At 36.7% G+C, this 288358-nt stretch overlaps 3 protein-coding genes and 1 pseudogene across 3 annotated transcripts; 1 reads left to right on the top strand and 3 right to left on the bottom strand.

Moving 5' to 3' along the window:
- The window catches only part of LOC117024586 (tigger transposable element-derived protein 1-like), a 14140-nt pseudogene extending 1549 nt beyond the window's left edge, over positions 1-12591 (bottom strand).
- Positions 12592-104568: 91977 nt separating this feature from the next.
- Positions 104569-117543, bottom strand: FBXO4 (F-box protein 4). Its single transcript, XM_033109843.1, has 7 exons — positions 116976-117543; positions 115499-115734; positions 112901-113121; positions 109416-109491; positions 109130-109305; positions 105955-106130; positions 104569-104939 (listed from the first exon to the last, which is right to left on the bottom strand). The coding sequence occupies exons 1-7, from the start codon at positions 117174-117176 to the stop codon at positions 104850-104852; spliced, it is 1176 nt and encodes a 391-aa protein (XP_032965734.1). The 5' UTR covers positions 117177-117543; the 3' UTR covers positions 104569-104849.
- Positions 117544-126039: 8496 nt separating this feature from the next.
- On the bottom strand, positions 126040-139751 carry RIMOC1 (RAB7A interacting MON1-CCZ1 complex subunit 1). The gene is made up of 6 exons (XM_033109821.1): positions 139490-139751; positions 136388-136494; positions 134392-134535; positions 133091-133222; positions 132083-132197; positions 126040-127099 (listed from the first exon to the last, which is right to left on the bottom strand). Exons 1-6 carry the CDS (start codon positions 139587-139589, stop codon positions 126816-126818), a joined length of 882 nt encoding a protein of 293 aa, XP_032965712.1. The 5' UTR covers positions 139590-139751; the 3' UTR covers positions 126040-126815.
- Positions 139752-161834: 22083 nt separating this feature from the next.
- Positions 161835-277261, top strand: OXCT1 (3-oxoacid CoA-transferase 1). Its single transcript, XM_033110738.1, has 17 exons — positions 161835-161991; positions 169129-169237; positions 170368-170458; positions 183723-183858; positions 186731-186880; positions 191200-191306; positions 193733-193793; positions 218924-219031; positions 220315-220429; positions 222164-222258; positions 224023-224071; positions 229683-229755; positions 230367-230442; positions 252994-253083; positions 266148-266228; positions 270802-270903; positions 275958-277261. The coding sequence occupies exons 1-17, from the start codon at positions 161914-161916 to the stop codon at positions 275997-275999; spliced, it is 1563 nt and encodes a 520-aa protein (XP_032966629.1). The 5' UTR covers positions 161835-161913; the 3' UTR covers positions 276000-277261.
- The last annotated feature ends 11097 nt before the right edge of the window (positions 277262-288358 follow it).

Below are 288358 nucleotides of genomic sequence, written 5' to 3'. Positions count from 1 at the left end.
ACGTGTTCACTGGAGTAGCACTTTTAATTTCCTTCAATAACTTTTCCTTGGCATTCACAACTTGGCCAATTGTTTGGTTCAAGAGGCTGAGCTTTCAGCCTGTCTGGGCTTTTGACATGCCTGCCTCACTCGGCTTAATTATTTTCAGTTTTTCATTTAAAGTGAGACCCATGTGAGTCTTCCTTTCACTTGTAGGATTATTAATTGGTCTAATTTCAATATTGTTGTGTCTCAGGGAATAGGGAGACCCAAAAAGAGGAGGACAAAGGAACGTGTGATTGATTGGTGGATCAGTCAGAACACACACAACATTTGTCAAATCAGTTCACCATCTAATATGGGCATGGTTCCTAGTGCCCCAAAACAATTACAATAGTAACATCTAAAATTGCTGATCATCATAATCAACATAATAATAATGAAAAAGTTTGAAATATTGTGAGAATTGCCAAAACATGACACAGACACACAAAACGAGCAAATGCTGTTGGAAAAATAGTGCCGATAGACTTGCTCAATGCAGGGTTGCCACAAACCTTCAATTTGTTTTAAAAAAAAAAAAAAAGCAGTATCTGTGAAAGTGAGAAAAAGCAAAGTGTAATAAATTGAGGTAGGCCTGTAATTCAATGTGAGGACTTGAGTTGCAATTGCTGGCCTTAGAGATGGAAAAGGGCTATGAGCCAAGGGATGTGGGCAGCCTCTAGAAGATGGAAAAGGGAAGGAAATCGATTCTTCCCTAGAGCCTTCAGAAAATAATGCAGCCCTGCTAACACCTTGATTTTCGCCAGCGAGACCCATTTCAGACCTCTGACCTACAGAATTGTAAGATAAAAAATTTGTATTGTGGTAAGTGTCATGCAGGGTCTCTGGTCCCGCTCCCCGCATAAGAATGCAGGATATTGTGAGGCCAAAAAGGAACACCAATGGAGCCATGGATGGGGGTTTACCACTATAGTCTCGCTGTCAGCTGGTTTGGAGACATAGGAAACAGGAGCCACACAATCCACAATCCGCCGTCTGCTTCTCTGCCAGCCAACCCACCCCCTAGCGTAGCCACGGCAGTTACATTAGTGGCTAATGGCTAACCAGTAACAGCTGATGGCCACCCAGTCACAGCAGATGGGCATCTGATTACAGCTGATGGCCCTCTAATAACCAAGCAGAGCACCTTTCCACGTGAGGCCGAGAGCCTGGCAACTGCTCTCTGGAACTCTGTCCCCACAGTAAGCCACTAAGTTTGTGGTAATGTGTTACTGCAGCAATAAGGAACTAACACATTCATCTAAGTATTTATCTGTCTCTTTTACCTTTTCCTTGCAGAATAAGGTGACTTTTTAGTATTTAAAAAAATTAAATACTGAATAATGCTCCATTGTATGGGTATACTACAGTTCATTTACTCATTCACTTATTGAAAGATTTCTTGGTTACTTCCAATTTTGGCAATTTTGAATAAAGCTGCTATAAACTTGTGCAGGTGTCTGTGTCAGCGTAAGTTTTCAACTCATTTGGATAAATGCCAAGGAGCATGATTACTGAGTTGTATGGTAAGCTTATATTTAGCTTTATAAGAAATTGCCAAACTGTCTTCCAAATTGGCTGTACCATTTTTGCACTCCCACCCATAGTGAATGAGAGTTCCTGTTGCTCTGCATCCTCGCCAGCATTTAGTGTTGTTAGTGTTTTGGATTTTTGCCGTTCCAATTAGTACATAGTAGTATCTTGTTGTTTTAATTTGCAATTCCCTAATAACGTATGATTTTGAGTATCTTTTCAAATTCTTGTTTGCCATCAGTGTGTCTTCTTTGATGAAAAATCTGTTCAGATTTTCTGCACATTTTGTAATCAGATTGTTTTCTTATTGTTGAAGTTCAAGTGTTTTTTGTATATTTTGGGTGACAGTCCTTTAATAAATATGTGGGTTGCAAATATTTTCTTCCAGTCTGTGGCTTGTCTTTACATTCTCTTGACAGTGTCTTTCACAAAGCAGAAGTTTTTTATATTAATGAAGTCCAACTTGTCAATTTTTTCTTTCGCTCTTAGTGTTTTATGTAAAAGGCCACTGCCAAACCCAAGATGACCTACATTTTCTCCTATTTTATTTTCTAACAGTTTTATTGTTTTGTATTTTATTTATTTACTTATTTTAAAGATTTTATTGGGGAAGGGGAACGGGACTTTATTGGGGAACAGTGTGTACTTCCAAGATTTTTTCCAAATCATGTTGTCCTTTCAATCGTAGTTGTGGAGGGTGCAGCTCTGTTCCAGGTCCAGTTGTCGTTGTTAGTTGCAGGGGGTGGAGCCCCATACTTTGCGGGAGTCAAGGAGTCGAACCGGCAACCAACTGAGCCACCTGGCACTGGCCCATGTGGGAATCGAACCGGCAGCCTTCAGCGTTAGGAGCACAGAACTCCAACCACCTGAGCCACTGGGCCGGACACTGTTTTGCATTTTAGATTTAGGTGTGTGATCCATTTTGAGTTAATTTTTGTGAAAGGTGTAAAGTTTGTGTCTAGAGTCATTTTTTTGCAGGTGGATGTCCACTTGTTCCAGCACCATTTGTTGTAAAGACTACTTTTGCTCCATTGTATTGCCTTTGCTCCTTTGTCAAAGATCAGTTGACTATATTTGTGTGGGTCTATTTCTGGGCTCTCTATTCTGTTCCTTTGACCTATTTTTCTATTCTTTCACCAATAACATATACTGCCTTAACTAGAAATTTTCGAATAATATGAAAAGAATGCAGTTATAATGTCCTTTACAGCAGGGCATGGGAATACCTTTATTACACTGAGCAGATATTTGTTATTTCTTTGCAAGTTAATTATATTTCCATTCAGCATTTGAAGTATAGCAGAGGGCAACTGGTTCTGCTTAGTTTTGGTCTCTAGGGGGACTTCCCAATATGTCTTCCATCTTTTTCCTTCTATATCCAGAAGGAATAGGCTATCATTGGTTTGGATTAAAGGTGATAAATTAGTCATTGAGGTGCAGTTACAGACCAAGTTAAAAATAGAGAATTCAAAAGTGTGGGGTCTCATTTGAACTCCCTTTTCCACTAATCCTGAGATATTTTCTCTTCACACTCATCGAGGGCAGATAGAATGAAGGTACATTCTCCCATTGGGTCTATACCTCCAACCACCCATGCATTCAGACAAATCCTTTTAGTTTTTTGGACTCTTTTCTACTCCTTTAAGACCTTCTGAGAGTGGTAACATCAGAGACTTTGCTTAGGGGTTAAACAGGTTATGCAGGATTCTCTGCCCTTCGTACAAATCAGTCGAGGCCAGTCAAGAATAGATAAAGCATTTCTCCCCAAGAATGAGTGCAGCTCTCCACAGCTCTTCATTGGCATTTGAAACCAAGGCCTCTGCTAGCAATAAAGCATAACATTTTTCTTGCTTTGTTTTTCTAGGTAATGACAGAGGTAAGGCACTGATGGCTGAAAGTATAATTCAGCAATTTCTGGGATTCTTAGACAAATTCCATAATATCTTCTAAATTGCATATCAAAAGTCTAACTACTAATGCGACCATGGCTTTCTATTTTGATACAACTTAAGCATGAAATTAAAACTTTGTCAGTTGGGTCCATATTAGATTCTCCATAAACTAAAATGAGGTTTAGATTACCTTTGCTGGCTTGGATAAATAGCAAAATTGGTAAATTATAGTCACAGTGGCTTTTCACCATTTAAAAGGATAAAGTATAATTTTGGCTTTAAAACACAATCAAGGTTCTGCATGTAGGTTTACTGATTTCAGAACACCCCTATTACATCAACTACTGTGCATACAATTTATCTGATTTTAAAGGGCTACTTAGCAAATGTTTGGCTCCTTTGCCTTCTGTGAAAAAGGGAACACTTCAGGTTACACATTGATTCTCCTTTGCTTTACTTATTCACCCATCAAACACTTCCTGAACATTTATTATACACCAGGAAATACACTAAGTGATGGAAGAACACAGGTAAGTGGGAGGTAATCCCTTTCCCAAAAGAATTTACAGCCTATAGAGATTACCTTCTAATATGATGCCAAGCAAGGTCTGTTTCTGTCTTTAATACATAAACCACGTGAACCTTAATTGCCAAGAATGGTCCATTTTATCTGCAACTGAGAAGTTTAATCAAATACATCTAATATGGCTTATAGTCTCCTCTGGTTTCAAATAAACCTTCAAAATTAATCCTGCAAAAACAGAAACTAGTGGCTCTCTATTTACGTATCTATTTTCATTGCCATCTATGTAGTTGTAGGTCTTTTTGAGGGGATAAGGGGCGTTGAGGTTATTGAAGGGCCATGGTCCATAGGGCAACAGGAATTTGGATTTGGTAGAAATGGCTTGGTGAAAACTGTAACTTCCCTTGGTATAGAAAGAATCTTAGGTTCTGATGAAAGCAGGATATCATGAATGTGGGTGGGATTAAGGAAGCCAATAAGGGTATGCTTTGCCTGATTAGTTACTACATCTTTGCATGATTAATTTAATAATGGCTTTTTCTCACAATTAACTCCAGCCTCAGGGAACTATCTTCTAATCTATACCTTAAATTGCTGAAAGGATAAAGGTCTCTGTGTAATTAATGTATGGTATTCACAAAATGCAAGACAGTACTGAAACCAAAGAAAAGAAAGTATTCTCTGCAGACATACATTATTCTAATGAAAGAAGGGAGAGGGAAAAAATTAAAACAAATCCTCTCAAGAATGCTGTGTCATTGCTATAAGAACACAAATTAAAAAGAAAATTTGGAATATCATACTCGAGAGCTTAACATATGGAATATTTCACATTATTTACAACCTTAAGAGTACAGTTAGTATCTACCTATGCTGTTTGCTTTAAAGAATTCTTTACTCACTTTTGACCAAAACGTGAAAATCACTTCAACTAATGCTAAGTCCAAGAGAAAAATGACATGAAACCATTTGTGTAGAAGAGCCAGGAAAGTGCAGACAATGAGAAGAGCCAAGAAAAAAAAAAAAATACTGACAATGATTTAAAAATAGGAACAAACAACAGTAAATGGAAGGAAGAAGAAACATCACTCAAGGGATGAACCATGTGGACACCCAACACTCCTGTGCAGCTGCTTTGGTCTCCTTTCGAAATGTGAGCCAAGAAAATAACTCGGGGAGCTATTCTGGACTTTAAATGGGGAATACAATCCTGGCAACTTATGGGGATGTTCAGTGTTGATTAGCACGGCTGGGGAATTTCAGATAGGCTAGGGCCTGCCTGAAAATTCCAGATGCTAAAACTGGCACATGGCTCTTCATATCAGAAGTATGCTCTACATAAAATGCAAACATACATCATTTGTTTTTATGTTTACCTTTGTATAAGTCATAATTTTTAACTGTAAGTTCTTTGCGCAGCTACTGAATTATTTTATCTTGAAAGGTATATGGGCCATTCATCATCCCCCATTTTTCATTTTCACTTTTCGTTTAAAATACGAATCTAGTCTATAAGTAGAAAGGGACTCCGTTTATTGAGCGCATACTGTTGGCAGACTCTGTAATATATGTAGAAGATGGGGCAAAATGTAGAACTTCTGGCCCTTAAGATGTTTTGGGAAAGAGACAGTATTGCAATGTAATGGGCTCTGAGCTGAAGCTTCAGTCTTGCTCCGTTTTCTCATTCATTTATATTCTCCCTTCTCCCTAAAGTATGACATCACAAGAAAGAGAGCTCCATGGGTGGAATGAAGGAAAAGGTGATTGCATGTTTGCTTTCTGGAGGCTACCAAGTGGAATAAACAGCAGGGCTATCACACAGGTTCGGTTGCCTAGACAAAATGTGCATATTGCAGAGTTTCAGAAGGTACAGCACAACACTGACGCTCCTGTATTATAAACTCACTCAGGATAATTTCCCCCAAAACAGCATAGTTATTCTCTACCAGGTGTACATTCTTCTTACCTTCCTTCTTTCTTGCTTCCTAAAAAACACAAAAAAACAGTGGCTTTCAACTTTTCCTGGTTTTAAACTCTGGCTCCACCGTTTACTAGTTGTGTAAATTGCTTAACTTCTACCTATTTTCTTCAGCTGTCAAATAATGATAATGTCACTTGGCTGTGTTGTTGCGAACACAGCCAAGTGACATTATCCTGTGTTGTAAGGATAATGTCGCCTGGCTGTGTCGTGAACGTTCAATAAGATAATATGTGCCCAGCACAATGTTTAGCACACAGCTGGCACTCAATAAATGCTAGTTTTTCCTTTCTACTGTATTATAACTATTGTTCATATTTACTGTGCACAAATTTTTTCAAATAATTTTTCTTTAATTCCAACCATTATCCTTTTTATGAAACCAAAAGAATATTTGAGCTAAAAATAATCTTAGAGATTCTTTACTCCCACCTTCCATGCCTTGATATTCTTCACTTGGGTCTAAATATAAATAGGGAGAGGCCCAGAGAAGTAATGTGACTATTCAAGGTCACTTCAGTGGTGACAGGTAGAATTTTAGGGCCAGATCGTAGGTCTCCGTTCAATGTTTATTTTCAAATGCCCCTCCCTGCAGATGGTTTTCTAATTCAGAAAAGATTAAAAACACTTGAGCCTTTTACAACACTAATGTTCACTGAAACCTTCTTCTTTGCCTTAAAGAAATGGCAAATTGGACCTTGACAATTTGGGCTTGACATCTTTGCTTTACATCTGTGCTTGCTTGTGTCTTTGGGTTGGAGAGTGTGTGATGCTGGTTCAGGAACCATTTCAGACTCCAGAGGTAGCATTGCTGGCTTGGAATCACAATATTTCTTTTTTTCACAGCAGTAGATTCTAGAATTCCAAATATTCTTTCTTCCCTGTGATACCTGCCTATTTGGTTTCCTTTTGATCTCACAGAAGTCATTTCAAGAGAATTGTGTCTTGAAAGCGAACAAAGAAGTTGAACTTCCTAAACTGTGACAGAGTGGGAAGATACTCCCAAAATGAATTGTTTATCCCAATCCATTAAACTGACAATTCTTTTAACAAATGTAGGTGAGTAGGACAAGCCCTAGTGACCAGGCCTTAGGTATTCCGACTACCACGGCTTTCACCTAACAGAAGTAAGGAATGTATTCTCAAGCACTGTTCTAATGTTGTGAACACCAGCAGAAGATTTCATTTTAGTTTGGAATCAAGAGAGTTTATTTGTTGATATGCTGGAAGTATTGTATCAATAGCTAGCTTTAGCTATGAAGCTTTCTCACAGTGTGACTCCCCCAAGGAGGGTGGGGGAGGGGAACAAAAACAAAAACAAAAGAGTATGGCAAAATTCCAGAGTAAAACCTCCAGCGAAAATAATAAAATAATAATAAAATGAAACCATTTAAAATTCTTCTGTTCCTAAAACTTAGCTATGCTTGTAACCATTACTGGGTATTCTGTGTAGACAGGTGAACAGTAAAGGATGACCTGGGTTTCAGAAGGACAACACAGGATTTGCTTTGCTCCAAAAGCTAATTAAAAAGTCTGAGGATGAAATGCTCAAATATCGTCACATGCATGACCACTCTCTCGTCATCACACACATACACACACACACACACACACACACACACACAGACGTTCTTTCTTTCATTATCTTCACCGTTGACAAACAAACTTGTCCACCCAGGCTAAACACTCTTCCCCTCTTGATCAGAATTCCTTCCAGCCAGAATCCAGGTTTCACGCTGTCATCTCTGAAAGGGTGTTACCCAATATTGGGCTAAATGTGCTTCTGATCAAATTGGTTCATGCTATCATAGCAATGTCTGCACATAGTGTTCTCTCTTTCGCTCATCCCCTATTTGGCTTTTAAAATCTCAGACAGTGGCACTTAATTATGTGAAACTACTATGACACTATCGTAAAACCAGTCAGTCTATGTATGGTGTTTGCTGTTTCAAGGCATTATTGGCTACAGAGACGAACTGTTAGGAAAACAGATGGAAAAAAGTGAACATTTTTAGTAACTGAAGATGGGCTGAAAACGCAAGTGCAAATGACTCTGATGTTTAGCATACGAAATAGTACTGTTATCCATTTCCTATTTAGGGGCCGCAGCCTAAGAACACTCAATGACTCCTGCCAGACAGTGTTAAATTTAGTTGAAGTTTAAGTGACATTTCTGAGAATAGAGGCTGGGAAGTATATCTTCGCCTTCTCAGCACATAGTATGTGGAAGGCACTGCTATATATATTCTAAGATACCATTGATTTAAAATGTACCATTATTTTAATATACCAGTAAGAAAGAGAGATAAATTATAAACTTCACATTTAATACTGTATACAGTGTGGTTCCATATTAAAGAGATTATAATTGTGTTTTTAAGCAAATATTGGAGATATACTAACACATACTCATATGAATGCATTTACACGTTTATAACTCATCTTGGAAAAGACCAATCAATGGAATCCGTGGTTCAGCATTTATTAAAAGGCAAGTTCCAGGATCCACAGATATATACTGAGCACATACTATTCGGTAAACACAGTTGTAGGTGCTCGGGATATGGCCAATATATATCTGTGGGTCCCCACTCGAGCAATTCGTGTTTCCCTACTTCTGTAATTTTATGCTCTGTAGGTCCTGGTTCTTAGAGGGTGGATCCTTCCACCGGGAGATAAGGGAAAGTCCCAATAAACTTAAAGCTATGACTAACTCCTGGTCACTTTGGGCTCCACAAGCCAGGAGACCATCAGACAAAGAACAGTAACCATAATGGCAGAGGTAATCGACCCTGCTCATCATGAGCAAATAGAGTACTGCTAGCTGATGCAAGCAGGGTGATTTGCTGGGCTGTCTCTGTACTTTCATGACCAGTTTTATTATAATAAGCAAGTCTAATAACCACAAGCTGACGAAAGCATGGTAACTGGGGCCTCCAGTGACACAGAGCAAGCCAACTAATCCAGCAGAGGTGCTAACCAAGGGAGAGGGAAATGTAGAATAGGTGGTAAAGGAGGCAGATAATGAGTATCTCAGGACTAATTTCACCAGTGGAAGCTACAGTTTGTCCAAATAACCTTCTTATAAGTTTTTCCAGAAAATTGGCCATCTGAAAACCTGGCAAACCTATGTCTGGATGGAGTTAGCTGAATTTGAGAAGTAAGTGGATCTGAGCATTGCAAAGCAGGTTCTAGAGCGATTGCTCTGCCTAGATTCACCTTTTTGGGCTGAACACCCATCTCCCAGGTCTCATGCCTTAGCACCTGTTAGGAGCTCACAGCCTTTTCCCTTCCCCTCTTGGGAGACACTGTAACTCTAGGGGGCGGCCACCCATGCTAACGCTGGACAAACTGTGGTGAAATTCATGCTTCCTAGGTTCCAGTGGAGCCAAACTTGTTCCAACTGGTCTCCAGCTGAGAACCCATCCTTGCTTAGCTCCTCCCCTGCCCTATATCCTTCTCTCACTCCCCCTCTTCTCCTGAAATCACTTTCTCAATAAATCATTGCTCAAGAATCCCAGTCCCTGGCTCTGCTTGTAGGAAACCCCAGCTAAGACAGGGAACTAATGGATTATTTGGCAGACAGTCTGCTCTCAGCCACATATGCCTTTCAAAGGAAAACATTTCTTCCAGACTATTGTGGACCCAAATCACTTTATTTTAATATTAATGAAATATGCTCAGATGTAAAGGTTTTTGTAGATTCCTTATGTGATCAGCGCTAATAAAACTTTAAAAGCAGAACAAACTTGCCAATTAGATTAACCAAAGCAAAAATAAAATTTACAACATTAATGTAATGTGACAGATTTGTTTTTCTTCTGCAGCTAAATTGCTGATGTTGGATTTAAAAGCAAAACGATGTTGTCCCAGACTTGGTTCTATATTTAGTCTGTTCCTGTATTTTAGCCTCAATAATACAAATTCAGAGCATGCTTTTGTTTTTGTTATTGTTTAAGTATGTTCTACAAAACATCATTAATAACTTCCAGGCTTTTTCGGTAGTTCAGCACAATCAGCTCTCATTGTTAATTCAAACCCAGCTAGCAAACATCTTCTAGTGGCAACTGTAATAAATGCCCACTTGATAACTTTCTAAAGCTTTGTCCCTGGCTAGGTAATGGTTCAGAAGAAAATGGTGCAGGCACTTCTGAGTTTGGTGCATCTGTTTTGCGTGCCTCAGAAGATTCAGTGCTTCCACTGCTTTCATCAATTGCATCTGCTGTGTCACGTTCATTCTTGGGGAGCACCATGGCATCCTTTGTGGTTCCTTTGGTGGGAGTACTCTCAGAAACAACGGCAGATATGATCAGTGAGATGAGGAAGCCTATATACAAGGCCCTCCGTGACCCCAAATATGCCTATGTTACATTAAAGATCATCAGCAAAGTGAAAATAAACAGTTAAAAATTTCTCATCAAGAATTCATATACCCCATGCTTCTGATACGCACACTCCCCCCTCACTTCATATGCTTTATTTTGGAAATCAATGCACTAAGAGGATGGTGAAATCCCTTCTGCTCAAAAATTATATAAATTTTGCCAATCTCAAAAACTGCCATAAATTGTGCTGGTTCATCTCAAAAATAAAACATGTCTTAGCCATTAGAATATGCTGCCTTTGCATTCCCACTGGAAGACACTGACTTCACTTTCACAGCGAGTTGAAACACTGACTGGTTTTCTGTTATAGTCGTGCCCTGTCTTTAGGAGACTTCTTCTCAATTGGATCTGAAGGTTTTCTTTTCCTTTCCAAGTAGGAAAGGTTTATGGATAAAAACAGATCATGCTTTAAAATGGTAAAACAACATTTCTTTGTTTAAGAAAACAATGTTTACTTTGAGCTAATTAAACCTAAAAGACACCTATTCATATTAATTAGCAAGAAAAAATATAGTATTAAAACGTCCTGTCCATCTCCAGTGGCTCTGTGAATGGAGGACTGGGGTATGAGGTGTCTGTTCTAACTTGACATTTGAGGAGAACGGATATTAACCAAATCTTCTCCCTCCCCCTGCCACCCTCTCCCCATTTTTTTTAAACAATTAGCTCAAAGAGTAGGAGAGCTGCTATCTAACAGGCAATTTCTGTGATCTCTGCATTAATTGCCTACTCTGGTACATGAAGGTGAGTGAATTCAGATAAATAAGAGAATTGTGGAAATTATTTTGGTGGTTTTATATCTTTGAATAACAAACTTCTATACAGCCATAAGCCACTGGATTTTCAATGCCTATAAAAGGCTTTCTTCATTAAATGATCTCTGCCTCAAACTTTTGTGTTTCATGCATTGGCTGTACCTAACCTATCATTTGGGACCTCAGTGACAGAGCATTTATTAAAACAATAACAACAACAACAACAAACAAAAACCTGTTTTTAGCGGTCTATTAAAAGTTTATGACATTTTGAAACTACATTAGTTATTTAGCGTCAATTTTCTTCTCAGAGATCACTTAAAAATAGCATTAGCAGAAGTGATTTGAAGAAAAGAAAAAGACCGGTCAACAGTATATAAAGGTGCTACCCTTTAGGTCTGGCTAGATTGGATTATTGTGATGTGACCCAAGAGACTCCTGCAAAATTATCTCAGTTATCTGACATCTTAGGGAATAAGAGGTTCTGAATCACAGAATTTTCTAAGACAGAGACACTCAGCTTTTTGTTATGGTAAAAAAAACAGCAGATTTGTGGTCCTACAGACTTAGGTTCATATCCCTTCTCTGCCTTGTGCTATCTGTATAATTTTGTCACCATCATCTACGAAGCAATAATAAAAAACCGAGCTTTCCTAGGATGACACAGAAAGTGAGTAAACCACCTGCAATTGCTACTTGGCACGTGAAGAGTCTAGATGGGTATATGTACTATGCATATGAGGTCTGACTATTAAGTTCACGAACTTGTTGCAACGATGTTGCTAAACTTTTTTGATATCAGAGGGATTATTCATTATGAATTTGTACCAACTGGACAGTTAACCAAGTTTACTGCTTGGAAGGGCTGAAAAGGCTGCGTGAGAAAGTTAGATGAAAACATCCTGAACTTTCCACCAACAATTCATGGTTCTTGCATCACGACAACGCACCAGCTCACACAGCACTGTCTGTGAGGGAGTTTTTAGCCAGTAAACAAATAACTGTATTGGAACACCCTCCCACTCACCTGATCTGGCCCCCAATGACTTCTTTCTTTACCCGAAGACAAAGGAAATATTGAAAGGAAGACATTCAGGACATCAAGGGTAATACGATGACAGCTCTGATGGCCACTCCAGAAAAAGAGCTCCAAAATTGCTTTGAAGGGTGGACTAGGCAGTGGCATTAGTGCATAGCTTCCCAAGGGGAGTACTTGGAAGGTGACAGTAGTGATATTCAGCAATGAGGTATGTAGCACTTTTCCAAGGGTGAGTTTGCGAACTTAATTTTCTGACCTTGTATACCACTTTTTCATTTCGAGTCACTTTTAAATTCACTGCATCTGGTTTCCTGAAGCCCCTTTTTTTGTACTCCTCCTCATCCTTACCCATTCTTGCTTCCACTCTTCCCTATAATTGCTTGCAGAAGGGGGTTCAAAATATAATTCGTACTTTTCAGGCCTTTCCTTACTTGACTTCTTTGCAGCATTGACTCTGGTGACCATTTCCTCCTTCCTAGAAAATTCTTTCTTGGTTTCCACCACACAATAATCTCTTGGGTTTTGCAAGGACTGTACTCCAGGGGCCACATTTTCAAGCTACCTCTACCTGAAGAGCATAACACTCTTTCACTGCACCAGGCCTTTCAGCTCTAAAAAACTATCAGCTTCAGAACCTGGAAAAAAATAATTTCTTATATGGCTGTCTTATTCACACTCCATAAGCTTCTGACATCGATTTCGCTTAGAAATAGTTTCATGTCAAAGACAGGAGAAAATGAATTTCAAGATAATGTATTCAAATCCTACATTTATAAATCTCTTTTTCATATTTCAGGGTTATGTATCCTTTTAAAGTGTGAAATTTGGAGAGTGCTTTAACTCCTTCTTATAAGTGGAATTCTTCTTAGGAAGGTAGACTGGCTATATATGGATTCAGCCTATACTCATTGGATGTCTGACCTGTTCTAAGCCTTGTATTAGGTGCCGGGATGCAAAGTTCAAAGAGACACTCTTGGGGTTTTGAAGGATGCAGGTAAGTACATAGACATTACAATACACTGTCATCAAGGTTGTGATAGAAATAAGTACAGGATAGTTGCGAAGCATGCAAAAAGGGGCACTTATACAGCTTCCTAAAGAAGGTGACCTCTGAGCTGGGTTTTGAGTGATAAGTAGATGTTAGCTGGAAAAAAGAAGAGAGGAACGGAGTAAGGAAGCAGAGAGAGCTGCAAGCACAAAGGCACTGAAAGGGAGAGAGCAAGAAAAACTTGCAAAATTACAAATAACTTCATGTTCCTCGAACATCACGCTCCAAATTTCAATTTGGAAGAAACAAGGTAGAAAAAGAATTGTTCCCTCATCAGAGCAGCGAGAGGTTCACCTGAACACAATACTACTGATTAAGAATGAGTTCAAAATAGACTGTATCGCTGTTCTAGAGTTTGAATGACATTTGGGGCTTATAAAAGGTAAGAGTAAAAACTGAAACCTACTATCAGAAATAGTCATAGTGCACAAACTTAACCAAGTTCCTCTAAAGTTTAATATAAATTGTAAACTTTTCCTTTAATGGTTCCAAATTTTCCATTTGCTTTGGCACTATCTGAAAAAGTATTAACTGCCCGTGATTTGCCAGGATGTCTATCCAATGGCTCCCAACTTGTGTGACCCTGTGCCTCCTTCGCTCTGTTTCCAACCCCAGAACCAAATCTCTCTGCATCTGGGCCATCGCTGGACCACTCACACAGTCTTGGGCCCATAAGCATCCTCATCTTAATAGGCTGGACAAGCTCTAATGACTTCTCTGGCTCAAAAATCATTTAAGTCAGTGATATCAAATAAAATATCAATGTGTTTCATACCCAACTTTCATGAAATTATAGCTAATGTTATATATCAAAAGGAAGTTTTAATACAAAAGTGATACAAAAGTTTGCATGTAGGAAAACACAGGTGAGAAGCAAAAAATATTTTAACAGGAAAAGTAACAAGTAATGATTTGTTTTCACAGATATAAAGACTTATTGTAGAGCTATTGGAATTTAAATAGTATATTCCTAACATAATAAGATCAGTAACGCTGAGAAGAAAGCTAAGATATAGATTTGAATAACATCATCAGGTCTCACCTTGGGTCTTTTTCTCCTCTCTAGACTTGACTCTGAGGTAATCTCATCCAGCATGTGGCTTTATGTAGTATTTACATGCTGATGATTTCCAAAATTTTTTCTAGCTTAGGCATCAAATCTCTCAGTTCCAGACTTAAATATTCACTTGCCCACTGTATTAGTCAGACTTTTCCAGAGAGACAGAACCAACAGGATATATAGAGAGATACGTAGAAAGAGATTTATTATGAGGGATTGGCTCACACAATTAAGGAGGTAAGATGTCCCATGATCTGCTGTCTGCAAGCTGGAGGTCCAGGCAAGCAAATGGTATAAGTCACAGTCCAAGGCCTGAGAACCAGGAGGCCAGTGATGTAAATCCTGATCTGAGGCCAAAGGCCCATGAACTACACGCACCAATGTTCAAGGGCAGGAGAGGACAACATCCCACCTCAAGTAGATAGCAAATTTGCCCTTCCTCCATGTTTTTGTTCTATTCAGAGCCTTGATGGTTTGGATGATGCCCACTTGCATGGGTGTGGGTGATCTTCCTTACCCCGTTTCCTAATTCAAATCCTAGTTTCTTCTGGAAACACCCTTAAGATTCATCCAGAAGTAAAATTTTGCTAGCTATCTGGTCATCCCTTAGCCCAGCCAAGGTGACAAATAAAATTAACCTGTCCCATTACAAGTAGATAAAATCCATTCTTCACCATGCCCTACAAAGCATTGCATGATTTGGCCCCACCTGAACAGCAGAAGTGCTATTAAAATGTCATTAAAATAAATTTAAAAATTTAAACCATTTATCTCATTTCCACTTCTTACATTATTGCCAAAGTATAAACTGGGCTTATGATCTTGATTAGAAATATAAGCACAGAGAACCAAAACACCCCTCTCTCCTTGCTACAGCAGGCCTACTTCCGTTGACTAGTTTTGCTACAAGTGACATTTGGCCACGCAATCAATGTAAGCCATGTATTCAGCCCTGAGAACAAAAGACACTTGAAGCCATTTCCTCAATTAGTGCCAAATATCACAAAGTGTAACTTTCTTAGTTTTTATCAAATAGAGAATATTTTGTTGACAAAAACAAAAATTCTCAAACTACCTTTATTGAAAAGAGACCAGGAAAACTCACAAAACCCAAGTGTGAGACATAATTCCAAGTACAATAGAAAAGGGAAAGTCATCTGGTATTTCTCTTAATCTTTCAATCTCTCTCCAAGTGTCATCTCATTGTTTCTCTCTTCACTTTTGCTCAATTCACTTCTTTGCAGATTGACTTTCTCTGAAAAGTTGTCATATTCCTATCCACCATAACTTTGACTCTTATTGGTATTTTGTTTGCATGGTACTAATTCCACATGGTTTTAAGCTTGGCTCTTTAATGTTGATTGACATATTTATTTTTAAATTATTAATAAAGCTATTCCTACTATTTTGGCTTTAATTCTAACCCTTACATTAACCCTAATGTTTGCCAAATAGTTAATGATCTGTCTTATTCAAGGATATCAAATAAACCCCTTTGATAACTAACCATCTATGTTTTGATTTACTTGTAATTCATTCATTAAATATGTATTAAATCAATACCAACATTGTCAGGCACTTTTATAAATCCTATAGATAGTGCCATGAATAAGTCTAAGTCCTGGTACTTTGGGGGTTCTGAGTAGAACTGGGTGACAAAAATTGCCATGATAATAAATGAATAACTTAATAAATTTCTATTTTATTTTTATATTTATATATTTAATTTAATAAACAGAAATATCTAAATAATTAATCTCATCAAATGATAGAAAATGAAGTGTTTGGGCTGGAGGGGGTTGGCTACTTTAGCTAGAGTGATTTAAAAAGGCCTCACTGAGTAGGGAAATTTTGATGTAAGACTTAAATAATGAGTGAAAACTACACAGGAACCTCAGAGGAGTCGGGGGAGGGGGATGGATGAGGGAAAGTGAATTAGGTTTTCTGAAAAAAACTTCCAATAAGAAAATACCTAGAAGTGCTGGATAAAATATCACAAATATTTTAATTGCAAATTTGAGTTTTAAAAATGTAAAGGATCTCCTCAGAGACTGAACACCAGAGGGATACATAACCACTGAATCTATCCTTGAGGATATTATCTGATAAAAGGAACCTAGAGCTCTGGGCTTTAGTGGCTCCATGGTATCAGGAAAAAAAGGCCCACATCAGTTGTATAGTTGGAACTGAGTTCTCAATATAAAGCTGGAAACATTGAAAGACCACACCATAGTGAAAGGTTTAAAAAAAAAAAAAAGTTCCTGCTTGAAGAAGGAGATGAAAAGGTAGCTTGTCTCTTTTGGTAATTGTTTGGATAGAGGAAAATATCTCTGGTCATATACAAAACACTGCACCCAACAACTAAGGGATAAACCATTGCTCTTATGTACCCATGAGATATTTATGAATACTGACTACACTCTTAAGACATATCACAGTCAGACTGTTGAGAGCCAACAATTAAGGGGAAAAATATTTTTAAAAGCCAGAGGGAAAAGTAAAAGACCCAGTATACATAGGGAAACAATTTTAAGAATATAAACGAACTTTTCATCATAAACAATGGAGGCCAGAAAACAATGGAAAACATCTTGAATGAATTATGGGAAAAATTATGATGTTCTATCTATTGCAGATTTCATTAAAAAATAAAGATGAAATAGAGACATTTTCAGCAAAAGCTCAGAGAATTTGTCAGTAGCATTGCACTACAAAAATTGGTGAAGGCAAATTCCTGACACTAAGGGGAAATGTTACCAACATACCCTCTATTTTCCTCTCCACTGCTTCTCTACCCCCAAAATGAGCCCTTGAGAATGGTTTATTACCCCCTACTACTACTCACTTCCCACTCACAGACACTCATCCTAAACCACAGGATGTACTGTCAGTTTAGCAGATTGTGATCCAGTTAGTCATTACATTTCTCCCAATACAGTATCACTTCTACTTCAAGAATCCCTATTTAGCATTTACGAGGTTGGACAATTAAGTTTGCGAACTCATCCTAGAAAAAGTGCTACATGCCTCATTGCTGAATATCACCACGGTCACCTTCCAAGTACTCCCCTTGGGAAGCTATGCACTGATGCCAGTGCCTAGTCTACCCTTCACAGCAATTTTGGAACTCTTTTTCTGAAATGGCCATAAGAGCTGTTGTAGTATTGCCCTTGATGTCCTGAATGTCATCAAAATGTCTTCCTTTCAAGAGTTCCTTTATCTTCAGGTTAAGAAAGAAGCCACTGGGGGCCAGATCAGGTGAATAAGGAGGGTGATCAATACAGTTATTTGTTTACTGGCTAAAAATTCCCTCACAGATAGTGCCGTGTGAGCTGGTGCGTTGTCGTGATGCAAGAGCCATGAATTGTCGGCAAAAAGTTCAGGTCTTTTGTTTTTTTCACACAGCCTTTTCAGCACTTGCAAATAGTAAACTTGGTTAACTGTTTATCCAGTTGGTATAAATTCCAATGAATAATCCCTCTGATATCAAAAAAGGTTTAGAAACATCGTTGCCACAAGTTCGCGAACTTAATTGTCACACCTCATATATAGCAAACTCTCAGTCACTCTAACACTGTTTTTTTAAGGGTTAACTACGCATATGTATTGCTCTCCATTAGATACCTCTTTTGTGCTTAATACGTTATTCAATGAGAGCCCTGTTGTGATTTTCTTTTCTTTGAGGGGGAGTAGTACATTAGTAATACTTCCCCTGAACCTTTGCTCATACAATCATATCTTTTCTTTCAGCATGACAGGGGACCGAAATTTTGAATGACTTCAGGATTGCTCATACCAATCACTTCCTCTCTGTTGTGTACAGATGTTATTTTATTGTTTACTAGCTTTTAGCTGTTTTGACTTTTCATTTTTATAAAATTTTTCTGAATAGGAGCTTATAAAATTTTATTTTTAAATTTAGAAATACAATGATGTTATCAGAAATGTGTCTAAGTGTGTGTCTCTTTTCATTTTCTTATCTGGAACTAAGGGATTTTAATCAATCTGCTAAATAAAGTCTACCTCACAAAGAATTTTTTTCCTATTCTTTGGAACTTCAGATACTTATAATAAATTCAAAACCTCTCAAGAATATGTTATGTTTTAAATATTCCTCCATTCATTTTATGTAAAACACTGGGTAGACTCAGTAAAGATGCTAATAGATATAAAAATTCAAAAGGGATTAGGCCTTATTACCTACTGATTCCATAAAAACACATCAAATAAAATTTCCCTAACAAAAACATGTTACAAAATATTATAAAGCTACATGATGATTCTAAAATTAATAATTTGACCTCCATGGCAATGGTAATAAGGAATAATGAATATGCTAAATTCTGTGCAAAAGCTTTCATGAGCCATAATAAAACTGCTTGAATTATAAATAATTGTGTTTTAAAAGGAAAGTAAATGATAAAGGCAAAAAAAGGACTAGCATAACTCAGATGGAAAGGAAACTTGATTAATATGATAATATTATGCTCATAGAGTGTTTGCATGCATCTTAGATACATGCTTTTTCAGAAATGGACCTCATTAAGAACCACATGACTTAAATGAGAGAAATTCACTGGATTCTATGGTTTCTTTCCTTAGTTATCCCCTGTCTTCCATTCCTATCTCCAGGCCCTGCATTAAAAAGTTCTTGGCATTTGTCATTCTCTTAAAGATTCCCACAAATGCTGCCAAGGACTTAAGAGGAGAATTTTGTCTACCCCAACCATGGTAGAATTGAGAAGTAAGCAAAATCTATTCTGATTTCCCTAAGCTACTCATTTCTGTATTACTTATCTTTCCTATAGGCACCTAGGCCTCTTATGCTCAAAGGAAAGAAATATCTGCTCCCAGGAAATAATCTGACGTCACGGATTTACAACCAACTCTGATTTTTAGGTCCAGGACATTTCACATGTCAGCAAGTACTCAGAAAAATTGTATCTGCATAACACATAGAAATAACACCAAAGTGGGCCACTTTCAATTGCTTAGAACTGTTCTCCAGTCCTCTGCATATATGATGAGTAGGTGTATTATTGAATATTTTTGTCCTGCCTCATCCCCAAAAGAACTAAAGACTCTTAGAATGGACATAAGCCTCAGGAGTACAGACAAAAGAGCAGACACAGGGGGAAAAACCCAGGAAAAGGGTTGTTAGGTTATTGGGGTATGACATTCAGTGGTGTGGGGGGTGGCAGCAAGAACTTCAGATGTTCCAAAAAAAGAGGCAGTCTAGGTCAGACCTGAAAGTTACAGGCTAATCAAGTGGTGTGAAAGACATTCTAAGGTGTTAGTGTCGGGTCTGAAGCTATAGTTGACAATGGGGAATCACAGGTTGTTGAGCTCACACAGGCAGAACCAAAGATAAAGCTAAGATTGGAAAATTGCATAGATTCAACTGGAGAATAGACTTGTTTGATGCAGAGAAGCAGGACAGGCACTGAACAAGCCTGGAGTAGCCCTCCAAGATGCGGGAGGAAGTGACCAACACCTTTTGGATAGATACAACAGTTAGCTGTGAAGCGGGACCTGAGAAATGCAGACCCTGCTGTCTAATTCTCAGTAACAAAGCATACCATTGCAGTCAATTCTACCATAGCTGCATTAGGTAACAGTGCTGACAATCTAAAGAACGGAATATAGTCTAAGGTACTGATTTTTTGTGAGACTATAGTTTCAATGATTATTGTAAGGATGGACCGCTCACAGCAATTAGAGGGCTTTATAAGCTAGTCCAATTGTACTGCAATTATTTCTTAGTCATTTTAAAGGAGGCAAGAACATACAATGAGGTAAAAAGACAGTCTCTATAACAAATGGTGTTGGGACAACTGGATAGACACATGCCAAAAAACAATAAATAAATAAACTAGACCACTTTTTTACACCATATACAAGAATAAGCTTAAAATAGATTAAAGACTCAAGTGTAACACCTGAAACCATAAAAGTCCTAGAAGAAAACATAGGAAGTAAACCCTTTGACATTACTATTAGTAATATATATTTTTGGATATATCTCCTTAGGCAAGGGAAGGAAAAGATATAATAAAATAAACAAATGGGATTACATCAAACTAAAAAGTTTTTGCACAGCAAAGGAAACCATCAACAAAGCGAAAAGACAACCTACTGACTGGGAGAAGATTGCCCATGATACATCCAATAAGGGGTTAATATCCAAAATTTATAAAGAATTCATACAGCTTCACTCCCCCCAAACAAACAACCCAATTGAAAAATGGGTTGAGGACTTGAATAGACATATCTCCAAAGAGGACATACAGATGGCAAACAGACATATGAAAAGAGGCTCAGTGCCACTAATCATGAGAGAAATGCAAATTAAAACCACAACGAGATATCACCTCATACCTGTCAGAATGGTTGTCATCAATAAATCAATAAACAAGTGTTAGTGAAGGTATTATACTAAGTGAAATAATTCAGATAGAGAAAGACAAATACCACATGATCTCACTTATATGTGGAATCTAAAGAACAAAATAAATGAACAAACAAAACAGAAACAGACTCATAAATACAGATAACAAACTGATAGTTGCCAGATGAGAGGGGCATTGGAAGGCTGGGTGAAAAAGGTGAAGGGATTAAGAAGTACAAATTGGCAGTTACAAAATAGTCATGGGGATGTAAAGTACAGCACAGGAAATATAGTTAACATTGTAATAACTATGTATAGTGCCAATTGGGTACCAGACTAATTGGGGGGATCATTTCACAAATTATATAAATGTCTAACCACTATGTTATACACATGAAGATAATATAGTATTGAATGTCAACTGTAATTGAAAAAAATAATTTAAAAAATAGAATTTAAAATAGTTAATGATTGAGTTAAATGATGTTCTAAAGCATACAATACTATGCAGTTTACAAAAATGTAAACTAAAATATTAATAACTCTAAGAAAATTTCAAAAAAAGATCTTAGACATTTGTTAACTTCTTAAACCAAGCATCATGCTAAGGTTCATATATGAAGAAGATTAAATTTTCATCACTGTTCTCTTCTTTTGAAGCAGTATGGCATTAAGAACATAGACTTGGCACCAGCCAGATTCCAAATTTGAGTTCCATCCTTTCTGGGTAGCAACAGGCAAGTTACTTAATTAATTGATTCCTAGTTTCCTCATTTATCAAATGAGGATAATAATGTCCAGCTCATATGGCTGTTAACAAAGATCAAATATGGCAATTATTGTAGTGCTCTAATACTTAGCAAGTGCTCACTAATCATTAGCTACTATTATTTTCCTTTAATATTTTGCAGACAAGAACACACGATTGTCAAGAATCCTATTGCATGAGATACTTGTTTCACATTAATTTATACCTGATGTCAACCTAAATTTTCTCCTGATACTTAGTTCTAAGAAAGACTACTATTATAGTATTCGTGAGCTGTGCTTATATTCAGGAACCTGTCAGAGCATCCCTAACTGGTGAAGTTGGTATCTTAGAGATGATAAATGTAAAAATTAATGAAACATGAACGTGTGTAGGATAGGATTGTTAACATACTAGAGGCCCGCTAAAAGTTCAGAAGTAAGGCAAACACCCAGAAGTGTGTTGCTTCTGGGTATAGAGGCACTGGGGGAAATCAGGAAGAAGCAGAGAGAAATTCAGATGGAAGAAATTCAGGTAAGCTTCTATGTCACTTGACAAGAGTCCAGGAATGAGGGACAGGCTGCCAGTAAGGGTACGCCACTCAGTTCAAATTCAATCGAAAAATAAATGGCATGACGGTGGTGAATCTGGGCTAGGAATACAAAATCTGGTATCCACTGTGCTTAGCAGAACTGGTGTTTGCCATGCACTGTCAGATAGAACGGCCCCTCAGTGAGGAGTGACAATTCCAATGGGAGGGGAAAAAATACAGTAAAGTCTAATAAAGTCTAAATTAGAAAAACATAGGACTTGCCATATTTCTTCAAAATCAGACTGAGGTAAATTGCTGTCAAAGGCACAGGTAACTATGGACCATGTAGGTATTTCTAATCCTTACTTCTTTAGGAACTTGTGAAAGGTCCATTAAGTCAACCAAAAGAACTAAAGGAATTAGCAGGGCTTTAGAACACTGCCTGTGGTCAGCCTTCACCATCAAAATAAGAACTGCTTTAAAATTAAAGTCCAGGTACAGTAAAAGAAAAGGTCTTTGAAATTTGCATTATATGACAATCAATTTGCTTTAAATCAGAGAAAACAATCCCTAAACTCTGAGTATAAGTTTTCCACACTGTTGGCTCAGTTTGCTAGAAGTCTAATTCATTATAATTTCTCGGCAGTGTATGGGTCTGGAAAAAAAGGGAAGGATCTGAACACTTTTTATGCTAATTGCTGCTGACAGGGTCACGAGGAGGGCTTGCTTTCCATCCTTTCTTACATCTGATCGCAACAAATAGCTGGAGAGCCCAGGATAATAGAGACCTATCAAGCAAGTGGAGACCCTGTGAAAGACAAAATGCATGGAACAATTAAGAAAATGAGTTGATTAACGCTATTGCACAAGGGAGAATGTTCATTAATGAGAAACGTCTTAAGGGGTGGGGGCTGTAGTTTCATAGAGGCAGGTAAACAAGAGTCATCAGTGAGTCATGAAGAAGGAGGGTCCTATTTTCATGGGATTCATGAAGAAGGATGGAGGAGGGTCCTATCTGAGTCACTGAGGAAGGGTGCAGGTGAGTCTTGGAATATAGGAAGGTAGAGTGGTCCTTTGAGGTTCGCCATTTCTCAGAACACAAAAGGGTGGGAGCACAGGGCTCAGATAAAGTTCAATACTGTCATACCTTTTTATTCTTTTTTAAAAATTCAATTGTTAGTTGGTTTAAATGTAAGAGCTATTTTATTTTACATACTGCCACATTATTTTTATTTCAAATTGAAGTAAATTGAAATAGTAAGAAGTATTGCAAGTAGTACAAATAGCAAATTTAGAAACCCTGTGATGGAAATGCTTTCAAATTTATAGTTAAAAACAACTCGACAGAAAAAAGAAGCAAGGTCTTTTAAAAAATATATTTGAATTCTACAATGTTTGTTTTTTGCACATGTCTAAAACCAAAGTACTGGAGTAACAAAACCAACAATTTTGTTTGTTGTTGTCAACTAGGATTACGTAATCCTTGGATCTGTTTCTTGCACAATAGTACTTTCACTATTTTTTATTATGGAAATTTTCAAACATACAGGAAGTCAACACAATAGTATAATGAATACTCATGTACACAACCCAACTTCAATAACTGTCACATTCTACCATTCTTATTTCATCTATTCCTCTGGAGTAATTCTGCTCGAGTACTTTAAAGTAAAACCAAAACATATTATTATTTAACCAAAAATTCTTCAGTATGGATATTCAACTGACAATGACTTCTTTTTAAACAAAGCCACAAAATCATTATCAGAAACTTTAAAATTCAACAATTCCTTGATATTTTATGGTGTTCAGTCTGTGCAATTTTCCTCTACTGTCTCAAATAGAGATTTGCTGGCTTACTCAAATCAGGATTCAAATGAAGTCCATACATTGTATTTGGTTGTGATATCTCTTTAATTCTCTTTTAATCTCTAACATTTCACCTTCCTCTTTTTATGCCATACTTTTGTTGAATAATCTGAGCCTTCTTTTGCACAGAATTTCCACATTCTAAACTTGACTAATAGCATCCTTTGTTTTTTTTTTTTAATGAATTAGAATCTTTATTAAAGTCATATTCAAATTTTTCAGCAGGAATACTTATCCATTTTTTTGTTCAAAATAAATTTTATTAGGATTGTCAATATATTAAATACATTTCTTTAGCTGGATTAAAGTTCCTGAAGCACAGGTGCACCTGTTGGTACCTCCCCTATTTGGTCTCTCTATTTTTCACCATTCAAAATGATCCCTAAGGAACAACCCTGAAATTCTATGTCTCTCTCTACAGAATTCATATGAAAACCCATGGGACTAGATGATCTTTAAAGTACCTTCCTTAACTTAACCCAAAGGGGTCTAAACAGAGAGAGATGCTCAAAGCCATTAGAAATGGTTTCCACACTCACTTCTAGAGTGCTGCCTTGGGGTAAAAGCCAACGTTATTCCTCCAGATAATCTTCAAGCCTCATCCCCATTTCAATTATTGACACGTAAATCATTAGTAATTCACTATTTCCCATGAACAATTTTACTCTTCTCAAATGTAGGATCTCTTAGGTTTACTCTTTAACCTTGAATCCAAAAATCACTTCTAAATTCCAGATATTATCAGGTTCTGAATAAATGTACATCTCAATGAAAGTAAAGCAATACTTCTGGTTGTTGTGAAGAGCATATTAGGAGGTCTCCAGGACAGGCCTTCTCCTTGAAGTAGGTTGCAAAAGGCAAGAATCCGAAGGAAGGAGGAATGCAAACACGAATTATAAGTCCTTTATAGTTTAGCCAAAGGTTGGCCATGTCTGTTTCAACTTAATTTGTCCAGAACATCAAACAAGCACTCTATCCTTTTTCTGGGATTCGCAAATTACATCTGAGAAAAAATGGGAACAGATATAATATTTTAATTTATCACCTATTCACGTCTCTTCCCTTAGCATTGGCACTTTATTTTCTGAATGGTTTTTATTCCTTTTCGGTGTTTGTATATCAATTTGGATGATACTGGCATGACTTTCCATACTAGCAGGGTCATTATCAGTTCCTGGTTATGTTTGTTTGTTTTTTGTATTTTATCCATTTCCCACAGAAAGACTGTCACATCTAAATCATTCATTAGTTTTGGTAGCAAACTAAATCTTTGCTTTTTATGTAATTTCTCTGAGTTGCAGATTCTGACCGACTTTATTCATTAAGATAAATAGAGCATGGTAGGGGATGCTTTTTGCTAATAGCTAATAAAGCTAAATTTTATTTGTGCAAAATGAACTCAGGGCCAGGGTGGATCTTACGGTTAGAATCATTATTATTTGTCCTGAGTTTTAAACAGGGAACATTGCTGTTTAACTTAACAGGAAACAGAACAAATAGCTAGTCAACATCACCCTGATTTTGAACATTTAATGGTTTATACATCTTGTTTGTTGAACTGAACTGGTTCACTTAACTCTGATGGCTATTTTCAAGGTTAAATTTATTTTAAACCTTCAGTCACAGAAATGCAGGAAGTAAATGCTAACGGAATGGTGGGCTCTGAATATAAACATGGTGAAAAATGAAGTGTTTTACTTACTACACAAGGGGACCATATTGTTAAATCCAATCTGAAGATTCCCTGACTTACTGATTGAGCAACAAGTATGGAGAATCTTTGCCTCTATTTGACCAAATCTACATAAGCAATAGATTTCAATGTGATAGCCACCAATAATCGTACTGTATTGAACTAGCTTGTTTAACAATCAATTCAATGATAATCAGCATTCCAATTATAATGTTAAAATACCCAACTTTTTCAGAATTATTTCTACCTATTGGGAGAGTGGCAATGGCAGCATTCAAACATAAGAAACAAATTTACTTTGTTTTGGAGAGGGCATTTTAGTATAATATTTTTTAAAAGCAAAGGTATTCTTATCTTTAAAGTGAAAATTAAATGTATAAGGAGGTTTTAAAGGGAGTATTATGATATACCCTAATATTGAAATATTTTGTGTGCTATATTATAATTCATATTTTTAATAAAATGTTATTGAGATATAGTATACATGTCACACAATACATCCATTTAAAGTGTATAATTCATTGTATTTCAATATACACATAGGGTTGAACACCACAATGTTAATCTAGCACATTTTGTGCTCCTCCCAAAAGAAACCCCATACTCCTTAGCAATAACTCACCCTACCCCTTTTACCCTATAGATTTGCCTATCCTGGATAACTCTTATAAATTAAATCACATAACTTGTGGTCTTTTCTGACTGACTTCTTTCACTTAGCATAATGTTTTCAAGGTCCATTCATGTTGTAGCATGAATCAATACTTCACCCCTTTTTATTGCCAAATAATATTCCATTGTAAAGATCTAATACATTCTGCTTATTCATTTATCAGTTGATGGGATTTGGGATTTTTAAACACTTTGCCAGCAAGAATAAAGCTGCTATGAACAGCTATGAAAAGCGGTGTATGTGTTTTTGTTTTATTTTGTTTACCAGATTTATTGAGCTATACTTGGCAGATGAAAACAAGGTAGCTTGAAAGTGTACAATGTGATGATTTGATATACATATACTTGTGAAATGATTACCATAATCAAGCTAATTAACACTTCCATCACCTTACATAGTTACCAATTTGTGTGTGTGTGTGTGGTGAGAACATTTAAGATCTACTTGCTTAGCAAATTACAAGTATACAAGACTATAACTATATTAACTATATTGAGTATTAACTATAGTCACCTGTACATCAGACCCCCAGAACTTACTCATCTTCTAAGTGGAAGTTTGTTTAGTGACACGGCTAAACTCTTTCTGTGAAGTCTGTTTTCTCTATTGCATGAAGGCTCTGCTGTCCCTACTCAGATATTTTCCCCTTGTTTTATCTTTCATCTTGAGTATTCAGGGGTCATCTGTAGCTCAGAGGTTGCGTTCAAGCCCCCTTAGCCAGTTAGAATTCTAACATTTCACCATTGGACATTTTGCAGCATAGAGGCTGCTGTGCCAGCTCAGGGAGTTCACCTTGTTTACTAATATTCACCAGGGACCAGGAGGTCAGCTGAGCCCTCTCTGCTTGCTCCTGAGAGAGAACTACACACAGCTTTCCAAACTGCCAGAAATGAGTGTGATTTGAGTTTTGAACCTGGCTTCTTTGGACTTGTCTCTGCTCAGAGCAGCTTATTATTCAGCCAGTCTTTGGTCAGAGCTTGAGTTTATGCCCCTTTTGCCAGTGGGGTTTCTTCTTTGTTAACATGTGTGGTCTCTGTGATGATATATTGAATTAACTTAGATAAAAATAATAGTGTAATGCAAAAGAGGTGTTGCTTCTTACAAGAATATCTATGGGGGTTATAGGCAACCATCGATTCTAATAAAATTCAGAGAAAAATGGCTGTGACTTGTTAGTTCAGAAAGGTCCTAATTATAGGGGTCAATGCTTCATAGTTGGCATTCTTACGTTATGTATCGTCACTTCTTTCACAGCCATTGTCCTGTCAGTCATCTTTGAAAGATTTTGATGGCGGTGCAAGTGTTGTGGTATCAAAGCAAACATAAGTTGTCATGTCCCACTCTTAAATTAGCTCACTTGTTTTTTTCTTTGAAAAATTCTTTTCAAAACCCCCACCCCATAACCTGTCCTTCTTACTTCATAGAAAAAAAATGGATCACTTTGTCAAGAAAAGGTACGAAGTTAGCAAAATCTATCCAATTTTGAATTTCCAAATTTACAAGTCATTTTTTCATAAAGAAAATTAAATTCTATTTACTTTAGAGATATTACAGGTTGCAATGTTGAAAGAAAGGCAACTTAGGATAGTCTGAACTTTACCAGTAGGGTTTACATCCCATCTATGCCAGTGGCTAGCTATGTAATGTTGGGTAAATTCCTTACCCTCTCTGTACCTCAGTTTTCCCATATACAGTCATGTGCCACTTGACAATGGGGGTGTGTTCTGAAAAATGCATCATGAAGTGATTCCATCATTGTGCAAACATTATAGAGTGTACTTACACAAACCTAGCAGGTGATATAGTCTACTACACACATAGGTTATATGGTATAGCCTGTAGCTCCTAGGCTACAAGCACGTACAATGTTGCTAACACAAAATAACACTAGACTAAACCAAGCACAAGAGAAAACAATACAATCAAGAGATGTGGTAAACATTAGCTGCATGAGGTTGCTGCCAGTGTAACATGGCAAACTGTTTAATAGCAATTTTTTTTAAGTAGAAAGAGTGCACTCTACATTACATTCCTGTGATTTATTTTATAACACAAACCCGCACAAACACACACCTCTACTACCAACAAAAATGACAACAATTACAATAACAAACAAAAATGATAAACCAGAAAACTTTTTAGCTCAGCTCTCCCGTAAGCTACTGACCCATTTTTCTTTCCCTTCACAACTGAGCTGGATGCTACTGGATCCGCTTTACCTGCCAGTGCACTCTTCCCATAGATTTTATAAGTTTTGCCTTATACCAGCTCACAGCGGCCTCCTTCAGAGAAGAACTGCCCTCAGACAAACAGGAGCCACATCATTTTCTTACTTCTTGAGCAATTTTCATTTCACTGGAATTTTGGTTCTACCCACTGACACCCCCACCCCCATTTCTTTAAAACTACTGGTTCCAAAGTCATCCATCACCTCCTCCTTTTAATTTCCCATATTTATCTCATCAAATCAGTGTGCAGCATTTGACTCTGCAAACCTCTCCTCTCCTTTATTTACCCCGGTATTCCCTGAAATCGTACTCTTCTGGTTTTCCTCCTACTTGTAGCTAGCTTCAATACTGCGCAAACTCATGTTTCTTGCCCAGGATTCATTCTTGCTGTTGCTCAGAGTTTTGTGCTAGGCGCTCTTCTCTCAGCCTATGCATTCCACCCGGGCAAGCTCATCCATATCCAGGCTTCAGTTACCAACTAATTGCTGACAGCTCCCAAATGTATACCTCTATTGCAGACTCCTCTCCTAAATTCCAGATCCATACACAAAATTGTACTGTCAGCATCACCATATGGATGTATGTCAGCATGTCCATAACTGGTCTGACATCCTGCCCCTAAGCCTAATTCTCCTCCTGTGTTACTCCTATCTCTTCTCACCCCTCATCCACATCAATGATTGTTGTCGATTCAATCTCTTTAATAACTCTCCATCCCATCCACTTCTATCTTTTCTTCTACTACCTTAACTCAGGCTATCAACATCTTCAACAGGAAGGACTACTATGATCTCTGAACAGAATTTTTTTTGTCTCAGGTCTTGAAATCTTTTATCCCCAATTTATTTTCTTCACAACATTAAGAGTAATGCTTATAAAGTGCAAAGCTAGTTATACCATGCTCCTCTTAAAAATTTTTATGGCTCCACAATGCCCCCTCAGAATAAAATTGATACAAAGCATTCAAGATCCTTTATGTTGCCTCAGATTACCTATTTAGAATAATTGTTTATCATATAATCTCCAACATGTATCTCACCTATCCTCCCACCATGTTCCCCTCATCACTTATTATAATTCCCTGAATATGAAATATTCATTTTCATCTGTATAATTTTGAATTGCCAACTTATATGGCTTTTTGGCTCACAACACTTTCATCAGTGGGCTAGTTTCTACTTATATTTTAGGTTATAAATTAGCTGTCACTTTCTTTAAGAAGCTTATCCTGACATATTCTTCAACCCTGCCCCCTACTCCAAATATAATAGTTTAGATATTCTCGTTACCTGGGATTCTATCAAAGTCCTTATGCTGTTTTATAATTTTCAGTTTACTTCTCTGCCTTCCCCCATTAATCTATATAGTCTTTGGATAATGTGACCTGCTCACATATTGTATTGTCTTGTAGAACAATGACTTACACAAAGTTTTTGCTTAATTCATATTTGAGAATGAATAAATGACTCTACCATCCCAGCACATAATAAACTCTCAATAAATAGTTACTGTCCTCCAAATAAAGAATAATCTGTGCACACATTTCTGGATGTATTGCTTAGACCAGGGGTGAATGGATAAGTTTTAGAACAGAGAATTTAATAGAAACCAGCAATGTATGTCCTTAACCTTCTTCCTACTGTTGAGATGACAGAACTGAAATTTATAATGGAAACCTCAATGATGTCCTTCCTTGAACCCAGTATATTAACACAGTGACCTCTGCTATCACCCCATGGCACCGGTAAAGCATTTATTTTTAGCAATACAAAATAAAATAAAAACAGTATTTAAAAACTCCTGGCCTTAATCTTCCATAAAATCGTTTTTAAAAATCTGAATTAAGTCACAACCCCCAATTATTTTTATATAGTTACAATATTAAATGATTTATGTTATTTCTTTTTACTTTTCAACTGGCTGTACGAACACTACCATGTCAGTCTTTCATGAACTATCTCTTGGGGAATTTTACCGTTTATTAGAAGTATATTCCACTTTAAGCCAAACCAAGATTTATACAAAGCCAAAATAACTAAACCAGAGATTGTGCATTTACTTTAGAAAGGATTTATCAGCATTTATAATTGAACAGTATTCTCCCTTTCTTATTCTGAATATTACTTGATTAATATTAAGTATGATTTATATGCAACTTTTCAGATATACATTTACTACATATAATTACAATTATTCATAGGCTTTCAAATTTTTCTTGGCAACCACCAACCAGGCTTCACATTTTCAAATTTATGTGGACACTCATCTCTAAGTTAACTGACAGCAACAAAGTTGGTAATGTGACTGTTCTCAAAAGATATCTACTTGGAACAAGATCTGATTCTGACTGTGTAAAGCTCTCTCAACCTCTGAAGCAAGGGGAATTTTGTGCCTTAATTAAGATGGAATGACTTATCACAGCTTCGTATCCTACTCTCAGGATCTAATATTGCTAAGGAAATCAGTGAATAAAGTGTTAACATTATAAAATAGGGGGGAAAGTTTGAAGGAGGAGAGTTTGTTTAAAAGTGCCTTTCAAATTCTTAGCTCAGCTTGGAAAATAGCTTCTTTATAAACTCTGAAGTTTTTCAGTTTGACTTACAGATTGATTTATATCCTTTAATTTCATTGCCAAGGTCTGGTATATACTTTGGTGCTATGTGGTTTGTAATATGAAAGTGCACATTAAATCAAAGAAGAGATGTGAAATCCGAAAAAAACGAACAGAAGTTTATTTAAAGTTATGAAATATTGGAAGACTAGTACTACCATTTTTAAAGTTCTTTACATTTAAGAGTTCACATTCCATCTTTTAACCAGAAAATAATTAGCTAGATTCTCCAGTAATTAAAGTTCCTTCCCATATTTGACTTAAAGAGAAAATGACTGATCAGAAGAAATTGAGTCTTAGTTAAAATAATGTTTTAGTTTTTGTCCTTAATTCAATTGCCATTTATCCCATTATCTCATATCTCCCCCCACCACATGAATATCTGATTAACCAATAAGAATAATCCTGAAACCCTATAAGACATTTAGATCAGCAATGAAAAACTACTTTAAAAATTATTTTCTTTACTGAGACTATAAAGCGAAGCAATGTATTTTAGAAGAATTTATAATAGATGTTAAGCACCGAGTCTTATCACACTTACTTTTACAGGTGTAGATCCTATTTACAGCATTCATCAGCAAGGCTATTTACAGTTTCTATCTTCAAAATAAATCCTGAGTCTGACTACTTCTCACAATCTCCATTATCTCCACCCAAAACCAGGGCTGAGACAGCCAGGATGCACATGTACAACTGTCCTGACCCACTCCTGCCCAGCCATTAGACAGCCTCTTAGACATTGCTCTGAGCCTGCGAGGCGCCCTGCCAGGCACTCTGAGCCCTCCTCTGTAACCTCCTATAACTGCTTTGGTTATAGAAACTAAAGGGTTAACAACGGGCACAGCAGGGATCCTACCAAATCTTGATCTTTTCACCAGTGGGTACCAGTAACATATGGAACCTAGATCAATGCAGTGCTATCTCTGACCCACTGCTGTCTGTTCTATAGGAAGGCAAGGTGGTATTTATTATTACTATGAATGTACATCAGATCACATTGCTTTCCTCTTTATATTCTTCAGCAGTTTCCCATTACACTTAGAATAAAATCCATACTCCTACCTAGCCTTCCCCAGTGCGTTGAATACTCTGGATCCTGCCTCCCTCTCTAAACTCATCTTCTACCATGCTTCTCCTTCATTGTGGCCCAGCACCAAGGGTCTTCCCGCTTTTCTCATTTCAAAAGCTTTTACACTTGCTGTTCCCTTTGACAGGGAATTCCAGATCTTCAGTTTTCAATTCCTTCAGGTATTTTCTCATGGGTCACCTCCTCAGAAAGGCTGATGTGATGGCCACCCTACGTCAAACAGCAGCTACCACCTCCACCACAGCCTGGGCTTATCCTCAGTCACCATCTTTTTCATCCCCGACTTTATTTGCTTCACAACCCTCAGTCTGGTTATGTATTTAGTTGTCTTGTTACTTATTTTCTGTTTTTCCTACTGAAAGGTAATCTCCTTGACAGAATTGTTCATGGCTTGTTCATGACTTGATCTGTTCCCAATGTCTAGCGCAATAATTGTCTTACAATTTCCTTCCCTTGTACCTGTCCCTTCTTTCCCTTTGCCAGAAATACCCTTCCTCCCAATGCTACCTGTCCAAACCAGCTTATCCATTAAGCACACGCTCAAATGCCATCTCCTTAGGACCTTCTTTGATTATCCCATAGCATGTAATTTGTCCTTCTCAAAGCATAGCTACCAAGATTCCTCTATTTTCTCTTAAGTTTTTAACTGCTATATTTTTGTTATTTGTGAATTACCTTCTCCTCTCAGTGAACCATAAACACTTTGAAGGAGAATTTTTTGAGATACGAGCCTTCATTCAGTCATCAGTAAGTTCTCATCTAGAATGAACTTGCCTTTCTATTTATTAGCTGACTTCTTCTTTAGGATAAACCTTAGTTTTAGGTCGTGGGACAAAGAGAGTCTTCATAAATTTGCAGTTCATGGTGAGTTAACTTTGGCTGATGGGGAAGGGAGCTGTGACAATTCCCCTCAGGACACATTGCTGCTTGCTTAAGAAAACTTAAATATAGTTTATAAACTTGAAGGAAAATAAGGTAGAACAACTCCCTGAAGAGATTCTTTCCAGATGTTTTTTAAAGTAAAGTTAAATCCTTATAATCACTCAATGTTCACTGGTTTCCTTGCTCAAGAGTTCATCCAACTACACAAGTCATATTTCTTTTCTAATAAAAACACTTTTAAGCCAATGAAAGTATTTACTGGCATTAGTTCATCTCTATGAAAAGTGAACATTTTAATATTTTTTAAAGCAGAATATGATCTAACTGCAAACCTAAATTATTTGTAGTTCTTATAAATCCTATCCTTTATCATCAAATAAGTATTTATGGAACTATATATTTTATTGCCAAAGAGTTCCTTAGAGTACAGATAACAATAGCTAACATGTAGCAGCACATGACAGGTACAGTTTTAAGTACTTTCTATGCAATAATTCATTTAATCCTGACCACAAACCTCTGAAATAGGTACTATTAATATCATCATCCTTATTTTAGAGATGGAGAAACTGAGACTCAGAGAGGTTAAGTAACTTGCCCAACATCACAAAGCTAGTAAATGGCAGAGCTGGAGTTTGATCCCACCCAAGTCTTGTTTGGATGTGCATGGCAGACAGCCACTTGTTTTAACTCTCTTCTCCCTCACCTTTCGTTAGAATGGAGATTTGAAGGACAATATTTGGCTTCTCAGTTTCCTTACACAGAAGTGGAAATGTGACCCTTCTCTGGCCAAAAAGAGTAGACAGGAGTTGTTGGGAAAGGTTTCCTTTTCCTGAATTAAAAGGAAAACTTTATAAAGAAAAATGTTTGGCTCTTTGCCCTGTTTACAATATTGATTTCGTATCCCCGTTAATCTCTCATTATTACTTATTTTTGAATGGGAGCTATTCTTTTTTGGTTAGTCAATATGTGAAAAATAGTGTTAGGAAGGAAGGGAGAGTGAGACAGGATAGCAGGCAGCTTAAATTCAGGTATATTGCCTCAAAGTGTTCTCCTTTATTGTATAGTCCTGCCCTGGGCCGTCTCACCACATTGGGTTCTCAGCAGTCAATGTGGTATAAACATATACACACACACTCTACTTCAGGATGAGCAGGAGGTTCGTGGCTTACTGTGGAGACTCATGTGTTATAGAATTTTGTTTTTCTTTCTTTGGAAGAGGACGGCAGTAGTAGTGGTTTAACTTATTTCGCTTCAATTGATCACTGTCAGGTAGATTGCGATCACCGTTTTTCCTCTTTATGAACCTACTGGCATGCTGCTTCCTTTAAAGTTGAGTTATTTGCATAGTTTCTCTGTCCTGTCATTTGTGTTACTCTGCAATATGGAAATTGTCCCAAGGTCTCTCATATAACTCATGTACAGCCTCAGACTTTGGCATTCCAAACAGGGGATTTGGGGTTAGGCTCTTTAGAAACAAATAACACATTTTCTCCATGAATATGCTAAAAGATCTAAAAAGAAATTATCTGCAATCAGTGTCCTCCTTCCTTTGGTTTTGGCACATTCTTCAACTGTTTGGACTGCTGTCGAAAAAACATCCAGCCTAAGAGAAAGCTTGTAAGAGTTTATTTGAGCCAAACTGATGACAATTGCCGGGAAGCAAAGTCTCAAAGGATTGAAAAAATGCTCCAGAAAATGACAGTTTTGCAACTTATTTTATACATTAGAATCAAAGGAGAAGGATTACATAAAATCCACTGGTTATAGATTAAGGGGGTGGGAGAAAGCAAAGCAGGGGAAATCTCTGGGATTGGAATGAAAAATAAAATGCAGAGACACACACTTCTTTTACATTGGTGGGTACAGAATAGTTAATTGCATTTTACAGCACACAGAGATGGTATTTGGGGAACAAGATAACATTGAGGGAGTCTGTAGTTTCCTGTTCTGGTGTGGTGGGTTGTGCCCCCTTGGGGGTCAGGAAAGGGATCACTCTAACATTCCAAGAGCATGTTATCTTAGATGCAAAAAAAGACAATGGACAGGCTCACTCACTTAAGGTAAAGATTGACCTTTGTCAAGGAAACTACAGGCCAAGGACATGACTTCCTGCCACAACTGGCTTTCAGTTAGGAATTTTTATGTTCAGACCATTTTATGTGGTTCATTTCAGTCTCCTGAGCTTGTCAGGTTTAATCTGTGGCCCTTTTCCATCCTCAGGACTAAGGAGTTATTTTAGTTGCTGGTTTCACTGAACCATTGAAAATCTTTTTCCTCCAATTTGTCCTTCTTTATGTCAGTTTGCTACATTTAAGGGATAAAAGGTGTTTAAAACACCTCCTCCCCAATTCTTTAAAGAATTTGTTCTCTTAAGGTTTCAAAGTCATATATGTACTCAGGGCCTTGATGTGTATCATTATTTTTTGATTGATTCTTTTTCTGGTTGATTTTGGTTAGTTCCTAGGAAGTCCCAATATGTACTATAGTAGTAAATTTCTTTCTTAACAGCCAGAGATGCTTAGAACACGTGACACCCGTGATATCATAAACAAAAACACGAACTAGGGCACTGGAATTGCCTCACAGTTCCCAGATAAAAGTTGGTTTATATCTGACTCTAAAATTCTGAGACTTTGATTGTGCAAGGGGTTTATCAAGGAAGGGTAGCAGAAACACCTGTGGATTTAAGCCAGGGTTTCTCAACTTCAGCACTATTGATTTTGGGACCAAATAATGCTTTGATGTGGGGAACATCCTGTGTATTGTAGGGAAGCTAGCAGTATGCCTGGCCTTCTCACACTCACATGAGGAGACTGGTTTAAGAAAGAAGTGGAACTGTAACACAGTCAGAATAGAGGTCTCGTTGGATCCTGTGGGGAGTTCTGTAGCTGGAATGGCTCTGCAGAATTGCTCCAGTTGAGGCCTTTGTAAATCTGCTTCAATGAATCATTGGATACAGGCTGCTACCAGGAAGGGAATGTAACTTTGGGCAAGGCGTGTCACTTCAGCAAGCCTGAGAGGGACTCAGTAATGGGCTGTCAGCAACCAACAGCTCCAGCAGATGAGGAAATAAGTGCCTCGTATCCAAAAGGGAACATGGTGACACGCTATAGCATCCTCTGCAATGGTCAGCCAGGATTCCTAAGCCGTGTTAAATACTTTCGAACATAAAAGAGCTGGTAAGATGTTGATCTGGGATTTGACCCTCATAATAAAGGGAGGGTTAAATAAAATAATGTATGTAAAGTTTCTGGCATATGTGATGTGCTAATTAAATTTTAACCAGAATTATTCTGTTCACATATGTAATTTCCTAGGCATAATTAAAATAAAGCAAAGTCAAACAGGTTTATACCATATTTTTCAGGTTACCTAGCCACTTTCTTTGGTTGCTTAGTAATAAAGGACAAAGGGACAAAGCTACCAGTGTGACCAAATACCTGATTTACATTATTGGAATTTTAGCCTCGAGAAGTCTTTTAATAGTAGACATTGTCCTAATGTGAAAAAGACAATAAACACTTTATATCTGACCTTGCACTCATATTAAAATATATTCCCAGATATAAAAGCTACACTGCTCTTTTGCAGTGATAATTTACATTTGGTAGACATTTTCATTGAGTAAGAGTTTTGCTTATTATTTAATAAACTTAGACTTTGATTTGCCATGATGAAACAACAAATGCAACAGAATAACATGTTATCTTAATTATCTTAATTATCTCAGCTTAGTGGGTAAAGAACAGAAGCATACTTCATGTGTTAACTAGTATTTAACAAATGAAATGACAAATATGAAAAACAATTTTTTCTGAGTATTTCAAATAGAGCTGAGTAGAATTCAGTAAGGAGAATTGAGTAATGAGAGGACACAGAGTAGCATAAGCAAGCTCTACTCAAGGGGATTAATAGATTACTAGATTATTAAACCTTTTCAGTATTATAATTTGGAGCACAAGCATTGAATTGATTCGTTCATTAAAATAATCTAAGAGTAGTTTAAAAGCAGTTCACTGTTTTAAAAAAACAAACAATGTGAGTAATAATGACTCAGAAGATGTTCCATCATAAGCAAAATTTAAGGAATCATGTTAATCACAAAAATAAAAATAAAAAAATGTCCAAGCATATTTTTATATCATTAAACTCAACTTTAGTAATTAATTAAAACATCACTTGTCACATCAAATTAATTTGGGTATTTTGGAATTTTCTATGGTAAATTTGAGTGTCCCAGTAAAGACTTTTAGTAAAATAATTTTAAACTTAATCAGAACATGGAATATGAGTATTTCTTGTATCTTAATGAAGTCATTTAGAACTCCCCAAATTTGTCTAAAATTTTTAATAACTTTTTTTTAAAGTATGACATGCCATAAACTTACTTTGATTTTAAGCAGTAAAAGGGCTACAGCCATAAGTAATTTAGTATGAATTCTAATGCATAGTTTTATCATTATTACAATAAAAGTAATTCAAGTCAAAACTAGAGGTTCTCAAGAATGTTTTCCTTAAAAACATAGTCTATATCTTACTCAATTTTGAGAATTTTGAGAAATTGAGTTGTGTTGTATTGCTAGTATTGATGCATGTGTTAAACTTAATGTTTATTTTCCTAACAAACTGTTCACAACTTCAAGATTTAGTTAAAAACCGCTACCTCAGTGAAACTTTTCTTAGCCTCCATACCACCACAATTAACAACAATTGGAGTTAATCACTTCCTCTGCAAATGCCTTTAGAGCCCTTATCACATTCCACTGTCCTTTTATCACTTCCTGATCTTCCTTCCCAGAAGATGAGATCCTTCAGGACAGTCTATAATTTATTCATCAGTGAAACCACAATTCTGGGCTCAATCCCTGGCACATAGAAAGCATTCAATAAATGTCTAGTGCACAAATGAATAAATTAATTATTTAATTAATTGATGCAAAGGCAGAAGCAATTACTCTCATCAATCATACAACTCAAAAATCGGTAACATGCAATCCCTTTAAAAACATCAGTGGGACACAGCTAGAGAGTAATGTGCTGGCTATGGCATACTGAAGAAAAGTGAGGACAGCTCATGGAGGGAACTTAGAGAATGAGAATCAGTCCACTGTAAGTGTTCCCCAAAAGGTCTTCTCAATCTTTCATCTTGGGGGATGATTTTTTAGGACAAGCAAGAAGAGAGCATCACAGAGCTGTGCTGAAGAAAGAACCAGGAATGGCCTGAGCTTTGAATAAAGTGGTTGCTGATGAGAAGTCTGCTGTCTGCTTAGGAACTATACAAACAGCAATGGAAGAGACACAGCTCTCTTCTTCATGGTTTGTCTGTAAGTCCCAAGATCACTTCTGAAACTTTATCAGCCAGGAATACAAGTGGTGTTCCTACCCAATTCTTGCTTCTCACCCTTGGAATCCGTTGGCATAGACTGTTATGTTTTAGTAACAAAGATCCAAACCCCAGCAGATTTCAACAACAAAGGTTTCTTTCTTTCTCACATGAATGTTCACCAGCTGCTGGTTCTGCCCTGCATCATCCTCACTCAAGACCCAGGTTAATGAAGCAGCCCATCTAGAACACGCTGCTCACTCTGACAGTCAGTGATATAGCGCTGTGGAATAGGCAGCAGCAACTAAACGCTCCCACTCGAAAATGACCTGTGTTCAAGGAAGCAGCTCCTAACAGCTCGTCCCAAGCTCCCATTCCATTCCCACAGAGACACGCAAATGAAAACAAAGGTCTATTATCTATTGTTAGAGTTAGGGAAGAATTTTCATAGATGGAGCTGAAAAAAAAAAATCAGAGCCTATCAATATTTTACCTCTTGTAAGAGAACATCCCTAGTTACTTACTCATAGGAGGAAAGATCTTTCTATTGTTGACATGTCAGTGACCCAGAGATCTTCATCAATTAGAAAACTTTCCCTTCTCCAAGGCAGATGGAGTTTTTTGAGGCCAGCAGAGGACTACATCCCCAATCGCATTTTTCATATGCATTCTGAGGCCATATATCCCAGAAAATAAACGGAAAAAAATACATGTCATTTTTGCACACGTTTTCCAAACCTAGTCAGTGTCCTCACCCGACCACAAGGTGGCGGGCAGCACCATCCTACCTTATGCCCAAAAGCTGGGGGCGCCCAGCGCAAGCTACCACACCCAAACACTAACTCTTTTGGGAGGTCGGCCTTGACAGATCACCAGTCTTGTTAAGGGGGTTATCTTCTTTTCAATTAGGAAAGAGAAAACAACAACAATAAGAAAGACCTTCTTTTTCATCTTCTTTCATGTAAATTTATTAGCTTTACGTTTGCCTTTGAAGAGATGAACTATCCTGTGCACAGTCATGATTTGGGGGAAAGAAAACAGACACAAAGGTGACATACTGAATGACATTTATAAAGTTCAAGAACCAATAAACCTAATCAATGGTGATAGAACGCAGAGAGGTGGCTACCTCAGCGTGCAATATTAACTGGAAAGAGCACCTTAAAGCGGCTAAGAAAGTTCTGTCTCTGGATATACATGTACAAAAGTTGGTTAAGCTGTAGTCTTATGTTTGGATCTTTACATGTATGTTATACCTAAAATAAACAAAAGTTTAAAAAAATTCTCATGTGTAGAACTTGGGCATTAATAGGAGCTGGGGAGAAACAAAAGATTGATGTGAACCCATTTTTTACCTAACACATTGTTTTAAAAAAACTGCACCTATAACTCATATAAGAAAACTATTCACTCAGAATTCATGAGAAAGTGAAAATTAGAACAATTGGAATGTTTCCATAAATTCTATAAGTAAGCCTTTTCTTAAATGATTTCAAATCATCCACAATTTCAATATACAGCTATATGTAGCTAATACATTTAGTCAACTCTAAAAATACTCTAATGAAGTAGAAAAGGATATGCTTCCTGGAACAAACTAATGCAACAAAGCCAGCATGTCAGGAACCCCTGTCAATAGACATGAAGTTTTAAACAAAACTATTGATTCATAGGCAGGACTAAAAAGCACAGGCTTGGGGAAAATAAAATAATATGGTTCTGCTTTTTACTACTGAGTGGAAATTATGTTTAATAATTCTTTATTATTATAGAAACCTTTATTTCATACAATACTATTTAATGAGGGCCTTGAAAATCTAGAATTTCATTTTGAGTGGTCTTTGTAATTATTCATGAAAACAAAGATCATGTTTGGAGATTAAGTCCTCCTGGAGAAATTCCATTTATTGTAGAATAATTTTATAAAGAAATGTGTATTGTTTTAAATTAAATTTATTGTGCATATAGACAAAAGTATAAAATAAAGCTAGCTGGTTTCTTCAGATGGTTTAATAATTTACAAACAATGATCCATCTTAATAGTTCTCAAATTTGTTCAGATGGGAGCGACCTCATGGGGTTATTTTCAGAATACTATGATTTTTGTACCACACTTTGAAATCTTGATATTTAACTCCTTTACACAAATCAAAAGCTTTCTTAGCGAAACACACACCACACACACACACACACACACACACACACACACACACAATATACAGTCATAGTCATTAGTACACAACCTTGAAAAGAAAAATAATTAAATCAAATATGATGAACTATTTTCAAGTTTTCCTATAAATATTCATTAGCTACTTTTAATTCAATAATATACAACATATACAAAATAAATATTTATATTTATTTATAACATAATAAATAATACTAAGTTAGGCAATTCAACAGCTAAAAGTCAATAATAGACAAGAACCAGCTATTACCAAAACTTTTAATAAAATTTTAGGACAAAATTAAAAATAGAAAAAGTCTATTGATTATCATATTTTTTTCTAAAAAGTGGGAAAATAGATTTATTCATCTTTAGCCTCAGGACATTTTGTTCCAACCTAGAGAATGCCAGAGTTTCTAGTGCACATAGCTTGTTTGACTTCATTGTCAATGATAAGAAATGGAAATCATTTGGTTTTATTATAAGTGCTAGAGCTTCCTTAGGTTTTGATTTTATTTCAGCTCCTTTACTGCAGTGGAAACAGGGGAAAATTGGAATGTGTTTACATATAAGGGCTATATCAAGAAATACCATAGAACAATGACCGCCAATCTTTTTTCATTCCTGTACTACGAGAAAGAATTTTGGAAAACTGTGTACCTCTTTGCATATTTTTAACTTAACCACAATTTTTTTTATCATAAGCTTAAATAATTGCAAACAATATAATTTCTGGTATATTTAAATATTGCTATGTAAATAAAACTGTCATATCTTTCTTCTAAATATATCCAAAAGGAAAAAACATAATTGCCTGTTTTAATTAAATATTTGAATTAGCTGTTCTTGAAAAGTCAGAAACTTGTATTCTGTAATCACGGAGATATAAAATACAGTATGGGGAATATAATCAAAAATGTTGTAAAGACTATATAGAGCCAGATGGGCACTGGACTTACCAGGGGGATCACTTCATAGACTGGACATGCCTGACCACTGTGCTGTACACGTGAAGCTGAAGTAGAATAACACTGAATGTCAACTATAATTTAATATATATACATGGTGGTAAGTTCACAAACTTAATTGTCCGACCTGTGTGTGCGTGTGTATATGTATAGTCATGCGATATAAAGTACAGCATAGGGAATACAGTCATTGGTATTGTAACAGCTATATACAATGTCAGATGGGTAGTAGATTGGGGGGAGAAGGTTATCACTTTATGAGGGGTGTAAATTTCTATTATGTTGCTTTGTACACCTGAAACTAATAAAAAAAATCAGAAACTTTACATTGCAACTTTTTCTGCTTGAAACTTGTATATATATTCCATTTTCCCCAAAGAATTTTACCCTAATCCAATCTATTTTTATATTTGAGATCCTTTTGTTAATCAATTTGTTTTAGTTCTCTGGCACAAAAGTTTCAATATAAATTAAAATGCTGTTTTCAAATTTATTGAAAACACCATAAAGGTGTGTTAAATTATTTCTTCTAAATTCAATTATCATTTCAATTATTAGTAAACAATTAATATAATATAATATAAATATTATGAATATTGATAATTCCATGTTTCCCCGAAAATAAGACCTAGCTGGACCATCAGCTCTAATGCTAATAAGACCGGGTCTTATATAATATAATACATTATGTGATCTGGTTCCAAACAACTTCTTTCTTTACCCAAAGATAAAGGAAATATTGAAAGGAAGACATTTTGATGACACTCAGGACATCATGGGTAATATGAAGACAGCTCTGCTGGCCTTTCCAGAAAAAGAGTTCCAAACTTGCTTTGAAGGGTGGACTAGGCAGTGGCCACGGTGCATAGGTTCCCAAGGGGAGTATTTTGAAAGTGACTGTAGTAATATTCAGCAATGAGATACTCTAGGATGAGTTTGTGAACTATGTTCTTGTATGTCTTAAAATCAAGCCATTAGTCATCAATGCCTAGAATGAAAAAGCCATTATTTGCTCTTTTAATGATAAGATGAAATAATTAGCATATTTGTACCTTCCTCAACACCCATATCGTCTCTTTGGTGTTGTTTTGTTTTTTGGTTATAATCTGGAATGTTTTTATTATAATCTAAGATTATTTTTAAGTATGTAATCACTTTAAAAAATTGTTTATTTCATTTTGTAAACACACACAATTGTTTATACTTTATTTAAATGGTTTCAGTGTTCAACATCAGTTCTTTACTACTGTATCACAGATAATGAGTTTTTATTTTGATGTATCTCTTTGACTGAGTTCATTTTCAAGTGATGCTTACTGTTAGAAACTCCTAGAAGAACAATACCTGTCTTGCCCCCATTCATGATTGCCACTAGATAACACTAACCCCTCCAAGTCTTAAAGGTATAGGCCAGCATTTCCGCATTTCCTGCCAAGGCTGTAACACCTCACTACTTTCTTAGGAAGCTTCGGAATCTTTGGTGGCGCCTTTAATTTGGTCTCACCTGTGCTCTATCTACTGGAAATCCACTGATGTTACATTTACGGCACATCACTGCTACTGTTCCCTACTCTTGTTATTCATTTATCATTTCAATCAGCTTTGGGGAAAGAGCAAGTCTAAAGAAAGATCTGATCACATCACTCCTTTGCTTCAGCTGCTTAGCTAACTCCTCACTTACAGAGAAATATTCAAACTCTGAAGAAGAAAGATCCTTCATTCTCTGGCACAGCCCACTAAATCTTGCACCTGCCTCATTCACCTCACCCTAGTCTTGGCCCTTCTCCTGTGTATAGACAAAAATAGAGCAAGACTTCTTGTCTTTCAGTTGGCTTAGTCAGAGTCCAAAATGAAAACCATCACTTATTTTACTTATTTTGTTTCTGGTATTTTTTCAGTACTAAAAGTCTGAATGAAAAATCATCTCAGAGCAAGTAAACACATCAATAGCAACTGAACATGTAAACATGTAATGTAAATAAACACAGGACAATTATCTATGAAATAGCCATCTTTGTATTTTGACAAATAACAAGGGAACTAGCATCCTGAGCAAAGCCATCTATATATAGTGCAAGCCAACAAACACCCTGGAAAAAATTCACCAGTGCTTTTGGCTATGAATATTACTTCTCAAATGTTAGTAAACATGAAGAACTACCCAAGTTGACTAAGAATATCATTCATTAGCAGTCATTAGGAATCTCTCAGCAACTCTTCAGTCATTCACGACTATTTGACGACATTGACTGCCAGGTCAAATATTTTTCTAACTCTAAAACCAAATGAAGAACATCTTTTTATAGTTTATTTTTAATTCTCTTCTGGATATTGCTCATTACAAATAGTCTTATGAGTCCCTATGACATTTATACATAGAATAGCTGTTAAACCTAAGTTAAACGTCTAATGAGGTCAGCTTCTCTGATCCACTCATATGTTAGGCTTTCTTCCAAGCTAACTTCCAATTTCACTCAGCCTTCTAGATCTAGTCGGCACTTCAGATCAAGAGCGGCTTCACAGCAAACAGTAGTGGATATGTTTATTTGGACTAATTAACTTGGATTAAAGGATTGGCCTGTCGTCCATTGAGATATTTGCTGTAGATTTCTAAATATATACTATATATAAATTGTTCTATGCAAAAAGCTGTTTAATTGAAGCAATCTGTGAGCTCTTTAAAATTTGGGCAAATAAATCAATAAAAATTCAGATAATATCTTCTCTTTTGAACAATGGTAAATCAAGATATTATATTTAGTTTATGCTAATCATTTGAAATAGCTCTTAGTAGCAGTGAATTGAATGCTTCTATCTGTAATGAATGTAAGCTTTTGATACTTAATGCAATAGAATGATTGGATTTGCATTTATACACACCTCATTCTTTTCCACTTAAAAGGCATGTACAGGGCAGCCGGATGGCTCGGTTGGTTAGAGCGTGAGCTCTCAACAACAAGGTTGCCAGTTCAATTCCCAACGGGATGGTGGGCTGTGCCCCCTGCAACTAAAGATTGAAAACGGTTGACTGGACTTGGAGCTGAGCTGCGCCCTCCACAACTAGATTGAAGGACAACGACTTGGAACTGATGGGCCCTAGAGTAACACACTGTTTCCCAATAATCCCCAATAAAAAATTTTTAAAAAGGCATATAAATACAAATCACTAGCCACTTTTACCAACAGATATAATTGAGTTACTATAAATTTTATATGCACATTTCTATCAAGCATAAAAGTGGTCAGCCTTCATTTCTAGATACTCTAACAGTCATTGGATGACAAATGCCCTTTTTCATCATCTGAGAATTTGAAAAAAAAAAAAAAAAAACTAGCTGCCAGAGCCCTGCTATTACTAAAAGAATTAGAAATTGGGCTACTGCCTTAAAAATAAGAAAAATGGGTTTTTCAGATAAGAAGCTCTGATGACAGTATGCCTACCATTATAATATATATATATTTTAATGTCTAGGTATGTTTAAAACATGTCTTTCTCTTTGGTACCTTTTTTGAGAGCCAGATACTTTTCTTTCTTTCTTTTTTTTTTTTTTTTTTTTGCCAGAGTCCCATAATTTCTATTGCCTCCTATAGGGGAGGAGATGACTTTTATTAGAAAGAGCAAATACTGTTTGAGACTCACCAACATTAGCCAATTTTGGCAGTGGGGAGAAAAAGGTAATTTTGCTTCTCCTTCCCTCACGGAACCTCTCCTCAGTGTCCTTTGCTCATTTTTCAAAGGCAACCCAATTTCTTAATTTTGGAGCATCTCAAGAAGCCATGGTCCTCTTCTTTAGTTCATTCTTGGTGATTTCATTCAGACTTGAAGTTTGATCCACCCTGCCTAAGCAAATGCTCCCAATTTCTTATCTCTAGTCCAGACTTTGCTTCCAAACTCCAGACTCATATATCCCACTGCTGCCTCGACCTCTCTACTTGGATGTCCCATAGCATGCCAAACTCAGCATGTCCAAAACTGGACTCCTACTTTTCCTTCACTGAATCCTTTGCTCTAGCTGTTCCCTCTGCTGGAACACCCTCCCCTCCCCAGCCTTCCCTACAGACCTGCTTGGCTAACCTCCTTACTTCCTATGGTCTTTGATCAAATATTATAATACCATCTTAATCAGGCCTGTCCTGACTGCCTTATTTAACACTGCAGCCTGATCCTCTAACTGACTCTACACATCCTGACCCTCTTTACCCTGCTCTACCTTTTTGACCCATAGCATTTTAATCTACTATTTGATTTATTTATTTATTTTGTGTCCTCCTCACTGAGATATAAGACCCTTGAGGGCACCACCTTTTCCTCCTTGGTTCATGGTGTATCTCAAGCACATAGAACAGTGCCTGGCACACAGTAGTTGCTCAGTAATTATTTATTGAATAAATGGATGGCAATAAACAAACACATTCCTGAATTCCCAATGCAGAGGGTAGTAACGTACAAATTTATAACATATTAAAAATCTGTCTCATTGCCCCACCACACTTCACCATCTTTTCCTCTCTGTATACTTTATTCTTTCATTTAACTACTTCTCTTCCCTTCTCCTTTCTTCCCTTCCCTTGTGAAGGGCCCAGTGCTCTCTTGCTGCCCCTTGCCTTCTACTCAGGAAAGTGATTTTTATGAGAAGCAGAGTAACAGAGGTAAAGATCCCTGTCTGAATCTCTGCTCTTTGAATTATTATTTCTCCTTTGTTCTCATTACTATGTGTGCAAGAAATTCAGAAAATGTCATCTGGATGTTAAGTGAGATCAGTAAAACTATAACCCCAACTTGTCTGGACTTAATTGTATTGTTGAGTGAACACAAAAGAAGCTTTAAAATTAGGGCATTGCAAGTGTATGTGTGTGTGTGTGTGTGTGTGTGTGTGTGTGTGTGTGTGTATTCAATCAGTGTGACAGGTATAGATAGATCCTGTGAGTTAAGGGATAGCAGAATTGACCAATTTTGTCAAATAAGAACATCATCATACCTCATGCTCTAAAGCTCCTCTTAAATACATGAAACCTCACTTTCTGTCCCCTTTTGTATTCTCATCTAACATGTGAATGAAAGTTTCTATGCTGTTGTCTCAGACCTTCCTCAGACAGCACTAGGAAGATCTCAAGTTCAAATGTCATTTTAGACCCATGCTAAATTCAGGTATTTATTAGCTGAAAATACAGAGGGTGCCAAAAAATTGCATACACATTTTAAGAAAGGAAAAAACTGTATTAAAATTGTAATAATATATACTGATAACAAAAGATGAATATAAGTCACGTTTGACTTCTGCAATTACAAGAGTTACTCAAAGTGGTTAACATCAGCGTAATTTTAATACAGTTTTTTCCTTTCTTAAAATGTGTGTACATTTTTTTGGCACCATCTGTATTTCTGAGTGGTCCCAGCATTTCTGCCATTTCATAAAATCTAAAGGAGAACCGATCACCCAGTACCAAGGGGCTCTTTTAGGAGACAACATGAGGCTTTTTTGTTTGTTTTCCCTTGTGTACCAGTTTTTGATGGTGGTGAAAAGAACAATGTAACCTCACTGAGGAATACTGAAGCATGTAACTAATCATATGTGTAGGATATGCTTTTAGGGACAACCGTAGGAGGTCCTGATGAAAACTTATGAAAAACAGGCCATCAGGGTAATGTCGGTGTAACTGTTGATGAAAACTGCATATCTGCTGACTACTTCTCAAAGCGGGATGATGTATTAACAGCCACTCCACATAAACCGAGCTGAAAACCCACTACATCCCTGTAGCCACTTGCTGTTTGCCTGCACACACCCATGCTATTTGCTTTGTATTTATGAATTGGCATATTCCTTCAGATCTCAAGTTTCTTTTTTTTCCCCAAAGCCTGAATCTATTTACTCAAAAATTCCAGTGGGTTTTGGGGAGTCACTTTAAGAAGGTAAAAGAAAGGCATGTCAGAAGAGGGACCTGAGACAGTCTGAATCACGCTGTGGACCCAGAGCCCCCTGAAATTCATTTACACCCTCTGTGTCACAGAGATCATCTAAAAGCTAAACCAAAACTCCTTGTTCACAAAGATGTTGCCAAAGTGTTTCCAAAATTAACCCAGACTGTGAAAGAAACCAAATTGCTAATTGTAGGGTATGAACACTAAAATATCTATGAGTTTTCTTTAGCTTTTGTTAAAACCAAATATTCTAGTTTGCCTTTGCGAAATAGCTGGCTCTCACCACTGTCATGATTAAGTCAATATAAGGAAATTGTGAAGTAAATATACCAAAGCACACATTTTTATCAGGTTTTTGTGTGTTTTATTCTTTATCACTGTTCATTCATTCTATTTTTTAAATATATATGAAATTAAAATACACACTTTAAAAAATTACTCAGTACCAAATGAAAAGTTAAAGTCTTCCACCCTATCCCACAAACCCCGCTCTCGTTCCCTACAGAAAAATAACTTTTAATTAATTCTGCTTTTAATCTCCTGGTGGTTATTACCACAATTCTAAATGATATACGCAATCTGTGGCTTAGAAAACTATATGTTGATGACCCCCAATTTTTTAACTCTAACCATTACTTCTTGACTGAGCTCTGTCTCATAGAGCCAGCTACCAACTTGCATGTGTAATAAGCATTGCACACTTAAACAGCTCTAAAATAGAATTATAGATTCCACTCTATTTCTGCCCCAAACCAAGTTGCACCACTTAGTCTTTCCAATTTCTGTAAGGGGCACCATGATCTACTTGGGTGCTCATATTAAAAACTTAGGAGTCATCCCTGATTCTGCCTTTTCCTTCTTCCTCTCTATTCAATCAAGCAGCAAGCTGCAGGTATGCTCTCTGACCAGAACATACCTTGAATCTTTCCCCTTCTATACATCTGTGCTCTGCTACTCCAAGCCACCGTTGTTTCCTAACTGAACCAATAGAACAGGTATTAACTGGTCTTCTTGCTTCAACCCTTACCCCATTTCAACCCGATATCTATATAGCAGCCAGGTAGGCCTTTGAAATGTTAAGTCAGATCCTATTACTCTTCTGTTTAAAACCCTTCTACTACTCTGCCTGGTATTCCGCCTGGAATGCTACTCTCCTCGTTTCTGTGTAGCTTTCTTCTTCTCATTGTTGAGGTATCAGTCTAAATGTCACTTCCTAAAGGAGAAATCCTTGGCTAACCCGTTTCAGCTAACCCGTTTCCCCTTGCTTTCTTGTGTAGCTGTTAGAAAGATAAAGACTTCAATTCCCAGCCTGTGAGCTAGGGGAGGCCAAGCTACTCAGCTCTGGCCAATGAAACATAAGCTTAAACCAGCTTGTGGTCTCTTCTATTTCATCCTCCCTTCCTGGAATGCAGACAGAAAGCTAGTTGTACAGCAATTCCTGCTAAGGGTGGCAGAGCTGGGAGAAAGAAGAAGCCTTGTTCCTTGATGGCAGCATTGAGATATCATATCAGCTGTAAACTGAAAAACCCAAACTTCTTATTTCACGAGAAAAATAACTTCTTTGTTTTTTAAGCCACTATTTATTAAGTTTTCTGGTAATCAGAGATAAACATAATTCTAAGTGATACAACATCCATACTGGTTTCTTTCTAGCATGTCACACTCTTTACTTTATAACTCATATCCTTTCTTTACATTTATCTGGATCAGAATTACTAATTTTACTAGTTTATTACATATTTATCCTAGTCAACTAATAATTGTTAAATAAATGTTAAATAAAAGGATCTCAAAAAAGTGTTACTTAATTGATGTAATTTCTTTTCATTCCTTGCAATAAAGGATAAAAATTTAGCTTACCACCCCCCAAATAATTTTGTATTTATATTACATTTGGTTCCTTGTGGTAAACTTTTGAACGTAGTGTTGACATCATAATTTTTTAGACACTACCTATTGATGCTCCATTATCTGAAATGAGGAAATCAGCAATTTTGTATTCTTCTTTCACTATCTCTGAATTCCATGACGTTTACACTGGCAGGATTTACAATATTCATAATTTTTGCTATACCTAAAATTAAGTCGTCCATACTTTGCCTATTGATGAATTCTACAAATCAGCAATGTTTTGAAAATTATGATTTTTATATCTATTATCGATTCTAGAACAGTTGCATAGAGCAACATGCAGAAAAGAAATTTTATCCTATGCCACTAGCCTTGCGTCAATTACTTTTTAATTATAAGTAATATATGCTTTTTGAAAAATGCAAAGAATATAGAAGACTATAGGAAATAGTGAAAATGTACAGATTTTTAATATGGTTTTAATTATTTTAAATGGGATTTAAAATAATTATACATATTGTTCTATGACCTTTTTTTTTCATGCAGTGTCATGGCCATGTTTGCATCTCTCTGTGTATGAGTATTTTATTTCTTTACTCGATGATTACATTCCATATATGTTTGAAACAACATTTCTTTAACCCTACTGAAAGCCCTCTGAGATTCTTTCCCATCATTTGCAGCAACTTTATGAAAATGAACACCCAGTATGTTATATTTATAAAGGCACATTAGTGTTTCTATAGGATAAACTTCTCTAGTCAAAACATAGGTGCATTCTACATTTTAAAAGATATGATAGAAACTCTCCCAGCTAAACTTCTGAATCAGTGCTGTCCAATAATATATAATGTAATGCAAATATATAATTTTAAATTTTCTAGTAGCCACATTAAGAAAGTAAAAGAAACAGGTGAAATTATCGGCTTATGTTGTCACGCAGCAGCCTAACCATCTGTCCCCTCGTAACTACCCCTAAAGAAAGTAGAGTCTGTGAGACCGATCCTTTCAGGGACTTTGCTTCACCTTTGTGCTTGCACGTTATGTGTCCCTGTTTGGCCCCAAAAGATGGCTGGATAGTCAATGACGGGTAAGAGTCCCTGCGGGGGACGGGGGGGGGGGGGGGGGATGATCTAAGCCAGACACAGTCACATGGGGACCACATGGAGAACTCACGGGGTCGATAGAGGTGGGCACAGCCCCCCCACCTTCCCCCATCTAAGGAGAGCTTCTGCCTTTGTGGCTATATTCCTTCCCACAACCTGCTTGGGAAGTGATTCAATGATGTGATAACATCAGTTCTCCTTCCATTCTTATCAATGTGTCAGTATAAAGGTTTTGTCCCTGGGGAGGCACATACCACAATTATTAAGACATCGTGGGACTTTCGATTCCGGCTGCTTGCATTGCAGTTGAGGATGATTGGTTTGAATCAGTTTTCTGGTGTGATGTGTGAGACTCACAGACCGTGGAAAAAACAATGCTACTTCCTTGTATGAGCATCAATAAAAGCCACGGGGTGGCCCGATTCGGGGCTCTCAGTCCTTTGAGGCTGTGAGACCCTTGGCCCCTATTGCATAAATCTCTTGTCTTCAGTTTCTTTCTTAACCCTTCGCTGCCCCTTCTCGTTCTCTCACTGCCCGTGTCATGCTGGACACAACACGCATATATTTAATTTAAAACATATACTCAAAATACGATCATTTCAGCATGTAACCAATATATAAATAATTATTGAGATATTTTACATTTTATCATACTAAACCTTCAAAATTCAATATGTATTTTACACTTACAATACAATTAAGATGCTAAATTTTTGTTGAAGATACTGGATCTATATTTAAATTTCATAAATTCATAATTATAAAAGTAGACTCATATATCCAAGTTACTCCAGACATACTTAAAAGTTTTTCAATGATTGAACTATTAGTCTTTAATGTTAAAATAATTTATATCAAGTTAAATAAGAAATTCAGTTCTTCTGTTACACTAACCTCATTTCAAGTGTTCAAAAGCCGTGTGTGGCTAATGGCTACGGGATTAGACAGCAAAAATATAAATTAATCAGATTACAGAAAGCGTTCTCTTTCCTCTGTTCACCATATTGACCGACAAGAAGCTGAATATTTACAGTTAGGAAGCTAACCTTTGGTGGCACTGGCAGCATTTTCCCCACCAGTTGAGTGTTATATTTACAAGGCTGAAGTTGCATTGTTATGAAATCTGTTTGATCTCTTTGTTTTTGTTCTTGTAATTGCGCAATTTGATCAACATTCCAAAATACTGACGAAAACAAATATGGAAATATTCATTGCTCTGGAAAAACTGAATTTTAAAATATTGCTAAAAAAACCTCTATTGATTTAGAGGTGGGCAAGATGATCATAAATGTTTAGGAAAACACTGTAGAAATACAGAAGAATTCTGTACTCCTTTTGCTTGGTAAATTTCTTTGAAATTTTGCTACACTTTAAAAGAACAGAAACTGGAAATAATAGACAATGTTTTTTGGTTTCAATTGAGATGATCATATAATTTTCCTCCTTTCCTAAATGTGGACCTAGCTAAGAGTTTTACTAATATTACACTTTTATTCCTTCATGTTATTCTCTTAATACACTGCTGAGTTTAATTTGCTAATGTTTTATCAGTATTTTTGTACTTCTATGTATTTTGAGTTTTCTGTGCCATCTGTGCTTGGTTTTTAGCATCTGATGCCTGCCCTAACACCATTTGCAGGCCTTCAACAATTGCAAGGCCAGAGTTTCCATTCCAGATGGAAGATGTGGTGACAAACTGCTCTTCTCAGGTGATTGCTTTGATTTCCCTCAAATATACAGGGCAAAGCTATTTTCAGTCTCTAGTGGACATAAAGAAATTAGAATAAACTGGTTCTTTATTTTGGTGAATGGGAAGATTCTAAATCGCTTTCCTCATGTCCCCCATATAAACTAGAAATAAAAGACACATTTCCTTTTGTTCTTTCTACTGACTGGAGCATAGAGGAAAAGAGCAGCATTATTTGAAACACTGGTCTGAATATTGCTGGCTAATCAAGTTCCTGCTTTGCTATCATAACACTCTCTTTATCAATTTGAATTGATAAAGCTCTCTTTTGGCTGAAAATAATGGATTATCTAACACTACTGAAATATAAAGACCTTTATTTCAACAAAAATGGTTGGATAAAAAGGAAAAAGTTTGTACCATTGGTAGATAGAATTAATAAATGAGTATCATTTAGTAACCAGAGCCAACCATATATATATCTTCAATTGTTGTCTTTTTCAAATACAACAGCCATTACAACAAAATATTAAAATAATCTGACTTTACAACTAGATCATTAAATTTTGTACAATGAAATGTTCTAAGATTTTCAAAAAGTTGCATTCAATTTTTATTTCTTAAAATATTATGTATTGATAACATTTTTAACATATTAGTGAGAACATAAGGTGTTTGTATTCCTAATAAATAAAACAAAATAAAAATACTGTTTATTGCAGGATGGCTGTTGAAGTTTCAAGCATCATGCAATCTATAACCTCATCCCAGGGAGTAAAGGTAAAGACGGGGGGAAATAGAGCTTTCCTCCTGGATCTCTTTTCTCTGATCAGAGAGGATTATCTTCTATAGATGTTCTATAGAATCCCCAACAAATTTCTTTTTGTATTTCATTGCTCAGAACTGGGTTATATGCCACATCTGGCTGAAAAAGGGGTTAAAAAAGTGATGTCTCTTTTTCAGCCTCTGTAGTTGTAGGTGGGCATGGAAAGGGCGGTTGTGGAATGATTAACATAATATATTGGAAACTAACACTTCACCAACTCACTGCCCTATTTTCCTTTTAATTAATTGATATGTTTCCTTTTTTCCATTTTTCCTGTTTGCTTACTCAAGTTAATATCAGTTCTCCCTTCACAGGACTTAATATTTCTATCCAAACACACTTTTAATGTTTTTCCTGATTCACTGAGTACATCCTAGCCATTCCCTTTTAACTTGCTTGGCTTCCTTTTGTGCTCTCACTTTGAGGGCAAGTCTCAGCCTCTGTTTCTAATATAAACACTAGGTGGTCACCACATTCCAAATGGTTTATCACACTTGAGACGTTTTCAGTCACTTGCTTCAAAACAGAATCTCATGAGATCAGACTCTCCATTTTCCTGTTATTTCCAAAAACACACTTTATTCCTCATGTTTCCATGGCATACTTTTCCCCCTTGCAATATCGGATTAATCAAATTCCCTCTGACCATTTCCCTGCCAGAGTAGAAAGACTGAGTAGAAAGATTCAAGGACTGAGTCTTCTTTCCAGCCCGACTATAGTAGAATTGACATTTGGAGCGTATCCTATTAACACATTTGTGCTTAGATACAAGAGATTCTGATGAAAAGTAAGCTTGGATTTAGACAGAAACGAGTGTATCTGATAAATTGGGAGCATCATTAGCCTGAAGGAATGGGTTGGTCTGAGTATGAGAAAGAAGGCAAAGGTTACTCCATTACAAAATCACTCTCAAAATGAATAATGGTAACATCATCTGCATGTGCCAAGAGCCAACTCTTCTCTGAATTAACTTCCTTGTAGAATACAATTTTTTAAAAAGAAAAAGTAATAAAAATATGCCAATTTGAAGTACACACACACACACACACACACACACAATTAATCTCAACAGGATTCTCAACAATTGTTTAGAAACATAGGCCAACAAAAGATTTTTTCAGAGAGGAATACTTATTGGTGACTTTGTGACACTGTTTAGTATTGCTGTGTTTGCTGGTAATAGAAATAAGAACATACTTAGTCAGTTTTATTCCTATTTCTAAATTCTCTACAGATAATACATACCCCTTATTGCCTGTATCTGAAGCAGATCATGTCTACCGTCCCATCCATGGAATGCCACTGGGGAAAACTAAGACTTTTTTGTATATTCACATTGTGCCAAGAATTGTCTCGGTGCTGTATACATTTCAGAGGCAGATATTTTTATCCCTGATTTATTGATGAAAAAACTAAGGCTGAGAGAAGTTAACAAGGTTGTGACTTAATGGGAAAAATTCAGAATTAAATTCGGATCCATCAGATTTCAAAGCCCATGCTCTTTAATGGATACCAACTAGCTTACAAAGAGTTGTGAGACTTGTGAGTGTGAGTCCCAAACCTCATGTTCCTGATCTGAAAACGGCAGGCTGGGATTAAGTGATACCTAATATCCCTTAGGTCAAAAAACTGAACTTTCTTTTTTGGGTACTCCGGATGGGCCAGGCATTGAGTTAAACATTTTACATACATTATTTGTTTAAAAACAAAAAAATCTAGTGAAGTAGGGGCAGAAACTGAGATGCAGAAAGGTTAAATAACACACTGTAGAAACTCTAGAGTTGGCAAATGGTGAAACTGGAATTTAAATTCAGAGCTGTCTGGCTCATGAGGACAAATACTTAACCTAAAATGATTATATGCTTTAATGAAATTGTTCTCAGTTAGAAATGCATGGTAGAATATGCAGAGTGAAAGCGTGGAATTTTTAAAAGCATATTCAACATTATAAAATTATTTTATATTCACATTTACAAATATTACTTGTTTTTATAGGAAAAATTGCTGAAAATGATCTCAACTGTTATATCCATAGATAGATAAGGGGAATATCAACATATGTAGGGTAAGAGCTGGAGGGGGGGTATAAATTCAATTCCCCCAGAGTTAAAAAAAAATCACAACGAACAAATAAAAAGTTGCAGGCTCAAGCATGAAAAAGTGAGGGTACAGAAGAAGGGTGAGGGGGATGTGGGGAAACCTCTTCCCTGAATGTCTTTCCTTAGGTTAGAAGCCACACTCACTCCAGCCAAGTCAAATCTCTGTCTTTCTAAAGACACTGGCAGTCTTGATATTTTGGTCTTTCTTGCTGTTCCAGCTGGTTATCCTATAATATGGTTAGGGTATAGCAATAAAAAGATGGTTATATACCCTACCTTCAGGGAGCATATGGTCTTGTAGGGAAGCTTATAGACCAATATCACATTCTTGCCCTCTTTCTGCAGCTGAGTTGGAAGTCATAAGCTCGTATTGAATTTATGGAGAATTTCGCTGCTGATGTGCAGTACTGGCCAGAAGCCAGGTCAGTTTTTTTCACCCCCGAGGAAAGGCTGGCGAAGAGCAAGGTGCCCAAACCAAACTTTAGCTACTTCAAGTTTTGCCAGGGTACAACCCTGTTTGCTCCTAACTCAACACAAGCTCATAAAACCTATTTCTGTCCTGTGGCACTTGAGCATATGCAGCTTATTGGGAACTTGTCTGGACTAGTTGGACAAATAAAGGTGAGAATGGAGAGGAAAGAACGGATTCAAGAATCATTATGAAGGAAAAATTGAGTGTTTGGTGACTGACTGGATGTAGATGCCAAAAAAAGAAAAAGGACTCAAAGCAGGATCCAGATTTTTTAGCGTGTGTGGTTTGGGAACGGTTATCACTTGGCAGAAATATCAGCCAACAAGACAGTTTCAGGAGAAGTACTTTAGATAAACTGATACCTATGTGGAAATACGAAAAGAAATATGTTCAACTTCACCAAATTAGGGTACAAAGTGGCATTCACCTTCCTTTTAATATTTGAATCAAATGCCTACAGAGTCCTCTGTCTTCTCACAATCTTGAATCCCATAAGAAACCATCAGTCTCAAGTGTGATTCTAGATATTTACGGAAAGTGCAAATTTTAGTCAATTCCCTATGGTTTCTGTTCTTTGCTTCTACCTGACATTACTGAGTGCTGCTTTATTACAGGCACCATTGTGAGTCTCACCTATGAGTATGAGCTATCATCATACCCATTTTGCTTATGAAGACACGAAAGCCCAGAGCCAGGAATTACACACAACTCATCTAAATTTGAAGACTTTGTCCTTCCTTGTCCCTTGCACCCTGATGCGTCTGTCCTCATAGACAGCTCTGTCACCTAGTAATGCTGCTGGAAAAAGCAGCACAACAACCGGACACAATCCTATTTCCTGCTGGAAGTTCAGTCATGACCTAAGACTTACCTGACCCCCAACGCAGCACTGGAAACCCAACAGGGCCCTGGTTCGCTGCCTAAACTCATAATGACTGGGGCATTCAATGCCACCAAAATCTGGGCACATAAAGCCTGCGTGAGTCCCAACTCACTGAAGATAGTGCCTAATAAAAGATTCCCACTCACAAAATAGTCATGGGGATATGAAATACAGTATGGGGATTATAATCAATAATGTAAAGATTATGTAGGGTTCCAGATGGGTACTAGACTTATCAGTGGAATCACTTCATAGACTGTGCAGATGCTTGACCACTGCACTGCACACCTGAAGTTGAAGTAGAATAATATTGAATGTCAACTATAATAAAATATACAGAGGATGCCAAAAGAATGTATACACATTTTAAGAAAGGAAAAAAACTCTATTAAAATTTTAATACTCAATATATACCAATAACACAAGATGAATACAAGTCATGTGTATACATTTTTTGGCATCCCCAGTGTGTGTGTGTGTGTGTGTGTGTGTGTGTGTGTGTGTATATATATATATATATATATATATATATATATATATATATATGATGTAAAGTACAGCATAGGGAATATAGTCAATGATATTGTAACAGATACCTATGAAGCCAGAGGGGTAGCAGATTGGGGCAGGGGGTCTTATCATTTTGTGAGGGGTGTAAATGTCTAACTATTATGTTGCTTTGTACACCTGAAACTAAAAAAAAAAAAAAGATTTCCCTCACCACTCTCACTGGAAAAACAGATTTCCCAGAGTAAGTCTCTGCATCAAGACTGGGCATCCAATGTCATAGCTCTTTAGTAACATAGGTCTTTCAGTAAACACACACACACACACACACACACACACACACACACACACACACTTTATTCAAGAGGCATCTATAGATTCAGGGTTTTCAGCCTTCTCCCAGAATAACCTATGCCCTGGAATTGTGCCAAGACCATCTGTTAAAGACACCACTATGGGGATCTCCTTGGGGATCCTGGTACCTAATTCTTAACATTTGCTCTAAGTTAGGGTTCCTGAACCCATCAGAAGTTCTCATAATGTTGAACTCCAAGGACAAAGCAACCCAATGTCTCCATATCTTTCCTCACGAGGTCTACTTGACTCCTATGTACAATTTATTCACTTTCCTGAATTTCCCCTGAACTTATTTTGAGCTTAGTATATTAAGTAATTTGAAGAAGGATGGTATTTGTTCCCCAGAACAAAGGTTCCTAATTGTTTCACATCCACATATGTAAACGAAACCATTCAAATGATTTTTTTTCCCAAAACAAAGACTTCTGTCACCTACAGGTGAAAGAAACCACTGGCAAGTTTGACATGGTCATATTTTTAATTAACAAATGAATTGTAAAATCTTTCCTTATTATACACACCAACCTAGGAATGGAACTTAAGAAGTGAGAATTTGCCAGCATAGTTTATTAGAAAATTATTCCTTAGAGCTAACTTAAGTCCATGAATAACATAGTTTCTTATAATGAAGCATCTAATTATAGCTCAATAAATATTTATTAAATACCTACATGAGCCAGGCACATGTGCCAGATGATGGGATTTTGAAGATGAAGACATTATTCCAGTCCTCAAGGATTCCTTCTGGATTTTTCAGCAGAGGAAAGAGGGCAAGATAACAGAGCTTGCCTCCCATAACCACATTAAAATTACAACTAAATTACAGAACAATCAACCTGAAGAATCATCTGAAGACTAGCTAAACAGAAGTCCTATAACTAAGGATATAAAGAAGAAACCATGTGGAAACTGGTAGGAGAGACAGATACACAGAATGGGCTGGCCCCACACCAAGGTGTGGCAGTTAAGAATAGTGGGGGACTTTAACACCACATTGACACAAATGGATAGATCTTCCAGACAGAAAACCAAAAAGGAAACAGCAGTCTTAAATGATACACTAGACCAGATGGATTTAATTGATATCTTTAGAGCATTTCACACCAAAGCAGCAGAATATACTTTTCAAGTGCACATGAAACATTTCAAAGATAGACGTGTTAGGCCACAAAATAAGTCTCAATAAATTTAAGAAGATTGAAATCATATCAAGTATCTTCTCTGACCACAACAGTATGAAAGCAGAAATCAATTACAAGCAAAAAAACTGAAAAACACACGAACACATGAAGGCTAAATACCATACTACTAGATAATGAATGGGTCAACAAGGAAGAAATCGAAAGATACCTTGAGACAAATGAAAATGATAACACAATGACCCCAAATCTATGAGACACAGTGAAAGCAGTCCTAAGAGGGAAATTCATAGCAATACAGGCCTACCTCAAGAAACAAGACAAACCTCAAATAAACAATCTAACCTTATACTTAAAGGAACTAGAAAAAGAACAGCAAACATATCCCAAAGTGAGTAGAAGAAAGAAAATAATAAGCATCAGAGCAGAAATAAACAAAACAGAGACTGAAAAACAATTTAAAGTATCAATGAAACCAAGAGCTGATTATTTGAAAAACTAAACAAAATTGATAAACCTTTAACCAGACTCATCAAGAAAAAAAAGAGAGTGGAACCAAATAAATAAAATAAATGAAAGAAGAGAAGTGCAAACTGATACCACAGAAATACAAAAGATTATAAAAAATATGAATAATTATATGCCAACAAATTGGACAATCTGGACGAAATGGATAAATTCCTAGAAACATACAATCTTCCAAGGCTAAATCAAGAAGAAACAGAAAATCTGAACAGACTGATTACTACAAATGAAATAGGATAAGTAATAAAAAAAACTCCCAACAAACAAAAGTCCTGAAATGGATGGCTTCACAGGTGAATTTTACAAAACATTCAAAGAATTAACACCTATTGTTCTCAAACTATCCCAAAATATTCAAGAGGAGGGAAAGCTCCAAGGCTCATTTTACAAGGCCACCATTACCCTAATTCCAAAACCAGACACAGACATTACAACAAAAAATCATAGGCCAATATCCCTGATAGATGTAAAAATCAACAAAATATTAGAATTCAGCAATACATTAAAAAGATCATACACCATGATCAAGTGGGATTTATTCCTGGGATACAAGGTTAGTTCAATATCTGCAAATCAATTAATGTGATACACCACATTAACAAAATGAAGGATAAAAATCATATGATCATATCTATAGATGCAGAAAAAGCATGTAACAAAATCCAGTATCCATTTATGATAAAAACTGTCAGCAAAGTAGGAATAGAGGGAACATACCTCAACATAATAAAGCCCATATATGACAAAACCACAGCTAACATCAAAGTCAATGGGGAAAAACTAAAAGTGTTCTCCTTAAGATAAGGAATAAGACAACAATGCCCACTTTCACCACTTTTATTCAACATATAATTGGAAGACCTTAGCCACAGCAATCAGACAAGAAAAAATAAAATAAAAAGAATCCAAATTGGAAAGGAAAAAGTAAAACTGTCATTAGTTGCAGATGACATGATACTATATATAAAGTAGTAGGATACAAAATTAATATTCAGAAATCAGTTGAATTTTTATACACCAATAATGAACTATCAGAAAGAGAAATTAAGAAATGTATCCCATTCATAATTGCATCAAGCAATAAATAAATACCTAGGAATAAAATTAACCATAGAGGTAAAAGACCTGTACTTAGAAAACTATAAGACACTGAAGGAAGAAATTGAAGAAGATACAAATAAATGGAAGCATACACCGTGCTCATGGATAGAAAGAATTAACATTGTTAAAATGTCCATACTAACCAAAGCAATCTATAGATTTAATGCAATCCATATCAAAATACCAATGGCAATATATATAGAGAGATAGATGATAGATAGATAGATAGATAGATAGATAGATAGATAGATAGATAGATAGATATAGATATAGATATACAGATATATATATATCAATGGCATTTTCCACAGAACTAAAACAAAAAATCTTAAAATTTATATGGAACCACAAAAGACCCCAAATAGCCACAGCAATCTTGAGAAAGAGGAACAAAGTTAGAGATATCACTCTACCTGATATACTATACTACAAGGCTATAGTGATGAAAACAGCATGGTATTGCCATAAAAACACATAGGTCAATAGAACAGAATAGAAAGTCCAGAAATAAACCCATGCCTATATGGTCATTTACTCTATGACAAAGGAGGTATACAATGGGGGTAAAGACAGTCTCTACAATAGATGGTGTTGGGAAAACTGGACAGATACATGCAAAAAAATGAAACTGGACCTCCTTTTTACACCATATACAAAAATAAACTCAAAATGGATTAAAGGATTAAATATAAGACCCAAAACTATAAAACTCTTCTAGACAACACAGATAGTGAACTCTCTGACATTCTCTTAGAAATATTTTCCTGATATATCTCCTCAGGCAAGGGAAACAAAAGAAAAAATAAAAAGGCTTTGCATAGTAAAGAAAATCACCAACAAAATAAAAAGACAGCCTACTGAAGGGAGGAAGCCATTTGCCAATGGTACAACTAACAAGGGGTTAATATCCAAATGTATAAAGAACTCATACAACTCAACACCAAAAAAACAAACAACCCAATTCAAAAATGGACAGAGGATCTGAATAGACACATGAAAAGATGCTCAACATCACGAACCGTCAAAGTTATGCAAATTAAAACCAAAATGAGATATCATCTTACACCTCTCAGGATGGCTATCATCAATAGATCAACGAACAACAAGTGCTGGTGAGAATGCAGAGAAAAGGGAACCCTCATGTGCTGTAAGGTGGATTGCAAATTGGTGTAGCCACTATGGAAAACAGTTTGGAAGATACTCAAAAAATTAAAAATAGAACTACCTTATGACCCAGGAATTCCACTTCTGGTATTCATCTGAAGAAATCCAAAACACTAATTTAAAAAAATACATCCACCCCTGTGTTCACTGCAGCACTATTTACAATAGCCAAGATACTGAAGCAACCTAGGTGTCCATTGATAGACAATTCGATAAAGAAGATGTGGTACATATACACAACGGAATATTACTTGGCCATAAAAAAGAATGAAATCTTACCATTTGCAACAATATGGATGCACCTAGAGGGTATTATACTAAGTGAAATAAGTCTGGCTGAGAAAGACAAATACCATATTATCTCACTTATATGTGGAATCTAAAGAACAAAATAAACAGAAACAAACTCAGACACAGAGAGCAAACTGATGGCAGAGGGACAGGGGGTTGGGGACCTCAGTGAAAAAGGTGAAGAGATTAAGAAATACAAATGGATAGTTATAAAATAGTCACAGGGATGTAAAGTACAGCATAGAGAATATAGTCAATAATATTGCAACAACTATGTACGACAATTAAGTTTACAAACTTATTGTAATGATGTTGCTAAGCTTTTTGTGATCAGAGGGATTATTCATTATGAATTTGTACCAACTGGACAGTTAACCAAGTTTACTATTTGAAGTGCTGAAAAGGCTGCATGAAAAAGTTAGATGAAAACGACCTGAACTTTTCGCCAACAATTCCTGGCTCTTGCATCACGACAATGCACCAGCTCACGACACTGTCAGTGAGGGAGTTTTTAGCCAGTAAACAAATAACTATATTGGAACACCCTCCCTACTCACCTGATCTGGACCCCAATGACTTCTTTCTTTATGCAACGATAAAGGAAATATTGGAAGGAAGACATTTTGATGACATTCAGGACATCAAGGGTAATACGATGACAGCTCTTATGGCCATTCCAGAAAAACAGTTCCAAAATTGCTTTGAAGGGTGGACTAGGCGCTGGCATTGGTGCATAGCTTCCCAAGGGGAGTACTTTGAAGGTGACTGTCGTGATATTCAGCAATGAGGTATGTAGCACTTTTTCTAGGATGAGTTCGCGAATGTAATTGTCAGGCCTCAGGTAGTGCCAGGTAAGTACTAAACTAATCACTTCATAAATTATATAAATGTCTAACCACTATGCTATACACCTGAAATTAATATAAAATAATATTGAATGTTAACTATTACTTTAAAAAAAATTAGAAAAGAAGAATCATTCTGTCACACCCATTAGAATGGCTATTATTTAAAAATATAAGACAATAACAAATGTTGGCAAGAACGTGCAAAAATTGGAACCCTTGTGCATTGCTGGTGGAAATGAATAACAATTCAGCCATTGTGGAAAATGGTATGTCAGTTCCACAAAAAATTAAAAATGACTTACCATATGATCCAACAATTCTACTTCTGGGTATATACACAAACTAATTGAAACAGGGGCTTAAATAGATATTTATACACCCATGTTCATAGCAGCATTATTCACAACAACCAAAAGGTGGAAGAAACAGAAGTATCCATCGATAGACGAACAGATAAACAAAATGTGGTATATACATATAACGAAATATTATTCGGTCTTAAAAAGGAAGAAAATTCTGACATGTAACAACATAGATGTACTTTAGAGACATTATGCTACGTGAGATAAGCCAGTCACAAAAGGACAAATATTGTATGATCCCACTTATGGAAAGTACCTAAAAGTAGTCAAATTCATAGAGATAGAAAGTACACTGGTGGTTTCCAGGGGCTGGAAGTAGGGAGTAATGGGCAGTTATTGTTTTATGAGTATGGAGTTTCAGCTTCAAGTGATGAAAAAGTTCTGGACAGGGATGGTGGTGATGGAAGCACAAGAATGTGAATGGACTTAATGCCACTGAACTGCGCACTTAAAAATGGTTAAAATGATGAATTTGTTGTTATGTATATTTTACCACAATTTTAAAAAAATAATTAAAAAAAGAGAAATATTTAGTCTGATGAGAGAGAAAGACCAAAAACAAGGAATCATGTAACAGTCCGATGAGTGCTGAGACAGTGAGGTATCCTGCATTCACCGAGTCCGTATGCTAACACATGCCACAAGCAGTCCTTTTACTTAATGTCAGAAAATAAGGAAGGGTGTTGCCATTTTGAAATGTTAACCACTGAGCTCCGTTCAGCTAGCTATAATTTAGTCACTTGTATTCCTAGCCTGGGCAGTTCAAAATTGGTGAGCTAAGGTAACAAATTCTTGGCTTTCAATTTCCACAGTACAAAAGAGGAACAGAAAATATTTGAAAGGTTCAAGTCCCATCCCCAACACATACACTCAGATTCCCAAACTAGGTAGAGACTCCATAGGGTGGAGGACAGAGAGAAGGGAAGCAACTAGAGTATAGTAGTTGAAGTCTAGACAGTGAAAAATTGGCCTGGACAATGCTTTGTGGAGCATAGATTGTCACATGGACTAGGGAGAAACAGGGAGTAGCTAGGAGCAAAGCCAGTGGCCAGAGCAGGTGTTAGAGCTTGGAGACAGCGTTGTGTGTACTGAGAGCTGCACAACACCTGCCCTGAAGCACAACCTAAGATGTCCTTCTCATTGATAGCAGACAGTCGGTTACCTATTGGGAGTCCAGAAGGAATGATGTCTGTATGCTTTCAAAGCTTTGTCAACCCCCATTCCACCCACCCTTTATGGAATAATCTCCTTTTCAATGGCTTAGGACACTTGCATCTCCTTAGAAGAAAAGGCAGAGCTCTGGGCAACTGACAGTGATATGGGAAGGAAAGAAAGCCCCTGCCTGACCTAGGATATGATAAGTGGAACCAGCTCCAGACGTCCCGGCAATCTGGGACAGTGTTGGAACAGAGGTCGGCTTAGCTCTAAAGCCATTTTAACATAATTAGAAATCTGAAGTGCTAAAAGCAAAAAGTTTGTATCATACCTTAGAAATTTGAGCAGAAATTACATGGAGAATTGTTTAGAAAAAAATATAAAATAATATTTAAATAATGAAATCCATGGACAGAGGTCCACCCCCCAGTCCCCCGCCCTCACACACACAACAAAGCAATATCACAGGGACCATACCTGTGGTTCCTTTAAGACTCATAGTTACACATGTCTACAGACACAAAGCACAAAGTCCCAGGCCACAGAGGAATAGGGGGTCACAGTCAGAACCATGAAGGGGTTGGGAGAAATTAGACAAATTACTGGGACCCAGAGTTCTGGAAGGGGATCTGACCCTAACCATACTGCATATCAAAACAAATCCCCTGAAAATATTTTAAATCAGTCTGTCCAAATTTATCTTAGTAGCTCTAGTTACAGACTTGCCTCGTCTTGGATCAGGAGGAAAAACAAAGAAATCAAGCTGGTATGTCTGTTGCCTAAAAACTTCAGACAAGGGTCAGCCATGCATCCTTGATAGGCCTATGTCAATCCTTTGCTCTTCATTAACAGAGGTCAGCTAAACACATGATAATGGAACTCCCACGACCCATTGACTTTGTTGCATGATTAACTGCAATTATTCCTGAGCCAATATGTGACAAATTTCTTCCTTATTATTAACACATCCCTAAACAGACTCCAGCGTCTTGGAATTCTAAATCTCTTACCAATAATCTAACAGTAACGTCACAATGCCTTATTGTTCTCTAGTGAGAGTCATCCTCTTGTAATTCTTCCCAAATCCATTATTCAATCTTTTCCATTCCTTTGGGTTGTTCTTTCCCTTCTCAATGGCTACTACAAATTAAATTTCTCATGGTATCAAATATGGCAAATGACTACCGTGTTTCCCCAAAAATAAGACCTAGCCGGACAATCAGCTCTACTGCATCTTTTGGAGCAAAAATTAATTTAAGAGCTGCTATTATATTACATTACATTACATTACATTACATTATATCGGGTATTATATATTACATTAGACCTGGTCTTATATTAAAATAAGACCGGGTCTTATATTAATTTTTGCTCTAAAAGACGCACTAGAGCTGATTGTCCGGCTAGGTCTTATTTTCGGGGAAACGCAGTAGAAGTGGGAAACTGTCCTGTGTAGATCTTGTTTTATAAGTGAATATTAACCAAAGAACAGACCCTATTCCCACCCCATTCCAGAAATATTTGAGATTAGTCTACTTTGTGTTGAGTCCACTCAACCAGTGCAATGGACTTGATGTTTAAGTATAAAAAGATATAATATTACAAAGTTTTGCAATAATGTTTAAGTAGGACTTTTAAGTATAAGTAAGACTATTCATGCCTAATCAGTTAGACCACCTAAGAATTATGTTCATTAGCTCTAGGTGAAATGAATGTTGCATTACAACTATTTGCATTGTCCACCTATGAAAGTTAGATAAAGCAAGTGACTGGGGACTCAGTTACTCTAGCACTGTTTGTAATCCAGAAATTTTCTCTCAGGTGTAATACTTATCTATGGATTATATTTAGTTAGTAAAGAGTTATTGAACACTACATATGAGGAATAGAAAGAATAATATAGATCTCTGTCCCTAAGGAGTTTGCAAATTTACAATCTTGGGGAAGTGGATAATACTTTTTAAATAACCTTAACACAAGTCGGTTGCAGCTCTTTACAGCTCACAAGATGTTTAGAACCTAAAGTCAATTCCTAGGTAGTAAAAAAAGACGTGAAGTTAAAATATACTTTGAAAATCTCTTAAATTATCCATTAAGTACAATATACATAGTTTAAATTACAGTGCTTAAAGAGTATAATGTACATATTAATATATAGAATATAATAAGAACAACCATGCAAAACGCCCTTTTACATCAATTTCCTATAAACATTCTACTGTTAAACTATGTCCATTGTTTGATTTGTGTAAATTAAATGATGTAATACTACTCTAGGAAATCAGTGTCATAAATAGGAACAAACTATAAAAATTCAGAGGAAGGAGGACATACCCCTCAAATTATCTCTGTAGTTAACATTTTCCTGCAGAATGCCTGTTTATTTTTAATACTCAAATATATTAGCCAGGGTTCTCTAGACAAACAGAATCAATAAAATCTACAGGGTAGACCAGGAGGCTGGAGCCCCAAGGAAGAGTTAGAATTCAAGTCTGAAGGAAGTCTGTTGGCAGAATTCCCTCTTCCCCTGTAGAGGTCAGTTGTTTTATCGTTTTGTTTTGTTTTGTTTTGTTTTGTTTTGCTTTGTTTTGTTTTTCCTATTCAAGCCTTCAGTTGATTGGATGAGGCTAATACTATGGAAGATTTAAATGCTAATCTCATCTAAAAAAATACCTTCATAGAAATAGCTTGAATAATGTTTGACCAAATATCTGGGTACCATGGCTTCGTCAAGTTGACACATAAAATTAACAAACACACCAAACTTCACAGAAGGTTTTTATAAAACAGGTAGTCAAACTATAATGCACAGGCCAAATTCAGCCGGCCATCCCTTTTTGTATGACTCACAAATTAAAAATGGTTTTTACATTTTTAAATAAATGGGTGTAAAAATCAAAAGAAGAGCACATGGAAATTATATGAAATTCAAATTTCAGAGTCCATAAATAAAGATTTGTGGGAACACAGCCAGGTTCATGTGTTTATGTATTGTCTATGGCTGCTTTCATGCAACAGTGGTAGAGTTGTGTAGTTGCAATGGAGACCATATGGCCACAAAGCCCAAAGTATTTATTATCTAGCTCTTTATAAAACAAGCTTGCCAACTTCTATTCTGAAAGTGTTTATATAGGAAAATATTCATATTTATATCTTCAAAACTCAAAACAACATTAAAAAAGGATAGGCAGAAAAAAAAATCTCAAGTTACATTCAAATACAGTAACTACGGCATCAGAATCCCATTTACACATGGTACCTGAGAGACACCACAGTGTCACATTTGATATGACAAGATAATTAGAACCTTTTCACTTTAAACTGGACTTCAATCTCTTAGAGCACTGTATTAGTTTTCTAGGGAGGCGGTGACAATGTACTAAGAACTGGGCTATGGAGGCTAGAAGTCCAAAATCGAGTTCTGGTTGTTTATTTTATTCAAAGGGCTCTAAGGGAAGACTCTGTTCCAGTCCTCTCTCCTGGGCTTGTAGGTGGCAGTCTTCCCCCGTCTCTTCACATTATCTTGCCTTTATGCATATCTCTCTCTGTGTGCCAATTGCCCCTCTTTATAATGGCCTCAGTCATATTGGCTTAGGGCCCATACTAATGACCTCACTTTAACTTGATTATCTCTGTAAACACCTACCTCCAAGTGAGGTCACCTTCTGAGACACTAAGGGTGTAGATTTCAGCATATGAATTGGAAAGGAAAGCATTCAACTGATAACAAGCAACACAGAAATAAAAATTATCGACACGAATGAATTCAGCATCCTTTAGCTCCTAAGGAGGCAATCCAATATACTGGCTAAGAGCAAGGGTGCTGGAGCCTAGGTTTGAACTCCAGCTTTGTTACTTTCAAACTGTGTAACAATAATGTTTCTGGTTGCTCTATGTAGTGAGGATGATAGGAATAACTCCTCCATAGGGTTATGGTGTGTCTTAAATGACTTAGTATAGTACAGGGCTTAGAGCAGTACCTGCCACATTATGAGATACAGCAGAAAGGAAGTGTAAGGATAGAAATTCATGAATATGGCCAGACAGTTGAGCTCCACATAAAAAGATGTCCAGTTAAAATTGTTTAGTGGCAGGTGTGACTGATGGGCTTTTTTAAAAAAATAAATAGCTTTATTGAGATTTACTTTACATACCATTCAGTTCACCCATTGATAGTGTGCAATTCAGTGCTTTTTATTGTTACTCACAGAGTTGCATGATGATCACCAGAACACATTTTAGGACAGCTTCATGCCTCAAAAAAGACATTTTTAAAATATTTTTGAAGATTGGTATTTTCTGACAGCTTTTAGCCCCTTCAAGAGTAAGGGGAGGGCTGCCCTGGTGGCTCAGTTAGAGCTCTGTGCTCCTGACTCCAAAGGCTGCCGGTTCGATTCCCACATGGGCCAGTGGGCTCTCAACCACAAGGTTTCTGGTTCAATTCCTCGAGTCCCTCAAGGGATGGTGGGCTGTGCCCCCTGCAACTAGCAATGGCAACTGGACCTGAAGCTGAGCTGCGCCCTCCACAACTAAGACTGAAAGGACAACAACTTGACTTGGAAAAAATTCCTGGAAGTACACACTGTTCCCCAATAAAGTCCTCTTCCCCTTCCCCAATAAAAATCTTAAAAAAAAAAAAGAGTAAAGGGAACCGTTTTATCTTACCTGAAGAGTTCACGTATATATATTTTTATATACACTTATTTTTTGTAACTATAATATAATATGTAAATGATTTTCAATTAATCATTTTATCTGTGTCCTTATGAAAATCAAAAATCAAAAATAGCATATGTAAGTGATTATTACTATGGCACAAGTATTGCTTTACTGTGTAAAATTTTTCTTTAAAAGTATTGAACGCTCCATCTGTAGTTATCCATTATTTCAACCCATTTATTCATCAAATATAACCTGAATACCTATTATGTAGCAGACATAGTCTACTCAGGACCCTTTCAATCTATCTCTCAGGCCCTTTTCCCCCTTAAAATGTTCAGGAGTCCAGAAGAGCAAGCAAATAATGTATTTTGGGTAGGACAATCAGGCCTAAGCTTTTGCTAGGAAAGCCCAGAAGACTGTCAAACAGGGAAAGACTAGGAAGTTTTGGAGGGCTTCCTAGTCAACCTATTCCTAGGCTCGGAGTAGATTTAAGCTTTAAAAGAAGGCAGTAAGGTAATTAGGAGAACATAAAGGGACAGTAACTAAACTGCCACTTCTGTAGGAGTAAGACAATTGGTGGACAAAGTAGATTATTGTCAGAGTTACACAGTTTATAATTGAAGCTATTGGAGAAGAGTTTTAGTGATGCTAAGCTCCAAGGCACCATCCTGGGAGGCTATTCTGTAAAGCTGAAGGTCAGTGGTTTAGTAGGGAGTGAGGAACTATCAGGGTACATAGACTAGTTTTCAAAAGGGACATTAACGTGAAGCTTGGCTCAGCCAGGATGGTAATGAGTCAGAGACGACATTCTGAGCAATCTATTTAGTTCATCTAGAATCTGGGTTTTCTGCTGGAGATGTGGTGGGCTAGAGTTCATGGTGCTGAAGATGAGAAAAGGCAATGTATAGACTTATAGACTTCAAAAGGGGAGGATATTCAGTGGGGACAGAAAGATATGTTCCTTGGGAGTGAGGAACAAGAAGACCCTGATCCTTCCAGAAAAGGTTAAAGAAATTGCCTGGCCTGATATTAAAATTAATGGGTCCAAAAGGCAAAAAAATAAAGAGTAGCTATAACAAATTTTCTTCATTTTTTCCCCTCTACTTCTCTTTCCATGGTCCAAAAAAATATTATTAAAATGATTTATTTCTCAACATAGAATAAGCACAAAAGAAAGAAAATTATCTACAATTCCTGTTCAAAATAATAACTAAAAGTACAATCACAAAAGCATTTTAAGGAATTGGTACTATTTCTGGAGACTTAATAAGATATTGAGGGGGTTCCCTGGTTAGCTCCTACTTTACAGATCTCAGCTCAAACATCATTTTGTCAGAGACACCTTTCTAAACCTCCCACCGCCAAGATTTCTTCGTATTGGTCATCACTATTGTTCTTTCACACTTGTTTGAACTTTGATGACTAACCCCCACACCACACTGTAAGTTCCATTAAGCAGAAGTTTTTTAATTCTTTATTTTATATATTCCCAATGTCTGTCAGATTGCCCACAACACTGAAATATTTTTTAAGTGAAGTAATGAATGGTATGTGTGTAGATGCTCTTAGGACCCTAAAACAGGCACTGCAATTCCAAGATTTTAACATTCAGATTTGGTACAGTGGACATACAGAATCTAAAATAATGCAGTCATAGTAGGAGTGGGAAGATCAAGGGAGCATCATTCAAATCAGCCACTTAACTGTTTAGTATTTAAAACTATTGAGTAATACCTTAAAATTATACATGCATTTTTATGATGGTGGCATTATTGCACCAAGTAAAGGAAGCAATCAAGATGCTAACCCAGATCTAAATCCCACTTTCAACATAACTCTCATAGCCTCCTAGGTCTCTTTGGAGCCGGTGTGCACCTACCAGGCAGACACTTTCTGTCCCTGCCATATTGCCCCTCCCAACCTTGGAGAAATTGATATTAAAGCCTAGATTGCCAAGACTGAGGACTCACATAGCTAATAGGTATGAACCTGGGTATGAACATGTTAACAGTAATCTTCGGTCTGCATCCAAAGTGAAAAGTTAAAGCTAGGGTGAATGAAGAGTAGGTGATGAGACAGGAGAAATTTTGGAAAGATACTTCTTGGATCAATATATCATCACTGAGCAGGCATCTCTGACACAAGCAATTCAACAAATACAATAAAGAAATAACACAGGGCACATAGAACACCTGATTCCTGCTATGGCTTTAACTGGGTGTAAACCGTAATCTTCAAATTGTTTAATTGGGTCAGGCTGTAATAAGACCCCCAAGCTAAATATACTTTAATGTATGCAAAGGGAGCTTTAAAGAAAATTATCTAAATTATAATACCACTTAACAACATAATGTCTTCCCACTTGTCTCTACTACAACTTGCTAAGGTCTTAAAGGAATTTTGACAGCTAAATTTTGAATTAATAGTCATTTTGGCTTTAAAATACCACTCCAAATTTAATTACATGAATCATATCTAATGTGTTTATTTATACAGAACTCAGTCAGCCTCTTCAGCTGTTGCTTAACTGCTGATATTTGAATCTACTTTTCCATAAGCATTTCTTATAAAGGATAGTCACTGATAACATCTAATTAAGTTATAAGGTGCCCCGCAAATGCAAACTGAAAATTCTTTAGCATGAATGAAATTTATCCAGTTCACTGGTGTTGGCATCGTAGGTGGCTTCATTTATTTTTCTTAAATCACTTAACTTAATTCCACTGTGCTCAGAGAACACACTCTGAACAATTTCAATCCTTTGAAATTTGTTCAACTTATTTTATGACTCATCACATGGTCCACTGTATTAAACATTCATGCACATTAGAATAAAGATAAATTCTGTCATTAGTGGTTCAGTGTTCTACATAGCTCGGTTAAGTTGTTAATTTTGTTGTTCAGTTGTTCTATACAATTCTTTTTTTTGTCTGTTGGATAAATATATTTTAAAACTAGAGCCAACTGATTTCTAATAAATCAGTAGTGGGGTGACACAAAGAGAGTATTCAAGGTTGTCTCCAAGATTTTTGGCCTGATCAATGGGAAGGATAAGTGTTAATTAAATGAGATGGAAAAGAAAGAGAGGAAAAGGAGTTACGTCACATAACTTACATCCTCTTGCACATCTGCTGTCACGTCTCTTCCTGTATCCCCCCTCGCACTTCCTCACACTCTGAAGGACTTGATACTAAATGAACATGCAGAAGTAGTATTCAGCTGTATTATATCATAAACCAACACACAAGAAGTTCCCTAACCTCCCTTCTCCCCTTCTCGCTGTGTTCTCCTATGGTGTGGCCTATGAAAGAAGCTGGTCTTCTATCAGACCAGGAGAAATGAGAGGCCACTGAATGGAAACTCATGAAAATCCTGATAGAAACGCGATCCATTTTATTAGATGGTGATGGTGAAATTGCACATAAGCAAATATTTCATTAATTTATGTAAACATTGCAATCCTTAGCATACACCATGGCTTTACTCCATGCATGCATTATAATAAATGTTACTCAGGCTTGTATAAATGTCAGAAAGGTTCAAAGTCATTTCTCTAAAATAATAGCCCTCACAAGGAACTTCTTCACACCCTGTATAGTTTTTCATTTCTGTAGTATTACAGTGTCTAAACTGAACTCAGAAATTTGAGGACCATCTAACAAAAAATGAATATATGCAAGGATGAATAGACAGATATTTGATAAAATCCTCTGAAAAGATTATTCAACTCCCCAGGTCAAAGGAGGTCAGGTCAACACTGGTAATTTAAGGACTTGGTGGTGTGCCACAAACAGGGAAGTGAAGGTGAGAGCAGGGATGGTTGCTTTGTTTTAAAATGGAGCTGATATTTAGGATTTACATTTTATTTTTTTAAAAAGCTTTCTACATTAACATTATATACTAATCTCTAATAAAAACAAGCCTAATTGCCTCCCATTTGGATAGCAAATGTAAAGGTCTGGTTTTTCTATAAAACCATTGCTCATTCTTAGATTGCAGTGTATTCATAAACAAACTCCTTGATGTTATTTGTTTCATTTTTTTCTAGTTATAGAGAATGTAGCATTTACTCGCTTAAAACTGAACTCAAGCATTAAAGCTAAGTAGAATTAAACTGGAGAACATTTTGTTCTCTATACACAGCAGGAAGAGTATAGCATGTCAATATTACGGCAAAGAGCAATGAAAATAAAAAATAAAATCACAACAATCTACATAAATATTAGAATTGTAGTATTTTGTCTACCCAAAAGCTGTATTATTTTCTTACATAAGAAAATCAATAACAAAATTCACAAACCTCTGCCTTGTGTTTAGAACATGTTTATATTTTTGTGGTGGTATGCCTTTTGAGAGCTAACAATAACATCAGGATTTGGGGGCCATGGACTGTCTTGCCTAGGGTTAACACTTGAATAAAAGAGTAAAGTTCAAAAGTTCACACAAACACAGTTCTGAGAAAGGGATCATTCCATTGTAGCACTCTACCAGTTGAATACATGAATACAAATGTTGTCATCACAACTTGTTCCTTGGACCTAAGCTCATCAAAGTTCAATTTTGTTTCAAAATGGAAGAAAATTAATAGTAGGCTACATTTATCCTTAAATAACTCAAGTAAATTCCCTGAAAATGACTCAGCTCTTCCATATTTTTATATCTTCCTTCCCCATTTCCCCACCCACACACATGTCCCCCCAAATGAAAGCAATCTTATTGTTCAATAGCTTTTTTTTTGCTTTTAGTCAAAAACATACTAAACCTTGCTTTGAGTGGTTATGCCAAATAATGGAGCCAAAGAGTAAGAGAAATAGAGACTAGGACCAAAAAAAAAATCATTTCAAGTTAAATGAGGGCTTCTATATCACCACTGAATCTGAACGTGCTCTAAAATCCTCTCTAAAATATCTCAAGGATTGGGGACTGCTGTCAAACAACCTTATGCAATGCTTTCTAAATTTACAAAAACAAAAAAAATGTCACAGTCGCAAGGATTATTACTATCATTACTGAATGCTGAGTTTGAAGAGTCAAATGTGTAGAGCCTTTTACTCTTAGAGGAAAAAAAGACAAGAGTCAGAAAATTTAAATAGAATATATGAAATAATTGAATGTGGAATAGAGGGAACAAAAAATTTTCCACCTTTTAAACTAAGAAATAGGTGGCAACATACTTATCTTTCTCATTCATATTTTAACAGTTGAACTTTTCCCACAAACTGGGGAGCAGCTGACGGCTTATGTCATCTAACTCTCTTATATGAAGTTAGCAAAAGGCTATTTTCTCTTCTGGAGAAATGAGTTTAATAATAATAATAATAACAGCTAAGTTTTATTGAAAGCTTACTGTCAAGCTCTTTACTTGAATCAACTGAGTTCTCTCAATGAGTTCTCTCAATGAGCTTACAAGGAATACACTATTCATTTGGCCAAAGAAACCAAATCTCAGAGAAGTCAGGTAACTTCTCCCAAGTTAGAAAAGTTAGAAAGTTCAGAATCATAACCCAGGCTGACTTCCTTCCTCCAGAGCACTTCTCCTTTCTCCTGCACAGCCCTTTTCATTAAGCCTATGACCTTCCTTTGTACCACCCATCAAACTTGGACTTTTTCTCTTGTCCTTCTTTAAACTTTATTTTAAATGTGCATCACTCCTTAGTAATTGTAAAAATTCCAGTAAATAAATTGAAGAACAGTTTCTGACGTTGCTTCTTTTCTATTACTAGGCTTGCTTGCTTTTGCTTCCTATTTCTTAGAATTGACAGAAATAGAACTATTTCTTTCAATGTTGCACCAATAATCATCATAGGCAACATCCACAAAGATTTACTTCTACTGTCTGAAAACACTGATTTAGCAAATATAATGTTCTAAGCACTGTTGAACAAATTAATAGATAAATAAAGAGATAGGCTAGGACTAGAGTGTGAGGGAAACACGTGTCTTATTAAATTATGTCCTTGAAAGCAACAGCAATATTTTAAAAATTTAGTAGGGGAAAAGCATATTCTTATTTGATGATTAAAAAAAAAATCACAAGAGTAGAAGAGTGAGACTGGATGCAGGGAAATCAATTAAGAGGATTTTGCTGTACAGTCTAGGCAAGAAATAATAAAGGTTGGATCTATATCATGGTAAGAGGACTTGAAAAGTAGGGTAGATACAAAATCTATTTAAGAGAACCCAAGTTGGGGAGAGAATCAGACTGAAGCCACATATTGATAATGAAGAGGAAAGATGCAAAATACATCTCAAGAACAGACATTAGTTCAACTAGCTCAGGGTCTCAAAACAATTAGCAACGTGGGTTTTCATGCCTGGGAAGAAAGTTGGACAAGAAAGATGAAAGGAATACAGTCACCCAGAGCTATTTTTTCTTACCATAAACAGAGATTTAGCAGATTAGAAGATAAAAGTGAAAATAAGAGCCACTTATCCTCCTACCTGCATTTCAACATAGTAACTCAAGTTTCACTTATCTTCATACTCCCCCTGAGCCAACAGAGGACTGGGAATTTCTACTCTGTAGCTGAGGAAACACAGGAAGAAAAATGTGGGGCTAATTGTTTCTGCCTTAAAAGAAGTTTCCATGGCATCCCCTCAGAAAAGACAATCCAAAGGCCAAGAGTAAGTTAGCCTTAGATGTTAAGTAAGCCTTGATGTTCTTGTAATGCAAGACAGAACACCTATCTAACTACCTACCACAAATGAGCACAATCCTAGCTGAGCTACCCGCCAAGCTCTTGCCACATTTAATATTATTCTTTGAGCTCTAGAGAGTTAATTTTAAAAAGCTGAGATGAGGCCGGCCCGGTGGCTCAGGCGGTTAGAGCTCCATGCTTCTAACTCCAAAGGCTGCTTGTTCGATTCCCACATGGGCCAGTGGGCTCTCTACCACAAGGCTGCCAGTTCAATTCCTCGAGTCCCTCAAGGGATGGTGGGCTCTGCCCCCTGCAACTGAGATTGAACACGGCACCTTGAGCTGAGCTGCCACTGAGCTCCCGGATGGCTCAGTTGGTTGGAGCGTGGGCTCTCAACCACAAGGTTGCCAGTTTGATTCCTCGAGTCCCACAAGGGATAGTGGGCTGTGCCCCCTGCAACTAGCAACGGCAACTGGATCTGGAGCTGAGCTGAGCCCTCCACAACTAAGACTGAAAGAACAACAATTTGAAGTTGAATGGCACCCTCCACAACTAAGATTGAAAGGACAACATCTTGACTTGGAAAAAAGTCCTGGAAGTACACACTGTTCCCCAATAAAGTCCTGTTCCCCTTCCCCAATAATAAAAAAAAATCTTAAAAATAAACAACTGAGATGACTTATTTAGTTTGCATAAAAGTTAATTTAAAAGGTTCCACTTCATGTCTAGATAACATTATCTGATTAACTAAATCATTTTTAATTATAAATTGTTTCTTCCATTTTCCAATTGAACTACCTATATAAAACACAAAAATATAAAATCATAACAACACTAAAAGATAAAATTGATGGACAATTTATTGTTAGAATCAATTACAAATCCCATGGATGAGATCTGAGAATCACAATGGTGGCAATCCCAAATTATCTAATTTTTTTGTTTGTTACTATCTCTTTTCTGTTAGGCTACATTATCAAAATAATATATTAAATTATATTAACAATAATGGAGAGAGGAACAATAGAGTGAAGGAAAAGAAAGTGAGTTAAGTTATGGAATTTAAACCATGGGTTCTCAAATGACAATATTTAATTATTGAGTCTGACAATTAGATACAGACTAAAAAATTTTAATTTGAATATAACACTAGTGAAGTTCTAAAAAAAGGCATTTACCATTACAAATACTGGAGAAACATATGACATTTAAAAAGACATACAAAAAGGAATATCAAAGAATTAACAAAAGAATTGCAGAAATGCAACAGAACAAATATACCGATTGCACAGTAAACTTAAATGGCTTAAATTCTGCATTATAAAATCAGTTTAGCTAAAAAAATTAAACAAAATCGCACAAGTAATTTAAAAGAAAAATTACAGGCCAAATATATAGAAAAGGGCAAATAAAAAGAAAGAAAGGTGTCAATAGGAAAATTGGACAAAGGAAAAATCAAGGTAAATACCGGTAGTTAAATTGCATAAGGAGGATCATTTTATATTGATAAACATTTCAATTCATAATAAAATGATGGCTATCAAGATTTCTGTACTGGATAATGTTCTTTTATAATGTCAAACATGAAAATTAGAATACACTAAAGAAATCAACAGAAAAGATAGTATTAGAAGTCTATAATCCCCACTTCTTTGGATTTGGGCAAATTTAGCAGGCAAAAATCAAGCTATAAAGGATATTAATTATGTATTCATTTTGGTTAATGCATATTATACAGACAATACATAGTATGTAGTATACCAGAAGTATCACTCTTTTAGTAATAAAATACATAATTCCAAAATCAATGAGTTTGACTAAATGAAATATCACAAACAAAAATAGGAATATTAGAATAATATTCTAATGAATAATATAGAAATGGAATAAATTAATTTTTGTAAAAAATGAATTGAGAAAAACACTAGCAATCTAACAGAAAAATGAGCAAAAGACTGATTACCCACAAAAGTAAAACAATTTATCTTTAAAAATACTGAATAAATATAATTTTTAATTACTAAGCCAACTGAGGATGCCATAGGCTGAGCAGTCTCAAACATTGCTAGTGGTAAAGCTTTCAGGGAAAAAATTGAAAATATTTGAGACTTAATGTTCACGTTTCTTTTTTATTTAGTAGATACCCCATGGAAAATGATACAAAGTACATAGAAGATGTAAGCACCTGAATACTCATTGCAATGTTATTAACAAAAACAAAAAAACATCTAAAACAAATCTATAATCTCTGATCTGAAGCCCTTGACGAAGAATTTTTTTGAATACATCATTTTTTGGGCTTTAGAACACATAGACTAAACCTCTGAGTGTTTGGGGGAACACTCCATAATCCATTAATATTTCTGCTATAAAATACATAACGTTAAGTGTGATTAACACAGATAATAAACAGCTTCACATCAGTTTAGGTGAACCTTGCCACCAAATTAGATCAGGCCAGTTCAGGTGCTTTCAGATGAGTTACAAAAACACTTTTATTTTTGCAGCTTTTTGGATTTTGAAATTATAGATAAAGGATTATAGTTAAGGGATTTTGAAGTTATAGAAAAGGGAAGTGTATTAATGAAATATTTGAAGAATTCATGTGATAGAATATGAGTAAGCAAATAATAATTACATAGTCAAAATGTTTTATAGGACAGAAAAATGCTCTTTTATACGCATTTGGTGGAAATGTTAGTATTTGAAACTGCATATACAGTATAATTCCAATTTTTAAAAATATATATATGCATAAAAAGATGCAGATAAAATACTAAGTCAATGTTAACAGTAGTTCTCTCTGATTGTTAGGGTTATGATTGATTTTTTACTTATAAGTCTTATCTACATTTTCTAATTTTTAAAATAGTATTTAATTCCTCTTATCTCTAAAAAAATACATGGTTAAAAGAAACAAAAATTGTGGAAGTAGCTATAGTGTAACTTAAAATGGTTCTCATGTATTTAAAGTGTTATTATTAGGATAAATCTACGTAAGTATTCTTGAACTCATACAAAAAGAGAAGCATATATTTTGCAAAAAAGTCTTAATTTCTTGGCTATAAAAGTGATTAATAGCAATAGTAGTTCAGTAAGGAGTGTTTTGGAATCACTATCCCTATCCCTAAGGAAATTTAAATGAGTTACAACTCCTGTCTATATGCTTTCATTTATCATAAAGGTGTTTTATGTTCCAACTTCCCCCTTTAGAAAAATGTTGATAAATTGGTGATGGTGTGCTATATAGAGTTTAAAGAAAAAAGAGTAAGGAATGAGAAATTAGCTTCAAGAGTCTTTCAACCCCTTTTTACTATTTTCATCATGGAATGTGGAGAAATGATAACATAGGAAAGTACTAACCTGTGTGTTTGCTCAGTAAAGTTCTCCATTATTCAAAATGTTATCTTGAATATATACTGTAGCCTCTTTATGACCCTTCCTAGTTTCTTAGCATTTGAGTTCTCAGTCAAAAGTATTAAGCATCAGCTTCTGTAATTTTTCTGTTCAACACCTCCCCAAAAGTTTTTTCTTTGAAGTGACAGAAAAGTTACCATGAATGACTCAGGCTCTCCGTTCTATAGAGACATTGGAATTGAAATACTCTTAAGACTGTCTCAAAACAGTATCTCCCAGAGGGTACTAAATGTTCAATATTTGTTCCATTTCCCCAATCCTGTTGTAAATAACAGCTTATGATCTCATCTTGTTAGGACATCATCACCACTTGACTCACACAGGGAGAGTTAGTAACTGGTTAGGAGTGAGCACCAATGCAGCTATTTTTAGATATTTAAAACACAGACCTCTAGCTAACCTGTATCAATCAAATGAATCACATTCTCTTGGAAAGAAAACATGCAAAAGCTGCTCTCTAACCCTCCCAGATTCTTTTCCCAAATTAAGTCTGCTCTAAGCCCCATGTTTAGGGCAGGCGACTCCAGGCTAGTTGTCACAACTTAATTGCAGAATGGCTTGAGGCATCTCCTTGTTTTGTTTTGTCTGTAGATTAATTCAGATACAGTTAATACTAATTGGTAAATGGGAGCCTCTCTGATGGTATATTTGAAGGTAGAAAGTAATCCTATGAAGGGGATATGATCATTATTAATGAACTTTAACAATAAGAGTCTTTAGCAATAAGAGAAGATAGACTTGCAAAAGGGTGAAACATGTAGTTGCAGACTCCTTGGATTTTGGAAAGCCTGAGAATTTAAAGCTGTAGGTCCTAGAACTATAAACAGCTACCAAGAATCAAAGACACGTCTTAACACCAGGGGATATTCTAGGCTAAGCAATTCATGCTGGAACCAGCTTGCACTGGCTCAGCACAATGACTGTGCTCATTTTTTTTTTTTTTTTGTAATTCCACATTCAGTGATGACACAGTGACAGCCTGAAATTGGCCATGGTTGGAGTGGTTAAACACAGAAATCATCAAACACTACAAATCAGGGCTCCCCCCGACCCCCCCGCCGAGGCCATTGTTAAGCATTTGCTAAACACAGTCCAAGGTTTATAGTTTTCAGAATTTTTAATAAAGTAATTAGTGGTACGTATGATTGTACACTTTTTCAAAGTCAGTACTGTACAATGAAAAACAAACTCTACATAAAGCAGAATATAAACTCCACACATGAAGCAGAGGATGAAGGCATACTCTGATTAATTGAAGATATACATTGTAAACTCTAGGGCAACTGCTAAAAAAAATTTTAAGAAGTACAAATAAAAAGTCAATAGTGAAGACAAAATGGAATCATAAGAAAAATCTTCAATTAACTAAAGAGAAAACAGAAAAAGAGCATACAAGAAATGAAGAACTGATGGAACAAATAGAAAGCAAGATTGTAGGTTTTAATTTAACCGTATCAATAATGACAAAATGTAAATAATCTAAACATGCCAATTAAAAATAAAGATTGCCAGATTGGATTTTTGAAAAAGTATATTCTATTTGTAATAAACCCCATGAATATAAAAGCATAGCTAGGTTAAAAATGAAAATGATGGGAAAAGATACACCATGAAAATGCCAATGAAAGAAAGCTGGAGTGCCTATAATATTATCACAGTTACTTCAGAAATACTACCAATGTTTAAGAGGAATATTACATAATAATAAATTGGTCAAATTCTCCAAGAAGACCTAACAATTCTAAATGTGTACACCCCAAACAACATAGCCTCAAAATACATTAAACAAAAACTGATAGTGCTGAAAAGAGAAATGAATAAATCCACAATTACAGTGTGACACTTCAACACTCTTCGCTCAATAATTACTGGAACAAGCAGACAGGAAATCAGTAATGATATAGTAAATTAAGCAACACTATCAACCAATCTGGCAATATAATGTCATATTATTGAATTTATAGGACACTCTATCCAACATCTAAATAAGCATTTCTTTCAAGTGCAAATGTAACATTTAACAAGATAGATATATTCTGGTCCATAAAACAAACTTTGGAAAATTTAAAAGAATAGAAATCATACAAAACGTGTCATCAGACCATAATAGAATTAGTCAAATCAATAAGAGAAATATATCTAGAAAATTCCCAAATATTTAGAAATTAAAGCTGCAATGAATATCCTCATATATTCATCATTGCAACTGAGTGCTATAATTTTCTGAAACATGTGATTTTAAAAAGTATGATGACCCCTACAGTGCAAACAAATTACTATTGGCATATGAAGTCTTTGTTATTGTTGTTATTTTATGGGACTAATTATACCACTTCTCAAAATGACTCTTGGCAGAGTTACCTCATTTTGAAACTAAAATTCAAGAACTTTTCCGACACCATCCCAACACATACCTTTTTCTACATGAGAACCTCCTCGTCATCCTTTTAGACATGACTCAAACATCCCTGAGATGTTCTATGCATGTCCACTCCTCATTTCCCCCCCCAAATTAGACTTTCCTTTCTCCATGTTGCCATAGCCCTCTGGTTCCCATATCTCTGGTAACACATCTGGTGTCCTCTGCCTGGTGAACTCCACTTGACCGTCAAACTTCAGCTCCAGGTTCCACGCAAGCATTCCATGACTCTGCTCCCTTACTCACCTTTACTGGGTTATGCACCTCTCTTATATAAACCCAAAGCACTCAATGATTAGTGTAAGGTTTCTCAACAGCAGCACTATTGAATGGTCTAAGATGGACTAATAAACAGATAAATAGACTAATCACAGTCAGTATCATTAGTGGCACTAATTCAGTGGTTCTCCACTGTGGACTATTTTGCCCCCCAGAGGACATTTGGCAATGTCTGGAGACAACTTTGATTGTCACAACTGGGGTATGTGGCATCTAGTGGGTAGAGACCAAGGATACTGCTAAACATCCTACAACGCACAGGACAGCCCTGAACAACAAAGAATTATTAGGTCAAAATGTCAATAGTGTTAATGTCCACTTGTTCAGTTGACTCATGCACCGAAATTGTCTAATCCTTGCTTTTATGGTTAGAGCAATCAACAAAAGAATTTCTAATGTAAAGATGCTATAAAACTGACAGTTTATAATCCAGGCTTTCATGATACAATATGAGAAAGAAGAGGTGCCTATTTGGGGGGGGGGGGGATATATATATATGTGTATCTATACATATATATGTAAATGGAGTATAGAATATTACAATTATAGATAGCCATCTACATATAAACTTGTCATAATTTATTTTAATGAATTTGTTTCTGCTTTAATAAACTGAATATAACAGAAATAAAAATGGTGGAACCAAAACTATAAAATGCTAGAAGAATAGAGAAAAACACATTCTACCTATTTTAAGATCCAGATTAAAATGCACATGCTCCAGAGGGAAGAAAAAGATACTAAATGAATTGTGATCCTATGGAGTGGTCTTTTTAATAATAATTATTTCCAGGAAGATTATCTAGTATATAAGATGCTAGTCATGCATAGAATTATTATTAGGCAGAAAATACTTGTCTTTTATATCTTAATTTTTACCAGGAAACATATACTCCATTAAAATTAATCAATTATAAAAACTAACCCATTAGATTAGGTAACTTTTTATCTAGTTTGTGATCTTTAAAAATTATTACAAAAGCAGCACATGTGCATTGTAGAAAATTAGAAAAATGTAATTAAATCAATCGTTCACCCGCAGAGCCACCACTACTCATTACCCTAATGCCTGTATTTCCAGGTCTTAAGACTAGATTCAAAATTCCCTACTTAATCAAAAAATATTACATACAGCTGGTTTGTTCATTCAAATATCAAATGTAGGATCAAACTTACATCCAGATTTTATGTCTCTTAAGTTTCAATCACAATCTCTTTTTCACAATAATGACTCTCTAAAAAACTCCATCCACTTGTCTCCTACAGAATACCCCTAGGTTAGTCTGGTTTCTTTACTGTGCTATCATTTAACTTGTTAGTCTAAATCCTGCATTTCTTATAAATGGCACATTATATTAAAGGCTTAATAAATCCAATTTAAATATTTTAGCCTATAATAATACATAGGCAATGATGTGTACTTCATGTGGCATTATATCAAAAGGCACATGGTATCTGATTAACAGCCATTGGTGATGCTAGAATTGATTGATTCTTATACTGAGTTATTTTGTTTTCCCCTCCAGTATGCAGATAAGTTTTTCCCCTTGTGATTATAAAACAATGTGTGAGGTTTTCTTTTAGCAATTACCCAATGGCCAGTTTCTCATCTACCATTTACTTAGTGATTTTGACAGCAATTACTAATCTTTCCCGTAATCTAGTAATATCATTTGGGTCTGTGAAATTATTTTTTTCTAATGCTACAATCCTCCTATGTTTTAAAACTGGAATTTTTCTGTAAAATGGCACGTTTCCTCAAAATTTGGGATATTTGGTTACCCTGTCAGTGAGGATGTAAGCAACAGAATTCCTACCGACACCTGGTGGGAATATTTATACCACACCTTTGGAAAACAATCTGGCATTATCTAGGCAAGTTTAAGACACACACACACAAGCTAGGACCCAGCATTTCCATTTTAGGTATAGCATTTTCCACTTAGGTATTCCCCACTTGAAATAAGAAATCTATTTTTATAAATTAGACATTTTAAAAATAAATCATTTAGAATATATTTCTCAATATTTTAAATAAGAAAATTATAACCTTTTATATATCAATTCAAAGCCAATGTCCTAAAACATAACTAACTCACAGTAAAATGTCTATATATAAGTAACAAGCTGTTACGTTCAGATGTAAAATGACTGAAATGTTCATTAAATAATTAATATGGTTATTTCAAACAGTTGTTTTGTACACAGCAAGATGCTGTATTATATATCTCCACAGAAACAGAACCAAGTGGATATACGTAAAATGTCCAATTGATATATCTTATGATATATGGTTTATTATATGGAACTGACTCACGAGATTATGGAGACAGAAATCGGAAGATCTGTAGTTGAGACCCAGGAATCTGCTGAAGACCTCGGAAGCCAATGGTAGAACTCCAATCCAAGTCCAAGTCTGAAGGCTGGAGAAAACCAATGTTCCAATTAGAAGATAGAGCAAATTCTCCGTTACTCAGCATTTTGTTCTATTCAGGCCTTCAATGTATTGGATGAGGCTCACCCACATTGCAGACGGCAATCTGTTTTAACTCAGTCTATCCATTCAAATGCTAATCTCATCCAGAATCACCCGCACAGCTATACCCAGAATAATGTTTAGTCAAATATCTGGATATCCCCTCAGTCAAATTGACACATATAATTAACTATCATACATGCCCTTTGTTGATTCTGGCTGCACCTTTTGAAACATTAACACTCAATAATTCTATTTGGATATAATTCAAGACTTCCCCTCAGCTTGTCCCCCATATACATTGTTTTGTTTAAAATGTAGTTTTGAGTCGAGGGACATAAATACAAATTGTTCATATTTTTATGAACAAGTGTATTGCAAAGACACCGACCTACATTCTAAAGTTTGGATATCAAAATCCAAGAGATGTTTCACTAGGGAAATGTTAAAGTATGCCAGTACCTACCCTAAAAACATGTAAACATGCGCACCAGAATACACATGTAAGAATATTTGTAGCAGCATTATTTATAGTAACCAAAAACTGCAAACAACCCAAATGTCCACTTATAGCAACATGAGTTGTGAAATACAATGGAATAGTATATCACTAATAAAATGATATAGCCAAATCCTGTATAGTATGGATGACATTGCAAATACAATATTGAACAAAAGAAGATGGATACAAATAATTCCAACAGTATGATTCCCTGTATACTAAGTTCAAAGCACCAAAGCAGACCACTGTTTAGGGATGCCTATATAGGTTATAAAAGCATAAAGAAAAAGGTATGATTAGTATTTTGACAAAAGCATGTGCAAAGGAGCTTGCACTTAGAAAGTGCTCAAAATTATCACAGAGCCAGAACAATGGATACTTCCAGGGTGAAGGGATAGGATTATAATTAGCTACGAACTAGGTGAGTGTTCTTGGATGCTGCCAAAGTTCTATTTTTTTAACTGGTTTACACAAGTATTTGTTTTATAAGTATTCATTAAACAATACAGATATATTTTATGAACGCTTCAGTAAGTATATATATGTTGTATAATAAGAAAAGAAAACGAAACGGAAAAAGTTAGGTTAGGCCTTGATATAGGAGATCTGATTGCAGGATGCTGCTGGAGGGCACCAATCTCTGCTTGCTGTATCTGACCACATATCAACACATATACAATCGCACTGAAGAAGATAAAAAAAAAAAAAAAGGCAGCTAAAATAAGCCAGAGACAAAAGCATTTGCAAAGGAGCTTGCACTTGGAAAATGCTCAAAAATAACATTTTTTGAATTGGAACTTGACAGATGAAAAATCTTTCATATGAATAAAAAGCTTAGAAAATTTGTCTAGAAAGATAAAAACCGAACGCCTTAGTGGGGACATAATAGGCGCTCATAAAATCATAAAATGTAAGAATACTGTAAACATGGCTTTGTACAATAAATTCTGCAATTTTCAAAACACGAGAATGCCAATGACATTCAAAAGATGTTATTTTCAACAATTAAATGAATTGTATTACACAGAAGGTCATAAATTTACAGTTCATTATTACTACATATCCTTAAATTTTTGTACGTGACAGAAAAAATGAAATACTTAGTCGAAATATTCAGCATCAAAAGAAAGTGTTCCATCACTTCATAACTGTTTTAAAATTGAGTTAAATGTTTCTCAACATTTGAACCAGGCTCTGGCAACGTGAGGCAGAAGTTTAGAAACATTCTCCTAGAGACGTTTGATTTCCCATAGAGTGCTGCCCTCTGCTGGGAGAGCTATGTCACATCCAATTCCATAAAGACCATTTTTCTGTGGTACTTGATTTTTGAAAAAATTTCCACGTTCATTTTCATGAATAAAACATATCTATTTTCCTCCTCAAACACTTCATTTGAAATTACTGTCAGTTGTAAACAAGGTGGAAATGACTATGATGTTTTCAAGTATACTAAGAAAAAAATCAATCTGTTTTTCCATTTACAAAAAAACCACATAAAATGGTAAACTATATTATCTATTGTACTGCATTAGTCAGAGTACAAGAACTAAAATCTAAAATATTTTAAAGTAATTTTAAAAACCGGTGGTCAAGGCTAGATATGTGAGGAATTAAAATGGATTTAAAAATAACATGTTCCTAAATATGTGGTTTAAATTACTATTTTATAATTCAGCAGCCATCACAAGAAACATTTTTCTTATTTCAATGATGCTACCATTACTCAAAACCAGTTTTGAACAGTTTGTATAAAACTGCCTTTAAAAGATATTTAGAAGAAGCATAAGAATTTTATAATTACTTTTTTTTTTTTTGCTAAAAACATTGCTAAATTTTATTGTCAGCATTATTTACAAACTTAATTTTAAATGTAATTCTTATTTTAAACCAGATATGATTTTTGGAACTAAAGATTTCCTATCACTGAGGGTATTCAAAAGAATATGATGAATGATTTTAAGAAATTCTGAAAGAGGGATTTCAAATAAGCTTTTCTTGTCAGTAACTATAATTTTTATCAATAACTACAGCATACATATGTGTATATATGTATGCTAAAAGGGAAAATAATCATTTATATGTAAACTGTCAGGTGTCAGTATGAACATAGATATTTATAAGAGAATGTCATTCCTACTGTAACAATAACAAGCCAAATAACCTATAAAATCATAGTTTATTAAAAATTCATCAGAATGCTAAGGATAGGGGGAAAATATCTAATGAAGTAAAATCTAGAAAGTAAAATCCAGAAAGTGAAGAGATCCAATAGTTCCTTTCATGCTTAGTAAAGTAGTAAGAAAGGAGAAAGCTGTCAGATACATAGTAAGAAGAAAACTGCTGAACTTTCAAGGAATTTTGGAAGACTAAGTGTGGGCTGGCATGATGGTTTAAAACACTTAGGACATAGAGTGTGCCATTTATCAACACTTTTTCATAGGCCTTCACAGACTGGTCATGAGAAATAGGGGGGGCAGGATCAGAATGCTGCGAGAAACTTTTAAGCACCTTGGCTTCACACTGATACCAGGCAACAGGCCCCTAACTTCAGTGGAAGAGGGGGAGGAATGCTGAGAGAATCCTGCTCCACCAAGGTACAGTGTGCAGGACGGTATGAACTTTGAGGGCAAGAAAGGAAAACTAGGACAAGCTCTGTAAGTTCTCTAGGCCTTACATGAGTGAGAGGCAGTGATAACCTATGGCTGGGAGAAGGGCAGGAAAGCTGAGAGAGACTCTTCTCTGCGGCGTAAGCATGGGGGGTTTCTTGCAGGCTGAAAGCAGCATAGGAAAACTAAACTGAACTCTTTAGGTACTCGGGGACTCAGTGGGTACAAAACAATGACTGATTTTGGCTGGGGCAGAGGCAAGAGAGCTGCGAGATATCTCTCTGAGATGCAGACAAGCAGGGTCTAAGAAAGGTTAATGTAAAGCAGGAGAATGGAAAGAAGTCCTCCAAAGACTCAGGTCCCAAGTATGGCTAAAAAGAAAATTCTGGCCCTTTGTACAAATTATTTGAAGGCTGTGGTGAAATAAATAGGTAAAAAAAAAAAAAAAAAAAAAAAATAGCCAAGTCCAGACTTGGCTATTTTGAACTAGATTGATTCATCTCTTATGAATCAATCTAGATTATGAACTAGATTGATTCATCTCTTAACATTAGTGGCCTGTCAGAAGGGATGTGCCCTTTTCTGGATATAAATCTTATTTGCCTCAGTTTCTATTGTTCTATTATCAATATCAAACCATCAATCAAAAATATGAGACATGGAAAAATGAAAAATCATGTGACTTACTCTCAAGGGAGGATACAGTCAATTAAAACCTGATTCAAAGATGAATTAAGTGTTAGAATTATCAAAGAGGACTTTAAAATAACAATGATAAATATGCTAAGGAACCTCATGGAAAAGGTGGATAGAACGTGTGAACAGATAGGATATTTTGGCATAAAGATCAAAACTATAAAAAAGAGCCAGATGGTAATCCTATAAATGAAAAATAAAAGATAAAGAATTAATTTAACAAAGATATCAAATGAAAGACTCAGTGAATTTGAAAACAATAGAAGAAATCTGAATTAAACACAAAAAGAAAAACATTTAAAGAGAAAGGGGATCAAAACATCCAATAACTGAGAAATAATATTAAGTAGGCTTTGTGTAGTTGGAGTCCCAGATGAAAAAAGAACAAAGCAGAAGAAATATTTGAAGAGATAATGACTGACAATCTTGCAAAACTGATGAAAGATATCAACCCAGAGACCTAAGAAGTTTAGTGAAACCCAATAAGAATAAATACAAAGAAAACCACACCCACTAAGCATATCATGGTCATGCTGCTGATATCTAATGGATAAAGATAAATCTTGAATTCAAAGAAAAAAAGAAATATTGCATATAATGAACAATGATGAGAACAACGGCTGACTTCTTATCAGAAAAAAATGAAGAGGACAAACAATGGAATGGCATCTTTAAAGTACTTGAAAAACTGTTAATCTCCAATTCTATACCTAGTAAGAATATCCTTTAAAAATGAAGTCAAAGTAAAGACATTTGGAAGCAGGCAAAAACTGAAAGTGTTCATCTCATGTCCAGTAGACCTGCACTATAAGAAATAATAAATACTCACCAATGCTCTTTCGGGGGTTTTTTTCAGTCATTTTTCTGTTTCATTTGTATAGTTTTGCTATGTCACCAACTTCAATAATCATTTCTTCTGCAATGTCTAATCTATTGTGTTTCCCTGAAAATAAGACCTAACCAGAAAATAAGCCCTAGCATGATTTTTCAGCATGACATCCCCTGAACATAAGCCCTAATGCATCTTTTGGAGCAAAAATTAATGTAAGACCCAGTCTTATTTTGGGGGAAACATGGTATCATTAATCTCATCCAGTATACTTTTTTCATTTCACACTGTAGTTTGCATACCTAGAAGTCCAATTTGAGTCTTTTAAACATCTTCTGTCTTTACCTAACGTGCATAATATTTATTTCAGCTTTTTGAACATTGGGAATGTAGTTACAGGAATTGTTTATTGTCCTGGTTTACTATCTTCTGTATCACATCTGGATTAATTTTGATTAATTGATGATTTTTTTCCTCCGCATGGATCATAGTATCTTGCTTCTTTGCATGATAATTTTTTATTGGATACTAGACATTATGAATTTTTTCTTGTTGGCTTCTGTATGTTTTTGCATTCCTATAAATATCTTGAGCTTTATTCAGGGATGCTGTTAAGTTACTTAGAACCAGCATGATCCATTCAGGTCTTGCTTATAAGCCCAGGGCAGCATTTAGTTTAGGGTTGATTTTGCTGAGGCGAAACACTTTTGAGGACTCTACCCGACACTCCATAAATTAGTAGGAGTTTCTCCCTTCGGCTGGTGCCTTCTGTAAGCCATCGATATTATTCTCTCTACTCCTTTTTGGTGGTTCTTTCCCCTGTCTCAGTTTCCTCACCCACGTGCACTGATCAGTCAGGTGAAGACTCACAGAGGAATCTACGGATCTCCAGAGATCTCTCTCCCTCTCTCTGCACGGCTCTCTTCTCCATGATACTCTGCCCTGAGAATTTTGGCTTCTTTGGCTTCTTTGGACTCCCAGCTTTATCTTCTCAACTCAGGGAGACCACCAGGTTTTGTCTGGGTTCTCTCTCCCTAGTGGCCTAGGAAATCTGCAGACAATCAGCTGGAGTGGTTATAGGTCTCATCTCATTTCTTCATATAGTGAAGGAGTCACAACCCTTCTTTGCCTAATGTTCTATGTCTTGAAAACTGTTGTTTCATGTATTTTATTCAGTTTTTGTGGCTTAGACAGGAAAATAAATCTTGTCCCTCTGAATTTACCCTCCATCTTAGCTAAAAACATAAATCTTTGTATCATGGTTTTTTGTTTAACATTCTAAATCTATGTTGTCTGCACATTATGACTGAAACGCTGATTTTTCCTTTCAGACCCTATCAAGGAGGAATCCTTCTATGTCCTATATGATATAAAATTTAGAAAACAATGTAAATATAAAGTATGGACTTTTCAGTGAGCGAAACTTCAAAAGCAGAGGCACACACACAGAAAGAAAAGGCAGAATGACAGGACATTGGTCCTACAATGTTCACCAGTTTACCTACTTCCTTCTTCTTTTTAGAATTCTTCTTTGACCTTCAGGATCAGATGCTCATGCATTCCCTGTGATTACTTTCACTCTGGGGAGGGAGTAGCTTAGGATGTCTAAAAACCCTTTTAGATATCAAACATTTTGCAACTTTGCAAACTCTGTTTTGTGCAGGAAATGTTTCCTTGTACACTTTCTCTAGAATTTCTCTAGAAGTGAAGAAACATAAACATACACAATTCACGCACAATCTATTGATTCCATATTAAGTTAGTGTCTGTGTTTTAACTTTAAGAATTTAATTACCTGAAACTAATCACTGATACCTTTTTTTGTACATCTCTCCTTCACTTCCGACAAACATTCTCATCACAATCAATAATTACGAAGTGATTCAAATAAAAAGTAACATCCTGTCTTCTTAAATACACTGAAAATAAGGCAACATGAGCAGTTTACAAATGCTTCTATTATTTGCAGTAGTGAGAATAGGATACCAGCTGGTGTTCTACTAACTAAATCATTTTACTGAAAGTTCAGAAAAGAAGGATTGGCTAGATGTGGGTGATGCGTTATGATTATATGATTCAGTGCTATGCTCAGGGTTTGTTGCTTTGAAGAGAGTGGTTATACAACTCCAATGACCAAGCATCTTAATTTGAAATTTATGTGTTGCATGCCAATGAAAGAGAAAGAATAAGGGGACTGTAGAACATCCATAATAAAGTATTTTTTTCTATTGCTTCCATCTCCCATTTTAAACAATATATTAACACTCTCATGAAGTTTTTACTCTTCAAAATATTTCTAAATTTACCATGTTAAAGTAAGAATAGCGTATATTAAATTGTTCTTTTAAACATTTTTTAGAAGTCAAGCAGTTTAATTTTGCCTCTCTCAACTATGTTTGGATCTATTAAAGCAAAATGAAGTTTAAAAATGAGAAGACTATTTGGATAAATTCAGGCAACACTTTCCTCTGTAGCATTTGAAGAAAAAAAAATGTAGAAACTAAATAATCTTTGGCTTCTATATTAAAGAAGTTTATTGAATGCCATGACTCTGGATTTCTCCACATCATTCCCTTTTTAGCCATATTCTATAATTGACCTCTGCATTTGGAGGACAGTCAGGCCTATTGGTCAAGTATCAGATTAAAATTTAGGATCCTTGCAGCTGGAATGCTAGTTTTCTAGTTCAGAGCTTTTCAACTTTTGTTCATCTTTGACACACGAAGGCTGACGCTCCCAAGGACAACACAAGGCATTCGCATTATCTAGACTTGCCTGCTGTAAAGTCCACTTCTCTGTCTTTCAAGAAAATATTGGGAGGCAAGTGAACTAAATTACTTTATTACAGGATTAAACTTGAATCTTATACTTTATTATAAAGTACATCATCGGGTAGAAAATAATTGATGTGTGGTAGTTTCCAAGTACTCTACGAGGCAGCCTCTCCCAGAGGTTCCAGAAGGGCCCATAGACCATATTAAGATCATTGAATCACTTGGTTAGTTGAATCAATTGAAAATATACAGCAAGGATCAAGGGGAAAGAAATGAGATAGGTTATACCTAGGATAGGGTTCAAGCAGGATAAAGATACCATGCTACCTGGATCCTACGTCACACGATGTTCATATGTTCTCTTTCTCTCCCTCTCCCTCTTCCTGTCTCTCCCACTCTTCTTTCTCTCTCTCCCTCCCCACCCCTCTCTCCCTCTCTCCTCCTTCTGCACCTCTCTCTCCTTTCTCTCTGCTACATCAGCCTTCTCTGGTCCTTACAGTAAGGACCAGAGTTAAAGGTAAGAAAGGGGAGTCAGCAAATGGAAGGTACCTGAAAGCAACACACACTGCTCTATTAGATGCAGAAGGAAGTATTCCTGGTCAGTAACCTGCCTCAGCATGCCAGTAACCTGCTGAGGTGCCGAAGTAAAGAACACTTGTGGCCAGAATGGATGTCGATAATGGGTAACCAATTTAAGGATATCATAACTGTCTTGAATATTTCATGCTTTATGAATGTTAAATGCCTCCTTTTTCCTTCTATCCCTCCCTGTATTTGTTCAGCACACATATGAAGTCTGACAATTAAGTTCGTGAACTCATCCTAGAGAAAGTGCTACATACCTCATTGCTGAATATCATGGTGGTAACATTTGAAGTCCTCCCCTTGGGAAGCTATGCACTGATGACAGCACCTACTCTACCCTTCAAAGCAATTTTGGAACTCTTTTTCTGGGAACGGCTATCAGAGCTGTCATCGTACTATCCTTGATGTCCTGAATGTCATCCAAATGTCTTCCTTTCACTATTTCCTATATCTTGGGGTAAAGAAAAAAGTCATTGGGGGCCAGATCAGGTGAGTAGGGAGGGTGTTCCAATACAGTTATTTGTTTACTGGCTAAAAACTCCCTCACAGACAGTGCAGTGGGAGCTGGTACATTGTCATGATGCAAGAGCCATGAATTGTTGGCGAAAAGTTCAGGTTGTCTAACTTTTTTCATGCAGTCTTTTCAGCACTTGCAAATAGTAAACTTGGTTAACTGTTTGTCCAGTTGGTACAAATTCATAATGAATAATCCCTCTGATATCAAAAAAAGGTTAGCAACATCATTGCAACAAGTTCACGAACTTAATTGTCAGACATCGTATGCACTAATTTATCTATGCCTATTGTATCCCACAGGATACATGTTTAGTTTTATCTAAGAAAAAAAATTCTTAAATGATGCAGCAAATATGCATAAACATCATTTGCAAAATAACTATAACACACCAGTGTATCATTCTTCTAAGAAAATGTTAATTGATCACCCGTCAGTACCAGTGACTTGTCTGTGTTGAAGATTTGACAACAAAAGACACAAAAATGCTAACCCTTTCAGAGCTTACATTTTAGTGAGAGCAGCATGGTGAAGGAACACTTCTCCAGTTTGTATGTGCATGGGTCTGGATGTCTGCATATGCATTCACATATGTGTACATTTGGGTGGCTGTACCTGTGTGTGTTTGTATGTCTGTGTGTATTGAACACTTAAACTTTTGATTAGCCAAGGTCTACGACTACGTATAAAGCCACAAGACCAAGCTCTAGAAGTATTTGAGTACTGAGGCTAATAATGAATTACATTGCACTTTCCTAATATACTGTGTTTCCATGACTATAGAATACATGGGTTTGAGTACTGGCTCTGCCACTTACTATTTGGGTGTCTAAGGAAAGTCACTTAATCTTGATGAGTCTCATATTATACATACAGTTTCTGTAAGGATTTAATGAGATACTATGAGGAATATGGTAGGTCAATTAGAAAATTACATACAAATACAAGGGAGTTTCCATATTATTACTCCAATATGTGAAATAAGCAGTAGTGACACATAGAGATATATCTACACATAGATATATAGATATTTATCTATAGATAGATATACATATGTATCTAAATACATATATAAATTTTTGTCACTATTTTGTTCCTAGTCCCAAACTAGTAAGTTAACAGATTTTTTTTTTTTGCTTATACTATATCCTCTAGGTTTAAGTTTATATTTCCTTGTGCACCCAAATCTTCAGGTTTATTTCTTTGCTCTTTAATAAAGATATGAGATCACCTGGAAGTGGGGTTAGGGAAGTCACATAATGAAAATGCATCATTTAGCTTCATTCAGTCCCATTTTTGGTTTTCATCAATAGCCACCAAAGTCAGTAAGAAAATTCTTACCAATCTTAGGCTCACTCTATTATCTCAACTTCCTCTGCCCCATCCAATTGCCCCACAGTCTTCTAGCATCATCCTATTTGAACCCTCTAAGTAGACTGTGCTCCATGTTGAACATTTTTTGCTTTTGCAACCCTACGATTTGCCTGCATCGTTACATAAAAAGGCGTAACCTTCAGAGAACAATCAAAGTAGTACTCTTATTTCATTAGCATTCCCTTTGCAGCATTAGACTAATTAAGAAATTCATAAGTATTCATATTTATTCAGGCTATTCTACATTTTATTTGCTAAATTTGGTTAGAAACATTTACACACATTAAACCTGTTCTTCCAGTCAGAACAGATATTTGTTATCTTTGTGGATAAGCCAATTGATCCACAAATACAGCAAATGATTTGTTCCCATTTTCAGTTTTCGTTTATTTCTTTACATAAGTCATTGTATTTGGATGAAGAAAGTAATTGTTCTAAGAATGAATTTTTGAATTGTTACTGTTAGCTTCTTTCAATGGTAATATCCTCAAGTTATATTGGGAAATACAGTACAGAAATCTATGAACCTGTGAAGTTAGCATCTTTGATAAAGAGATGAGATGAGACGGAGAGAGGGGTGACTTGAAGCTCCACAGCCTGAGTAATGGTTGAAGAATTGATGGATGATTATTACAGAGAAAAGAAGATTGTATGGGCTAGGAAACAGCTTTTGTTAGAACATAAAAGAGGAATTTGATTTACTCTATGTTTTTTCAGGAGACACAACTAGAATTGACATGTGAAAATTATAAGGAAGGAAATTGCAGCTCAAAAAAAGGAAGACTTGCTTAACAATTACATTTTTTTGAAAATTGATTTATCTGATTTTGGAATCCCACCAATGGGGCCACTTAAATTACAATCCATACATCTCCTCCATACCATACAGATCACAGAGAATGAATAAAACCAGCAGTAACCAATGCCTGCAGCATGACTAAAACAGAATAAGACTTCAGTTTTCATGTAACCAGGAAAATAAATATGTAGAAACCAGGAGAGTCACTCCTGGAGCCCTCTATAGTGGACACTTGAGGTGTGGAATACAAATATAATCATTTTCCAAAAGACAGGGTCCCACCCTGAAGGCAGAAATGCTGAGAATAAATCTTATATCTGGATGTTCAGAGTTCTGGCTATGGCGAATTGAGACAGAGGGCCTTGAAAGTGCATACAAAGTTGGAAATTGTACCCCTTCTCTGGAAGAGTACGAAAGACGTGGAAGGGGGAATGGCTTTGAAGAAGAAAGATTCCCAGGGACTTGGGGGGGTAAAAGGGACGAAGGAACAAAATGGTAGAAATCAAAGGTTCTACAGTAACAAATGACTATCGCAATTTCAGAAGACATTAGTCTCTCCTGCAGCCCCAACTAATGAAAGAATCTGCACTTCACCATACCAGCAGAAGAGGGCACTCCTGAGCTAAGAAATAAAAGAAGCCACCAAACATCTTTTTTACATACAACTGTTAATTGCTGGCCTAGGAAAATATAAGATGTTCCAAAATTAACAGAAAATAAAAGACAACATACATACTAAAGTTATTTTAATATAAAACAAAAAATAAAAAGCAAAACATTTCAGATGATGAAAAGTATTCTTAAAAATACCACAAAGAAGGAAAAATTATAACAAAAAAATGCCAACCTAAATGAAATATCCATAAACAATCATTTGCAGGTGTGAAAAAACATCTCAAAGAATATGTTTAAAAATTCAAAATAAAAATGAACATAAAAACAGGAAGATGTGAAATGAGAGTTGACTGTACTCAGGAGCAAAATTGAAGATAAAGAAAAAAATCACCTCTGAAATAAACAAATTAGATGACATCCAAGAAAGAACAGCTTAGGCTGAGAATATAATAAGGAACACATGCAAAAGTTAAAAGTGACAAAATAATGAAAATGAAACAGAGAAGTAAAAAGGATCTGCAAGAAAGTGACAGGGAAGACAGGAAAAAAGTGTAAGTAAGAAGATGAGCATTAATGAAAGTATTACTACAAAGATAATAAAAAGAACAAAACTGTAAACACATCTAAAATATATAATTTATTTATATTTAACATGTGATATTAAATATTAAGATAGAGAACATATAAAAATATACAGAAAACATAAAAAAGAAATACAATATATAATACACAGTAAATATTACTTAAAATAATATGTAATAATATCAATAAATAAAAATGGACTTAATTGATCTATTAAATAAAAAACAATTTCAGATTGGCTCATGTAGCAAAACCCAATTGCTGCTAAACAAACACAACTGTTAAATAAACAGACCCATTTAAAACAAACTAATTCATAAAAGCTAGACCAGGTAAATGCAAGTAAATTTTTAAAATCCAGATATTCCATAAGGGAGACTTTAAGCTTAAAAATATTAAATAAGACAGAGAGTTTACTTCATAATGGTAAAGGATCCAATTCACAGTGAAGAAATAAGGGCTATGAATACATATTCACCAAATAATGCAGTAACTTCCTTAGTAAAGCATAAATTACAGAAAATACAAGGAGAAACAGACAGAAATACCGTAATAATAGGGGACTTTAATACTTCACTTTCACTCAAAAACTAATCAAAAGGACAAAAAAAAAGTAAATATATATACAACCTAAATAATATAATCAATAAGGTAAACATTACTGACACATACCAAAAAGAAAATATCTTCCTCTCAAGTGTACATAAAATATTCAATGAATTTGACCATTTATAAGAGCACCACAAAACCTCTCTAAGTTCCGTAAAGTAAAATAAATACCACATTCTCTGATTACAAATCAACACCAAAAAATTAATTAAAAACAGAAAACAAAATATCCTTTAATGGAAAAGTTAAAACCTTCTATTAAACAATTCTCTGGAAAAGAGGATAAACATTTCAGAATTTCTAAAGAATTATCATAATAAAAACTATGAAATGCAATATAAGCAGTGATTAGAAGAAAATTCATACCCTTAAATACTTACATGAATAAAATGAAAATAAATTCCCAACAAAGAAAGTTAGAAAAAAACACAATAAATAAACCTAAGGAAAGTAGAAAAACAAAAATAACAGCAGACATTAATGAGGTGCAAAAGAGAAGATAAATATACTAAAAACTCAAAACACTGGTTCTTGAAAAAATAAGCAGTAATATAGACAAAGCAATAGCCAACTTAGTTAAGAAGGGAAAAAGGAGAAAGCATACAAATACAAAATAAGAAATGATAAATTTATCGTTGAAGATTCATTTAAAAATTGTAAATAGCTTACAAATATCTATGCAAGTAAACTAGAAAACCTAGATGAAATAAATTTCTTAGGATTATATATAATTAAATATATTCTGTGAAAAAGGGATGAAGTATGAGAAATGCTCCGTAGTAAATAAGCTTCTTTGATTCACATGTTATATCGGCATATTAAAGGTTCTAAGATGTCCTGTGAACCTGCTTAACTTTATATTTAACCCACTAAGAACTGGTCTTATGTTGACTCAATTATAAAGGAAATTACTATACTTTAGAATACACTTTAGAAAATGCTACTGAAAATCCAATCTGGTCAAAATTGTAAAAGTTGAAATAGCTTTTTTGTTGGTCACAAATTGTCTTTCTGTATGTAGCAATAGTACCATCTTCTGGAAATCTAGGGATAGCACTGTCATATTTTTCAGAATTTAAGAGTAGTCATCTGTTACAGCATCATTTGACAAATCAGCTAAGACTTTGTACTTTTACATTCCCTTATATTAAAACAAGACAACACACAAAACAAATAAAAACTCTTGTCCTTATGCCATCATTGATATGTAGTTCCTAGAACCATACAGGAACTAAACCATTAACAGACATGTTGGTATGGTATATTTTTCTATTAAAAATATATCGGAAAATAAAATTATGGGACTGACCTCAATAAGTGTGTAAAATTAGGGTCAAACTATCTTACCTGTAACTCTTGAATTTTCCTTAAGTAAGATGCAGAAAAGCAGTAAGAAGAAAGTAGAAAATAAAATATGACTTTCAATTTACTCTGGTATAAAACTGATAGTGCTATTCGTGACAAACAGAAAAATTAAATATTCCTTTGCCAAATTTCTATTTTAACTAAAATTTCTACATTTTTGTGAAAAAATAAAGAGCCTTATAGTCCCCTCAATTATTTTATCATATCTATTTACTGATAGATTTCTATGTGCCTCCCTAAATATATGGGGCTTTTTACATTAAGTTTTTCTTGTGAGACCAAAAATAAAAATTAACTTTGGTAATGGTGTTGTTCTGTGCATCAAAACTTATTTATTGAACAAACTCTTTTAGAGCACTTTTTTGTATCAGTCATTCTCCTAAGTGTGTTAAAATATGAATTTATTTAAAGCTTTTAAGAAACCTGTGAAGTAGGTATTATTAGTTATCTTCATTTTATAATTAGGGAAATTCAGGCACATAGAAAATAAGAAACACGCCCAAGATCACACGGTAATTAAGATCTGAACCCAGACTAATCTGGTTTTAGGGTCCATGTACTTAATGACTTAGCTATGCTGCCTCTAACAATTTATTATACAAATGTGTAGGAAGAAAAAGCAGCTAGAAAATTTTAAATATAGGAAGTGTAATTTGTTGAGACTGTAACAAAGGCCAGTCCTCATGTTACGCAAACTTGCTTAGGACTTATACCAAGGGTCACAGAATACGAAGGCACACATAATCCATCAAAAAAAAAAAAAAAGTAAAATGCTGTAACACTATATAGTAAAAATGAAATCATGATGAAAGTCATAAGGAAAATGAGACTACATGAAAACTTTTCACAATATATAACAATACTCAATAATTAAATAAATATGATTCAGCTGCTGTGTGCAGATACAATGCTACAAATTTTTTTTTCTTGTAAACAACAGAAATTTGTTTCTCACACTTCTGGAGGGTGGAAAGTACAAGATCAAGGTGTCAGCAAATTCGGTGTCTGACGAGGGCCCACTTTCTGGTTCATAGTTCATTTCTCGCTGTGTCCTCACATGGAGGAAGGGACAAGGGAGCTCTCTGGGGTCTATTTTATAAGGACACTAATCCCATTCATGACGGCTGCATCCTCCTGACCTAACAACCTCCCAGTACCATCACATTAGGGATCAGGTTCAATACACAAATTTTGGGGGTCATAAACATTCAGTCTATAGCATTCTGCCCGTCCCCCTGAAATTCATTCTATTTGCATACAAAATGCCTTCATTTAATCACAATAGCCCCAAAGTCTTAACTCATTCCAGCAGCAATTCAAAAGTGTAAAGTCCTGAAGCTAAAGCTAAATAATATTGTATGTAAACTATAATTTAATATATAGTCACGGGATATGGAGTACAGCATGGAATAGTCAATGGAATTATAATAGATTTATACGATGTCAGAGGGGCAATAGATTGGGGGATGGGAATTATCACTTTGTGAGGGGTGAAATACCTATTACATTGTTTTGTACACCGGAAACTAAAAAAAATAAAAATAAATAAAAATAGTTCTGGAAATCTGTTGCACAGCAATGTGAATGTTACTGAACTGTACACTTAAAAATGGCTAAGATGGCAAATTTTATGTTTTTTAACACAATTAAAATATATTTTTTTAAAAAGTGTCAAGTCCAAAATCTCATCTAAATCAGATGTGGGTAAGACTCAAGGTATGATTCATCCTGAGGCCAATTTCTTTCCAGTTGTAAATCTGAGAAGTTCTGTTTCTTGTCTGCTTACCACTTCCATCTTTAAGTTTTTCTCTCTTCTTGAATTTTACTATAAGCAGTCAGGAAGAGCTAAGCGGCACCTTCAACACTTTGCTTAAAAATATCTTCAGCTAAATATCCAATTTCATCACTCACTAGTACTACCTTCCACAAAACATTAGAACACAAAACAATTCAGCCAAGCCCTTTGCAAGTTTCATAACAAGGATGGCCGTTCTTCCAGTTTCCAGTAACATGTTCCTCCTTTCTACCTGGAACCTCATCATAATGGCGTTTACGGGCCCTATTTCTACCATCATTCTCCTCAAGACTACCTTGGTATTTTCTAAGAAGTTTGTGGCTTTCTCTACAATTCTCCTTTCTGAGCTCTCATCAGAATTAAGGACCCATTCCTGGCAATTTAGGCTTTTTCTATCATGTACCTCAAAACTCTTCCAGTCTCAACCCATTACACCTGGTTCCAACGGCTCCACATTTTTAGCTGTTTGTTACAGCAGCATCCCACATTAGCAATTTTATCTCAGTCCCTTCCGGTTGCTATAACAAAAATACCAGAGACTGGGTGCCTTATAATCAACAAACATTTCTCACTGTCCTGGAGGCTGGGAAGTCCAAGATCAAGGCATCAGGAAATTTGGTGTCTCTCTTCCTGGTTCACAGACATCTCACTGTGTGCTCACATGGCCTAAGGCGCTACAAATGTTTTAATAAATGAACATTGTGATTTAGGAGATCATTAGGTGTTTAAAATACAATGTAAAATCCACTAGAGTTTTGCTTTCAGATAGTACACAGAAAGTCACAAAAGATTGTTAACTGCAACAGGAAAGCACAGGATAAAATGAAAATTATACTTTAAGCCATTGAAGAACAGTAGGTACAAAGACTAAATAAACTAAATTCCAAAGAGAAATGGGTGTTTTTTGGTGATCAAAGAGCTATGCTGCTTTATGGGACCAATTGCCTATTCTACGTTTCTATGGGTGGAAGAGCAGGCCTATCATAGGAAGAGGTTTTGCTGGGATGAGAAAAACACCACTGACGTTTTCAATGCCAATATGACTGGTATAATAGATTGTAAACAAAAGAACTCCAAATGTGAAAATAAATTGTTGAGCCCAACAATTCTCCCCTACAAGAATTTTGGCAAGAGACAAAGAGGACAGATCTGAAAAGCAGAAAATTGTCTCATTGTTTATTCAGTGCTTCAGTTTCAGGGCCGTGCTGGAGTCACACTTAGAGATGAACGGAAACTGAGTACATAGGCAACCCAAACCCTTTCCAGATTATAATATCAATAAAATCAGCTCCTTGGTGGTGGCACAGATTATAGTATCAAGAAAATCATCCCCTTGGTGGGGATTAGTATAAAGGCAATGAGAGATATAATCTGATTTGAAAAAGAGGTAAATTAAATAAAGATATGGCTCAGCTCTAACTCACCCTGGCTGACTGATAAAAAAGGATGGATTAACCTGCATGAAAAACAAAAGATACACAAAAAAGTATTATCTAGTTTACAGTCTACTATTCTCTTAAAGAAAAATTCCCTGCATATGTATTTTTTGAGACATATAAAGAAATAGGAAAAATCAAGAGAAAAAATAGTCAACAGAGGTGTGCTCACAGATAACCTAGAAGTAGAAAATGATTTTTAAAATAATTATTTAATATGTTAAAGAATGTAGTGGAAAAGATAGAATGACTGAAGAGACAATTTTAGCAGAAAAAGGGACGTGCTAAAAGAGATCGAAATGAAATTTTAGAACAAAAAGATGACTAAAATTTTCATGGATGGATATAAGAGACTAGACAGAATAGGAAAAAAAGAACAGTAAACTCAAAGACAGGTCAAAAAAAATAATTAAACTGAAAAATGAAGAGAAAAAAATAAAATTAAAAATAACATCATCAGAGACCTGTGGGACAATATCAAATGATCTATCTAATATACAACACAACTGCAGTTCCAGAAGCTATGGAGAGAAAGAATTGGGCAGAGGAAATATTTAAAGATACTAGCTAAACTTTTTCCAAAATTGATGAAAGACAGTCAATGAAAGATCCATGAGGTTTAGTCCTTTACTTTAGTTCAAAAGTAAAAAAAAAAAAAAAAAAAAAAAAAAAAAAAAAAAAAAAACAATAACAACAAAAAACACACCTAGACACATCAAAGTCAAACTGCTGGAAATTAAAAATAAAGAAAAAAATTTAAAGCAGCCAGGGAAGCATGACACACTCAATTTAGGGAATAAAAATAGCAATGATGGCTGACACTGTCAGAAATAATGCAAGCCAAAGGTAATGGAATTATATCTTTCAAGTGCTGAAAAGAAAAACAAAGTCAACCTAATATTCTATTTCCATATGCATATTATAATCCCTAGAGCCACCACCGAAACAATAATGCAAAGAGATAGACAAAATGCCAGAATGTTCTTGGTTTTGGGAAAGGCTCAACAATTTCCTACTAGACTAACTCTTCTGCAAAGGACGTAATTCAAAAAGGCAGCTACCTTACAACACTGAATAGTGAAGAGAAGCAGGCAAATTCTGGTGGGAAGCATGCACTCAAAGGAGGGAAGTTCTACAGAGTAATTTCCCACTATTTTTTAACTTGTAGTTTGGGGGTTGTGGGCATTGTGGGTACACATCTTAGCATGGGGTCTAGTAAAATAATCACAGCCTTTCTGGCCTTGGGAATGAGAAGTACTGACACAAGGCAATTGCAGCCACTAGGGAGAAAAAGGGAATCTTAGAAAAGAAAAAGCCAGGAAGGGAATCCCCAAATTGTATCTGTATCTTTGGCTGAAACTTGTGTGCAAAAACAATAAGCCACTCACTTAAAGAAAAAAGATACGAAATGAGATTACACCTGTTGCCCAAGGAACAGAGTTTGCAATTTATGTTTAACCATGTTAATTGTTTAAACAAAAGAAATATCACTCATTGGGGAAAAAAAGCAGAATTCAGAGTTTCCATAACTTAACATTCATATTTTCCAGAATACAAAATTCTGCAACATACAAAGAAAAATGAGAATGACACTCATTCCCTTAGTAAAAGAAAACCAACTAAAACCCTTCCAGATTTTGGAATTAGTAAACAAGGATTTTTTTAGAGCAGGAATTACAACCATTCTCAGTGATATAAAGGAACATATGCTCTCAGTGAAAAAAAGGAAATCTAAGAAGAAACATAGAACAAAAAGAACCAGAAGGAAATTGTAGAACCAATACAGTATCTAAACTAAAAATTCATGAGATTGGTTTAACAGGAAAAGAGAGATAAAATAGAAAAGAGTTTAGGAACTTGAAGATTTATCAACTGAAATGGTCCCAACTAAAGAATAGAAAGAAACACGATTGAAAAAAATGAGCAAAGCCCCAGGGACAGGTTAAATAATAACAAATGGTGTAACACATGTATTATACAATAGAGACTCAAGGGGGAAAAAGAGAAGAGAATAGGAAGAAAATATATTTGACAAAATTATGAGCCAAAATTTCCCAAACTTGGTGAATGACATAAATTTCTGAATAACCCCTAGGTTGGACGAATATAAAGGTGGCCAGACTAGGGACATTGTCGTGAAACTATTAAAAACCAAGATAAAGGGTAAACGTGAAAGCAGGAAAAAAAATAGACAAATTACATACAAGGGAATAAAGATGCAATTAGTGAATTATTTAGAAATCACAGAGGCTAAAAGAGAACAAAAGAACATCTTGAAAGAACTGAAAGAATAAAACTGTCAACCCAGGATTTGATATATCTTGAAAAAAAAATACTTTCATTTTTTTTTCTTTTAATTTCTTTATAATATATATGACTGTATCAGCAAAAACTGGAATGTTGTCTTCTGGAATTTATAACATTTATAGTTGTAACACATTTAACAGCTGTAGCAAAAAAAGTGGTGAAAAGAATAATTGGACCTACATAATTGAAACATTTCTACATATTACAAAAATTGGTACTATATTAAGAAAATTTTGAAAAGCTAAGATTATGTTGCAATCACTACAGCAACCTCTAAAAATGCAAAAAAACTAATAGAAAAATTTACACGGATTTTTAAAAATATTAAAATAATCCAAAATAGACAGGAAAGAAGGAATGGAGAAACAACATGGTGAAGAAGGGAAAAATAAAAAACAAACAATAAAATGGTAGATCTTAACCCAATCATATCAATAATCACATTAAATGGTCTAAACATTCTAATTAAAATGTAGGTAGTGTCAGAATAGAAAAAAACAAGATTTATTATACTCTACTTACAAGAGATACATTTAAAATACAGATTCAAGTTGACTATGAATGGATAGAAAAGATGTACCAATATAGCAATATATATATTTTTATAGCTGAAGTGGTTATATTAATATTAGAGAATGGATTTCAAGACAATGAGTATAATCAGCAAAAAGGACATTTCACAATTATAAGAGGGCCAATTCATTGGGAAAATAAAACAATCATATTTGTGTGGTACTAAGAGCATACTGCAAATGAAGAAACATTAAAAAAAAAATCCACTAAAACTTAATTAACAGCAAGGTTCTCCGGGATTTGAACCCAGACTCACTCCCTAGTTTCCCTCCTCCAACTCAGCAAGATGGAAACTCCAATCTAGACTACAGCAACCCAGGAAACAGCATTGCCTCTCCACGACTTCCTGGGAAGAGCAAGGTGTCAGTACTTCTCATCCTGCCCCCAACTACAAGTTGCTGAAGCTACATTCTGGATAAGTGTACCTGAGATGTGGGGGCTCCCTTCTTTGGGACAGCACCCACTCATGGGATGAAGGCTATTATCTTGGGGGCAGCACCATAAAACATACTATTTTTATTATAATCTTAAAATTCTGCATTTCCAATGAGATAGGAGGGCTGTAATGTTTCCTCTGCCAAGTGCAAGCACTTTGTGAGGGGGAGGTCATAGGACCTTGTGAATCTCTGGAAATTTTCTCTGTGAGTATGAAATAAAATTTGGTTTTAGTACCTTATGAGCTTTCAAAATTATCTGAAAATATCAAGAACTTCCAGGAAAAATTATTTTCACTGAATTAATATTAAATATAATATAAAGTTAATTTCTACTGTTTCAGAAAAAAACAAATTGTATGGCCATAATATTAAATGCCATTCCAGAATATTCTAGTTTTTACGCAATATATTTATTAAAAATAGATAAAAACTTCTTGTCTGATAACCATTTAAGGACCCTTGAAAAGAACCTATAGAAAGCTTAGCAAATTTGCTATTCCCCACTAGGACTATCTTTGAACTGAAAAGAACAGAAACCACAAAGAATGAGAGCCAGAAACTTGTTTTGTATAGACTTTAATATTTTTTTAAAAAGACAGAAAATATAAAAATTATCAAAAAAAATCTTAAAATGTTCATTTTGGGGATAAATGCTAGCACTGCAACTTTTTTTCTTGTATTGATTTAAGGTAAAAAGCAAAAATCATGTTAAAAACACAGCAGCTACAGCTATCCAATATAAAGCCTACCTGCAAAAAGGCAGGACAAAATGAGCTGATTGAGCAAATATCCACATCATCACGGCCTTTATAACAAGTGTCACATGGTTTCAGTTCCCAAGGTCTAAAATGATCATCTTGCATGCTTGGATTGTACTTCTTCAAGAATCCACTGAATGCCATTCAAAAAACCAGTTAGAGTTTCAGCCTCTGTATCCTGGACCTATGAGCAGATAAGAGAGACCATTATCGACAGGAAACTATGTCCAAAATCTTTTGAGGGACATTTCTGTAGACACTAAAAAAGCAAAAACAAAAACAAACAAACAAAAAACACTAAAAAAGTCCCAGTAAACTTTGGATGAGTCACTCAAGTTTTGTCTTCTAGAGAGCTTAAATAAAAAATACGATCTCTTATGTCGTAATTATTTCCAATATGAAGCTTATTACTTATCTTGGAACATGGGAAGATCACCATTTCCATAACTTGTTTGTATGTATGAGGCAAAAAAAAATTCCTCTAAAAAGATCAACTTTGAAAAGGAAAGTTTTGAATGAATCCAGGTAGTCAGCGGATAAATATGATGCCTTATAAATATAAATATGATGATAAAAATGTGTCTTTAAGCCTGCCCCTCCTCCTCCGGTAAGCTAAAACTCCCACCACTCAGGAAGGCACACCTTTATTAGTAGCTTTCAAACTGTGTTCCAAAGAGTCTCCAGGGCTTCATGGAATGGAGAGAGAAAAGAAGGAAGAAGATTCTCTAATTTTTTCAGCAAAAGTATTTCCAATATTAATTTTTCTTTATTTTACCTAGGGGCTTTCGTGTAAGGTTTCATTTGATGAAAAGATTCCATGTTAAAAGAAAATCTGGAGAGCAAGAAACTATAAGGTGGAATCTGTATTTTTGATGGCCCTTAAAGCATAAAACATAAATGCTGAAAAAAAGCATGACAGTGGCATCTAAAATAAACAATCCCCGATTACTATCTCACTATATCCATGACAGGAGAGGCTGTGACATAAAATCAGCTGTGACATAAAAGATCAGAGAGGGAGCAAATGATCAGCTGAGACTTACTGACACCAATCAAATATCTCCCACCAATTAAGCTATTAAAACTGACTTTAGAATGCTATTTCATTAAAGAGGGTAAGGAGGAAAGAATAAAATCAAATAAAAAATAGAGTGAAATATAAAATAAGATTTTTCTCACTAGAGATGAAAAGATCTTACCATCCATGGTTGGTTTAGATGATTCAGATGCAGCTCATGGGCCAAATAAAAACAAGGCATTCTTTTTACACTCGCTTGAGAAATACAGGATAAAACCAGCATTGGTCTTTCTGAAGATCCAAAAGCTGGATCTGTCATTGCCATAATACGAGAAATTTCATCTTGCCATTGATGTCCTAAGGAATATAGTCAAAACTCTCAATTTGCATTACTTGTAATGATTTTTAAAATAATGAAATTAAAAACTAGCAAAACAAGGAAACCAAAAAATTACCACGGTCCAAACATAACAAACTACCTCTATTGCTTTGTTCATTTGCTGATCTGTTATAAAATTACATTACATAGCCTTACGAGGGTAGGAATTTAGGTGAAATCAGAGGGGGGAAAAATCACAGTACCATTCAGATGTCTCTATAGTTTAAAAGCAAAAATACTTCAATGTATTTTCCTCTTAAATTCTGTAGCTATCACTACCCTTTACTTCAAAGATTTTAATTTCAAAAATTTAAACATATAATTGGGTCTACCTTTTTTTTCCTGCAAACTGACAATCTTCGCCTTTCACGGGAGTGTGTAAATCACTGACATTTTGTGGTATGCAGAATTCTAACATGATCCCCAGTGACTTACACTCTTAAATAATCTCTTCCCCTTGAGTGTGGGAGGAGTCTGCAAATAGGATGGAATATCATTGCAGTGACTAGGCTGTATTATAAGATACAGTTGACTTTAAGAAATGGATATTGTCTTCAGTGAACCTGACCTAATCAAGGGAGCCCTTAAAAGGAATGAGGTTCTTCCTCCCTTGTGAGAGATTCTCCACTGGATTTGAAGACAGAGGGAGTCACATGACAAGGAATGAAGATGGCCTCTAGAAGCTGAGAGCAGCCCCCAGCTAACAACCAGCAAGGAAACAGGGACCTCAGTCCTACAACATTAAGGAACTGAATTCAGCCAATAAATAACTTGAGAGAGCTAGGAAGCATATTTCCACCCAGAGCCTCCAGAAAGGGATGCAACCATCTGATACCCTAATTTCAGTCTGTAAGATCCTAAGCTGAGAATCAGGCCATGCCATGATTAGACTTCTGACACAAAGAACTGTGAGCTAACAAATAGGTGGTTTAAGTCACTAGGTTGAAGATGATCTGTTATATGCTAACAGAAAACAAACATTTAATGTAATTATCAACACAGGACATTTAAATCTACCATAGACCTCTTGGATTTTGACTTGTTCCTCTGTTCTTTATTCTTTTTTTTCTCTTTTCCTGCCTTCTTACAGACTAAAGTTTTTAATGATTCCATTTTATCTTCACTACTGGCTTACTTAGTTATACCTCTGTTACACTTTTTTTTAGTGGTTGCTCAAGGATTTACGTTTTAAACTTATACCAGCCTATCTTTAAGTAGTATTACATAACATCACATATAGAAGAAGCTTTTAAGAGTATATTTCCATTTCTTCCCTTTCATGCTGTATATTGTTATCATGTTTTACTTAAAAATATCATATGCCCACAATACATTGGTAGGTACTATTTTCCTTCATATAAGTATATTATTAAATTAAAATTAGAGAAAAAAGCTTTTATATATAGCTATTTGTTTCCATCCCAGAGTTCATTTCTTTTTGTAGATGCAATTTTCCAACTCGTATTGCATTGTCCTGCCTGAAGAGCTTACTTTAATACTTCTTCCAGCACACATCTGCTGATAAAGAATTTTCTCAGGTTTTGTTTGCCTTCATTTTTAATAGATTTCCTTAATGGATATAAGATTTTCATCTCTTTGCAATATTACAAAGATTTCCCTTCATTGCCTTCTAGCTTCCAGCAATTCTGTCAAGAAGTCTCTGTCCTTATCTTTGTCCCTCTATATGTAGATTTCCTTTCACTTTGGCTATCTTCTAGATATTCTCTTTGTCTTTGGTTTTCACCAGTTTGGCTATGATATATATAGATGTGATTTTTATTTATCAGGTTTGGCGTTCTCTGAGCATCTTGGATCTGCGGCTTGTTGTCTTTTAGTAATTTCAAAATAATTTTGGCCATTATGTGTTCAAAAGTTTCTTTTTCCCTATTCTTACTCCCTTAGTTTGGGACTCCAATTATACAAATAAGTTAGACCGGGGTTGGCATACTACATTCTGCAGATCTGTTTTTATAAATAAAAGTTTTTGGAAAACACCCATGATCATTAATTTACAAACTGTTTATGGCTAGTCTTGTGCTATATAACAGCAGAATTGAGTAACTGAGAGATGACATGGCTCATATGTCTAAAATATTTACTACCTGGCCCTTCAAGAAAAAGTTTGCTGATCTGAGTTAAGTCACTTGATAGGTTCTCCCAGCTCTTTGAGACTCTGTTCCCCAATCCTACTCTTTTTCTTCTTTGTGTTTTAATTTGTATAATTTCAACTTATCTATCTTCAGGCACACTGAAGGTTTCCTTTGTTGATAGGTCCATTGAAAGAACTGTTCGCCTATCATATTTTTCATATTTAGCATTTCCTTTTTCCTCTTTCATAGCTTCTCTCTGCTGAAAATCCCTATCTGTTCACACATATTGTCCACCTTTTTCACTATATCCTTTAATATTATTCATAGTTATTTTAATGTTCCTTTCTGAGAGTGCCAACATCCAAGTGATCTCTGGGTCTGGTTCCATTGATGGCTTTATCTCTTGACAATGGTCATTTCATTTTGATTTTTTTGTCTCTACTATCTGGATAATTAAAGCAATAGTAAAATTTTTCAGTTATCTGCATGAATTATTTGAATATGGCTAGAAGCAGTCAAAACAGCAATAACAAAAAGTGCAGAAGCATACAACAAAAAAATTCTATGTCGTTATAGTATCTATTTTTGGTATGCATCAGAATTCTGTAGGTGCTTGTTTAAAAAAAACAGATGCCCAAGAAACAATCCAAATCTATGAGTCATAATCCACAAGGGTAGGAATCAGGCAGCTGTGTTTTTAACAAGCTCCGCAGGTGATCCTAATGCACATCAAGGTTTAAGAACCCACTATTAACAGGAATGGTCATAAAATCACATTGATAAAATTAACCAGTATATTCTTAAGAAGCCACAGTAAAGCCTAAAAACACATTCTCATTTGCTTTGCAAAGAAAGCACTTTTAAAAAGAAAATAAGATAATGCTTACTTTTATGAGCTTCAGCATTTGCAACATAGATGAACCCATCAACAACTTCGCACACCTTCCGAATTTGTGGAATTACACTGTACTGGGTTCCTAGTCGATCATCCCCTTCATTCTGTAGACTGAACATCTTGTTAACTGCACTTGTATGCTCTTCTCTTGCTCTATCTCTTTCCTTTCTACAAGAAAAATATAAACATAAAACATAAGAAGACACCTAACAGGCTACATCCTCCAAAAATATTCCAGTGCTGATGTCTCAGGTAAGTCACCAAGTAGGTAGCCTTACCTGGTAGTTGAATATAATATAAGGATGTTGAATTTATGTTGATTGCTCAATTGAAAATTGACTCCTGATCCAATACCTAAAGGATAAAATTACAGTTATCAAAATAAGTCATTAATAAAGACAGCAAAAAATCAAATTGAAAAAAAAAAGTACCCAGTGTGAGCAAGAAGAGCAAACAAAATATTCTGACAAGTTATATATAGTTTTAGAATGAAGTTCATGTTGGAAAAAAGATGCTGTTTGCAACTTCCATTCACATTAGTAATAAAAATATAAAGAACAAAAAACTGCTAAGCTTATAACATTCATTTTCCTATCATCATCACTATCATCATTAACTTTATCATCATATCCATAGCAGCTGTGTCATAACAGCTATTACTATTTATCCTCAGGACTAAGACTCATTTTCACATTTTCATGTTTCTCATTAGTTTTATACTACATGTATACAATCAATGAAATGACTTTTTCACTCCTCTGAAAAAGTGGTTTTAAATTAATGGGGAGTCACCAAATGGCAATTTAGATAATTGAGGAAATATGGCAGGTTTCTGGAATTAGACTTGGGTTAGAATCTTGAATTTGTTACATATAGCCATGTTTTTGAAAGCCTCAGTTTTGTCAACAAAATATAGAAATAATACATACTTCAAATTTTTGTAAGCATTAAAAGAGATTACATATGTAACACTCCGATTAGAGTGCCGGGTAAATAACAAGTGCTAAATAAATAACAAGTGCTACATAGTACTAGCTTCTTATTACTTTGTATCAGAATCATTCAACATTGTTAGTTGTCCTTCCTAAACCTCTTCCTTCTTTTGGATGTGTTAACATTCAGGGGCTGATTCTCCTCTTGCCTCTCAGGAAGATCCTTCTCTTCTTCCATGGCTCTACTTCTCTTTGATACATAAATGTCCTCTTACATGGCTCCATTTTTCTCCATCCTCACTCCCATCTTTTAGTCATCATCTCTCACCTGGACTCCTGCAATCACTTCAAACCAGTTTCTACATCCACTTTTGCCCCCTGCTACCATTCTTCTGACAGCAGTTGGAGAATCATTAAAAATGCCTATCTAATTATGTCTCTTTCTTTCAAAGCCACTGCTCTTCAGATAAACAAAACGTTAATATAATCTGCCCCTACTTGCCTCATTAGGACAACTCTATCTTTCATATCCTCGTCCCTGCATTATAATCAAGTTATCCAAGTAAGCTATGCCATCTTATGTCACCATTCCAGGCAACAATATACCGAGATTTTGGTGGCTGGTACTGCAAGCATATCAGACCAAGTGACTGACTCCTCTAGCCACAAGGTCTGGTGTACAACTCTCCCCCACACACACCTCCCCCAAAGAGATCACAGAAACAAATTCTACCATGATCTTTGTTTTCATTGGTTTATTTTCCAGAGATTCCCCTCTCAAGACATCTAACCTCAGCCCAGTATGCTCGTCATGCTGTTCTGTACCACCTTGCCAATGACCGACCCATCCCTCTCTTCCTCCCTGATCTTGCAGGGTTTGAGCCATAATTAGATTGACATTTCCAAACAATCACTGCAGCTACTGTTTGGAGAATGAAATTGCCATTTCATAATCAGCAGATTTCCCCATATCCCGAATCTCTTCTTGAAGCGTTCCTTCCATCTCATGGCCTTACCTGAAATTGGCCTGCCCCTGAATACTGCTTCTCTTGCAGTTGACTTTCAAGTAGCAAGGTTGCTTATTCTCTCACATCTCAAGGTTCTCTTTACTCCCTAGTATTATGTCTTAACCATTATTCACCAATTCCATCTCTTTGAGACAAACACACCATTCAGCTATAGTACCATCTCCACTTCCTTGACCTTGTCATTTATAAATCTCTCTTTGATACTCTCTTCCTCCCAACAGTCACCAAAGATTTCAGTCCCTGGTTCACAATCTTCTGCTCCATCCTCAGAAACTTCCAAGTCCATAAGGACTCAATGATTCCTAAATCTTGATTTCTAGTCCAGATCTTGCTCTTGAAATCTGGATGCACAAAGTAATCCAAAGTCATTTGTTCATTCATTTTTTCAAATATATATGGAGTGCCTACTGTGTGCATGGCACCTCAGATACAGCTAAGAATAAAGCCAACAAGATTCCTGCCCTAACAGACTTTCCATTCAAGTGGATTGCTTACAGCAGGCAGCTCTACTTGTACCTCTCGGCATTATCAAAGTCAACATATTCCAAAGAATGGCTGTCATTCTCCCTATACAGATTCCTCAAAAGCTTCTCTTTCTCTTCCTGTGTTTCCTTATCCTAGGGAATGGCACTATCATCCAATATGAAAACCATACCACAAACCTGGAGTTATCCTCATCACTGCTAATTCTATATCCCTCATATTTTTGTCACAATAATCATAGTGGTTTCTTAATGGCTCTACATGTCTTTAAAAACCCTTCTAATCAATTTCCCACTAAAGAGCCAGAGTGATCTTTCTAAAATGCAATCTGACCATCTCACTCCTCAGCTTAAAATCTTTCAACAGCTTCCAAAGGCATAAGCATGGCATACAAGTGTCTTCTCACCTAGCCCCACTATAGACACACAAAGCTACTTCAAATGTGTCATGCACACTGAACTTTGTGCTTTTAGAAATGTATTAGGTTGGTGCAAAAGTAACTGCAGTTTTTGCAATTATTTTTAACCTTTTAAACTGCAATTACTTTTGCACCAGCCTAATAGTTCTGTGCCTAGAATACTTTTACCCTTTTTGTTTCATTGCCTACTCCTTCTCATCCTAATGACTCATGTGAGGCATCCTCTTCAATGTTGAGCTTTCTCTGATGCTTATCTTTTTACCCAGTAGCTAATTATGTTATGTTCAAATCACATGTACACTTGTCTCTGCCCTCACCTAGAGCAAGTATCTTCAGGGCAGACAAAGACTTCTGATGTAGCTTGTTTTAAATCCCTGCATCTCAGCATCTAATAGGTGCTCTAAATAAATTAATAAGTATAAGACAGATTACACTGTTATTTATATTTATTATATATCCTGATTAGCAACTAACTACATGGTTGCTACTGGTTTCTTTCCATAGAAAGAAGGGGAAGGTGATAATTTAGCTTTTTTGAAATTTGAATATATAGTATATGAAAGTACTTTCCACATAACAGATACTGAATGGTTTTCGCTGTTAACATTCTTTTAAAATATGGTACATACTGTACAAATACAACATTTTGGCAACATACAATTTACTTTCACATAATCTTATACTCTGGATTACGCAAACTTGAGGAAATAAGAGGAAGCTTACCTCTTATAAAAAGTAAATTAATTCTTTCAGTCCATTGGGAACTGGGGGTTTCCCACTCACCAAATCACTGAATTTCATAACATGAAAGAGTTAATTAAAATGACTTTCTTTCTATTTAACATTAGTGTCAAACTCCAAGTGTTGAATTATTATGTACTGTAGATTAATATAAAAATTACCATCAATCTGCCTCTGAGGCAAGCCAGCTGTTGGGCAAAGTTCCTCAGAAGACATCAAACTCAACACCAAAGATGTATTCAGTTCTTCCAAACCTGGTCCAAACATAGCAAATCGTGGTTCATTCTGAATGATCAACGAGTGTAAAAATGAGGTGACAGCTCCATACATAGGACGGCTAGATTTCGACGATCTTCTGGTATATGGACAGCACATTTTATAGCTGTATAAAATTGTCGCAATTAGAAAATTAACACAGAAAAAACTTACTAAGCCAGTTATTCACTCAACTATAATTTACTGAGAATTTGCTAGACACACGGGCTACACTGACTATACAGTTCTAATCCTCATGGAGGGCAGTGGAGGACAGACCCCATTATAACATGTATGCCAAGTGCCATGACAGGAAAAAGCAGAAGGCATGAGGGGAGCAGTAGTGGTCCAGAAGCTAAGAAAGTTCTTCCACAGGAGTGGTTACTTACTTTCTAATCTTTCCTTTAGATTCTCTCATGGAACACTGGGTCTAACACTTGTTTTAATGGTTGAAATCCACTACATAGAGCAGTGATTCTCAATCTGGGGAGATTTTGCTTCCCCTATCTGCCCCACCCCAGGAAATATTTGGCAATGTCTGGAGACATCACAACAGGGGGGTTGCGGGGCGGTACTACTGGTATCTAGCATGGAGAGGCCGGGAATGATGCAAAACATCCTACATTGCACACGACAGTTCCTATAACATCTGGTCCAAAATGTCAATAGAGCCAATATTGAGGAACACTGCACTAAAGATAAACTACACAGGTAGTTGGCACAAATGTCCCTAGCAGTTAAAAAAAGAAATAACTAAGGGGACCGATACAACCAAATTTCTTAGGTACTTCCTATTAACAGCCTCAAATGTAACACTTCAGTAAGTGTTAAGTGTGCAGAGAGGCTCAAATAGTCCTTACAGATAACCTAGCAAATTAAGAATCATGTAAATGAAACAACTCAGTTCCTTTCAATAGCTACGAATTTCTAAACTAGCAATTCCACGTTATCAAAAATTACAACAAAATTACCCAAGTCAAAATAAAACCTTAAGTCCTTTAACTAAATCAACAAGGTTAAGACAATTACTAACTTAACAATATAATCATCTTTATTTAGGAACCCTGTAACTCAAGAACAAAGTAAAAAAAAAAAACAATTTTGAAGCTAGGTAGATCTGCCCAAGCCTCACCACTTTAATTATATAAGCCACCATAGTCTGAACTTCAGTTTTTTCAATTGCATTATATGAGCAATAACAATCAACCCAGGGTTGTAAGGATGATAAATAACAAAGGTAGTCAATTACTACAATTATTACTATCCCCGGGGAAAATGTGGTTCCACAGCATCTGATATACTTGATGCTACGGTTGGTTGTGGGAGAATAAAGAGGTAATGACCAGCAAGTGAGAGTACCATAGCACTTGTTGAAATTATATGTAACAATACATAATGTGCATTTTAATCAAGCAGTCTCGCAAGACTTGATATAATGCCATCTGGAGTAGAATAAGGAAATATCCTGAATAACTTAAATAAAATATGTAGAAAAATCCTGTATGTAGCTACTAAATCTAGCACAGCAAAACAATTCTTAACTAAAGCATAAATATTCTTTTCTTTGTATTTACAATGCCTTAAATGTGGGGCTTTCAATAAAGCAGGTTATATCCAGATCCAAAGACATTATATTTCTAAGACAGCATGATGAGGTTCCGATCTGAATGAGCTATATGACCTTAGGCAAACCCACAACCACTCTGAACCTCAATTCCATATCCTCAACACATGGATAATACCTCCTTATTAGGTGAGGATTAAATAAATGCACATAAAGCAACCCTCATAGAATCTAGTTGCTCAATAACATTAATTATCTCACCTACATGATACGTGAAAATGTTAGTGCTTTGGGTAGTAACAAAATTCTTATTTCTCAGAAGCTTGAGAAAGATTTTCTTTCCTGCCAAAGAACTGCTCTCTGATCTCTGGCCATTCCTTTTCTGGATATGGAAAAGAATTTACTATTTAACAAAATGACAAGTGTTCTAAGGATAATGAAATTTTTAAGAAGAGTTTCACTTCTTGCCATATGAACTATCTATATTATTCAAATACTCTAGTCAGGCATCACAGGGAAATAACAAAATGTGAAAGTTGAAAGGGTTCCATGAAGGAAGTAATTTAACTTAACCCCCAATTTTTACAAAAGGACACTTAAACCCAAAATCTATGAAACAAATTAAATTAGTACCGTTTCTCCAAAAATAAGACCTAGCCGGACAATCAGCTCTAATGTGTCTTTTGGAACAAAAATTAATGTAAGACCCGGTATTATATAAGACCCGGTCTTATTTTACTATTTTACTATACTATATTTTATTATTTCACTATAAAATAGTAAAATAAGACCAGGTCTTATATTAATTTTTGCTCCAAAAGATTAGAGCTGATTGTCTGGCTAGGTCTTATTTTTGGGGAAACACAGTAGCAGTACTACTGCCTTGCAATACAGCCAACTTAAATATCTTCTCTTTAAATTCACAAAACTAAATACTTACACTGCCATGTAGTCAAACAATGCACCGTCAGTGACCTCAGATACAGGCTTTTTTAAGATTTCTAGATCAGGAAGAGACTTCCAGTCAACAGAAGACCAAGAAGGAAGATCCCGCAACAGAAAATATCTCCACAGAATTGGATCTCGTACAGTTTCATTCCAATAATGACTTGTACTTCCCAACTGACACAGATCATGAGGTGAAAGAAATGACAAAATATACAGCTGTACATCAATCTGAAACAGAGGAAAGCAAGTAGATAAAAGGGATGAATAATTTGGAAATTAATCTTTGGACATTTTTTGACAATTACAAAAAATTATATTATACTAGGGAAACCAAAGGTCAACTGAACAGTCTGTCTTGTTATTTAAATCTATCATGACGAATTACAAAATTAAAAAAGAATTATTATGTAGATAACCAAAGATCAACTTAACAGTCAGTATTTTTAATAATTAAATATATCATTCTGAAGTTATTTTCCTACCATCAGGAGGGACTCATAACTGAACACTTAATTTCTGAACATTGAAAAACCAACCATTGTTCTGGTATTTTTCAAGCAAATAATGAGCTCATTCTCTTCTCGTGGATATTTTTCCACACCATTTGAGTAAAGTACTTAAGGAAATAATTTATTCTTCAACATAAAACCTTTATCAAGCAGATAAACTTCTGATTGTATCATTAAAGAATAAATCTGTCATCTGAGTTCCTCTATAAAATCTATTAAATTATTTCCAAGGAGTTCTGCAAAGGGGAGAACCTTGGAGGCATTTCAAGCCTGCAGTTGTCAATTTCTGAAGGACGTCAGAGGGAGGTATCAATAGTCCAGGTGAGATACATAATTTTAATAATTTCTAAGAATTTCTCCTCTCTCCATTTTCCGATCCACCTGAAAAGTTTAACAATAAAGAATGTGTATGATGCTTGTGGCCTGTTGTAACTTGAGGTACTTGTAACTTAGTCATTTATTTTCAAATGAGTGGAAATTCTGTTACTTGAAGTACATGCTAAGGTAACAGCTGCAATATATCCTCTGAGTGTTTTTCGTTACTCCCCGGTGTTTCGGTACACTGAGCTTTGGATAAAAGATGCTGAGAACACGAGATGCTTTCCCCAAGCTAACCAGAAAGTCTGGAATGGTCTCCGTATCTTCTTAACCTGACGTTCAGGGTGTCCTAGTCCCAAGACCGGTTTTGGGGGTTGAAAACCTGAGGGCTCGATACCAGGGAGCCCCCTAAAGGTGAGTTTCGCTGTCACCTTCGGCCCTGCTGCGGAGCTCCGGACACTACGCCAGGGCGTTTCTGGTCAACTGTTGCTCCCAGGTAACGACACTGCCAGAAGGGCTGCAGGGAAGAGGCCAGACACAGACCCGGGCGCTGGGAGGTCCCCAGGCCCCTAGAGGTCGCCCGGGCGAGAACCCCACCCAGCCCGGCCGCTTGGTTCTCCGCGGCGGGCGGCCAACGCTCACCGGCAACCGCGTCAGGGAACTGGCCTCCACATCCACTTCCTCATCCGCCTCCTCCCGGGAGGCGCTCGGCGCCGTCCGCTCCTTGCCCACCGACTGCCAGAAGCTCCTCCAGCCGCTGAGGATAGCCGCCTCCAAGCGGCCCCAGTCGCTGTGATGGGGCTGAGGGGAGACGCCTCCGCTGCGGGGCTCGCTTCCCGCCATGGCTGCCGGCGCCGCGCTTGAACCACCGCAGGTTCACACCAACGTGTCCACCCCCTGGGCCCGCCCGCCGCCCGCCGCCCGCTTCTCCAGCTGGTCTGCCCCTTCCAGCGGGGCCGCCTCCAGAGCCCGGAAAGGAACGAAGGAGCGGTGGCGCAGCTGGGCGTGGCTGCGATCCGCGCTGGAAGCTCTCGCCGGCGATCCCTGCCCCTTCTCTTCAGACCTTAACCTCTGCCACCCTAACTTCACCCGTTGCTATAAGTCTTTTACTCCTTTATAACGTCGTTTCTTCACCCAAGATTTCCCCCCTGTCTGGGTCCCATTTCCACTTTGCGTGGACCTAGGCAACTCAACTCCTACGTGTTTAATAGATGGGCCTTTTATTATAATTGGTATAATAACCAATTCTCAGCACAGCCATACTAGAATAGGTATGGGTTTTTGCTTTGTTTTTTTGAATGGTTGTTTTCCAATTTACCGTTTGTTTTCTTGAGGATTAACAAAAATTGAGACCAGAGAGGCGATCGGAAACTCCATCATAAAGGACCTTATGCCAAAATGAGTCTAGCTCCATTATATGTATATAAAAATATAAGTACGTTTTAAAAATTGCTGAACATATGTATTGTAAGGGTGAAATTCAGGGAATCAATAACGCAGTTAGACTTAGCTAGTTTGCAGTGTGACTCACTGCATAACTTGCTATCTAGCCACCTGTAATTAGACTGTTTGCAGTTTGATTCATCCTGATGATCGTTTGTTTTGTTTCTCCCCTCACCGATTAACTGAAGAACTCTGTTCCCTTTCTCAAGTAAACCCATACCTCGCTAATTAACAACATCCTAACCTGGGAAAAAGCAGTTTCTTAATCCTCAGGCACCTAGACACTGGAATCCAATTTACAACTTCTTGCAGTTTTTACTAGCGATGCATTAAAGTCCCAGGCCTCCATGACAGAGTCCAAGTCCAGAGTCCGGAGATAACATCATCTTCAAACAAACCAGACCCCAAGAAGGCTGTCAGTCCTCAATTTGCCTAACCAACTCCGCCTTTCCTATACAAGAAAAAGCTAACCTGAAGTTAGATGCAGCTGTCCACTCTCAGACTCTGGACTCTGCCCAGGCAACCCCTCACCCCTCCAGTGTTTCTCTCCTTACTACCTGAGGCAGCCTTCATCTTTGGACACTGCCATGGGCATTTTCTCTCTGCTCTAACTTTAATAAAACCTTTCTTTATTCTCCCACTTTGTAGTCTGTGAATACTTTCACCTTTTGCGAATGACCAGGGGTTAATTCCATGCCACGACATTTTGGTGATCTCATAAAGGGTAGCAAAATATGCTAGTGTTTCCCCCAAAATAAGACCTAGCTGGACAATGAGCTCTATTGCGTCTTTTGGAGCAAAAATTAATATAAGACCCGGTCTTATTTTTGTATAAGACCGGGTCTTACATAAGACTGGGTATAATATAATACTGGGTCTTATATTAATTTTTGCTCCAAAAGACGCATTAGAGCTGATTGTCCGGCTAGGTCTTATTTTCAGGGAAACACGGTATTTAGCATAAGAAACCAGATACAGTATTGTTGAAATCCCACTAGTGAGTTTTTATCTCTTAAAACTTGTCCATTTTACTCCCTTTATCTAGCCTTACTTTAAAAGGGCTTTAAGAAACTATACCATAACCCACATTATCTATTATATTGAAATGGTATGTTCTCTATTGGTAGGAAGGACACAAATACTTATGTGTCATTTTCACATAGATTACCTCATTTAATCTAATCCAAGAACACTGCTCAAAAACCAGATCTCTGCTCCTTAAAGGAACACTTCAATCTGATGTTATAAATAGCGTATCATTTAAAGTCTTTAGGATATTCAATAAAGAACAAGACAGCATTATCTGTTATTCCATCCGATAAGAAAAATAACCCAGTGGTTTTAAAAGTTCCAGTACTAGGAATGGACATAGTAATAGTTACGTAGATCTCTACATAATCTGGTTTCAACTCATTGTCAATCAGTAATTGCTTACAATATCCAGGACATGTAAGTTTCCATTCTTTGCGAAGATATTCAAATATGGAAATTCCAAATTTTCCAATCAACTGCTGTCCACCATTGTTTTATTATCTCAATTGTCAAAATATTCTCTCACATCTAACCCAAATCACTGGTTAAAATTAATTCCATTTTTATAGTCTTCATAATATAAGACTGGAGCAGCGACTACATAAAACTATTAACATCCTTAAGGATCATGATAGGCTATAGGGAACATATACATAAATTGTGTGTATATATACAAATATTTAAATACATACATAACATATATTTAACATAATATATATTCACCTCTACCTCTCTCTATATCTGTTATATCTCGGGATCTAAATGTGAAATAACAGAAATCCAGTAAAGCCCAATAACTGAAGTTCTGTGAGATCTGAATTTGAAGTTTCATTATTTGTCTTGCATGCTACTGCCAGAAACCAATAACCAATCCAATTGCATGCTTAGTTCTGAGAGGCTATCCGAAGAAGAAAAAGAACCATGAAATGATTTAACCATTTGGCATTTCTCCTCCTTCTGTAGGAGCAAGAAAGAACTAGCACAAGAAAAAAAATACCAGTTCAAGTATGAAGTAGTGAAGTGATTTTTGGGTCTCTTACAAAGAAATGTATTTGTAAATGATACATTGTGGGTTAGAATTCTTATTATGGCAAATTTTGAATATGCATAGGAAAGTGCGTAATAAAACCCCAAGTAACCACTAGAAAAGAGTCAACGGTTAGCAACATGGTCAATCTTGCTCCATCACTATCTCCACCTAATAAACACATCCCCAAATCTGGATTATTATTTTTAAGCAAATCCCACACATATCTTTTCGTCCCTAAATATCTCAGTATGTCTTTAAAAAAATAGGTAACTTTTAAGAAACATAAGCACTGTGTCATTTATCAAACCTAAACAACTTTCTTTAAAATCACCAAATATCAGGTCAGTGATTAACTTCCCCATCAGCCTTGAATTTTGTTTTTCACACTTGGTTTGTTTGAATCATGACCCAAAGAAGATCCACGTCGCATTTGGTTGACATATTCCTAAAACTTTTTCATTCTATTGACTCCCCTCCTTTATTTCCCTTGCAATCTGTCAAGTCTTTTCAGACTTTCTTCATGATTCCAATGGTGTCTTTAACACATTCCTCTATCCCAGGCTTGATCAAATTTAGGTTGGTTTTGTAAAATATCTTGGATTGGGAGCTGCTAGTCATTCTTAATATTCAGATTGATCAGTGGTTTCAAAAGCCTCATCCATTCATTATCTAATTTCCCATAAGCTTTTCACCTCAAGGATTTAACAGTTAACAATGACTATTTGTTTACAGATTGCAAATGTTATTATTCTAATTTTGTAATTCCTCTTATTAGATAAATTGAAGGAAAATTGTTCCTCATCTACCATTTGATTGCCTTGCCCAAGATCCAGAATCAGCTTTATCTCTGGGGAGCCCTGGTTCATTTTAATAGGAATTATATTTGGACGTTATTTAGTGGTCTTTATATGAGAAAATATGAGTTCATACTATTATTTCCCAAGTTTAGAATTACAGAACATTTACTTATCTTGATTTCTTATCAGTGTCCCTTTTCCCTCACACTGAAAATTCTCATTTCTAATTACATTAGCATAGTTATTAACAATATAATTATTGAGGAGTTTGATTTCTTTCCAGCTCTTTTTGCCCTTGGGGATATCCCCTAGGGATGCCCAGAAAAATTACTGTGCTTTAAAGATAATTGAAACATTCCTATGTATTTAAGCCACCAACTTGATACACAAAGCACCTCATTTGTTTCATTTTGCTTTGGATTTTTAGGTGTTGCTTTTCTTTAATTTTGATTAATTTCACTTTATAAAAGTATACTACATGGTTCCAAAGTAAAATGTCCAAAATTAAGGTATATTCGGAGAAGTCTAGCTTTCATCCTGGTCCCCTCCAACTGGTTCCTCTCCCACCTCCCATTCCACATAGGTAACTTTTTAAAAGTTTGGGGTGTTTTTTAAAAAATAAGCAACAACAGAAAAATATAAGCAACAATGTTATACATACACATTCATTCCGTTTTTTTAAACAGTACTACACACCATCTCCACCTTGTTTTTCACTTAATAAGACCAACCCACAGTATTATACAGGAATACTCCTCTTTGCTTTTTCACCTACATACTACTCAATCGTGTGGATTTACTATGGTTTAATCTATTTTAAAATAAGGTATATATTATATTTAGATGACTAATATTTCAAGAAATACATCTGACTTGTGAGTTAAGAGTGAGACCAAAAGGTACCAGAAGCAAAGTCAATCCAGCTGATTGGTAAAGGTAGAAGTTGGTATGCAGAGGGCATATACATTGGAGACTAGGCCTAAAAATTTTCTGGAAAATGTAGGTTTTCTTCTGGCCATACGTATAACAAAACATTTGAGAGTCCTATCTAGCCCATGATTTCTTCTCTGAAACCTGCTTCCTTTTAGAATGGCCAGCACCACTTGAACTGCAGACAAGGCAGTGAGGGACTGCTCACCGGCCAGAGCAAGAGTTTGTCACTATTATTCTGGCTCGTATTATAGTTTTCGGCATGATGAACAAATTATGCTGATACACTGAACAATACATTAAGGGAAATACAGTAATAACTCTTCGATCTCTTTCCACGTGCTAGACATTGAACTAAGTACTTTGAACATTAATGCACTCTTCAATGACCTGCTAGGTAGGCACTAGTATTATTACTCCTTTGTTAAAATATTAAGGCACAAAAAGGCTAAGTATTTTATGTACAGCCACACAGCTAGGAAATGACAGGGCTGGGGTTTAGCCTCAGGCCTCTGGGTCCAGAGCTCGTATTCCTAACCACCACGCTACCCTGTCAGAAAGTTATTAGGACCAGAAGAAATAATATGCAGATGTCAATAGTAAACTGAGATGATAAAAGTTTTCTTTCTGACACAATACCCAGATATAAAAGAAAACAAAGAACAAGATACAAATAGGGGGACATGGTATTTTTTTTTTTAATTTATATGCTCCATAAAATTTTGACTAGAATTAGTCAAACACACAACAAACACCAGCATGAATACATAATGCACACTTTAATTGTGGATACATTGAACGTATTTTAATGTAATACTTTTGTAACATGATATCTCATATTGTGTTAAAAATATAATACAAGAAAGTGACACTAAAGAACTACAGAATCCTGGATTCTGTGGCAGATGGGGTATCCTATGGGAGCCAGAAAAGGAACCCTGAAAGCTGGAGAGAGAGAAGTGATAAGCAATCTAAAACTAACATGTCAACCAGCTGTGGGGTTTTAAAAATGCCATTAAAATGAATCTGAGAATACCTTTGACACAGCTCCCACTTTAATGAGCTTCAGAGAATTCAGTGGGGTTGTAAAGGTAGGGACGTAACTGTATTGTGGGATTTAGCCTCGACTCCCACCTCACTCTCGTATGCAAAGGAATAAGGGAAAGTCTTTAGTCATGATTTGCATCTTAATCAGCATCAAATAACTGACAGTAGCTGGAAACCCTATAATGAAGCAAAGGGGACAGGCCAGTTAAACCTCAGAGCCTAGTTGACATCTGAAATTCATACTGGGAAAGAACAATACAAATTTAAGGATTATAAAAAATCCATTAACAGAGTTTAACTTTTAGTAAATACTAGAGAACTGAAAGGGAAAGAAACCCCAAGTGTAATGTAATAAATCCATCAAGGCCTTTAGGTTCTCACTCACCTATTAGTAAATCCCATACTGGAGAGAAACCCTTAATGTAATAAAAATGACAAGGTCTTACGTGATGACTCACTATTTAATTCAGTATCAGCACTTCCATAAGAAAGAGAAACTTATAAATGTACTGAATGTGCAAGGCATTTAACCAAATGGGTGGAATTTAAAAAGGCAAGTGCTGAAGTAGATAGGTGCTTTCCCAACATCCTAAATAGCACTCCTCTCCAGGGTCACACTAGCCCCTTACCCTGCTTTATCTTTCGTAGCACTCATCACTTAACATAGCTATATACATTTATTCTAAAAATGTGTTAACCACCTCCTCTACTAGAATACAAGTTCTGAAAGAGGGTGTTTTTACAAAGCTATGTATCCTCAGAGCCTAGGACAAAACCCGGCATGTAGTAGGCACATAATAGTTGTTGTTGAGTGAATTATAGTACTTTCCTTATGTGGAGTATTTAGGTATTTAGTATCTTGAAGTAACTTCATTCTAAATGAAACAGAATTTACTTAATAGGCTTTAAACATACAAAAACGTGTTGTTCATTGTTTTGTAATACACTAGAGTAAAAAGCATTGTAATTGTTATGGCCTATAAAGTGTTCTCCAATTGTGTAGAGAATGGAAAGTTGTACAAAAAGCACCCAGTAGTACCCTCACAGCTGTTGGTACAGCTGTGAGGACCCAAGTGAGAGACCCAAGGTGGTTCACAACGGTCATAAAGGCAAAATGGAAGTTCCCAACTTTTAAAGAGAAAGTTCTCGTTTTCTCAGGTTCCAAATCTAAACAATACTTTACTCCTCTGAGGAGTAATTTCCCTATCTGCCTTGTCTACCAATAGTGTAGAGGGCATGGCAGTTTGATCTAGTAGCAGCCACCTTTTTATGCCGAGTTCGGCATTTAGAGTCATGTCTCTTATTAATTAAAAAAAAACCTTTACTAATGGCCTACCATTCATTAAGCATTATGTATAAAGAAAAAAAATTAAAATTCACCAACTTATAAGGAAATAACTATAAAGCAATGTGATCGGTGATAACGTGGGAGGGCAAGACTAAGCGGGCAGAAGCAAAGGAGCATCTTAGAGCATCATACTTTTGACTGGAAAGGGCTGAAAAAAGCTGTGTGGATACACTACCACTGGAGCTGAGTCCTACAGGATAAGTAGTTATTTCCTTGGTCACACAGAAGGGCAAAGCATTCCAGGTGGAAGGAATGCAGTCTCTAAAGATATTGAGGAAAAAAAAACACAGCACATCGGAGCAGATTCGAAGTACTTGATCATGATGCTCCAACTTAGGGGGCTGGGAGGGGGGGGGGGGTGGTGGGTGGGGGGGGGGGTGGGGGGGGGGGGGGGGGGAAGAGGGGGAAATGCAGTCTATGGTTCTAAAAAGCATATTAAAAATGATTTAAATATTTATACTTAGAAAGCGTAAGGTATTTTCATAGTAAAACTTGTTAAAAATCTAAGTTAAATAAAAATCTTAGCTGTATAAGGATAAGCAAAGAGATGGAGGAGAGATTCTACTTGTCCCAAAAGGCTCTATCAGAATATTTACACTTATCAAAAAGGAACCTGGGTTTTAAATGTTTGCGGAACAATAGACTAGAACACGGTCACACAGGATGAACTGCAGTGACGAAGCTGGGAAGGTAGGCAGAAGCTAGGTTACAGCATTCTGCCTTGTCCTGCTCTGTGGAAGATCGAAGAGAAAACATGAAAGGGAAAAAATTTTAGATGAAAGAAGGGGACTAGCGGTTTGGACATACTGAATTTAAAATTACTATGGGATGTCTAGGTGAAGATAATTTAATAGGCAGTTACAAATTAGGTTTAAAGAACAGGAGAGAAGCTGGGATTCAAGTTACAGGTTTGGGAGTCAGCCTAACATTATAGGTGGTAGAAGCAGCCATGTCTATGAATGACATCACATAAGAAGAGTATTTACAGTAAGTAAAAAGAAAAGGAGAAGAAGAAGGAAAAAGGGGAGGAAGAGAAAAAGAAACTGTAGGGAAGATCGATACCTAAAGGGTCGGTAGAAAGAGAGAAGCCCCTGGGGAAATGAGTTAAGATGGCAGAGAGGAAAGGTGGAGGAGATTGGTCTTCAAGAGTAAGCAGGCTACCTCTTTTCCTCTAAAAAAAGGAGAAAATGAGTAGGGCAAAGCTGGTAAATAGAAATTGACCTCCTCATAGTCTTGATTTTCTGTAAGACGGGACCAAGGGCCATATGTTAGGGGAGGGGACAGAGGGCCTGAGGAAAGTCCTGAGGAAAGTTAGTGGTTTGGATTAGCCATAGTGGAAAAGGGAAAGGGGCAACACTGGTACGAAACAAAAGGTTTATATTGAGGGCTTCTCTAAAGTTAAAGACGAAATACTTATAGCAATTCCACTTTGAAGGATTGCACGTACTTCACATGGAACTTAGCATCCAGAAAAGGTGGATGACAGAAGTAATTCAACTTGAGGGCTTGCAGAATGATTAGGCCGAAGACGGATTTGAAGGGAGTGTAGAGAGCACTTCATTTGGTGCCCCATAAAGCTGAGGCTGGATAAGGAAGAAAGAACATCTTAAATGGGCTGACAGTTTAGGAGAAAAAGTAGCAGTCAAGCAGAGAAGGCTGTGAAGAAGCAAAAGAGAGCAGAATAAAGGAGAGAAAAATCAATAAAAATGAGGAAGGGAAAAAGCTAAGAAGATGAGAATTATCAGTTATTAAAATTTAAGATTTCAGAAAGAGAAACTGAGGATGGTGATATTTAAGATGTGGTCGTGGGAGTAAGTTCCGGGAATGTGATGAAGTCACTGGCATAAAAGTCAAGAATATCAGCAAGGTATCAGACAGATCTTTCCAAGATAACAATAGGAGTTGAGGTAGACAGTAAGACTGTAAGCAAGATAGCCAGTTAGGGTCTCTGGCCTTTATCACTCATCCCTACTACTAAAGACAAAAAAAATACATATACATATATATGTATTTATATATACATATATATGTGTGTGTGTATGTATATATATATATGTATATGTATATGTATATATACATATATATGTATGTATATATATATATACATACACACACACATATATATGTATCTATTAAAATTTTGATACATATGAAAAGGTACGCCTTAAAGACATATGAGCTAACAGTGGACTAATGGTGGACTAACCTAACTTGGTTTTTGTCTTCATTAAGCATTTGATAAGTCATGATATTCTTTAAAACAAGATAGGAAAATCATTTTTAAAATTTTATAAAATGCCTAATAAAAATTTTAAATGCCATTTGTAGTACATGGTAAAATAATTAAACAATTCTTTTGTGAAGTCTTTTATTATCTTATTCTGGAAATGGAATCTGAATATTACTTTTAATTTTGCCAAAGCAGTGAGATGACTCGATTTTAACCTTTGAAGCATAGCAAATTTCAAGACAGGGAGATTGAAAAATAATCTAAAAATAGTTAAAATGGTCAACTTTATGTATATTTTATCACAATGGAAAAAAATAATCTGAAGTAATAGAAAAAAACCTTTGTAAAGCTAAACTGGAATCCTCCTTAGTATTAGTTACAGGATATCTGTAGTTCAGGCTGAGTTAGAATAACATACATGCTATTTTAGAAATTATTGTTCCTTCACAGGTTTAAGAATATAGTGAAAGATGGTGAGGGCATTTAAAAACAGTTAACCATGCTGGACATCTTTATGTAGTGTGACGCTCTTAAATTCAGTGTCAACATGTCTTCTTTTCTAGGACTCTTCCATGAAATGGAAGAGTCTTTTGTTTTTCTGTTCAATAAGGACTAGATGAACTTACTAGTTAGAGCGATGCTGAAAGAAGTTTAAAATTTGTTTTGCATTTGTTGTATTCCATTCTTGTTCTTTCAGGGGTCCTTCGCACACAGATACATACTTTTTCAAAATTTTTTCTCCTACTTCTCGGAAATCCAAGGGTTCTTTGTGTGTAGTGTAGCTTGCTCCAGAAACACCAGTATCCACTTCATGATTTTCTGGCTGTTGATCTGCACAATGCTTCAATCCCCAGTAACACATTTCTCCACTGTACATCATAGCCAGCAAATGAATGTCACTAAATATTCCTGGGAAAGTCATTTAGGTTGAGAGATTAGAATTTAAAACTCTAATAAATTCCTTTTATATCATTAATCCTTTTCCCAACTGGTTTAACAGTTACACTTAAAAAGCCAAATATCACTAATATAATCCTCACATAATGGGCACTTCTATTTTTATTTTACCTATAAGGAAGCTCACTGCCCCTCACCCCCCAACCACCACCACCACCACCACACCAAAAAAACAAAATAAAACAGAGTATTATCAGATAATTTTTTTAAAAGATCACTTAGGTCAGTGTACCCTTAACCTTTTGGGGATTGCTTCAGGACCTGTTGAAGAATCTAATCAATGGAATCTCTCCTAGAATAATAGACCTCAAATTCTGCATACAATTTCAGAGTGCTCAGTCTCTCCCTGAAGGCCATCAGGAACACAACTTTTAATTTCGGGTGTACTCTAGGATCAATGTTATAGTTCCTGTCAAGTATCCAACAACTCCTACGTTTCTACAAGAGTCTACAGAAATTATCATGTTAAAAAACATGACCCTGAGAGGCTATGTATTTCTAAATTATCAAAGATGTTAAATTATATCTAAGTAGTTTTACGTTCCCAGGAAAAGGGAATACATGCAGGACTTTTATCAGAAATTGAATGTATTCTTATTATGGAATAGACAATTATATAATTAAACATCGGTGGCACATAAGGTATGTATATATATATATATATATTAACTTGGTTGAAAGACAAGCAGACCAAGAATCAAAAAGATCTGGACACAAATTATTGACTATTAGGTAAATTATGAAAAGTTAATTTCTTACAGCCACTAAAACACAAACAAATGATTTATTCTAATATACAGATACTTGTGTGATTAGAAAAGTTTACCTCAAATAAATGAGCATCATAATCTCAGTTGCTTACCTAATATGGCTCATCAGAAATGACTGATGATACTAGAGACACAAAAATAGAAGAAAAATTCACCTTCCCAAACTGTTGCAGTTTCTATCATCTTGAGTCTATTGTAAGCTTTTTATCGCCTCAGATTTTTGTCCCCACAGCTATCCTCTTCACGTCACCTCAAATTCAGCTTATATATACAGAGGGTGCCAAAAATATGTATATACATTTTTTAAAAAGGAAAAAAACTGTCTTAAAATTACGCTAATGATAATCACTTGTATGTAGCACCTCTTGTAATTTGAGAAATGAAACATGACTTGTATTTATCTTTTGTTATCGGTATGTATTGAGTATTACAATTTTAATACAGCTTTTTTCCTTTCTTAAAATGTATACATTTTTTGGCACCCTCTGTAGTAGTAAGAGAAGAAACAGGTTTAGCAGAAGAGCTGACTCATTAAACTGTTATATTGATAAAAGAAATAATCATTTAAAAGCAGAATCTGAGGCTTGCATTCATGAAAATATGATGGGCTACACTATATTAATTATGCTTCCTATGTATAAGACAACATTCACTTAATAAGTAAAATGCATATTATGTACAATCATTTCTTTTTACTTTATTCCTTTATAGTTAAAAGATCATAAACTTCAGAGCAAAAGCTGAATGCAGCATTAGATGTTATTCAGAATTATATTTTGTATTAGATGCATTTCACTGAATGCATATCCTTTTTATTTTTTGTAATCCTACATCCTGTCTAGTTATTCCTATAAAGATTGGTGGAGGGGAGTAGAGAGAAAGATATAGAGGGAAGGTTGAACTTTTAAGCAGACTAGACCCTTGGGAGGAGGAGCTGAAGTATGTCCTGAAAAGTGAAGCGACTTGGGAAGGGTGAGAATGTTGCCTAAGGGAGATCTAAGATCCAATTTATGCCCAACTCCAAATTAGCCTCATTATTTTAACAAGGAGTGACTGCTGAATAAGGGACCAAAATATCCTATGGGAAGATGTAACCAGGGAAAGAATGAATGGCTATATGATAAAGTGTGGTTCTCATATGTTAGCCTGCATTAGAATTACCCGGAGGATCTGCTAAAATGCTAATTACTGGGGGGGCCCCACCTCCAGAATTTCAGATTCGGATATGAATTTGAATTTTTTAACAAAGTCCTAGGACCTAGGGTGATGCTGATGCTGCTGGTCCATAGTCTACACTAAGCTACTGCATTAAAATATCCTGCATTAAAAGGATGAACAACATAAAAATTAGGCACTTTCTCGCTCTCTTATCCTCCAATTAATCTACTACTCTGTAGCTATAGTCTTTGTGCTGCTGCAAATTTTCCTTGCTATTTTCTTTTTTCTGTTAATGCTCAGCATGGTTTTCGATAAAATACTTCACTTTACATTGTGCATGTCCTTGGCGAATACACATGTCATAGTGGGGGATGCAGGGAGAGAGAGGAAAAGTAACCCAAGAAGTGAGTGAGGGCAGAAAGATGACTTGCACAGAAAAAGAGTGGCCACCACACTGGCATCCCCTAGAAATTGTGAGGTCTGTATCTGGCTGCATACTTATGAGCTTATTAAAAATAGATTCCTAGATTCCATATATTGAATCAGAACCTGCAGCTTGTACACAGAAATCTATATTTTTAATCAGCTACGCAGGCCATCAGTGATGCCACTTTAGAGCTGTTCCTTTACAGGATCTGAATTCCAGTTTCTGGGTTAAGCAATCGGCCAAAGGGCAGCTGGAAAGGGGTGTTCCTCAGTGGTATAAAAAGACCATAAACTAAGGATGTGCAAAGCTCAATAGTATTTTGATTTAACCTATTTAACTCCAGGGTTATTCTGACACGGCTATTTTTATAAAAGCCCACAGAGGAATGAGGCTTAGAGAGAGGTAAAGAGGTTTACTAAATACATTGCTTGGTAATTTTTAAAAGCTGAAAATCTAATGACATACAGGCAGTGTTCAAGGGACAATGTGATTATCTTACCATGGAAAAAGAAAAAAAAAAATCTCACTAAGTATACACTGTTTGGAGTTTTATCTAAAATTAGGTAAATTATCATTAAGAGCTGGCCACAAAAATATTTTGATGACTCCTACAGAATTTTCTTCCCTAATGAGTACTGAGGATTCTTCAGAATTATGTTTTATATTGGCTAACAAAAGAAATGAAAACATAATTAGATATCTCCAACAGGGTATTAGAGGTAATTCAGCCTATCAAAAGTAGGCTTCCTGGCTGCTAATCATCTTGACAGAGATGAATTACAGAGGAGAAAACTGTTTTAGATGAGAGCAAGACGACAACAGCAAGAGCGGGCTAAGTACTATGGCAAAGCTGCTGTGGAACCAATATTGTTTTCTTTTTTCCTGGAAAAAAGGGACCTCATCTATCCCTTTTGGTTCCCTTGTTGTAGAAGCAATAGAAGCTACAGGCTAGTGCAATCAAATTACGATCTAAGAGAAAACACCAGTATCACATGCATTTTGAAGAAAAAGTCTCAGGCCTTGAAAGCATCTTACTTTATGACTAGAGATGGGAGAAGGGAAATTGGTGATCTGTGCCACTTCCTTTGGTTCTAAGTAGGCTTTAGTGCCCACTCCTGCTTTTTCTTTTAAATCAATCCATGTGGGTGGATAAAGAGATTTTAGAAAGGCCATTTTCAATGCAGTTAATCAGTTTACTAGTTATATGGAATACTTCCATAAATAAATCAAAACACCCCATGTTTGTCAAAATGTCATGCCTACTGAAGGAGCACTTTGCATTCACAATAAGCTTTTTTATTAGGACACACTATTTGCCTGAATTAACTGAAAGTAACAATTTTTGGACACTACACGTATGACTATATGTTAATGACACTTAAATCATGGGTTTTTTTTCTATGCAATATTTTTGAATAGAAAGGAAAAGCCCACAGGAGCTAACAGAGGAAAAATAATAAAAACATATTTAGAATATTATTAAAATAGAGAATTTTCTGTAAAAAATCTTTCTTCTTTTCCCGATACTTTATTTTTCTCCATCAACATTTCAGATGAAGTATAAAAGAGATTACACACATGATCACGCACATCACTTGTCAGCTGCTATGTTACCTTGAACAGTTCATCTGATTTATCAAGACCTCAGTTCCTCCATTTGTAAAAAGAGATGGTAAAAACAAGCGGTTCTTCCCTCCCGCACTTCAGTCTAAAACCCAGATGATGCTCCATATCCAGTTCTTAACATTTTTAAGTGCACAGATGTTCGCGGCAGAAACTAACAGTTGCCACCCAATATTCATTCTCTCCCCCCCCTTTTTTTTTTTTTTAGTAAAGAGACTATTTATTTGGGATGACAATGTATCATGTAAAAGACTATACACTCCAGGTTCCCTTGTAGCTACATGAATCCATGTGATTAAATCTCTGGCCAGTGAAATGTAGGTGAAAGTGTTGTATGCATTGTAAGAAACTTCTGAGGAAGTTGCTCCAAAGGAGCAGACTTGGGTGAAAGAAACATCCTTTGCCATTCCTACAAACTGAAACATAGGTGAGATGGAAGGAGTGGGAGCATCAAGGGATACTGAGAATGGTAGCAATGTTCCCATAGGGATGGATGTTGCATAACTCTGGGAAGTACTGTTCACATGGTATTCCATATAAAGAACCTCCCTCGGAAGCTGAAGGGCTCTGGTTCTAAAGACGATGGAAGAAAAAGATAGGAACCTGATGACACCATGGAGCCAAAATAACCAGCTCTGGACCTTTTTAATGTGAAAGAGCAATAAAGTTCTATCTTGTTCAAAACTTACTTCCAGTTTCTGTTACAAGTAGTAGTGGAAACTAGTACCTGATCCGGGTTATGTGGGGATGCAAAATAAGTAAAAGTAACATGATATATAACTCTCCCAAAATTACAAAACAGAGTTTAGCAGTATTTTTCTATATTACACGAGAAGATCTTTGAATCTTTAAAAGCTGTTTTAGTATTTTTGTCTACAATGTAACTTGAAATTAAATCAGAGTGAAATATAATAAACTTCTGAAAATTTTAAAAAGCTTTAAAAACAAAAATATTACCTTCACTCAGTAACTTAGCTGTGTCTAGGTCTTGGAAAGAAACTCCTTCATTTAATTGGATAGGACACCGATAATTTAGCATCTGTAGCAAGTAACTGATTCCATCAACAAGGTACTAAATGAAAGTCAAAGCCAAAGAATTCAAAGTATTATACGCAGAGCTATAGAAACTTCAAATGTTAATTTTCCCCCATTCTTTACTCAAGAGAAAATGGGCTAATATATAGATGTATCTTATGGCTATTACATTTCGATAATATTTAAGAATCCACCACCCCAAAACTTTTACAATATACATTATAAAGTGTAACCCTCTAAATGCTCTAATTACTAACAGTATGAAAAAAAAACAAAACAACCAAGAACACATGATTCAGTAATATACTTGTCAAAAATTTTATCAGAGGAAAAGGATAAGGATAATCAAGGTACATTCAACAACAATTTATTAAGAATATGCATGTACTTATAATTTAGAAGTAATATGATCAAAGTTTTACATCTAAAAGTGTGATATATCACTTCCTGGCCCACATAAACCACATGTAAAATCAACCTAAGAATCCTTAGTGATAAAATACTACACAGGATCTTTAGATTTACTGATTTGATCTGAGGAGTCAGACTAAATCAGAGAGCCACAATTTTCTAGGAACAGGGTCATGTGAGTTCTTTAGGAGTAATCTGCTAAAAGAGACAGGCTCACAACCAAGTTTATTTTATTTAGGCCAAAAAATATGCTTGAAAATTAATATACTCTGATATTTAAAAAATAAAAATCCTGAACTTATAAAAAGCATGGAGAACTTCCCAGTTTACGAAGGGCTTTCACATGTTATCTTATTTAATCTTCACAATTCCAATTTGTTTAATCACACAGCTAGTAAGTAAAAAACATGGAATACAAACCCAGGCCCTTTGATTCCATTACTCTTAATATTAACCAAAGACAGCTTATTGAACCTGTAACTGTCAACAATCAAAAATATATGAGGAACTCCTTTTTACCTCTTTAAGCAAACTAGATTTTCTCGTGAGCCACTCTCTCCTTTTGGTCAGAGAATGACAATACATATAAAGTAGGGCTCCTCGTCGCCAAGAAAGACATTCCAGGAGTTCATCCCCAAGCAATTCACAGTGCTAAAATACAACAAAGACACAGCTAAGAAGAGAAACTTGATGTTTGTAAAAATCAAAGTTAAATTTCAAAATACCGAGCAATTAAAAACACTCACACAAAATTTGCCCTTCGTTTAGCTATTTACACAAGAATGCCTTACTTTGAAACAATTAGAAATATAGAAATCTATTGCTACATGGAAATTAAAATAACTACTCCAATTTACAAATATTTTTTAGAAAATATTGTTTAAGTATGTTAGTAGCAAATTCTAACATATCTGAAATATAAGTATTCCATAATCTGATTAAAAAGATAACTTTTCAGAAATACTGTTATTATTTAAAACAAGATTTTACCTATTTCTATTATTGCTAGAATAAAATAAGTAAAAAGATATACACAAAAGCAGTTTTAATAAATTAAACTTTTATTGCTGTGTCATTTAAAATTTGAGATTATTTGTTTCCACAGTTAGCATCCCCTCATAAACACAAAGAAAAAAAAAGATATGTAGTAGAAGATAAGCAGCAGGCAGTTAGAGATGAGAAATTATTTGCTTGAAAGAGTAGCCACGACTTGAGACAAAAATCTTAGAATCATCTAAATAACGATGGCAGTAAAAAGCATGTGAACAGGTTATAAAGCAAAGACAGAAAAGACCATCAGAAGATTAAACATCCATAGGAGTGCCTATATTTCTAGAACGGGAGAAATGGGAGCTGCTACAGAAAGAGTAAGAGCAAGGCTTCTCGAGATGAAGAGGAGGAGCATGGAATGCTTTGGAGGGATAGGTTGATCAACGGGGAGAAAGGCAGCAAAAGTCCAGGAAGATGAGGACTGTCAAAAGGACAAGATATGTGGTAATTAGGCTACTGGGGACCTTCAAGAAAATATTGCATCTGCAAAAGTAAAGGGAACAGAAATAGAAAATATCTGTGTTTAGAAAATTGTCAGGCACTGTAATTACAATACAATTCCATCGTGCAAATGTTCTGACACATATTTAGTAAAATACAATACTTTAGTTGTGACGTTGGTCTGAAGTGTTAAACTCTCATATATCCCTCCTTCAATCTTAATTTAAAACAGAGACAAAGACACATTCAAGAAAAAATAGACTCTACAGAGCAGGACATATAGCAAGAATTAGCAGCGTTCCATCAAAATTCATGAGTGTAAAACTTACTTTTGGATGCATATTATTTTCTTTAACTAAAATTTCTGGTTCAGAAAGAAAACCGATCAGCTCTTTTACTTTCTCTGAAGAATCTTCAGGAAAATCTTCATCTACTAGTTTGTTCTCCTCAAAATATGTCATGTCCAAAATAGCCTGATTACAAAAGAAAACAATTATCTTTAAATGACGTAAACCTGAATGAATAACTCTTATAGTTTAACCTTACATACAGAGATGCTTTAGTAGACATTTAAGTTTTCTAGCACAGTATTTAAATTTGAAAAGTAACCAAAATGTCTAGCTGAAACATAATCTTAGATGGACTCTGTGGAAAACTTCATAGCTATTTTACTAAAATACTAAATTAGACTCTTCCTTCCCTCAATAAATAAAATGGATATTTGTTTTAATTAAGATAAGCTAAACATATACAATATTAATTATGAAAAGTATATTATGTTATACACACACATGGTACACACACACTCTGAACATTTTCTAAATGGCTGATGTATATAAAGTTAAGGTCACTACCACTAGTTTTGTAAATTGAATCTTTAAAGGAATTGTTTTCCTAAATGTAGATTCAGCATTTGAGGGATATGTATCCTGCCACTCAATAAAGGCAGCAAGCATATCACTAACATTATGCAATTCAAACACTAAGTTCTCAGCATTTTTAAATACAAGAAACTCTGTTTAAGCACCTTAAAACTCCCCAAACCTTTAAAAAATCTATTGGAGTAAGTCCAACGAAACTGTGTTCTAGTATCAGTACTACCACTAACCACCTGACTAATCAAAGGAGAAGTCGATTTTACGTTTTTAAGCCTCAATTTCTTCATTGGTAGAATAAAGAAATTGGACTAAATGACTTTCAAAGTTCCTTGCTCTGAGGATAAACTGAATTAAAATATGTAAAGCACTTGGTATGTTACCTAGCACACAGCACTACTGAAGTGATAAGTGTTTTTGTGTGTAAGGAAGGCTTAAGCCAGGAAGGGTGTCCCACAGAGAATGACCTGTTAATCAGAATTATAAGTAGGGTCCAAAGGGGTCTGGGAAATGTAAATCTGCATCTCTAGGTCTTTTGCCTTATTCCTGGCAATAAATTTAAGTGTTTAGAACTCTCCTGTGTGGAAGAAAAGAGACAAGCAGGGAGCTTTTTAAAAGAAAAGAAAGCCAGCAAAGTTCTGCCAAATTATAACAGCTCTTTGGGGTTTGTGAGTAATTCTTATAGGCTCATTCAACCATGACGTTTGAAGGCAGAAACCATCTTTATGTACCTCCTAACAGAAAGCACAGTGCCAGGCATGGAAGTGCTATAAATGTGCACTCTGGAAGCTTAACTGAGTTTACTTTCTATAACCATGTCATCTTTAGTATTCCTTAGTGATCAAGTAAAGACATATGAAGCACTCTATCAACTATAAACTGCTATATGAATGTTAATTACTATAATGAAATTATGTTTAATGTCAACTTGCCTCAGCAGTATTTGAGAAAACCAAGAAAACAGGTCTTGTCCATACAGAGGCCTGAATTTGAGAGCAAAGTAAAAGAAAAAAGGGGAACAGAACAATATTATAGATGTTCATGACAATAGCAGGGGGAGTCATGTTGAGAATCCTAAGGAAAGGTGAATTCCAGGGAAAAAAAAATAACTGGGGCCCTCATAGAGTGCTCCATTCTCTGTGAATACCTTGTAAGAACTTGGAAATTGTATACATTCCTGTTTTGCTTAAGTATCTATAAAGGGAAGCAAGTCTGTTATGTGCAAGATTTTTTTCCTGACTCTTCTTATCAACACATCTCATAAATCTTACTTGTTTGCATATTGGATCAATGTTTCAAGTCTATATGTTTTATACATACAATTTTTTGAACAAAATTAAACACTTTAATAGAGAATAAACTGATTTCATTACACCTAAATTTTGGAATCAACCATTTAAATAAGCAATCTGCACCCGTAACATGTCTGAAACCACATCTGTTTCAATACCTGTGTGTACAGTTCTAGTAGATTTGATGGTCTTGAACATTCTTTGTCTTCTCCACACAAGAGTTTCAATTTTTCAAGAGCTGCAGAGGCCCGAATTAAAAAGTGATCTGGAAGAGATAAAAACATGATTACTTCACATAGTTTCAGAGTGTTATCCAAACAAAAAAAGTTATGTACCTGAAATGATTAAGTGAAATTATGTTGTGGTATTGGACAGGCAGCATGATCATAATAGCTTATGTAAAACAAAGGGATATCATCATGCCTAATCCCAATTAAGCGAATTTACCATGGAAATTTATCCTGGAAAGGTAGACTAAAAACTTTCACTGTTGCCATTTCTTAAATACAATCTGTATTTTCATATTGCTTCTTTTATGATGGTGATACACTCAAAATGTTTAAATATTAAATTTAAAACTTTTACTGCAATAGTACAAATGATATACATAAACCTACAGAAAGTGCTTCCATTAAAAACTTACCATTTCATAAATGTATTTTCCAAAAAAATATTATTGATTTAATTCAAATGTCTCACAAAACATTCGAGCAACTCTGAGCAACTAAAACTTTAACATAGTTGTTTATGTATTTATGTATGTAATAGCAATTACAATTAAAATTACATAACACATCTGTATATTATTTAAAAAACCCAGATATGGAACAAATTACCTTATCCCTTCAAATCCTGGAAGAACTAGAACTAAATACTTCTGATATGGCCCCCCCAACATTGTCCCGATTTCTTCCCTTTCTTCTACATCACGTTCCCCTTGCTTCTATGGTTGTACCTTTTCTTACGAATTTTTCCTCCCTAAGGGACCACAAAGTGTCCACACCAAGGTGCTAGCCACCCTTCTGCATTACCTCATGTAATCCAATTTAGATATGCCCATCATCAAGACACAAATGTCCCTGCGTTTGCCCCTCTATGCTTCCCTCCTGAAATATATATCCTTTCCTCCTCACTGGCCAATGGACAGAAAACGTAGCACTTGGTGCGGGCTCATCTGGTCCAGCCGCAGCACGTACACAGATAAGCTCTTCAGTGCTGGAGTGAAAGCACATGACAACTTAAGTTATGTCTGTTGGCAATCATATAATGACCTTAAGTTTTCTCAGGTGAGGTGTAAGCCCTATCTAGACCAGATTTTGATTACTATAAGGTCCACTATTCACCTGAATTGATACTTCTTTAGCACTGCCCACCCATCTCTCCCCAGCCTGCAAGTATCATCTATACAACCCAGAAAAAAAGATTCCACTGTAAACTGAAAATGTGTAGAACATGGCACGCCTTATTTGCTTCTTTAGAGATTGTGTTGACATTTTCTACTTAATTTGCAGGATTATTTTAAATGTAAAGATTTGCACTGAATTCAGTAAACCATGGCTGAAGGAGTATCTCACATGAATTCATAACATAATTCCTGGGGGTGAGGGGACAATAATAGCTCACATTTTAGAAAATTTTTATGAAATGCAGTATTTTTACTAGAACCATTCAGTCAAAGCAATGACTGGCAAGACAAAAGTGGTTCTTACATAATGAGAGGAAAAAGTTCCTCTCATGGCATACTTCCATATAATAAACATATTGTGCTTGTACACTAAGAACTCAATGAACAATGAAATGTGAGAAATGAAAAGGAGAGCATTCTTAGATGGAATAATGTCTGGCAGTACCTGATCTAATTTGAAGAAGACAGCAGGAACTATCAATCCCTATAACCTAATATATACAATTGTTACACTACTGGACAGATTTTAAATACATATTATTTTTGTTGTGTGGGAAAAGAACGCCAAGTTCAATTCAAATACATACAACCACATCTTAATTAAACTTTATAAAATTTAGAAAATTATGCAAGTAATACTAATAACTCGTAATATACTCAAACACGTATACCACATGACTTTTATAGCCAACCTTCGTTTTAGACTAGATTAAATAACTTCCATTGAAAAATGAGAATGACTTTTGGGTTCAATGATAAGTGAATAAAAACCATTCTTTGATCTCTTTAGGCTGGTTCAAATGGAGCGGGTGGGGTGGAGGTCGCTAAATAGCTTATTTAGAAGTAACTTAGATACACTTTCAGGTAATAGCTACTACTGCCTATGAAGTATTCATGTGAATCCTGGGATTCACTTACCACAAACCAAAAGAGACAGCTTCTGAGTGTTCTGTGGGTTTTGAAGAGCATACTCCTAAGAAAAGATAATTCAGCAAATAATCCTCACTAGAACTAGAGACATTTCATAATAGACCTTGTTCGATAAATTCAGCAACCTTTCAATCGCTTGGGTAAACGTCCCACTACTATTTTCCTACGAGTCCGATGACAATGAGTCAGTCCACAAGAATTTTACAACCGATCGGTAGTAAAGGCTGAAAACTCAAAAAGAAATAATGTAAAACCTACAGGCAGCTGGGAAGTAATGAAAGAGAATTAAAATCAGAAGTCGAGGTAATTCTCTAAGCCAGTTTTTCGTAAGGAAACCTCTTAGACACTTCCAAAGAGCCGTTCTATCCTGACAGAGCCCTTGGGTGATGTATGTGAAAGAATCGTCTAAATTATACCAATGTAGATCTTTTCCGTAGAATATTGTTTACAGTTGAGTTTAGAATCCAAAACGTAGAGAGAAAAATTTACAAACTAGAAATAAAAAAGTGAAACTGTTACACTCTCCTATCTTTATTGCACATCAAACAACCATTACTTATTTGCGTGCTATCATTCAGCTTTAACCACTCATTTAAGCTTTCATGTGTACATGTGTACTCTTATCAGGATTTTGCCCTTTTCTCAATCGCTACCGGAAAGCAGCACCGAGTTGACTTGAGGTGTACGCGGTTAACATCGGGTATGAAAAATGAGGTTTCGGCGCAAACGCCTTGGTTTAAGGCAATGTGAGTTCTTCGGGGTGGACAACTGACCGTGCAGCGAGAGTCAGAAGCGCAGCACCTTTGGTAGTTCTGGCACGGGATACACACGACCCGCAGGCCGCAGCCTCAAGTCCCCACGGCTGTAGAGCACCAGCTCTGAGCCACTGTCTGCCCTCCCGCCTCCCTCTCCCCGGCTCCCTCACCGTCTTCACCGGCGGCTTCGCTAAGTTGCTGTATGTGGGCCTGAGCTAGGTCCCCGAGTTCCTCCACTCGCCTCACCACACTAGAGCCTGAGGCCGCCATAGCCACAACAAGCGGGCGCGCCCCAACCACGTGACCGCGCGGCTCCGTTGTCACCTGATGCCCGGTGAGGGCGGGGTGTGGGGCGGAGCTCGTTTGGTTGGTGGATGCGGACCCCAGCTCCGGAGAAGGGCAGGCCCTGGCTCGCAAAGGTCGTTCCGGGTTATTTTCTTCTTCTGGAACTTCCCCTCCCTCCCATAATCCTGAGCAGCAAGGATACTTTAGGGATGGGTGTGACGTCAGGGCACGCCTTTCTCCCGCCCCTCCTTTCAACCAATCGGAAGCCATCCATGGCCCCATGCTGATCCAATGGGAAGTCAGCACTCTCCGCGGGGTGCTGGGAACAGAAAAGCTGGCCGCAGCTGCGTAGTGGACGGGTGGTACGCAGTACCTTGCTCGTGCTCTATCCTGCGCTGCAGCGGTAGTCTGTAGAGCCGTCAGAAAGGTCCGAAAAAGGACTTTGGTTTGTCTTCTAGTGAGACGTTGCCTAATTATAATTTCCTGGTCAGAAATGGAAAGTCTGGCGGGCCCCATGTAGCTGACCCAAGTCGCCGAGAGGTAGTTGGACATATGAGTGGGGACCTCCAAACACTAGTGGGCGTTCCCCGTCCACGTGGTTGAGTGTCGCCTTACTAATCTTAATTTTAGCAGCTGCGTCTATTTTATTTCTGATCTGCTTTGGCTAGCTCATATTTGACGTACTTTAACCGTCTCGTGTCCAATAATACCAAATTTTGCATTTACAAAACTTTTTGTTATACATCTCAAGACTCTTCCTTAAAGCGCTAATTGTGTGTAAACTTCATCCTCTCAACTGTGTGAGTTTCAAAGCACTTCGTCAAGGAGTCCAACTTCCATTTTGCATTCCCTGTTTTCTTTCCTCTGGCCAAACAAATTTTTTACTCAGTGTTTTCGTTTTTCAGTTTGACACGGTGCATTTTGAATAATCTCCATTCTATCTTATCTCTTGTGGAAGGTAGTTTTTTATTTAATAGGAACTACTAAAAATAGGGAATTGGTGTATTGTGATTTATAAGTGATTGACCACAATGGCTTTCTAACACCTTTGTAACACTTGTTTCTTCCTCCTTCAATTCACCCTAAACGTATGGGGCAGGAGTCATGTATTAATTCTGTGTCCTCAGTGCCTCCCACAGTGCCTGGCACATAACAAGTACTGAGAAAATGTTTATTAATTGAACAAAACTCCATGTTATCTTGTCAATACCAGGGGTGCCAAAAAAATGTATACTCGTGACTTGCATTCATCTTTTGTTATCAGTATATATTGAGTATTACAATTTAAATACAGTTTTTTCCTTTCTTAAAATGTGTATACATTTTTTTGGCACCCTCTGTATATTACTTTCTAATCAAGAAGCTGAAGGCCAAAAAAGTTGCATTATATGATCAATGTGGGCTAAAGAATCAAAACTCTAATAATCACTTGACATCTCAAAATGCCAAACCTCACTGTGTACATTTTAAATAAAATTTACAATTCCAGTGATTCATTAAACAACCATGGACTTGCAGCAGGAAACATACTTGACGCTTGGAATTAATGCTCAGGTGATGGCTCAAGTGTATGCATTGTGCATGTCTTCAGAGTTGGAAGGGATGTGAGAGAGCCTGTAGTACAGCCCTCGTTTCCAAATGAACAAACTTGACAGAGTGCAATTATTAACGGCACCACACCCTAGAATACATGATTCTGTGATTTTTCCAAGATCATGCCAAAGTAACCACATGTAGAAGATTGTCTCACCATAGATATAAACAGCCAGCCTTCACCAATGCACACTAAAGAAAACGCTTCAAGCCAGAGAACCCCTGTCCTAGAAAAGAAGAAATATGAGTAATTTCCTCCAATTTTACAGTTAATTATTTTTATTTCAGGAAACCTACATGAATAGAAAAAATAATGTTACATTTTGAAAACTCAGAGAAATGAATAACTGATTATGAATCTACCAAAAATTATCTTCTGAAATAAATAATTGATTTCATTTGCACCATTTTCCTCCTCACTGGTATATTAACGGATAAAATCCAGTTAGCTAAGAAATTCATTTCTCAGGATATTTATAAAAAACATAGTCTTTTTAAAAATAAAATTCTTGATTGCCTTTGAATTACTAGTACTTACAACTGTCCATTTTGGGGAAACTTTCCTTTATAGCTTTATATTTTTTGTGTGGGTATTATTTTCTCATGTAAATTTGCCAACCCCCTGTGAACAGGAATTGAGTTTGATTTTTTTTTTCCAGTTGCATATCACAGGACCTCGTTAAAGATTTACTCCCCTTTTCATTTAATGACCCATTGTTGGGTCATGAACTATGATAGGCACTGGGATTATAGCAGTAAATAAACATGATCACTACCCTCTTCGAGCCTATTATCTAGTGGGGGGAGGACAGAAACATAATCACACAAATGAATGGGTAATTTTAAAATTGTGGAAGATCATATGAATGAAAAGGAAACGGATATAATTTGATTTGATATCAAAGAAGACTTCTCTGAGGAAATGATGTTAATACCTAAAGAACAAATAAAATTAGCCAGGTAAGAGTAGGGGTGTGTATCAGTCTGGGCTTCCAATAGGAGAGAGAAACCACGTGGTAATTTGAACAGGGAAAGAATTTGATATAAAGAATTATTAACTAAAACCGGATTGGAGTTGCAATAGAGGAATAGCAGAGATAAGAAATACCCCTGCGACAGACATCCAGACATTGTTGGAGAGCTCATGGTTATGGGTAATTGGATGGCAGGGAAGTCACTATAGTGCACACCAGGGGAACTTGCTGGAACTCCACCTCCTGGAACTTGCAAGAAATCTGCCTTCCAGGGTGCTGGGGGAAGCTGCTCATGGCAACATATCTCACGGGACGCACTCTGCTACAAAACTCCCCAGGGTGTGCCAGGGAAGCTGCATGTGTGGCAGGAGCGTGATGCCAAAGAAGCTACCCATGCTGCAGTAGCCTGCCAACAAAGGAAACCATTAAGTAGGAAGGAAGACCTTTTGCCTCCTGCAATATCTCTCTAGCTCCCTCTACTGACAAAGTTTAACACTGTGTCTACTGACAAAGGAAAAATATATTTAAAAGACCCCGATATATTTTCAGAAAACTGGCAAAAAAGATAAATTTGGAGCTGAGCGTCAATCAATCTACAACCAGCACAGTGGAGAACATATCAGGCATTGTGAATAGCATATGCAAAGAGTCTGAGTTTGGGAAGAGGTTGACAGTTTGGAGGATGAAAGAAGGTCAAAGACCGCTGAGATGAGGAGGAAAATAGACCAAAGTGAGGCTGGAGAGCATGTGTAGAGGTTATCTCCTGAGGTGGACGCCTCATTCACAACCATTGGAAATGGATCACAAACCCTGAAATGAGCACCCATTGGCCATGTCTGTATTAACTGACCCTGTCTTCTGACCATAGCCAATTCATTTATTCAATTAGGTGGCCATTGGTTCGATATTAAATGAGCACTTACGCTATGCCAGGCACAGGTTATATGGTAATAAATAAGATAGATCCAAGGGTAGATAATAGATAAATCCGGGGTAAAAAATCTGACAGATGCCAAGCCAATCAGATTCTTTCTCCTGGTAATTTGAAACATTGAAGAAGAGTGAAGCACAGAGACAAGACTAATCACATTAAACGTCATCAATCCAGAGAGACAAATCCATTAGTTGTTGTTGAGGTTCCTGGGGAGAACCCAACTCTCTAAGTCTTGGTTGCTCAACCTTTCCTTGATACTTGATAGCCTCCTGTATCTATTCTGAAACTACTTAGAGTCAGTTTCTGTTGCTTGCAAACAAAAGAACACAATACAGCTTATGGGTATAGCTTAGTAGGGGCAGATCAAGCAGGGTCTCTGGTACCACGTTAAAAATTGTGGTCTTTATCTTAAGTGGAAAAGAAGTTATTGATGTATTTTAAGCATGAGAGTGGTATGATCAAATGGTATTTTAATGACATTGTTATGGCTGCTATGAGAATGGAATGGAAAAAGTGTGAAAGAGAAGTGGGTAGTTCAGTTGGGAGACTACTCAATTCTCTGGATGGGAAATAAAGTAATTCATACTAGAATGAGGAGAATGGAAATGGAGAGAAGTGAATCAATTTGATACATACAGTTAGAACCAACAGGACTTTTGACAGGATTGGATATGAGAGGTGAAGGAGACAGAGTTATCAAGGATGACTTCCAGGTTTCCATCAAGAGCTACTTGGCTAATGGCTGTGGCATTTACCGCCTCAGATGAATCCAGAGGAGAAGCAGATTGGTTAAAGAGACAAGAATTCAGTCTTACTGATTTCCAGAGGTCTTTACGTAAACCCAAGCTGAACAAAACTTTTATCGCATGTAACTTTTTAAATTCATCGAAAAAGTAATTGGCAATTCAATTTTTTAAATTTAACATTTGGGAAGAGGGAGAGAGGGGAGAGAAGGAGAGAGAGAGAGAGATTCTTCTCCTATAGGCAGAATGGTAAATAAGAGCTGCTCTGTGTGAAAAGGACTTGAAAAATTAAAGGCATAAAAATTAGAGGGGTCTTGAATAAAAACTTCGCTATATAATTTAAGCTCTAGAATCAATTCATTTAGGAACAGAACAGAAAGTTGTGTCATTTAGGTTTTTATGTCTCATTTTATCTTACAAGAAACTATTTCTCCTACTCCACTCCCAAGGTAATTCATCATTCTCCCTATTCTGTGAGCAGCCCTGTTTTACTATTTCCTATAGCATTTTAAACAATGCCATATACCTGCAAGATATATCTGCCAAATAAACTAATTCTAATAAGTGTGCACTATTGCTGCAATATCAGCTAATTTCCGAGTTCTGTGCTTTGTTGGGGACAGACGTTTAAAGATACAGTACATTATTAGAAGTTCACTGGAACCGTACAAATCTTAATTTTAATACAAATTAACAGGATACATTGAAAACATTACAAATAATTGCTACTTAATGTGCAAAGATTCTATTAAAAGCTACACTTTGATTTATATTACCAGTTTTCAATCCCTAATAAGCAAACATTTTTAAACCATCTTAACACAAAACACGAATTTTAACGTGACAGATCAGCTACACTATCTCTTAATATCCTAAAGAACTTATCTTAAGGAAAGCTTGTGTTAGGTCGAATAATTTTGGCTATAAGTCTCAGAAAACCCAACTATTAGGTTGGTGCAAAACTAATTGTTGTTTTAAAAGGTTAAAAATATTGTAAAAACCGCAATTACTTTTGCACCAACCTAAGACAAACCTAAACAATGAGGAAAACCATGTTTTGGAAAATGAATCCCATAGGTAGGATAGACTCCAGGGCTGACTTAAACTAGCAGCTCCATTTCTCTTCAAGACTCTTGGCTCTGCATTCGTAATGGGTGGTTTCATCCGCAGCCTGACAGAGGAAGGACTACAGCCATTCCAGGCCTCATATCTAAGGTAACTACTGTCAGAAGAGAAAGGCAGTTACTACTCAAAGCTCTCACAGAATTACAATGAAGAACTTCTCTAGAATTTCAGATCAAACATTGGTTTAATTTGGGTCACATAATGGTTCAGAACCGATTACTGACACAGGGTTAAAATTATTCATATACTGATCAGGTCTGCATCAGTCAGGATTCTCCAGAGAAATGGAATGAAAAGAAGTGAGAAACGGAACCAATAATATATTTATATATATTTGATTAGATAACTGAATATTATAGTCTGTCCAAGTTGACATATAAAAACCATAACAAGTTCTATTTCTGAACCTGTGAGGAGTGTGTTGAAGAAAGGTGGAAGTGTAAATCTTTACAAAATTGGGGTTCTGTTAGGAGAAGGAGTGAATACCAAGTAGGCAAGCAAAAGCATCCACTACTAACATGGATCATAATAAATAAATGCCATTACCTCTGTTATGACTATGGGTACCCCCCCAAATAATGACATATTTATAATGATAAACATTTTCTCATGTTGAAATTGTGACCACATCGGAGAGATGAGTTTGGACAGTGAACTTACAGCAGTTGTAATGTTTTGAGAGGCAAACACTCATTTAAAAAGGTTCTTTTCAATTAAATATTGTATCAGTGAATTTGGATTAAACTGTGAATTATAGAGGGGCAAAAAGAAGCTTAAACAAAATAGATGCTCATTCTCTCTAAGATTCAAAAAATCTGGAGGTGGTCAGTCCAGAATAGGATAGCATGCCATGGAGTCAGCATGCCAGACTCCTTGAATCTTATTACTTAGTCACAAGTGGTTCCGTTCCAAAGATTTCCTCTTGATCTGAGAGGGCAGGTGGAAGCCTAGCCATCACATTCATATCCCAGCCAATAAAAAGGAAGAAAGGGAGATCATGTTCTCTACTGTTGTGGAGGTTTCCTGGAAGTTGCCACTCACCATTTCCACTTACATTCCACTAGTTAGAACTCAGTCACATGGCCATACCAGGCTATATTGGGCTGGAAAATGTAGGCTTTATTCCAGGCAGCTGATGTGCCTCCTAGGGTGACCAACTGTCTGGTTTGCCCGGAACTAAGAACTTTCATAAATGTAGGATTTCAGTGCTAAACAATTGGTTGCCATAGTTTTGTTATGCTGGAAGGAAAGAAGAATGGAGATTAGCCAGCTCTGCTGCTGCAATCAACTCGGTCTCTTCTTGTAACCAAAAGGAAATTAGACCTAAAATAGCTTAAGCTAAAAAAATAATAACTTGTTTGCTGATGTAACTGAAAAACAAAGGCCCAAATAAAACCATTAGAATGAGATATCTCATGAACTTCCTGTTCCCCTGCCTGTCTGTTGACTCCATTCTCAAACAGGCTGACCCAGTGACAGTAAAAGGTGGCTAGCAGCATTGGGCTCCCAACCTCACAATTAGAAATCTGTCAGATACGAAGAGCCTTCTCGTCTCTAACAACCAGAACCAAATCAAAGAGCCTGACCCTCATTCACCTGAATTTGATCATAGACTTATCCCCGAGCCCATCACTGTCCCCAAGGTAAAGGTGAGGTCACTCACAACACCTGGAGGAGGTGGGTTTATCCCACCTAAAACCATTAGATTTGCAAGAAGGCAAGAAAGGTTTCATTTAAGAAGCTGTCGATGCTAGTGTCAGGAAGCGGGTGATTAGAGGCTGCTTAGTAGCAAAACCACAAATGTCCACTAAAGTTGGTATTTGTACAGTCCCTAATCCCTTCCCCATGCCTACAGTGTCTGAAAAACAGAAGTACTGTTCACTGCCAAAAAGAAAATTTTGCCTTTATACAACTAACACATGCACAGGAAGTCTAGATGATGGATGGCATAAAAGAGTTGTAAACAGCTCTTCCTCTCTGGCTTTCCTTCCTCATTCCCCTCCCATCCAGTCTTCATGGTTTTTATTAACCCTCTACCCTTATTCCCAGTCAATTTTAAACAGTGTTTCTATGTGGATACAAAAGATGGGAACTTAAGATTCTTCAAGTCCCTCAGAAAAAATTATCCAGAAGGCTAACTCACCCTTGTCTAGTTAATCTGACCATATTTTATAATGTAACACCAGTGATATGCAGATAGTCTCTGTTGCTTTTCTCAGTCTTACCCAAACCCCTTCCACACTCACACATATATCCATGCATACATACGATATATCTTCTCTGTGTCTGTCTATATGCTAATATAGTATGTATTCTACTTTTTTGTAATTCAAATTTTCTAAGGCAAAAATTTTGGTCCATAGAGCATTACTCATAGCTCACATTGTAAGTCAGAGTGGTAGTGATATCAGAAAAGAATTATTTTACTATTCAAGTACATTGTATTTGTGTAGGGCTTTTCACTTCCCAGAAAATTCCTCCATTTTATTTCTAAATCCTCTCAACAACTTAGTGAAGTAGACAGTTAATAATATTATTATCCACATTTTACAGGTAAAAATCACATTTAAAAAAACTTGTGTGACTTGCTTAAGTTAGCACAACTAGCTAGTGGCAGAGTAGATTAGAACCTCCCATATCTCAGCCCCTAGATCTCCAATAATTCCTCAAGTGTGTTGCCACCCTTACCTTCTTCTCCACCCCTCCACTTTCCAAAAACTCAACTCCTTTGCCACTGGCTCTCTGAGGAGGCTCTGTATCATAATAATTACCAATAGGGGCTTCAGACTATGAGAGACCTGGGTTCAAAAACTTTTTCTGTTCTTTTACATTTACTATATGATAATGGGAAAATTGATTTAAATTTCTAGGCCTCAATTTCTTCACTTGTCAAATGAGGATAATGATAACTATTTACTCTTTAGGCTGTGTTGAGGGTTAAATTATCTATGTAGACTTTCAGTGTATTCTCCAACATACAGTAAATAGTAAATAAGAATGAATGGTAAACTGCTGGTCAAAACCCCAACTGTAATGCATCCAATCATCTGCTTTCTAATCATACATCAAGGCTGATGTATAAAAAGTATACAAGAGGAGATGGATTTGGTGTCAATTAGTGGCCCCCACCCTCAGCTGAGTCAGCAATCTTTCCTCATATCTGTATTCAGTTCCTTCTTCTATTTCCCACAACAGCATTTTAAAACTTTACCACTTATGTCCATACCATGGACTCAGCAATAAAAAGAGATGACTCGACACATGTGACAGTACAGATGACTCTCAAGGAACTGTGGTGAACATAAAATAACAAACCCCAAAAGTTATATAGTGTATGATTCTATTTATATGACATATTTAAAGTGGCAAAATTATAGAGATGGAGAACAGATTAGTGGTTTAGTGGTTACCAGGGTTAGGGATGAGGATATGTGAGTAGAGGGAGGTAGGTGGCTCTGGTTACAAAAAAGAAACACGTGGTGAAACTTCTGTATCTTTATGTGGTGGTGTACACAAGAATATACATGATAAAATTACATAGAACAAAATACATACATACACACATACACACACACACACACACAAAGTACATGTAAAACTGGTGAAATATGAAAAATGTCCATGGGTTTATATCTATGTCAACTTCCTTGTTGCAATTCCATACCATAGCTTTGTAAGATGTTCCACTGGGAAAAGCGGGGAAGGGTGCAATGGGATCTCTCTGCACTATTTCACACAACTACATGCGAATCTACAATCACCTAAAAATAAAGTTTAATGTAAAGAAATAACTTCACCAAATTCTTATGACTGATGCATCACTTGATGCATTTTCACAGATAGAAATAGGGGTACAGGATTGGGGGGAAAGTTGAATAAGTAAAACAATGGAGAGAGGAAAGTGAAGAGTATATTTAAGGAAAAACAAATGATTGAGTTCCATGGGAACCCAGAATACAACTAAGTAAATACTATAAAAGCTTAAAAACATACCTTAGAGTTCCTGGAATTGAGGAGTCTGGACTAGTTTTAAACTTATTAGTATAGACTGAACAAGCAGACAGTGATGTAGATGGAGAACCAGAAGCACATACTACCGGAAGAAGACAACTAAGGATAGACCATTGGGTTATTCTGAACTCTTAGGACATCCTTAGTGACTATCCTTTCAGCAATTTCAGTAGAATGTCTGAAAAGCCAAAGGTTCATGCTACTGCCAGACAGAACATTTTGCTGTTAGACAGCCAATGAGCTGGATGGCAAGGAGACGTGCTGTGGTTATGTGGAAGTCGACACTGTTCAGTAGTTTGGGCACTGAAGGCGAGGAAAAAATCAGCGTGAGCTTAAACAAGAAGTAGAGTTGAGGAAAGGCTTATTGATAAGGAGCAGAGTGACAGAGTGGGGCGTGGAGTGGGGAAGGGATCATATCTGTAAACAAAGAATAAAAAATAAAAATTATTAGGGAGAAATTTAAGATGAAGGTAGGGGACTAATAATAAAGAGCAGAAGGTTACGTTTGATACCTTCCAAATCTTCTATATGATGTAGAACTAAATAAAACTATAAGTAGTTTATATTAAACTTTTCAGAAAATAATTAAACCTTTAAGAATTTTCCAAAACAAACAAAAAGAATTTTCAGTTCCGTTCCCTCAAAAACTTACTATTTGTAGTGTGTAAACTACTTAAAAAGAATTACTTATCCATGTAGTCAATAGACAAGGGCACAACTAAAATATTTTGATTGTGGGCCCATATATTCTCTCCACAGAAGTGTTTTGCTCTCTGTGGAAGAGCAAATAGTTCCACTATTCTTCTCAGGGTTTTTAGCCTTATAAAAGATATCTGAAGGTCTACGTAATTAGGGGATCCATTTTCTAGCCATAAGGTTTTAGTTTGAGAGATCCTGCGCATGACTGGAAGTCATCTAGGTTTATCATTTGAGTCAGGGAAGATTTCCTTGTTAAAAATAAACACTTGGAGTCAAACATTCAAGAGATTCTTCATTGTAACCACTGGTTTTTTTGTGCTGTTTCACTTTCCATAAATGTTCACCTTAGTTCAGTGTGTTTCTAACACTTCTCTCTTTTTCTTGTTTTCCTTTATGTTTCTTTTACCTACAAGAGAATACTCAGTGCTATGGACCAGTATAGAAATTTCATGAGTTAATTAGTGCATTTTATACTCATGAGTGCAGAGTTTACATAAACTTTAAAATACCAAAATATGCTGAAATCACTCTTACCCGTTACTTTTCCTTGGTCATCCTTTCTCAATTTCTCCTGCTGTATTTCCTTTGATTCTGTCAGGCTCAGCCAGTCTTGTCTGGTTAAACTGAAACTAGCTAATGAGTATCTAGTCCTGATATATGAATTCTTTCAAATTGGCTGAACACCAGACTTTCCCAAACTCCTCCTAAAGCCTTTTGCTTAAGCCATGTGTGTGCTACAATTTTCATACCTCTGTATAATAAGCACCAACCTTTGTACAAAGTGGTACAATCAGGGAACTTAGGGATGCCAAGAGAAGAGGGCTTGAAATTCAAATTATGTTTCTTTAGAATTAGTAACAAATTCTTGAATAAAATTGAGTTCCTTGTAGTGTGTTGTAAAACTGGCTCCAAAAATTACTTAGAAAGTTTTATGTACTAATGTTGTCATCTTCTTAAAGAACTGTAAGCTTTGTGGTGTTTTAACTTGTTCTATTCCTATTTCCCTCTCTCCAGCTATGCAGTAGCCTTAAAACCAACAGCTTGATAATCATAGTAGCTGTGAAAACCTCCAGCCACTGGAGGGGGTGGAATGGATTTAAAGCTCCTCAAATCCCCATCCCTAGACATCTATCATTATCTGACCTGTCTGGGAGTCCCCAGGAAACACCAACCTGCAGGGCTTCTCTTTATCTGACTTTACTCAGAATCTCATTCACTACAAATAGCCTTTTTCCCCCCGAGTATCTGTTGAAAATAATTATCACTATTTGTCTTACTTTGGAGCTGCCTGAGGTGGTGATAATAGTTGGGCAAACAAGAAGCTGACCAAAAACATTAAAGGAAAAGCTGGGAATGAAATGTCCCTAGGGGACTATGAAAAATTACAACATATTCTGGGAATCAAGAAGGCCATGCACACATGTAGGACTCTGCCCATGCTCAGGAAAGATGTGAGAAGACCCTAATTTCTCACCTCTGGCTGACCTTGAAGGTCTGTGTGAGCAGGAAGTGAAGGCTAAGACAGAGGTGTAAATGACATACTGGAGCATTGAAGGTGTGCTCGGCACACACAGTTTCTAGGCAAAGGCTTGGAGACTTATTGGTTCAAAGCATTTAAGGACATTGCTTTTCAGTCATTACCTAAGCACTAGCTGAATAAGCAGAGACTTCAGTGGTCACCCATGATGAAAAATACAGACTTCACAGAATTAGTTCAGAGACATCAGTAAACAAACAAACAAATAAACAAACAATAGTAAACAACAACAAACCCTGAAGAAAGAGCCTTCTGATTTCCAGAGTTACTACATTATATTATTTAGAATGTCTAGTTTCCAACAAAGGATTATGAAACATACAATGAAAAAGGAAAGTATGGTCAACAAAAAGGGGAAAAAAAGTAGTTCAATCTAAATTGACCCTAAGGAAGCCTAGGCATCACACTTATTAGACAAAGGCTTTAAATCAATTATTTGAAAAATGTTTAAAAAACAAAAGGAATTAGTCTCTGAAGAGCTAAAGGAAAATATAAGAATAACATCTCACCAAATAAATAATCTCAGTAAAAGGACAGAAATTATTTAACAAAAGAGGCAAACAGAAATTCTGGAGCTGAAAAATACAACTTAAATGAAAAATTCACTAGAGGAGCACAACAGAAAAATTGAGCCAGAAAAAGAAGCAGCAGAAAATTTGAAGATAGGTCAAATAATATTCTCCAACATAAGGAACAGAAGAAGAAAATAATGAAGGAAAAAATGGACAGAGCCTCAGGCATCTTATGAGACACCATCAAGCATACTAACATAAGCATAGTGGGATCCCAGAAGGTGAGGGGAGAGAGAAGGGACAGAAAGAATATCTGAAGAAATAATAGCCAAAATGGTTTCTTAGATATGACACCAAAAAAACAAAAAGGAACAAAAGAAAAAAAATAGATAAATTGGACTTAATCAAAATTAAAATCTTTAGTGCTTCAGTGTACACTATCAAGAAAGTGAAAAGGAAAATCAAAGAATGGCAGAAAAGATTGGCAAAACATATATCTGATAAAAGACTAGTATCCAAAATATATAAGGCATTCTTACAACTAAATAATTAAAAGATATATAATCCAATTTTTAAAATAGGCAAAGAATTTGAATAAGCATTTCTTCATAGAAGAAATAAAGATTGCCAAATACACATGAAATGATGCTCAACATCATTAGTCATTAGTGAAATGCAAATCAAAAACACTTCACACTCACTAGGATGTGTGTGTGTGTGTGTGTGTGTGTGTGTGTGTGGTGTGTGTCACACCCATTAGGATATATATATATATATATATATATATATATATATATATATATATATATATATTTGGCCAAAAAAATGTATACAAGTGAACACTGTGGTCAACATTGCTCAAGCAGTAGTTCTCCGTAATCAGAAATATCTGGACGCTGATGGTAACCACTTTGAGCACCTCTTATAACTATAGAAGTCAAACGTGACTTATATTCATCTTTTGTTATCAGTATATATTGAGTATTACAATTTTAATACAGTTTTCCTTTCCTAAAATATGTATACATGTTTTGGCATCCGTTGTGTGTGTGTGTGTGTGTGTGTGTGTGTGTGTGTGTGTACACAGATTATACAAAGTGTTAGTAAAGATGTGGAGAAATTGGAACTCTAGTCCATTGCTGGTGGGAATGTAAAATGATGCAATCACTTTGAAAAACAGTTTGGTAATTCCTCAAAAAGTTAAACATAGAGTAACCACATGATCCAGCAATTCCATTCTTAGTTATATACCCAAGAGATATCCAAATATATGTCCATACAAAATTTTTAGCACAAATGTTCATAACAGCATTATTTATAATAGTGAAAGGTAGAAACAACTTAAATGTCTACCAACTGATAAACGCAATATGGTATAACCACACAATGGAAACTTATTCAGCCATAAAAAGAAATGAAGTGTTGACACATGCTAGAACGTAAATAAACCTTAAAACATTATGCTATGTGAAATAAACCAGATACGAAAGACCACATATTATATTATTCCATTTTATTAAATACTCAAGATACCCATACCAATACAGACAGAAAGTAGATTAATGGGTGCTATGGGTTGGAATGGTTAAGGGACTTGGGGGTGACAGCTCTTTTTGAGGTGATGAAAATGTTCTAAAATTGACTGCTGTGATGGTTGTCTGAAGATCCTGAAAATATATAGTTTAATGAATAAATTACATGGCATGTGAATTATATTTTAATAAAGCTGCTTTAAAAATGCCGAGCACCTAAATCTCAGTCCATAGAAAACTCTACTCACCAATTCAAAGGCTGAGGCACTAACATAATCTTACAGAATTCCAAAAATAACACAGTGGTTAACAGTGGAAGAGCCATGCCTAAATCTCGACTCCTCTTCCTTTAAGATTCATTACTCTGAGACTAGACCTGAATTTTTTCAAGCACAGAACAGGCATGTATTTTAGATGGATATCTAGTAATTTTTAGAAAATGGTGGGTTTCTCTTTTAAAAACTAGAATATGCTGTATGCTGGATTTGATTAGCTGGTAAGCCACTAACAGCACTGAACAAAACAATGAAACTGGAAAAGTTGGCAGACACAGTATGGAGCCCTTGAGATGCCCTGATAAGGATTTTGAACTGTCTGCTTTAGAGAATGGAGAGACTCAGAATGGTTTTCAGCAGGGTAATGACATGGTTCGATTTCCAAAGGATGTCCTGGTGGTAAGGAGGATGAACTTAGGAGGTTTAAGTCTGGAGGGAGAAAGAGCAGTTTGGAGGCTGTTACAGTCATCCAGGAGAGAGAGTGATTGCCTAAACAAGGGTATGAGAATGGGTGAGGGGCGGGGGGTGGGGCAGCATGACACGATATTTAAAAGGTAAAATCGGCAAGAATTGGTCATTACTTTAGCAGAAAGTTCAAGCCCAAGAAAATTACTTTGTGCCTGTTAATAAGAAAAATCCATCATGTAATTTCTAAATAATTAATCTGTTAAAATTTCTCTCTACCCCATTGTATAATGTTTAAACTAACTTTAGAGATTAAAATTATTTTCATGTACTTTGGCCAGGCGTAAGGTTTATCAGCTTTAGTTTTTTTTCAGTTTATCAATAAAAACTAACAGACAATAAAATGCAATATCAAAGAGCTGCCAGAATTTACTACACTTTCATTTCTTGTACTCAATCCAGAAAGTCCTCTCCCTTTGACTTTATTGGCTAGAATTCTTAACTGGCTCTGATAAAGACAGTTTACTTTTCCTGGTGCAGAGCAATTTATTAAGTCATTTGAGGTTAGTCACTTGCAACCATATTTCTTAGCCCTACAGCTTTTAGGGAAGGAAACTCTTAAAATCTCTAATCTGCTTTCATGCCCTCATCTCCTTACTGTCCTGAAACTCGTCTCCCAAGATTCTTTGGAACAATCACCTTCTTCCCACTTGTTCACTGTTCACCCTGAAATTCTTGGCCCAATGTTAATAAATACCCCATCTCTTCAATATTTCCATATATTTATTTCAGTGGACACTTGACTATTTAATACTCAGTTTATCTGCTTCAAGTCAAGCTCCCAAATCGTACCTCTCTTCCCCTCTCCCTCTGGATCCCTCTCTCACATTCAGTAAAGACACTGAATCTTGGTTTTACATCATTTACCTTCACCCTAAACCCTGCCATAACTCCTAAAATAGCGGAACATCCTGGCAGACCAGCAAACAGCACTGTGGATCTCAGAAGTCTTAATAAATTGAAAAAAAAACGAAAAAAAAAAAAAAAAAACCACTCCAAAACCGTATCTCACATATCCTTTCCAGTTTTCTCATGCTCTCACACCATAACAGATCTTTGCTCTAGAAAAACCCTTGGTGAAATTTTCTCTCAATCCTTTGGTTTCCTTCTGGCCTCTTTCCTCTAGATAGCCTGCGTCACAGGATTGATTACCTGAACAAGCAGTTCACTATCGTTTCACTCTACAAAACCCAACCAATCTTTAATGGATGTTCCTCTGCCCTAGTTGTATTTTATATATACCCTGAGATATAGAGATCTATTATTTTTTCTGAATTTACAACAAATTGTCCTAACCCCAATTTAGGGACTAATTCATCTTTTTCTACTGATTAAAAAGACCATGCTTGTCATTGTTATATTTATATGCCTATGAATTGCAGATTTTGAACTCTATTCTACTCCATTAGAATAGTTTATATAATAACCCCATGCCAAATCCATGTTGTTTATTTAGAGGCTATTAATTCTTCATATTTATTTAGGAAGTGTTAATTCTTCCTATTTCTTTTACATCCCTATGTACAAACTGCCTTTAAAGCATATTTACAGAAATTACATTTAATTTGCTAAGCCTGTAAGGACATTGGATCTATATGGAAAATTCTGTTCCTTTAGTGCCAATGTCAAAGATAAACAAAGGTGGACATTAGTTAAAGTATTGAAAACAGATTTTATTCAGTAGCTACTGACAGTAGGCGAAAGAGCTGAGCTCCTTTCCAGTGTGTACAGAGGTGACTGGGTGTTTCAATGGAAGAACGAGGGAGTAGGGAGGAGTGAGTGGGGACTAAAGTAGAATCAGGCAAGTGAAACATTATGGAGGGTTGTGTACACATGATTAGGCCAGCTGTGTCTGGTGGCTGGCAAGTAATTAAGTTAGAATTTCTTCCTCCCACTGAAACTGGGAGACAGTAAGTGGCCCCATCCTTCCTGACAAATTACATTTCAAAAGAATAGCTTTCAGGTCCTGTGGAAAGACACCCCCGAAGTTCATATCTGATCAATTTACCCTCTGGTTCAAATCTTCAATGGCCTCTTTTTGCTTCTAGAAAAAGGACCAATTCTTAGCACCCTTTTCAAGGTCCCACACAGTGTGTCTCCTGTCCATCTTTACTCATGCTGGATCTTCTCAGACCTACTAGGGCTTTGTACACACTGCGTTCTCTATGGAACTTCAACTAGCTAACTGCTGCTGGTCCTTAAGGTTCTAATTTAGAGACAATTCCCACAGTCTTCCTTGACATCCTTCTCCCTCTTATGTCAGTCTATTACAGTCTCACAACAGTGTAGTTTTCACTGACAACACCCTGCACGAGGACGTAAGCATTCCTGTTCGAATCTTAATCTCTTGATAAAAGGTAAACTCCATGAAGTCTGGGACCAGGTCTGTCTGTCTTATTCACAACTGAATCCCTACCCCTTAGCAGTGCCACATGGAATGAAGCACTTAATGATTAGTCCATAGACTAATTAGTACGTAGACTAATTATGTAGCATACGTCTATAGAACAATCCTCTATTGACACATTAAACTATATTTTTGTATTATAAAAATCACTGTTTAATTTATAAATAAACACACACTCATGAATATGCATGTATGCATATGTAGAGTACAATTTTAAAATTTATTCCGGTAGATCACATAAACAAAAAAGTCCGTAGACCACTACTTACCTGCAGGGCAAGCCTGAGGTAAGTAGAAACCCACAAGCGGAGATATGTCTGGAAAGTAGCAGTGTTTCAAGTCCCAGTTCAAGAGTACTAGCTACCGTCCCTTAGTGATTTACAAATGGGGAGATGTTACATCCATCTATAGAGACGTGCCATATATATTAGGAAATTATTAATGTTATACCATTCTGAACAGCCAAAGGAAATATTAGTGTGTGATACGGAAAACAGCATCTAGTTTCCGGAAACCATCCTCTGGATCCCCAGGTTGAGAATGGAGGAAAACTATCTTATATTTTTATAAAATATGTAAATGCATTTTTATATATAAAATATGTATTTGTATAGATTTTGTGGTAAGAACATTTAACATGAGGGTACACTCTGAATACATTTTTAACTATTACTAACTATAGGTACAGTGTTGTATAGCAGATCTCTAGAACTTACTCATCGTGTGTAACTGAAACTTTCTACCTGTTGAACAGCAACTCTCCATTTTCCCCCTCCCCTGAGTCCCTGGCAACCACCATTCTTCTCTCTGCTTCTATAAGTTTGACTATTTTAGATACCTCATAGAAGTGGAATCATACAGTATCTATCCTTCTGTGACTGGTTTACTGCACTTGGCATAATACTCTCAAGGTTCATTCAAGTTGTAACATATGGCAGGATTTCCTTCTTTTGTAAGGCATGACAGTACCACATTTTATTAATCCATTCATCCGTGGATAGACATTTAGGCTGCTTCCACGTGTTGGCTATTATGAATAATGCTACAGTGAACACGAGTGGAAATATTTCTGAGATCCTGAAATGTGTATTTTAAAGTCCATTAAAAGTTGTACAATATTTTAAACACTGAGAGAAAATTCCCAAAGTCCTACCCTCATCATATTTTTTTTTCTCATTGTTTGGGTGGTCCTTTTCAGTTTTTAACCTTATGTAAAAATGTATAACACACATCTGTGATCATTATATAATACAATTTAAATTCTGCATTTTACAATTATCCTAAACATTTCCACACACACTTAAACTTATTTTTTAGTGGTGGCATAATAGATTTTTAAAATATATGTAGTAATTCAATCAACCTGAGTTGTATTTTATATATATGTATATCCTCAGATATAAAGATCTATTATTTTTTTCTAAATTTACAGCAAATTGTAATAACTGCGACCTAGGAACTAGTTCATCTTTTCCTACTGATTAAAAAGACTACATTTGTCATATATTATTCTGAGGTCTCCTTACTAATTGTATAATCTGGTCATCTTTAATATGTTAAAATCAGAGATATACCACAATTACGTGTACATGCTACTGCTCTGTTAGAGTTGATAGTTAAACTATAATTTAAAATTTAATTTCAAAATATAATATTTGTGGAATTGCAGAAGTAGAGCCTTATGGTTAGATGGTTTCCTGAGCCTGGATGAGAAAAATCTTGGCTATAATCAGATGAGGGATTTTAACTTGTAGCCCATCAGGATTTCTTGAAGAGTTTTAAGGAAGCATGTGAGAAGACCTGATCTGTATTTGAAATGATTTAAAAAGCGGTTAACTTTGATGGAAAAAGTCATTTAGGAAGCAACTGTAGTAATCCAGGTGAAAGAAACTGAAACTGAAGTCTTGCACTAGGGCAGAATGAGTGAAACTGGGGAGTTGGGGTCAGATTCAAAGATATTTCATAAAGAAGGAGGAGTAAAGATAAAAGGCAGTCTTGAATGCCATACAGTCCAGGTTTTGAATCCTGACTGATATTTTCCAGTTTCTAAAAAAGTGGAAAGTATCTGAGAAATATATGTGTTCACAAGATATAATCTCTTAATACCTGAAAAGACAGATGGATACCGGTCCAGACATGACCTTACCGCTTGCCAATCCGCAGCAATCCTTAACTGTTGCACTGCATTAGGCCCCATAGCTAGGGAATAGCAGAGCTGAGATCTGGACCCAAGCAGCCTAACCACAGAGCCCGTGCTCTTTATAATTGTGGGGCCAACATTTGATTCTGAGGTTGGGAGAATCCATCCTATGAAAGTCGAGAGGCAAATATAGATTGGAATATAAAGGTGATGTGCAGGGAAGAGGAAAACCAGAAAAGATGATCCCCCTTCCATGCCAAGTTAAGAAGCATGGATTTCAGATCTTAAAGGCAGTGGGGAAAACCATTGAGAGTTTTTAAGCACAAGTGTATGATCAGACTTGAATACATACAAGATCACTCTGGTGTGTTTTGCAACTTTAAGTTTGTTTAGAACATTAACATAATTTTCATTTTCATTCCAGGAGTTGAGTCATCTCTGACTATCTCATGCATTTATTTTACTTTTTTTTTCCCTGAGAAAACTACACTTACAATTCATTTTTTATCTACTGAACAAAAATTAAGAACACATTAGTTAATACAAGACACTGCTTCAAAGAACATACGAAAATAATGTTACCGCAGAATGAGAGGGATCTGCTTGCCTGTGCACATCCAGGCCAAACAAAACACAACCAGGAGTTTGCAGCAAAGAAAACACAGGTTTATTTAAGGAGTTGGCACCAAGTCCAGAGACACAGGTGAGCCAGTGCTGTCAAATACCTGGCTTCCTGATGGCTTCTAGTGGCTAGGTTATATAAGGGAAAAATCATTCATCATGGCTGCCACGGGAGCTGAGGACCGAGGCTCTACTGATCTGTCCCCGCTAAGGCAGGGAGCAATTGATCATGGCTTCAGGTCCTGGTATCAGTCATAGCACGGTTGGGTCAGGATTCCAGGGGATGCCGTCTGTGGGATTTTTCTGCCCTCATGAGTCTGGAGCTGAAATGTAACTAAGGCCAAGGTGTTAGCTTTGTTGTATTAAACCCTTACTCATTGTTTGAGGTCTAGTTATTATATATCCTAGTCACGGTTGATAGACCTGAAGCTTTATTCTTAAGTGACTGTGATGTTGACCAGAACCCAATGTCCTAACAGCTTAATGATTAAAAAGGAGGGGACATACAGCATAAGTACAGACAGGAGGGTCTGGGAAAAGAATGCAAGTGAATTATAGTTCTATCAGGATAAACAAAGCGAGCTTGGGTTAAAGCAGAATGCATGCTAAAGAAATGAAGTTCAGGTGGGTTACGATAACAAGTTTAGAATAAACGTAAATTAAGGGATGATGACTTGCACTATAAACAATACTTAAATTTACCGATTTATGTAAAATTTCAAATTTATGTCTTTCAAATCCACTAGAGAAAAACTGTTTGTGTGAAGGAATTTGTTTTTCATATAGTAAAGGACCATTGTATGAAATGAAGAATGCATACTTTTTCTTATTGACGCAAATGACCTACTTGAAAACTCCTATTACTAGTTAAACTGGTCAAACGACATTTGAAGAACAAAGCTTCAAATACCCGTATCATCAACCTGCAGGAATACTCCACCAACTATGAAGTTAGGATGTTCTGTATTTCCATAAAGAGAGATGATGCTATTGCATCATATTTTAGGAGAATTTACAATCTTAACTATGATACATTGTCTGCATTCATTTGATAGAAAGGGATAGCTCTATATTATATATATATTTACATACATGTTATATAATAAATATGTAATATATGTATATGTAATATATATAATAATACAACATAAACTGGAATCACACCTTTTGTTTAAACCTTTGAATTCAATTCAATTCTCCCAATTTTTAAGGGTGTGGAAGTTAAGCTCTATAAGATTACACAAAGAAAAGTTTCCAGCACATGTATATTGCCACAAATTGCCCTTCACAGCAAGGAGGAGCTATTCTTACCAATTCACAAAAATTCGGTGTTTTTTTTAAAGTAGGCTTTTACACAGATTGAAATTAAAATGGCTTTGTGGAACCAGAGGGGAAATCTGTATGGAAGAACTTCTCTGTAATTTAAGTTAAAGATATTCATATTTTACTTTAAAAGTACAAAATGAAGTCATAGAGCTATCAAAAAACCGTACAGTATGTTTTGAAGTTGATTAGTACAGAGTAATGAGGCTGATTTTTCCCCCGAGATTTAGAGTCACACAGAACGTGACTTAAAATGTGTGTTTTTTCCGAACCTGGTGCAGCAGCATGAGATCACTCAAGAAAAGTGAGTCATATGACCAGTTAGACAAAGTTGCCAATGTTGTTTTCCATTTCATGAGTCCTCTGGAAGGGCAAAAGTGGAAAAGCAGATCCAATTGTGAATGTTAGCTTTTGCACATTATGAAAACTACACAACAGCTGTTATATGCTACATGAGGACTAGTAATGGAACTTCAGTTCTAATACCTGAATTTCCCTTCTATCCAACTTCTTAAAATGTGTTGAAAATACAGAACCTTACTGTTAATTTTTCTTTTTGCAACTGGATAGTCTACCTAGGTAGTCTGTTCTCTTACTGATTTTGATTAAAATTATAATATTTATACGGGGGAAAATGTTCAGAGTTAAAAGAATACCATGGAAATGCTTTTATAGACAGACTTTAAATTGGACTGCGATTGATCATTGCTTTTGTGTGCAATAAGGACGCTAAGTCTCATTTAATTATCTTGTTTGCTTTGCTTTGGCTCAAAACTAAGCCATATTCCCAAAACTTGGTCATTGGTTAAATAAAACGTTTATTGAGTTTCCATTCTAAGTACATAGATGGTCCTGAAGAAATCAGACTTGGCTCACGTCAAGGAGTTGGTCAAAAGGCTTTGAGAGAATGTACGTGCCTTGCCAATCTGCCACTGCAACTTGAATATACTTAGAATAATGCCTAAATTTATTTGTTTATAATGGAGCCAGAAGTTTTGCATGAATTATCTCATGTAAAGCTTATGACACCCGTGCCAGGCATTGCGTTGGAAAAGCACAAGCCCTGCAAGAGACCCTCTTGAGCCTCCCGATCGCTAGGCCAATACTTATCCGGGACCTTGGGGAAAGCAGACACCCGAGCCCCCTGAAAGATAAAGGGCTGATCAGGGGACTAAGATGGCAAGCCCTCTCCAACAAAGCTCCCTGGAACTCGCCAGACACGGAAAAAGACCCAGTCGGTTGCCCTTCCAGTCTCAGGGTGCGGCGGGCGCGCAGCGACGGAGGCCCCAAGGACGTCACTGGTCGAGCCTCCAGCCCGCCCCCCGCGCGCTTTCCTTTCCTTCCCTTTATAGTGACGCGGCGGCGGCAGCGCTCCCTGACACTCACGCGCGCTCCAGTCCAGCCGCCGGGTCCCCAACATGGCGGCTGTCAAACTCCTTTCCTCCTGGCAGTGGTTCTGCGCCCCCGCCCGCGGCTCTGGGGGCCGGTGGTCAAAGGTAAAGTGCGGGTGAGGAGGACGCCGGAAGAATGCAGACGGAACCCCGAGTGCTGCCCGCGTTTTCTCCTCTGCGGGCACCGCCCTCTCCAGCCTGGGAGTTGGCATCCGTGGCGCCGTACGCCGGCCACTGAGATGCTCTGATGCTTTCCTTGCCTCGCGCCTCCTTCGGGTCACCGCCGTGGCTTGGTTCTGCATCTGCTTCCCGAATGGCGCGGGCCGAGGCAAAGAGGCGCGCGCGAGGCTGAGAAGGGGCGAGCGCCCGGCGCCCTGCTGAGCTCGCGCGTCCTCCGGGCGCGCATCTCCGCTCCGCGGGCAGCCTCCGGGCTGGGGCTCTGGCGGCCGGAAGGCGGCGTGAGAGGCGCGCCACTTTTAGGAGGGGCAGGGGTGACGGCAGCCGGCGTTTGCGCCCGGCTCTGGGGATCTCGTGGCAGGGGCGCCTCTAGAGGCCCAGATCCCACGGCCGAGTTAGCCAGGTTTCTGCGCGGCTTCATCACCAGGGGGGCGGATGCTTGGCGTGACGGCGGTGGAAGGCCGTGCCCCACTTTCTTCTCCCTATATGGCTGTGCCGCCCGCGCTGTGGGAAAGGGAACCAGGATTGGAGCGCTTGCACGGGCGTCTATCCTGCCAAGCGGAGAAGTCGGTCAAGGTCTGGCCGTGGCCCGTGCGCCGTCTTTGGTCGTCGGCGTCCCTTCTCCCGAGGCCCCCCAGGAAATCCGGGTTGTAGGATTTCCGTTTTCAAAGCCCTTTGAAAAGCTTGTTCCGCCTTTACTGCCGACTCTCCCGAGTGGTATCCCGAGGAGCTCTCGTCGCGATTGTTGGTTGATGTGGATTTTTCCCCCCGGTGCTCCTTCCTTGCCTGGAGCCCACGCTCAGGTGGCGTTCCAGTCCGTAGTCCTCGGAGGCTAGTACTGCACCAGAGTGCTAGGTCCAGGACGGTGGCTTACCTCCGCTACCTTGCCATCCCTGGAGCCTCTTTCTTGGAAGGGTAACCGAAAAGTGATGTCTTTACTTAGTAGCATATTGAATAATAATTTTGAGCTTGAAAGCACGCCTTGCACACCTTGCCTACTGACAGAGAACTGTCCTGTCCCGTTGCTCTTCTATTTTTCCCACATCCAATATCTGAGAGCAGTAAGTGCGGAGAGGCCGCTAAAAGCCCCTTAGGTAAGTGCTAGGGGATGATTTAGAACTGGAACAGTTTACTCCTAAATGATTCTTAGGAAGCATTTAGATCATTGTGGATAGCTTGGGATGTATAATGCATTATTAAAAGGGAACTTGACCTTCAGTTAGGTTGCTGCGGGTACTGAAACGAAGGCAAACCAGGACACGGAGATACCCTTGGGCCAAGGTCAATAACGTTCCCTCTTTTGGTAGTTAGTTATTTACCTCAGTGTAATTTACTCATTTTGCCACCTTTAGGTATATCATTAATCCATTCCCAAGCCCAGCAAATCTCTTCTTAGATAGGACAGCTACAAATTACGGGTTTTGCTGTATTTCTTTGAATGTTTCTATCAAGCTTCAAACTCTCACCTTTCAGGTTTGCTTATCATAGCTCCAGGGCGTTCTTTCCAGTGTTCCTCCGGGGCTTGGCATTTAGTGCTTTTACTGCTTATCTAGCCCCTAAATTCTCACCTCCTACTTCAGTTAAACTATAGCACTTGTGTACTTGTTTAACTTTTCAAATGTTCACATTGTCTTCTTAACCAGATGAAAGAGTCTTGTTAGGGACCATACTGTATGCCTATTCTCTATGTTTCTCAACATTTCACCCCACCCTGCCTACAATAGACACTCAACACTTGTTTAATACATGGATGAGCGAACCCTGTGTGCAAACTTAAGTAGTAACCTTGGGAATTTTTCTGCTAAACGTAACCAACAGGTAAAACGGATAGGTTTTTTTTGTTTGTTTGCTTTTTATGATAGTCAAGTTTCTCAAACTTGAGTGTGCATCAGAATTACCCGGTGCTTTATGAAACTGATTGCTGGGTCCACCCTCAGGGTTTCTGATTTAGTAGGTTCTGGGTGGGGCCCCCTAATTTGCATTAAGAAAGTTCCTAGGTGATAATACTATTGGTGTGAGGACTGCACTTTCAGAACCACTGGCATAAATTTAGATTAGAATAGGCTCTCCGAAGGTATCTTCCTCCAGGCTATTTTGGAGGGAACATTTAGTACCATTTTCCATTCACTATAGAAAGTTATTACTGGGGAAAAAATAAAACTACCATTAACACTTTATCTACCTCTCTTCCTTGAAACTGTCTTTTCCAGATCTTTCTCAAACCCCAGATTCTCCTGAGCTGCAGTCCTATTAACTTAGTAGTCCACTTCACTTGGATGTCACTGAGCAGTTCAGGCTCTTTCTGACCCAAAATGAACCAGCCATAAAGTGGCTTTTCCCTCCCTTGTTTTGCATTTTTCATTATGGTTAACCAGCACCAGTATCCATCCAGTGTGTAAGTTTGGAACCATTCTCTCCTGTCCTCTTTTCTCTCCCTCCAGTTGATCACTCGTGTCATGTATAATAATTTTGTAATTATTTAGTGATTATTATCCTTGCTACATTGTGAGTTTCATCAGAGCAGGAACTATACCTGTGTGGTTTTCTTTGATTTAACCCAGCTTCCCCATTATTTACTACATTTATACAAAATAGATGTTTTGGAACAAATGGATGGGTGAAAAACAAAGAGTCCCCCTGCCACTTTCTTGATTCAGGCTTTTAAACGAGAGTTGTGACATCTCTGTTTCAAAAGCTTTGCTGTTCCTTTGTCATTGAAGGATGAAGTTGAAACTCTTTAATGTGGTCTTTAACGCCTCGTCCAACCTGCCTCAGTCTCCATCTCCAGCCTGTTCTTCATGAGCCTCTCTCCATGGGACCTGGTCACGCATGTCCCAGAACACACTGAGCCTCTCAGCTCTTTGTACCTTTACTCAGGCAGCTCCCTCTTTCTGGATTCCCCATCCTCATTAGTAATTTAATTCTTGGAGAACCCCTCAAGCTTTCTGATGTACCAGGCAGATGCATCACTCCTTCATTTGTGCTCCTTTAGAGTGCTGAGCCTCGCACCAACGTCGAGAGAGAACATGTACACGTATGTTCCCTCAAAACAAAGTATGCCACTGCTATAGACAATTGCCTAGTGTCAGTAACTCCCTGCAAGCACCTCATGATTTACTCACGTCACAAGTGTGTAATTGATAGTGTTTAGTTTAAGATGAACTTTCCACCTTTGGCAGACTCTGGTCCAGTGTGGGATAGCTGAGGGGAAGCAGAGTTTGCCACCCCAAAATATACTTTTTTAGGATATCGATTATTTTAAACTGGTTATTTTCAAGAAAGGACTCAGGAAAAACCTTTGACCGCCCCCCACCCCAACTGCCTGAAAGAATTTGGATAGAGGACCTGTTTCAAGAAGGGAGCTATTGTCGTAGATAAGTATATTTCAATATGAACTAGTTTGTGATAGACAGGGAACTAGCAAGGCCAATTTGATCAAAATCTCTGTGTCTCATCTTTAAAGAAGGCTTAGCAAACATTTATTTACCAAACATTTGCTTTTCCATCTACGTGTCAATTGCCTTGACTTTCCAAACCACAACCACTACCCTCCCCCTTCTCTTTAGCTCAAGGTGGCATGTAAGCCTCAACTGTCCAATTTTTCCTGGGTTCCCATATTCTTATGGAACCCTCAAATGTACATAATAAATTTGGTCATTTCCTCCTGTTATTCTGTCTCAGGTTAACTTGATTAATAGACCAGCCAGAAGAACTTAGAAGAATAGAAATAAAATTATTTTTCCTCTCCTACACATCTAGTGCATTTCAACATGTCACTACCTCCTCTTGGTAGTGATGCCATACTCTTCCTTGCAAATCTGGAAGTGTGTGTATCTACCCACATATTGCTGACTTTTCCTTCTAATATGGTTCTCTTTGCCTTTCTCCACGCCTCTCCTCCCATACCGAAGGGGGCAGTATCAATCTTCTGGTGTCCTGATTTATTTAAGTCGAAGGTGACAAGGTAAATGTCACCTGCGGGTATAGTTCCATATCATTAAGATAAAATTTATTTTAAAATGAAAACGCAGTATGCTTTGTGGCTTTTCCCTGAGAGATCTTCAAAATGAAGTGCATTTTCATTAAGTTCTGGAGTGTTGAATGACAAGAGAAAGAAATTTAAGTGAAAGAAGTAATGGTAGAAGTGGATAGAAAGGAAGGAGACTCTGGACTAGAAAGTCATGATATAAAATTTAGGCTCAACAGTGGAATCATGACTCAGTGGTTAAGTGCAAGAGTTTGAAGTAGATGACAAAGGGTATTTGTAGACAAAGTTTAACTTAATCTTACAGAGAGGACTTTAAAAGGAGAAATAGGTTACATAGAAAACATTTTACACTAAGAATTTTGATTATTTTTTTACACGTTAGTACTGAATCATTATGTTGCTTTTCCAATAGTAATAGAAACTAGTGGCAACAATAAAATGAAATTTGCAGAAGGTAGGAGAGTGGAAAAACAAAACAAAATACATTAAGTGAAAGTAAACGATGACCTCGGTGAAAAAAAAAATATATTCCCAGAATAAATAGTTGTCAAAATTGTACAACTCATTGCTTTTTGTTGTTTTAGGTAACTTCTGCAAACTTGAAAGTTGTTTATTTGGGTCTTTTCATATTCTTGTTTTAGGATTTAAAATATATTAGAACGTAGAGGCCAATTTATGAGCAGATTAGAGCTGTGCTTTGAAATCAGTTATCTACGGGAAAAAGGTAGATATTTTTAGGGACACAATCCCCCACCTCCCTGCCTAATCTTAGAAGGTGTTGGCAGTGCATATCCCTGGATTCCCAGAAGCAGGGAGTGCGGCCCCTTATGCCACACTATTGGTATCTTAACCAATAGATATCAAATGTTAATATAATAAATAGATAATAAATGAACACAAATATTGTTAACTGAATGTATGGAAAATGAAAACCAAAAGTTGAGTGCCTGTAAATTTTTCATTATCTTAAGCTCTTCTCACATTCCCTGGAAACGTAAGTCACTTTTAGTGCTTTTAAACTTTTGGTTATCTGGGCAAATGTGGAACACTTGGGTCTTTTCTAAAATGCTTTTGAGGTACTATTGCGGGGGTGGGGTGGGGTGTGGGGGGCAAGTATCTCAGTAATTTTTGTTTGTAGTAGAGACACTAATTATTAGCTTAAGCAAAGCAATGGAATTCCTGCCAAGTCTGTGCTACGTGCTTTTGTTCCTCCTCTTGAATTGGAAAAGCCTTTCTGGGTCTGTAGAAGAAATGAGTTTTCTTCTGACTCCCTCTCTATGGGACTTGTGTTTCTCAGTCTATGGATAAATCGTTCAGGGCAACCTCATCCCCAGACTACTTAGGTATAGACGAATTCTTTCATTTTCTTCCTCCTCCTGCTAAGGCCCTGACTCTTCATCTTTAACTCCAGATAATGGCAGCAGACCTCTTCATGAAAAAAATAGGGCACTCGTAAAGATTTGTTGTATATAAATCACGAAATAGAAGTAGAATAATTTTGAGGGCTTTTAAAGAACATGGAGAGGAATATATGTGGTAGAAGGATCCTGGAATAGAAAGCCAAAACCTGGGATCTCATCTTGTTTTAACTCGATGTTGGGTAAATTACAAGATCTTTCTAAGCTCCAGAAACTTGATCTGTAAAATGAGTTGGTTAAATCAGATATCTGTGTATTTTTCTCTTTTCTAGGAGGTATCTTCAACTTTATTTTGAGATCTGTCTGTTGGTCTATTTATTCAGGCTCTCAAACTTTTAATTACCAGGATTAAAAATATATTCGTGTGTGTATGTGTGTGTTTAAAACAGAATCAAATAAATGCTTGATACCTGAAGATAAGAAAGAGAAGAAAGCCCTTTGCTTTCTGTCTCTGCCTCCACTATTTTCCTTGTTTGGGCAGTGTGCCAGGATATATATATATATATATACTGCCCTCCTTGTCTGACTTTGACCAAGGTTGAAATTTAAAGGGACAAAAGTCATCTGTGTAACCTCTACCTCTGCAAATCTCATTTGACTTTCAGTATAGTTCTCTTGAAGAGGCTTTTGTACCACTTGGCACTTTTTATAAAAGGAGTTTTTAGAGGACAAAAGTGATAGAAACTCATTCATGCCATTACCTTGACACCATCAGGATGTCTCTCTTGGGAGACTGATAGGTAATGGGTGTAAGTGTACAACATTATGGACTTTTTAAGGTGGCAGCATATCAGGAGTCAGCTGTCATTCTCTCTACTCCCTCTTTTTAGCTTGAATATATGGTGAGAATCAAAGAGAGATTATATGTATTACATGTAATATATATAATAATAAAGAGATGTTGGGAATCGTGATTAATTGCGTTACAATAGAATTTCTAATTTTTTCTTGCCCATATTGTGGATGAAGTTTAAAGAGGGAAACAGTTGAAAACTGATTGTGAAAGCTCACTAGATAACAGTAATTCTAGCCATGCCTCCTTTGCAGATAATAGTTTGCTACTTTTCAACAGCATTCATGAGTTCTGAGCCTCATAGGGAGAATGAATCTTTTTATGATGTTCTTGCCCCTTTAGGAGGCATTTCTCTGTCACCCAAGATTGGATCGGGGCCTAACTATTTGTAGAATCTGTAGTATTGGTCATGCTGTCCTAAATTTACTCGAGAGCCGTGATCATGTCTTAATACTAACTAGATTGGAATAAATAGCCAAGTAGCTGGCACATAGTAGGTTCTCAGTAAATACTTGTTGATTGATTGAGTGGAAGGTTAGGTTACTATCAGAAATTGATGCTTGATGACACCATTATTGGGAATTTGAGTCCTAGCATATGGTCTGTCTACTTTTGGGTGGCCACAGATGTCACAGAATTTCCCTTAGATAGTAGAAGACCTAGTTCACCAGGGGATTCTGGTGATAATCTGTGGCTAGAGTGTGTCCATTCCACTCGTAAGATGAACTAGTTACAGTCCCACTCTTTCAAAGAGGACATAGTGAAATTATCCTTGTATATATAAAAATTGAATAAATTGCTATACATCTAAAGTAAAGATGTATCTCCAAATGATTATTCACTTAAAATGTTTTTTAATGTTTTAGGGATGTGTTTGCTACTTTTCAACCAGCATGCATCGCCATACCAAATTTTATACGGATCCAGTGGAAGCTGTGAAAGACATCCCTGATGGTGCAAAGATCCTGGTTGGTGGTAAGTAATCGTATTGTTTTCCTTTTTATGGTAACACCATTATGTTTTTAGCAAAGCAGAGAAATCACAGTAGCAGAGCTATGTAGATTAGAAATGCCAATTATTTTATTACTTGGTTAGTATTTATTTTATTTCATTTATTACATATTATATTCTCTTTTATTTTATTAGTGTCCCCTTCCTGAAAGTTTAGCAAGGTTTAGCATTTTATATTTTTACCTTTTCATTCATTTTGTGTTTTTTTTTTAATTATTTTGAAAAGCTGAACCTTCAAATGGTGATTTCTTATTAGTACAGTAGCTTAAAAAAATTCCCCAATTTTTTTCTGGGAATTCCATTTAATTTTAAACATTTGCATTGATCTCATCCACCCACACCTAATATCTCCTTTTGTTATGCCTCCTTTTCTGAGATAGCACATAAGTATCTATCTGTTACTGAGCTTCCCAAGTTCTGTTGCTTCTTTTTGCTTGAAATATCTTTTAGAATCACTGTCTCACACTGATTAAATTTGCTGCCTAATTCTTATAAATTTCTTTGGGTTTCTAGGCCTTGGTCACAGGAATAAAGGCTTATTTTTAAGCTGCCCTCCCTTCCTTCCTTCCTTTTGCTCTTTCCTTCCTTCCATTTTTTTTCTTCCTTCCTTCCTACAACTGATCAGTCATTGAGTGTCCATTTTAAAACCAATACTATTTGAGGAATTGTGGAAAATGTAAAGAAATGAAAGTCATTGGCCTAGGCTTCCAATTCTGCAGAATATACTCAGACATATGAAACAAACATGCTTGAAAAGGTGACTTTATAAGAGTTAAATTATAAAGTAAGGCAGTATGTAGTTAAGTGCAAGAACAGTGGGTAGCCATAGTAACACATTGCATTTGGCTTTATACTTATGAATCAAGGATGTGACAGTGATGACTGGTATTATATATTGGTGTAAAACATTTGGATACAGCTACTTGTATATGACAACAACTCATTTATTGAGTTGTTGAGAAATATCTGTGCATTTTGCTTAGTAGGTCTAATAATGTGCTTTGTATATTTTCTTTTTTATTAAAAAGAATAACATGCAGTTCCCTGGAAAAACATTACTCTCTTCACCATTTGTTTATATTTTTGACTTATAGGTTTTGGGTTATGTGGAATTCCAGAGAATCTTATAGGAGCTTTACTAAAGACTGGAGTAAAAGGGCTAACTGCAATCAGTAACAATGCAGGGTAAGTGCATTTTTAACACACGTGTTTAACAATACTTTTCCATAATACGTATTTAATCAAAGTCTATCAATGAAATGAAATCTTCCCCATTTACATGAGCAATACTTGTACATCAAAAGCTAGTGTTTAACAGGCTCAAGAGTGGTAGTTACATTTATTCAAATATTTTCAGTCCCATCCTTCGTAATCATAAGTAAAGGAGACTTGCATACCTTTATATCTTAATCTAATGTGCTCTTATGTTTCTAAACTTCAAATATATTATTAAAGTTAAATATATATATATATATTTTTTCCCCTCTTCTTTTGCCTCCCCCCCACTCCAGTTCAAGCATTGTTTCTCAGTCTAGTTGTGTAGGACACAGCTCCCTGGCCCATGCTGGGATTATGAGCCTTGCGCACCCCACGGCTGAGGCGGTCGGTTGCCAGTTGTTGGTCAGCCACTCACAGCAGCTCATGGCAGCTCTTGCCGGCTGCCGGCCACTCACGCTGGCCACCAGCCACTCATGGTGGCACACAACAGCCCAGGGCAGCACACAGTAGCCGGTGGCAGCTTATGCCAACCTCCAGCTGCTCACAGCAGCCCAGCTCCAGGGAGAGCTGTTGTTCACAATCTTAGCTGTAGAGGGCGCAGTGCACTGGCCCATGTGGGAATTGAACGTGAGACCTGGGCATTAGGAGCACGGCGCTCCAAACGCCTGAGCCACCGGGCCCGCCCAAAATATGTATTTTTAAATTGAATCCTGCATTTTAAAATTAAGAGATGTTCCTTTATGTTGTATATTGTAGATCATTATTTATAAAGAAAGGTGGATATCAGTTTGAAATATATTTCAGGTCCTTCCTTTTTGTTATGCCACTACTCTAGATGATATATAAGGTATATCATTAATCATTAAAAATGTTGCTAGTCTTGATAGAAGGAGGAGGCTATGCAGCCAGCACTTAAGACAGTAGGATCGCATATCAAAATGGTCAACAATGAGCCATAACATTTTAATAATGAATGGCATGCACATTAAGATATATTTAGTTATAAAGGAAAAATCTATTTTTACACTAAGTCGTAAATCATCAACTTTCTTTCAATAATGAAAGACTTTAAAGGTCTTAAAAAAATTCTTAAATTGGCAGTTTAGCCTATTATAAATGCAACTTAGAATAAATAGCACAGATTATTTAGGAAACAAAACTGATCCTACATTTGTGCTCATTTTTCCTTTGCTGAGTTTATTTATGCTATTATTTTCATCTGGAAGGTTCTCCCACCTCTTCTCTGCATATCTACATCTTTCCCATCTTTCTGAATTCCACTCAAGTTACGTATCCTCAAAGAAGCCTTATCCAAGTACAGAACTTCCTAGCCTTTGTTGATCTTGCCCCTTCCTGAATTCTTTTCGACACTTTTATTTTATTTTGTGTACTGAATTGTATTTACTCTCTTTGATATGTATTACAGGCCACTCCTTACTTACAGGAGTTTTCTGCTTCCTGCTGTGCTCAGCCTGAGTCTCAGAGTTAATGAATGCTGGAGTTGGAGGGGAGTGTAGAGATCATCTGTGCCAGTTCCCTTATTTAAAAGAGGAAACACATCTGTAAATAGAGAAGTTTATTCACGGTCCCTTGATATTTCTTAAACACATCCAGTGCCCTTTGAGCTGACTTGATATTTATTTAAAATGCTGTTGATTATCAGTATGTGTTAGTCGTGCACATGGAAGTGGGCTGCCCTTGGAGTTGTCTAAATCCCCACCTTCAAGAACCGCAGTCTAAAATAATCTTGTCTTGTTGAGATGGCTGCATCTCTGAAGGGCTCAATGGAGAGATCTAGGTCTCCTTGGCTAATTATAAGCATTCTCCCAAGTTTGGTTATTTTGTCTGGGAAGGGCTAACCACTTCCTGGGGTGTGCACTTGAACGTCTCTGCTCAGCTTATGGAAGATTTCACTTGTCCCGTATAACAATGTCATAAATTAACCTTATATCTAAATACAACATTTTCTTTTCAATATTCTTGATGTAATCAGAGTAAATATGAGGTCTGATAAAAAAATATGGTGAATGTTTAAATTACAAAAAAGTTTATTACAGTAAAAGACACATTGCCATTAATCCCTCTCAAAATACTCCCCCTCACTTAAACACACTTATCCCATTGTTCTTGCCACTTTCTGAAGCAGTCCTCTTTTGTGAGTGTCTTTAAGTTGCACTGTCATGGCTGCCTAGATGTCCTGAATCCATTCAAAATGTTTAGCTTTCATGGTCAATTTGACTTTGGGGAAGAGCCAGAAGACTCTTGGTGCCAGATCCGGTGAATATGGTGGATGAAGACATACCTTATTCAAATAAATAATGTTTTTATTGGACAGAAATTGCTGTACCAGAAGCAATGTGTGACACGGAGCCTTTCCCGTTGTGATCACAAAATATGGTAAATGCTGCTGCCGCGTGCCATCCAACGGAAAGGCAGGGATCTTCAATATGGGAAGCGGTGCGTGGGACCTTAGTAACGTTGTGACAGATTTCAGCTTGTTTTGTGCAATCAGTCGGGTATGAGCTACCGTTGACAGAAGGTGTGTGTTAAAGTGTGCTGTAAATCAACCTCCATCATGACAACACTCTGTGTCACACATCACTTCTGGTATAAGGCAATTTTTGTCAAATAAAAACATTACAGTGTGTCCTCATCTACCTTATTCACTGGATCTGGCACCATGTGATTTTGGCTCTTCCCCAACGTCAAAATGATTCAGGACATCAAGGCAGCCATGAGAGTGCAACTAAAGACACTTACGAAAGAGGACTTCCAGAACTGCTTGAGAAAGTGGCAAGAATGATGAGATAAGTGTGTTCGAAGCGAGGGGGAGTATTTTGAGGGGGATTAATGCCAATGTATCTTTTACCGTAATACATTTTTTAAATTTAAACATTCACCATATTGTTTGATCACACCTCATATAAATTGCATAATTGAGATTTAAGTATAATTCAAAAGAGAGTAAATAAGAAATACAGTTTGTAAATGGTTGCAGCTTCATTTTTGTTAGAGATTCATTTTGACAAGAATAGCCAATTAATGATATTTCAGAAAATGAAAAATCAGATTCAGAAAATGAAAAATATTTGCAGAACATTGATATCTTCCATGAAATAATGTTTTGCTTTACATTAATGTATCTCTTTAATGAAATTTTGGATTTAGACTTATTTAACAACTAAAATGTTTGAAACTTAGTTTGTTGTGCTGCATGAAAAAGATTAAATCTCTCTTTTATTATGTATGCTAGAAAAATGTTGACTACGAACGGTAAGCAAGATAATCACTTTGAAAGGTCATCAGAATGATCTTTACTATCAAAGAGCTGCAAGAAGCTTTAATATGTTTCTCTATTAGAATTGGTATGTTCCTCATTTGAAGAAGATCACATATGTCTTTCTTATGTCTTTATATTGTAAGGGCCTTACCTTTTTCATGTTTGTATCATCAGTGTCTCATACGCAGGAAAGACACCCTTATTGTTAGCTATCTAACAAGATTTTTTGAGGCATAAACACTGTACCCGGTCAGGTAGTAACCTGGGATGAGCATCTTATGCACTGTTTGATTGCCATGCTAGGTTCTAGTCCAAAAACAAAGTAAAGAAAAAAGAAAAAAAATACACAGTTTCCAGAGCCAAGATCAACAAATACAGAGAGGTTATCTCCAAACAGAGCCAAGTTCACACGTATAATGGGTTGAAAAACTAAACAGAGATCCATGAAAAAGTGGTTAGAAAAATTCCCAAGTCAATGAATGACCAAGTATGTTCTGGTTTATGGTAGGGAGCTGTGTGCTTGGAGGGAGCTTCAGGTATTAAATACTACAGATAGCAAATGGTGTATTTCCACCTTCATGGATTACTTTATTATTATGACTTAATTTAGATAGGGCTCCAGAGCATATCAATGGTACTCTCATGTTGGGTAGTGGAGGCGAGTTTACCAAAGCGACTCTTTTGTAAAGAATGGTCAGGACTGAGGGAGAGCAACCTGAGTACTGAAGAGCCCTGGAGTTAGTAATAAAGGATCACCAGCCCTAGGTCAGATGGAATGAGGGGAGGGAACTGTTAAGACCAAAAAGAAAGCTTGATGAAGAAGGCTATGCAATGTGCTGCAGCTTGCCAGGGAGAGAGCCAGCGGAATATACATCCTGATGTTGTTCTCCTGTCACCTCTGATCCCCCTGATGGTGCCTTCCATGGGCTGAACCCAGTCAGAAGCCACAGGGCAAGGGAGCCCCACGATTTAGTCCTCGCAGGTCAGCCATCCCAGCGCAGGCTGGAGGTTGGAGAATGGATCCGGAAGGGCAAATAGAAAATACCCAGCATAAGCACTTGATGATTTTCATTTTTATTAGAGAAGAGCTAGTGAGGAGGAAAGTGACATTGAGCAATAAATTCATTTGATAGATTTGTTCAGCACATGTTTTTTTAGTGCCTGCTGTATGTTGCATACGCTTCCAGGTGCTTGGGCTACAACAGTGAACAAGAGGCCAACTGCCCTGCCTTTGTGGACCTTATCTTCCAGCGGGGAGAGGCAGACAAAAAGTATTAAACGTAACAAATAAGTAAGATTTCCAATATGTTAGAAGGTTATAGTGCTATGACAAAAAGAAAAAGAGCAACGAGGACTGGGAATATGAAAGTGGAGAGGCAGGTTTCAGGATACAATGGGGCGATCAGGGCCGGACTCCTTGAGGTGACAGTTGACCAGAGACTTGAAGGAAGTGAGGGGGTTGAGCCACGCGGATATCTGGGGGAAGAATTTCCGAGACAGGGAAAGGCAGTGGAAAGACCCCCGGCAGGATGGGGTGCGTGGTGTTGGAGTGGCAGTGAGGACGCCAGCAGAGGTAGAGCAAAAAGGAAGTGGGAGCAGCAGTGAGGTCAGAGACATGAAAGGGCTTCCCACTGCAACGGAACTTACAAGCCACTCCCGAGACCTTTGCTTTTTCTCTGAATAAGTGAATACCTTTGCAGGGCTTTGAGCAGAGCAGGGACATGATCTGACGCTTTCTTTTATACCGACGAGTACATTTTTGGCTGTCATTTTGTGAGTAGATCATAAAACAGGAGTAGAAACAGTTAAGGTTACTTCAGTGTCCATGCAACAGATGGTGTAGGTCACAGGAGAAGTAGAGAGAAATGCTCAGATTCTGGGTAGATTTTGTAGGGAGAGTCAGGGTTTCCCGGTAGAGTTGGTGTGCAGAGTGTGAGAAAGAAGGATCACCCGGTTGGTTTTGTTCTGAAGATCTGTGAGGATGGGGCTGCCATCAGGTGAGATGAGAAGGCTGCAAGTGAACCTGAGTTTACGGGAATCGAATTGTTAACCTGAAGAGCTGAGGGCCTAGTTAGGTGTTAATTAGGAGTAGGTTAAAACAAACCCAAATCCGGATTGTGTATAGGAGTGTGTGGAAGAACTGATTTCCTGCGCGACAGAGAATCTGTAGTGATTTGGAGCCCTCTAGTGGACAAGTGTATTATTACTCTTCAAGGAGTTCTCCCCCTATGGCAAAAATATACTCTTGAAAATATTTGCTATTTAGGCTCTAGTTTTCTTTTGAAACAAGTGCAGAGAAATCATGTATTATTTTTTATACTCACGGGCAGTGTGAAATGTTATTAGATTCGGTATTGGAAGGCTTGAACTCAAACAAGTTTTGTAGAAAGTTGGCAGTTACCTGTTACTTGGATTACTTTGAGATATTTACTGTATCATGACTACCTGGGGGAGATAGAGGCTTGGAAATGATACATCCTGAGAACAGGAAAGTCAGTTGAGCAGGAATAGCCACTCCTGGGCATGAGGAGTATGAGGATGGAGAGTGGAGTGAAGGTGGGAGAAAATTAGGTTGTCAGGAAAAATGTCCTACGAAGTGCCACACATACCACCTTTCCAGGGCAGACAGGTGGATGTGACTGTGGTCATTAGACTTAATCCCTAGCCCCTTCTCCCACTATATTCCATTGCCAAAGCCAGAATCCTGGAGTGGGTCTGCATCTACATCAGGATGGGCAACGAGTCTTAGGAATTGTTTTCCCCAAATATTCCTTGATACATCCTTTCCTCTCCATTCTCATCGCTTCTGCCATAGTTCAGACCCTTGTCACTGTTTGTTAGGACTATTTCAAGCCTCTTAACTGATCTCCCTGCCTTTCCTCTCCGAACCTCTCCAATAAAGTGTATACCCTGTTATTTTCTGCTTAAAATTATTCACAGGGTCTCCCATGTCCTTCAGGATGAAATCCTAATTTCCTGGTATGGCTTACAGGCTAGCTCACAGCCTGGCCTGCCTTCTCATTTCCTGCCTGACTTCTGCTTTCGGTCCGTATTGCGGTCACACTCAACATGTAGTTTCCTGAGCCCATCACGCCATTTTATACCTTTGCAAAGCTGCCCATCTGTCTGTTTTTCTCATCACTTCCACACCTCTACTCTCAAAGAGTTTTTTTTTCCTTACAAGTCTGTTGAAGTGTCACCTTCTGTACGCTTTTTTCTGCCCTCTTTCCCCTCTCTGACTATTGGGTTCTCAATCTTCATTGTTCTCATTGCACTTCATGCAGATTCATCTCAGCACGTCTCTTCCTCTATTGTAATTAAAGATTACATATTTTTTTTCCTGGAAAATCTCAGAGCTACCAATGGCCCAGGACCTGACATACCAGCCCTAGGGTACAGGAATAACTCAGTAAATGATCGTTAGATCAATGAACCATGCAGATGACACAAGCTCCATAGGGGAAGAACCATCAGGCACTAAAGGAATTGGATTACTGGGAGAGATCATAAATGAAGACTTCTGTTTCTGGGAGGTACTCAGGCCTTTACCACTACATTTCCATCTTTCAAAAAACTTTATTGAAGCATAATGTAGAGTAACACAGAAAATGACCATGTCATAGATATATAGTTTGATGGATACCCATGTAACCAACACCCACATAAAGAAACAGAATATGCCCAGTAACCCAGGAAGCCCTTCCTCATGCTTCTTCCCGTCGATACTCTCCTCTCTCACTACCAAGGTTAACCATTGTCCTCACTTCCGATCCTATCTATTAGTTTTGTCTGACTTTGACGTTAACATAAAGGTCAAAGTATGTATTCTTTTTTGTTTCTTTTGCTCAACATTTTGTCTGTGAGAGTCATCCATCGTTGCTAGAGCATTCCTTCTCATTGCTGTACATTATTCCATTTCGTGGATACACCACAATTTACGCATATTTTGCTTAGCATGATAATCTCAAAATATATCCATGTTGTTGCAAATGGCAGTATTTCATCTTTTCTTATGGCTGAGTAATATTCCATTGTATGTATGTACCACATCTTCTTTATTCATTCATCTATCAAAGGACACTTCAGTTCTTTCCATGTCTTGGCCACTGTGAATAATGCTGCAATGAAAATAGGGGTACATATTCTTCATGGATAAATTTTCTCAAATTTTTGGAGTAGAAACCCAGAAGAGGGATTGCTGGGTCATATGGTAATTCTATTCTTAAGTTTTTGAGGAAACTCCATACTGTGTTTTATAGTAGCTGTACCAATTTACACTTCCACCAGCAGTGTATCAGGGTTCCTTTTTTCCCATAGCCTCTCCAACACTTGTTATTACCTGTCTTGTTGATAACAGCCATTCTAACAGGTGTGAGGTGGTATCTCATTGTGGTTTTGATTTGCATTTCCCTAATAGCTAGTGAAGTTGAGCATTTTTTCATATATTTGTTGGCCGTTTGTGTGTCTTCTTGGGAGAAGTGTCTGTTCAGGTCCTCTGCTCATTTTTTAATTGGATTGTTGTTGAGTTGTATGAGTTCTTTATATATTTTATGTATCAGCCCCTTATCGGAGGTGTTGTTTGCAAATATCTTCTCCCATTTGGTTGGTTGTCTCTTTGTTTTGTTGATGGTTTCTTTTGCTGTGCAGAAGCTTTTTAGTTTGATATAGTCCCATTCATTTACTTTTGCTTTTACTTCCCTTGCCTTTAAGGTCAAATTCATAAAATCCTCTCTGAACCCAAGGTCCACTAGTACCTGTGCTTTTTTCTATGCAGTTTATTGTTTCAGGTCGCATATTTAGGTCTTTAATCCATTTTGAGTTAATTTTTTGTATGTGGTGACAGATAGCGATCTAGTTTCATTCTTCTGCACATGGCTTTCCAATTTTCCCAGCACCATTTATTGAAGAGGCTCTATTTTCTCCATTGTATGTTTTTGGCTTCTTTGTCAAAAATTATTTGCCCATATATGTGGCGTGCCAGCCGCCACAAATCAAACAGTTCCTGAATGGGTGAGTGGGAATGAAAAAAGACACTCACAAATGATGATGCGATCGATCGGTCTCCAGTGATGCTGAAGCACCGGCTTTATTCACCTCCACCGTTTATATACCCTTTGAGTACATGCATTTTAACAATCACGAGTGTGCATTACCTCACAGAAAGTAAATTTTTAACTTCTACCCAGAAACTTACAAAATCACTAAAGAACTCCCCAAAAGCAATTATCCCATGACAGAATCTATCCATTATCCTGATAGCCATCAGTGATCTGTGTCCGAGAAACTGGCCGTTCCCACTACATACCTCAGCAGTTTGCAAGCACCCTCCAGGTGCAGCCGAGACAATGCCTCAGGAGCAGAAACAAGTTAATCATAAACTGAGCCAGTTTTCAAGGCTCCAAAGCATCAAGAAATCATGGCTCCCCACACATATATACAAGGTCAGACAATTAAGTTCGTGAACTCATCCTAGAAAAAGTGCTACGGTACATACCTCATTGCTGAATATCACTACAGTCACCTTCCAGATACTCACCTTGGAAAGCTATGCACTAACACCAGCACCTAGTCCACCTTTCAAAGCAATTTTGGAACTCCTTTTCTGAATGGCCATCAGAACTGTCGTTGTATTACACTTGATGTCCTGAATATCATCAAAATGTCTTCCTTTCAATATTTCCTTTATTTTTTGGTAAAGAAAGAAGTCATTGGGGGACAGAACAAGTAAGAAGGGAGGGTGTGCCAATACAGTTATTTGTTTACTGGCTAAAAACTCCCTCACAGACAGTGTCGTGTGAGCTGATGCATTGTCATGATGCAAGAGCTGTGAATTGTTGGTGAAAAGTTCAGGTCGTCTAACTTTTTCATGCAGCCTTTTCATCACTTGCAAATAGTAAACTTGGTTAACTGTTTGTCCAGTTACAAATTCATAATGAACAATCTCTCTGATATCAAAAAAAAGTTAGCAACGTTGTTGCAACAAGTTCGCGAAAATTGTCTTACCTCATATGTGGGTTTATTTCCAGGTTCTCAATCTTTTCCATTGGTATGTTTGTCTGTTTTTCTGTCAATGCCATGCTGTTTTGTTTATTGTTGCTTTGTAGTTTAAACTGAAGTCAAGGAGTGTGATACTTCTGGCCTTGTTCTTTTTTCTCAGGATTGCTTTGGCTATTTGGGGCCTTTTGTGATTCCATACAAATTTGATGACTTTTTATTCTATTTCTTTAAAAAATGCCATAGGGATTTTGATGGCGATTGCATTAAATCTGTATATTGTGTTGGGTAATATGGCCATTTTAACTCTGTTGATTCTTCCAATCTGTTAACACGGAATATCTTTCCATTTCTTTGTGTTTTCTTCAATTTCTTTTAATAATGAATGTCTTGTAGTTTTCAGTGTATAGGTTCTTCACATCCTTTGTTCAGTTTATTCATAGGTAGTCTTTTTGTTGCAATTGCAAAAGGAATTTTTTCTTTTTCCTGAAATTTCATTGTTAATATACAGGAGTGCAATGGATTTTTGTACATCGAGATTTGTATCCTGCAACTTTACTGTACTTGTTTATTGTTTCTAATAGTTTTTTGATGGAATCTTTAAGGTTTTCTATATAAAGAATCATGTCATCTGCAAAAAGTGACAATTTAACTTCTTCATTCCCAGTTCAGATGCCCTGTTATTTCTTTCTCTTGCCTGATTGCTCTGGCGAGGACTTCCAATACTATGTTGCATAACAGTGGTGAGAGGGGACATCCTGTCTTGTTCCTGATCTTACAGGAAAAGCTTTCAGTGTTTCAACATTGAGTATGATATTAGCTGAGGGTTTGTCATATATGGCATTTATTATATTGAGGTACTTTTCCTTTTATACCCATTTTATTAAGTATTTTAATCATAAATGAATGTTGTATCTTGCCAAATGCTTTTTCTGTATCTATTGATATAACCCTATGATTTTTATCCTTTGTTTTGTTTATATGGTGTATCACATTGATTGATTTGCTTATGTTGAACCATTCTGATGCCCTAGAATGAAGCGCCCTTGATCATGATATATAAACTTTTTTTTGTTGTATTCAGTTTGCTAGTATTTTGTTTAGGACTTTTGTGTTTATATTCATCAGAGATATTGGTCTGTATTTTTTTTTGTGTGTGTGTGTTATCCTTACCAGGTTTTGGTATCAGGGTAATGTTGTCCTCATAAAATGACTTAGGAAGTATTACCTCTTCTTCATTTTTTTGGAAGAGTTTGAGAAGGACAGGTATTAAGTCCTCTTTGAATGTTTGGAAGAATTCACTGGTGAAGCCATCTGGTTCTGGAGTTTTGCTTTTGGGGAGGTTTTGGATGATTGTTTCAAATTTCTTACTGTTGATTGGTCTATTTAAATTTTCCGTTCTTCACGATTCAGTCTCGGAAGGTTGTATGTTTCCAAGAACTTGTCCATTTCTTCTAGGTTTTTTAATTTCGTTGAATATAGTCTTTCATAGTATTCTTGTACGATTTTTTGTATTTCTGTGGTATCTGTTGTAATTTCTCCTCTTTCATTTCTGATTTTGTTTGTGTCTTTTCTCTTTTTTGCTTAATGAGTCTAGCCAGGGGTTTGTCAATTTTATTAATCCTTTCAAAGAAACAGCATTTTGTTGCATTGATTTTTTTTTTCTATTGTCTTTTTGTTCTCTATTTTATTTAATTCTGCTCTAATTTTTATTATTTCCTTCTTTCTGCTGACTTTGGGTTTCATTTGTACTTTTTTTTCTGGTTCTTTAAGATGTAATGTGAGATGATTTATTTGGGATTTTTCTTGTTTCTTGAGATAGGCCTGTAATGATATAAACTCCCCTCTTATTACCACTTTTGTTGTATCCCAAAAGTTTTCATATGTTTTATTGTCATTCTCATTTGTTTCTAGTATCTTTTGATCTCTCCTTTTAGTGCTTCTTTGACCAAGTTGTTCTTTAGTAGCATGTTGTTTAATTTCCACATATTTATGTTTTTTCCTGCTTTCTTTTTGCAGTTGATTTCCAATTGCAAAGCATTGTGGTTGGACAGTATGGTTGGTATGATTTCAGTTTTCTTAAATTTGCTGAGGCTAGTTTTGTATACAAACATGTGGTCTATCCTTGAGAATGTTCCATGTGCACTGGAGAAGAATGTATAATCTGGTGTTCTGGGATGAAAGGTTCTGTAAATTGACACATTTGGTCTAATGTGTCATTTAAGGCCAATATTTCCTTATCGATTTTCTGTTTGGATAATCTATCCCTAGTTGTCAATGGTCTATTTAGGTCCCCTACTAAAATTCTGCTTTGTCAGTTTATACCCTTAGTTCTGTTAGTAGTGACTTTATATATTTTTGGTGCTTCCTAAGTGAGAGCATATTTATTGATAAGTGTTATGTCTTCTTGATGTACTATCTCGTATTATCCCATCAATATGAAATGTCCGTCTTTGTCTCTTGTTACCTTTTTTATCTTGAAATCTTGAAATCTGTTTTGTTAGATATAAGTATGGTTCTTCCGCTTTTCTCTGTACACCATTTGCTTGAAGTATTGTTTTCCACCCTTTGAGTTTATATCTGCCCTTGCAGCTGAGATGTGTCTCTTGAAGGCAGCATATGATTGGGTTTTGTTTTATATGCTGATCACTCAGACTGGGGCACAAAGAGTGCACCTGCAGCCTGAATTCTCCCATCTCCGGGGACCAGCACTGAGCTCCGTGCTGCATCGGCAGCACTTATCTCTTTTTTTTTCCTTTTCCTCCTCCCCTGTTTGCCCCGATTCTTCCACCTTCAAAGACGTTTTGATGTGCGGATATCTCAGACATGTTTGTGTGTTGACTATGAAATCCTATGTTGAATTACAGCTATTCAACTTGTAACTTCAAGGGGAGAGATCGGGGGACCTCTCACACTGCCATGCTTCTGACATCACTCTACCATTTCTTTTAAAAATAGTTTTGTACCTTAAGTTCAAATATTCTTTGTTATCTAGTTTTTTTAACATATTTTTGAAACTCTTGAGTGGAAGAGAGGGATAATGTGACTAAAAATGGAAAAGTATTTATTCAGTTATTAATCTGTCTTGTTATGTTGTCTTTGCTTGAAATTTTAGGTGTATTTTGCTTTGAAAACAATAGAAATAAATGAGAAGCACAAGCTTAGAGACCTTCACCTAATGAAAAAAGCCAACACTACGTACACTATTTCTAAGAATAAATCGAACTCCAACATTAACACAGACACTAAACCATTATATGTAACTTAACAGATACAACATTATTCTTGCTACCTATAATCATCACTGGTTTGTGATTAATTTCTTGATTTTTTATTGTTGTTAAACTGTTTAAGTGTTTAAGTCTTCTTGAGCAAAATATCTGTGGTATAAGGAAAATGTTTATAATTATTTATAATTTGGGTCTATATTTTAAGAGTCTGTTGTTCTTCCTCTTTTAAATATGAAAAAGCCCCCTTTTTAGGACAGAAAGAGTTTCTCCATCCAAACCTTCCTTTGGGGTCAGTGCCGGTTAGGACAGTGGCATTGCCATTGCATTTATGTACGCCTCTAAAGCATTGGCCAAGGACCAATCCATCTCTTTGCTCAGCTTCTAACCCAGTATCACTTTGTAGCAGTGGAAAGAATAAAAGGGGTGGGGTAGAATTCTGGGATTGATGTGGGTTTGAGTACTGGCCGTGTCACTTATCATCCAAGATCTTAGAATAAAAATCACTTAAACATTTTGAGCTTTAATTTTCTCAACTGTAAAATAAGAAAAGGAGATCCACCTTATAAAGAGCTCTTTGGGTGGTGAGGGACTGAGAGAGAATGTGGGTTAAATGCCTAGTAGAGATGATTCCTTTAATTTAATAAAATTGTATGTTTTTGAATGTAAGTGATATCAGCGTTGTACCAGATGTTCCTTTGATTGCAAGCTGCTTGCATTTTCCTTCTAGGTGTGACAACTTTGGCTTGGGCCTTTTACTTCAATCCAAGCAGATAAAACGCATGGTTTCTTCGTACGTGGGAGAAAATGCAGAATTTGAACGACAGTACTTAGCTGGTGAATTAGAAGTAGAGCTGACACCTCAGGTAAGAACATTCCTCTGCTTTTCTTTTACAATAGTAACTTATTTTTAAAATTTTATCTTTTTCTCCCTAGAAATTTCTTTGTATAAGAGAGGTAAGGCAGAGAGGATATTATTTTGTCAAACCAAGGAAATTTGTCTGTAGGTTACAGCTACACAGGTCTAATATATTCTGCTGCTATGCACTGGAAAATGAGGTATTTCTAAGAAAAATATCTAGGCTACAGGATAAATTTTTAAGTTTGGCATTGTAATGTATATTATACTGGAAGCCTGCAAAAGGACTTGCTGAAATGTTTGAGGATTGTCTTAAAAGTCAATTCCTATGAATCGTAAAATTAGAAATCTGTGAGGAATCTGGTCTTGCTAAGACATTATCAGGAGGGTGAAGCTCTTGGAGAGTAAAAGTAGCTACATCACAGAGTAAGTGCTGGAATCAAAGCCCAGATCTCCAGGGAAATGATGTCATTACAAAGCAAGCAGTTACTGAAATTGATCTGGCAAGTTTCCCACACATTTTCTATATCATCTTCTAAGTGATGAGTTTCTCATAGAGATATGCAAACTTTATGAAGGCATTTGTGTAAGACAGTGGTCTACAGGTTGTATGTGCTGAAACCAAGCCCACTAGTCTTCTTTATTTTTGTCAACAGAAAATTTTTGTCACCACTGACTTCACCAAATTGGTAATTATGTAATGCAGCAGAATTTTATGAAAAATTTTCAGTAATTAAATTACAGTATATGTTTGTCTAGAGTGAACATGCATGGGGGAACTGTTCTTTCTATATGAGGCTTCTCAGTCACACCTTGATTATTCTACAGCGTTGGCACCCAGCCTTATCTAGCATTGCTGTATGCTTGGTATTTAATCTTCATTTAAAGATTTTTTTTTTTTTTTTAAATTAACAAAAGGCATACTGTCTTAGTCTGCTTGTGATGTTATTATACCACACACTAGCTGGCTTAAACAATAGAAATTTATTTCTTATTGTTCTGGTGGCTGGGAAGAGCAAGCTCAATGTGTCAGGCTGATTTGATTCTTGATGGTGTAGGGTAGGGGAGAGGGAAGGGCGGGTCCTGGGAAGGGGAGGGGAAGGGCAGGGGCAGAAGGAGAGAATGCACATGCAGGTGAGCACTCAGGGATCTCTTTTTATAAGAACACGAATGCTGTTGGACCTCATTTAACCTTAATAACTTCTATAAAGGCCCTATCTCCAAATACAGTCACACTGGGGTTTGGGCGCCAACATATGAATTTCGAGGGGACATAATTCAATCCATAGCATATACTTTTCTTCTTCACATTATAGGTTGAGGCACATTATCCTTCAGTTTCGGAGCTGTTGAAAATTAACCTTTATAGCTTTGCATTACTCCTTATTTTGTCAGAGGGCATATACATGGGGGAGGAACTTTCTTACTGTTTCCTTTATATTCTTTCTTTAAGTTGAAAGAGGTCAGTGTCCCCCTCCCCAATTTAGTGGCACATAAACAAACACTGGCTCTGGTCACTTGTTTTGCAGCCTGAGAGCCAGGAAGAAGTGTTGATGAAGAGTTAGGGATGAGGACTCCCCTTGGGAGGAGGGCCTCCCCTCCCCGTGGAGGGCCTGTCTGCAAAACTACTTGTTGTATTTGCAGGTCCTTGCTTAATTGAACATAGAGAAGGAGTAAAGCATTCAGGGTGGGTGGACATAAAAAGCAGTTTAAACTAGGGGTGTTATTATGGATCATTGATGATTGAATTTTTATGAATGTTGTTAACTTAAAATACCCGCAAAACAAGCAGTCATCTATGTCCATTGGATAGAGAAGAAAATTAGTTATCCGGAAGATTTTCAGTTATGCCACATGTCCCTCCCTCCCCAGAAAAATCCCACCTACTTGAATGATTCAGTGTTTGAAACCCCAAGGATTACTCTCTTCTTTGAGTTTAGTATTTAAAGGCCCCAGTTAAAGTAGAAAATTGTTTTCGGGTTGGGATAATTTTAACACACTGTCATGACTACCTTACTACTGATTAGCCAGTCAGTTATCTAGTACAACCAAGATGTGGCCCGACCTTAACAATAAGTTTCAGTGCTAGGGAGGGTGTCAGGGAACGTTCAGGGCCAGAGTTATTCCCCTGTGGGCAAATTGGGTGGAGAGGCAGTTGGGAGTGAGAGAGAGCTAGGGAAATTGGGTCTGAAATCCCTGGCACCTAGGAGGGGATGGAGATGATCAATAGAAGATAAAAAGGAACTGCTTACAGCTGTTTCTACTCTGAAACAAAATTTGAAGTATTCTTGGCTTTTAAAAACCAATTTACCTGTATGTTGTACGCTTTGTCTAACTTTGGATTTTTCCTTAGTTAGATAACATAGTACATAAAAAACTTATAGAATAGTTTAGAATAAATTCTAAATAAGTTTGAACATTTTACATTAGTATTATATAATAATCACTTATTGTTACTAAAGATAAGATTCAGGCCATACCTACATGTAGCACACAGTAAAACACAAAATTTAATGCTTTTTAATGTATAGTTAAAGTTACACAGTTCAAATTTGAAAATTGATTGAAAAATATTACAAATAGATGGATGTAGAATATGATGTCAAGAAACCAATTGGAGACATGGAAGCTAAAAACATAATTATACAAATAAGCAGTTACGTTTTCGAATGTGGATTAAGAATAGAGAGGTTGTTTTCTAGAAAGACAGTAATTGTTTTAAATTAATCATAGCATACAGTGTTAGTGAAATACACCAATATATATTCTAGATACTGTTAAGAATGATAAACCTCTAGAAAGTCTGTAAATGTTTCTGTGTCCACATACAAAAGGGTGCTTACTGACCTTTTTATGGTGTGTTGCTTGCTCACTTGTAGGGGACGCTTGCAGAGAGGATTCGTGCAGGTGGGGCTGGAGTTCCTGCGTTTTACACCAGAACAGGGTATGGGACCCTGGTGCAAGAAGGAGGGTCACCGATCAAATACAACAAAGATGGCAGCATTGCCATTGCCAGTAAGCCTAAAGAGGTAAGAAGCACTCTTGTCCAGGTAATACCAGGACACTTCTTTCAGCCTAGGACTCCGGGTGGGCTCATTGGGTAAAGAGGTATAAAATCACCTCTGTGTAGGAACAAACATTGTCATTCATTACCGTAAATATGTCAGGGAAAAATTTCAAGCTAAAACTGAGCATCTGCTAGTAATTAAAATCACATACAGAAGCCAGAATCAATAAATGAAAAGAACCTGTAACTCATATAAGATGTGCAAGTCAGGATTAGTTATCAAACTAATTTTATGGGTAGATTTTAATAAATTTAGGAACCTTTATAATTGCTGGTTATGCTTATGTGGAAAGTAGAATAGTTGGTTAATACATATATTTAACTCTTCATGCTCAGGGCTCTTCTGGATATGACTGAAGGATGAAAGTAAGCCAAAGAAATCACAAGTTTGTTTACAATCTTAAAAAGGAGGGGATAGTTATATTTGTATAGTGGAATAAATAGAGAAGTCATATAATTTCCTTTAACATTCATTTTGTATACTGGACACACTTGAGTTTTAGACTCAATAACTTAGTTTAGTGTAAAGTGCTAGAAAGGATGGGGCACCTTTATACTAGTTAATTTCACTCACGTATTAGAAAATAATAGAACTCTAGGTATCGGTATTTGAAATGCTGAGATCTGAATCACCTGTTAAAATTACACAGGGCCAGTATTTCATTACTGTGTTTTTAGACTCTGCCTTCTCCCTGCTCACATGGCTCAAGCAGGTTGTAGAAATGCTGAGTTGATCTCTACGGAAGTGAAAACTTCAAATCAAGGGCTGATGTCTCACTCAACGTTCTGCTTATAGAGGTGTGAGACGTTAGCTGTGCACCTCCATGTGTTGAGGGAAGATAAAGGGTCACTGAACATGTCCCCTGCTGTTCAGGGTCATCTCCAGCAGCATCCTCCATCTGGAGCTTTGCCTTTCTGCTTACGGTGACCTATATTAACTCCAAGCTTTTATTAACATTTTAAAAATATTCTCTCTTGCTTCTTCTTTTACTGCCTGATTATGTTTAAAAAGTCCTTGACAAAGTAAATGACAGGAGTCTAAGTATTAAAGTGGGTCTTAGTAATATAGATAAATATGCCCAGAAAAATTGCGTTAATACTTTGAGAGTTTGCTAGAACTTAAAGGATTAACTCTCTGAGGAAAACATCGGGTACACTGGAATCAGTCCTGAATATCTCTCCTGAATATTTTTGCCTAGAGTCAGGTGTGTGAATCTACCGTGTTTTCCCAAAAATAAGACCAAGTCTTATATTAATTTTTGCTCCAAAAGACGCATTAGGGCTTATGTTCAGGAGATGTCATCCTGAAAAATCATGCGAGGGCTTATTTTCCGGTTAGGTCTTATTTTCAAGGAAACACAGTAGTAGTTTTGTAATTTTGACTGAATCCCCTAGGAATATGACAAATAATTTCTTGAGACAACTCTTGTTAGCTCTTTATGTCCCTTGCTTATCGTAGGAAGAGGAGGTGAGTGAGTGATATTTGTTGAGGTCCTGCTCTTTTCCAGGCAGTGGTCTATGTATGATGGAAAAAGGATAATGTAGACCAAGTGCCCCTGTAGTGGAGGAACTGACAAGGGAATGAATAAGCAAACACACATGTCAATACTGAAAGTGCTGTGAAGAAAAATCAAGTAGGGTAAGTGCAGAGAGGGTGATCAGTGGCCAGGGAGGTGGTGTTCCAGACTGGGTCAGGGAAAACCTCTCTGTGGAGGTGACATTTGGTAGAGATCTGAATAAAATAGAATGAGCAGGGCAAAGATCATAGGGTTGTGGTCTAGTCAGAAGGAAGAAGGGGACAAGGTCCTGAGGCCTGTGTGTGTGGCCCTGTGTGTGGAACAGCATGGCAATGAGACTGGAACAGAGTAAGTGAGGCAGAGAATGGTAGGATTGGAGGTTGAAGAGAGGCAGGAGCCACATCACATGAGCTTGGATTTTACTGAGTATGATAGAGGCCAACAGAAAGTAGGTGGGAATGATATGATCTGATTTCTATTTTGGCAAGTTGTCGCTGTTGGGAGGTGAGTTTTTTTGTACAGGGCCAAGAGCAGAAGCTGCAAAAGAAATTAAGAGGCTGTTGTATTTATCCATGTGGGAGTGTAAGGTGGCTTAGACTAACAGTAGAATTTGTGTGAAGAAGCGGTTGAAATCGGGATATATGTTGATGGTAAAGACAACAGGATTTACTAATGAATTGGTTGTAGGGTTTAAGAAAAGACAAGAATCAAGTATGCTACTTATTGAGAGGGGCCACGCATGGGGGTAATCAAAGAGAGAGACGAGGTGCATTTAAGACGCTCATTAGTCTCCAAGAGGAGGTGCTCAGTAGACTCCAGCTCAGGGAGGGTTTAGAGCTGGCATGGGAACGTTGGAGGCATCAGCATATCGTAGCTAAATCTACGGGACTGGATGAGTGGATAGGGCTGGAGAGCAGATAGAGAATACCTATTTTGCATTTGAAGGTTGAGAAGAGGTCTCTGACATTTAAAGGTTGGGAAGAGGAAAAGGAGTAGGAAAAAAAAATTGGAAAGAGTGTCTAGTGAGTGAAGCGGAAACCTGGGGGAGTCTGGTGATTTGAAAGACGACAGGATATTTTACAAAGGAGGGTGTGATCAAATGTGTCAAAAGTATGAAGGTAGTGTAATAGAGTACTGGGACTTGAGCATTGGATTTGGAGACATGGATTTGGTCATTGGAGACCTTAAAGAGCAATTTTTCCAAGATAGAGGATTTTTCTGGAGTGGTAAAAATTTACTGGGAGTGGATTGAAAAAAGTACTGAAAGATGAGAAAGTGGAAACTGTGAAATGCACAACTCTTTTAAGTGAGTATAATAGCTATGGTAGTTTGAAAAAACCAATTCCTTCCCCTTTAAAATTTTAGAATAGCTAATATTCAGCAACTGCTAGTGTGTAGATCCATCAGGAAGTTATATAATTGGAATAGAAAAAGAATCCTTTTTTTTCTTTTTTCTTACTTTGCCCTGGGTTAGCATATATTCGGATCTATACGTAGTTTTCTAGATCTGTATGTAAAATACTCAGTTATCATCATTGGCGTTTACTGTAATGACTTTGAAATACATAAGATTCTTTAAGAAACTATATATTGATGTGCAGCTTATAAATATCTTTTATCAAATTTGTCTAAGTTCATATTAATAAGATCCTCATTCATCAAGGATTCTGTAAATTCATTAATCTTTTCTAGCAGGAGAGTGGGATAATGTATTTAAGCAAGCTGTTCTTTAAGAAAGGATTTCTGTTTTAAACCATAGTTAAAGAAAAGTAAATACATCTAAGCTTTCTACTGAAGCTTTCCAAACGCATGCGGTTTGTCCACTTGGGGGTGCAGTAGGAATGGGAATGGGGTTCCCTCCAATGGCTGCCAGCCTGTGTAGTACGGGATGGATGGAGCATAGCTTTGATGTTGTGTCCAATGCTGAGGCATAGATTGGCATTAAGTTTCTTCTATTCTCCACCCCCCGCCCCCTTATTCGTAGTAGAATTAAAAGCAATAACATACGAATATTTGTAGCATTCCATTAGACCAGTAATGACTGATGAGGAGCTGTAATAGAATAAAATGTAACGTTCATAGTAACATCAGAAACCATGAAGTACCTATGACTAAACCTAAAAAATATATACAAAGCTTTTGGTGGGAAAATCATAAAACTATTGAAGGAGGTAAAAGAAGACTTCAAAAAATGTAGGCATGTATTATGCTCATAGGTTGGAAGATATGGCATGTCCGTTCTCTCCAAATTAGTCTGCGAATTCTAGGAATCCCAATTAAAATCTCAACAGGTGATTATAGATTTATTAAAAGAGATGGATTTTTATAACTATTTTGTATATCAAAGCAATACATTGGCCACTTCACGCAACTGTGTAGTTTTTTTCTGGGGTACAGGATCAGAGGGACTGTTTTTCATGTTCAATACGTAACCTATGCACACAAGTAATAAAGTGAATACGAACATACACAGTCTATGCCTCAGGCATATAGAACTTGCAGTTTCTCAGATTTACCAAGCTCTCTCCTGTTGCTGACCCTTTGCACGTGCTGTTCCCTCAGTGCTCCCTTCCACCACTTTCACTAAGTGCTACTTGCCTACCACTATTCATCCTTGAGGTCTCAGTTTTGGTTCTTCTCCCTCTGAGAAACCTTCCCTGACTAAGCTTCTATCCCCTTTTATCTGCCCTTATCAGAGCACATATCACAACCAAATAAGAGCTGTGCAAATACCTGACAATGCAGACCTTTTTGTCTCTTGCAGGTGAAAGAGTTTAATGGTCAACATTTTATTTTGGAGGAAGCAATTACAGGGGATTTTGCCTTGGTGAAAGCCTGGAAGGCAGACCAAGCAGGAAACATAATTTTCAGGTAGTGTGATGATTTTAAATATGAATACAATGTATTTCAGCAACTTTATATTTCCTAAATTATGATTACAAAATGGATATCTTGATGTGTCTGGTATTTAAAAATTCATTTAAGAAATGGCTGAAAATCAAACACATCCACGTGTATCTACCGTGCTTCCCCGAAAATAAGACTTAATCAGAAAATAAGCCCTAGCATGATTTTTCAGGATGACATCCCCTGATCATAAGCCCTAATGCATCTTTTGGAGCAAAAATTAATATAAGACCCAGTCTTATTTTCGGGGAAACACGGTATATATACATGTGTGTGCAGTGCTGCTGTTATGCAGTCTTGCTGGCATGAAGTACTTGTGGGAGTCTGTTCTTGTTGGTTGGCATCCATGTTGCACTGCTTGTTAAATATTTGAATCTATATATGCTTGTATATAGTCACATACAAATTATTCTTCCCCTGTGTGTTTTAGTCGCCAAGACTAGTTACAATGTTGACATGCTTAGAAAACATGACAAAAGCACTCAATTATATTTAATTTTGATACTGTTATTTATATGCATTGTCTTAAAATACCTGTTACTTTTATATTCTAGAAAAATATTGCTAATAATTATTTAGATCAGTTCTTTGCCAGTCCTATTGGCGTCTACTAGGAAATGCTTATAAAAAGGTTTTGTCTGAAAAATTGATTGTAATAATGCTGAACTTTCATTCTCGTTATCTGGATAGTCGCACATATTAAGCCATAGGCTTAATAGAGTTTAAGATCTTTTTATTACCCTAAGCAGACTAAATACCAAGTATTTAGTATCTTGGATTTATAGATTATGTAGTTTTTTTTAAATTATGGCACCTTTTAATATACACATAAAAATTTAAAAAAATTTTTTCCCCAAAATGTTTGGTATTAAAGGCTTCATCTGATAGGTTACAGAAATCATTTTCTTTCTCATAATATTGTCATTTAGTGCTTTTTAGTTAGCAAATTTTTATCTTTAGCAAATGCAGCTTTGATGTAACAACAATTAAATCCTCAGTGACCAGATTCATGTTGTTTTTGTTCATTTCTGAAGAACATATAATATTAATATTATGTTTGATTTCTTGACTTCAATTAGTTTTTGGAATTACAACTAATGTTGGCAATTACAAAAGACATTTTGCATCATGTCTACCATATTTGACACTTTGATATAATGTTTACAAGGTGTAGCTGCTTTTAAAAAAAAACAGTAATGAAATTATGTAGAAGCAAAAGGAAATGAATTATTTAAAATATTTCCGTGAGTTTATCCTGTACTCCACTGCCTGGCTCTGGTATCGAAAGACTGCACAAGGGCTGTTCTGAGCACAGACTTCATGCCTGTGGTTCAAACGAACATGGAGCTTTGATGTGAAATGAGAGGCCTCCTCACCAGGGGTCAGGTGACCTCGGCTCTTAAGATACTGACTTCTGGGAAAACCTTGACGTTTAGTGGGAGAACTGGTACAGAGTGGGCCATTGTTAAAGTGGGAGAGCCCTGCACACCTTCACCTCTGGCCACTCTGCCCTTGGAGCTTTTGATGCTGGACCTCTGGTGGAATCCAACAGAAAAACTTGTGGAAGTACACAAGGGCTCCTCTCTCAAGGACATGCCTATTCTTGAATCTAAGTGAAATAAGCATTGGTGGCTCAAAAGCACTAGTAAAACATAGCTCTGACTTATTTCCCTTTACTAAAGAAATTTTTCTATCAGCTCATGCTCTCAGAAACAAAAATGTATTTAAATTTTTATGGTTAGAGGAGTGCATTAATTTAGGAACTTGGAAATGGAAAACGTTCAGAAAAATTGGCACTTTCTTGAGATTTTTATACCTCAAGGTCTGATGGTGGGTGTTGTACTTTCAAAAATTTTATTAGAAATCAGTTCCCCACAATGATCTTTATAGGTGACTCACAGATTACCAATGAATGTTTCATTTAATTTCAGCAATAGCCTTCTCTTGAGTAAAGAACATAATTACTATGTCTTCTCATATGAAGCACTTGCTGCTTTTCCTCAACATTTTAATAAGAGCGAGTTTGATGAAATATTTAACTATAGGAAAGAAGCAGCATCCAGTTAAAAGATTTAGGGAAATTCGTTTTAAGTAGATTTGTTAATATCCATTTTATTTTTCTGTGCATAATTTATATGTTGAACATGAAAAATAGTCTCGCTCTCAACCTCATAAAGAAAACTATATCATTGAAGTAGGTATCATGCTGTTTTTATTTATGAAATAATCATAAAACTTTATAACAGAAAACATGATATACTCTTTTTGAAAAGATTCACAAATTCTTAGTTCATAGAAATCCTTTTAATCTATAATTAAAGCTGAAAGAGACATTCCTTATTTTTGTTCTTCTTTCCCCATTTCCTTATTTCCCCCAACCCCTAATGTAGGAAGAGTGCACGAAATTTCAACTTGCCAATGTGCAAAGCTGCAGAAACTTCAGTGGTAGAGGTAAGAGGAGAGGTTATCTCTGATTTCCTGATGTTAAATTTTTAACTTGATGTTGTGTATTTGTTCAAGAAAAAGTACAACAGCTCATTTGTTTTTTTGGAGGACAAGCAATGACAGCTTTTCCGTTTTGGGTATGGAAGGATTCGATTTAAAAATATAATAGTTGAAATTTTGCTGTAACATTAGTTTTCTGGTTGCTAGGGTCTCACTAGAATACTTTCTTTGGGAATCAAGCTGTGATGGGACCAGTTTATGAAAGTCCTTTGATACTTGAGTAAAATAGATCTTCTTGAATGAGATCCCAAGATGAATTTTTATATACAGAATCCCAGGAAAATAGTAAGTTATATCAGGAGAAGTTCATTATCTTACTGTATAAAATACTATGAATTCTCTAAGGAAGAAGGAGGATGGTACACATAATTGTTTGATGTGGTTCTATTCAGAGCCGTTGAATTAAGGTACTAACAGAACTCTCCTTTGGACAGCTCAGAATTTGGGAGAGACTTGAATAATTCTAGAACTTTCCCAGGGTTTAAGCTCTGGGGCAGAAAAGGTGCTTGTACTAAACCCCTGCCATTTTGGTTATACACAGTTGAACCCAAAAGGAGACTTTAAAATGAATGATTCCTAACTCAAGGCTTTGAGGATCACCTTGGAACTAAATTTTTCTAGTAGCTTGAGATAAGTTTCCCTTGAGAGGGATTTATTCTTATAAACCCATCTTCGGATCTGGAAATAAGAATGTATATTCTTGACTTTTCTCATAATGGGAGTGTTGTATGTGACATTCTTGATTCCTCCATATGCTTGGCCAAGATGGTATTTCATGGTGGCAGTAGAGTGGTATTTTTGAGACAATTGAATGTTATAGTACTATTTTTCTTTGAAAGTAAAGTGTATTGTTTTTAAAGTGCTGGGGGATGTGGTACTTTCAACCTAGGCATGGTGGTTTCTTTTGCAAGGGCTTTAGTGTATTTTCTTAATTTAAAATGGATAATGTGGTTTTGCTCTCTCTGTGTAATTTTTTTTAATTGAATCAGCTTAATGACCTGTCCATGGCATACATCTTTCACATTACTGAAGCAAGGCCTATAACATATCTTAAAATGATTGATGGCTTAGCACTCTATTGATTTTACATACTTCTGTAAACTACCAGAAGTCACTATTTCTTCTCTGAGTACCAAAGAGCATTATGTATTTTTCTGGGTGAAGTTTTCTTTTTTTCCCTTCTTTTATAATCTGGTTCTTTTCAGCCAATCTTATTTCTTTCAAGAGCAGAAATGCTCAAGTACCTGAGAATCACTGTAGGTATTAGAAAGAGAGGTTCTCTTTTGGTGTAAGAAAAGGGGAGATAAAATCCTTTACTGAGCCTGCAAATAAAATGAAGGCTTATTCCTTGTCCTAGAACACACATCTCTGACCAACACAGCACACTCTTTCCTGTTAAGGCCCGGCTTCATTAGGATCCTTTTTTAATCCAGGCCTGCAGACAGCTATACCCAATTGACTAAACCTGCACTGTCCAACATGGCAGTCACCAACAACGTGTGACTTAAAGTTTAAATTAGTGAAAATTAAAGTAAAAATTTGGTTTCTCTTCAATAGCCACGTATGGCTACTAACTACTATGTTGATCACCATAGATACAGAAAGTTTTATTGGACAGAGCTTAATTAGAAGGATCAAGATAAAATCTAATTTTTTATTCTACTTTAGGAATCTAAGCAAAACAGCTACCTAGACGATAGATTATGGTAAGCCAAGCCCCTGTGCATTGTTATAGAAGAGGGCCAGATGCCCGTAGGTTGACTTGTAAGTACTGTGTGCTGGAAAGTAGAAAATAATTCGGAATTAGGGATGAAGAGTAGATTGGGTGTTTTCTGATATGAAAAGTCTATTTTGACCAATTGACTTTGGATTATTTCGAGTATAGTGAATACCCTGGACCTCTCGCTCCTCTTCTGTGTTACATTCTGTGCAGGCCATTACCTGTATGGGCCTCTAGGATTCTATAATCCTTGGCCTCTAGCCCGATCCTGCTTTATTTCATGGTGATCCTAGGAGGATGGATGATAATGAGCTGGTTTCTGAAGGGAAGTATTTCAAAGGATTCTTCAGAGATCGTGAATTACCCGCGGAGTCTCCTGCCGGCTAGATCTAAACAATAATAGCAGCTACCATTCATCAAGTACTTATTATATATTAGTCATTGCAGTATTCCTTATGTACATTATTATGATTTTAATCTTCACAATAGTTCTATGAAGTAGGAACCATTATTATCCTCATTTTACAGATGAGGACTTCAAAACATACCTGGTGTCACACAGCTAGGTGTAACTAGGATAGAACCATAGCAAGACTGATCCCAAAGCGTCTCCTTTTTTCCATTATTTTATGAAGTACTCTGAAATCATCATAAATGGATGCTGTTTCAAACTCATGAAAGATGTTGAAAATCCGCAGTAGGCCATTTCAGGGCTATTAGAATCAAGCAGATACGGAGGCTTTTGGCCAGTGTCTTCCGCTATCCCTGACCTTCCTCGCCAGTTATTCCAGTTGTGGTCTTTTTTCCTCCCGTCCCCTCTACGTTGGAGGTGGCTTTGAGAAAAGCGTCATCCTATGGCAATAGCCCTACGGGTTTATTCAGTCTTTCTCTTGGACTCTGTTCGTTCTGTTGTGTAGCCTCTTTGAGCTTTGCAGCTTTTCACAAATTTTCCTAACCGTGGTGATTGAATGTCTATTCTAGTACTGCGCTATCTTCAACAGTGGGAACTATAACAGTGACTATACCCTACATCTCAAAAACTTTTTTTTTTTAAGAACTCTCAGCTTATCTTCTTTCTCTTATAGAAGAGGACGTGGAAGACTTTTCAGTAGCAGAATCTGGGTTACAGCCTGTCTCCTGCAGCTCCATGCCATTCCATAGTGCTGTATCTTTTCAACCTTTCTCCCTGTTTCTATCCTGTAACTCAAGTTTTAAGGAGGTTAGAATTATACTCGTAAATACCTGAAATATTAACGATGATTCCCTTAGACATCTTAACATTTTTGGACTTAGAAGTAGGGTGGCAAAGGAACATAGGAGCTGTCTCTTGCTTTTTTATGTCAACAAGTAAACCAGTATGTTATCTTGAATTAAAGAAAATACCAAATTTGCCATTGACGTGAATTATTTCCAGCTTCTGTAAAAAGGAGAACCTTACTCTTTTTTGGAAAAGTTTCCCTTTTCAGATGTGTCCTAAACAAACTTATGAGTTGTGCAGAACCAAAGAGATGATCAATTATGTCTCTTTTCCTCTTTAACAAAACCAATATAAATATTGCATACGTATTTCTTAAAACCTGCAGCCATTTGCATGCTTCACCACAAAGTTGTGACCTAGTAAATGCTGGCTATATTTTTCTCTCCCTTTTAAGGAACTGGGTAGTTGCTTGGGAAAAGTAAGTACAAGTGGGTGCACATATTGGCACACATGCCAGAAAAAATGAGTCTCTTTTTAACCTAGACAGTGTTATTTCTGGACCTCCCTCTCTTTGAGTGGGTGAAGTCTTTCCTGATAAACTTCACAAGTTTAAGTGCGAAGCAGCCAGGGAATGACTCTCAGCAGGGTGTTCTGGGTGTTATAATAAGGAGCAGCAGGATGTCCAGTCTTCCAAGGGGAATTCTTTTGGCTTCTGGAGAGATCTTATTAACCCTCAACTTCCCATGAGTCCCTCTGCCAGTCTCCTGGGTGCATATTCCACCATCCTGGGTTTCTTAGAGAAGTGATCTGTTTCTACTTGTTTTAAGAGCAACTTATAATAGAAAACCTAGGGGGAGGGGCTGGAGTGCTTCACACAGGAGGCTGTTGACACTTTGTCTCTTTGCAAGCAGTCTGGCATGCCTGCAACTGTCACAAAAGGTCCTCTGAGTCAGCTACTGAAGGCTGTGGAGGCTGCCTGTGACCGAAATAACCCAGCTGGTTTTCTCAGGCCTGTGCCTTGGCTGGTGTTAGAAGACATCAAGTGTTACACAAAGCTTTTTCAACTAGTTAGCTAATTTCAGCTTTTAGTTAAAATAAGTATATTCATTATGACAACTTCAATAAAGTTATTTTATTTATATTATGGTATATTTATATATGTGCTTATGACAGAATGGTTTATATGATATTTGATGCACACAAATATTAGGTACATACAGCACGTGTGGGTTATGAAGCGTAATAATAAATTGAACACCTGCGAACCCACCTAACACAAGAATTAGAGGATTGTTCATACATATTTTCACCTACCTGCCTTCCCTGCAGAGATAACGACTATCAGGAATGTTGTGTTCATCAGTCCCTTGCTTTTTTTTTAAAAAAAGTCTAAGTCATAAGGTATGGACATATGAAAAATTATTTTCCAAAGTGTTATCCTAAGATTTTTTGGTTACAGGAGCCAAGCTTTGGGAACTGTGACTTCTGTGTTCTGTATTAATGCCTGGCACATGCCATCTCTCCTTAGGGGATTAACTAGAGGAAACCATTAGGGGTACAGCTGCCATCCTGCCAAGCAGAAATGTGTTGTTTCTGATTGATGGGTAAAGAAAGGTAAAGACTTCAGTGTAAATGGTACTAAAATGTTTTTGTTTTTAATGCTTATTATGAAGGGTGATGAACATACACAACAGTAAGCAGGAGTGTAATGTACCCGTCCGGGCTTATCACCCGGTTCCAGTGACCAACCCATGGTCGGGCCTGCCCCATCTACAACGCTGTCCCTTTCTTTCTCCTCCTGTATTATTTTAAAATAAGCACCAGATGTTATATGTTAGTGACATTTTAAGGAAAGTTCAGTGAAGCTGAGAAATTCTAGTATGCCAGGCAGGCGCTGTTCTAGGTTCTGGAGATACAGCAGTGAACAAAACAGAGAAAAATCCCTGCTCTCACAGAGATTACATTCTGATGGTCAAAATAACCAATAGATACAATAAATAAGTAAAATACATAGTGTCTGAGATATTGATAAATGTTAAGGGGGGAAAAAAACAAAGGATGAAGAAGGACATGAAATGTCAGGAGAAGAAACTGAAATTTTAGATACGGTGGTCAGTAAAAGGCCTCATTGAGAGGACTTTTGAGTAAAGACTTCAAGGAAATGAGGAAGCTAGCTCGCTCACTCTGTGGCTATCTGACGGAGCAATCTGGGCAGCGGACGGAAGGAGTAGCAGGTGAAAATAGCTAAGGTGGAAGCATTCCTGGTGGGTCTGAAGAGTAAGGACGACATACCCTCCTTTCTTTAGTGCAAGGTGGTAGGCTGGGGAATCCTATCTTACCTGAGGGTACCTTTTTTGAGTGTAATGGTAGTATCTTCTTCCAAGGCTATGTGAAATATAATTTACGTTTTTAGTTCATTTTGCAGTGGATCCCAAGAGATGATGAGGCCTAATTTTGACTTTAAAACTCTGAGGTGAATGGAAAATATAATTTTGAGATTGGAGCCTGCTGGCTTTTGTGACTCTCTGGCCCTCTGTGGAAAACTTTGTGTTGATAGCTGCTCATAAATAATCATAGCAGAAGTGATCAAACGGGTTCTTATTTCACATTACAACAGAAGATGGGAACACAGTGGATTTTAATCACAGGATTTAATCACGTCAATGGATCCCGTGAACATTTAATCTCCACCAAGCAGTCCAATTAATGTATCAGTGTTTTAGAGACTTTGGTTATCTTTCTTCCTGCTTTAGAGAAAATAAAAATGCCTAAAGGATAAGCATAATTCCTTTCCCCTTAAGTTTCTTTTATTCTTAATCTTTAGATTGCTAATGACTCATGATATTACAGTTTTAAAAGCAGTGAAACTCATAATTTTTCCAAGAGACAGTAAAAGGAAGAAAAATAGGTATAAACAGGAGAAAAATTAAAGCTTCTCTCCACTTAAAACAAATACTTCTAACCATGCAGAGAAACTTCATTAAACAGATTTAGTTTCAGACACATACATCCATACACAGGCAACTACTTCTCATGCCTGTGTGGAATTTATTCACACACACAAATCTCTGATTGACATTTGGAGACATGATATTTATGAGAACTTGGCTAAAATGTCAGATTTGATATTTACTGTTGTGAACCATAATATGTTAAATGTCCTTCACTGCCCTTTAGTATTTACCTGGTAAACCTCTCTACTTCAGTTCAAGTAATGAAGACAACAACCAAGAAACTGTTTATCCCAATCCTCTCTGTTTCATCCACATGGGCCCTTTGAGTTGAACACTCAACACAAGTTCTTCAAAAAAAAAAAAAAAAAAAAAAAGAGGGGGTGAAGAATGTTGTTTGATACAATGCAAAGAAGAAGGAACACCATCTTCCCTACCAACACCCATGAAACATGGGAATCCTTGATCCAAAAGCAGAGTGCAGTCACCCAAGTGTTCACTTTTGGGATGGATGTGGTGAGCAATGGCTATCATTTATATTGATTAATTTTTAGACTTATTAAATTATATAATATCTTTGATTTACTTTTATTTCTCATAGTTTTTCAGTTATAAGATTTTACTTCTGCTTTGGATTTTATTTTTTTTAATTAATTACTAAACCACTCTGAAAGGGCTATCTGTATAGTCTTACTCACATGCTACAAATTTGGCCAGATACAGAATGCTTTGACTTATAAGATGATAATATCCTTATACAACTAAACTAAATGAACTGATTGATTCTACTTATTTCAAAGTATTGAAATATTTAAAGATCATTCATTTCTTTGAATTCCTGTGAAATGCAATATTGGTTTGAAAATATTTGAATGGTAAGGAAGATGTATTTAATGAAGACATATTGTAGTTGAGTATTTTGGCAAAATGACCGTATCGGTCATAGAATTACTGCAGTGTAAATATTTACTGTTTCTACCAAGGAAGCAGTAAATATAAAAAACATGGACTTGGTGAAATGCAGTGTAAACGTTGCTGCATTTTTTGGTATACTTTTGTAGATTGCTAAATTTAATTATTAGTCTAATGACCATTTACATCCAGAAGAATAGCAGAATAGAAATATGGTTTATTGATGATAAAAATATATTAAATGAAGTACTAATCCTGACATTTTATTTCTTGTTGCTTGGTAACAACGCAGTAACTATGAAAGAATTCCATTATCTCAGGTACAATGGACTTCATTGCACTGTGGCATAGAAATATCAATTACAGCAAGTAATTTGTATGCCATTATCCTTACAAAATTTTGGTGCTGTTTTTCATTGTTAGTGCAGAGATCCTAAAAGAAAGTCATTTTAATAATACATCCCTCTTTTTTTTAATGGATTGGTGAATTGTATTCTAGCTATTTTTGGCTTTTTAACTTTGTATCTATTTATAATTTTTGAGGCTTCACAAATTTGTGTTTTATCAGCCTGCACTGTATAAACCTAGGCTTTTAAATTTTAATACAAATATGTACATTATAAGTGATGCTTCATTAATTCTTAGTGAACATCTTTTATCCTTGACGACCTAGGGAGGGGATAAAAACATCTGAGCAGAATTTTTTGCCACATCGAAAACAGTCAGGGCATATTCCTCAGCCTTCTCCAATATAGGGCATTCTTAGTTTTAGTATCTGCTTCAGAAAAGGAAGCCTGTTGAACCAGCGTGATTTGTTTTGGCTCTTTACAGAAAAAGTTTGCAGATCCTTAATTTACAGCACAATTTCCATTTCTGTAGACTGAATATATTAAATGTCACTCAGTATTATTTTTTAAAGGACCAATGAACTTAAGTAGAACTAAAAATAATGATAAGTGGTTTGACGAGAATTAATGAAAAATTAAATTGAATGATATGAATTTGTGTAAAAGTAAAATGACTATGCAATTTGGTAGGCCTATTTTGGGGGGCAACCATGAAGAAAGGAAGATTATATATGGCAACTTGTTTATCCAACCCACAGTTATTACAATTTCTTTAAAATCTCCAGGTCTTTGTCAATAAATCCAATTTTAATATAATTGCCTATTGATGGACTCATTGTATTAGAAGCATATTGAATTTTCTTGCTTGTTTGATGTCATACTGAGGGCCAGTCTTTTGTGTACACAAATGCACATGCAAGTGGTTGTTGGTACCCTGGGTTGATGGGGTGAGGACCTTTCCAACCTGACCTGCATCCGGCATGTGGTTGTAGCTCCTGCTGGCTGGCAGGGTTTTCAGAAGCTATGGAAATAGTCCAGAGTTGGAGTCATCCTGTGTCCCTGGGGTTTGGAAGGGCCCTGCAGCGCTGGGTTTTCATTTCCTCTGGAGCTGTACCCTCCATATTCTGGAGAGAGAGAGAAAAAAGAGTAGAGAGACTTTGGGCATGGCGAGGCTGATTTCTCTGCCTTCCAACGTGTGGCTTTTAGATTCCTATTTTCTTTTTAGTCAGAAACATATTTGTAAGATTTATCTGGTTATTTTTTATTTGTTGGTAAGGGAAAGCCTGAAATCAGGAAGTTAACCAGGGTGGCCACATACTTTCTTGTCTAGCATTAGTCCTCTTAAGCAATACAAAAGGCTTGAACCAGCCAAATGTCAAGAGAGACAAAAGTTGGTTATTTTAGCTAGATTCATTTAACTCCTCCTGTAAAAAAGACTCAGGAAACTCCATACTTGAGCACCATTTCTGCAGTAGCATGTATTTTATTTTGTATAACGCTTTATGTTTTTCAAAGCATTTTCACATTATATTGTCTCACTCGATTCTCTTAATTATAAGGTGAGATAGGCAGAGAAGCAGTTTTGTTGCAATATTACAAATGAGAAAACTGAGACATGGATAAGTTTCTGGGAATAGAGCACTAGGAAGTTGACTGGCTTAATGAAAAGGACACTCGGAAGACTTGGTGTACGTCCTGACTTCATCTGCCATTGACATGCCATGGTAGGAACCAAAGCTTTATTTCTGAGACAATCACCAATAAGAAGATTGTAAAATTCTGAATTTGTGGGTAGGTAGCTATGTGGGTTTTTATAGGAGCTTGGACTTTATTTTAAGGGCAAATGAAAGGGTCATGATTTTAGTTTAGGTGTTCTGTGTGGGATAGATTTTATGGAGGGATGAGGGAGGCGAGGTGGCCAGTGAGGAGGCTATTGCAGTGGTTCAAGGAAGAGGTGATGGTGGCTGGAACTTGAATGGTGGAGTGGAGACTGGGAATGGTGATGGAACTGAGGTATACAGTATTTTGGAAGAGGAATCTATCAGACTCGCCAATGCTCTGGATGTGGAGTGTGGGGGTAGAGGAAAGGCAGAGATGCAAATGACTCCTGCACCTGACTTGAGCAATGGTGTGTCACTTACTGAGGTGAGGAAACCTGGGAGGAACAGCTTTTCTAGGAGGAGAGGAAACAAGAGCTCTGCTAGGAGTGATTGGCTTTTTTAGGCATGCGAGTGGTGGTGTTGCAGGGGCAGATGGACGTGTATGTGTAATGCTCAGAGGAGAGGTCTGGAAGGGAGTTATATAATTGGGAACAATCCACATGTATTTGATAAGTTAGCCATGGAATGGAAAAGACCACTTAGGGAAAGAAGTCCTGGGACTAAGCCCTGAGGAGTCTCAGTATATTTTTTGTAAACATAATACGAGATTAATAATCACGTTTTTGCCTCTCACTAGCATTGTGACCTTGGACAAATTACTTTACTTAAGAATCTTCCATCTTCTTTGTGACCTCTCCTATTTGCCTATTTAACTGATTTATTTTGAGCACCAGTGAGATAGGGCATTGGAATGTGTTTTCTAAAGCTCTGAAGTGCTAAGTTTCTCTCCTTGATCCCTCCTGCTGCTTTGGTTAATAAACCTCAGATGAGGTTTTGCTCTCACTTACCCAGTGATGATGAGGATAGAACAAAGCAATGGATGAATGGCAGCTGGTAAGGCTCGTCCTCCCTACCCTTTCCCTGTCTTCTAAAGTTCTTGAGAGCCAAGGGAATGAAAATTCCACAATAGCCCCAATTTCTAAAATCTTCGTGTGTTATGAAAAGAATAACCTAGATTGTGCTTTAAATATATTGTTAGCTTTAATTGTCAGTAAATTACCTAATATTTTTTTATAGGTTTCAGGTGTACAAAACAATGAAATCGTTAGACATTTACACCCCTCACAAAGTGATAACTCCCTTCCCCCAATCTACTACCTCTCTGACATTGTATATACCTGTTACAATTCCATTGACTATTCCCTATGCTGTACTCCATGTCCTGTGAATATATATAATTATAGTTAACAGTCAATATTATTCAGCTTCAGCTTCAGGTGTACAGCACAGTGGTCAGGCGTCTACACATCCCATGAAGTGGTCTCCCTAATAAGACAAGTGCCCATCTGACAGCCTACAAAATCTTTGCAACATTATTGATTATATTCTCCAAACTGTCTTTCATATCCCCGTGGCAATATTGTGACTACTAATATGTATTTTCTAATCCCTTTACCTAATTACCTAATATTTAAAGCCCACCAAAATCAACCTAAATATCTTGATCCCTTACGTCATGCAAAAACTATGATTGATGTCTTTTAAGGGGAGCATTATGAACATATGGAAGAAAGGAACATCTTATAAATTTGTCATTTCATTAGTTTAAGTTGCATAGAGTAGTCTCCTCTTATCTGTGGGGGATATTTTCTAAGACCCTCAGTGGATGTCTGAAACCACAGATAGTACCAAATTCTATATATACTATGTATTTTCCTATACCACATACGTACTTATGATAAAGTTTAATTTATAAATTAGGCACTATTCAGGCAGGACAGAAAAGGATGATGTGAGTTTCATCATGCTAATCAGAAGGGCACACAATTTCAAACTTATATGAGTTGTTTCTTTCTGGAATTTTTTATTTAATATTTTCAGCCATGGTTGTCTGCAGGTCATTGAAACCACAGAAAGCAAAATAGAGCATAAAGAGGGGACTACTGTACACTCAAAAGTTGATGACCTCTCTCTGCCGTCACATTTTAAATGGAGCATTAGTTAATGACCTGTTTATCTTTTTTTGTACTTTAGTTTGAAAGATTGAGATATTCTGGTTTGCTATGAAAACTAAAATGTGTCCCCTTATGAAACTTGCTCCTGCTGAATATCTTGATTTCAATATCTTGACTGCTTTTGAGTGAAAGTAACATTTATTATTTTTTGGGGAATAAAGGAAACAAAATGAATAAAGATGGCCTCAGATATTCATTGATGATTTATGTTCAACCATGGGCACACAACAGCAGAAGGATTAAAGGGTCCAAACATAGATATTTTACTTATGAAAGCTTTGCCCTATTGAATTTTCAGGCTCCTGAAAAAGTATGTTTTGTTTTGTTTGTTTTTAGATGAAATGGTTTGAAATAGTTGGTTAATTTGGGAGAAACAATGAAAGATTAGAAACCAAGAACAACTTAACTATTAGAAAGTAATGATTTTCTATTCTGTTGTTTCGTTCCTTGAAGAAACCAAGACTATGCATGTCCAAGAATATAGGTCACCTCTCTGATTCTGCTTCTGAAATTTACTGTTCATAAACAGTGTTTCTGTCACTGAATAACTAAGTCTACATTCAATTACTTTGAAGAGAATTTTAAGTCCAAATGCTATAGAAGGGAAGTTAAACAGTACTGGGAAGAACCCTAGTACGTACCTTTTCTGTGCTTTCTGTGAAGAGGAGCTGGGTTATTTATTTAAAGAAGCTATTTTAGTTTCCTTAATAATTGGGGAAAAGGATACAAGTTTTGCTTTGCATTGTGAAAAAGTTCTTTTCAGTTTAGAATTTCATTTTATTTTGGAAAAGCTTTACTGGCACAGACAAAACTCAGGGAAGAAAAATTCATCATTACCAAACTCAGATGTGTACAGGTTGACTATAAAAAGCTACAGGATTAAGGCTACTGAGTTTGGAAGTTTTGGTATAATTTGAATTTCTTTCAGTACGAGGAATTTACAAAGCTAATTCAGTTTGAGAATGGGTAAAAAGAAGTATTTTAGCTGCCGTTTTCTTTATAGATTTTTTTACTCCAATACTTTTGGCAATATATTTGCACCTAAAATGTTTTCATTTACATTTCCTCTTCATTGGTTCATATTTTAATGTACAAAGTAGTATTTTATATGTGGATTGATGAGGACTAGGTTTTATAAGGAGATAGGAAAATATAATGGAAAACTTTTTATAAAATTAATTCCCAGGAAATAGGAGGGGCAGTAAAATGCTCAAAGTATAATGGATATAACCAAAGTATACCCTACACAGAGTGCAGTAGATTTTTTAATTGAAATATTTTCAACAGTGGCAATAGCAGGTGAAAGAATTATAGCCTAATAATAATGAAAATAACAACAGGTGCTGTTTATACCATGCAGTCACATGCAGAGCACTTTAAGTCAGCAATTATAGTAAGTCCCTGAGATAGGTTTTATTGTCTTTATAGTGTGAGGAAATGAGGATAAGGAAAGACTTTATGTTAACAAAGCTGATAAGAGGGAGAGTTACAACCGAAACACATTTCTTTCTGCCTCCAAAGCCTGTGTTCTTAAGCACAAGTGAAGGATGGTGGGTATATTTTAAAGTTTCTTTTGCTTTACAGTTTTTACTATTAACACTTTCAATATAATTTACAACCTCCTTACTGGCAGGGTCATAGACGTTTAGCTAATTGAATTTTTCAGTCAACTAAGTGTAGCTCCAGGACAATGTTACTACTTCCATAAACACAAAATTAAAAACCACTCAGTAATGTTAACCTCTTAAAACTTATAAAATAGCATACTCTCCTAAAAGCTATAAAAGGAGAGTCTTCCCGACGTAAGTGATGTAAATGATGTTGGATCTGCCGGCAGTTTCTGGGTGTGGGCTGGGATCCTGTAAATCCAAAGAATGCACACATGGACCAGGGAGAGGCAAAGAGTTTTAAAAAGAGGATAGTTTATTAGAGGCCAGAGAAGAGGTTGCAGCTCCTGAGTAGGAGGGGGTCCCGAATGGGGGTGCCCACTAATTAAGGCAAAAGGCTTTTGCTTTTATACTTTCCCCTGCATGCTTGGGAAAGGGGGCTGGAGCCTTCTAATAGAATTCATCTGTTAGGTTTGTCCTGTTTGCTCATCCTGAAAGGATTAAGGAAGCAATCCTTTCCTACCTATCAGATCTGCTCCTTTGTCCCACCAGAAGGGATTTGAGATTATCTGTTAACTTTAAGGCATATTCTCATGTCTGTCCTGGAGTGAAGGAGACATTCCAGGGCCTGGAGTTTCAAGATATGGCTGCTTTTTTGTTTATTCCACCAGGGACCCCCTGTCTACCTAGCAACATACTAACTACCCTGTCTCATTCCTGCATGGAACCAAGGGTGTTGAAGGAAAAAAATGGAATTGGATCTCTCTTGGCTTGATTTCCTTAATTCCTGTCCATGTATACGTTTGTTTTTTATAAAATTAAGGCCATGTTGTATATGTATTTTTTCATTACACAAAACATTAAGAATGTTTTTGCAGGTCACTAAATATTCCCCACTAAAGGATATTTCAGTAGTTACACTCAAATTTATATTAATAGCTCCCTATTGTTGGACTTTTAGGTTGTTTTCCATCTTTCACTGTTATTAATAATGCTGTAGTAAGTACCTTTATTTCTGTGCATGTCTACTTTTCTTTGATAAAATTTCCACAAGTGGATTTTTTTGGGTGTGTACTTGTACATCAACATTTTACAAACTTTTGATAAATATTGCTAAGTAGTTTTCTAGGAAAGTAATTTCATAATATAATGGTTCTGAATTCCTTACCTATGATATTCTCTCCTAAAAGGTTATTGAATAATAAGGCACAGTATGACTGACATAAACAGTGGGGATGCTCTTTTACAAAATTGTCTTATTGCAAAAAAGGAGAAAGATGCCATTTACTAATTTTGCTTTCTCCTTTCGTTTAACTAATAACTTTTGCCTATGTATCGATTTATTCCATGCTGGTGTTAATAATTTGGGATTTTAAAGTCACTCCTATTAAAATAATAGTGGCTTTCCTCCTTTCAGAGACCTTGTCAGAAAATGTTATTTTTTCCATCTCAAATATAGATCTAGTCTACAAATACTGAAGTAGGGCTTGTGCAAGATTGTTTCATTTTAAAAATCAGCTGGCTTTTTTTTTCTTTGAGTTACTCTAAATCTTTCTGGTTCAAAGATATAACTTAAAAAAGGAAGACATTTTAAAGTCATGGCTTACATAAATGATTTAAGGAAGAAATGTGTGAGAGGAAAAATGATAAACATTACTCATTGACCTCTTTTGTGTTACCAGTTAGTTATATGTCTTATAAACACATTTCTGCATGTATAGTTATTGTAGTTTGAGCCCGTAGCATATGACAGCCTCCTAAAATTAGAATATATTCAAATGTCCCAGTGGCCTTTTTACTAGGCCCCTAGAAAATCCAGGTACACAACCAACAATTAATAAAAGTGAGAGACTGTAATTGCCTGGGTGTTAAAAATTTCTTTCTGGAGGGAAGCCACAGTAATCAAAAGAAACTGCCCTAACAGCATTAGTTAAGGTGAACTCTCTTGTGAGTTTTTTGAAGTATGAAGGAAATCACATTTCTTTTTTGTTCATGGTCTGTTGCTATTTCTGATAGCTTTTCCAAAATTAGATTCCTCGTTTTGTAAAATAAACATTTCAAACTTCTTTCTGCCTCTCTGCTTCCTGTGCTCCCTGAATCCTTTCACAGGTACCATCTCTTCACATTTCCCAGTTGATCACATCCTTCCCTGACTTGAGGGCCTTGACTTTGTCATTCCTGCTTCCTGGAATGCCCTCCCTGCCCTTCTTGCATGGTTCATTTTCTGCTTCTCAGTGGAGCTTTCCCTCCATTATAGCATTTATTACCAGCTTGTATTGTGATTGGTTGTTTACCTGTCTCCTCCATTAGACTGAGCACCTCACGGGACCTTGTTCTTCTCATCTTTGTATCCCCAGGACCTGGCACAATGCCTGGCACATAATAGATGCTCAATAAATGATGTGGGAATCACTGAGCCAGCAGTTTTAAAATATAAGCATCATTTTGCAGGCTTAGAAATATTCTGACCATTCTAGTTGATTGACATCATTATCCTGCCGTAGTCTAAGGAAGCAAGAAATGCTTTATGCTCAGTGGTGGCTCCTGACAGCCGTGTACTTGAGCCTTAGCCAGGCCCTGCCTTGAAAGACTTGGTAATCTGCCACCAGCTGTTCTGTAATTCCCCTCCTTATTACTGTGACTACCATCCTCTGGCTTCTCTAGGATCATTTTATCTTAAGGTGTGCCTTTTAATGCTGTCTGGAATAGATAGTGTCTCATTCAATAGGCTTCTATTATTCAGCTAAAGCAGCGCAAGCCATATGGTCGTTAGCTAGATATGCAAAGGGTTATAAATTGGTGACAAATAAACTGGCCATGTACATGCAGACTGGTTAGTCAGGAGAGATTTGGCATAGCAAATACGCAAATGCAGAGGGGTATTGAAGATATACTAAGTGGCATGGAATCAAAATCATGTGTTGCATTAACCAAAGTACATTCAGTAAGAGGGTATTGATCTTGTGTTCAACAACCGAAAATAATTAGAAAGATACGTTAATGTGCGTTCTTTAAAGTCTTGTTATGAAAAATTCAGGAAGTAAAGTAGACTTACAACATGTGAAGGGTGGAAAGAGTATTAGGCATCATGTAAAATTAAACTTCCACATTTTAGAGGTGAAACGGTTCACAAAAGAACACGGTATTAGATGATATTAGAGCTAAAACCAGAATCTACATCTTCTGACCCCAAGTCTAGTTCTCTATATCATGCTCTGTTGTCTCCTTATTTTTCAAGTGTAGGAGAAATCAGTGAAATACATGGCATTAGAATCAGATGGAAAAAAAGTCACTCTCTTAGAAAGTTTTGGCATCAACAAATTGCTGTTTTCTATCAACCGTAGCCACTTTTCTTTAATGGGCAAATAATGTCTAAAAGGTCAGGACGTTTCTTTTAATTGTCGTTTGGTGGGTTTCAGTTGCTGTGAACGATGGCCTCAGAGTTAGAGCTGGCCCTGCTTTCCTAATGATGACAGGAGGCTGAAATTCAGCTTGTTGGAGAAAACGGGAACCAAGTGATTCCAGCCTTAAACCTGATTGCGTGTCTGCTATTTACACGAAGGAAAGAGCCATTTGATCTCAATGTTCAAAATCACAGCTGAGAATATGATGATTATGTTTGAATTTCTTTAGGACTTAAAGGACTAGTTTGGGAAATTGGAGGACAGAGAGTGGAAAAAAGGTATTTTTTTTGAAGTTTATTTATTTTTGCATTTTATGCCTACCTTATACTAAAGCAGAGAAAACAAACATAGCATTTAAAATTTTTAATGAAATAAATAGGATTAGAATTCTGCTTTGCTTACTACTTCATTTCATCTTTAAAAGATGAAATGAAAAAGAACGCTCTTGTTCTGTTGCACATGCAAAATGATTTTAAATTTAGGAATTATTGACTCATTCATAAATGGAATTCGAGTCACAATCACTGTTAGATTAAGCAGCCATTATCTGTGTCCTGGGAATGTTAGTTTAACCCAGTTCTCCTTTGCGGTTTATGTTTTAAAATACTGTTATAAAAAGTCCCAAGGATGATTAAAAGTTCCAAGGATGATTAAAAGCCCCAAATTGAAGGAAACAGTCTTAAAGAGTAACACTTTAAAGTTTTAGTTGGCATCACTAATAAGCAGTTTTTCTGTGTCTGTAAAACCCAGCACATACTTTCTTTTTCTCCCTGTTTCTTCATAACTCTCTTCATTGAAAAATGTTCCAGTTTAATTCTATTAGTTATATCATGTCTCCCTGTTTTTCTCGGGGTATGTGATAATAGTATAATTTTTTTTCTTGCTATTATAGATAAGACTGGGGCTTTGAATGAACATGTTAGAATTATTTTAATTCATTTTAATTATGTCTCTGGATTTGCTGCAGCTCAAATAAAATTTCCTTTTAGAAAAAAGAGATGACACATAAAATTGTATATTTATAATACTGCCTAAATGTTATTAAATTACATACTTAATGAAGATTGGCATTTTTGGTCAAATAAAAAGTGTTAGCAAAATACCAGCATGGATTGGACTGTTTGGACATGGTATTAGGGTCAGTGGAAATGAAAATAACAACTTATCATAAGCTGCTTTTTAAATTTGTTTAAAAAACCCCAGTTCTCCCACATTACAAATCTATTGGGATAGCCCATGAAGTGAGTAATATTTCTATTTTTTTTGAATAATATGTCCTACTGATTTTGCTGCTAGTCATAGTTTTAATAAATTGAGTTATTTTATGTAAAGCTTTTCTTCTAAAGGATTCAAACTGCTTCCTCCATTTTCCTTCTCATTTCATGTTTTTAAGGGAGGAAGGACTGTTTTTGTTTTGTAAGGAGGAATATTTAGTTGAAGATGATTGTCATCAACTCTGAGGTTAGATAGCAAGAAGAAAAAGGAAGATTCTTTTGGCCTTTTTTGAGGTATCTATTGCATTATAGTCTTTGTTTCTGATGGTTAGCTAAACGCTTTGATTTCCTTTTTCAAAAAAGTTAGTAAACAAAGCATTATTTTACAATATTAACTTTGATCCCTTGTGTATTTCATTCACTTAATATGGGCCCGTTTTATTTTCCTAACCAGTAGAGACCATTTTATATCTTCCTTGCATCAGCTATTCTTTTTGGCCTTGTATCGTTCTGCAATTTGACAAATGAACAGTTTAATTTTTACCCATTTTGTTCCAGATATGATATTTATAAGATACAGACAATATACAAGACAACATAATTAAAAGCAGGGCTATAAAAAGAAAGACAAGCAATGGTAAGGCTGTAAAATAGAGCTAGGATTGGACTAAAAAATTGTACTGTAATGACAAACATGAGTGAGCCACTAGATGCCAAATGAACATTAAAGTACTCATTTATAGATTTGATAATACATATAATCTTTTTTAATTAAAATTTTTTTTTTTAATTAAAAAAAATTATATTGGGGAATAGTGTGTTTCTCCAGGACCCATCAGCTCCAAGCCGTTGTCCTTCAATCTAGTTGTGGAGGGTGCAGCTCAGCTCCAAGTCCAGTCGCCATTTTCAATCTTTAGTTGTAGGGGGCGCAGCCCACCATCCCATGAGGGAATTGAACCCGCAACCTTGTTGTTGACAACTTGCACTCTAACCAGCTGAGCCATCCAGCCACCCCTTCGGCATCTAAGTGGCAGCTCATTGTCTTCAATCCAGTTGTGGAGGCCGCAGCTCACTGGCCTATGTGGGAATTGAAGTGGCAACCCTGTTGTTCAGAGCTCGTGCTCTAACCAACTGAGCCATCCGGCCACACCAACAGTACATATAATTTAAAGGAAACTAATGATCAGGTGAAGCATAACTATTCTCGCTATTAAAACTAGACAGAATTTTATCTTAGGCACCCTGTTTTAACTGCAAGAAAGAACTCACTTGATGGCTTGTAACTGTGATATAAAAACACTGGTTTGCTCCAGGGTCATACTGTTCTTGGAGCATTAAAAGAGCGGTTGGAATCCTTGAATACTGTCTTTCTCACCCAAACTTTTGGTAAATACTTAGGGGTCAGGGGCCTGCGATTGTCTTCTCTCACAGAAATGGGACTGCATCAGTTCACAATTGGCCAGTTGCACCCAGACCCCTGCCCTTAAACCATAGCAAGTCTGATGTGTTCCCTGTCCTCATTTAAGGTCTTGGTAAAGATGTCGAGCAGGGTAGGACCAAAGACATGAAACCATTAGAACAGGTGTCTAACTGAGGCTGGCGGTGGGAGTGGGAGGATGTGTATGGACCAATCCCCTGAAATCTCATGAAGGATTTTACAGATAAAGCAGTTTTTTTGTGTGAATAGTGTGTAGCTTTCATTAGGTTCTTAAAGAAGTACGTGTTCCTTCAAAGCTAAAACACACAGCATTAGAGACTTCTAAGGCTTCGTCAAGCCATCAGATACTTCGGTGGTTTTTCAAGTAATTATTATCTATCTGTACATCAGAGGAGGCTCCCTGTCTAAATTCCTCATTGCTGTATCTATGGTAGTAAGTGCTTAATTCATATTTGTTGATTGAAAGTGAATGAATCCAAGTCACATTTTTCCACTATGTCTATAAAACTCTTGTGTGAGGGTGTTGGTCAGGTGCTTTGTGAAATCAGTGCTTTTTTCCTGGCCTGCTGGTGTGCTAGCCTAATCTGCAAAGTAATGAAGTTGATTTGGTATAGCTTGTACCAGTGTCTAACAATATTCTTTTCTCTGTTTATGATATTACAATCTGTTTAATAACCATTTTAAAATACTGTTGTGAATGAAGCCCCATTTTGAAAAGGAGTATATCTGCCTCTCTCCTCTGTTGCCATCTCTGCCCTTTTTCACTTGACTGTAATTCTGTGACCATATATCTTTAGGCTCTTTGAGAATCCTGGGCTATAATTTTTGTGGGTGTACAGCCTGCAATTAGTTCAGAGAATCTGGGTATCTCTTGTTGGAATTCAATTCCTCCTTAGCCATATCAGGTTTGCCCGTTCCTTCTCCCTGATGGGAAAGTCAGGAGCAAAATGAAATCGAAATGCTCTGCTTTTTTCTGTCATCTCTCTCAAGCAGTGGTGATGATCATTTCTGGATTCTCCATCAGCAAAAACAACAAAATCACTTCCAAACCACTGTTTCATCATCTTTAGCATTTTGGAACCAACTCATCTCATTCCAATATTGTGCCTTTGACGTACCTCTTAAGGTTTCATGTGACTCCCATTTGTCCTAGGTCATTCGTGTCTCTCTTTTTACGGGCCTTTTTAAAATACAGGGAAAAACATACTGTGTTTCCCCGAAAATAAGACCTAGCCGGGCAATCAGCTCTAATGCATCTTTTGGAGCAAAAATTAATATAAGACCCGGTCTTATTTTAATATAAGATCGGATCTAATCTAATCTAATCTAATAATACCTGGTCTTATTTTAATATAAGGCTGGGTAATATAATATAATATAATACCAGGTCTTATATTAATTTTAGCTCCAAAAGATGCATTAGAGCTGATTGTCCAGCTAGGTCTTATATTTGGGGAAACACGGTAGCTATCCATGTTATACTTATTATGCTCATTTTTTTATGTACCATTCTTTTCATCATCAAGATGATCTGTCTTCATTTTGTTGCAATGGGGGTTTGAGAACCTCATAAGCCTTTTTGTCATTTAGAGTTTCTGACCAATTGATTCTGCTTACTTTTTCCTCTAAACTTTTTGAAATCTGCTTTTCTTCAAAGACCAGGATATATTTCTATGTATGTCCAGGATTCAGTTCCTGATCTGTTGCAAATTCTTATTTTATAGTCACTTTCACTCAGGCTTTCCATCATTTCTACTTTACCAAGCAGTTTATCCTCAATGTTAGAAGTCCAGAATCATGGTTTCTCACTGTCTCATTCTGAAAGGTAGAACTTGTCAGCAGACAATATAGAATTTATCAGCAGAATATGTTGAACAGAAGACTTTCAAATAATTGGCATCTCCTGATACCACTATCTTATTTCTGAGCCAATTTTGTCATTTCTATACAAATATTTCATCTATATCTTTAATTTGGTGAGCGCTCTGATTATATGGCCATTAGTGTGATAGTCTTTCTTCTTTAAACTCACTTTAAATATACTTCACCGTATTTTATCGCTAAGTCTGTGGCTACCCAGGCATGTGCATATCTTCTTGACATAACATGTTCTTTTGTCAGCTTATTTTCACTGGATATAGCAGACTGTTTGTTGGCAGGAGATCCAATCAGCCAGGTTTCAATTATGACTGCGGTCATAATTACTGCAGTTTTTAAGGTTGCAGATTCTTTAATAGCCACTCATCTTTTCAGTGTTTGCACAGTTCTATGTACAGTTCTATGGAGACATCTAAGACCATATGTGTTCGTTCCAAGCCCTTAGAGCTTTCATGCCATTTTATCCTATATTTTTGTACTAGTCATATCATCCCTTAGTATGAAGCTTAAGAGAGGGAGGGAGACCAATGAGGAAGCTGCTCTTGCTCCTTTGGGTTAATTAAAAAACTTTTTTTCCTCCTTTGGATTTTGGGGAAGGATGCCCCCTTCATGCTGACCACCCTTTTTCTCGATATTTTCTCTTCATCTCACCCATTCTCTGGGTTAAATTAACATCCACAGCACCTCTGCATCTAACTTGCAACTTTTTCTGTTATTACTCATTGCGTGGCCTCTTCCATTTTTCCAGTCTTCCGCTTTTGCTAATTTGGGGTTACTTAGTGTTTTTTTATGATTCCAGACAATGCTGCTTGTTGTTACCTGCTTTCTTATTTCTTGGCAAAAGAAGAATGTTCATCCTAAAGCTTTTTGAAAGTTAAAATGACTCACGGAAAAACATACGCAACGTGATCCCTCCTTCCTTCCCTACCTTCCATCATAGCCCTCACTTTGTATCACACAGTGAGGTTTGCAGGTGTACAGCCTTTCCACTAACAATCTTCAGCGTTGGGCCCATTTTTGTGGCTATAACAGATTGAGGTTGTCATCAAACATAAAAAATAAAGTTAATGCCTGGCAGCTCCTCTGATCCCTTACCTGAGATATAAATAATGTTTGCCAAGTGAAAACAAAAACATTGTCACCCAACGATGAATTCTGATCCCTTTGCAAGCTTTAAAATAAAACTTTTCAGAATTATAAAGTTGGAAGAGTGCAGGGCAGAGAAAGCAACTTTTAAAAACAAAGTTCAAATCAACAATAATTATTATTTCCTAGCTTCTATTTTCCTGTTAATGACTGAAGACAAGTACTTATTAGAGAAGCTTCAAGTGTCTGGATTTTTAGATGTAGCAGATGGTGCTACATAAGAACTTTGCAAAATGCCAGGGAGAAATCTGGGGAGGGAGGATTCTTAGCTACCTTTCCTCCATCGTGATCTTGTCTGAGGACACTTGACATACCCATCGCTTGGCATTGAGGTTTGTTCTGTGTTCTTTATTCTCTAACCACTTTTGATTTTAGGAGGTGCATTTCCGCTGTCATTAGTGAGTGCTCTTATGAGCTTTTATTTTTATTTTTTCCATAACAAGCTCATTTTATTCATCTTTTTCTTTTCAAATTTCTTTGATCTCATGTTATTGCCTGATCTCACTAAACTTTCCCCCTCACACTGGTTCTTTCTCAAGGTCGCACAAAACCAGTATGGAAGACTTTAATCCTTTCAGGAACTAGCATTAAGATAGTCACTGTGTGAGGAATATAAATGATAAATGTCTAACCATTACATTGTTTTGTGCACCTGAAACTAAAAAAAAAAAAAAAAAAAGATAGTCCTGCCTCTTCAGTTTCTTTAAAACTCTTTTCACAAATTGTCTGAAAACGTGTTTTCTTCTTTTGGTTTGTACTTCAACTATTTTCTTCCTTTGGTATTAACTCTGTTAACCAAGTCTGAGAAAGCTTTGATTTTTGTATAGAAATTTTCAGTATTGTTAAGTGTTGGTATTGTTTTGACAAATGCTACACATGCATTTTCTGCATTATGGAAATCATCATATTAGGATGACAAAGCATGTGACTGATTATGTTTAACCAGATTCTTGCTTTTCATCAGAGTTGTTTACCAGGGCATGTTCTTTCACTCTATTTGTTATGAAAGTCATGATATAATTGCCCTTAGTGAAGAAATTTAGTCTTAATTTGGTGTTTTTTTTTGTAGCAACTTTGTTTGGTAGAACCAGAAGAAAATAGTGATTGGTTACCATTGATGTTTCTGGTTTAAAGTGAGAAGTATTTCTTTTTTTTTTCTTTTCCTTTCCATTATAGTTCTTGCCCCTGCTGAAGAGTAAAGGCAGGGAGACCAATTAGGAAGCTGCTGCAATAATTCAAGCAAGAGAAATGAGGGCCTGAACTTATGGAACAGCATTAGACATGGAGAATAATTCACATTGTTATCTTGAAAAATGTAGGCAAAAGGGTTTTCTTAGTTTACTTCATAATGTTGTAAGTACTTACAGTGTTAAGAAACCACAGTTTTTCTTAGAGTCTCTATTTTCTACTTGACATATTCTCTTTGGTACGCGTCTAACTAATTAAGGAATTTATCACATCCTCCACTTCTGTATTTCCTAGTTTTGTTAACTACTTACGTGGTGTCTATTGCATCTTTAAAAAAAAATAACATTGTGGGTTTCCTTGATTATAAAAATAAAAGGGAAACAAAAATAACTTGTACTGTCACCCAGAGATAATAATTATGAGCATTTCAGTGTATTTTCTTTCAGTTTTTGGTAGGTATAGAAATAATGGTTGGGGCCAAAGAGCCTATCTGTAAACATTTATTTATACAAAATCTTGCATTTTTATGAAACATTAAATTATGAGATGTCATTAAATATTATGAGGCCATAATACTGATTCATTATGTGGATGCTCTATAAATATTTTACCATTATCCTATTGTTAACCATTTGGGTTGTTTCCAACCTATTAATATTTTAACAAATGTTGTGGTTAATATTTTCATGAATAATAAGTCTATATTTATTCTCAGGATAATGGATTGATATATGAACAAATATTTAAAGTCAAGGACTTCTTTGAGGGGTTGAATTGATTAAGCGTAAAGATGTGAATGAGCCCTAGTGACTGAAAGTTCCATCCAGTTGAAGAGGTAGCAGTAGTGCTTAGGTGCTCTGCACACCTCACGTCCACCTCCTCTTTGCCTGGTCACCAACTTGGGTAGGAAATACCAGAGCATAGAGAGGTTGGAGGGGAAAATACAGAGTACAGTGATGGGAAGTCCCCTTGCCTCCCCCCGACGCATTCTCATTCTCAGGTATTTACCGGAGTATACAGCTCTACCCACTATCGCTGCTTAGATAGATTTGGTCAAGATCCTTCTTTTTGTTAAAGAAGACAGCTTTTGTCTACCTTGTCCTATTCCTTTTCAACTATTTGGGAGCAGTGCACAATGACTAAAATGACTCTTGCAATCCCTGGTATGCTGTGATTGCAGGACATGTGTGGTGTGGGTATGGGTGTGCACAGTAGAATAGCATAAGGAGAACTACTTCACCTCAAAAACTTTTGGAGAGTTCAGTTATTAGTTTAGGAGACCAGTGTGATATAACTCTCCTTATACACATGAGTACATTTAAGCAAATAGCTACTTGCTTCAGGTATGGCATTTATTAAATTAAGCACTCACAATCTTCAAGATAACATTTTTTTTTTCATGGCACCAGAAAAATAATTCTTTGATAAGAACAACATTGACCTTAGTTTTTCTTGATCCGTTTTATTCTGATTTTTTTAATGTTAATGTAAAAAAATGACTTTTTTCTTTTTTTTTATAAATTCTAAAACAGCTGACTAACTTGAGACATTTCACATTGCTATAAAATGTCCTTTTACTCTGTGAATGACTTGAATTCTAATTACGTTGAGTATTTCTAGTTATGAGTTAATATTTCCTTTTTGAAATTTTCATATTGAAATTAATAATTTATCTTCAAGTAAAATTATTTCAGTAGTTGCAGTTCTATCACGATCTTAGGATGCTAACAACAGGAATAATGAAAAACTCTTACAAATATCTATATTTAAAAAGCTCTTCAATTGACCAAGCAGATGTTGTTACAGATTATTGTCTTTGATATGATAAATTTCCCATTAATTTTGAAAATCTGGTCTTAAGGGATGTGCTTTCAAGTATGCATAGTTGAACTGCAATTTGTGAAAGTTCAAGCAGCTGTACTGAGAAATGATTTGACAAATTTGTAACTGAGGCTGTTTTAGGCAAACACTAAGTTCTGGAGATTTTGTTCTGCATTTCATGTTCAGACACATGCATTTGAATTTATTCCTTTTTGTGGGTCCAGAACATATGATACACATTACACCCACACACACACATAAACGTATTCTCTCTTTTATATATGTGTATGTGTATTTTTTTTACATTGTGTATCCAACCTAAGTTGGAAGTGAAGATGTATGTACTTCACTTTTTAAATAAAAATGTTCAGTTTAAGCTTTCACTATATAATTTTTAATTTTTGTCTCTTTGTCTAGGTTGAAGAAATTGTGGATATTGGATCTTTTGCCCCAGAAGACATCCATATTCCTAAGATTTATGTACATCGTCTTATAAAGGGAGAAAAATACGAGAAAAGAATTGAGGTAATTGACTTAGCTTCTTTGTCAGTATTTGTGGATCTGATTCTCAGAGATATGTGTCCCTGGGACCATTCCAGATGATAGGTAATTAGAGCTGAACAGGAAGTCTTGCTTTGGATCTTAGGAGCTTCTCATGTGTCCATCGTGAAGGGGCATGAGCATCTGTGCATTGTCCAACCCAACAGTGCCTTGTGTTTACATGGAGTATATCACCAAGTTATGTGATTCTGTAGGTATTGTTTCCAGGCTTCTGTAATTGTCCTAATTTATGAGGCATAGTTTTCCATCTACCCTGTTCAATAGGGTAGAAAGGCTAATTGGGTCTATGGAGGCTTTACCCCTGCTGGACTCTTAATGTTTGATTGTTCAGAAATGTCTATCTGTCTTGAAGTTGCTTTGCACTTTATAGAGTCCAGAAAGAACATCATTTCCCATTAGCATTAGGCATTAGGCTCTAGGCAGCTGGTTGGAATGAAATTGTGTTAAGGAGTGGCTTCTAGGAGCATTGTAGGTATTTCAGGTATACTCAGAGCATGAAGAACGATCAGCTGGGCCAGAATTGATAGCAATATTCATGTGTCTAGAGACCAATCACAAACAGTAATATCAAGAAATCAGAGATACCCTGTACCCTGTAGACATCACACAGAAAGACATTGTGTAATCTAAAACTAATGTCAGCGCCTAGGGAAAAAGGATGGGACATTTAAAAACAGGAACCAAATTCTGTCAAGGAGATTTTGCAATGGAAATACTTTCTTGGCTGGTTTCTGGATATTTCTGTGATCCCTGTGATGCACTTGTAGCAAAACCAGTCTAGACTCTCCAGGTGAAAACAGGCAATGGAGAGCAACACCACCTGGTAAACACATTCTGACATCCCTGCAAAAAACTGAGTCCCAAGGTCTATTTCTTTTTTCTAAGTTCCTGCTCAGTCCCTGAGCATCTGAAGAGAATTTCGTTGCAGGAGTCTTAAGAGGTAGCAGTGGTAGTAGTCAGTGCGACAGTAGCAGAGGGGTTATTTGCTTCAAAGAGACAGAACTGGTATATCTTCCTCTTCAAATAAAATATGACCTCTTTCATTTACTTTCTAAAGACTTATTTTTGTTATGTCAAATGTCTTCCATGTTTTTATTTTTTTTTTAAACTCTGTTATATTGCAGATTTGCCTCATAGTAGTAATGGGAAAGAGTTAAATTTTTCCAAAGTAAAATTTTATACTTTAACAGTGATAACATCCAAGGCATACCTCAACCATGAGTAATTTATTTCTATTTATTTTAAAGCGTTTATCAATCCGGAAAGAGGGAGATGTAAAAACCAAATCTGGTAAACCTGGAGAGAATGTGAGGGAACGTATCATCAGACGGGCAGCTCTTGAATTTGAGGATGGCATGTATGGTAGGTATCCTTCATCTTTGTGGAACTGGGAGATGACATAGCCCTCGCTGTTTCCATATTCATCAGGCTACTAGGCCTCCTGCATAGTGATTCTTTTCTAGTCCATTGTAACTTTTGAAGCAGTTGATCAATTTTTACAAAGTAGGCATACAACCTAAAGATATCAAAATATATGGAATTGGAATTATAATCAGTTACCTTCTTGAAACAAAATGGTGACCAAAAATTCACTGAGCTATTTTCTAATATGCAATGGATTTCAGTAGAATTTGCATTTGGCTAACGGTTATTGGGAAAAGAGATTATGAGGGTGTCAAATCTCAGAAGTATTAGTTTTAACCAGTGTTATTTACTTTCTCTATGTTTTGACATTTGCATACTCACTGAAACATAAGATCCAACTTCTTAACAACACCTTGGTTCCCCTGACAAAGATCCCTTGAGTGAACCCTTTTATGTCTAATGTTTTGTAAGGGTATTCAATAAATGATTTAAAGTCGCCTTTAAATACTTTGTCAAAAAGGAGGTAGGTAGAAATAATTGAGTTCAGTGAGTATTTGGATTTAAATAACGGTGAGTTATTTGCTCTAGTTGTGGACAGCCCAGGCAGCAGTGCCAGGCAGCCTCTCTCTGATCTGTCAGCCTGCTTGTGTTGAGGCAAGATTAAACCCCCACCATTTGCATACAAGTCAGGATTGACCCTATTTTGATCATCAAAGGAAGAAGCATCAACACCCTCACTTAGTTCTTTGATGCCTTAACATAGCAACCATGTTTCCCCGAAAATAAGACCTAACTGGAAAATAAGCCCTAGCATGATTTTTCAGGATGACATCCCCTGAACATAAGCCCTAATGCGTCTTTTGGAACAAAACAATACAAGACCTGGTCTTATTTTCGGGGAAACACAGTAGCTACTTTTTTATGTCTCTTCTTCTTCCTCCTCTTCCTCCTCCTCCTCCTCCTCCTCCTTCATCAGTTTCAGGTATACAAAACAATGTAATAGTTACACATTTACACCCCTCACAATGTGATAACCCCCTTCCCCAAGCTACTACCCCTCTCTTACTGTATATAGCTGTTACAGGTCCATTGACCCTATTCCCTATGCTGTACTCCGCAGCTCCTGACTAGCTTTTTATATGGTCTCACTTGTACTCACTGAAACTTAACCCCACTCCCCTTTAACTCTTAGGGAAGACTCAGTTACCAGTGAATGTTGTCCCAGTGACCCAAAGGAGCTGATCTACTTTTAGGCAGACATTTTAGTATTGTCAGAAAACTTTTTTAAATTTAGAAATGGTAGGTAGACCTTTTTAAGAATATTAAATCATCTATTTTTAGTTGGAGCTTTGAATAGTGAAAATTGCTTTTAAACAAAGGTCAGGCCATGTTTAATAATACATCTGTCCCAATTTGCTGAGCACATTAATGAAAATAAAATATGTCTCGCAACAATAATGACCTTGGCCAGTCTTCTGAAGCTACTACTTTGTGATAGTTATGGGAAGGCATATTAGTGTTATTGAAAAAGCTGTAATCAATGAGAGATTTCCTTTTTTAAAAAATTACAAAATAGTACCTCTACAGTTATTGGAGAATGCATTCAGTGATTATATTCAGAGCAAGTGCCTTTAAAGAAGGCTTCTTTTCAGATTTATATATGTAGAAGATTTGTGGTATAATCTATCTAACTTTTCTGCGTTGTACCTTAACATCATTTTTTTTCCCCAGCTAATTTGGGCATAGGAATCCCACTTCTGGCCAGCAACTTCATCAGCCCAAATATGACTGTTCATCTGCAAAGTGAAAATGGAGTGCTGGGTTTGGTAAGATAGAAATTTAAGTTTCATTCATCATCTGGATGGAGAATGAGATATTCCTCATAGTGAAATCTTACAACTGAGAGTTGTTAGCTTAAAGTTCCCAACCTTATTTTTCTGTTTATCATCATTATAAAATACTTAACTTTCCCAGAAAATGGTGGTAATTGTATGTAGTGTTGTATTTTATGTAGTAGATGGTAGTTTCCTGACTACGTGAGCTTTCTGACTGCTCTTCCTTTGTCAGTTTATTGGCTTCCATCTCCCCTAGAGTACCTGCTTTGAAGACCTCACAGTTTTCTGTTTAGTTAACTGTCTCTAACTCTTGTGTAGTTGGACAAAAGTGAAGGTCATCAGCAATTAAATAAAAATCAGTAAGGCTCTGAATGAAAACTGAAGAGTAAGATTTCTACTTAGGGCAGGGGGCAGGGATATTTTTTGACAGTTGATTAATTCAAAAAATCTTGGAAATTCTTTTCATCTAACTATTGTTTTAAGGTCGTGTTGTCCAAAAGAGTAGAATTTTCTTTTCCTCAAGATTAACTTTCCAGATGAGCTCAATATTCTCATAGAATTCGGCCACAGTTTTTATTCAATATTATAATAAAAGTAAGAAATACTTTTACTTCCTGGATGACATTTTTAAATTTAATTTTTAAGTGTGGCAGAGATTATTTATAGCTTGCCAATTTATATTCCTAATCTTTATTGTTCCTCAGTAGATCTTAACTGTTAAAAAAAATTGTACATATAGAAAAATGTATATCTATTATTTAAGATATAAATAATGATCATGGGCATATAGTCAATACTGATTTATTGAGGCAATAATCATAACTATTTTCAAAGACACAAAAATGATGTGTCTCGATAAAAGCAGATTCATATTGAAGTCAAAGACATTGTTAAGATATCTTAGAGATTATCTAGAGTGATCAGTTCCCTCATTTTGAAGATAAAGGAAATAAGTTTATGTGAATTGCCCATGGTCAATGTTTAAAGGAAAATTTATATATGTCTAAATGTTACTTACCACCTCAGTTTATTTAAAGAATAAATTTTTCGTCCCTTAGAAAATCTGTTGAAATTTCATAGCCAAAATATATTCATTCTTGGCTTTATCTTATGTCTTTTTCTTTTCTCTTTTCCTCTCTTTTTGTTTAATATATGTTATGTTACGAGACTACTTGCCCCATTCAAGGAATTAGAGATGCCTTGTAAAAATACATACACAATTAAAAAAAAAGAAAACTTACTGAGAATAAGTGGGCAAAAAGGAAATAAAGCTAGCCAAATTTAGATGTTGTAAGAGATAAGATTAGAACCCTAAATTCTGGCCCTTAGCTGCTACATATCAAAAAGGTGAAATTTGCCTCTCTGGGTCCTTCTAGCCAAATAATGCAGCCATTTAGTTTATATTCATTGATACTAAGAGGAAGGTTTATGAATAACATTGGCTGCATAGTAGGTAGTAAATAGTTACTTTTTGTTTTACTGACCTATAGTTCTAATATCTTAACATTTATTTCAAACTTTGATAATTTTTAGAAAATAATTTTCATTTTCAATCACAATTATTAGTGTAGAAAAAGCTGATCAGTATGAGAAACAGAGCCATGAAAACATCAGAATTATTTTTTAAATTTCACTTCAAGTCTTTTGATGATAATTTCCTAGAGTTTTTAGAGAAGTTATTTATATTACAGCTTTAGTGTGTGATTTAGTGAGAAACTTCTTTTTCTAATTGACTAAACTTCCTCTATTTGACAGGGTCCATATCCATTACAAAATGAAGTTGATGCAGATCTAATCAATGCAGGTAAACTCACTAATTGCATGTTTTTCCAGCATGTTCTTTTGCTATTAATTTAGTTCTATGCAAATAATAGTAGGGTGTTGGGCTTGATTCTTTGTCTCTTCCTACAGGGTGTTCCACTGTACTTTTTATTGAGGAGAGGAGATAAGCCTTCCTAGTCCCATTTTTGCCTGGCTTCTTGTCAGTAATCTCTTATTTAGGGTAGATTAAGATAAAGGAGAAATTGCAGATGGGGCTACATAAAATTGGCAAGAGCTTTGGTGAGTCAGTTAGTCAGGGTCCTGGCTCTAAATAGAGAGCACTCTTAAAGGGGGTATGAAGAGAATGAAAGGAAGGGACAATTTACAAGGGTGTGGACAAGATTAACGGAAACCCGGAAAGGATGGGAAAGTACCACAGGGAGTTATTACCACCCGAGGGACTTAAGGGGCAGCTGTAGGATCAGACCACCTAAAAGGAACTATGGCCTCTGGTAGATAAACACAGCCATCTTGCCATGACTTGGGTAAGGGTCTCCTCTTCTGGCTCTCCTGCCTGTGCTTCCCATTGGACAACCCCAGGTTGAAATAGGTCTGCGTTCTCATGATGAGAAGGGTGGGGGAGTGATCCATAGTGGCAAAGAGAAAAAGAAACGGGTACACTGGGGGTTTTGTTGTAGGAGATACTTACTGTCCTTTAGTCGTCATCAGACTGACAGAGCATCCTCCACAGGTTCTTCAAGGCTGTTTAAAGGATGTGCCCTGCCACTAAGTATGACCTAGTGATTGGAGTAGTAGAGTTCCTTTGAACTGGGGGCTCTTGCCTTGCCACATCTTTATTCCTACACTCAGGTGCTTTACCTTGTGTCATTAGCTTTTTATTTGACTAGAACGGAGAGTCGCATATATTAGCAGCCTAGAGGAAGAAAGACAGGTCAGACAGTTTGGCCATATTCACTGCCCATGCTTCAGGCAACACTGCGCTGTGTTGGGGCTAAAGAGGATCCTTAGGTGGGGCTTCCCATGAGAAGCTAATTTTTATATTGTAGCCTGATTTTCTTTACCCTTCTTTTATTCCTGTTCACTCTACCCCCACAGAAGTATTATTCTTCCTTCACATTCAAAAATAGTATGTGGCAATCTCAGAGGAGAAGGAACATAAGCTGAACATAAAGGCCAACTGCCAAGTAGAATTGACGTTTGATACTTAGAGCTTTTTGAAGTAAAACAGCTTCTGGTTGAATAGTCGAATTAGTTAACACGACTCAACTCTGAAAACCCCACTGTGATAAAGCAATGACATTTAACCAAGTCTGTAATTTAATTGTACTGTACCCTTTAGCAATAGCTCATTGATCTGTGAAAATATTTGCTGCTTGGTTTAATTAATTTATGATGTTAGTGAGTTATTTGTGAAATGAAGAACTCCATGTTTCAAATTTCAGGTTTGAGTTCATAATAAAACCCACTTTCCTTGGAAAAATAGTTACTTTTCAATGACTTTGTTGGATGTTAGGTGTTTCTGATTCCATTGAGTTTAAAAGTAGCTCAATCCAAATGAAACCACCAGCTTTATATTTAAACTTCAGAAATACCACGTAATCTTAAACTACTTTGTAAAACAGTAATTCATTGCTTTTGGAAAGCCAGCTGTAAATCAGTTTAATAATATACTAACTCATCAAAGTCCTCTTTAGGATTTATGATGGTTTTGATTTTGGAGCTGTCCAAATTAGGGACCAAATAAACCCAGAATATACATTGGTGGTTTCTTCAGCTCCTCAAATTTGGAAATTACCTGGACAATCAGCCCATTGTTTGGGTTAATTTGAAAAGATTTTCATAGAAGTTCCTTGAAATGAATATAAAGAGTTATGTTTCTAGGTATAATCAGTGCATTAAAATATTAAAATAATAATGGAACTATTTTGAAGGATCCTTTTTTGCTAAATAATAATCTAGTATGATTATGTAAAAAGGAATTACCACTTGTATAGCACCATATTTTATACAGCATACTTTTTCACATGTATTATACCATTTGAGCCTTTCCATTGTACAGATTAGGAAACTGAGGCCGAGAAAATTGAAGTGATGTGCTCAAGATAACATTGCTAGGGACTAGACCCACACAGTCTTCTACACTTGGCCCCTGGCCCTTTGTTCTGTACATTAAGCTGCACGCACTGGTAAGCTGAGTTTTACAAAGGTGGAAAAGGCAGTGCTTTGGGTGTTTCGGAGGTCCTGTGAAGATCTGCAACGCCCCAATGCAATTGGGAAATTTTTAATAAGTCTCGTATGTTTTAGCTTTCATATTAATATGCATTTTGTGTTCTCTATTTCTTAATATTGTTTTCTTATTTTAATATGTAAATACTGTTTTAAATGACTTACCTTTGATTAAAAATAGAAAGAACTACCATGTTAATCTCGTGGCTTATAAATATCCCTAGCCTCTGCCACATGCCTCTAGAGCAGTGATTCTCAATAGGCAAAAAGAGGTGACACTGGGGACATTTGACAATGCCTGGAGACAGTTTTTGATTTTCATGCCATGGAGAGTGTTATTGGCATCTAATGAGTAGAGGCCAGGGATGCTGCTAAATATCCTACAATAACCAGAACAGCCCCCTACGATGAGTTATCCAACCCAAAATATCAGTAGTGCCAAGGATGAGAAACCCTGTTCTACGGGTATATGTGCCACAACTGAGGTTTCACAGGCCTACAGACTAAAGTACCAAAAGTACAGCATTCAAGGTCTAGCTAATGGTTGCACCTGACCTTTCCAGCTTTATCGTTCACTGTACTCTACAAGGATGCTGAGTCCACCCATACTGGGCTGCTGGGTCCACTCTGATCATGACTGTCACGACTCATGCTTTCCTTCCCCCATGCCTGGCTCTTCCTGTGCCCTTAACCAGTTTTTTGCACTTTCTCCTTCCTTCCACGCCCTCATCTCCTTATTGGTAATTTCCTGTTGAAATGCAGTATACTGGTCCTTCAGGTCTCAGTTCATTTGTCCACTCCAAATCCTTCTACAGCTTATTTGGGTACATTCATCTCTCTTGCTGGAGAGTATATTTCTTTTGCTTAGGGCAGTGGTTCTTGAAATGTGGTCCCCAAATCCACAGCGTCAGCATCACCATTACCTGGGACTTGTTAGAAGTGGAAATTAGGAGGCCCCACCACATGCCTCCAGAATTACAAACTCTAGGTGTTGAGCTCAGCAGTCTGCATTTTTATTAGCCCTCCATGTGACTTTGGTGGGTGTTAAAGTTAAGAACCACTAGGTTAGGGCATCTGTGTTTTGTTTATAAGGAGTAGAGTAGACATTTACTTGATGTCAAGTGAATGACATGTTAAATCACAAGCCAAAGGACTCAGTAACTTTGAAATTGAGAAACTCTATTGCCCAAATATCATGAAAGGATCTAGACTTTTTATACACACAAAATTTGGAGGAGACAGGAATGAATCAGAAATAGCCAAATAAGAAAGCCCTTTTTCTTTAAGATAGTGATTGTATCATTAATTATAGTTATTTCTTGACCTTATTTGGACATTGTATTTGAAAAGCATGGTTTCAACTTTAGGATACCTATTTTTGTTTAGATATTGAATGTTTCAAAATGCTGCAAATTAACTTTGCATCTGAAGAGTGTAACTTATAAGATACCAGAATGTATTACTAGCAAGGGCCTGACAACTGTTTCCATGTGGTTGTTTTCTGGGCTCTTTAATCAAACTATGCTTCAGAAATCATATGGGGAGAGCTAAGACTCTCCACATTGATCTCAAAGTTTCCTATAAAGTGGTGAACAATGCCTTCTATGTATGGGCTATCAGCCTATGGAAATTGACATTTGGAAGTCATTGTGATTTAACACAGGGAGAACAAAGGAATCGAGATTTTTATGTTTCTCTGCTTTATTGTCCTACAAATTTTTCCTCCTTGCCTCTCCACTTCACAGGATTAGTGAGGAACTGAATTTGCTGGACATGGAAACTGTGTTAGTTTAGTTGTAGCACGCCTGTCCTAAAGTTTAGAGTGCACAGGCTGGCTGTATATCCCTACCATAAAAGCCAATCTCTTAGTTTTGTAGCATTTATGTCTTAAGGGGTGACGGCACTGTCTCTTATAAGTAGATTTGGTGCAAACAATAATAACCAGGACAGTAGTCATAGCCAATGTCTATGGAGTGCCAGGCACCAGAGTGTGGCCTTTACACGCATTATTTCATTTCATCCTTCAAATCTAGGTGCCGTCTAAAAGCTCCTACTTACCACACCAGAAAGTGTTTTCCAAAGCTTTTTAGCTTTATGGTACTTTGACAGATGTGAAAACGTCTCCTTTGTTTAGAATCAAACTCCTTTGGGGAATAAATATTTCAGCCTGATCTAAATAGTCTCACTCTTTCTCCACATTCGAGTTTGAATAGAGGGGATGTTGCTGGAGAAGTTAGCTTTCAAGCAAGACTTGAGAAGCTGAATGTACAGCTGTGCTGCACAGCTGGGTGTGGCCAGAGCACTCTGGTCCTGTTTTGTCCACGAGCCTGCCTCTAGTCCAGTCTTGGAATCACAGCTTTTCTGCCCTTTCTTTTTGTCTGCCGTATTACAGTGGGGTGATGTATGGGGTGTTCTCACACAGTCGACTTTGGCAAAGTGGCAGGTGAGCACTTTCTGGTTGAGACCAGAAGCTTTTCCTGTGCACCTGATCCTCCTGGACAGACAGGAAATAGATGACAAGAAGAAAGCAGCTTAGGTATGAGTCAGGTGACATTATTAGTTGTGTGAGGACTGGATGACCTTCAAGAGCTTTCCCAGTTCTGAACTTTTATTGTGAGATGTAAGTTTTGAGGGAAGTCCTCTCAAGGAAGTTAACATTAAATACGTTGGCCAGTATTAGGGTGTTATTCCCCAGTTTCATCAAAATCCTATGGTTTTAATAGAAACTTCTAGGGGCAAGAGAGGGAAGATGAGGGGAGAGAGCGAGAATGAGAGAGAGAGATTGAGATTGAAAGAGGAGACTCGGACCTAATGATGTTAAGGAATTAGGTAGCGCCTGTCTTTCTAGGTTATTCTTTGGCTCTTAAGAAATACCTGAGAAGCATCTCCTGTGTCATTCCCTTCAAAATTCCGTTTCTTCATGGTCATTCCACAATCTCTTTGCTCCAGTGAGCACAATAGCATCGGAATCTGAAAGGTGCATCCCAGGAACTCCGTTCTTCCTCACTCCAGTTAGCACTGAGCAGGGGCTTGCGAAGGGAGTGGGGCTGCTGGGAGGCCAGGAAGAGTAGAGGCCATAGGGCGTCTCATTGTCTGTAGATAATTTCAAAACAATAATAAAATTAAAAGTTGGTTTGCTTTTTATTATTGCCGTGCAAGGGCAAATCGGAACAATGTTAGTGACAAAATACTGCTCTTCACAGGGCAGACAGTTCCCACTGTGTCCTCCATACCCCTTTTGCCACTGCATTTGGTAAAGGGAGCCTTCGCTCTTTCGGAAACAGAAGGTATAGACCCCTCTCTCCACCATGATACTCTCAGAAATCTAATAGCCTTTTCTTTCTTTTGTTTTCGTTTGTGTGTGTGTGTGTGTGTGTGTGTGTGTGTGTGTGTGTGTGTGTGTTTAGGCAAGGAAACAGTTACTGTTCTTCCAGGAGCCTCTTACTTCTCCAGCGATGAATCATTTGCGATGATTAGAGGGTATGTAATAACGGACCCCCTCGGGTTTCTCACCGTGTGGAATGAGCTGAGTCATCTACTTGTGTTAGCAAGGTTCCGAAACAGAGCCATGTCTTCCAGCTGGAAAATGCTCTCGGCTAGTTCGGCTGCACCAAGATGTGAAATTACTCACATCAGATGTTGGGAACTAGAACATCCAGCTTGCTATTATTAAAAGAGCCCCCCAAATGGAATATATATCTGTGTGCTAACTATACTGAAGTAAACATTTTTAAAAGGTTCTTTCTGAGGATCCCAACATTTTTTACAAACTGTGTGTTCATTTTCTAGCCAGTGTTTGCCTTCAAATCAAGCCACATTCTCCCTCATCGAAGGAAACAAACTCACTGTGTACACCTGTTTTTAATTTGTTTGGGGAGAAAATATAGGCTATAATTTTTTTAAAACAACTCTTAACGATTATTTCTCTATATCAGCTTGAGCTGACATATTTGGAAATCAGGTGTTGGGTGGGAGAAAGTAAATGTATTTTGGGGAATATAGAATTATTTATTTTAATTGCTGGCAATTTCAAGCAAATAGGACATAAAGCTAGTGAAGTTTGATTTATATTTCCTCTTTTCCTTTGTCAGGGGACATGTCAATCTGACAATGCTAGGAGCAATGCAGGTTTCCAAATATGGTGACCTGGCCAACTGGATGATACCTGTAAGTAGGCGTTTTTTGCTTTTGAATTATGCTCGGGTCAGAATAATTATTTATGACACATTAAGAAAAATCTTGTCAAATTGCTATGGGAGTACAATGTAATTATTTAAAAAAATAAATATTTTGATTTGTTTTTCTTATTTGAATCAAATTTTAATTAAGCAAACACTGGGAAATATTCAGCTTTTCCAGTTTACTACGTAGTTGGAACTAAAAATAGGCAAGATCAGGGCCAAAGCAGAATTTTCTGTGAAGAAACAGAAGTAGGGAAGATTTAAAAAAAATGGTTTAATTATACTCTAATAAAAGAAAGAAATACAAATACTTATCATAATAACTAAGTTTTTATCACTAGAAAGAATAGTGAACCAGTTTATTCATTTTATGTTAATTCTATTATTTTCTTATTCACAGTAATTAAAATCTTCTCTTGATCGATCATGTGACCCTATAAATAATCAATCACATTATTTTCTATTATGGAAAACAAAACTGGTGATGTTTAAACATGTTTGTAAAACGCAGTTTTCATTTACTAATGATCTAACTCAAGGAAGAAACCTATGAGAATTAGCTTTGGAAAAAGGACTGTAATCAGTTAATTTATGAGTATGGTTCCTTATTTCCCGGTTGTTGTTTGCTAATATGTGTATGGAAACAACAGTGAATGCATATCCATAATTATGAGCTCATTTTGGCTGGTAGCTCAGGTTACTTTTATGTGTATGTTTAAGGATTCCTGTGTGTTTCTCTGTAGCAACAGCTAAAAAATATTGGTTTAGTAACTGAGGCTCATGTTCTATGACTTGAGAGGGTTTTTAAAAATCTCTTGGATTTTTCTCTAATAAGTTTTTGAGGAAAGTGGACTAATATAGTTGATAATAATGTTAGAGATTTTGTTAGTTTAGCTCTTTTGATTTAATACCTCCTGAAACACTATTTTGAAGTTTCAATAATTACTAAAGCCCTGGTTCTCAAACTTGGTTGTGTATTGGAATCACATGGAAGTTTTAAAATATATTGATGTCTGGGTCCCACCCCCAGTTTCCAATTTAATTACTGTGGGATGTAGCCTGGGCACTGGACATTTTAATAGCAACTGTGGTGATTGCAATGTATAATCAGTTTTGAGAACCAATGCATTAAATAATGATCATAATTCATATATTAAAATGTAAGGGAAAATATGTTTGACCCATTAATAGTAAGAACCCTTAGCAAATATTGATTATATTCTTATTTTCATTTAAAAATGTTCATCTTTCTGTACCAGCCATAGTCGTAAGAGTTGCAACATTTTGGAGGCTTCAGAGAATCATAGAGTGTTTCCTAGATATCATACAGTGAATCAGGTTGACAGTTCATGGAAATACTTATTTTTGTGGGAAATCAGAATGTGTTTCTGTTTTTAAATTTTAGAAAAATTCTTCTACCCACGTGGGTAGTAGAAGGAGCATAGAAAAGTAAACCTTAAATTTTAGCCTTGACTCTACCAGTAATCAAGGTTTGTCCTTGAACATGTCACTTAAGCTCTTTGAGTTAAAGAATCCTCATCTATAAACTGAGGATTTGAGACTAGATAATTCCAGGGGTCCCGTCTGACTCTCATAGCTTAGTGGTTAAGAGCAAAGGACCATTTAGTGAGACAGATCTGCATTAAAATTCTACTTTTGTCACTTGCTAGCCATGTAACTTGAAGCAGTTGCCTACGTTTCCTCATCTATAAAATGTGAATGATATACTAGTATCTACTTTATATGACTATATAAAGGAATAAATGATATAATGCATACAAAGTACATACCACAGAGCTTGAACATAATACATGCTAAATAAGTGGGTTATTATTTGATAAGTTTAGAGGGAGTAGTTGGGGATACCTAGCAGAGAAGGGAATAACATTGGTCACCATAGAGTTTTAAATATATCTAGTTTGTTGGACTGTTAATGAGTTTTGAAATTGATTTGCACAGTGGTCCTGGGTATGGAGCAGAAACATATTTAATACATTTTTGCCTTCAGGGAACTTGGACATCTTAAAAAGTCGGTATACGATTTGTTTATGGTTTAGCACCCAGTGAGGCTGGAAGCTCTCATAGTGGCAATATACTTTATATAGTTGTCACTTGTAGGAAAGATTTTCCAATGTGTATCACATTTTTACATATCCTGTTGAGATTCCTGTGAATGATTAAAGAATCAGTGTTTATAACTTTATAATTTTCTTGTTTCAATTTGGCACTCATGAGTTTCCAAAGAACTAGAACTAGTTGGGCAGCAATGGGAAACTCTGGAGTTCTGAGGAAACATGGAGAAAAATTAAGCATAAAAAATGTTCTTGTGTCTTGTTCTACTCTTTTGGCAAAGGAAGTTGGTAGTATCATTTTTGATAAGCATCTCTTTTGTCCTTTTAGTAACTGTTAATAAGTTCTTGACTTCTTTATATGTGATGTACAGTGTATATATTTACTTCTTTCGGACACAAGTTAGCTGAAGAGTCAAGCGCACGATCTCTAATCTGGAAGAACTCTGATGAGAATTTCAGCTCTCATCCTTACAAAGTATATAATCCGGAGAACATGTTTTTGTTGGGGTTAAGTGAGAAGAAAATGAAAAGTGAACACTAAAAGTATTCCATAAATAATGGCTGTTATTTTTATCTTCAGTGCTCTTTTGCTTAACATTAAAGAGGGGATATTGACCTTAAAATACATTGATATAAACAAAGACTATATTTTACAGTAACTAGTACAACATACTTATCCTAAGTTCATGTTCAAGTACAAAAAATTAAACTCTTTGAGGATAGATTTCTTGCACTTATTGGTTATGAATAAGGTGCAGTCTCGCCTCCTTATATAGTTTCAGTGAGCAGTCTCTTTCTATTTGTCCCAAAGATTTATGTTGACTTATAAAATTTAGATATATTTTTATTGCAAGATCTGGCAGTCAAGAAGCTGAAAAGTTCAGATTTATTGTATCATTTTTCATTTACTTTTATCTTTTTACTGAGTTTAATAATCTTTCAATGGTTGTAAAGCCTTGAGTGTCTCTGCGTCACGGCACCCCCATTAATCATTACAATGTCAGATTATAATAAACATTAAGTTTTAAGGCAAGCAAATGGTGTGGATACTATTTGTCTTATTCTTTAATTGCATCTTAGTATACAACATTGGTCCCACATATACAGATTTTTAAAAATTCTGCCCTGAGCATCTGAAGAGAGAAAACGTAACAAAACAGTACTTGGCTCCTTTGCATTCCCTGATTATCATGATGATGGTAAAACCCCAGGCAAGCTACAGAAATGTGGCAGAATATGCAAAATCTACATTCAAAACGGCTCTGGCTTTCCTAATGCCTATTTTTGAAAAGCAGCTGCCCTGGATGATTGACTTGTGAAGGAAAGCAGATGTGTATGATCAGCTACGGGAGCTGGTTATGGAAAGCATTGACAGCAGCACGCGGGACAGGGCTGCTGAGTGCGAGCCACACAGCCAAGGACCTGCTCTTTCTCCATGGGGAGAATGGAAATGAGGGGTTCTTAAAGAAGAATGGGACTTTTGGTGTTTGTTTTTCCCCTCACATTTTTCATTTCTTTGTGCATTTTAAAAGAATAAATACAAATTAATGCCATACTCATGTATGCTATATGCATGAGTGCACAAAATTGGCTTGGTCTTCTAGACATCTGTTTTAAAGAAGCTCACTCTCTAGTCTTCCTGCTTGTACACCTAACGGGGTTTATGTCCAAGATTCGGTCTAGTAACCACTAGATTGTTTCATCAATTGTAGTCCAAATATTAAATCCTTAGATACAGATATATAAATATAAAGATTTTGGTATGGATAAAGATACAAGCATACAGATGTGTAGATACGATTTTAACATATTGGCTTGTTCATTTGGTCCTAATTTTCAGGAAACTACAAACCATGAGTAAGGAAAAAAGACAGGTAAAAAGTACATATTTGATAGTATGATACTTTTACAGTAATTCAGTTATGTTTTTGGCATATCAGTGTAATGTAGGGGAAAGTGCACAGAACTTTGGAATTAAATGAAACTGTGCTTAAGTGCTGGTTCTGTCACTTATTGGTGATGTGGCAAATTATTTCATCTTGGTATACGTATTTGTAAAATGATACTACTTAACTCATATGCTTGTTCTGAGAATTTAATTAGTTAATTTATTCAACAAATATTTATTAGGCGTGTATTAAGGGCCATGCACTGTTTTAGCCTTTTGAAGATGCAGCAGTTAACAAAACAAACGAAATTATCCACATTGATAGAGCTGATATTGTAGCAAATATGTCCCATGTGTCGAATCTGGCCCACTGCCTGTTTTTGTAAATAAAGTTTTATTGGAACAGAACCACAGTTACATGTTATCTATAACTGCTTTTGTGCTGCAACAGCAGAATTGAAAAGTTGCAACTGTATAGCTTGCAAAACCTTTTACCTTTTAGAAAAATCTGCCAACTCCTGCTTTTAGATCATTGATTTGAAACCTTTCTTCTTTCCTACCATAAGCTTGTAATGCTATAAATTTCTCTGTTAGTGACATCCCTCAAATTTTTATGTTTTGTTTTTATTTTCATTCTCTTCAAAAATTTTATCTTGCTTGTGATATTTTTATAATATTTGTTATTTAGAAGTATGTCGTTTAATTTCCAAATATTTGGTGATTTTCAATAAAACGTTGTGTTAATTTCTAGTTTAATTCTCTTGAGGTCAGAGAACATACTTTATTATGGTTTTGCATTTTCTTAAATTTGAGATTTAATTATGACTCAGAATATAGTCTTAGTGACTGTTCCAATTGCACTAGAAAGGAATGTGTTCTGCTCTTGTTGGGTAGAGTGTTCTGTATCTGTTAATTAGGTCAAGTAGGTAGAGAGTGTTATTCAAGTCTTCTATATCCTATCTATTACTAAGAGAGGAGTTTTGAAATCTTCAGCTATAATTGTGCATTTGTCTATTTCTCCTTTCAATTGTATCACTTGTTGCTACGCATATTTTTGAGTTCCATTATTATTTGCATTAGTACACATTTAAGATTGTTAGTTCTCCTAACAAACTGACCTTTTCTCATTATATCCCTCTTCATCTCTGGTAATATTTCTTGTTCTGAAATCTACTGTCTGATAGTAATATAGTCACTCTGCATAGTGTATCTTTTTCTGTCCTTCTGCCTACAGCCTATCAGCATCTTTAAGTGAGATTTTATAATTAATATAGAGCTATGCCTTGCTCTTGTATCCAGTCTTATAATAGCTGACCTTTAAGTGAAGGCTTAGACCATTTACATTTAAAGCAATTATTGACGTAGTTGGGTTTAAAAGTATCAGCATATGATTCCCCACCCTCCTTATTTGCCCATATGTTTTTTTTTCTTCTTTCTCTACCTTCTTTTGGATTAGTCAAGTATTTTTTTATGATTCCATGTTATCTTCACTGTTGACTTATTTTTTTTTTATTATTTTTAGTGGTTCCTCCAGGGTTTACAATACTCATTTTTTATTTATCACAGTCTACTTCAAGTAACATTGTATCATTTTACATATAATGTAAGAACCATGCATTGTGAACTTCTATTCTCTGCCCTTATCCTGTTTGCTGTTGTTGGTCATACATTTTATTTTGTATGTGTTATAAACCCCAGGATAATATCATCTTTGCTCTAAACAGTCAACTCTATTTTTAATATATTATAATAAAAATGGGGGAAATTGTGCATTTTATATATTTTATTATATACTATTTTATGTGTGTGTGTGTGTGTGTGTGTGTGTGTGTGTGTGTGTGTTCTCCCAACGTATTTGCTCTTTCCCACACTTTTCCCTTACATTGATCTAAATTTCCATCTGATGTTATTTTCCTTGTGCTTTAAGGACATTCTTTGATGTTTCTTGTAGTGCAAGTCTTATAGATGTCATCTTATAGATGTCATTTGTTCAGTCTTTTCTTTTAAGTTTTGTTAAGGTTAGTTGACGGCAGCCTTTGGTTTCAGTCTAATTAACCTCACTACCAAAGCAATTTTCTTCTGAGGACTCTACTTGATGTCCCATGTATTATAAAGCCTTTTCCCTCTAGTTAGTAGGAATGTGAATTGTTCCCAGACTTGTGTGAGTTCTGGATATTTTTTTGCCTAATACTTCCTACTGGTTCTTTCCCAGGCCTTGGGTGATTTCTTCTCATATATTCACACTCTACCAAAGACTTGAGGTGAACCCTTTGCTAATCTTCTGAACTCTCTCTCTCTCTCTCTCTCTCTCTCTCTCTCTCTCTCTCTGTAGCAACCTCCTCGTTGATATTTTGAGATCTCAAGTCAAATTCTAGTCGCCTTCATTTCTCTGAACCCAAGACTGCTGGGTTCCACCCAGGTTCCCTCCCTGCACTGTAGCTTACAAACTCTCTCCAGGCCATAGCTGGGGCAGTTGTAGGCCCACCTTGTTGGCTTTCCTGCTCTCAGAAATCACAGTCCTGTACTCTCCGTTGTCTAATGTCTGAAAGCTACCTTTTCTTGTGTTTTGTCTGATTTTCTGTTTGTTTTATACCATTAATAATATTTTTGAATTTATGTCTTATATATTTCTTGGATATTTTCTTAGTGTATATAAATCCCTAGAAGTAGAATATCTTGGTCAATTTTTTAAAGTTTTTTGGTATATATTGAATTACTGTCCAGAAAAATTACCCAATTCACACTCACACTGTCTCTACTCTATTACCAACACTTTTTTTTCCTATTCTGTTAGAGCAGGTCCTTGAATAATGTTGTTTTGTTATAATGTTAATGAGATGCTTCAGGAACTTAACTTTGTTTATATCAAGTAGCCTGTGGTAAAATTGGTTTCATTAAATGTTATTTTGCTTAAAGTTGCAAAACCTATTAACAATGTTAAATGAGGACTTATTATATTTTATTCTGTTATTTAGTATTTCTTGAAAACCTGACATCTGGACTGTTTAAAGAGCAGGCAGTGCCTTACTCTTCTGGAGGGGCAGTAATCCTCTTCTCTTTTGTTCTGGAGGCCTTCCTTTTGGGCTTTATCAGTATCTTGTATCAAATACTGTTCCAGTGCTGCTGTCTTTGATTATTTTAAAAGACAGCATTGATAGTGCTAGTGAACGTGTCTTACGAGACCAGCTGTAATGAGCATGTGTATGTGAGTGTGTGTTTTGTATCCAACATGTGGTACAAGCTCTATGTGTGGGATGAAATCAAAACACTGCTATTTTTATCTCATGTGGTCCTTTTAAAGTTACTCAGTTAGGGAAGCTTTTCCTTTGCATGATATTTCAGCTCATTCTCAGATAGTACACTGTCATTGGGTCACTTTAATTCACAAACTCAGTCTTGATTCAAGAATTAAAGGGTCCAGTCTGAAACAGTGAACAGTGCTTCAATACGCATTCCAAAGCAGTGCATCTCCTCTCATTACTGCTGCCCAGCTATGGGTAGGGTAGGCTGCCCACATTAGGGGAAGGTTGTGTGGTGTTCTTTTGGTTTTTCTCTTCACTCACTGCCTTTCTTAACTCACTGTTTGGCACTCACCAGGGACAAAATTCAGGACAATGGGAAGGTAAGGAAATAGGGCAGGAAAATTCTCACATGGCTGATGACTAGTAATCCTATGAGCTGGCTCCACGTTCCCTGGTCCTCTCAGATGTTTAAAGCTGATCTCTCTCTCTCTCTCTCTCTCTCTCTCTCTCTCTCTCTCTCTCTCTCTCTCTCTTTCTCTCTCTCTCGGTGTGTGTTGCGGGGGGGTCTTTGGAGATTCCCCTGGACCCCTTCTGCAGTGTCTGCCCTGATAGATGATGGCTGGATGTTTCCCCAGCAGCTCCTGGTTTTCCTGTCGTCCACTTCACACATAGATTCTCACTGATACGGCCCTCTCTTCCTTCTTGGACGTCCTGTTGAGGAAATGATTAAAGCATCTTTAGGCTGGCCTTCTCCCTCATAGCCCACATCTGGGAAGCACTCTCACATTTCTTATTCCACCTTCAGATGTAGTGTAGTAACTTCCCCAAAACAGCCACATCTGCTTTCTCAGGTAAAAATCAGGCATGCCTCCCCTACTTACATCCTCGCTCTTCTCCGGAGAGCAGGGTGCTCTGGAGCTGTCATTCAGGCTCTGTGAGTTGCCGGTTGAGTGCGAAACAGGCATATACTTGTTTGCTGCGCAGGGATCACTTTTCTTCAGATTTCTTTGTATAAAATCCTCTGCTATGGCCCATACTATATTCCTTGACCTTGCCAAGGGTTTCAGGAGTCTTGAAACTTGTTTTCAAGTACTTTCTCTGTAAATTCTGTTTCTGAGCATCTCTCTCACATGCTGGTATCTCAGAGCTGTCATATCTGAACATCAGTCAAAATCAAGACAAAAACAATTCCAATTCAACATCTGGTTACTGCCATTTTGACCCATGGGCCTGCTGTTTCTTTGCTGACATAATTTCTCCTCCGTAAGCTCATACTCAGCCAAACCTCCCTCTATAGATAAGGGAGTGTCTTCCATCTATGGCTCCTGTACATCAGGGCGATCCCCTCAGCCTATTCTGTTTCCCAGGTGCTTTAGAAGTGGGGTCCATGGAGGAACCTATCCAAGCCCTGCTCATTCTATCAGGAAATGAAAACTGCACTGATTGAATGTATGGGCCTTTTTTTACTTCCTATGCCAATTGGAGACACATTTAATACTTGCAGAATTTCCAAGAGCAAAGAATGATTTCTTCTTTTACAAAGATTTAACAAATGGGAATACATTTTTAAAAAAATGACAACTAAGTATTAGTGAAATTTGTGAATTTAGGCTGTTATTAGAAACATAAGCTCTTTATTATTGTTCTTTATTTGGATACTATATTTGGTTATCCCAAAATAATTTTATCTTTGAAAACTAATTGGTTTTATTATTTATATCCAATATTTTTCAGACTAAAAGTATATTTATAGAATAACATATTTGATGTATTAATTTTATAAGGAAAACTTCTCTTACTTGGGGGATCCTTTGGTGACTAACAGCTATGATTAAGGTTTAAAAGCCACAGCTAAGTAGTAAATTTAGTATTTTTACAAGGAGGGAACTAACAGCTATTAAACACATGCCACTGGCCAGGCACTATTCTATTTATTTGTACATTCATTGTCATTTAATTATAGAACATTATGACTTAAATATAACCATCCCTGTTTTTATAGATGAAGAGACTCAGGCCAAGAGATTTAACCATTCAAGTTTACATATGTAGCAAGTTATGAAATGGGGATTTGATCAATCTCTTTTGCTCTTATGTACTTCGTGTTCTGACACAAGGTTCTTTTGGGGCAGGGGGGTATTTAACAAATGCCTTTCATGATGGAAGCAAAAAATACATGTGAAATAAATAAATATCCTTACAGCATTCCTGTAAACTTGATAAATAAATTACTGTTTTATTGTATGGGATAAAGTCTATTGTAATTGTAAGGATACATGCTGTATATATGATGCTAGATCAAGCTGGGGGTTTTGAAAGGCATTGGATTGAACATTTGTATGTTCTTTCTTCAGCATCTTATCATTTTTAAAGTTCTCACTCAAATTTTAAAGTCTCCACTGCCTAATCACATATAGTTAATATAATCTTGTGTCTGAAGTATTTTATCCATTTTATTTATCTACTCTGTTTCTTATAATTTACCAATCGAAGAGTTCTTTGGAAGAGTTCAAGTTCTCTATTGGATGTTTATAAAATTAGTTTTCAATACTTCTTAAAGTGGAAATATTAAAACATAACTGTAGAAATATGGGAGTCATTGCTAAGGGGAATCCTAAATAGGAACATTAGCCAATTCATTAGCAAATCAGCTCACTCAGCTTAGGTTCCTACAGATATTAATATGAATCATTTAGGTAAGCAAAGGGATATGAGAATGTGAAATAGACTTTTCTTTTTGGAACATCTCAGTGGTCTTAAATTTTCAGTGATCTTAGAGACTTTTGTCTTTTGATTGCTGTCGGAATCAGTTCTTGCTCTGAAGACAAGAAATACTGTTTGTTTCATATGCTGTGTTTGTGAACAACTGCTTAGCTCTAAGAACTTGAACAATTCACTGGAACTCAAGATGTACCAAAACCGTACTGAACGAAAGGTGAGCGAGACACCTGATTGATTCCAAGCCGTGGCCCCCTAGCAGCTCCGGTGTTAGAACAGACCTCTGTACATGGAACAGGAGTTTGATCATGTTTTGTTTTGTTTTCTCCGAATCAACCAGTCAATCCTTCTCTTTACTTTCTCTTCTCGTTCCCTGTCTTCCCTTCCCTTTCCTTCTTCTCTTCTCCCCCTTCCCTCCCCCACCTTCCCCTTTACAGAGAGAATGAGCACTGAGCTTCATGTTTTCAATAAGTTTCCCTTTGGCTAATGATGTGTTTGTATGACTGCAGCAGCCTCTTCTCATTAAACAGCCCCCTTAGACGGAGGGGAGGAAATATTAAAATGATAGATGAGGTCTCCTAGAAAGCCATTATTAGTAATTTCATAAATAATGGTGCTGCTGCTATGACTTAGCAGGGAATGAAGCCAAAGGGCTGAAGACAATGTGACCCTGCAGCTAAAGGCTAATGAATCTTGAAGACCAAATATGATTAAATGACTGAATTTGGCATTTCCAGTTGATGAAATCTTTACTTCTTACTTTATTTTTTGGGTTTAGAGATAATCTTTGATCAGCACTTTTACTTACAAAAAAAGTTTTATTAGGGAAAATATCAAATATATATAAAAATAGAATATTAAAATGTATATATTCAGCTTAGATTGTTATCCACTCATGGCCAATCTTGTGTTAAATAATCGAGCCTCTGTTAATCCAAAGGTTTTAAAATGCATTTATTTTACTGAGTGTAAGCTTCCAAAAGTCAACCTTAAGATGAAAATCACATTATTCAAACCACACTTAAAAGTGTGTTTTACTTCTTTGTTTAAGGCTGGGAAATCCGTAAAATCTGTCCCACATTCTTTCCTCATAGGACACTGAATCAAAAAGGAAATCAAAACAGAAATTACAAATTACCTAAGAATAAATGAAAACAAGAACTCTATGTCAAAACTTGTGGATTACAATTAAAAATTAAATTCAGAAAAAATGGAGAGCCTTAAATGCTTTTATTTGCAGAAGCCCTGCATTAATACTTGTGGCTTGCTTGCATTCCTTCCCAGTGTAATGCATGTGGTGTGGCAGTGTTGAAGGACTTCCAGCACTTGATCAGATTAGCACTGAGATGTGTATTGGTAAGACTCTCAGAACACTGCCAGGTCAGAGCCCGGTTGTCATTGCTAAGAACCCAGTAGAGCATATGTCTTCCGTTTGGGGGTCAGATGATACGGCAATGTGTATCTTTAAACCTGGAGTCATCTTGGGAAGTTCACATTAGGAAAGGCATATGGGATTGAGCTCAGTGAACGTTGGTTTCCTATCTCCCATCTTATCCTCTTTCCAGACCTTCGCTGTCTAAATTGAATGCCAGGAAAAAATCATCAGCATTTTACATTTAACCTTTTTTCTCCTTTCTTTTCCCTCTTCAGCTAGTGTAGTGGAGTTTTCCTAAGTCAAAGGCTGATAGAATTTTTGACCTTTATTGTACCCAAAAAATTCATCATTGCTCATTTCATCACTTGGTAACTCAAGTAGATCATTGAAATATTTGTAATAATTCTTCACTTATAGAGAATTATTAGAGAATAAGATATGCATTATATATCATTTTTCCAGGTTACCCAAATTTAGTAAGTACCAATTTCTAAATATAATTTTGGATAGAAAACCCGATCATCCACCTTGTTACAATTGCAAATAAAAACAGTAAATATGTTTTGCACGAAGGTTTGATACCAATTCCTTTGAGGGAGTCTCATAAGCTATAATTTAAGTACATGAGATTTGACATGTTTTAGCCATTCATGTGTTTTGCATATTTCTGAATATAGTAATAGCCTAAAACATTAACAGTACCGGATAATGGAATTTCTGATTGGGCAGTTGTTTCTATGATTTGGGTCTTACCTACTGTTTTTAGAACCACCACCTTCTTCTAGTAGAGATCATGTACTTATTATAAAATAATTAAGATTCCCCAAAATGTACATTAGATTGAAGAAGACTAATAAGCCAATCATCTAAATAATTGGATCTTGAAAACTTAATCCACAAATTACGTAGAAATAGTTCTCTTAAAAAATATAACATTTTTCTTACTGTCAGAACTTTATGAAAAATTAACTTATTACTCCACATTTAGAAGCTTTGTCAGCTAACATATTTCCATCCTGAATGTAACTTCTGCTCATAATCATGTAGTTTTTAGGAAATTTAATTTTCGTAAATCATGGATTTCAGGTTTGTAAAAGATACATGGTTTGTTTATAAGCACATTTGGAAAGTTTTGTAATTTTAGTCCTAAAGGATCTTTAGAAGTTGGCTAAACTGAAGCTACATTAGGCATCTGTTGGCTTGCTGTCTGCCTCCTAACTAAATTAACACCATCCAACAGAACTGGAACAATGAGAAAGAAAAATGGTGCAATAAGTTCAACATAATGGACACTTTAAAATAGGAAGCATCTTCTATGGGGATTCAATTACCTCATTCTGGATGCTATGGAGAGACTTTATCCAGTTCTTTTTCTGACTTGTTTTATAACTCCAGGTAATTTTTTAAACTTTTCCTTGCAGTATTTTCATTTTTTATAAAGGAAAGCTTATTATATCTGCTTTCTTTCTGCAAGAACGGTTAGGTAATGAGAAATTTTCTTCCTAAAATTGAGTTTATTAAAAGATGCTCAGTATGGAAAAAATAAACTTTAATAAGAAGAATGAAAAAATAATAGTTAAAAAAATAGAAATGGGACATATATCATAGAACAAAGGTCCAGTCTGTATTCCTAATCTTTTCAAACTTATAATAATACAGTTGCAGAACAATGTTTTAAAGGCCCTCATTATCATGTTTGCTTTTTTTAATAGATAGTTAGATAAAGTTATTGGAAGCACCACGCTTAGAAACTTAACAGGTCACTTACAAAGTTTAGGGAGTTAAAACACTGGCATAACGAGAAATGAATTAAAGTTAATATTTTTCTATATATTCTACCTCTTTTGATCTTTCTTTGTATTTTACTTCAAAAGAATATCTTTCAGCTTTTTTCATTTTATTCTCAGTATTTTGATTTCTCCATTACCAAGAACTTCACTAAAAAGTGGGGGGTGTGTTTGTTTGTTTGTTTGTTTGTTTTTGCCATCCAATAGCTTACTGCGGCACAGTTGACTTGAAAAGATAAGAAGATAGAAATTAATGCTTTCTCAATTTTCCTTATGTATCTTTCAAAAATATTAACTTTGTGACAAATTCCTCAAAATAATTTTTTAACCTGTTTCAACGTATGAAAAAGTTCATTGCTTCCACCTCATTCTCCACAGTTTGAGCAGGAGATATTTTACCTTATAAGCACTTTCAGTTTCAGGGTCTTTGAAGAAGGAATTGTGTGTTTTGGTTTCTAAAGCCACCTGATACTGTGACGTTAGGACCCTCCCACAGTGACATGGCTCCTTAGCATTCTCAGTTGCTCCCAGACGTGGGTCATTCTCACAAAGATGATGTGCTTCTCATTCTTGGGGCTCAGACCTCCCAGGATCTGAATCACTATGGAATGATGTTGTTTATGGTCCAGAGGTAAGACCTGTCTTCGCATGTGAGAGGCCCTGGGTCCCCATTTTACAGATTAGGATTGCACAGGAAGAAAAACAATTGAGACTCTCAAACAATGACCAACAGGTTATCAATTCGACATTAATGTTCATAGCTGTTAACTCCCAGTAGGTACTTAGCAGTCATTAAACTCGGTCATCAGCTAAACGTAGAAGACATCTTGGGAATAAATAGAGTACTTATTAATTCAATATAGAATCAAAATGGTTTTGTAGTCTTCCACCTAAGCCTCCAATACTTGCTTAATAGGGCACATATGTTTGTTATACCTAGCATACTCTTAAATGGGTTTTGGGATTTTTTGGTGTTTTTGGTTTTTTTTACATTCAAATTATTTACTAAGTTATTTTTTGATCTACTGTGGATAAAAACACTGCTAAATGATTTCAGTGTATTCCTTAATGATGTTCTTTCAGTCACCGTGTCTCTCTGTGAAAATTCCACCCAGCTGTCAGAGATGGAAATTTACAATAATTCTGTAATTTGCTTTTTAGAGCCTTGCAGACAGTGGGAGGAGATGATGGAGCAAGTTTGCTTTTTCTGCCCATGGTTCTAGTTCTCACATCCTCCTGCTTCCTTCCAGCCAACCTACACCCTCTCTGAGGAATCAGCAAATAAAATTTCTGACAACAACTGTTTCCTGTTTCCAAAAGAAGCAGTGATAATTTCATGTTCTATGGGAATGAGTTGTTGAGGGGACTGATATATTTTAGTACATGGAGACACATAAAAGTGATTATTACTTTTCCATTTGTATTTTAGCTGTCACTTTTGTTGTGATTATCTAGGGATCAGCTAAAAATAATATAAGCCTTAAGAAAATTCTTTGTGATAGTAAATGAGATATATTTTCCCACCACTAGAACATTAGTTTCAACCAACCATATGAAATTTCTGTGTTTGTAGGTCACACATGGGCAATTTCATGTGGTTCTAATACTTTTCTCTCAGTGACCCAATGGCAAAGAGAGGTTGTTCATGCCGAAAATAACTTAACCTTGCATTTTAAAATATTGTACTTATTCTGTTTCTGGATAGTATACAGGACCAGAAACTCCAGTGCTTAGTTGTATTTAATAAATTCAATTAAATAACTTATTTACAGTATAATAATAATTAATCATTTTAAATTTTTTAAAAAAGTTTTCTTATGTCTGTCCTGGAGTACATCTTCAACCTCTTTATACTGATATTCTGTAGGAGACCCTGATAAAACAGAGTGAACTCACTTAGCCAAGATTTTGGATGCTTGTTTTCATCTCTGCAGAATTACAAATAGACTCTATGAAAACTGAAATATAGCTTCAAAACAGAGCTAAGAATAGCAGCTTTTCTCCTGCTGTCCATTTTATTTTATTTCATTTTATTTTTGTCCATTTTATTAATGCAGCAAATAGAAAGATCAGAGTGTCAGTCCATCTGACCTTGTACAAAGAAGTTAACCTATCCCAAAGTGCCTCATTTATAACCAAAAAGAAACTTAGTCACATATTGATTGTACTTTAGGAAAAGAAAGCATGAAAATTTCATACTTCTAACTATTCACTTAATAAATGAATATTAATTTCCTATGCAAAGTTAGAGTTAATGACCTATAATCAATTTTATGTACATCAGGATTTATTTTTTTACTTGAAGTGATGAGGTTTCATAAGAACTAGGAAGACACTATTGAATGCTATTTATACTTTTACAAATGAGATAATCAGTGTTAATAGCTAGGATCAGAGTTCATTTTTCCTATTTGAAATTAATCGATTTCGTTTAGTGCACAGGTACTGATCAATCAGAGTAGATGTGATCAGTCAGAACAGATGGTATTGTAGCTGGGTAGGGCCTTGGAGATCCGTTGTTGTGTTTGAAGTTGCTAGAGGATGATGGTGGATGGGGTGGGGGAGGGTTAGAGAGGGGATAGGGTGCCTCTCATGAGGAAGAATTTAAGTTATAACTACCTGTATAGCCGTGCCACTACCTGCCAGTGGACCATCAACCCTGATCTTAATGCAGATCATGTGATAAATTTAAAATGGTGAAAAGTAAAGATGCTGCGAGAGCACCCAAAAGAGGTCCCTAATATAATCTTGTTGATAGGATGGGGCAGAGGCACGTGAACTTTGGTGAAAGTCATCACGATTTGATACATAAAAAGTGAGCAGGAGTACACTTGGTAGAATGAGGGTGGGTAGGACCTTATGACACAGTGGGAAGCCACATGCTGTGTACAAGCAGCTCACTGTTCCTGGCATAGAAATGGAAACTGGAGTGTAAGGAAATGAGGGCTGAGGCCAGGTTGTCCCAGGCTTGTATGCTAGACTGAGGTGCTTAGACCTTACTCTGAAGCACTGGGGAACCAGTGAAAGGTTTTAAGCAGAGGAATGATGTAAGATGCTTATTATACAGAGATTTTCATGGCTGTGGGTTGGAAAGATTCGAGAAGGACAAGGCTGGACACAGGTTCACTAGTAGGGCTGTCGTTAGAACACGAGGGAGAAACCATGAGGATCTTAGGTGGAGTGAGAAAAGGTCAAGTTCAAGAAATATAGGGAAAATCGGAGTTCTTTGTGTTTGAATGACTGATTGATTGTACATAAATAATGAAGGAGAGGCAAGAGACAAGGCCATTTCTGATTTGGACCTTGATGTAGATGGTTGGCCACTAACTGAGATAGGAAATCACTAGGTAGGTGAGATTTGCATTGATAAAGATGCTAACGTGGTTTGGACCACACTGAGCTGAGCCGTGTAATAGTTAACATAACATAAGTTTTTATTTCTCACACACATAGAACCAAAACGAGTATCCCTGACTGGCTGGCAGTTCTTCTCTGTGCAGTAATTTGGTGGTTGAGATTCCTTCCATCCAGAAAGAGGAAGAACATGGAGCATTGTTCTTGGAAAGTGTTATGAGCCAGCTCTGTTATGTCACTTTCACCCACTTTCCATTGGCCAGAAATTATTCATTTGGAAGGTTGGCAAATGTGGCCTAACTCTGTGCCCAGGAACAAGAGGATGCAGTGTTGGGTACCAGCTATCAGAAGCTTTTGGATATTGACATGTGGAACTCAGAGCAAAGATCTGAGCTGGAAATGTGGCTTTAGGGATGATCAGAGACAGGGTAAGTGTATATCCTGAGAATGCATGAAATTACTCTTTGAGAACAAGTAGAGAAAAGAGCAGGAGGCCAAGGACTGAGCTTTTAAGTTCACGAGGACGCAAAGATGACGTGGAAATAGGATGCTAGGGAGGAGCCTGACAGCCTTGAAGTATGAGGTGTTGTGCCATGGAAGCCCAAGAGTAGAGTTTCAAGAAGTTAATGGAAAACAGCATAAAATGTAGTTGAAAGGTCCAAAAATGTACTAACATAAACACCCATTTGTCTGCTGAATCAAATGATTTAATATTAGAGACCGGATTGAGTACTCACTTCAAGGGCATGGTCAATGCAGAAACCAATTTCAGTGCTTTGAGAAATCAACAGAAAAGAGCCATAGAGAGGGGGAGGATGGAGAACCTGGAGGGAGAGGATAACTAATAAAACAAGGTCCCTGAGAGAACAGGAACAAAAAGAACTTAAAAATAAAATTTTGAGTTTATACAACTACTGCTTTTTTGACATGCTCTTTTTAGCCCACATGATGATTGATAACCAATATTTGTTATAAGCAATTTTGTTAACTTACCTAGCAATAGAGACTAAAGTTATATTTTCAGTTCCATATTAGTTAATTTATATGATCATTTCACATGTCCTGGGAAATACAGTTACTCTTTGAAAAGAAAATCCCATTTTTCTTGGTTTTGAATACAAAGTATATCGCAGAAAAAAGAAATATTGTGCTGTAACTTTGCTGTAACTTTGCTAAACTGAGGCAAATTGTACATATTTTATTTTCCCTATAAAGGGGAGTTATACTACCTGTCTCTGTATTTAAATGAATGTTCTTATCATGCTTCTTAGTGTCCCTTTCTCTTTCTCTTTATATAGGAGCACGTTTAGAAGCCCTTTCTTTTTCCTAGGGCATTTTCAATAATGGGGAGGTGAGAGAAATCAAGAGGTTTACATTTGGATTGAGATAGGTACTGAATGTTCTCCTGTTCAATATTGAGCAACAAACTCTAGTTTGATTAATAAATCACTCCACAGCTATCTTTCTCTTTTACTTCCAGTCGATTCACATTTTCCGGGGTGGGGGGGCACATAGCATTAGTTTAAAATGCTTTAAATTTGTTTCTATATATTATAAGTTATTTTTTGTTTAAGACCAGAATATTTAGAGATAACATATCTGCAAATAAGCCATTATTTTTTATACACCAATGATACAGGTGACAGCAAGAATGATTTTCAGTATGTTTTATATTTTATTTTAAATAGAACTTCACAGAACTGTTCAAAGATACTCATTTTACCTTTTTGTAAAACCCTTAAAATATCACTAAAGGTCATGTTTTGAACTTAAATTGCTATTTCTTTGGGAATGCAATTTAATATTTGTACTTTGATGCACTGAGGTTTTTTAATGTTATTGCATTGTCAACAGACTTACTTTCTTCAAAATTATGATAATTAAGAAATGGATCAAAGTACGTAGAATATATTTAAAATAATGGTTTTAGTTTCAATCTATTTTCTAAAAAAAAGCTACATAATTATGTTCATCTTTTATTTCTGATTCCTCTCTTGGTGCCTGGTTTATAATAAACCCCGAATAAATATTTATGAATTCAAAACAATGCTTAAGATAGTATTTTTTTTCCCTGTGAAAAGACATGTAACTGTCATGATAGAGCATACAGTATTTCTAGCTCACTTTTTTTTTCTCAATATTCTTTCCATACTTGATATCAGGGTCAGTCCTTAACTGCAAAAAGATGAGTTGACTACGAAATGAGTATCCACCAATCATCTCTCCATTATGCTAGCCAGAGTACATTGCTAAAGTTGCACTATTCAAGAAATGTATATTTGTTGATGAGGTTTTAAAGAAAGCCACACTTTCTGTCACCCTGACCCAGTGCTTCAATCATGTCCAGTGCTTCAATCATGCCCAGAATCCTTTCTTCATTTTAGGCCTATTTTTTTCCAAGTGTCACTTTCCCTCTTGTGATTTAAAGATATATTTTTAACTCCTTAACTCTCTGTTTTATCAACTTCTTGTTTCGTATGTTGACTAGGATGTTGGATTTAGAGGAGGGAGGTGAAGATGGAGGTGAGGTCAGTATCTCATCTCTGTAAAATGTCAAGCAGTGTGTTGGACATTTGGATAGAGGTGAATGACAGTGCCTAGCTCAGTATCTGGCATATAGCCACTTTCACATATCCCCTTCCCTCAAGGAATAGTAGTTAAACATCCCCTTAAGAGGCCTGCTGTGTTCTGTAGCTGTACCAGTTGGTTTTAGTTCCACACTGAATTCGGACACTTCTGTTGAACTCATTATATTACGTGCTGGCTGCTGTAACAAATCAGCCTCCCAATTTCAGTGGCGTAACATCCTATATGTTTCCTCCCCCCACTCTTATTGAACAATGCGATGTAGTTCCGAGTTAAGCGGGCTCTGTTACACACAGTCATTTTAAGATCCAGACTGAAGGAAGCTCAGTTATTTTCCAAGGTCACCTTGGATGTCAGTGTCCAGTTTACAGAAAGCAAAAAAGGTTGAAGAATTGTATGTGAGATGTTTTTATGGGCCAGAGCCTGGAAATCACAGGTATCACCTTGTTCTTTTCCATTGTCTGGCAGTTGGGCACGTGGCCACACCCAACTGCAGCAGAGAACTGGGAAATTACAAGTAGCTGGGTCCCCAAAGAGTGCCTGCTAAGCTGGGTTGAAGGACGGTGATGAATTTTTCGCTTGTATCGGAGAATATGTCTTATGTAAGCCTGTTTTTTTTCCTGCCAGTATAGATAGAAGGAATCGTTTTCCTGTAGTCATTGATTCAGTTTCAGAAATCATTTGGGAATTGAAATGGAGGGAAACATTTTTTTCTTCTTCCAATACAATGAACATACTGAAAATAATAGGAAAACCAAATATTGGAAGGCTTTCAAGTTAACTTGCTAGAAATGCTTTCTATTAGGAGATACTGCTGTTGTCTTTCCCGTCTGGCAGACTATTTCTGTGAAATATCTCCTCTGTGAAATGCCATCTCTTCGTTATTTGCTGCCCCAGACACCGTTAGCAGTTGCATCCTCAGTGTTTGAACATACCGATGTTTGTTTAATTTGTCTACACACTCATCCAAGCACTAATCATGCAAAAAAAAAAAAAAAAAAAAGACAAAAGGAAAGAAAAAGGTTGAAATTTATTGTGATAGAATTACTTACTGAATAGCACAAGGACACAGGGGAAAGGCCTTGCCTTGGGAATGAGGGAGAGGTGAGGTATGTTTTCTTTCAGAGGAAGGAAGTTTAGTCTAAGTCTCTAATTACTTGTGGATGCTTTCCCTCCCTCAGACAATAAGGTGTATGAGGAAAACAAGCCTGTTTTGATAATCTCTAACTCCAGCAGCTAGTACAGTGCCAGGCTCATACTAGACACTCAGTGAATTGAATTGACTGAATGAAGATGTAAGTCAACAAATTTATAAACTTTGTTTACTACACAATTTTCTATATATTATTTCCTGCACTCCTCTCACCAGCTCTAAGATAGGGCAGATACTCTTTTTCCTGGTTGATAGATAATGAACCCAAATTCAGAGAGATTTGTTGTTTTGCCAGTGTCACACAGTGGGTTAGTATAATAGATCTCAGGTATTCTGCACCTAATCTTGTGTATTTTTCCCTCTTGGAAACAAATATTTAAGTATGATAATAGTGCTTTGAAATTTGTAGAGTGTGCTTTGAGGAGGAGACATCAGACCACTTGAATCTCTTTGAGTGATGAAGGCTGCTGATTTACACTGAGTCAAATAAGAATGTTCTTTTTAACAGAAACAAAGAAATTGTTCTTGCACCGTATTTTACAGTTCTTTTTACTCCTGCCAGCACAGTATTTTGTACCCAGTAGGTGCTCTATAAATATTTCTTAAATAATTGACAATGGTTTAAAATGTGTAATTCAGTGTCACTTAAATTGGACAACCTTCCTCTTAGAGGCTGTCATAAGCTCTTACCTATAATCATTGTGTCACAGGGGACAAAATTTGTCTGTGGTATATTCTAATTCAAGGAATGCTTTTTTTAATTCATGACAGTTTTAACAGATTAGCTTGGTTTCTGGTTTTCTTTGGCTTCGTCATTCTTCTAGCGTTTACACCCGCCGAGTCTGCCCAAGGACACTCTCTGGGAGCTGAGACTGGCTGGGTATTCTCACCACAGAAGATTGACACGTTGTAAAACGGATTTGCTTTAGTGTCTTGATGCTTTAAAAATCTCAAACTTCCTTAGTTTTGGAGTTTATGATGGACATTTATTGCTTCCATCTTTGTCTTATCCATATTTCATAACATAAGGTATCAATGTTGTCTACAGAAATATTATGACCCTGGTAACTTAGTAAAATTGCAGCTGACTAGGGATGAAACCATGGCTTAGAGAAGTATAAAATTACACACTTCCACACAGATACTCCGATTCACTTCAAACTTACATGCCTAAAGACAGACTCATTTTGTACCTTCCACTCATGTCCTGTTCCCCGCCCTCTCACTCATTGCCAGCTGTTGCCCATCTTATGTAGTGGCCGGCTCCAAACCATGAAAGCATCCTGACTACTTGTTCCTTTCGTTTATACTATACATCTAATTCATATTCATGCTGTGTTGCATTGACCTCTAAAATTGGGGGATTCAAAACTGTTTTAGTCCTAAAGCCAGGTGGGAGTACATTGCCTAATCTCCTTAGTTATGAAATTATGGGAAAGGAGCCAAGAGACCTGTACGTGTTTACTGTCAAATCAGCAAGAAGACTTACATTAAAAAATAAATAAAAGTTTAAGGGGGTTTTCAATGTTAGAAGATATTTTTCTTCAAGATACTTGAATAAAAATTTATTTCATCATCTCTGGAAACACTTTTTATAAAACTCTGTACCAAGAGACAGAATAGACAATGGGAATTTTTCAGAGTGTGGCACGTAGAAGCTGGTAGGTAAATGTTTAATAAATGAGGACATGGACAGCTGAACAAAAATAGAATGGTGAAAGGATCCTGAACTCTGCTCCTGTTTTCTTTTTTTGTTTAACAGGAATATATCTTTCATTTTGTTTTGGCTTGTTTTTCTAAGAGCAAGATAAATGTCAAGTTTCAGAAAGACAGACCCACCTTTAATATTAATCATTACTAAGGAAACACCATTAGTGTCTCAGCCTACTACCTAATGGCATTTAATTTGCAGGAAGTCCAAGAGTACTTTGGAAAGGGTCTGTAATTGAAGACTCAGTGGTGCTGATTATATTTTTAAAACGGAAGAAATGAATGTCAGGGGCATGTGGATTTCAATCTCATCTTACTACAATAATGTGCCAGGATTCTGGAAAGGTTCTTAAGATTTTGCTTATCTACCGGTTGTCATATCATTAAGATATCATCGACAAAATAATGTGAGCCGCACTTAATAAAAGTGACATCACAGTATTTAGCCTGAACTTATCCGTTAACCATAGAACAATAGAAGAGCAGAATATTAAGGTTGTAAACCTTCATTTGCTAAGCAATGATGGTCAGTGATTTTTTTTCCCTCTCACTAATCATTCCAGTGGCTTATTCTTACAAGTTAATTTTGTTCTACTTCATACTAAAGAAGTGAAAGACAGAGAATTACTTATTTTCTGTTTCTGTGTTGCAGGGGAAGATGGTGAAAGGAATGGGAGGTGCGATGGACCTAGTATCCAGTGCCAAAACCAAGGTGGTGGTCACCATGGAGCATTCTGCAAAGGTAACGTGTGCTGCTTTTAGAAAGTCGCAGTATGCCAAAGTCCTGTGCGCCCAGTCTCACGGCGATGGCCTTTATTGTTTTCTCTGGCTTCTTCAAGTTGAGAGCATTTATGTTTTGAGGGAAAGGTTACATAAAGGCAGTTATTTATTATCATTTAGCTAAATGGTTGTTTCCTTTGAGTGAAGCCAACCTCAGGGCATTCTTTGATGATTTGCCTTGAGCACACATTAGAAGTAAAAGCTATAATGTCTTCAAAAGCAGTGACAGGATGTCCAGGCACACGTGTTGATTCAGGTTTAAAGAAGATTAGAGTCATTGCTAGCAGTGTGAAAATGAAAACCACAACAGAATATTGGTGTTTAACAACAGTTATTTTCAAATGGACAATGTGGCCTCTTACCAAGGCTGTGAGGAGCCATTTTGAGAAGGTGTTGGAAAATTGTGGGCTGGATGATAGTAAGCACCCTCATTCTGAAAAGTATTATACTTTGACTTGAATAAATCCTCAAATATTATTGAGTGCCTGTTATGTGCCAGGCACTACTAGGATTTGGCAGTGACCAAAACGGAGCTTACATTTGATGATGACGGCGATGATGATGATAGCTTCCCCTTCCTGAGCTTACCGAGTGCCAAAATCACACTAAACGCTTGTGTTGGTCTGTACAAGCATGTGAACTTGATCATAGGTAGCTTTCGTGGTTCCAGAGACAGGGTTTCAGACAGGTTAAGTAACTTGCCTGAGGTCACATAACTAGAGGAACTGAGATTAGATCTGGGGGACTCTGACTCTGAAGCCCAGTCTGTAACTACAAAGCTATCTCTATTACTTTCTTCCTTGTTCCCAACTCGGTGTCTTTGAACCAGCTGAGCTTAATTGCCTTCCTGACCTGAATCCACAGACTTCTGATGATTGAAAAGTTGATCTTGGGTGGTACCCTTTTCATTTTCTATGTCCTTTGTTCATTCTCCTTTAGTCTTTGTAAGTCTTAGTTTTAAAATAAAATCTATCTGTTCATACCTTGCGACCTGTGATTTTGAGTGGAAGTGGTAGTTCATTGGCTCTGTTTTTATTTAGTGATGCAGCATCGTGGGAGAGCTAGAAGGTTTGCATCTGACTTGCTTCCCATGGCGGAGTGTACAGTGATGTGTGCCATGAAACGGTTTTGTTGTAAAAACTATAATAAATAGGAAATTACCATAAATTGTTTAGTAAACAGTGGAAAGTGAGAAGTGGAGCATAAATATGGAACACTGGAAATGAGACCAACACAGGTGACTTCTGAGAGATGCCTTGCTAAATCATTCAAAATACTTCATTGCAGAGGCAAAAGGATGCCAAGCATACAAATCAAATCCAAATCTTTTCTGGAACATAATGTCTATTTGGGGAAAACTCTTTCCGACTTTCCTTTTGTTGTTACTTTAATGTTTATGCATAGGCACTGAAGTCCTACTCATTTCAGATTATTTTTGTGCATTCGTTTTCAAAACATTAGGCCTGTATTTGGCAAATTCTCTCTCTCTGTCTTTTTCCCCCCAAAATGTTTTCTTTCTTCTCAGCTGGAATTTTTGATAGAGGAAAAGAACTGGTGCTTCAAATTTTCTGATTAGAAATCCCTTATTAAAGCTTTTCACAGAAGCAAGATATTTTCACCATTTTTTTTTTCTTCTCTAAGTGGGGAAATGGCATTGAGTTTTAGACCAGAGTTGAAGTTAGATATTTTTCCTTAAATACTTTCATTTGAATAAACTAACAAAAATACAGTTGTGATTAAAATAATAATAGTGATTTGTTCATACTTAATAGTGCGTAACCTTGGAAACTAACCAAAAGAGTTTTGTCTTCTTGCCACCATCACTTTTTACCTGTGATCCCAATGTGTGGTTCTATTATATATTGTTCACCTGGACTCTTTGTTACTGGCCCAGCTCAAGGCAACATGGGGACCTCACCACTTCTTTTCTGCGTCTGTTACTCTGACTAGAGGTTGGTAGGGGCTAAAGAGGAGATAGGAGAGAGAGGTTTTTCACTCCTGGTAGCCTCTCTAGTTAATGATCTGTTCTTCTAGACATGCCAAGTAACTTCTGCTGCCTCATGATGAAGTGAACAGCCTAGGGGACAAATCCCTAGAGTTTCATAAGACACACGAGTGAAAAGTTTGCAATGAAGAATTACAACCTGAGAAAAGAAATATAATCTTGTATTCTGATGTTGCTATTCCCTCTCCTCCCACCCCCTTTGGTAAGTGGGTGGAGCTCTCAAGTGGTTTTCGGTGCAGCTTTCTTTTTACTCCTTTTCTTCATCTTAGGGTAATGGATGCAGGTTGCTTATAAATATAACATTATCTGACCTTTAAAAGCATGCTTTTTTGTTGTTTTCATCAGACAAAGGAAACTCGTTCCTTGCAAGTCTTTGCAACCAGCAGCTTCTGGTATCTGAAACCTGGCTGCCTGCTAGTGCTGTCCTAGAGTAACCATAATAATGTTTCCCTGCCTTAAAACTACCTCTGGAGATAATGGCAGGCACTGGTGTCGAACTGGCACTGTAGCATGATCTTCATGTAAGCTTAGACATCAAGGTTCCAGGCACAGTTGCAAAGTAGCCAGTTTTCTGGTGTCCAGCCACCTTTTTTCTTGAGCTTCTTTTCATCTCTTGGCATGTCTTTCTGTCCTCTAAAAATGAGAATAAAACGAACGAAACGAGCAATAGTTTGAATCCTTAGTAGGGAGGTGCAAGGTGTTGTGCCTGGCATCACATATACCGGCTCTCATTACCCTCTCGGTGATCCTCTGAAGGAAGACTAGGATACAGGTAGGTCAGAGACCTGTGTGGGGAAGGGGCAGAGCTAGGAGTCTCACTCAGTTTGGTCCAGCCTGTGTTCACCATACCAAAGCTACTTCTTCACCAGCATCCCGCACACATCTCTTGAAGCTTGAGGTTTCAGAATTAGATATTTTTTCTTTTTCCATTTTCCCTGGTCAAAGCTGTCCTTGCTTTGGAGAGATAGATACCAGCAACGTACTTAAAAGGAAACAATCTGAGAATCTAATTGTCCCCCTTAGAATCCATCTCCCTTTTTTTCCAAGTTTTACCTGGGCGCATACTGGCCCAGTGCCGGACTACATTTCTCAGACTCTCTTGCATGTAGATGCAGCCATGTGCCCAAACTTGGAATGATGGGATTTGAGCATTTGAGACATATGTAATTTCTGAGTCATGTCCTTAAAGATAAAGCCAACTGCATTGGATTTTCTTTGTTCCCCTTCCGACCATCTGAGAAAGGGCTTAGCTGAAGCAGTAACCTTGGACCCAAAGTTGTAATCCACATTCCCTGGCTTACAGAGCTGCCCCACCAACCTGGATCCCTCCGTGCCTTTCCCCTTTGCTATGGGTTCCTGTCAGGACTCCTCATGAATCCATCTTTGGCATTCTGCTCTTCTCACCCTCTGCACCTTTCTTGGGTGCTGTCTACATTTTTGGCACCAACTATTATTTTTTCACTCAGTGGCTCCCTGACCCTTATTTTCACACTGGAATTCCACACTGGACTTCTCTGATGAGCTCTAGAACTATATTTCTTCCATATTAGACAACTCCACAACCCCACCTGGTTGTTCCACACCCACCTCAACTGCAACACATACACAAGTGAAATCATTATCATTTCTCCTGAAAGTCTTTTTCCTTCTGCTTAGCCCAACAAGAGAAGTGATGCTCTCTCAGCCCCCATCTGGAAAGACACCCATGGTGCTTTCTGCCCCTCCCCCTACACCAAGCACTATAGAAATTGCGTCCACAGTACCCCTGTAATCTGCTCCCTCCTGTGTATTATTTCTACTCTCCGTGTTTAGGTTCTTGTCACATCTGCGTGGATCAGTTACAATCTCCCCAAAGTCCTCTTGCTGCCAGACTGACCCACCTTCTTGCTAATCAGGTACACCACCGCCAGAGTAACTAGTCTGTAACTAAAGCTTGACTGAGTTAAGTCCACACTACTTAGTTCGCTTTAGCCCACTGGCCTTTTGTGATCAGCTCCTGGCAACCTACCTCCTCCGTGATTCCCAGGCTTCAGTTCTTCTAGGATCTCCACAGATGCACCATGTTGTTTCCTGTTCTTCAGTGTTAGCACATTCTGTTCCTTTCCCCTTTTTATCTGGCTCACTCCTACCTTTACACAATCATTTGTAAGTGAGCCGGCATTTTCTGAATTTGCTAGCTTAGTGCCTTCTGTCTCTAGATATTATGGATACCTAAATGAGTATTCTTTGATGCTTTGTCTTGAAATTTGGTACAATTACCTTATATACTTTACTTGTTTTTGCAGTCATAAAATATTTGTTCAGGACCAGGCAGCATATGCTAGGCACCATGATGAGATCTGAGAAAATGACAAATGGAAAGATGTGGTCCTTCCTTTGAGCAGCTTGGAGTCTCCTTGGGAGAGTTTCATAGAAATCAAAACTTAAAATAAAAAAGTGTACAAGGTAGAGAACACCCAGTTCCTTTATAAGGGAGCTTCCCGTGTAGCATTTGCATGGAGACCTGAAGGATGGGCCTGAGTTTGACAGGAGCTGGAATGTTGCAGGTCGGGGGAATGGGCGCTGGGGTGTAGGAGGGCAGTGTGTGTGAGGGAGTTACCATTAGGTCTCTGTTGTCAGAAAGCAAGGGCAGAAGGGAAGCAGACACACACACACACACACACACACACACACACACGGTTCTGCACACAGTGGCCAGAGTGATCTTTTTTTGTTTAAATATAAATCAATCACACCACTTCTTCCTCATCTTAGAAACCCTCCATAGGTTTCCATCTCACTTAAATTCAAGTTCAAAGTTCTTACCATTGTCTCTAAGTCCCTCCATGGTCTGTTGACTCCAATCCCACTAGCTGTCTGATTCCATTTACTACATTCTCCCTTTTGTCCTCTGATCTCCAGCCATACTCTCTTCCTGTAAGTTTCTGGAGCATTCTAAGCATCCTCCTGTCTCAAGGCCTTTGCACTTGTTATTCTCTGTGCCTGGACTGCTCCTCAGATACCTGCATGGCTGTCTCCCTCAGTTCACTTAGGTTTCTGCTCATAATAACAGAAAAGCTTTCCCTGACTTCTCTATGATATAAAATAGAAGTCTCCCTACTTCTGATGATCCTTCATCCCCCTTCTTCATTAGAATATAAGTTCCATGAGGACAGGGGCCTCTATCGATCATAACAACTGAAGAGAATCATTCCTGATGCACGTTAGGACTCAATAAATACTTGTTGAACTCATTAATTCTTTAAATAATAATGATACTTTGAACATCTAGGGCACTTTTTACTTTTTCCATGCAGTTACATGTTTGCTGCCTCCATTTTATCATAACAGTACCTTGTGAGATAGGTCTTATTGTTTCCCTTTGAAAGACAAGCAAACTGAATTCAACAGAGATTAAATATTTTGATAAAAGTCAAGTGGAAAATTAAGAGCAAAAGAAAGCCGAGCATCTAAGTATCCTGCCTCTAGGCCTTCATTTTCTTTTACTAAACTTTTCTATCTGGTAAGTATCATCACCACTAACAATATAAAGTAAAGTGTTTTGTTCTCAGTATTGTCTACTGGAAATGTTTCCCTAAGGGTATAACTTTCAGAGCACAAAAGGAAAGAAATTCAGTCATTTGTTGGAAACAAGCAAAACTTGGGTACCTATTTTAGAGAACATAAATGAGAGCCCTATTTCTAAAACAGGTTTAGATTTTATTTGTATTACAGTAGAAGGTCTGGATTCTGAAGGGATAAGAAGAATCATAATTATACTGTTAGGAAAAGTTAAGAATAAATCTTTGTGAATAATATTTTTATTAAGTCCAATCTGTGTCTGATAATAAATGTGTCCTATAGAAATCTTGAATGATGTTTTAGCTTGTCTTCATTCTTTGTGGACAGGAATTGTAAAAAGTAAAAGAGGTTTATTAATTCCAGTTATTTTGAACCAAATGTATTACCAAATGATTTTTTAAAAAATCACTTTCTGGGAAACATTTTTGAGATAACTTTCAGAAACATTGAAAAGTATCACCAGATAAAAAAGTACTCGTTTGTTAGGATAATTCATAATTAACATAGTTTCAGCTGGTTTAATTTTTTTCCATTCATAAAAACTTGGCAATATTTTATAACTTTTTAATGAGACTATTTCGTGGCTTAATCTGGAAAAAAATATTCACCTCTACAAAATAAAAATCCTTACATGGTTTTGTAAGGCTTGCGGCGAGATAATGAAGCTGAGAGTCAGGCGGGTTGAGAAAGGTGAGTGCTTTATTCTGTGCTCCCAGGCGAGGTTCACCGGTCAGCAGACAGGCCGGTGAAGTCGCGCCCACGGCAGAGCGAAGGAGGCATATATGCGATTTTTGGGGTGGGGGTTGGCTGAGTGAGGTGGCAGTTGGGCAGGACCGCCGCGCAGATCGGGGCGCCAGCGGCCGCGTCCGGAGTTGTTTATAGCACCAAAGGTCTGCTGCCTCTTCGGAGAAACACCAGGGGCCCCAATATCCCTCATGCCAGGAGGGGTCTGACTTGGCAGAGGGGTGTGACTTGGCTCCTGGCCGCTTTGACCGTGCCGTGGCTGACCTAACAGGTTTTGCCTTTTTATTTCTCCCTTGATAGAAATGCCTGCAAAACGTGTTATAATGGAAAACAAAAGAAAAAGCAGAACATAGTCCAACAACCAATAAAATTCTTTAAGATGTCTTACAGAATTAATTAAACTAATAACTTTAAATTCTATGACTGAGTATCTACAGTTGTTAAAAGGAAAACTAATGCTAAGAGAAGCTTTCTAAGGTACCACAATAATTCATGAATGGAAAGAAAAAAGAATTCCTGCCAATTCCTGGGCTCTGCCATCCTTAGGCTAGAGATCATATGATGCAATCTTTAGAGAGAAAATAAAAAGCTATCGTAAAGATTTTTATATTATATTGAAGAAAAATGGCCTTCTATTCTAAGATCTCGAAGCCCTGAAGACTGTTTTCAGGGAAATGGCTTGCTGTATGTATCATCTCATTTGGCGAGTCTTCCCTTGAGAATGTGCCTGTAACCACAAACTGTTATTACATCCACATTATAAAAACCATTTGTAACAGCAACTGTTCTCCACTTCAGAGCTAGCCGAGTCTTTCCAATGAAATTCTATGTGGATTGTTGGAATCCCTATTGAATAGGTGCTGTGTAAAGGCCATAAATATCCCATGAAGATAAACTTAGTGTGAGTGATGTCATCATCTTGTTCTTTTATTCTGTGTACCTTGATTTTCCTTATTTAGCAAGTCCCATTTTTCTCATCTATGTACCACTTCGATCATCATAGTGATTTGACAGTTATGTGTTTTTTAATACAGCATTCCCCCAAATTTTATATCTGGGGTGTGTGTGTGTGTTTGTGTGTGTGTGAAGCTGTTTCACGTGGTTTAAGCATTGAGACCAGTAGGAAGAAGGAAGGCTCAAGGGACAGTGACATTCAGACCTCTTTTATGGTATTTTGGCAAGCCCAGAGAGAGCTCTAGTAGGTTTATTTGTGCCACCAGACAAAGTACTGAAAATTTTCTTGCCAAGTTCAGCCTTTGTAGCCTTTCCACAAATTAATGCAAGCCTTGAAGCTATAGGAGGGAGCAGGAAGAAGAGGTAGAATAAGCACAACTTACTGTTTCTCTCTTTACTTGTAAATCCGTATGTTTTATAGTGCAGCCTTGAGATGTCTTTGCTTCTTCCTTTGATCACACCTTTACCTCTCTCTCCAAAGTCTTGTAAACCCCTCATGCATTCCTGCTAGCTGTGCTTCTAGTGAGCTCAGATATGCTGGGAATGTAGAAATACATATCTTAGGACTGGAAAGCTGCCTCAAGTGGTCTGCAACACTTTGTCACATGGTATTTTACAGTTCCAACTCTGTTGGAATTCTTTCAGAATTATAATATTCAGATAGCATTTATTGACCTGCCTAGTGCTCTATTCATTGCTGTAGACAGAAAGATAAATTGTCTTACATTCGGTGAGCTCAGACGCTAGTGGAGGGGTGGTGGTGAAGGGAGGTCAACAATTATGACCTGTGTGGTGAGTGAGGGAAACACAGGGGCACCTAAGAGGTGCGTCAGACTGGGTATGCTCCTGGGCCACTGGAATGCAGGCATTGGCTAGGGAGTGTTGGTGGTAGTTTCTCCAGCGAAGATGACACTGTAAGGCTTGCGGCGAGATAACGAAGCTAAGAGAGTCAGGCGGGTTGAGAAAGGTGAGTGCTTTATTCTGCGCCCCCGGGCGAGGTTCACCGGTCTGCAGACGGGGCTGGTGAAGTCGCGCCCAGGGCAGAGCAAGGGAGGCATATATGTGATTTTTGGGGTGGGGGTTGGCTGAGTGAGGTGGCAGTTGGGGACACCTGAGCCAAGCTCTGAAAAATAGGCAGGTGTTGCCATTTGAATGTGGGGTGATGGAGCACATGGTGATGTGCGTTTCAGGTAGCATGAACAAAGGCTGAAAGACTTGGTCCCGTAAAGAGTGACCACCTTCTAGAATATTCCTTCTCTGTAGTCGATCATTTAGAGCATTCCCAAAGAAGGTGCCTGAAAGAAGAAATATCTTACAGCCACATTTAAGAAGCAGCTAACAGAAAAGATGGGCGTAAAGTGGGGTTTTATGTGAAGCAAAATCTTACATGGATGCTCTGTTGCCTCAGCCAAATGAAATGTTGACATTAAATGCAGAAATCATCATGTTAATGAAAAAAAGAGCTTGTTATTTGGGGTTAAGTTTATTCTGAGAACATGAAGCTTATTGTAATGATAACAAGGGGATTTATTATCATTCAACCGGAGTTGTCTTGTACTAAAGAATTTAGGCCCAGGATTTCACACAGATATCTAAAGAATTAAATTGAGATCACCGTGAAGCAATAACAGAAAGTTCTAAGGCCCTGAGTCACTTAAAAGTGGAATGATGAATTCCGAGGTCTTGCATGAGGCCTGTAAGCGATGAAGGGGAAAACAGAAAAAAGCTGGAGCAACACGTGGAAGAAAGAGATTTAGCTAATTCATTAAGGTTATGATGAAGTTAGCAAATGAGAGCAAACAGGAACCCTCAGGACTAGTCAAAGCATTTTTAGTGCTACACTTCATATTCATTCCTCTGCCTCTTCTGACATTTCTTTGTGGGGAAAGAGAGAGAGAGAGAGAGAGAGAGAGAGAGAGGGGGGGAGAGAGAGAGAGAGAGAGAGAATAAGGATGAACGAGACCCCACTAACTCTAGATATTTGCATGTAGACTCGACCCCTCCTACTTTACTGCACGGTCACATTTCATTTGATTCCTACAGTGTTCAAAAAGGAAGACAAGGCAGTCGAGGAGAAAATGACAGCACAAAGAATCTAAGGGACCAAATGACTATCAGATGGCAGAGTTAAGAGAAAAACCTGGGTCTTGGAACTTCTAATATACTATTTTTTGCTACCACACTACACGGCATCTCTTTTCTAGGATTTCTTTTTAAATGCAAAAAACTCAGCAATTGTTCCTCCTTTGTGAATCATTAATCGAGGCAGCTGCCATATCACATTGTAAGGCTCAGCCCTGCCTGGTTAGAATAGAAAACTAAAGTGGGAGTTAGTCATACTTTGGCTTCATAGCTAACCTATTGTTGAATTTGAAATTGTGACATTCTTAATCCTTCTGCATTTCATTTCTCTTTTTCCATGGTCTGTGTTATGTCTTGAAGCTAAATGTGAATGGAATCATCTAGCTACATTGTTCTCACTGCAAGAATACATTTGGTGCCAGTTTTCCAGGCCAGCCACATGGTTTGCCCCCAAATGTGTGTTGTGGTGTCATTCATTTTGTGGGTCTCAGGAATTGTGTTGAGGCCATTTTTCTGTGTCATTATATGCCCAAGGTCATATAGGAACTTAAGAACTCCTAAAGAATCCCCTGGTATAGTGTAGAAATGTTAAATATAAGATGTAGAAACAGTACGAGTTAACTATATCGAGTACTTGCTAAGCGTTGGATGCTTGCATCTGTCTCATCAAAGCCTTACAGGAAATAACCCTGTGAGATGAGGCAGACGGGGATGTCCAGGAGCCTTGCACAGCTAGTGTGGAGCAGAGTCAGACTTCACGTGGAGGTCCTTTGGCTCCAGCCCATACTCTGAACCGCTTACACTATACCGGTTGCAGAAAATGGTCTGTATGTTTGATCCCCCTTACCCTCATCTCCCAACCCCCACACCCCTTACTCTCTGGTAACCACTAAACTATTGTCTGTGTCTATGAGTTTTTTTTTTTTAATTAAAGTTTATTGGGGTGACAATTGTTAGTAAAGTTACATAGATTTCAGGTGTACAGTTCTGTAATACATCATCTATATATAACATTGTGTGTTCACCACCCAGAGTCAGTTCCTTTTCCATCACCACATATTAAACCCCATTTACCCTCTTCTACCACCTCCTTCCTCCCCCTTACCCTCTGGTAACTGTTGTCTGTGTCTATGAGTTTTTGTTTCTTCATTTGTTTGTCTTGTTCTTTTGTTGTTTTCAGTTTCATATACCACGTATCAGTGAAATCATATGGTTCTCAATTTTTTCTGTCTGATTTATTTCACTCAGCATAATAATCTCAAGATCCATTCATGTTGTCGCAAGTGGTCCTATTTCATCTTTTCTTACCGCAGAGCAGTATTCCGTTGTGTATATATACCACAACTTCTTTATCCATTCATCTAGTCAAAGGACACTTTGGTTGTTTCCATATCTTGGCCACAGTAAGTAAAGCAGCAGTGAACATTGGAGCACATATATCTTTATGGATAAATGTTTTCAGATTTTTTTGGATGATGGAAGGTGAATACACAATGTGATATATAGATGATGTACTACAGAATTGTACACCTGAAACCTATGTAACTTTGCTAACAATTGTCACTCCAATAAACTTTAATTAAAAACAAAAGAAAATAGTCTATAAAAGGTCTCTATTGATAGGGCATAGTTAATTTTGTCAGTTGAAATTCATGATTCCTCCTAAAATAAGTTGGTTGTTCATTAAAATCCACGTGGCTGCTTTCATGCTAGATGGAATAATGAGAACAAAGGAAGCGCTCCCTGCAGAGAATGTTCTTCAGAGGCCTACAGATTGTTCACTTTGTTCACGGGCAGACCCGGAATTCGTTGTGACATGCCTTGTTTCAGTTCTATCAAATGTAAGGAGACCTGACAAATGTACAAGATTGAATATTCATCATTCATTTCAGCTCTTTAATTAAGCTTCTATGGCACATACAAACTTCTTTTGAAATTTGGAAAGGAAAACAGATCATTAAAATTGAAGAGAAAATAAGGTTTTATTTCTACATCTATAAATTTTCTTATACAGTAAGATCCAGAAGCATATGACTTGTTATTAAAGGTATAATGTCTATCTACTTTATATGTATTTAACACTAATTTTGACAAAGTAAGAGACTTTGTCTTTTTTTCAGATCCATCCAAAATTGCCAGTAGACTTTCCTTTTCTATTCCATTCATTCATGAATACCTTCTGTGCCATGCACTGGGTTAAGTACAGTAAAACCTTCTAATTATTGGTGCGTTGGTGAGTTGGCAGGTTATCACACAAGGAGTAGCATCTTCTTAATTAAGCCCAGTTATCTGAAATCCCTTGCCTCTGATCATATACTTGGTCTGACTGCAGTTTTGAGACAGATGTAAACGAGGTAACAGATGCGTATTATAGTAGGTAAACATTGAAATGGCAAAAGATGATCATGATGTCATGTGTGGTGCTTACAGATCCAAAAAGGAAGCAGTGGCAGCCTTTTGCCATTTTTAATGGAAGATCTAAAATGTGGTAGGTTAGCCTTCAGCCTCAAGGGAAATATTAATTTGGGTTCCTGGTGGTTGGTACTTATAAAGTAGCTTGATCATAATCAGAAGATAATGATGTGAAGATCAGATTATCAGAGCTAATGTTTCAACTGTGCTCCATAGATGTGCCTCCAAGGCCATCCAGGGTTCGGGGCAGGGGGTTAGCGGTTGAAAACATGCTTTCTCCACTTAATCTCTTTTTATTTTATGTTTGAAGAAAGGGTACTGTGGCTAAAGGAAATTTTGAGGAAAAAAATGTTGATTTAGGACAGTTCACACATTTTACCAATGAGCAAACTGAGGCTCGGACAAATTCCAAGAAACGCAAATAGCTGTATAAGAAAGTGAATAGAATCATGGTGTACGACACTGCCTGGCTTAGCAATGAACAGTTTTACACGGTCATTTCATCAGTATCATAAGTAAATTCTGACTAGAGTATTACCTACAAGTTATGACATAATTATACTGGGAGAACTGAACGTGATGGACGATGGAGGTTTGTAAGAGAGTTAAGTCTTCATATACCCAATAAGAAAGTAGTAGGTAATGTCTAAAATTGATTGATCAAGGAAAAAAAGCATGGCAAAATAGTATCTTTAAATACAAAAGTAAGGAGAAAATGTATAGAAGTCTAAAAGAAAATACTAAAAAAAAATTGAGATTGATTTCTGTTGAGTGCAGGTTTAAGGGTACAGAAAGGAAGTAAGTGCTGTTTTCTTTGTGTATATTAATGTTTTAGCAAATAAAATAACATTTTTAAAAGGGGATATTATGCAATTTGCATTCCATGTGTGCTTCCTACCCTTGGTAAATAATAGCTCATGTTTGTCAAGGAGTCCGTTCCCTGGGAAAAAACAAGCAGAATACTAGAATCGAAATTTCTCATTCCATGATATAAGGACTGAGGCTTGAGAGGTCAAATCTGTGGCAGGGTATTTCCCAACTAAATCATTTATGCCTTTGACTATTCATTTGGCATTGTCCCTAAATTATTTTAGGGACAGATGCTGACTCAAGAAAGGAAGTAAAAGCATGACTGTGGAAAGATTTTGAAACAGCCTGTACTTAGCAGACAATTTCTCTGATAGTTTCTGTTTGTCCTATAGTTATATCAATTCTAAATAAAACTTGGTCCCTAACTTCTCTTCTTGATGTTTCTTTTTTTGAAACAGGGAAATGCACATAAAATCATGGAGAAATGTACATTACCATTAACTGGAAAGCAATGTGTCAGCCGCATCATTACCGAAAAGGTAAAGTGCCTTTCTCTTTTTATTTTCTCTAATGTCTACCACCACCTTTTTATTTATAACCATCTCTAGATTTTTTTTTTTTTTTACCTTCTGAAAGTGTGTTACGTTGGTAGTCAGAAGATTAATTTAATCCGTGGGTAGACGGATTAAATAGAAAAATTCATCAACTTAATGTCCCAAAATGTAGAATTCTTAACATGCAACTCTGGAAATATACATATGCACACAAAATAGAACGACTGTCCTTGGTAATTTTGACCATGTGATATAGTCAAAGAAAAGTTTTATTGATTTTTATGCTTGGACTATTAAGATGGATGATATATGCAAAGTTAAGATTGTATGTATTATTTCTACCTTCTTTGCTTTCGCAAATCACAAGTACAAATTGTTGGATTTCATTTTAGGAAACTGAGTGATAATTGGGTTTTAATCATTTTGGTGCAAATTTCAATGCAGGCCTCACAGAGAACCAAGAAATCTATTTTTTCTGGTTCTTGCATGCTTCCAGCTCTCTTTTATAAAGTGTACTTCAGAACACACCAGCCACTTTCGTGCTTCTCTAGATTATTTCTTCTTAGACAGAAAATGTTGACCAATGGTACAACTGAAAACTGTTCAGATCAGAGAGGACTGTCACTGCTAGTTGCCTAGTTTCCTTTCTGACCCAGATTTGAACCCAGGGTTGTTGGAATGACATAATTCTCATAAGTGAGCTAGGAGGGTGTCATTTTCTTCATTCAGTATCTTGATGAAACCACAAAACAGAATTATCTATGTCAGGGCATGTTTGTTTCTTTTTTTCTGTTACGGATGCCATTCCTTTTGCCAAGAGCTGTGGTAGTGGTGTCTTTGCATTAATCTGGCTGTCTAATCCTCATTAAGGTGGTAACAAGCACCCTAAAGCAGCCCTTCGAAACAGGTCAGGAGGTTCATAATACTTTGCAGAAGCCACATTTTAAGGAGTGTTCTGTTCTAAATAGTGCCTTTCCCTCGGACTATTTATATGGAATTTCATAAAGATGACTTGTAGAGAGAACAACTAGATAAAAGGGCAGAATATTTTATCCCACCATTTATTCACTTACCATTTCTGGAACTCCTCCAAAACTATGGACAGGACTTGTTGAAAGGAATCCATTACAGTTGACCCTTGAACAACACAGGTTTGAACTACCTGGGTCCACTTGTATGCAGAAGTTTTTCAATAATTACTGTATTTTCTCTTCCTTATGATTCTCTCAATAACATTTGCTTTTCTCTAGCTTACTTTATTGTAAGAATATCATACATGTAACATAAAAAATGTGTTTTAATTGACTGTTTATGTTATCAGTAAGCTTCTGGTCAACAGCAGACTATATTATCCAGAAGGCTTTCAATGATTTTTAGTTTAGCTGGGGACACAATTGATGAGATTTGCATTTTAGAAAAAGCAGGGGGAGAAGCTTTTCTATAGAGTAGGGGGAGAAAAGATGAGACAGAGTCTAGTTGGTAGTCCCCATCAGTGATCTGGACCAGAAATGTCAAGATTCTAAACCACAGGACAGAAAGAGAGATTGGAAGAAATTTAGGCAATGGACTCAACCTCACTCAATGATGAATTAATTGGACATGGATGCTAAAGCAGAGGTGATTTTTAAGTTTTTTGGCTAGAGCAGATGATCGACCAGTTGTATCTTCAATGACGCCTAGGACTCTTGGAAGCAGAGCAGTGGGAGGCAGGTAAAGAATAGGTTCACTTTGGACGTTCTCAATTTGATATTCCCAATTTGAATAACTTAACATACTGAACATCCAGTCAAATATTTGTGATAAGCAATTGGAGATGTGGATCGAGAGCTCAGAAGAGACATCAGTATTGGGACAAACTTGTGGAAGTCATTAGCACATGAGGATAATTGGAACCTTAACAGTGAATTACATTGTGTAGCAAAAATGAGTTGAGTGAAAGGCATCTAAATATGGAACTTTGGGTACCTCAAGGAAAGGAGTGGTGCACGTTTATCCCTCTGCTCCATCCTAGTGGGCACTCACCAGGTGTCTATCGAATAAGTACATGAGAATGCAGTGCCACCAAGGACAATGAATACGCACAGCCCAGCCGTAGCAGATATGGGACTAGAATTCCGTTTTCAACTCTTAATGGAAAATTCCATTAGTTGGCCATTTGCAAGAGGCTTTGGAGATGTTCTGACCCCAATTTCCTAGTTTTGTGTTATAGAATGAGGTTATGAAAGATGCCTTCCTCACCAGTACATGGGCTATGATTGATAGAATAATTGACTTATTCATCTGTAAAACAAATAGAGTAGTTGACATATTATTCTTGGTAGTTGAACAATTTATTGTAGCCTCCATTTTTATCAAGTTTTTGTTTATACTTTATACCACTAAATGGGAACTTTCCTAAATGTTTCAAAAGTAAATTTTCTCCTTTTTAATAATAGATGCTTGGCTTTCTGATATATGATGTTGAAAGCTAATTAAGGTTTAATAAAAGTATTAATAAACATTTTTTAAAAGCAATAAGTCAATTTGCCATAAATTTTATCTCCCTAATCACTGAAGCCTTATATTCGTGATACCACAGCTATCTTCTTCCCTGCCTATTCTTAATAACACAATCCAGAGGCTTTATTTCTCTGATTTGTTCCATTTTGGTAAATTTATGTTCATAATGCAGAGAAGAGCAAATCAGTATGAATAGTGCTCCAGACACATTTTCTGGAAAGTATCCATTTAAAATGTTTAATTTGTCCTTTTGGTATTAAATGACCCAATGCAGCATACAGACATTTCTAAATGACCACTGTTTTCCTTTTCAAAACACATATGTCTACTAAAAGAAAAGGTTTTCTTAGAAACCTGGAAATATGTAAACATAGAAAAAGTTTGCTGAAATATTTCCTTCTAAATTTAACCATCTTTTCCAGTAAACACAACTAGGTTGTCTGTGAATTCATCACACAAATGGAGAATGGAGGTATCACTGGTTCTCTTGATGTTTTGCTCTTGGTGAGAAATATCAATTAACTGGAGACAAATAAACATTTTGGCGCTTTGGTTTGGGTTCACACACAAGTGACAATGAATTAAGCTATGAAGGAGAAAGAATGTTCCCTTTCGGTGCCCCTGCTACATCCCATGACTGATGCCATGTGCTCAGAATATGTTTGTTATTATTTTTGTCCTGTATAACAATCTTGGGAAGCAGGGGTTCTTGGTATTCATCTGTAGATGTGAAGCTAGGTCCAGCAAAGATTGCATTGCTACTGCATAGCAGCAGGGCTGGAATGCCTGTCCCGCGTGAAAGCCAGGATTCCTTCCTCTACATGTGATGTCTTCAGTTTAATCTCTGAACCAGGAGAGTGTTTACAAATGACAGTTTAGGGTTTGACTTCCAAGCTAGCTGAAAATAAAGACTCTAAGCCTTCAAATAATAGTTGAATTTAAGGTAAATCTACAGGAGAGGAGAGATCTGGGCAGCATAATGTTGAAGTCTGAGGAAGAGGAAATCACCCATGAAAACCGAAAGAGGAAACAGCGCCTGTTACGCTGGAGGACAGCTTCCAGAACCAGCAGCTAAAGTCATAAGGAAGCAGTTCAGGCCCTTACAGTTAGAGCTTCCCAACTATAGCCAGTCTTCCTTAGGACAAGTGAGCCGCCTGCCACTGGAAGTTTCCAAGCAGAGTCCCAGTGACCATTTCAGAAGAACGTTTTGAAGAATTCTTGGGTGGGAAGTTATATTAAGTGACTTTATGGGTCTCTTCTCCTCACGTTGTCATATAACTAAGTGTGACAGCCTGTGTTTTAAATCAGATACAGCAGGTTGAGTCTACCTACAGAGGTCAAGCTATACCAGTTGGCACTGCCATCACCTGTGTTACTGACCAGAAAGTTGTAATGGGATGTTTAGGGTGAGGTTAGTCTTCCATGCTTGTCCTAAACATAAATTTGGTTTGCATTTCAGAGGGAGGTTCTCATGCTATCCTCTTGGACCTATGTATTTTCACGGGACTTACGGGGAAGTTTTAGTATCTACATGTGGGGGTCTTTCAGGGCCAGGACAGCTATTCCGTTGTAATTACTTCTAGCCACTTCAGAGTACCTTCTTTTGTTTCCTGCAACTCCTTATCCAGCAGCATCGATCAGCTTTCCCCCATCATCCCTGTGCTTTCACCTTCCAAATATCTCCTCTCTCCCTGCTTTTCTTCATTCTTTTCTTTCTTCAAATCATTATTAATCACCTAATTGAACTTTTGACCTAACAAAAGTAAAGTAGTTTTAAAAAAAACAAAACTGGTTAAAATAATAGCAAACGCCATCCGTAGTCAACATTTCCTCTATTTCTGGCATTGGTAGTGCTCCCTAACTCATTGCCAGTTAGGGAGTTGGCATTTATTCTCACCAAAATACATTAGTTATGGTTTACATTTTTTCATTGCTGATGTTCAAAGTCCTTTGCCCTGGGTCTTCTCTCCTTTAAAAATTTGAGAGCTTGCTTCTGTTTTGTGCTAGAAAATAATTACTGTGATAGCAATTGTCATTGTCACATTCTTGACTCCGACAGGCTGTGTTTGACGTGGACAGCAAGAAAGGGCTGACTCTGATTGAACTCTGGGAAGGCCTGACAGTGGATGACATAAAAAAGAGCACTGGATGTGATTTTGCAGTAAGTGTTTCTGTGACCAAATCCAGCCACTTATCCTATATCGAGAGCTTGATTAATGGGCCTTTATAGGACATGAACCATTAATTTAGGATCATTCTTGGAGTTGACCTTTGCAGGGAGCAGGAGTGGAAGGAAGGGGGCCTCCAGATGAAAGCAGGTAGGAACGGGAGCAGGAGCAGCCTCTGACTTGTGGGCCAGGGTTTGGCTCAGGGGTTAGAAACAGGAAGGAAAGGAACCACCAAGAGATGCTGGAAACAGAAGGTCGAGTTTGAACTCTAAACTACTCTCTGTGAAGTTCCTTGCAATCCTCTGTTCTTGGGTTACATATCAGCTGAAACTAAACTTGATTAACTGAATAATGTGAGCTACACAGAGAATTGATACTTCTTTATTTTTAAACCCATCTATTTATGAATTTCTCTTTGATGAGCTTCCATGCATGATTATTCCATCTGTTGAAGGTAATAGAATGTTGGGCTTCTGACACCACCAGATTATAGTCACTAAATAGATGTATCCTCCATTTAAAGAAAAGCTTAGTGCATGAAAACTCTGACTTACAAAATAGGTAAGTACATGAGGGGAGTATCCATTTAAGAAATCTTCAAATCCCTTCTTAAAACAAAGAAAATAATACTGTAATAATTAATTGCCTTTTATGTAAGTGCTTGCTTATAGGTCACCAAGCACCTATGTAGTGGGGCTTGAGAGATGGCTCAGTCCATTTGAAGTCAGTAGAAGTAAAAGTGAAATGTCTCTGAAAAAATGAAGGAAAAGAATTTGCTTCTCACGTACATTTTAAGAACAGATCTGCTAGTTAAAATGAAATATATTTATGAGAAGAAAAGTTGCAGCTACCTGTCCTAGAGAAAGTAATTTAACAAACAAACTTATTTGATGAATCATTCATGCATTTCTTCCTGAGGTACTACATGTGTGGCTGGTTCCTATCAGTGCATGACAAATTTCTGTGAAAATAATTTTGCTGCATAATTAATTGTCCACATGTAACTATTTCTGGTATTGTATGAAGGTCTTTGTCTATTAACCTTTTCTGAATTTCCCTTTGGAGAAAAGAAGTCTGCCAGCAATACGTTACACAAATAGCACATCTTTAATTACCTTTTCAATAACTTCAGGGCATAAAAATGGGATTTGTCTATACTTGAACTATTTAGAATTTCTTACTCCAGAGATAAAAGCAAACAATTCTTCTTACTTAATCAACTTTTCTTCATATTTTTTCCCTATGTGGATGAATTAACCTCTTCTTCAGCAGGTAGCCTATTTGAAATCCATAAAATGTTCAATTCTCTGCTTCAAAAGAGAATAAAGGAAGGCCCTCATTATTACCTGTTTCTTTTTTAGTCATGTAGGTAAATCAGGAATGAAAAAGATGGACTTATACTGTTTTGCTTTCTTATTTTTTTTAAGTGATAGTTTTCATGTCTTGATACATTGAAAAATATCTCTTTGGTCCCTCCTTTGTTACAATGCCACCTTCCTCTTTTGACATTGACATGTAATCATGTGTCCTTCAAATTAGGCTGTTGAGATGAAATGTTAACTTGTATGTCAGTGTTGTCCTGCAAATGAAAAGGTGTAGTATCAGCTGAATCACCTTGACAAAGAACTAGCTTGTGACGATCTCATCATCAATGACATCTCTTTAGATCCTGACAGATGAAATCACATAGAGCAGATTGTTTCTCTACAGCTAGGCACTGGAGTGTTCTGATTAATAAAATGTTCTGCTTAATAGCTGGGTTACTTATTTAAGAGTAGAAGTACATTGAAGATAACATTTCCTTATTTGATAATTCAGAAGGTATTCTATGTTATAATTCCCAAGCTACTCCAGGTGATTATTACTACATAGGTTCATTTTACTTTACATATAACTACATAAAAGTTACTCAAGATTTCTGTTTGAGAAAAAGCCCACTCATCCTTCATTATATAATTGGAAGTGAATATTCTTGAAGAGAATAGTCAGGTTGTTGCACAATAAAGAAAAAAAGGTAAAAACCTAGGTCAAAGTAATTGTGAAACTGTTGGTAAAAGTCTCATATACTTAAGAATACGGGCAAGTGAATGCGCAGATATACAGACGGTGGCTATAAGCTGATTGAGAAAATACTGAGAATTTCAAAGAAAAAGACAAAATATGACAGCATCAGATAACAGGACATGACAAAATTGTGGTTTCAGGGTATTAAAAAATAATGGTTATAATGAACTATTTGGCCATTAAAAAAAAAGAATTACTAAGAGTTTCTTATATACTACATTGCAGTTAACAACAACAAAAAATGTGGAAATTGTGTCTTTTAAGTATCACCTGAAATAGCATCTTAAAAAAAATTGTAATGACCAAAAAAATGAGTAATGAGTTGTACTCATGATTTTGTGTCAGTTGAAAGGAGGAGTTTTCTATTCAATTGGTAAAAAAGCCTCCTAAGGGTCTTATATATGTCTGGAACTCCAAAGGAGGCTGTGGAAATTTTGTCATAGAAATGCAAATATTGACTATATTTCTGGAACCTTCACCACTCTCCCAAAATAAGATTCTGGTCAGGAGTAGTTCATAGCAAGAGATGCCAACCCATAATGGACAGAGTTCTTGTTCCATATGATCACTCTCCTTCAAAATGTGATTGTTATAAAGAAAGGGACTTCCGTCTGTGTTTCTTGGGGATTGAGTTGTGAATCTGTTGAGGGAGATAAAGAGGCTGGGTAGGTTGAGGTAAAAATGTCACTGTTATTATAAAGGCTAGCATGGAGGGTGTGGCTAAGCTGCAGCCGCAACAGGCTTTTCAGACAAGAACTCCAGAGGTGGGAGAGACTTCAGCTCCCAGTTAGAGACAACCTTGGGCCTTGTACACAGAGGCGAGCCTTTATTTGTGAGCTGCTTTCACGGGGCTGAGAGCAAAACAGTACGTGCTCCCTACAGAAAGCTATGAAATGTGAATAAAATAGAACAAAGTGGTACATTTCCTACTCCCAAGGATCTTGGTCTTATTCTCCAGGCAGAAATACACCTAAACCACCAGTGGCAAAAAGTTAAATAGGAATGCTGCTTATTTATATGTTGGCAAAGGAATCTGAAAGAAGCCAGCAGCAGACATTATTTGCCAAGTTGAATAAATTCTCCATATCTATTATGAACTGGCATTAAACCAGAATTAAACAGTATACTCTTGGGATGTCAGTGGACGGGAAGAGAAATCATTGGCTTATCTTCTACTTTTAAATCATATAGGCTTGTGCTTAGCCGGTAGATCACCTTGGCAGGATAATCCGTTCAGGCTTGCCTGGGTGTTCGAAGTTGATGAGACTATAAGAGAACAGAATGAAAAATGGTGGTTTAGTAGATGACAAAAATTGGAGAGGCCAAGTCAGTCTATATAAAGCTTCATCTTCTGATAAAAGTCAGTTTCCACATTGAGGATATAAATTATATAAAGAACTCAAAATAGAGCCAACCTGGCAAGGAAAAGGATCAGATGTTTAGTTTAAGAAAATAAGGTGTCCAGTTTCCTTTAATAGGAAATTCTATAAAGAATCTATTAGAAATTATGTTTTCAAAAAAAAAGTTTTATTTCATTATTTGCACAGATGCTCTGTTGTTTAAAAACAGAAAATGGATTATGGGACAAACTTTATAAATGCTCAGAGACCATATATCTTTTATTCTTATTCTTTTCAGTAGAGTTGAAGTTCTATGCAAATGTGAGCCGTGACTTTTGTCCATTTATTATATGTCTACTGTTTGTCTTTATACATCTGTTCTTGGAACTGGCAAGTCTGAATGAGCTCTCATTTATTCTAAGCTATATACCAAGTCACACCAATCCTTTTTATTTTGGTGATGCCATTCTTTTAATACAGAAATAGAAAAGGGGGCATTAACTCTTGACATTGTGAAGAGTTAATACAGAAACAATGTGTAAATGAACTAAAAATATTTAACGTCATCAAACCCAAATAATTGCCTACTCCTATTTTTAATACTGACTTAACTTCTGTTAGAAACCTTTATTCTAGTTCTTTGAAGCTTATCTAATCTACTCACTCATTTGTTCATTTGTTCATTCATTAATTTAACAAAATATTAACTGTTTATTCTGGAAGGCAAGATGCTAGTTAGGCCCATTCAATCACCACATCCTTGGGGGGCTTAAAAAATCACCTAAATTTTAGTATTCTCTGCTGTGCATTCCATGGGGACTATTACTTACTAGGACTTGAGAAATATTTGCTGGATTGATGGAAGAAGTACCTATGTGGCATTACACCTCGAAAGACCCATGAAAATGAAGCCAGACCACTTACATTTAGGTTTCTTCTTCCACCAGCTCTACCATTAAATGTAAATCTATCCACATTTTTCTCTGCTTCAAGACTCCTAGGAATGCATTTGCTGTTCTGTACATTGAACATAAATATAGTCAACATTTATTATAATATTTTTAATGCTGTTATCTCCTTTTTGTAATAACTTGGAATCTTTTTACTGCCTTTGTATCATTTCCATTCTGATTATAAAATCTGTGATAAAACTTTGTCGTTGACCATGCATCTCTTCATAGTATGTATCCTGTTAATCCAAAGACTATATTAAATGTCTCTTAGCAAAACTGTAAATTGGACCTATTTTGAGGAGTTTGAGACATATGCCTTACTCTGTGTCTCAGTTTTGAGTGAACTCTCAGAGGCATTAATCTCAGAACTCAGCGATCCATTCAGTAGAGAGCTTGGTTATCTGGACCCTTTATTTGTTTCCCTCTGCTCCCTGTTCCAGTCTTAATGATCCTTAATTTAGAATCTATAATGCAAGAAGGTTGAGGACTACTACATACACAAAATGTGAGCAGAAAAGGAGTTCTCTGTCTTGATGATTCAGAATGGAAAATAATGAGGAAATTCCAGGGGATGTTCATGGAAAGGCTGCGTGTTGCCTGTATCATTCAAGTTCAGAAATTGAAAGGAAAGACGGTTATACCATGAGGTTTTTCATAATTTGGTTATTTTTTTTCTCTTTCTTTTACCAGGTTTCACCAAAACTCATGCCAATGCAGCAGATCACAACTTGAAATGTGGAATAGACGTTTGTCCCAGGCTGTGTGTTTTTCATTTTAAATCACATAGGGTTTTATTAAAAGGACATCAGTAATCATAATTGTATATTTAACAAGCAAATTTTTACTAGTTTTTTCTAGCATTATATGCTTTATGCACCCATATAGACTGTTGTCTCAAAGCAAGCTGTGCCATTTCAGTGAAAAACAAAAAGAAAAAATATATATGGTTATCTTATTTGTTTTATAAGCGTTGAGAAGGCTGTCTTTATAAGTGGTGTTCACATCGGACTTCTCTCCATCTTCTGTGGTACGTACACAAACCTGTGTGCAGTTTGTATCAAGATGGGCCTATAGGAAGACTTTCACTGATGTGCTTTCCCTCCTGACTAAATCTTGACATGTAGAAAAAAGAATGAGGGAGAAAAATAACTGCCCTCCCCCCCTGCCAGAGTATACCCACGGCAGCCTTGTACGATTCCTGAAAGATAAAAAAAATTGTGAATTTTGATTAAGAGAAATTCTATCTTAATGATTGTTTTCCCTTCTGCCTCCTCTGACTTTTCTTTTGGAGCCTTAGATGTTGTGATTACATCTCCCTTCCCCCAATACTTCTTATAACTAAATAGATGCCCAAGAAGGGAATCAGGAGCATCTCTGTGTTGGAGAGGTAACTAGTTTGTGGGAAAGACTAAAGGGTGTAGGGTTTGTTGGTGCTGACACTCTACCAGAAGGTTGCCTTTGTAAACCATCCAACCAACCATTCGTGCTTTGCCAAAGAGGGAGGTTTATTATGGAAGGGGCTGTAAGCCTAACTGATCTAATCAGTTTTCTCATTTTCAAACTGCGGTATTCGTTTGTATCCAGTAGGTCCTTAAGAGTCTTTCTCTAGGTTATTGAGGACCAGTGAGCTATTTGAAATACCTCCTCTTAAACCAAGAAGGGCTGTGAAATTATTTATCATGAATCCATAGTCACAATGACAGCAGAGAATTTATTTTTTTTTAGTCTTTCTTTTCAGGTTCTCTTTTCTACTCAGAAAAGTTTCTAAATATTGAATGCCTTTTTCTACAGAACTTTTCTTTCTTCTGTTCAGGCTACTTCCTTGAACAAAGTACTTTTAGTTTGACCCTATCCAAGTAGGGGAAATAATGATGAGCAAATCCAGGAATTGAAGAGCAATGAGTGACTTTTCACTGTTAGAAAATAAACATGATGCGTTAGGTTTTGTAAGGAACTTCTCCTCAGAGGTATCCTCAGTACCAAACAGTTACCCAGCGGGTGACCAGGCATCCTGGGTCTCAAACTGGGCAGAAAGTCTAGGCACCCTGAAGACAGGCCAGACAGCTGTTCTCTGTACAGAGGTAGGCATAGGAGTGCCGTGCAGCGCGCCATTCTTCTGGCAGCAGGCACAGGGATTTATACATGTTTTTAGGCAATGGTTGTCATTGGAACTCACTTTCTCTTCAAATATAGCTACGGTTATATCATGCGTGGTATTAGAGGGACGAGAGAGACTTTTTTTGTGAGAAGCACACTCCATATATCACATAGTCTTTCTGGCTGGCTATGTGGTTGAAAAGCGTACTCTCCCAGTAAAATGGACTCTTAGCATTTGCGAGGTCTAGAGACTAATATATATCTATGTTACAGTTATGATGTAGAAACATGTATGTTATTGATGATTGCTATATTGGCACATTTACTTGCTTATCATTCCAGTCTGTTCTTTTAAGATAATGGGATTCTAAGAATGTTCCCAACTTTGAATGGAAGAGGCTAAGCAGATGACTTTATATTCTTGATTAAAGAATGCCACGGACATTAAATGCATTATGAAATACAATAAATATGCCAAATGTATGTAGATTGGTGTGATTGTCCTTTTTCTCACTTGGGAATCTCGTGTGACTGCACATGGGAATAATACCACAGAAACTGGTAGAATGGCTAACAATAAAAATCAGCACACTTTTCTGCTTCTAAACAAGTTGTTGCCACTCTTTTTATCTTCTCAAAGAAAAGATACTGTCCTTCATAAAAGAACAAATGCAATGTTTACCCAAATGAATTCTGCTCTTTGGTCCTTGTCAGAGCTAATCATTTGTCTATAAAAATGTATTATCCCAGGCTTCCTGTGGTAATTTTTTTGCATTTATCTAACATTCCTTTAGGATACACATACTGTTCATGAGTGTCCTAGTGGTGTGCTGAGTTTGCTACAATCCACTATGCACACATTTTGAAATACCTGGCTGAGAACTAGTAGAGCACTCAATGTGAATAAGATTTTAAGAGTTGTCTTACTAGTTCTCAGCCAGATGTTTTAAAATGTGTGCACAGTGGCCTCACTTTGGAATGTGGCATACTGTGTGTGTGTGTGTGCATCTTGTATGTTAGTAGAACACCTCCATGACTTGCCCGTGGTAGGTTTCCAAATAGGTTTCCTATTCATATGTTTATTGAAACATACTCATATGTTTATTAAATCAGTTTGCTAGTTGAAAATACAAAGTGATAGTAGGCCAGGACTGAGGATTTCCCTCTGCTGAATAATTAGGTAAGACCTCTAGAGAAGAGGTAGGAAAAGACATAAGAGGGAAAGACATAAGAAGAGGAATCTGGAGGCTGTAACGAAGGAATACAGAGACATGTCATCATCACCTACATTCGTTCAGCATTTTGTAATTCACAAAACCTCTGAAATATGCTAGCTAGCTTATTGCATTCTCACAATAACCTGCCAGGGAGACATTATCTCCATTAAAATTAACTTCATTTGTCTGAGAGGAGTAATGTCCATCAATTCTTTAATCAAATTAGCCTTTCAGGGTTAATGTTGGATTTTGCCAAGGTAGTTAATGAGATGTGAATTAAACCTCCCAATAGAACTAGATTTGTTACTCTCTGGTAAGCTATAAAACAGAGAGTCCAAAACCTTTAAACCTAATGGGACAAGTCTTGAAGTTTTATTCTCCCTGTCCACACAGCTCTTATGTACAACCTAGTTTGTAAGAAATGGGTAGTTGTCAAAAAAAAGGATAATGACACCCACCAGGCAAATGGCCCCGTGGAAGACTTGCAATTACTGGGTTTGCTCAGATGAAAGGCTCTGTGTAAGCAACCATAAATAAGCAAGAATGCTCAGCTAACACGAGCAGGAAGGGCTGGCTGATGCATACTGTCATCTTTGTGTATGAACACCTTTCTGAAATTTGGTTTCCGTGGCGTTAACCTTCACCTATGTGCAAAGTCAGGGTTGTGGCTCAGACTCATTCAGTTGAACCCGGGAGATAAGGTTGATATCAGCAGCCTGAAAATAAATGTTCTTAGTGACATGGAGAGAGTATGACTCAGTGAGATCGAGTGCCATTCCCTTTGCCAGGGAAGACGGGGTCCATGAAAACAAGAAAACTGGTCACAGCATTGGAGCCTGTGGAGCTCTTGGGGGTGGGTGTCAGGTGGGAAGGTTGTAAGGCCATCGAGACCATATGAGAATATTTAATTGTTGCTATCGTATTTCTTTGAATACAAGGCCATTTATTATAGTTAAGAACATTTAACATGAGATACCCCTTAACAAATACAGTATTGTTAACTGTAAGTGCAATGGGACAGCAGATTTCTAGAACTTACTCCTCTTGTGTCATTGAATCTTTTTACCCATTGAACAGCAACTCCTCATTTCTCCCTCATCCCAGTCCCTCGCAATCACCATTCTACTCTGTTTCTGTGAGTGTTACTGTTTTAGATGTAAATAGAATCGTGCTGTATGAGTCCTTCTGCGACGGACTCAATATCCTCTAGGCTCATCCTTGCTGTCACATATGGCAGGATTTCCTTCTTTTTATGGCTGAAAAGTATTCCATTGTATGTATATGCCACATTGTCTTTATCTATTTATGTTTTGATGGACACTTGGGTTGTTTCTGTATCTTGGCTGTTGTGAACAATGCTGCAAAGGACAAGGGAGTGCCACGTATCTCTGAGATCCTGATTTCAATTATTTTGGATAAATACCCACGTGTGAGATTGCTGGATTACATGGTCATTCTATTTTTTCTTTTCTTTTCTTTCTTTCCTTTTTTTTTCGGACGAACCTCATGCGGCTTTCCATAACAGCTGCACCATTGTATATTCCCACCAACAATACACAAGTGTTCCAGTTTATTCACAGCCTTGTCAACACTTGTTATCTTGCTTGTTTTAATGATAGCTATCCCAGTAGGTGTGAGGTGATACCTCGCTGTGGTTTTGATTTGCGTTTCCTTGATGGTTAATGAGGATGAGCATCTTTTCATGTTCCTGATGGCCATTTGTATGTTTTCTTTGGAGAAATGTCTATTGAAGTCCTCTGCCCATTTTTAAATTGGGTCATTTAAATTTTTGCTATTGAGTTGTAGGAGTTCCATACCTCTGTGTACACACACACACACACACACACACCACAGCTCCACTTGTCTATTTTTGTTTTTGTTGCCTGTGCTCTTGGTGCCACATCCAAATAGTCATTTCCAAGACCCATGTTCAGAAGCTTTTTTCCTATGTTTTCTTCTAGATTTATAGATTCACATCTTATGTTTAAATTATTAATCCATTTTGAGTTGATTTCTATGTAGGGTGTAAGATTGTAAGACAAGGGTCTAATTTCATTCTTTTGCATGTGGATAACCAGTTTTCCCATCATTTGTTGAAGAGATTTTCCTTTCTCCACTGTGTACTCTCGGCAGCCTTGTTGAAAATCAGTTGACCATGTATATGTGGGTTTATTTCTGGGCTCTCTGTTCTATTTCATTGGTGTGTATGTCTGAAGACACCATCAATTTTTAAATGCATTATGATTTTGTTTGCTTTTTTTTATCACTTAGAGATTTTATTGTATACATACTAAGATTGTTTTTAGACTTTCCCTCAGTCTCAGATGAGTTTGCCTCATTTTTGTATTTAAAACAAAAAAGGAAGAATAATAGATGCTTTATTTAGCTGATAGACATCAAAAGCAGTTAATGACCCAAGGAAATCTACTTGTCTTGAAGTTTGTATATTTACAATCCAGAGGCTTCTCACTGACAAGAGGATTCAGGTTGTCCAAGGGGCAGGTTGGGTGGTGGGGCTCAGCCAGGAGAAGAGTGGGAGGGAACTGAGGTGTCCGCCTCTGCTACTCACAGAGCAGTAGGGCTGACAGAAGCAGAAGGAACCATGGCAATCGTACGTGAAATGCATTTGTGAAATGTATCTCAATTTCAGAGATGATAAAGTGTGGAAAATTATTCATCTTAGAATCAATAAATTGAAGGTGGGTCCTCTAGCTTTTCTGAATTAGTATAATGTCTGCTTTAAGAATATTTTAAATAAACACGTTGTTGTAATTTTCAAGTACATACAGAACTGATTGCATAGGAAAAGACCCTTAGGGAACTGCTTTATGGATACGATAGAGTTGATAATTATATTAGTGTGTATGTAATTAGTGCTTTAAAACAGTTCTTCCCAACAGTACAAGTATTTATTATCTTTCCATCATGATTTGCCTTCTAGGTATGTCTCTGTGTCCACCTATCTTTCCCCCCTAACTGCCATCTTTTTCATATACTCAATTTCTATTCTAAGTATACACAAGTTTACTTTAAAGGTGAGAATTTTTAAATATTGTAATTAAGGGTGTTGAAATATCACAGATAGCCAAATACATAAACAAACGTATAGAAGACTGAAACATTTGAGAAGACACTTCCATTATGTCAGTAGTATCAAACTCAATATGAGATTGTCGAGGAGAGAACAATACCATTTAGGATGAATGTTGCTGTGGAATAAATGTTGGTGTCTACCCACCATCCCAACTCATATGTTGAAACCCTAATTTCTATTGTGATGACATTTAGAGATAGAGCTTCTGGGAGGTAATCCGCTTTAGATGAGGTCACGAGCATGGAACCTCTATGGTGGAATTGGTGCCCTTATAAGAAGAGGACTAGACCAAAGCCCTCTCTCTCTCTGCCACGTGAGTATATAGCAAGAAGCCAGCCATCTGCAAACCAAGAGAAGAGCGCTCACCAGTCACCAAATCTGCCAGCACCTTGATGTTGGACTTCCCAGCCTCCAGAACTTCCCAGCCTCCAGACTGTGAGAAATAAATGTTTAAGCTGCCCAGTGAACGTATGCGTTGCAGCAGCCTGAACTAAGACAAATGTAACTAACTTAGAGAAAGCTCAAGAAGACAAAAAAAATATTAAAAAGAATAAAACTATGCGGAAAGAATAAAATACATGGAATAACTTGCAGAAGATAAGGTAAAGGAGTGATTTAATAAGAATTTAAAGACCTGCTATGTATATCTAATGAAGAATACCCTAGGTCTAAAAGGAAGGAAGGAAAGGGGTGAAAAATTATAATTTAGACAGTAAGTAGGATTTACCACCAGTGAGATTTCAAAGTACAGGAATTAACCTACCTATTTATGTATTTACTCATTCATTCATTTATTGGTAGGAGTTGAGGGAGTGGAGGGACAGGAGAAGTATTGTGTGATTGATCTAAAGGCAGTCTCGAAACCTAATGCTCCTGAAAGCTGATATTTAGAGTCTGAATTTTCTTTGCAGATTTATCAACTCTCTCATTATCCCAAGAAATCTATTAGCATATGCTTGGCAAACTAGTTACTCAATACATTTTTAGTAAAGGAGTGATTAAATTAAAGAGTGGATAAATTAATGAAATATTCAGTGACACAGGATCGTATTCATACAAAATTCAGTTCTTTCTTTTAAATTTCAAACTCCAAATAACAGGAAATAAACACACAACTGGTTTGGTGATAGCTACTAAGAATTTAAGTTCTCTCTCTCCCCCTTACTTCCTTCTCTTTCCTTTTTCCTTTCGTTCTTTTTTTATTTTTTCAACAGATACTTATTGAGCACTTCATCAGTCAGGGTCCAATCAGGAGACAGAAGCTTCATGGTAAGTCAAACAAAGTTTAATATAAAGAATTATTAGTTATAACCTGGGATTAGAGTGATGAGGAATTAGAAAGTAAAAAAAAAGAGAGAACTTGAAATAACATGGATAGTAGCCAAAAGGACAAGCCATACCCTTAATGTTAAGACAGAGCATGTGAGAAAGAGGCCACCAGGATGGAGATCCAGACCTTGTAGGAGAGCACGCAGCTGTGGTTTGCTGGATGGCAGAGAAGTCACTGTGGTACCTACCATGCCACAGAACTTGCTGGAAATCTGCCTCGGAGGTGCCAGAAGAAGCTGTCCCTAGGTGGAGAGCTGTACTTCAGAAGTTTCCACAAAGCCACCTGAAGAGATGCCAGGAAATCTGGCATCACAGGGAGGTGTGTCACTTGTGACAGTCCACTGCAAAGCCACCAAAAGGAATGCTGGGGAAGCCGATAGCGCTGGGCCCCCTTAGCCACCACACCCTGCAAGAGCCAGGAACTGGAGAATCCGACTGTGATATAGTTTCTGGATGCTGGAGAAGTTGTGTGTGCTGAGGGGCTGGATGGTGGAGAAATTGTGAGCTGCAGCATTTTTAGAAGTGAAGCACATCATATCAGGAGGAGAAACTTCTTCCTCTCGTGTCTCTCCAGCACCTGCTGACAAAACTTAGCATAGTGCCAGGTGACAAAGGCCCATTTACAGGGCCCGTCTCCATTATAATGGAGCAGACAACGAAGGGTGGTTTTGGAGCTGAAAGGCAATAAATTGATAGCTGGCATAAACACCTACTGTGGGCCAGGGCTGTGCTAGGTGCTGAGGATATAGCAATAAGACTGGAGAGTTCTTAATGAAATAATTATACTTAAGAGTAAACTCATAATTGTGTTGAATTTTCCTTGTATATAAAGGAAAAGTAGGTGTACCATGAGAGAGTGTTTAGAGGGATCTTGAAATTGGATTTCACACTTGCCTTTGTTCAGCACATTCTTAAAAATATCACAGAATGTTCAATAAAATATGTAACCGTGTTTGCAAAGAAGCAGCTCCAGTGACTCCTAACAATCAAAAACAAACAAAAAAGCAAAGCACAAAACAGTGGGGAGAATAAGCAATTTATGAATTACTATGATCTACATAAAAACAAAAGGAATTCTGCCATAAATAGTGCCACACTCCTGGTAAGGACAAAAGTAAGCCATCTCTTAGCTTGGTTTGAGAACATCTGAACTTCAAAGTTTCAGTGCAGATGGAGTTACTGAAAGGATATGAAACAGAACAACCCTGGTGCAGAGTAAGGGGCATACCACTCAGTGGCTATTGTAGTCCTTTGATTATAGCCATTTTATTGTGGAAGAATATTATATAGACACAATCTGTTCTGAAGAGTTCAATTGAAATACTGTGGTGACTCAGGCAATGTTCCTGACCAAACTGAGCCAGCTGTGCTTTTCCGAAAAGAAGCAATTGTGAAATGACCTGGTTGACATCTATAGTATCATAGAGAAGAACTGTTTCCAGGACATCTGAGCTTGTGGCAGAACTGGACATGTTTACGGAAGTTAACTTGGGCATAAACTGAAAAGTCATTTCTTTTTTTTTTTTTTTTAAATTTATTTTTAATTTATTGGGGTGACAATTGTTAGTAAAATTACATAGATTTCAGGTGTGCAATTCTGTATCACATCATCCATAAATCACATTGTGTGTTCACCACCCAGAGTCAGCTCCCCTTCCATCACCATACATTTGATCCCCCTCACCCTCATCCTCCACCCCCCAGCCCCTTTACCTTCTGGTAACCACCAAATTACGTTCCCCAGCTGAAAAGTCATTTCTTACGGTAGAAGGGAAACAAATTGAGGGTTTAAAAGAAAAACGACTGTCCTTACATAGAGTAGATCCATATGTTTATCTCATATGGCTTTCTTTTTAATAGTGAAACATCTTTCTCATTTTATCAAGACCGTAATACAAAAGGTCATTCTGTCTATATGTATAGAACAGTGGTGTCTAGGCCAGAAAAAGAGTAATTGTGTTAAAAACAATTCAATGAAACATTTCAAAAAGTACACCTGCCTAAGAGATCGTGTTCTGCAAACACTGTCTTTTTTCATTAATACAAAAAACAACGCATGTTTGAACCTTTGCTCTACAATCAAGCTATGAGTATATGTTCTCTAGCTTGGCCAATTTCATGACTTGCCATCGTCAGGAAAAGCACTAATTCATGGGTGAAGTTATATGACATAGGGATTTGCTTAAAAATACTCTGGCAAATAATAATAATTGGGAAAGAAAATGAAATAATATTGGCAAATTTTTTGATACTTATTGAAGCTGGTCAATGGATACATGGAGTTCATTATACTATTCACTTTAGTGTATATTTTTGAAAATTTTCATGTTGAAAAGGTTTTCAGAGGAAATATACAAATGCAGCACCCATTTCAGCATCTTTATAATAACCACAGTTCTGAATAAGGAGTTTAGTGATGGTTTGTTGGATTTTGGATGAGATCTTTAATCAAGAGGAACTGGAGTCTCGACGGAGGAGAGACTATGAGGATGGATTTTTAAAAATCAAGTTTTCTTTTATTCTTCCAATTACTAATAATGCAAATCTTGGTGCTAAATAGGAGAGTTAAAACAAGGGCAAAAAGTATGAAAAGACCATTAACATCATTAGCCATCAGGGAAATTCAAATTAAAACAACAAGGAGATATCACTACACACCTATCAGTAACTACAATTAAAAAAAGGGACGAGGACACTAAATGCCGATGAGGATGTGGAGACGCTAAATAAGCCTCACATTGCTCTGGGGAATATAAAATAGTATAGCCACTCTGCAAAATAGTTGGGCAGTGTTTTTAAAAAATTACACATGCAATTGCCATATGGCCTAGCAAATACACTATTGGGCATTTATTCCAGAAAATTAAAACTGATGTTCATACAAAAACCTATACACAAATATCTATAGTAGTTTCGTTCATAAAAGCCAAAAGCTGGAAGCAGCCCAGACGTCCTTCAATGGGTAAACCCAACTGTGGTCCATCCAAAACAGGGCATACTACCCAGCATTGAAAAGGAATAAACTGTTGATATACATAACAACTAAGATGAATCTCCAGGAAATGATGCTGATGAAAAGAAGCAAATACCGAAAGATTATATACTACATTATTTCACTTGTGTCACTTTTGAAATGACAAAATTTAAGGAGAACCAATTAGTGATTACCAGGGATTAGGGTCCTGGGAGGGAGAGTGGAAGGGAACTGGGTGTCGTTATGACAGGATCACATGAGGGATTGTTGTGGTCATGGAGCTGTTCTGTATCCATCACTGTGGTGATGGATATAAGTACCTACACATGTGATAAAATTGTATAGAACTAAATATATGCACACAAATAAGTACAAGTAAAACTGGAGAAATATGAATAAGATCGATGAATTGTATCAATGTCATTAACCTGGTTGATATATTGTAATACAGTTTTGCAAGATAACACCACCGTAGGAAAACAGGTAATGGGAAATTGGACATCTCAGTGTTAAATATATATTTCTTCCAACTGAATGAGAATTTGAAATTATCTCAGTAAAAATTTCAATGAAAAATAAGTGCAAAAATAACAATAAGTTCAAAGATTGACTTTTTAATCTTCTCAAAACCTTGGTGAGTACTCTTCCTGATTTTTAACCGTAGAATTTTTTTAAAAAGGTATCTCTAGTAATAATAGGAAGTAGTTATTTGCTTTGTTTTATCTAGGAATGCCACCCACAGTTGGATGTCTCTGGACAAGTTTCTTACCACATAGGGTCTTTTTTCTAATATGTAAATGGATATAATATCTTCATAGGACTGTTGTTAGTATTAAAAAATACATCTTAAGTGCCTGATACATAGTACTACTTTAAAAAATTCCCCTCTACATTGGAAATAATTTTTCATTTAGGAACCTTGCTTTTCCACGTTTGCTCTCTCTTGTTTTTGGGAATTTTCATATGTGTTTCTTTGTCCCCTGGAGCTTTAAAAATATTTACTTAAAGTAAGATCTCTAGTTAAGAAAAAAAAACTTCGGAAAGCTTAAAATTACAGCTAAAAAGAGATATTGGATTATCTGTGATTTTCAGTTGTCTATCATCTTCGTAGACAAGTGGAGTATATGAAATCAAGAATTACTAGCATTTAAATTAATGGCAGTTTTAAAATATTGAACCATCAGGCCATTAAAGATGAATATAAATTCTCATGGTGATCTCTCATTAGTTCTCATTTATCACCAAGGACACCTGATGATTTAAAAATGTAGAAGTACTCAGTGAAAACTTATTCTGGCCTTGTAATGAGAAGTTATGAAAAACCAGAATTGCACCATCAATAATTATATGCATTTCCAGATCTATCTACTTCTATGAAGCAGACAATGAGCGTTTTTTCTAAGGTAAAATGAAAAAGATTACTCTTTTAAAAAGCAAGCAGGAAATTTTCTGCTTCCAGTAATGGTGGTGTAGATTGCTGTAGATAAAACTGACCACAGAAAGCAACTGGGAAAGTTAGATAGAGTACCCTTCCCACCCCACCTCCACCACCATCACACGCAAAAAAAATGTTTGCGGTATCAAAGACCATACAATGTAGCTGAAACTTTCTGAAGCAAAAAAAAAGAAGCACAATGAGCTTAGTCTTATATTCTTAAGCTTGACAGTCCATAGCATTTTTCCCCTTGAGGTATTTGCTAATTTATAGTATTTGTGGAGGCAAAACACCGAGAAAGTAAGTATAAAGTGACAGCTAAGAATCTGAAAAGCTTAGAAAAGCTTAAACTCTCATATGAATTTGGAGAGACAAAAATTAAACACCAGCACCAGCTGAAGAGGAAGACTCCTAGTAAACATCCTAGAAATCCAATTAGTTCCCAAGAAGGGCTATACCTAAGAAGTAAGGGTAGACCAGAAATAGAAAAGCCTTTGTAAAGACGAAAACCCATCTCTAAAACATCTCAGTCCCTGAGTGGAATAAGATGATCTGTCCATAATCTGACTACTCGACTGAAAGAAAAAGATAACTCCTCTCAAGGGGACCTCAGACAGTGCCTCAAATTATTAGCACAATAAGAAACAGGTGATCCAGATGCTGGAATCATCAGACACAGACTTAAAAAAAAGATTAATGCTAATATTCAAGAAAATAGATGATGAGACAGAGAATTTAACCAGAGAAATCCTAACATATGACATATTGAAATTAAGAACTTAATAGATGGGTATAAGAGCAGAAGAGACAATGAAAGAGAAGATTAGTAAACTGGAAGATAGGACAATATGAAATATCCAGGCTGAAGCACAAAAAGAATAAAAGGGTAAAAAATACTGAAAAGTGTGTTAGAGGCCCATAGAACATAGTAAAAACATCTAATGT

The sequence above is a fragment of the Rhinolophus ferrumequinum genome, chromosome 7 (genome assembly GCF_004115265.2).
Source record: "Rhinolophus ferrumequinum isolate MPI-CBG mRhiFer1 chromosome 7, mRhiFer1_v1.p, whole genome shotgun sequence".
NCBI classification, from domain to species: Eukaryota; Metazoa; Chordata; class Mammalia; order Chiroptera; family Rhinolophidae; genus Rhinolophus; species Rhinolophus ferrumequinum.
The sequence above is the reverse complement of the archived record's forward strand: the minus strand, read 5'-3'. Positions and strand labels throughout refer to the sequence as shown.

What these genes read in the sequence shown, in the direction of transcription:
- RIMOC1 (XM_033109821.1), bottom strand. Translation starts at nt 139,589, where the DNA reads ATGGCGGCCTCAGGCTCTAGTGTGGTGAGGCGAGTGGAGGAACTCGGG. An exon ending in CGAAGCCGCCGGTGAAGACG is followed by an intron (nt 136,495 to 139,489) that starts GTGAGGGAGCCG and finishes TATCTCTTCCAG; the next exon opens with ATCACTTTTTAATTCGGGCC. An exon ending in AATCTAGTTTGCTTAAAGAG is followed by an intron (nt 132,198 to 133,090) that starts GTAAAAAGGAGT and finishes ACTTTCATTTAG; the next exon opens with TACCTTGTTGATGGAATCAG.
- OXCT1 (XM_033110738.1), top strand. Translation starts at nt 161,914, where the DNA reads ATGGCGGCTGTCAAACTCCTTTCCTCCTGGCAGTGGTTCTGCGCCCCC. An exon ending in ATTTGAGGATGGCATGTATG is followed by an intron (nt 220,430 to 222,163) that starts GTAGGTATCCTT and finishes TTTTTTCCCCAG; the next exon opens with CTAATTTGGGCATAGGAATC. An exon ending in CCATGGAGCATTCTGCAAAG is followed by an intron (nt 253,084 to 266,147) that starts GTAACGTGTGCT and finishes TTTTTGAAACAG; the next exon opens with GGAAATGCACATAAAATCAT.
- FBXO4 (XM_033109843.1), bottom strand. Translation starts at nt 117,176, where the DNA reads ATGGCGGGAAGCGAGCCCCGCAGCGGAGGCGTCTCCCCTCAGCCCCAT. An exon ending in TTGTTTGACTACATGGCAGT is followed by an intron (nt 113,122 to 115,498) that starts GTAAGTATTTAG and finishes AATTTTATACAG; the next exon opens with CTATAAAATGTGCTGTCCAT. An exon ending in GCCTCAGAGGCAGATTGATG is followed by an intron (nt 109,492 to 112,900) that starts GTAATTTTTATA and finishes TTTATCCTTTAG; the next exon opens with GTATTGGATCAGGAGTCAAT.